General features: G+C 41.6%; 25 protein-coding genes and 3 long non-coding RNA genes across 49 annotated transcripts in view; 6 read left to right on the top strand and 22 right to left on the bottom strand.

Moving 5' to 3' along the window:
• Positions 1-747, bottom strand: part of LOC121176870 (complement C1q-like protein 2) — a 1166-nt gene extending 419 nt beyond the window's left edge. The window contains exons 1-2 of the mRNA XM_041030981.1: positions 513-747; positions 277-405 (exon numbers count right to left, since the gene is read on the bottom strand). Coding sequence (XP_040886915.1) covers positions 277-405; positions 513-735 — 352 coding nt within the window. The 5' untranslated portion in view covers positions 736-747. The remainder of the gene's footprint in view (positions 1-276; positions 406-512) is intronic.
• A 2459-nt stretch (positions 748-3206) lies between these two features.
• On the bottom strand, positions 3207-18908 carry casq1b (calsequestrin 1b). 2 transcript variants are annotated; one of them, XM_041030978.1, is made up of 12 exons: positions 18479-18908; positions 8540-8572; positions 6785-6878; positions 6255-6355; positions 6036-6147; positions 5861-5934; positions 5551-5681; positions 5319-5364; positions 5121-5175; positions 4871-4971; positions 4711-4785; positions 3207-4097 (listed from the first exon to the last, which is right to left on the bottom strand). In XM_041030978.1, exons 1-12 carry the CDS (start codon positions 18713-18715, stop codon positions 3768-3770), a joined length of 1389 nt encoding a protein of 462 aa, XP_040886912.1. In that variant the 5' UTR covers positions 18716-18908; the 3' UTR covers positions 3207-3767. The 2 variants fall into 2 exon arrangements, with proteins under 2 accessions (XP_040886912.1, XP_040886913.1); XM_041030979.1 differs by lacking the exon at positions 8540-8572.
• Positions 18909-22049: 3141 nt separating this feature from the next.
• On the bottom strand, positions 22050-30356 carry LOC121177436. The gene is made up of 3 exons (XR_005893252.1): positions 30305-30356; positions 28060-28138; positions 22050-22114 (listed from the first exon to the last, which is right to left on the bottom strand). It is a non-coding gene; the product is annotated as an uncharacterized LOC121177436 (long non-coding RNA).
• A 1745-nt stretch (positions 30357-32101) lies between these two features.
• Positions 32102-69775, top strand: LOC121176791 (astrocytic phosphoprotein PEA-15). Of its 2 annotated transcripts, none has more exons than XM_041030872.1 (4): positions 32102-32516; positions 62241-62415; positions 62585-62740; positions 64476-69775. In XM_041030872.1, exons 2-4 carry the CDS (start codon positions 62244-62246, stop codon positions 64538-64540), a joined length of 393 nt encoding a protein of 130 aa, XP_040886806.1. In that variant the 5' UTR covers positions 32102-32516; positions 62241-62243; the 3' UTR covers positions 64541-69775. The 2 variants fall into 2 exon arrangements, with proteins under 2 accessions (XP_040886806.1, XP_040886807.1); XM_041030873.1 differs by lacking the exon at positions 32102-32516 and adding an exon at positions 53871-54017.
• On the bottom strand, positions 63152-64154 carry LOC121176792. Its single transcript, XR_005893069.1, has 2 exons — positions 63910-64154; positions 63152-63307 (listed from the first exon to the last, which is right to left on the bottom strand). It is a non-coding gene; the product is annotated as an uncharacterized LOC121176792 (long non-coding RNA).
• Positions 69776-72602: 2827 nt separating the features above from the next.
• Positions 72603-77020, top strand: sb:cb1081 (sterile alpha motif domain-containing protein 9-like). Of its 2 annotated transcripts, XM_041030869.1 has the most exons (5): positions 72603-72666; positions 73409-74053; positions 74117-76165; positions 76418-76450; positions 76564-77020. In XM_041030869.1, the coding sequence occupies exons 2-3, from the start codon at positions 73426-73428 to the stop codon at positions 76159-76161; spliced, it is 2673 nt and encodes an 890-aa protein (XP_040886803.1). In that variant the 5' UTR covers positions 72603-72666; positions 73409-73425; the 3' UTR covers positions 76162-76165; positions 76418-76450; positions 76564-77020. The 2 variants fall into 2 exon arrangements, with proteins under 2 accessions (XP_040886803.1, XP_040886802.1); XM_041030868.1 differs by having other exon boundaries at positions 73409-76165.
• mrpl48 (mitochondrial ribosomal protein L48) lies at positions 76883-79867 on the bottom strand. 2 transcript variants are annotated; one of them, XM_041030871.1, is made up of 8 exons: positions 79695-79867; positions 79404-79462; positions 79180-79211; positions 78966-79051; positions 78515-78684; positions 77638-77740; positions 77434-77542; positions 76883-77288 (listed from the first exon to the last, which is right to left on the bottom strand). In XM_041030871.1, exons 1-7 carry the CDS (start codon positions 79713-79715, stop codon positions 77444-77446), a joined length of 570 nt encoding a protein of 189 aa, XP_040886805.1. In that variant the 5' UTR covers positions 79716-79867; the 3' UTR covers positions 76883-77288; positions 77434-77443. The 2 variants fall into 2 exon arrangements, with proteins under 2 accessions (XP_040886805.1, XP_040886804.1); XM_041030870.1 differs by having other exon boundaries at positions 76883-76974; positions 77453-77542.
• Positions 79868-80046: 179 nt separating this feature from the next.
• Positions 80047-85768, bottom strand: zgc:92594 (uncharacterized protein LOC436996 homolog). 2 transcript variants are annotated; one of them, XM_041030757.1, is made up of 8 exons: positions 85242-85768; positions 83811-84657; positions 83582-83690; positions 82586-82681; positions 81971-82204; positions 81863-81885; positions 81621-81769; positions 80047-81545 (listed from the first exon to the last, which is right to left on the bottom strand). In XM_041030757.1, exons 2-8 carry the CDS (start codon positions 84443-84445, stop codon positions 81259-81261), a joined length of 1533 nt encoding a protein of 510 aa, XP_040886691.1. In that variant the 5' UTR covers positions 84446-84657; positions 85242-85768; the 3' UTR covers positions 80047-81258. The 2 variants fall into 2 exon arrangements, with proteins under 2 accessions (XP_040886691.1, XP_040886692.1); XM_041030758.1 differs by having other exon boundaries at positions 83811-84483.
• A 357-nt stretch (positions 85769-86125) lies between these two features.
• On the bottom strand, positions 86126-89461 carry LOC121177546 (sterile alpha motif domain-containing protein 9-like). Its single transcript, XM_041031881.1, has 2 exons — positions 89435-89461; positions 86126-89061 (listed from the first exon to the last, which is right to left on the bottom strand). Exon 2 carries the CDS (start codon positions 89024-89026, stop codon positions 86927-86929), a length of 2100 nt encoding a protein of 699 aa, XP_040887815.1. The 5' UTR covers positions 89027-89061; positions 89435-89461; the 3' UTR covers positions 86126-86926.
• An 11611-nt stretch (positions 89462-101072) lies between these two features.
• On the bottom strand, positions 101073-103589 carry LOC121177467 (macrophage mannose receptor 1-like). Its single transcript, XM_041031795.1, has 8 exons — positions 103553-103589; positions 102944-103339; positions 102631-102805; positions 102237-102409; positions 101956-102060; positions 101701-101862; positions 101437-101519; positions 101073-101265 (listed from the first exon to the last, which is right to left on the bottom strand). Exons 1-8 carry the CDS (start codon positions 103587-103589, stop codon positions 101194-101196), a joined length of 1203 nt encoding a protein of 400 aa, XP_040887729.1. The 3' UTR covers positions 101073-101193.
• Positions 103590-104901: 1312 nt separating this feature from the next.
• supt16h (SPT16 homolog, facilitates chromatin remodeling subunit) lies at positions 104902-115305 on the bottom strand. Of its 4 annotated transcripts, none has more exons than XM_041031441.1 (25): positions 114682-115305; positions 113532-113624; positions 112857-113027; positions 112198-112350; positions 111946-112092; positions 111580-111731; positions 111165-111337; positions 110826-110916; positions 110661-110734; positions 110363-110475; positions 110178-110243; positions 109916-110014; positions 109804-109815; positions 109427-109542; positions 108629-108782; positions 108370-108497; positions 108008-108270; positions 107799-107917; positions 107389-107627; positions 107186-107261; positions 106806-106975; positions 106579-106708; positions 106247-106379; positions 106019-106093; positions 104902-105905 (listed from the first exon to the last, which is right to left on the bottom strand). In XM_041031441.1, the coding sequence occupies exons 1-25, from the start codon at positions 114745-114747 to the stop codon at positions 105808-105810; spliced, it is 3111 nt and encodes a 1036-aa protein (XP_040887375.1). In that variant the 5' UTR covers positions 114748-115305; the 3' UTR covers positions 104902-105807. The 4 variants fall into 4 exon arrangements, with proteins under 4 accessions (XP_040887375.1, XP_040887376.1, XP_040887377.1 ...); XM_041031442.1 differs by having other exon boundaries at positions 106247-106373; positions 114682-115304; XM_041031443.1 differs by lacking the exon at positions 109804-109815 and having other exon boundaries at positions 114682-115302.
• Positions 115306-115953: 648 nt separating this feature from the next.
• Positions 115954-123372, bottom strand: tox4b (TOX high mobility group box family member 4 b). Of its 6 annotated transcripts, XM_041031448.1 has the most exons (11): positions 123256-123366; positions 121602-123052; positions 121317-121385; positions 120910-120960; positions 119833-120120; positions 119471-119731; positions 118905-119225; positions 118602-118682; positions 117715-118362; positions 117419-117573; positions 115954-116949 (listed from the first exon to the last, which is right to left on the bottom strand). In XM_041031448.1, exons 2-11 carry the CDS (start codon positions 121707-121709, stop codon positions 116892-116894), a joined length of 2040 nt encoding a protein of 679 aa, XP_040887382.1. In that variant the 5' UTR covers positions 121710-123052; positions 123256-123366; the 3' UTR covers positions 115954-116891. The 6 variants fall into 6 exon arrangements, with proteins under 6 accessions (XP_040887382.1, XP_040887384.1, XP_040887381.1 ...); XM_041031450.1 differs by lacking the exon at positions 121602-123052 and having other exon boundaries at positions 123256-123358; XM_041031447.1 differs by lacking the exon at positions 123256-123366 and having other exon boundaries at positions 121602-123249.
• Positions 123373-125034: 1662 nt separating this feature from the next.
• LOC121177209 (solute carrier family 12 member 6-like) lies at positions 125035-144492 on the bottom strand. Of its 4 annotated transcripts, none has more exons than XM_041031438.1 (27): positions 144380-144492; positions 141000-141823; positions 137449-137543; positions 136947-137075; positions 135864-136010; positions 135723-135777; positions 133486-133616; positions 132811-133052; positions 132592-132719; positions 132323-132505; positions 131930-132094; positions 131683-131781; positions 131465-131522; positions 131202-131376; positions 130943-131061; positions 130752-130850; positions 130537-130656; positions 130232-130336; positions 129925-130093; positions 129588-129783; positions 129283-129452; positions 129056-129187; positions 128862-128969; positions 128584-128640; positions 126510-126739; positions 126294-126427; positions 125035-126093 (listed from the first exon to the last, which is right to left on the bottom strand). In XM_041031438.1, exons 2-27 carry the CDS (start codon positions 141226-141228, stop codon positions 126002-126004), a joined length of 3567 nt encoding a protein of 1188 aa, XP_040887372.1. In that variant the 5' UTR covers positions 141229-141823; positions 144380-144492; the 3' UTR covers positions 125035-126001. The 4 variants fall into 4 exon arrangements, with proteins under 4 accessions (XP_040887372.1, XP_040887371.1, XP_040887373.1 ...); XM_041031437.1 differs by having other exon boundaries at positions 141000-141820; positions 144380-144490; XM_041031439.1 differs by lacking the exon at positions 128584-128640 and having other exon boundaries at positions 141000-141820; positions 144380-144490.
• An 812-nt stretch (positions 144493-145304) lies between these two features.
• On the bottom strand, positions 145305-146310 carry nop10 (NOP10 ribonucleoprotein homolog (yeast)). The gene is made up of 2 exons (XM_041031459.1): positions 146110-146310; positions 145305-145725 (listed from the first exon to the last, which is right to left on the bottom strand). The coding sequence occupies exons 1-2, from the start codon at positions 146161-146163 to the stop codon at positions 145585-145587; spliced, it is 195 nt and encodes a 64-aa protein (XP_040887393.1). The 5' UTR covers positions 146164-146310; the 3' UTR covers positions 145305-145584.
• A 5598-nt stretch (positions 146311-151908) lies between these two features.
• On the bottom strand, positions 151909-158895 carry lpcat4 (lysophosphatidylcholine acyltransferase 4). Its single transcript, XM_041031453.1, has 13 exons — positions 158504-158895; positions 157072-157435; positions 156152-156264; positions 155963-156023; positions 155592-155650; positions 154995-155029; positions 154381-154435; positions 154038-154120; positions 153546-153671; positions 153272-153428; positions 153077-153169; positions 152811-152946; positions 151909-152618 (listed from the first exon to the last, which is right to left on the bottom strand). Exons 1-13 carry the CDS (start codon positions 158591-158593, stop codon positions 152434-152436), a joined length of 1557 nt encoding a protein of 518 aa, XP_040887387.1. The 5' UTR covers positions 158594-158895; the 3' UTR covers positions 151909-152433.
• Positions 158896-159963: 1068 nt separating this feature from the next.
• Positions 159964-163820, bottom strand: emc4 (ER membrane protein complex subunit 4). The gene is made up of 6 exons (XM_041031458.1): positions 163685-163820; positions 162795-162939; positions 162391-162505; positions 162079-162232; positions 161804-161964; positions 159964-160862 (listed from the first exon to the last, which is right to left on the bottom strand). Exons 2-6 carry the CDS (start codon positions 162896-162898, stop codon positions 160827-160829), a joined length of 570 nt encoding a protein of 189 aa, XP_040887392.1. The 5' UTR covers positions 162899-162939; positions 163685-163820; the 3' UTR covers positions 159964-160826.
• Positions 163821-164043: 223 nt separating this feature from the next.
• si:cabz01101003.1 (ubiquitin carboxyl-terminal hydrolase CYLD) lies at positions 164044-171879 on the bottom strand. Its single transcript, XM_041031446.1, has 17 exons — positions 171784-171879; positions 171289-171514; positions 170279-170396; positions 169991-170148; positions 169135-169650; positions 168660-168765; positions 167974-168440; positions 167715-167880; positions 167168-167309; positions 166912-167034; positions 166693-166784; positions 166509-166572; positions 165882-166086; positions 165667-165775; positions 165423-165541; positions 165046-165253; positions 164044-164944 (listed from the first exon to the last, which is right to left on the bottom strand). Exons 2-17 carry the CDS (start codon positions 171457-171459, stop codon positions 164760-164762), a joined length of 2949 nt encoding a protein of 982 aa, XP_040887380.1. The 5' UTR covers positions 171460-171514; positions 171784-171879; the 3' UTR covers positions 164044-164759.
• Positions 171880-172059: 180 nt separating this feature from the next.
• LOC121177207 (adenylate cyclase type 2-like) lies at positions 172060-186876 on the bottom strand. Its single transcript, XM_041031436.1, has 26 exons — positions 186530-186876; positions 183323-184725; positions 181983-182180; positions 181688-181849; positions 181012-181161; positions 180224-180378; positions 179933-180044; positions 179675-179802; positions 178940-179098; positions 178636-178795; positions 178343-178519; positions 178020-178051; positions 177795-177848; positions 177590-177653; positions 177410-177507; positions 177067-177151; positions 176662-176799; positions 176503-176580; positions 175783-175958; positions 175185-175269; positions 174858-175016; positions 174498-174644; positions 174262-174369; positions 173964-174078; positions 173610-173734; positions 172060-173427 (listed from the first exon to the last, which is right to left on the bottom strand). The coding sequence occupies exons 2-26, from the start codon at positions 184331-184333 to the stop codon at positions 173293-173295; spliced, it is 4011 nt and encodes a 1336-aa protein (XP_040887370.1). The 5' UTR covers positions 184334-184725; positions 186530-186876; the 3' UTR covers positions 172060-173292.
• Positions 186877-188933: 2057 nt separating this feature from the next.
• khnyn (KH and NYN domain containing) lies at positions 188934-198909 on the bottom strand. Its single transcript, XM_041031445.1, has 9 exons — positions 198616-198909; positions 196917-197184; positions 196116-196250; positions 193098-194920; positions 192718-192848; positions 192071-192167; positions 191337-191444; positions 190982-191083; positions 188934-190814 (listed from the first exon to the last, which is right to left on the bottom strand). The coding sequence occupies exons 2-9, from the start codon at positions 197145-197147 to the stop codon at positions 190424-190426; spliced, it is 3018 nt and encodes a 1005-aa protein (XP_040887379.1). The 5' UTR covers positions 197148-197184; positions 198616-198909; the 3' UTR covers positions 188934-190423.
• A 1335-nt stretch (positions 198910-200244) lies between these two features.
• ripk3 (receptor-interacting serine-threonine kinase 3) lies at positions 200245-207124 on the top strand. Its single transcript, XM_041031454.1, has 13 exons — positions 200245-200497; positions 201677-201839; positions 201921-202089; positions 202488-202643; positions 202858-203006; positions 203154-203203; positions 203384-203545; positions 203654-203736; positions 203846-203909; positions 204133-204197; positions 205026-205080; positions 205205-205404; positions 205781-207124. The coding sequence occupies exons 2-13, from the start codon at positions 201682-201684 to the stop codon at positions 206006-206008; spliced, it is 1539 nt and encodes a 512-aa protein (XP_040887388.1). The 5' UTR covers positions 200245-200497; positions 201677-201681; the 3' UTR covers positions 206009-207124.
• Positions 207125-208500: 1376 nt separating this feature from the next.
• On the bottom strand, positions 208501-212701 carry si:dkeyp-74b6.2 (cerebellin-1). Of its 3 annotated transcripts, none has more exons than XM_041031455.1 (4): positions 212546-212701; positions 210867-211573; positions 209292-209411; positions 208501-209113 (listed from the first exon to the last, which is right to left on the bottom strand). In XM_041031455.1, the coding sequence occupies exons 2-4, from the start codon at positions 211170-211172 to the stop codon at positions 208916-208918; spliced, it is 624 nt and encodes a 207-aa protein (XP_040887389.1). In that variant the 5' UTR covers positions 211173-211573; positions 212546-212701; the 3' UTR covers positions 208501-208915. The 3 variants fall into 3 exon arrangements, with proteins under 3 accessions (XP_040887389.1, XP_040887390.1, XP_040887391.1); XM_041031456.1 differs by having other exon boundaries at positions 210867-211556; positions 212546-212670; XM_041031457.1 differs by having other exon boundaries at positions 210867-211310; positions 212546-212651.
• Positions 212702-214023: 1322 nt separating this feature from the next.
• Positions 214024-226794, bottom strand: LOC121177465. Its single transcript, XM_041031794.1, has 21 exons — positions 226689-226794; positions 225629-225859; positions 225177-225543; positions 224809-224904; positions 224482-224715; positions 224223-224370; positions 223995-224021; positions 223826-223890; positions 223475-223597; positions 222732-223098; positions 222544-222547; positions 218095-218147; positions 216988-217222; positions 216454-216832; positions 216212-216307; positions 215880-216113; positions 215648-215795; positions 215516-215542; positions 215343-215407; positions 215017-215139; positions 214024-214798 (listed from the first exon to the last, which is right to left on the bottom strand). Exons 2-21 carry the CDS (start codon positions 225853-225855, stop codon positions 214397-214399), a joined length of 3420 nt encoding a protein of 1139 aa, XP_040887728.1. The 5' UTR covers positions 225856-225859; positions 226689-226794; the 3' UTR covers positions 214024-214396.
• Positions 226795-228696: 1902 nt separating this feature from the next.
• Positions 228697-231258, bottom strand: LOC121177464 (lymphocyte antigen 75-like). The gene is made up of 6 exons (XM_041031793.1): positions 231228-231258; positions 231094-231132; positions 230343-230729; positions 229716-230069; positions 229509-229600; positions 228697-229251 (listed from the first exon to the last, which is right to left on the bottom strand). Exons 1-6 carry the CDS (start codon positions 231256-231258, stop codon positions 229144-229146), a joined length of 1011 nt encoding a protein of 336 aa, XP_040887727.1. The 3' UTR covers positions 228697-229143.
• A 1532-nt stretch (positions 231259-232790) lies between these two features.
• Positions 232791-237088, top strand: LOC121177118 (E3 ubiquitin-protein ligase TRIM39-like). 2 transcript variants are annotated; one of them, XM_041031335.1, is made up of 8 exons: positions 232791-233047; positions 234032-234622; positions 234853-234948; positions 235192-235425; positions 235720-235867; positions 236083-236109; positions 236303-236478; positions 236602-237088. In XM_041031335.1, the coding sequence occupies exons 2-8, from the start codon at positions 234035-234037 to the stop codon at positions 236971-236973; spliced, it is 1641 nt and encodes a 546-aa protein (XP_040887269.1). In that variant the 5' UTR covers positions 232791-233047; positions 234032-234034; the 3' UTR covers positions 236974-237088. The 2 variants fall into 2 exon arrangements, with proteins under 2 accessions (XP_040887269.1, XP_040887268.1); XM_041031334.1 differs by lacking the exon at positions 232791-233047 and adding an exon at positions 233498-233588.
• Positions 237089-238907: 1819 nt separating this feature from the next.
• LOC121177122 lies at positions 238908-256817 on the bottom strand. Of its 3 annotated transcripts, XR_005893170.1 has the most exons (4): positions 256807-256817; positions 250485-250491; positions 239823-239848; positions 238908-239314 (listed from the first exon to the last, which is right to left on the bottom strand). It is a non-coding gene; the product is annotated as an uncharacterized LOC121177122 (long non-coding RNA). The 3 variants fall into 3 exon arrangements; XR_005893171.1 differs by lacking the exons at positions 250485-250491; positions 256807-256817 and adding an exon at positions 254937-254948; XR_005893169.1 differs by lacking the exons at positions 250485-250491; positions 256807-256817 and adding an exon at positions 240516-240661 and having other exon boundaries at positions 239823-239951.
• On the top strand, positions 249869-253526 carry vbp1 (von Hippel-Lindau binding protein 1). Its single transcript, XM_041031338.1, has 6 exons — positions 249869-249985; positions 251027-251151; positions 251382-251448; positions 251820-251918; positions 252279-252417; positions 252798-253526. The coding sequence occupies exons 1-6, from the start codon at positions 249905-249907 to the stop codon at positions 252872-252874; spliced, it is 588 nt and encodes a 195-aa protein (XP_040887272.1). The 5' UTR covers positions 249869-249904; the 3' UTR covers positions 252875-253526.
• LOC121177120 (ras-related protein Rab-39B) lies at positions 256812-267314 on the bottom strand. The gene is made up of 4 exons (XM_041031337.1): positions 266871-267314; positions 263761-264038; positions 260440-260620; positions 256812-259763 (listed from the first exon to the last, which is right to left on the bottom strand). The coding sequence occupies exons 2-4, from the start codon at positions 263973-263975 to the stop codon at positions 259518-259520; spliced, it is 642 nt and encodes a 213-aa protein (XP_040887271.1). The 5' UTR covers positions 263976-264038; positions 266871-267314; the 3' UTR covers positions 256812-259517.
• A 1079-nt stretch (positions 267315-268393) lies between these two features.
• Positions 268394-276183, top strand: zgc:162171 (uncharacterized protein LOC565931 homolog). Its single transcript, XM_041031336.1, has 4 exons — positions 268394-269148; positions 272218-272348; positions 272543-272692; positions 273436-276183. The coding sequence occupies exons 1-4, from the start codon at positions 268956-268958 to the stop codon at positions 273655-273657; spliced, it is 696 nt and encodes a 231-aa protein (XP_040887270.1). The 5' UTR covers positions 268394-268955; the 3' UTR covers positions 273658-276183.
• The last annotated feature ends 1366 nt before the right edge of the window (positions 276184-277549 follow it).

The raw sequence follows: 277549 nt of genomic DNA, 5'->3' as shown, positions 1-277549 counted from the left end.
GGTGTTGGTGTTGACCTTAAACCGTATTTCACACACATGATTATTAATTTGAATGCAAAAGTACAAACACTAATACAACATATTTACAACGTGTCATGTGTCTAAAGCCCCATGATTTTTTTTAAATGTTTGTTTTAGTAAGTTAACATTTAAAGATATTGGTTTAAGATATTACCAACAATAACAAATTAATTCTGTTCCTTCTTCACACCATTAGGTAATGAACAGGCACCATCATTCTCATGTCCAGATTAAGCCTGCAGTTGATGTTTTTACCTGTGAATGGACTGTAAGCACCACCGATGTTTGTAATAACTTTTCCGTGGATTAAAGTTGTGTCTGTGTTGAAGGGTCCAGTGCTTCCAGTTCCTCCTACTGCTGCACTGAACATCACATTCATGCTTGCTGTGTACATAAAGAACAGTGCACACATAAATATATTCTTCGTAAAATATAAGTGAACACTCCGAAAAATGTAATAAATGATTCATCACGTTTCATGGTCAACCTACCTTGATTTTTCAGCTCCAGAATTTGGCTTTCGCAGCTGGTGAGCCTGGGTTCACTGTTTTTCAGCATAGTTTCCATTGCTTCCATTTTTTCCTTCATGGCAGCAAGCTCTTTCTGAAGAAAGCAGGAATCATGGCAGACAGGCTCGCTTTGAATGTCATTCTCGGGCTGGCCTGAATTCAGGTCACAGCAGAGAAAAACCAACAGACAAACAATAAGACTCATCTTCTACCATGGATTACTCAGCGTCTGATTAAGTTACCTGCTGTGGCTAGCTTTATCTGAGTTTATCAATTATTACCCAGTGTAATTTGTTGACTTTTGTACTTATAACAAAGGTGTCACTTGTGGTGTCACATTCAAATGCTTCTCCTTGATTTCAGAATCAAACAAATTCAGAAGTAGTGTTTTTCCTACATTTCCTACAACAGCACGCCACTTTTAAGGATGTTTCTCATGCCATGTCTTCACATTTTAAACTTTTAGCGTGTCATTTAACACTGTTTTGTCCCCACAGACTTCCAATGTGAAGAGATGGTGTTGAACCAGCCTGCTGAAACTAAACATTAAGCTGAGATGGTCAGCCCATTATACTGATGACAGGGTTGGGGTTAGGGCGTTTTGGGTACATGCACAATAAAAGTCACTAGAGGCTAAATGACTTGATATGACAAGTTTTGCAAGTAACCAGTCTCACAAATTCATGGCTCAGTATCTTGACATCTGTTAGAAAAATGGTCCTTATTCTCTGGCACAATGCATTTCAGAATATTTGATTTATTAGTGTTTTAGCCATTTGCTCATACAGGTTCAGTATTGTGCACCACTAATGAAGTGTGGCACTGTATTGTGATTTCATTGGCACTGTTTTCACTGGGCGATATAGTTTGGTGATTAGAGAAATTGCATTTTGGACCTTGGGCCCTTTTATACTTGCTTGCAAGTCTAGTTACAGTTATTATGGCATTGTACTATATACTCAATAGTACAGTGGAATAGCAGTATATTTCATACAGCAATGACAACAACAAACAAAATCTTAAACAACAAATGTTTTTGTCAGATTTATTTCTTCAGGTATACAGAAGTAAGAACATCTCTTGATTTTAAATTCTAAGAGTAAAATGTCTCATCGATCAAAATCCTTTGAAAGTTATTGATTTTATATATATATATATTTTTTTTTTTACATTTGAGAGACCAAGAAACCATTGAACGTTGTGTGTTGGCCACTTCCCCAAACATGTGAATTTGCAGCCAGTTGGACAAACACTTGGTCCCCTCGCTGCAGCTGCAGGAACACTGCATTTCCTCCATTATCAGCTCCATCAGAGTGTGATATCTGATCATGGGTCATAATGATCAGCTGGTCATTCTTGTAGAGATGCAGCTTTCCCTCATGGTCTCCTCCAGCATGATAGAAGATGCTAAAGTAATAAACGCCTGCAACAGGTGCAGTAAATACACCTGTGGAAACAACAGGGTGTTGGTGTTGACCTTAAAACGTATAATTCACACACGATTATTAATTTGGTTGAATGCAAAAGTACAAACACTAATACAACATATTTACAACGTGTCATGTGTCTAAACCCCCATGATTTTTTTAAATGTTTGTTTTAGTAATTTTAACATTTAAAGATATTGGTTTAAGATATTACCAACAATAACAAATTAATTCTGTTCTTTCTTCACACCATTAGGTAATGAACAGGCACCATCATTCTCATGTCCAGATTAAGCCTGCAGTTGATGTTTTTACCTGTGAATGGACTATAAGCACCACCGATGTTTGTAATAACTTTTCCGTAGATTAAAGTTGTGATTGTGTTGAAGGGTCCAGTGCTTCCAGTTCCTCCTACTGCTGCACTGAACATCACATTCATGCTCGCTGTGTGTATAAAAAACAGTGCACACATACACATATTCTTTGTAAAATATAAGTGGACACTGAAAGATTTAATAAATGATTCATCCCGTTTCATGGTCAACCTACCTTGATTTTTCAGCTCCAGAATTTGGCTTTCGCAGCTGGTGAGCCTGGGTTCACTGTTTTTCAGCATAGTTTCCATTGCTTCCATTTTTTCCTTCATGGCAGCAAGCTCTTTCTGAAGAAAGCAGGAATCATGGCAGACAGGCTCGCTTTGAATGTCATTCTCGGGCTGGCCTGAATTCAGGTCACAGCAGAGAAAAACCAACAGACAAACAATAAGACTCATCTTCTACCATGAATTACTCAGAGTCTGATTAAGTTACCTGCTGTGGCCAGCTTTATCTGAGTTTATCAATGATTACCGAGTGTAATTTGTTGACTTTTGTACAACAAACATGTACAACAACAAATTCAGAAGTAGTGTTGTTTTTTTTTTTTTTTTTTTTTTGATGATGTACAGCTTTCTATTGTGGCTGCATTATTTTATGAAACCTGGATTGTGATGGTAAGAGAGCAGAGTGTGGCACTGCATTGTGATTTCATTGGCACTGTTTTCACTGGGCAATATAGTCTGGTGATTAGAGAAATTGCATTTTGGACCTTGGACCCTTTCGTATTTGTTTGCAAGTCTAGTTACAGTTATTATGGCATTGTACTATATATTCAATAGTACTGTGTATTTAAATATATGTTTAAACAAAGCCCTCCCGCACCAACAGAAATAGCAGTATATTTCATACAGCAATGACAACAGCAAACAACACTGATTTCAAAATATTTTTCTTTTTCATTTTTAATATTAGAGCAGAAACAAATTGTACTGTAATTTTTTTATTATTATCCGGTATCTTGATAGTTTTACAAGATTGCAATAATTCTAAGACTGTCCAGTGAGTTTAGGTTAATTCTTTTTAAAAAAAATTTAATTGCACAAAAAAGTGTTTGTTTCTTCTCTTCATCAAGTAGAAAACATGTCATTGAAACAGGATTACAGTGAATTGGAGAAAATGAGAAAGGGGTAACCCCGGTCTGTGACATTAGGTCGAAAAGTCAGGGAAGTTAGCCTCTGTTAGCCTCTTTGCTCACATTCATTGTAAAACTCAAAGGTGAGAGCTGTTCACCAACAGAGACGAAAATTTTCTCTGAAAATTTCCTTCCCAGTTAAAGTTTCCCATAGGGTCATTATAGTTGTCCCTCACAGGAAACCGTACAGGACGCAAACAGACACAGTGTGTTTGCTGCAAGATGTTAGAAAAAAACTGGTACAACTTTAGGGTTTTGCCATTTCAGGCTAAATCAAAGTGAAGTGAAAGATAGTAAAAATTTATTCATCATCGTCATCATCATCATCGTCATCATCATCATCGTCGTCATCATCGTCATCGTCATCGTCATCATCATCATCGTCGTCGTCGTCGTCATCATCATCATCATCATCGTCATCATCATCATCATCATCATCATCATCGTCGTCATCATCGTCATCATCATCATCATCATCATCATCATCATCATCATCGTCATCATCATCGTCGTCATCATCATCATCATCTGGGTCAATCTTTCCAGACAAAACATCCTCAATCCACTGCTCCAGCTCATCAGCTGTGGGCATGTCATCCTGGTCATCCATTTCCATCCACACGCTGTCGGCCTGCCAAAGACAACATCACAAAAAGGACAAAATCATTTAGTTTTTTTTTCAGATTCAAAATTTTATCTGTGCGTTTGACCAAAAGTGAACACAGATATTAGAAGAAAACAGCATCTTGTTTACAAATAAATCAGATACAGAACAACATGAGTGTTGAGTGAGTTCTGGGGACCCAATGAATCTATGTTCAAAATTCACTCCATTCAGCTGCCAGCGAGTGAACCAAAACAGTGGCTGGACAGCTAGACAATGAGCTGAAACTCTCTTAAAGGTGAGGGAACCTGCAGATTCTGGTGACAATTGTCTGCAGCTTCATCACTCTGAGCGACCCCTTTCACTGTTTTTGTAAAATATCTGTTATCACCACTTTTAAATAAGTTACAGTCAAAGGTATAAGCATCTTGCTTTGCTCTTCAGAAGAATGTGTTGCAATGGCAAATGCATATTTTTGTTCGAATGAAAACGTTAACTTGTTAATACATGACAAAATATTTAAATTTTATATATTTTAGTTTTATATTTTGCAAATGGCTTTCTGTTTTTCTGAGCAGCACTTCTAATAACTTGACACCAGTTTTTAATTTTGGGTTTTTGGATGAGAAAGGGCACTCACATCCTCAACATCAACCACACCAATCTGAGGAGAAGAGAGGTCGATACCGAAGGTCTTCTCCCAGTATGGAACCAGCTGAAAGAGAGATACAGAGAGAGGGAAAGTCACTGTTAGGTTTATATATTCTGACACAATTGGAAATTGGGGGGGTTATTCATACCAAGGGGAAATTGTCAGGGTCGATCCAGATGATGCTGAGGTTGGGGTTATCGGTGTTATCGCGTGCCACCTCCTTCAGGATTTCCAGGAATTCAAAACCGTCTAGGGAAAAATTCAAATGTCAGGTACGGTGGTGTGCCAGGTACCCGAAGGTATCTGCTTGACAATTGATCGTCCAACTGATCTAATCACTATGTGGATAATATCAGTTTGATAATTGTAAATAAAGAGGCACAAATATAAAGATTTACCTGGGTCATCTTCCTCAGCAAAAGCAACAATGTGCTCTCCATCAATGTCATCTTCCTGTAAACACAAAAACGGGAGTAAGGCCAGGATGTGGTAAATTTCTATAGTAGACTGACTGACAAGAAATGCAGCTTTTATTGGGGAAAATATTAAATATGTTTAATGGATGAGTTTGTTTTCATTAAAGAGAAACCTCTTACCCAGATCTCATACATGCTGTGAGGCTCAAGCTTCCTCAGAGTGGGCCTGAAACATAAAACATCCAAAATTGTATTTTTATGTTTGCAGTGATTTGTTTGAAGAAACTGGAGTGCTGTTTTCTCATCTGCAACCTCTGTAGTTAAGATGTGGTCATGTTTAGGCAAACCGTGGTCATATGTAAATTACTGTTACTGTCAAATAACGCTGTTTCAGTACTGCACAGGGTCTCACCTGTCGTGCTGTTCGATGTATTCAACAAGCTCAGACTCAATGTAGGGTTTTCCTGGAATGGTGACAGGTTCCTCCATGAATGGCTCGTAGAAATCAACTTCATTTATCTTCAGCTTCAGCTTCTTGGCGATCTGAAATGATGTTGAGAAAAAGGAGAAGCAGACAGAAAATACAAGCATTTTTATCCTGAAACATGATTTTTTTCTTTAGTAATGTCTTTGAGTAACAATGTCGATATTGTTACATTGCTCTCCTCTGATTTTCATCTTTTCTAAAACTGAAAATAAATCCCTACAAAGACAGTTCAAACCTTGGGGTCAAATGTGGCAAAGAATTTGACGAAGGGGTGGAACTCCTCAGCAGCATCGTCGTACTCAATGAAGTCTGGGTGGAGAAAACAGGGAAATGCATATTAAGCTGTTTTTAAGAGTGATTGCACGCGGTCTATTTGAAGCTGGGTCCTCAGATCATAGTCTTCAACCTACGAGGGGATCTCTCGCTCTTGAAATAGCCGACCAGCTTGATGACCTCATCCATGTTGTGGAAGCCCTTCAGCTCGCGCTCGTTGTCAATGATCTCCACTGGGTCTTCGATCACCTGACAAGAATAATAAACTGATTGCATGTACAACAGGCTGCGTCCAATTGATCCCACATATAAAAATTACAGACACACACAGACATCATCCTTTGCTATCGACTTACATCATAGAGGAACTCAACCAGGGTGTCAGAGGCCAGCTCTCCATCATACTCAATTATCTCATTGTCGGCAAAGATGTAGATGCTCTCCACCTCATCCAGACCTGGTGAGAGAAAAGGCTTGCTGAATGCTTCCTACATTCTTCAGTCTTAAAGTCATAGGTTTGGATTGTTTACCACTCACACGGTTTACAGCTGTGCCATTTGTTGTTACAGAGAAGCTGTGATATCACTGGTGAACACTTGAGGGCAGGGTTGCTTCATATATTGTCCATACTGGGCCTCAAGCACAGACCTTGTGTCTTGCTACAGTTTGAAACCGATATGTACACTGAGATTTTAGTTTTACATTTATTATTAACTCATATTCTTTTAAAGTAATTATAGGACTTTTCACCTGCCCATTTTTTGTTTTGTTATAACCAGATTAAAGACTTGCCAAAAAAGTTGAGAAAAAAATAATTGGCTTCCATTATTGACAAACGGTCAACGTTTTCACTTGCAAGGTCTCTGTCACTGACTGGCAGGCCTACCCAACTTCTTGGCAACAGCAGAGTCCCTCTTTTCATCAACCAGGCCGAATCCGATGTCCTCATCGTCAAGATCATCCAGGACTTGGGCTGCAAGCTGGACAGAGAGATATAAAGAGAAAGGGATGGGGGAGTTGGGACAAGTGGGGGAATGAGGGAGATGAAGAGAAAGTTCTGTTTAGCATCATATGAGTGTTGATTGATTCACTCGTTTGTCCATCTCCTAATCTCAGAACTCCACTGAAAACATACTTTCAGTTTCATTTACACGAGTAAACCCTTGGCATTTCATCTCAATTTCAAGGCCTTAAAAGCAAAAGCTTTGGATTGCTGCCTTGCACTTTCTAAATCGGAGTGAAACCGAAGCCAACAATTGACAGCCCTCGTAGCCGGCATGAGAGGAGCATTGACAGCAGGGTTTCCAGAAGAACAAGAGGGGCAGAACTTGAGCCAGCTATGTCGAGGAGAAGAGACGCTGCAACAGGTGTGGTGGAAAAGAGAGGAGCTCACACTTTGCCAATGTAAAGTCGCTGCATACATGCGAGTACATATTTACATATACTGTAAATATACAGACTTTAGCACAGATCAGCGTTCGTATCTCTCTTTCCATCTACACACATTGATAAATTGTTTGCCTAATAGCACACGCTATAGTTTTCCATTTTTTTAAATCTAATTTCTTCTCCATTTTATTGCGTTGTCACTCAGTTTAGCACTCGCAGAGCATGAAAGGATGATTGGCTCTACAAATGTGAGGTTGCACTTTGTATGAAGTGAATCAAAAGCGTTTTGTAGCAGCTTGCAAAGCAGCATTGCAAAGTGGACGACATTAATAAGCAGCCAAATGCCCCAAAGCACCAGCACAAAGAGCTTGTACAGTGTGTATAGTATGGTATAGTATGTGCTATGTTGCTCTTCACAGGCAGTCTTTAATGCCATCCGCTCTTTTGGTTTTGGAGTCCAGACACATTACCTCATGACTGGACCCAGGGCCAATTTTTCTGTAATCTGGTTAAGAACATTGGCCTATTTACCATGAACCACTAAAGCAAGATAATCACCATGTAACAGCTAATGGGAAAGGTTCCTTTCAGGGTAATGCTTCTTTTACTTAACAGGGTAAGTTCTCCCAAATCAGAAAAAATAACAAAAAAAATAAAAAAATTGTGCTGCTTAAAGCTTGTCAGCTGTTCTATATTTTCTTCATTGCACTTATTTATTGAGTGAAACGTAATTGAAATTAAATTTTTTTTGAGTTTTTCAGGTGCAACTTTTCAATGCTTTGAGCATCACAAATGAAAAATCCTTTGCTTTCATTGTACAGGGGTGAGACACCAGTCAAGTAAATCAGCAAATGTAATTTTCTATGATTTGGGTGAAGCAACCCTTTATGATTATGGATGGCTGCATTAATGAATGCATGAATGGGTGGGAGGATGGATGGATGGACATGTTAAAGCCTGATTAAAAGCTTAGATGGAAGCTTTTTTTTTTTTTTAAACAGTTCACCCTTACTTTCTTTTTCACAAATATGAAGTCAAACTGAAACAGCCCAAGCTGCTGCTGCTGGACTTTGAAAGCAGTTCAGTCTTCACTGGTCTGTGATATCTGGTTGTTGCTTCGTGTAATTTCATCTGTTTTAAACTAAACTGCAGTCCAGGAGTGGAAGAGAACAATCAGCAGATACTGCAGCGGCAGAGGAGTCTGTGGTTCGCAGCCCAGCTTTACAGACACGAAAGGCAAACCTTAACATACCTGAAAGATAATTGCTGCTTGACTTGTGATCAACTGCAAGAAGAGGTAACGCTTTAGGGCAAAGCACAATAGTCACAGCCTCCAGGTTTACAACAAATCGGAGTGGCCTTCACAGGAGACAAAATAGGTGCAAACTTGAGTTGGATGATTAAAGCCCTGTTCATGCAGGACTATCATTACCTGAGGACCTCATGTTCTTTGTGCTTAATCCAGCTGGTTTGCTTAATCTTGCACACATTTCCCATGTCTGTAATCCAATAAATAAAAATCCCACCACAAAGTACAATCTGTACATGACATGAGGTCCTGGGGTAATGCCAGCTGAGTGTGAACAGGGCTCGACACAAGAAATCAAACAGTTGTTGTTGAATAATTTGAGTGTAGTGTGCACCAGTGATTCAATGATTAGAAGCAGAAGAGAGCCAAGTTACAGAGAAACACAACCATTTTTTAAAAAAAATGTTTTTTTAAATTTGCAATTAATGAACTAAGCCACATTAATATGTTTTGCTGAAGAGCAGAGCTTGATCTCAGACACAAATTAAATTACACTTGCTTAACCTCTGATGTTGCTGCTTGGAATTGGAAACAACTAAATCTGGATGTAATAAACCCATACAAAAATCAAAGTTTTTCTGATAAAAATATCTTTAAAAAACCCACTGTATTACTGCAGAGGTGGCTGATGCATGGCAGCAGTGTTTTAAAGCAGAAAACTGGCAACACAATGGCAACAATACTATAACAAAACAGACCTGCCAAATTGAATTTTCAAGTGTTGAACTCCAAAACTAATACCATATCCCCCTCCCAGTTAGCACAGGGCATGGCCATATTAGTAACACTGGGGTATTTATAAGAGAGGTGAAGTTGTGGGAGCTTGCGGTCGGGTGGGAAGCGAAGCAGGGAGTCCCACAGCTATATAAGGGTGTGTAAGAAAGCATGTTGAGGAGCAGAAAAGAAGGCTGAGATCCATTACATATAGAAATGGGTGTGGAAAGGGGAGCAGAGAAGGCAGGCAGGGCTGATGAATGGGAGAAGACACCTGACACCAATCACGCTCATCATTTCTGCTTCCTGGTGTTTCTCTTTCTTTCTCATGATCACCTCCTTTCTTTCCATTTCTCTGTGTCAATCTGGGTATTTCACCATGACCGTTTCTCCTGACACCCGTTCACCCTCGCTCACATGTTCCCTTGCCATCATCCGGCCCATCCAGAAATCTGACTGCACGGAGCCGAGTGAGAGGTCAGCGGTGCAATTGCTTGCCTCCCAATGCCCAGTCACTGTCAGCTTGTCAGGTGACACAAGACCAGGGCAGAGTGCCATGGTGAGTTGTCAAAAACGTGCTCTGGGTCCCCGCTGCACTTGGCTGTGGCAGCAAATGATGAGCCAGGACAGGGTAGCAGGTTCGCTGTGCAGCAGATTGGGTCACATTTCTTGTAACATAACCACCCAAACGCTTACTCTACACTGCTCCATGCAGTTTACCCCGGTGGCTTTGATTTAACTTGACATGACTGACAGGTGTCGTTGCCAGCAGTTGTCAGCTTGAACTGTCAAAAATTACATCACATTTACATTTATTCGTTTGCTTTAATCTTGCAAGTGGATCAGTAAATTCCTTTTCCTTGGCTCCTATAAAGAGTCTCTGCACTGATATGTAGTACATGATGACAGTACCGTGTTTGCTGGCACCAAAGGAAAACATACTTAAAACATACAGCTTTTTTCTTTAAGCTTCAGTATTTACAAAAAAGAAAGCTCAAGAGTTAAGTGGAACCAGCTTCTGGTTTCAGTACACATGCTTTATACGCCTGAATACACCTTTAATCTAAAAGAATTAATTAATTGTGATACTGGTCCCTTCTCTGTGACGTTAGTCTAAATATGAGCTTCTGACTGAGGCCGGGTCTTTTTGTTTGGTTGTTCCCATGTAGGTCGTGTGTGTTTCTCATGTGAGCCACTGAGCAGCTGATGAGTCACCCATTTGTACGAGTGCGTCACTTTATGATGTAAGTCACTCAGTGAGAACCAAAGGGACACAAACACACGCTCACATTGTTGTAGCTTCCACACATGCTGCGGAGAAACACCTGGTTTTACTGTTAGCTTTGTCGTCAGTGTGTACATGTACTGTATACAGTGTGCTTATAGCTTAATATGACTGTAGTGACAGATTAGAGCTTTTGCTTAATGTGTGCCATAAATGCAGGTAAACCAGTGACCATGCAACCAAGCAAACCTGTAACCTGTTTGAGATATTCTAGTTAAGGAAAATTTGGTCTGTTGTTGGGTTTTAAAGGATATTGTTGCATGGTGTAATTTGTAATAAATGGGCTGAAATATGAACATACACAGACCTGTGGGTAACACACCCGACCAAAGAGCAGCAAAAAATCTCACTATCATCTTTCTCAAACATTTGAAAAACTGCTGAATCTGTAAAATGAAGGAACATTAAAAGGTTTTCAGAGCCTTTTCCTGTGTAAGTGAGTGTCCTGGGATCTGTGCAAAATTAGAAGTTCTGCCAGCTTTCCCCCCTCAGCCAGATAGTAAATTAGTAATGGCTGCTGTAACACATCAGGACGTTCTACGCCAGGCGGTTACATAACACTGCGCCGGGGTGGTCATGAAAGATTCATATACAACAGTGTCTAAAAACACACTCTGACTTGCCACCAGCTAGTGTAACTGCACTGTTTGGAAGGAGGTTATGCAGGATTTTGCACAGAAGTCAGATTTTCAGAGGTGGTTCAAATACTTTTACAGAGATCAAAAATCTAAGCGCCATCGCGAGTTTTACTATTTTCTTTATCTTAGCACAACGTGGTCTCATGGGAGACGTGATGAAATGCATGGAAAGTTTCTGGAAATCTCACAGGCACACAAGCTGATTCACTACAACAACTTGTGAGGGCAGAAATGTCTGGGACCATCTGTGAATGACTCACTTTGACAGCAACAAGCCACATTACAAACATGTCACATAACAATCACAGCTAATAAACTCAGAGTCCCTCCTGTATTTGTCAAGCTTGTTTTGGTGAGTTACATTAAAAGCATTTTCAGGGAGCAGATACATTAAGTTCAGTTACACACACTGATGTAAAGCACTTGTGCCCTGTACTCTCAGTCCTATCTTTATTCAGGTCCAACACTTTGTGGGATGAAGATGTAAGTCAGGGTTTCAACGTCACAAAATTCGGATTTAAATTTTTCATGACGCAGCTTGATCCCCTGCATTTCCTTGACATTTTTCTCCCATGAATAAGTGATATGAAGACATTCCCTGATACAGATAACGGAGGAGAGGGGGAAAGAACATTAAGGGGGAAGAAGAGAAAAAAAATGTGTATGTTATGTTGAGGGAGAAAGTGAGCACAGCAGGGTCAATTATAAATGATGACACATGAGCAGAAAGTACATGTACTGAAAACACTGCATATCGTGTGAAATATAATAACCTCAAGTAATAATCCGATCCATTTTCACCTGACAGCCATCTAATAAAAATTTTACACTTGCTAAATTTACACCTGAAAGTCTAGATCAGTGCCTCCTCACAAATCATTTTCAGCACCACCATCGTTCACTCACAAGAAGAATATTTAACTAAAAAAATTACTTTCCGCTTTTTAAGAAAATACACCAACTCCTTACTCCTGTTGCTAAATTTACATAGATTTAGCAGAAACAGCATGCAGGCTCTCCGTCATGCACCATGAAAACTATTTTGGCCGGTTGTTGCTGATTAAAATGCGTCAACAGGCAGTTTAATAAAAACTGATGGTGAGCTGATATGTGAAACAACAGACAATGCAGATTTTCGGACTCGCTTTCAGTTCGGGGCTTATCATTTTCTGGGCAGTAACAGATCAGAGCGTTAGGTAACAGTTTAAATTACAGGTGTATATGCACTACTGCAGAGCAGAATTACATTTGGGAAAACAGAGTTAGTTGATATGAGCCACTCCTCTCTATTACCGCCACTCTACAGATCCAGGCCTAATGCAGGCAGCAGCTGCTTGATGGAGCACTGGCAATGATAAGGCCATTAAGTGTTTTTAGCAAACGAGACTGGAGATGTGCAAATGTCCTCTGTGGACCCCATTCATCCGCAGAGAGGGACTAGCCTCCACTATGATTATACTCTGAAATAAAACACAATTATTTCAAAATCAAACAAAATACCTCAATTCATGTTCCCCAGAAAGTGTGAGGTGATTATTCTGTCTCTATTTTCAAACCCAGAAAAAAGGGAGAAAAGAAGTGATGCTGAAATTTATATTTGGGAGAATTTGGAACTATCAAATGAAGCATTCAACACATCTTAGGTGATCCATATTGTGACAGCGCATCAGGCAGCAAAATATATGGTTTCAACAACAGCTGAGACCCCTGAAATCAACAGGCAAACGCTTCTAGTATTAATCCTCAACAAGCAACAGGTGGGTTTTCACGTGGAGCAAACTGGACGAGGTGGAACGCCAGTGTGGCTGGCAAACAAACATCTTTACCCAACAACAGCCGATAAGATGTCATCACAGAATAACACCAGGGACACTTTATCTAAACATAACTCCTATCACATTTAATGACATCACACATGACACTTTCACACCATTAATTGGGGGATCGAGGAAGACAGGTAAGAGGAGGTCTATCGTGCCATGGTGTAGCGCCCTCACAACTTGACAGCAGTGTTGCTTACTGGTGGGAAATGTTATCACTTTTTTTCATGTAATTTCATTGTAAATTCTCCCTGAACAGTCTGTGAAAATGGCACAGAGGTTTTCTAATTTGCCCTCGTTTAGCTTCCTTTAAGAGGGTGTTTGGTTACGAGACCATTTTCCCATCATGAGACTAACAGATGACTAACAGACTGTCTTCCTCTGGTGATGCTGAAGTATGTAGCTGAGGAGGAAGGGGGGGCTCTTTACGATTCTGGACAGTCTCATAGTGTACCCTTGATGAAACCAAGTGGCTTGAAGCTTAAGTACCTAATCTGGAGTTCATGAGGTAAAGGGGGACATGGGGACTTGGCCTGTTGGCACACTCTGATCCAAGACAACTTGAGGTAATGAGATCTGATCCCACTTATACATTCTGGATGTGGGGTGTCAATGTCTGTAGCTCAAAATAAGAGTCAGTAATAGTTATGTGGCTGCCTGTTTTACAGGTCATTGTATAGGCTGGATGAAACGCTGTCAGCAGCTGACTTTTTAGTGCTTCCAGCTGACTGATTTAAAAATGGGAATCTTGTAAAAGGGGTCTTCAATTTTGCACTTGCTGCATAAATGATATAGTCTTGAGTCTTGAATTGGCAAAGGGGAAGTTAGCCCCTTTGCATAAACGCAGAGAGAAGTTTGAAAAAAATCTCCTTATGTACATTTATATTAGTTGTAATATCGAACTTACAATTAAATAAAATTAAAATTCAGTCTTTTAGTTTTATCTACAGCAGAGGAACGTCAAAAAGTGGCTAAAGTATTGAGTTGATTCAGCTGGCTAAAGCGTATTGCCTAAAATAGCTCATATAATATTACTTCCCTCTTTCTCTCTCTCTCCATAAATACCATCCACCACCATTAAAAATGTAAGCATGAAATTTATTGTGCCGGTGAAAGGAGGAGGGCCCCAACAGTCGGTCTCGATAACGGTTACCACAGCGACAGTCTGACCTTTTCCCAGATCTCTCAGTAGATGGACGGAGATTAGACAAGACAAAGCTGAAGCCTTTCTCAGACCATGAAGATTCCCTGACATTATGAGACTGCGTGTTGACTTGCCTTGTGTGCACCGATGTCACCTTTCTCAGCTATTAACATAATCTTCTGCGACCTGGGGGAAAAAACAGCCCTTGATCAGTCTTTGTCTTACAATACTTTCAGGGCCCTGTAACTCTAACCGTTTCCCTCTGCACCATCGGTGTCTCATGGCAATAAACTGATCTAAGAATTATGGCTTTTTTTGTTCTGTAAGTGTCTGCTAAATATAAAAAGGTCATTACCAAAGTTACTGCAGTTCATCCAGAGGGCAACACGATTGTTGGTACCAAATTTCATGGCGATCTGTTTAACAGGTGTCAAGAAATTTCACCGAAAAACATAAATGTCCTCATGAGGAAAAGTCAGGAAATCAAAGTTAGTAGGTTTTGTCCACTGGTGACCATGACTGTCTGTACAAAGGCCATGATGAAACCCTGCTGCGCTGATAAATGGGTTTTGCCATTTAAAGCCTGTCAGAAGTAATCTTGACAATAACAGTATGTGATGATTATGCCTTTTCTCTGTTATGTCATCACCGAGCACTCATGTGGTATAGATTATACGCTTTTATGTTGTTCTCTGCCCTTTATTTCAAATTTTTCTCTAACTTTATAATCAACTTACCCAGGGACTGCATTTGAAAGCCAACAATTTGGCTAAATTTGACATATTACATCATAATAACACCATAAATGTTCTTGACAAATAGATAAGGTAAGAGCTGTAACTTCTTGCCTCTCTGGATGTTGCAGATAGAGTAGAGTAGAGTTTAGTGGATGATACACAGGGTGCCATAGCAACAGTGTGTGTGTGTGTACGAAGGGGAGGGGGGTGGGGGTGGCGGCGTGTTGATAAAGAGTGTGGCAAGTAAAAGATCGCTGCAATCTGAGCTGTGCAGTGACTGATGAGCATTTACAGTGCGCCAAAAAGGTCAGAGTTCAAACAGAAAGAGAGAGAGGATGAAGAGGACTACGAAGACATGCAGACCAACATTCTCAAAATTAGCAGGGGAACTAATTTCTTTCATATTTCAAACGTAATCATTTTAATGTGTTTATCCAGTGTAAAACGCAGCCCTTATTCATTTAGGCACTGGCTGTGGGGTATGATTGTTAATTTTGCACCCTGCCTGTTAGTCTTTAATCATATCCCTGGATGACTTCTGCTTCACAATATTTGCTCTGAGTCACAATGATGAGATAATTTGGGCTGAAGCGCTGCAGGTGAGGTGGACCGGATTTTTATCTTGTGATCAACACATCAGGACTGTCAGTTCTATCTCATTCATCCCGAATTTACTTCCAGCTCATTAAACAAATTGCTGTTACGTTGATCCCTGTTGCTAAGCAAAGCATGGAAACCTTTATGAAATTATCACTTTGTCACCTTGGTGTCAACAAAAACTTAGTGGTTTTCAAGTTCAACCATACATAGTGGATTCTTGTAACCAGCGTACAGATTTAAACCTGCCTGTTCCACCTGCTGTAGACTCCCGCCTTACCTGTACCCGCCTATCCAACTGTTTTCATCTTACACTTTTCCTGAGCCAAGCCAAGAGGATGCACTGGATTATTTTTCACAGACCAAGATGGATCTAGCAGGGGTCAAAGGTGACATGTTGAACATAGTTGAACTTAGGAGGGACAGGGTAATTCTTTCCACCACACAACCTCTCTGAGTGGAAAACACTGAGTTGGTTGGTGACGTGTGTTTTAATGTCACTAATGCCTACATGTTTGTACATCCAACCAGGGAATTTACCATGTGTCTATTCTGTTGTGTGGCACAAAACTCTGTTCTCCTAAATCCTGTATTCTTGTTCACCAGAATTATTTACATCCTCAGGTTATAAAACGTGATGATCTTGTGATACTCATCTCATAAAACAGGCTGAAAAATGTAGAAAAAAAAGAAAGAAAACTGATCCCTCTATGATTTAGCAGTGCCGCCAGCATTTTTCTGTGGACCAATTTACTAAATTTAACTCAATCTGTCTCTGTTTACATGCAGGGTATCAAAGAGGAAGCTGTGGTCTGAAAAATGAAGAAAGACCATTTATTTTCTTGTGTGTCTGAAAGTATAAGGAGGACAGAGACTCACGTTGTCAGCTCTGGCATGTCATAAAAAAATTCTATATTTAGTATAGTCTCACAAAATTAAGATACGGCTAAATAAGTGTAATAAACATTCTGACGCTATGTTTTCATGAATAACATAAAGTATGCTGTCTCACAGTAGAGGCATGACACATCCTGTCCTATATGTACAGTCCAAGCCTTGAACAAAGGTAGTTAAGATTTGATTCCCTGAGCTCTGCCTTTTAATAATTCATACTTCTTCATAGGTGGTAATGACCAGCTATTTTAAGCATCCCCTCTGAGCACCTCGAGCGTTCTTTCCTGATTGGCTGAATGATCACAACTGGCAGGAAGTCAGTGACAAAGTAATCGTCCAGCAGGGACCTGCTCCAGTAAGCATCTCTTTCTCAAGCCAAGAAGCACAACTTGGCAGCACTGATAGGAAATTGATCAGATCCAGTGACTTGCATGTGTAAATGATGGTTTAGGACTTGGGCCTGCACCCACCGGGATGTGTAGTAACACAAAACAGGACGGTGTGTGACGCGTCAGAGAGCTGACAGAGCTGAGGGAGCAGTAGCTGAGGTGAGGTATGGCCCTAAACTCTCTGTCCATCCCAGGAGGGCTTTTAGCCTCTTGCTAAGCATGCAGTGCTGTCCTGGGCTATTTACAGAGGTGACTTATGCAGGCTAGTGTAAGGTACACTCTGCCTCTGTAAGAAGACACTGCTGCTCTGACAAGCAGAGGATTGGTGTGGTGAATACACTGGCTGACAGCGAGGCCCAGCTGCATCGACTGTGGCCCGGCTGGCAAAGAGACCTTTAGATATTTTATTTTTATCTAATAAGAGTTTCCAGAAGATGTATAGTGCATTTTCTACTGTTAACTGATTGGCAGAAGTGCTGGAGCAATCTAAGAGCGAGTCTCCATTTAAAGGCACCTTAGCAACGGCTGTTGAAAGAGGGAAGATTCATTTATTTGCCTCCTGTGTGATTTGTAGACTTTCAGTACTGGCCTCTTCTCTGTTTACCAGAGCCTCTGGTTAACTGCCCATTAAACTGTGCTGTAAATACGAGGTAATCACATCTGCTGACAAAATCAACAACACAACGCTCAGAAAGCACATGCTATTAAAGGATGTCCTGCTCTGTACGATGATAGAAGATTAACAATTTGAAAATGTTCTGTTAAGTCTGTATGGTCTTTGATATAAGCTTTATGTGCCATGTTATTTTGTTCATTTTAGTGGTGTAACAAGGTACTATGAATGACACGTGACAACTGTAGGATTATATTTACAGTATGCCTTGATGAATGAGGGCCACTTTGTTTAGTGAGTGTGTGTGTGTGTGTGTGACACAAGCCTTGATTCAGTTGTGTCAATAAACCAAGCTCTGGAGAGCCGCATCTAAATATGAGGTTAGAGGACGAATTTAATGCAATATAGAGAAGTGCATTAATGCATGGTACTTTAGACAATTGGGTTAAAAACCATTTCCAAATGTATTTGTATGCATAAAATATATCACTGATTTGGCCCGGTTTGAACCGCAGACACTGCTTGAATGCCATGGGGTAGAGGACGCGCTTAAGTAATGTAGTCCTGAAGGGGTCTGCATGTTTGGTGTTGCTGTTCTCTCCTCACAACTCTGAAGTTTTCTTCCTTCACTGGGTCAAAACAAGCTGGCCCCATCACCACTTAACTGATAATCAGACAGACAGGTGACTGAATACGTGTTCACTCCATCTAGTTCGTCCTGATCCCCCATTCTCCAGCCTGCCTCCTTCAGGTCAGCATCTATCCAGTTACACTTGGCAGGATGCCACACCTGAAGCATCCATGAATCCCTCATCTCGACCTTGCCGAATAGACTGCACCTGTTCTGTTTGCCTTCCTCCTCACCTGTCAACAGCTGTAATCCTCCTCATCTGAAACTCTAAGTGCAAAAGCCACGACTGCATCCGGGAATCCCCAGCTGGAGCCAGATTCTCCATGTGAAACCCTTCCCTTCCTTCCCTTCTTCCCACTGTGACCCTTCCCCCACATGGGCAACAGATCCATCCAGTGTCATGCTTTGGCGGAGACCCACCTCCAAAGCCAGCTCCTCTATCTGAAACTGCTTCATGGCACTGCGGTTCCCATCCACATTTTTGTGGTAGTAGATCACCATCACATCATACTTCTTCATGATAGACTTGTAGTTCTTGGCGGTGAGGGTGTGGACGCGGTCTTTGCCATCATACTCGGGGATCTCCAAGCCCTTCTCCCCCCAGGACAGGGTCCCCAAAGTGAGGAAGACCCCCAGAAACACCCAGCCCCACTTCATGGCTATCGTCACCAGGTGGTCGCAAGAATGCCTCTTCTCAGAGCCTTAACTGTTGACGTGGGGTAGAAGAAGAAGAAAAAATTACACTTGAGGTGTTTAATGTTGTCCCTAACGTAAGATGGTGTCAAACAGGGAGAGTTAGGAACAAAGTCCACTTCCTGTCCCCACCGGCAAGAGAAGAGCAGGTCTGACAGTGTCACCCTCCCTTTAAAAAAGAGCTACACGTGGTTTTTGCTGACGTCACTGCCCGCAGAAAGGGGTGGGGCCATTTTTGGGGACGCAAAGTGGTATGCGAGTAGGCAAGACACTAATCCCACTCTTCCAAGAGCCATGCCAGGGGGCCGGCCAAAAAAGCAGGGCAGAGACTGAGAGGGGAAGGGGGCTGGGGGGGGGGGGGGGTCCAACGCAGTGGTCAGAAAAACAGCAAATGGGTGGTAACATGGGAGGAGCCATGCTTAGGTCATGCAGCCACCTGTTTGAAGCCGTGGCTATGAAAAGGGACAGTGGCTGTGCTGGGTGTTTTGGAGAGCTACAGATACCGACCAAGTGTCTTGGAGGACTGAAGGTATGGATGGATGTACGATGAGAGCTTGAGGAAAGAAGAGCTCCAAGATGCCATTCCCATATTAAGTTTTGCAGAGGAGCCGTACTCTCGCTAAAAATAAGGCCTCAGCGAGACAACGCTGTGGACAAGATGGCGGAGTCCATGCAGAGGGTCAAAGGGTAGATGTGCTCTGTGCACACAGATGGATGGAGAGAAATGGAAACACAAAGTCAAGCACACACTTGTTTGTTCTCTGGCGTCTCTTCAAAGTTCAAATTCAAAATCACTCATCTTCACAACCAAAACATCTCCCTAATGGACTCAGCTAGACTGTTGTTTATTAGTTTATTATTGTTTATCTATGCTTACATTTGGACAGTTAATTGAAGGTTAATTCTTTAGCAAAATAGTAATTAGACATGTCAGAGGCTTCAGCCACATCATATAACCTCCATCAGTGGATAAAGTTTGCAGTTGTCATGGCGATGGTTCACATGTTGTCACATGACCCAGGTATGGAAAAAAAAAACATAAAATAAAATGTATAAAAATCCCAAACTTCTTCTCAAATTCACATTTTTTTTTGTTTTGTTTTATGTTTCACACTTTAGAATTTAATCCCTTATCATCCCAAATTTTGCACAACACCACAAACCCACAGATGCAGCTGCTTCCCTCTACATCCCACATCAGAAGGAAACGTCTGAAATTTTTTAAAATAACATAACAGAAGCACAGATTTAAAACGTCATGCACATCATATTTCCACAAGCTCGTCAGACATGCATTCAGGTGGACTGTATTTCGAAAGAACTGATCTGCGTGGAAACACGGAATGAGGGAGAAAGAGGGATGAATGCAGTGGAATGGCACAGACAGACTCAGAGACAGTGTGAGATCATGTCAGCTATTAGTTTACAATTAGAAAGGGGAGAGGGTGGCTATTAATAACAGTGTGTAATATGATCGGCCGTCTCCCCCTGCCAACATGATGGGTCAAACAGTGTGTGTGTGTTTAGATGCCAGTGAGGGGTGTTGGGGGGGGGCACTGGTGAGGGTCTCACAGACGGGGCATCATGATTGTGTGAGCTTTCAGAGGGAATCCTATTTGTCTCGTATAATATGACGTATATTCGCTGTTTACAACAGATTCATGGCAACAATCCTTGTCAGGAAACTTTTAACTTTCCTGAAAAAAAAGGTTGAGACTTAACACAGAGATAAATGCAGGCTACACACTTCCAACATTTATCATCGGGGAGAATAAGGTTTAAAAGAACGAGACTGAGAGCCAACATTTCCCCTGAAATATTAGAACAGATCTGTGGCCTGTAGCAACAGCTGAGACTGTCTCTTTAATTTAATTGTCCTCTATACAGGCAGAGTGTAAATCTGTGCATGAGTGTGTGCCTGTGCCCAAGGGACCTCCCAACTGTTGCACCTCTGAGGTAAACAGCTCCCTCCTCTGGCAGTAGTGCTGATTAAGCCTCATTACTTTTTTTTGCATTATTACAAGTCCATCTTCTCCCTCTCATCCCTCCTTTACCCCCTTTTCAAATCGACTCAAGCAAGATGAGTAATAACAAGCATCCTCGCACGCTTTGTGCCGAGGTTGTTGCTACGGCAACTGGAAGGTTGACTCAATCAGCTCGCTTTGTCGGATGAGAGAGCACAACACACGCTACAGCAAACATCTCTCATGTAGTGGAGGAAATTGAAGGAAATTAAAGCGAATAAAATCCATCCATCAGTCCCAGTTAATCCAGACATATCTTTGTTCAGTGAAAAAGTTCTTGCAGAGGATGAAGAGGTGCACGCGGGTTTCTGCTCTTTCAGACAAGTCAAAATTGCTTTACACACCCCCCAATTCAGTTTCTTTCAATTTCTTTGTCCCCTGACAATAATGACTGAATTGGTTCTGGATTGAGATCGGCGACCTGCAGCACATCTCTGCGGGGCGACAAAAGGCCTCCATGTTGTACGTCACCTCCTCCGCTGTGGCAGAGGGTGAGAGTGTGACATGCCCGAGCTGGGGCGCTAATGAGGTCTAAAGGCTCTATCACAGGGAGAAGGAGCCGGGAAGGCAAGGTGTAATCTGAAAAGAGAAAATTAGAAGAGAGAGCGAGGGATGGAGAGGGGAAAGTCACAAAAAGACAAAGAAATGAAGGAGCAACGACACATGAGGAAGATGGGGAGTGAAATTAAATAAGGGAGTAGAAAACAGGAAAATGTGCCTGTGTGACTAATAACTAGGCAGTAATTATTGTGTATAATAAGTGCAGGGTAATTACATTTGGTGGAGATGAGGGGGCCAAGCTCCAAGACTCACCAGAGTACAGTAACATGAGCACACATGAATCTGAGGAACAAAACAAAAACGCACATACACATGCAAATATTTAAAAACAAAGGGGGAAATGACAAAAGCAGTTTCACATCTCAAATCGGTCCTTAATTTCAAGATATGTAAAAGTTGTCACACATGACATTTGTTTTCTTGCTGCAACATGTATGATTTAAAACTGTTTGCTTGTGATACACAATATTTGATGGGAAATGATGAGCTGAAAAGCCACTTCGTTTTGGAGGTGATTTGAGACACAAGCGGAAACACTGCAGCTAAAAGTGCATATGATATAATTAATAAAAAACAAACAAAAAACTCACAAACTACGAGCAAAAAGTTCAACAAAACATCAAGTGTTTAACAGTATTTAATGAGATTAACAACTGAGAAAGACACTGGCAATTATACTCAGTCAATGTGAAGCATCTTCATTAAGCGCGTCAGAAGGAGTCAGTCGAGGTACCGTAGCAGGGGTGTACAGATCGGTGGAGATGATTTCTGCTCTCCGCTGAAAAATAAAATGACACAGATGCTCTTCAACATGGTGGCTGCTGCTTACATATTAACAAAAGTGCCCAGCAGGCAATCAGAGTGTGACACAGCGCGTACACACTTGCCTTGTTGTACACACAACCTGTTGCAACAAAACCCAGCACCAGAGCAGATTTGAGATTTGTCAGACTAGTGGTTTGTCAGATCTGAGTAATCTGCTAAATCAGACCCAAGTCACAACCCCACACACACACACACACACACACACTGCCACCTCCCACTAAGACCAGTCTGGCCCTGGTGCACGATCCCTCTGTCCCCCACCCACGGTCCTTATGCACTCTCTCCTGCTCAGACACTGATGTGCCTAAAAGTAAAAAAAAATAAAATAAATCACAGGATAGATATAGGTAAAAACAAACATGCACAACACAGTTATTCAGATGCACAGATAACATACATAAAGAAACATAAAAAAACCACACACACACACACACACACACATCCCTCATGGTAAAGTGGTGGGTTGGTACCAGCCTCTCAGTACTGGTGTCCAAGCAACCAGAGAGGGCAGAAAAAGCGTTTTCTCTCTCACAGCCACGCGAGCATACACACAACAGCAAAGACAGACATACGAGATCCTTGACACACAATTTTGCATTATTAGCAGTTAAGGCCGAAACATTTCTACAAGAATGGGGGAAGGATGTGTGCAGCAGCTGTGACTGGGCCAAATTTCTCACAGTTCAAAAGTCACAGTCGTTCAGGTGAGACGCTTTGAAAGCCTGTCAGACTTCACCTGTCTTCCAGGAAGGTACTCAGCTGTGAATAAAAGGGCAGTGCAGCTTGACTTTATGCAAGATTCAATACTTCACTGTGGTGTCAAACTATGCTCAAGGCTGGAATCAGTGCAGGTAAAAAAAACAGTTCAGGGACACGATAAAAAGCAGGATGAATGGGTAAAAGTAAATGGGTTTTTTATTATTATTATTATTATTTTAAGTTTTGATTTCATTTTCAAACTGATTTCTTTTATTTTGTTTTCTAGAACTCATCTTATTTTCACCTTTTACTTTTAAAGAAAAATTACGTTTTTGAATTATTACTGCAATTTCTGGCTGATGATAAAATTTTATAAAGTTTTCTGCTGAAATTTATCACAAAGTACTGATTCGAACACATTTTGTGGGTCTCCTGTAATTCATTAAAACCAGTCGGATAAACCATATCAAGATCTTTGACACATTTTTCCCATAGAGTCTACTTTTAAAAGAGGGGTGTATACCCTAATCTCTAAAGAATAAAATTTAATAAAGATAGAAATTGACCTAATAGCTGAGCTATGGATTTGCAACACATCATGTTCAGTGTGTGCTTGTATGTTTTTTGATGACGCAGTGCTTTAAGCTCAGTGCTGGCTCTGTGCTGCCAACATTTCCAACTGCTTCGGGCTGCGCACTTGGTTCTCTACCACTTTATGTTTCTCACCCAGAATACACTGGAGAAAATCCCCCAGTCACACATCACCCACACTGGCCCACAGGGGACGGGATTTGTATTCACCGTGAATATTTGGTAAGTCAGTCACTAAAATGTGAACATACTGAGCTGCAAAGACGTGCACACCTAATCAGGGACACTTACTGCTCATTTCATGACCATTTGCATCCGTGCCCGGAGTAGAAGTTAATTTCTGACCCTAATGTGCAGGCTCACGCCAGCGCTGGGAGGCCGTTTAGTCTCTGTCAAGAAATGTCAATATGAAGAGAGTCTTTGACAGTTGGCTGATGACTGGAGGACGAGATGTTGCTTAGTAACCGAAAACCTGACAGACTGATCAAGCTTCAGACCGAACAGTTGGTGCGTGTAGGATGGGCATACATGCTGTAGTAAGTGTTTGTGTGTGTGTGTCGAGCCTGTTTCTGTGTGAGCTGTGTAAAGCTGTGAACCAGGCATGTGGAAAGAGGCAGCGAGGGAAAATGTACATGTCTGATGCAGCGTTAAGGGGTTTAACCTGTTTAAGGTGAAGTTACCTGTAATCAGGGGACTGAAGCAGATGCTCCCTCAAGCTCTAAATTGCATGACAGGATCAGTTATTCGTCCAAATGTCTGAAACCTGAAAAAAAAAATTATTTTGCTGTTTGCCTCACGATTTTTGTCTTTAAATATAAACTGACAGCTTTCTTGAGTTGTAAAATCCTGTCTCATAACATTATAAACGGCTGTGCTGTGTTTTAAAATTCTCGGATCTTTTGCTCACTGTGTTTCTTCATCTCACACCAGTAGCACCCAGCAGCACCTTGCGATTTCCTAAATGTGGAGCTGTTTTTGGTCTGAACACCCTGTAACACACAAACCCTAACTGTTTTCCCACCTTTCACCAGGTGCATGCTGGGATGAGTTCCAACCTGAGGAAAGGCACCAAGTGACTCAGTAACTGCTAATCCAAACCAGTTTTCTGTTCTTTGTGCCTCTAAATGTTTGTACCGTGTGAAATATTTGAGCAAATTTACTTTTGCTGTTCCTCTTTCTTGTGTTTGTTGGTTTCACTGTGCTCAAGACCCTGACCAGGAGTCAGTGTCCCTGCATGTTTCTAAAAGGCTTTGGTTTTGCAAGATTCTTTAATTTCTCTCAGCTTGGCTGGATCAATAATCTTTCTCATGATCTCTCAAATCAACACCGAGACTCTTTTCCTTCTCTAAATCCCCTCAAACCACACGCAGACCAGCTGACCCCGCCGAAAACAATCATGCGGCTCATCTTGAAAAATCCATCCGCTCCTTTCAAGCCTTTGTGAGAACAAGCTGAATGAATGCACATCATTTCTCTAACTCTAACATTTCACTCTTTTTTCTAACACAGCTACAAAATACAGCAGCCTTTTTGTGTTGTGATTAATGAGCTGTAATCAATACCTCTGCAGGTTTCTGAGCAACACCTAATGTGACAACCCTTTTAGGCCATAATTGGAAATTGTAATTGTGCCCCGGCTTACAGGCCTTGTGGGGATGGTATAATTAAGAAACTGCTGGTAATGGAGACCAGTTATCATTGTATGGACATCTAACCCAGACCTAGCCTAATGCAGCTGTGTCTGACAGCAGGGGAAACAGTGGAAGCAGAGACATAAAAAATAATAAACACGAAAATGACTCAGGGAGAACAAAAAGTGTTTCGACAAGTAATGTGAATGTGCACAGTGGGAGAATCCATCAAATCTGACTTCAATTGTCTGTCTCGCTGTCTAAAAGCATTTGTAGATTTTTTGGGATGTATTTGACATAATATCTAACAGCTGGAGTGCAACTCAAAAATGAAAGAACTCAAAGACGAAGGACGGGAAAAGATTTCAGGCGTTTACCTCCAGCTGACTGTACAATGACTTGCCTGATGATGATGATGAAAAAGAAACCCCAGAATGATCCTTATTTTCATGTTAATTTATATGTGTCACGTAGTGTAACGTCAAGTGTGATGAACCCGTTTTGTGACACGGTCCAACATGTAAAAATCATTTCTTTTATTCAGTCATTACTCATCACAGCACCAGACGACGTCACCAGGACGCAATTAGCGAACAACACGGAGGAGTCACGACTGTCTGCAACATGGGGACACATTTAGACCAGGCTGCAGTGTTTCAGGAGAGGGCAAACAAAGCCACGGATGATTCAAGTCCCCCTGCGGAGATCTGGATGTTGACTCATGACCATCATTTAAAAGGCACGATCTTTATCTCAAAATATTAAAGTGTTGCTGCTGTGTTGGAGACTTTTTTCATCAGAACAGGAAAGCCAACTTCAAATGATCCAGGAAGAGCTGAGGAGGGCAGCAGGACTTGGTTGGAGTACAATGTTATTTTCACCAATGGTTAAAAAAAAATTAAAAGCAATAAAAAACCATGTTATAGACCTTGTTGTGTAGAATTCATGTTATAAACACAAATTATCCTTTGACTGTGGAGCGCAAATCCATTTACATTTAAAGCCTCGCGCTGAAAGCAACAAATTCACACCTGCTGTCTGTAATTGTGAACAGTAATTGCAACAATTTAAAAGGGCATAATGATGACTATTATTTTTTATAATATTCACAGTAATGTGGTGCTGCTCTTAGTATTATCATTTAATCACAGAAGCGAACACAGCAGAAAGCGTTGAAAGGTGTCATAGTTTAACAAGTGAGGGCAGGGTTGTCTGTCTGTTATCATCTAGCAGCTTTGCGCGGTTTGTCATTACCACTCCGAGCTGACTGTCTCTGTGTTTATAATGGGGTCTGATGCCCTGAGCTGTTGGCCTGCACTTAGTGCTGTTGGTGATTAGAGCTCAGCCTTTAATTTCTGCTGCACAGTCAGTATCATTATGTGGAAGGACGAAGAGAGGGGACGGGAAAGAGAGGGGTGAGGGGTGGGAGGGGGGGGGTGAGAACAGGAAAGATGGTGAAGAAAGATCGTAAGGAAAAGACAGGTGAGCACCTTCCAAATTTCAGTGTGTAAAGGCAAAAAAGTGTCTATAAAGGAGGATTTGAAAAAAAAAAAGCAGAGAGAGGCATTGAGTGATGACTGCAGGCAGGCGAGATGGCAGAATGATAAATGACAAAAGACACCAGCTGGAAGGCAAAGAAGTAGACGAAGCTGATTTGGGGAAAGATGCGTCTGTATACTGAGTGAAAATATGGGCAACAAACTGATGGTGCTGCGTGTTTCAGCCCATTACCGACGCATCAGGTCTACTTTAGGTTACTGCTGTACGTTTTCTTAAAGGGGATTTCCACCATTTTTAACAGTTCTGCTGCATCAGTTTTGTAAAAACTTGCACCATGAGATGGGACCGTGTGGTCAAGATTGAGTGACTGATCGTTCAATTCAATAACTGATCATTATCCTGGGAGAAAATTTCCATCAGTTAAGTCCTTGGGACGTGACCCCCAGTGTCCTCAATGGGAGACACAGCCTCAGTTTGAATCACTATTACACATTATCTCAAGTTAATTAAGTGGTTCACTGTGATGCCTTCAAATACAGGACGCATGTAGGTGTTATACCTCGAGCTTGTTCTTTTTTGTTTTTTGACTTATCCACATAAACCAGAGCAGAAATAGGAAAATATGACTCCTTGCAACTTTTTCAGAATTCAGAGTAATAAACACCAGAGCCGTGTCAAAATGTGGCAGTGAAAATCCAAACTGGGAAACATTCAGCTGCAGAAGCCTTTAACCAACAGAAGAGAACAGAGGTAGAGAAAGTAAGTGCAGCAGAACAGGAGATCTGAATGAAAGGGGTGCAGTGACTCTGCATTTTCATTGTTTCTCTTTCCACTGACTCATCCCTCTCAATAAGCACATTCACACAGAGTGACACAACAGTCCCTCTCTCTCTTGCTTTTTCTGTTGATCCTCTTTCTGTCATTCTTCCATCCTTCCAGTTTTCTATTCCTCTCTCCCTCTGTCTTCCATTTGTGGTTTCTTCTTTTCATCTCTCTCTCTCTCTCTCTCTCTCTCTCTCTCTCTTCCTTCCTTCCCTCCTTCCTTCCTCTCTCTGCAGCTCAGAGTTGTTTTGTTTAGGAGAACTTCCTCTCTGAAGGTCTTTCTTCTCCCCTCCAATAAACGGGCTGGTCTTGTGATGGGAAACAAGAACTTCCCTATTTTAGTATGCTCTGGGGAAAACACACGAGCACAATCAGGCACAGACACACAAACATACACACACACTCACATACCCATAAACTGTACATACTCTACAGACACATGTGCTCTTGTAATTAAGTGTGTTTTAACCTAACCTCTGATTTACAGATTTATGTGTGTGCGTGCGTGTGTGTGTGTTTGAGAAAGAGAGAGAGAGCCTGGCTTTGTGTTTCATCTGGATCCTGTTTTCCTTTCACATCCCCAGGATGCAAACACACACACACACACGCAAATGTACAAATGCACAGAGAGTGTCTCTGTGCTGTATTTATTTACCTGAGATTTATTTTGCGAACCTCTTAAGATGCAGTTTCCAATTTTCCCTTCACTATGGAGGCCCAAAACTGACAAAAAGCTGTGAGAAAGTAAAAACAAAAAACAAAAACAAAACTTATTTCATCAACTGATTGATTTAAAAAAAAAAATACAAATTAAAGAAAGTAAACTTTCAAACCTGAGACTCCATGTTTTACTGTCTGTATCATACCATCAGCTGCCAACATTCCTTGTGCATCACTTTATAAAATTTCTCCACGATCCAGTATGACAAATTTGTTATGTTTGGAAATTTGGGGATTTTGAGTTTAAAAGAATTCCCTGTGGGCAGCTCAGCATGAGTTTGTGCTGACCAGCTCACCATCACTGAGGGGTTAAGGGGTCGTTTGTACACAAATGGGCAGTAACAGATTTTTATTTTGGTCCTTTGGGAGCTGAGTATGTCCTGAAATTCCAACAGACCGGATAATGGATTAATGCTCCATGCTGTGGCAGTGTCTTCTGTACTGCAGTGGCACTTCAAGGGGCCCCATTTTCCACTTCACTGGTTTCTATAGTTCAAACTCTTTGGGAAAGTTTTTTTTGTGAAAGCCTGAACAAATGTACTGAAGTTGGCAGTAACATGTTTGCTTATACCTGACTTTAAGACAGTTTAACAGCTGTGCAAGCAACTGCAGAATCAGAACGACAGAAAGTATTTTAATATCTTTTACAGGCGTAAAAAATGATTTAAACACTGTGTTCATGTATTGTTCTCAGTGACAAGACCAAGTTGGTGAGCTGTTGTCTGTCTGTCATGTTGAGAGCATTTCCATAAATCCCAGCATGCTAATCAACGTATGGCCTCCCAGACAACCAAAGATCATCAACTGACTCATACATCACCCACTGAGAGCTATTTGAATATCTGACAAGAAGTATGAGATAGAAAAATAGGTTGTTGTTTACCGCTTTGTGTGTGTTTTTTCTTTTTAAATAGGAATCGGTGCATTCGGTTTGGTTCATGGCAAATGTTGGCATGAACAGATTTAATTTTCTGAATTACTGCTAAACCCTAAACACTCTCAGACGACAGATATCTATCACATTAAATCAATAAATAGACAAAGAGAAGGATTCGCATCCAGTTGTGATGTTCATACACAGGCAAATGTGGATGCTTGTGTATCTGTGTCATTGTGAATCCGCAGAGAATTTGCTGTTGCTCCAATGCAAATGACTGTGCGTATTTGCATACATTAGCAACAATATGCCCATTGTTTCAGTGAAACCAGCCGGTGAGAGGACTCCATTTCATTTAGCTGGTCGCAGGTAGAGGAAATTTGAGCTGTGTGGAGACCTTGTTTTAACAGCTGCAATGATCATCGTATTCACTGTCTTCAGCAACAACCACAATATTTCACTGGCTAAATACCACAGACTGCAGGAAGTGCGACTGATCAGCTTGGATACTTCTGCAAGTTACTGATGGAGATGAGCATTGTTGACAGTGAAAACAAAATTTAGCACACGCAGCAGTAAAATCACCAGGTGAAATCTGACCAGCTATAAATCAGAACCTACACCATAGGTATCTCGGGTAGAACAGTCATCAACTCCTTGAGCAAAATATAAACCCAGCTGTGCATGATTTACAGCTATGGCCATGGATCTTGCTAACATAGTTTTCTCTAATTTCCAAAACACACCCACCTTAGCTCCCCTGTCATGTTATTTGAGTTGGGGTCCTAAAGTTCATACGCATCCTGAAATCTGGTAATAGGAATGTTCTTAAAAGCAGTGTTGTGTACTGTTGCGTGTGCGTGCCCTTGTGTATGCATGTGTTTGTGCCAGATCTATTTGTGTTTAAAAAGGGGGACTTCATCCTCGCCTCAGGGTCAAACAGCTTCCAACAAAAGTCTAATTCACATCCAAAGATTTGAAGATCCGCCTCATCATGAGCCACAGACCAACAGCCAAATCACAACTGTGTTTGAAAGACTGAAGGTCATGAGACGCACAACAAAATTTTGGAAATTTCCAACCACAAAATAGTGCCCAGAGTGACTCATTTTAAAAACATGCAGTCCTGCAGATCTTGCCACAAAATGAAAAGGGAACATTTATTAAGGAAACTTCAACTGAGTCATTCAATACTAATATAGAATTTTTTAGAATTTTATTCACTTGTCTTGTTGATTCACCTCACTAAAGCTGTACAGTCTACTTACCAATGAAGGGAAAACACAGACATCTGCACACGCACCTGAGGTATGTGAAACCATTAGAAGCCCTGGCTGCCAGCAGATCCACTTCTTTCACTGGCTTCCTGGTTGTGGCCCCCTTTGGTCCTCAACACCTGTGGATGTCCAGGGTTTAAGTTACACTTCAGAAGAGGTAAAGCAGCTGTGCACTTCACACCCACACATGAGCATTTTTGAAGAATTGTGCATCAAAAATGGAACACCAAGATTCAGCACTCATTCATAGCAAAAACACGGGCCGACAGTAGCTTCAGTAAATCTGTTTTTTTTTTTTTTTTCTGAATCTGAAGCCGAATCTTTCTCAACTTCCCCATGTCCCACTGAGAGGCAACTTTTCTTAAATCACAGCATGCTGCTCCAAGATGTTATTAGAAGGTTTCATTCACAATGAATTAAATCCTCTTGTGCCTCTAATGGTTAGTGTGAGTCCATCTGGGAGTCATTTGGAGACATTCATGTGGTTGTTTCATTTTTGTTTTGATGGTCTGGAATCCGCCTCCCGAAACGAGTGTAATCACCAAGTCGGTTTGTTTGATACGCTGAAAGTTGGTACACACAACACCATTCTCTGCATAGGTTTGCAGATGATCATGACTGACAGTAAAAAAAAAAAAAAGTTCCTCACATCAAGTCTCTTGGGTAAAATCTCATAAAACTAGGTTCAGCATCTCGGACATGAAAACTGCAAACATGGAGGATCTCAGACTTTATTTCTGAATGAGTACAATCCTGTTTCTCCCACTTGTATCTGTTTTAATTGTACTACAGGGCAACTTCTCTGTCTGGAGGCCAGAGAAGAGAAAGTGATGGATGATTTAACTTCATTTGAGGGATCAACACCCAGTGGCCCGGCTCCCGTTGGCTGACTGTCACATTTAAAAGAATGGAGTCAGGGTTTGGGGGTGGGGGTGGGAGGCGGGGGGTGGGGGTTGGTGTTTTGGATCGTGTTGTGATGGAGAAAAAGAAACAGGAGGAGGGATTTGCAGACCGGATAGCACAGTGACATCAGCTTTGAAAAATGTGTGTGTGCAAGTGTGTGAGAACCAGAGGAATCAGAGGTGGAGGACAGAGAGAGCTCTCACTCTGATTTCACTCTGTTTTTCTGAGGGCAGAAAAAATAGCTGTGGATTTTAAAAATAATAATAATAATAAAATCTGTCTGGAGCCTTGCATAAAATGTGTTAGTGTTCGGTTTGGAGGTTCTCCCACAGCACCACACACATGTATTTCATGTGGACTGTGCGTGATTACAGGTGTGTTTCACCTTCTGAGATGCACTGACAACCTGTTTAGGATGCCCCTCTTCCTTCCAATGCATGATGGGATATGCTCTGAGATGTTACTGACTATACTGTATGATAATAATTAGTATATAGTATATGGCACATGCACTTAGAGTGGAACTGGGGCCCAGTGGATAGTGTCTTTTTTGATGTGTTGCCAATGTCAGAAACTTTTCAGTCCTACACAGGCAGGCAGTTAATCAAATTACCAAAACCTGTTGGAACTGTGTCCAGTTGACAAACCAGGCTCAGGAAAATGACATGTGGCTGCATCTGACTGTCCTCAGGTGTCTTTGGTATCAGGTTTAGAAAATTCATTTATACATGTGGACCCTTTTTTGCACCAGTAACAATAAAGTTCTGTGGATTTGAATCAGGATTTGTCCAGATTTGCATTCACCCGTTCAGTTATTCACTGAGAGAGGGAGCTATTGTTCTCAATAGACGATCTCTGGACGAATCAGACAGCGCTCTTAACCGTGACCGAGAGAGAGAGAGAGAGGTGGGGGAGAGAGGGAGAGAGGGAGGGAGGAAAAGGCGTTTCCACGTTTCAGCAGCCGGTTACAGAGCAGCGGACAGCGAGGCAGACAGACCGAGAGGAACCACGCCATTACCGTTTTATTGCGCCCAAACACTGACTGACACTTCATCTCACCCGTGTCCCCGTTCACGGCCGCGTCTCCCACGCTGATGACACAGGCTCAGACCCATCAGTGAACGACCTGAAAAGTGAACGGGACCCACCGAGACTGACGGAGTGGACTTTTTCTCCCCCCCACCCCCAGCCCCCCCTGCAGCGCGCCTGTCCTCTCTTAGGCCGAAATTAAATTCCCACAGAGCTGTTTTCTGTGAGATCCAGAGGAGATTATCTTCCCGCAGACTCCCGCATCTCTCCCCCAGTCTGTAGCTGACTCATTTTGCTGCGCCCGGGGTGAGTACATCTCTGTCTAATTCTCTCTCTCTCTCTTTTTTTTTTCTAGTCTTTTTCTGCATTTGTCACATGTGACCTTCTTTCTTCGCGGGGTATTTCTTTAAGACAAAAATGTAGTTCATTAATTGTTTCGTGCTGGGAGTCAGTCAGACTCCTCCATTCATGATTACGGATCATGTCTCCCCTCGCATACCGTTACGGCTGTGTGTGAGACGTTCGCCTGCTTCGCAGCGTTGACTGTGAAATTTAGTTTTCCGGCTTGTTTTGGCATCAAATAGGTCAGTTGCACAGACGAGGGAAAAGTCTGTGCAAAAAAAAAAATATGGAGCTTCATTGCCCTTATCGGTAATTTTGTAAGTTTGCACAGGCTATGAGGGCGTGAAGCATAATATCTGGATGAAATTCGTGCAAGTAGACATTTGGGACAGAGGTTATGAACAAAGGATCTGATCAGAATACAAATTTTAAGATAAAAAAGAAGTATGGGCTTTTTATTCATTATAATTATTATTGTTATTATTGTTATTATTATTATATTTCTATATCTGTAAAATGTGCTGTGAAGTAACAAGCCACGTGAGATGTGCAGTGTTTTGTTGGCCTGACACAACTCAGTCATGAACTTGACAGTTAAGTGGCAAGTTGGTGAATTTCCCATTCTCAAGAGGGCATTTAACACAGCATTGATTAAACTAATTGGATTGGCCTTAGTGTTGCTGTGGGCATTGAATGTATCCAATGTCCTTTTCATTACTTCCCAGGCAATAATTCCCATAATACTCTTACAGAGACATGTAGTTTTATTGTTATATCTCCTCCTACTGAATTATAATAAGTTACTGTATTATATAATATTAGCCTGTGGGGGTTTGGTTTCCTGGGTTTTGTGTGATGTTTTTATCAGGTCATATCTGCAGTTCTTTCAGACCAGGTTATCTGGAATATTCTACCTATAAACACACAGCAATTCAGTCACAGGATAGAGGCAGTGATAAAGCACTGGCGACCACCTGTGACCGTCCCGGATGGCTGTGTGTGTTTGTGTGTATATGAGTGTGCGGGAACGGATGAGGAAGGGGTGGGTCTTTTATGAATGGATGTGTCTGGCCAGGCCAACACTTTGTGTGTATATGTGTTCTAGGAGGGGCGGGGGTGACGAGATCACCTCTGCTTCACCGGTAGCTGGCTCATTTCACCTAATATCCTTGAACCATTTTTTTGTTTGTTTAAAATAAAAAATAAGAGTAAATTCTTAGGAATCTGTATTTACACAATAACCAGAACAGCAGTGGTAAACATGATTCATTGAGATTATTTTTATATGCTTTAAATAGCAGTGCAGAAGTCTGTGCTTTAGTCTTATTTTAAACAGGACTGCAACTAAGTGATTTTCAGAGTCAATCTGCTGGTTGCTTTCTCATTCGATCCACAAAGTGTCAGAAAATAGTGAAAAATGTCCATCACAGTTTCCCAGAGCCCAGTTTTTAACGTCGTCTCATTGTTTGTTTGGTCTTAACAACAGTCCAAACCCAAGCATATTCAGTTTGCTTTCACCGAAGACAAAGAAAGCAGCGAGTCCTCACAACCGAGAAACTGTAACAAGAGAAAGTTTAAGAATTTTTGCATTAAAAAAATGACACGAACAGTTTAACTTGTTTATCAGCTCCAACTTTAGTTTGTCTGCCATGTATGATTTTAATCAGCAGCGTTCTCTTGCATCCTGACCCCGTGTGACACACACACACACATGCTATACATACATCCACATACTGTACACAAACACTTGAGAGTGTGTGACTCTTGTACAGCATGACAGCTGTCAGTCCATTTCCTATGAGGCTGCATTCCAGTCATATTTTTCCTCTGCACTGAGCATTTTTTACGAGCTGTTTAACAGCCCCAGCACAATGGAGAAGAGTCAGCTTTATTTAATGGAAGACGTTGTTGTGTTTCGGAAAGTCTAGTAAATTCTAGTCAAGTTTAAAGCCTTTGTGCTAGCAACAGCATCTCTGTGATCCATGTGGGGACATTTTGACTTTCTTAAAATTGCTGTTTGAGGGTTAAGACATGGTTAAGGACAATAAAAGATTAGGCTTTAGGTTAAAATAAAGGGTGTGTGTGTGTGTGTGCCTTGACTCAGCTTTTCGGGAGCCGGTCTCCTCTCCTCTTCTGTACATATCGATCTGTCTTCTCGGACAGAGAAAAAAACAACTGGGCAACGCAGCAGAAATGTGCTTCCTCTTTCGGGTTCACTTCCTCTCTGTGTGTATCGGTGGTGTCGGTTGTCCCCCCGCCGCCGCCAGGGGAATGTTTGTGGTTGACTGTTTGCAGGCTCCAAGTCAAACACAGTTTTCAGAAAGATCAGTGTTAAACTGGTGGAACTTGAAACAATCAAAGCAAATGAAAAATGTCAGGTTTTTTTTTTTTTGCATGGACTTGAGACATAAAAGCCAACTTTCACAACTCCCTCATCAGCAAGCTGTTTGGTATCACACATGCCTCCACAACAGACAATAGAGGAGAAAAGAATAGAATAAAATGGACTCACCATAACCATAAAAAACTGATGGTAGCTACTGTTTTCTGCCTGACAACCAAATTGATATTTTTAGTGCAAAGAAGACCATCTCTTAACCACAAAGTGAAACCCATAAATTCACTCCAGTTTAGCCAAAATGAAAATCTGGTGTTGAGTATGGTCACTTCTGCAACCACAGGAAATGAGGAATCAAAACCTTGCTCAGACAAAAGTAGACTCACCAACATCGGCTCTGTTTCCTCTCTCCTCCCTTTTGGTTTCATCTGGAATCAGACTGGAATGACAAATGACAGAATGTAGTTTTTAGCTTGCTAACTTCATCTTGTAAAAGTAGGGCTGGGCGATGTGGCCAGTAAACAGCTTCAAGCGTGGGGATGATTCACGAATTGAATGAAGCAAGTCTAAAGCATGATGAAAACATCGTATTTTCAGGCCTACATGTGCAATCAATAAAGCAAGAATAATGAAGCACCTGCACTGCAGCATGCAGAGCTGTACCAAATTCAGTGGCAGTTTATCCGCTAGTTGCCTTTAAGAACTTTTGAGTTGTTTTTGAATGCTAGCATTGTGTAAAAAGAAAAATGCACAAAATCTAAGGCATAGAAAAAAGTTTTATGAGTTTATTCCATTAGCTTGTATGTGCCTAAATCACATTGAATGGCCCAATGCATTTGGCATTGGCCCTCGTCTGGGGGCATCACAAAGCTTCCAGCCACTGCCAGTGGAATGGACTGAAAGCTTTTCAAACCTTTTCTATGCAGAGAGCCTTGGATTTTGTTTTTGTATGTTTTTTTTTTTTTAATTACACAGTCCACTTTGAACCAAACAGGTTCGATTTTTACACCCACATGTAGCTCTCTCTGCTGAGTGACTAAAATTGAGTCACTGAAGTTACTAATGTTCTGTTTTTTTTTTTTTTAATATAATTTTAATGGCATAACAACTGCACTGTTGGCAGCGTAGAAAAGCCTCTGGAAAAGCCTTTATATTATCACTGAAACCCAGGCTAACCTTCATCGCATCGGTTGTGGACGACACTGACAGGCCGACAACCGATGTTTAATAAAGCCCAGTATCAGCCCGATCTGACAACAATGCATGTCAACAGAGCACACTGGGTAATTAAGATCACACCATGCTGAAAATCAACACAAAACTGTGTGTCTCAAAGTAGGGAAGTATCTTGAAAAACAACCCAAGTTTTTCAGCAGAGCAGCAGAGCCATCACCCTGAAAGGACCGCTTCCTGCAGCAGGGGATCCTCTGACATGCCTCCTGGTCCACAGAGGGAACAGATATGTCACTGTCAGACTATCCCTGCCTTTTGTTTCCCATCTCTCCCCCTGCTGTGCGTTTGTTTACTTTCACCATGTGTGCGCTGGGCTCTCCGGAAGCTACGAGTTACAGAGGGTCAGTGTTATTACGCTGTGTTACATCACCGCCTGTAATCTGCGCCACGGCTGCTCGCTTACATTGTCCTCTGCTGCCGCCCACTCAGTTCTCAGTTCTGTTCTAGGTATCCATTTACAGATTAAAGTGTTGGGGCAGATGCTCTAACTCAACAGGAAAGTGTTTCTTAAAGTAAATAAATACAAGCTTGAGACATGCACTGAGCAAAAGAACTTGAGGTTACATGGACGTCAGGAGGAGTAAAAATCATATCAAGAAATTCCTTTCCCTCATCTCTGAACAGTTTTACAGCATTACTTTTAACTTTCATCTGTTTCCAGACATAGCGGGCAGCAGTTTTTAGTGAAAAAACACAAAAAACTCACAAAACACCACTTTCCCAGCATAAAACGGCAGACTGCCATAGCTAGTGACTAGCTGCTGAAAATCGTGGAATATTTCACAGCTAAACCAGATATTTCTCTCAGGAGTAGGTTCATCATGTGGCCAGAAACAAGACTCCAAATTAATGCTAATGTTGCCACATGCTTTCTGGATATGTTAAATGCTAATAAGCTTACCAAACCAGACCAGACAGCTGGCTTGGAAACTTCTGATTCAGGCCCTAATACTCACAACTGCATATCAGGTGGAGCGGCACAGGAAACCTTAGTCTAAGTCGGTAGGGGTCACAGGAGGTGAAACTGCAAACAGGACTGAGTAGGACTGGGCCAAGACTGAAACCAGCACCCAGAGCCAAGTTTTCCGCCTCCACTGTTTTTAAAAATGTCTATAACAAAACACTGTTGACTGTGTTATACTGGAGGTTCTGCTCCTGGACAAATAGGAAGTGACGCCTTAAAGGGGAAGTCCATATTTCCAGTTACATCACTGGTTATAATCAGATTTTCTTTCCTTGCCCTGATTTCATATCTTTTAGATACATTGCAGATTATCCTATGTGGTGTGTTTTGTTTTCCGTATCCACCCACAAGCCTGCAGTATATGAATATGTACTGTTTCATTTGCAGGTTAATGTATTTGGCAAGATGATTATGTTGCTGTTTAGCATTAAAAAAAAAACATGTATATGTTACTGCAGCTAGTCACAATTTATCAGGCTTTTAAGCTGAAGAAGAGATTTACCTTGTTACAGTGTTTGTATATCTGAAGCATGTGCGATGATTTATTTTAAATTCCCCAGTGCCACAGAGGTTAAGCTTTTCCCTCTCAGGCTGCAGCCACATGGACACACACACACACACACACAAAAACAAAAACAACACCACAAATGTAATCCCTCCAGCGACTGCTTGGTTGCGTGGTCGGTCGGTTGCTGTGCTACAAGTGACGCCTACACCAGCAAAAAGAGACTTTTTAGTTCTTGCTTCCACTTTTGATGATGTTTATCTGTATCATCTGCACTGCTCTGTGCTGTAATTGCATCCACACACAAATACAGTTCGCTGCAGAGTTTTCAAATTTCCTCCATTGGGGTGGAGCAGCAAACGTATCAGCAAGGTAGGGAGGAGGTAAAAAGGTGCGACTTTAGCGTGGTTATGTGCAACGCTGGAGGGATTTTTGTTGATTTTATGGATGGACGGAGTGTGTTAAAGAGCGTTTCTTTCCTTAACACAGCTGTGGAAGTGTTTCATAAGCCCAATCTGTCTGTGTTTCTCAGTGGCCAGAATCATGGATGAAATTATTTACACACACACACACACACATGCAGTACACCTAAGCCTGCACAGACTGGCAGAGTCACACAAATAGCAACAGTGCAGATGGACTGAAGCACACTCATGCACAAACACATGGATATGCACACAACTCTCTCTCTGTTTTACATGTGCACACACACACACACACTCCCCTTCGTCTGTGTGCATAATCTATTCTGCTGCTCGACTCCAAATGAAACGCCTCAGTGGGTCTGATTGGATTTGATAAGAGTTGATTCGATTGAAACAGGAGGGGAGGGAGGTGAAAATACAGTTCTGCTGTGTGTGTGTGTGTGTGTGTGTGTGTACGCCTTTCAGGTGTTACAGGATATTCTGTCAAAGGTCACCTCGAATGTTGACTCTGTTTCTGTCTGCCTGTCTCGCGCTCTCACATCAGCTTTAATCATCAAATTGACTGTGAAAAAGTCCCTGTTTTTTTAACGCTTCTCTGTCGGTGTGTACATTAGTGGAAATGTGTGTTTGATCTCTTGAAAGTTGCTGTTCAACAACCAACACCGATGTTTCAGATTAGGCAGAGTTTGACATTTTCAGAATTACGTGTATTTATACATACACTTACACAGTAAATACATGTATTTATAGGAAATAAACTGAACTGTCATCATTAGACATATTTTCATCATATTTCATCATTAGACATAACTCAAGATCAAGACCTTAAATTAAACTCTAAACAAAACAAAAACTAAACTGTAATAACCCTGTGTGTGTGTGTGTGTGTGTTTGTGTGCGTGGGTGACACACGGCTAACTTTTTGGCCAGCTTTTGTCCTTGTCATGCGACAGACGAGGACTCAGCCTGTGGCGCAGTGGAGAAGCTGGCAGTGCCCGCCGGGGGGTCTGGTGTGTTTGCGCTTCTTCATCTGCTCTTTGGATGATGATGGATCTTTGTGTGTGTGTGTGCATGTTTGTGTATGATGAAGAAGCTCATGGTGTGGGTGGAAAGTACGGGTCTATAACAGTTGCTCTGATGAGCCACGAGTGCCTCGATGAGACTCTTGCGTCGTTGAGGTAATTCAAAGCCGCAGTCGTTTTTATTTCATGCTAAATGTTGTTAAGACTAAATTTTTTTCTGTATGTACTTCTCGAAGGATCATTTGTACAAGAATTACAAGCTGCTGAACTACACACTGTAGCTACAAATTTACTTTTAAACCCTGTTTTCTGGCATTTCCTGTTTCTTGTTTGTTTGTTTTTCCTCCATACAGGATGCCCAGGATGTGTCTTTGCCTGCCTTAATGTTATTACCTCCATCCGCTTCTCCAGTGAATGTGTGTGTTTGTGTGTGTGTTCAGGATTGTGTGTATGTTCATGTACTGTATGTGTGGTTGAAAACGCCTCAGGAATCAGGTTAACCTCCTTGCCACAGAGTTGAAAAAAATCACAGAGCACACGCACTCACACACAAACATGTACCTCCGCTTCAACTCAAACTGATAAAATGCGATGCAAGCGTCAAACTTGCTCTGTGTATGTTGTTTATGTAACCCTCTGGGGACCTGTGTACCCACCTAGTGCCCGAGGTATTGCAGCTCGCACTAATGCATTGTACCATTACACAAAGTCGGAGCTAGAAGCTTTTATGTAATACCTTTTCACAGGGTTTGTGGAGAAACTCAACCTGAGGTGGGCAACGAGCAGCCCACGAGCCACATCTGCCCTTGCTGTTGTTTGGTTTCAGTCTGGTCCCACATCTGCTGCTTTCTTCGCAGCACTTAATATTCAACATTTTTAGAACATCTTCTCATTGGTGAGTTAAATTACATTCAGCAGAGTCCATGTCAAACACATCTTGCAATCTGCTGGTTTACCTAAAATGTAAGGAATGGCACTTTGATGATATCCTGGAAGTCGACTGGAAAGTTGTTTAATTGCAGGTATTTGCTATAACAGGTTTATCTGAGGTAAGACACCAGTAGAAGACAGTTATGTGCTCATGTGGTTACACCACAATTTACTTTATCAGTAAAAGTAAACAGTCGGATTATATATAAATTCTACTCATTTTAACATTAAGGTTAATGTTGCAACACTTCCGTCATGCCCAGTAGATAAAGTAAATTTGTTGTGACAGTAGCATCTTTCAGAAGATTTTATGGCATGGAATTTGTATTAAAAATTGCGTTATGCTTGATTCAAACACTAGGGGGTGGTGCAATCTGTGACTTTAAATATGAGCTCGCTAAGTTGACGTTATGTAAATGGACTTAAAATGTCAGAAAGTCCGTTTACAAACGGAACCAGCACAGAAATGAAAATTGCCCGTTTATTGTTCACAGCTGTTGTGACCATACAGCTGGCGTTCAGAAGGACCTCCGGACCATGTGTTGCTCTAGCATCTGAGTAGACTAACTGGCTCACAAGCTAATGTATGTGCACTCCATTATTACAAAAACCCTCTTAGTCATCACAGCGCTGCACCGTTTGGATAGACGGGGAACCATCGAGCAGGAAGGTCAATTTTACTTCAGCATTAACAGGAAGGGCAAAGCACAGACAGAATTTTTTTTACAGGGACGATATAAATGAAAGCATCGGCAGAATGAGAAAATGAGAGGGAAACAATAAATAACCCTGCTGTGTTCCTTTTTAAAGACCTCGACGGCATCGAGTCTCACATTAAGAGCACAACAAAGATGTGTAATGGAGAAAAATGGGTCTTTGATGGTTGTATTACATAAGCAGTAATTGAATCCAAGCAATCTTAGTGATGAAAGTTACATTTCAGCCATACTGATAATTACGTTACGGAGACAGAGCTGTAGACTTTATTGGTTGCTAAGGCAAATGGTTTGGTAACTTAGGAGCTAATTGGCAATCTTTTCTGATTATATACTTCTTCACTTGTTGCTGTTATGATGCTTTATATAACATTTTACAGATTTACATTTTTGCATTAAATGTTTCTACAGCCATTGGATGTATTGCCATCAGACACTCATGCCCCTCTCAGGATAAATCAACACAATTTGGTATCTCTTTGCTCACCATATAGCGCCACCATCTGGTTCAAATTTCAGCTTTTCCAGCACTTTGGTTTATGAATAAATACCTGGAAAGCTAATGACACTGCCGTCTGGCTAGTAATGTAAAGTACTTTGAAAATGTTTAGTATGCTGGTGGTGATGTTAGCATTTAGCTCACTCTTGTGCCCCTCTACAGTCTCACACCACTTTTGGCATTTATTCACGTTAATCAACAGGTTGCAAGTGAGACATGACCATAAATATCCCCATAGTCCTATTTTGTGAGCAAGAGCACTCATTTAACTGTGAGTTATTACCTCAATAATGTGGAGGTGAAATAGCAAGACTGCACATGGAGTCCTGCAGTGAATTCATCTACTGTTGTGTTATTATAGAAATCCATAATAGAGCCATAATGTGAGGAGGCGATGAAGGCAGGTAAAGCACACCAGTTAGATGTCTCATGTCCCCCAGATGCAGGGTGATGGACTGAGTTTCATTTACTCTGAACTGCAGCCATCTTCCTCCCTGGTAGCAGCGTGCTCAATCCACTAATGGAACAATAGAGAGGGCCGAGCGATACAAAGAGAGACGGTGAGAGTAATAGAGGTGGAGTGGAAGAGAAAGAGCGAGGCAGGGAGGAGGCAGGCGAGCGGGCAGAGCAATCTGAAATTTTGAGTCACGCCTGGAGTCTCAAACATAGACTGAACAACTTGTTTAATCTCTAATGGACTGTGTGGGGACTCCAGCCCATTTGTGTGTCTGTGTGTGTATGTCTTTCTATGGTTATGTGGACACATTTTTGTTTGAAACCACTGTTCTGAGCTGGATTATAGCAGGCTGATGGGCACATGTCGAACAGGGACTACACTAGTTGTGTCATTGAGTGTCCTTAAAACTATAGTATGACCAATGTGTGTGTGTGTGTGTGTGTGTGTGTGTGTGTGCGTGTGTGTGTGCGTGTGTGTGTGTGAGGGGTCAATGGCTCCAATATAGATAGCCATTCCCCACAGTCCCTGAGCATTTGACTCCACGTCCCCCCTTTAGTGAAAGAGAAGGGGAAGCTGCCATTAAAGATTGCCTCTCCTCTCTCTCTCTGTATATATGTGTGTGTGTGTGTGTGTGTGTGTGTCTTGTCTCATCTCCCCCTTCGGCTAAGATGATGGCTGTAACTGACGATGACTCAGACGACGCCCCACCCCTCTTTCCTCCTCTCTTTCCCCTCATCCTGCCCTCCTTCCTTTCCTTACTCCTGTCCTTCCTCTCTTTTTCTCAACCTTTCCTCCCCCCTTTTTTTCTCCTGAGATTCAGAGCTGTAGCACTTCTGGTGTTTCTATAGTGGCATTTACCGTAGATTAAGGATCAGTGTACAGATGTACACTCTGCCCACGTTCTTCTTTTTCCTAAAATGCTGACAAGTCAAGATAAAGATTAGATTAATTGTTTCCAACATCATAACACTTTTACGCACTATATCCTCCAAATTTGAAAGATGACAAAATATTATAATTAAGGTTTTGTAAGGTGAGAAAAAAAACTTGAAGAGCATGAGAATTACACAAGACAAAGACAATTTAGATTTTAAGATACAGAATATCAACAAAAAATATTTGCCATAAAGTACTGACATACAATATTAGCATTGATACTGACATTCATAAGCTCAAATCAGTTAAACCTTTACTCTTATGGTGTTTTGACAACGCAGTAGTGTAATATCCTACTAGATAAGAAGGTTGTTGAAGTAGATTACAGCAGATAAAAGAAAGAATGCAGATAACCGCAGCCTGTAGTTCTCAAGTCCTGCAGAAAATGAGACAAAGAGACACAGAACTGTTATTACATAACCCAAGGTCTTATACTGAATCTGTGCTTGTCTGGCAGAGCCTTTTAGTGTCAGGTGTGTTCATGAGAAGACTCTGAAAATACAAGCCTACTGTCCACTTCAAAAACATCCTAGAAATAGTGTTTTTCATGTCTTTTTGAAGATTCGTCGCAAAATCATCACAGTTTAAAAAAAAAAAAACTGCAGCATTTTGCCTGCAAAAGAAGAAGCTGCCTCAAACAAATAACTAATCGCAGATTAGGAAAAAAAAATCCTGTTTGTGTGGATCTTGGTAGGACCACCATTTCTCCCCTGCTGTGCTTCTGAGGGAGTGAACCAGCTCTGTTAAAGAAAACGGAGGCTTTTTGGCTTCCTCATCTAAACAGGTCAGAACAGGGTGGAATAACATTATTACTTTTCGGCGACAAATCCTCTCACACATCGTGGCTCCTCTGCACAACAAAAGGCAGTTTCTCCTCCTCCGCCACTTTTAACACCGTTGCCACCTTTACTTTGTGCTCCTGTCAGGCAGTGGAGCGGTATGATTACAGGCGACACTCTTTACGAAGTGTGCTTTGTGAAAGAGTGTGTGTAAAATGTGTGATGTCAGTGTGTGCTGAGGCCAGTCGTGTTGTGTTTTTATGTAGCGGCCGCTGTGTTTCTGAGCATGCTCACGTCTGTTTAATATAAACATGTACAGTAGATGTGTGTATCTGCTTTTCTGTAGATGCAAGCATTCAAGTGGGCTGATGCAGGCGTGGGTGCTCTGGCCTGCTTATCCCTGTGTGTGTGTCTCTGTAAGTGTGTGTGTCTGCAGCTGTGGCTCTTGTGCACTGTGTGAGGCGAGGTTATGGCATCCTGTTCCTTTTCCTCGCTGCCTCTCCATCTGGAGTGGAGCCAGCCTCAGTGAACTGTGCATTACAGTGGGATACAGCCCCATTATCACTGTGGAGAATGCCGGCATCCGGACCAAGGCCTGCTGTGTAACTGTGTGTGTTTGTGTGTGTGTCCACATGTTTGTGAGCGACTTTGTATCTATGTGAAATGATTTCTGAACTTAATTTACTTGGCATTTTCCAAAAGAAAGAAATGCAGTGTTATTAACGTTCCCAAAACAATGATAAGTGCATGTTTGTGTATATTGGTTTGATCGGTTGGTGATAGAGGTAGTATAACTCACAGACCCACAGATGGGAAAGTGATTGATACTTAAACTGATTTTGGTGGAGTATCACTTTAAGCTTAACGTGCTGGGGTCAGTGAAAACTCTTTATGAGTTCAGTAAACATGTGCATGTGTTTGGATCCACACCTTCATCCCTTCTGTGCGGCATTTTTCCAGCTCCACCGTGACAGGCGCAACAGCAGCTGCTACAAAGGCAGTGATAGGCAGGCTCAACAAACGCAGAGTCACAAGCTAACACTCGTGCATATGCTTCACACTATTAAGTACCACAGGCCAACAATAGGGGAGACAAACGTGTTGTCGAACGCACAGTGTTCACACACTGATAACAGCCTTTAAAAGGTGAGAATGTGGGTTTGTGCAGGTGTCTGTCAAATACAGACACAGACTTGTCAACATACAAATACACCTACACAGTGTGACAATACGCAGGAGATGAAGTGATGGGTATTAGCTGGAGAAAACTGCCTCAAGCAGCCGACCACTGACGTGATCTGTAAACACGTGACACGCAAGAGTGTTTTGTTCCCTCTCTGTTGTCTGTGTTTCCAGCTTTGCCCAAATGCTCCAGCAGCATTTTTCCATCTAGCCACTGGTCCATCTGGGATCAGGCAGGAGCCAAACAGGAACTGATTTTTTTTTGTTGTCTTTTTTTGTTCAGTCAGCCACTTTAACTTATTTATGCAAAGGTACTGTGTGCAGAGTGAGTGGGAAACAAACCCTGCACCATCAAAGTCAGAGTGGGCCTTTTATCAGCATTGCTTTGCATGTCTGCGTAATTTTGACCCAGTGTGTGTGTGTGTGTGTGTCACTTGGCCTCTGTGCTTGTTTCACTGCCTTTGTTTGCATATTGCTGAGAGACAGACAAAGAGGAAGAGAGAGGGTGTGCTGTACGCGTTGGTGGAGGTGTTGGTGTTGTAACTAACCGGCTGCTGTTTTCTCAAATTTACTGTACAGACGTGAGACTGATATTGATCTTCTAACTCTCAGCAAGAAAAGGCTATGACCCTGAAAGTGGCAAACAACTAGAGTTTGTTCACATTTAGACAAAAATAATAGTAACACACTTTGTTAAATAGGTCGTAGTGGCTTGGTTTACATAATTTTGATTCTCAGAATGTAAATGTTGTCTGTCAAAGAGACTGAAGCAAAGCATCAGTGTCAAGAGGGCAGAGGGACAGGTTCATGGACAACAGATGGGAAGATGTTGAAGATGTTGGAAGAAGGAAATAAGGAAAGAACAGAATGTGTGAGATTGTGTGAGCAGCATGATGGGAAAAGGAGAAATGTGATGATAAGCGTGAACAAGAGGGAAGGGTGGAGGTGGAGGAGATGTTCAGGGGGTGAATGGAGGATGTAAATTATCAGGGGGGGGGGGGGGCGTTGGATAGTGAAGAAAAGGTGTTGGAGACTGTGAGGATGTGAGAAAAGAAAATGAGAGGTGTGTGTTTGTGCCTGGACTGACGTCACCTGAAGTGTTACATGTCTTTCTCTCCTCAAAGAAAGAAGTAAATAGATGCCTGGAAGAAAAAACACATTTTAATGATGTTATTTCTGTTCATTAAAGGAGAAGTTCAGCATTTTGGAAACTACACTTATTCATGATGCTGTTTGTGATGTTTGCTTCTGCTCCATTTATCTGCACTGCTAATCTGCTAATCAGTTTCTTAGCTGAAAATTAATGTTCCGGCTCTGCCTCCTGTAGACAGTATTAGTTCTTCTTCTCCTCTTTCTTCTTCAGATGATGAGTTCATTCTGTGAACTTTAACCCCTTGAGGAAACAAGATGCTGTTAGAGGGACTGCTTTGCCATCTGGCTCTCATCTTCTCATCAGGAGACGGGTTGTAAACTTGTCTTAAACACAAGTCGGAGCTCACTGAAAGCGTATCCTGCAACAGGCAGCACGAGTTTAATGTCTCAGCACCGCCTCATCCTTCATCCACCGCGTCCTCCTCCTCTTCTCCCTCAGGCTTTTCTCTGCTTGTCTTTTTAATTCTCTGTTCATGGCCCCTGTACACACACAAACACGCACAGCCACACACGTCATCCTCTCATCGCAAGAAACCAGCCAGACTCCTGTCTGATTTTCTCGATTATTGGACAACCAATCAAAACATCTGACAGAGTTTCCCTGCAGGCCGACCGTGTCTGAATGTTTCTGGCTCTTAGTTAGTTTTCCCGCTCGACCACCGGGCCACCTGTCTGCCTGGCCTTCTCACTCGCTTTTTGAAAAGGTTTTGACTGTAGATGGGTTTACACCAGGACTTAAAGGCTGTGCCTGAATTTTGCTGGTTCGTCAGGAATCCAGGGCTGAAATAGTCCAGCGTCTGTCAACAGGTGAGAAAGGTGCGTCAGTCACGCAGCATGTTGCTCTTTGTGGTAAATTTGTTGCTAGATGACTTTTCAGCTCCAAACTGTTTTTTTTTGGTCCCATGGTCGCCAACTAGAGTTCACACATTTTCATGCATTCCTGTATGCATGACAACAAAAGCCTGCAGCCTGGTTTTGATGAAGGAGCAGCAAGAAGAAGTGAGGAAGAGCTTCGGAGTGAAGGAGGCAGATACGAGGAGGAGAGAGATTTTTGACTCGACTTCACAGCGGGGCGTCTGGAGAGGCTGACGTCAGCTCATGAGTTGCACCTTTTGTCACATTTTGCCTGGAAGTTTTACTCAAAATGATGATGCCGCCGCAGTGTCGCTCGTGCACAAACGCACAAACGGATCAGAAACACACACATTCACCGCAAAAAAAAAAAAGAAAGAAACTCTTGCATCCTCATTTCATCCCCACACACATTCATGCACACACACTCAGCCCCTCCCCTCCTCATCCTCTCTCCTCCCAGAGGCACAAAGATATTTTTATCTTCCGTAAAGCCCAAACGCTAATGAAGCATCGACGACACAAATACATTTCCATGATTCTTCGTATTTGGCTCCTACCACCGCTGCTGTGACACACTACAGCATTTCTGTCTGCTGTTGTGAACATAAACTGTCACAATACATGAGACTCAAGATGATTCTGAGTCGTGTCTGATGCTAATTAATGATAATTATACATTTAAAATCTCCATTTAATCATGTATTCAGTCCTAAAATCCCATTAGGTGAGCGAGGCAGTGAGGTGAGATGATTCCACTTATTTCCAGTCCATTTGCTTGTTGTGAGTATTTTCGTGAAACAGTTGACAGTGTCACAAAAAAAAAAGATCCACAGCTCTTCTAACACAATGTGACACTTCAGACAATTCTTGAAATCAATATATTTGCATTGGAAATGAGTGAATGTGACCAACACAGATGTCAGATTTTGTCATGTTTTAGCAAAACTCACAAACTCAAATATCTGTATCATGTTATCGCTGTTAAGGGATGTGTCTTCAGTCTGCATGATGCAATAGACTGTCATCAAGCCTGACGTCTGGAGACAGCTTAACTCGTCAGCCCGTGGCCGAACAATGTACAAGGCCTCAGACTACATCCTGCCCACACATGATATCATTCCTCCACAATGCTATCAGATTAGTGCTTAGATGATGCGCTATACCTGTTCTCTGATTACTTACCATTGGGGCTTATGTCAGATAATCCTCTCTGAAACATGCAGTATGTATGATGCAATGCTCCATGGTTGATGGTAGTTAAAGCGAAGGCAGTGGATCAGCAGATGCAGTTGATGACTCCTCACTTCATCTCTTGCAGAGTCTGACAAATGCAAATAAACACAATTTGTAAGAGATGCATGAAAATGTGTTAAGCATGTACAACTCTCAAAGGAGGAATGTGAGTTACCTAATGTGTCATACTGATGGACTGTTTAAAGCAGGTATTGTTATCTTCACGACAAATGAGCAGAATCCATCTGCTGACGAAAACAGTGAGACGTGGTTGAAAGCTCCAGAAACGGCGAGTAAACGGACTTTGTATTTTTGAGATTTATTTTTTTCCGATTGTAGATGCTGTTATGCTTCGGTCGCCGATTGTTAGGGAGCTAATAAAAATCAAAGTGCAGTTAAAGGCCTGAGTAGTTTATGAGTTCACAGGTTAGAACATAATATTTTATGGCTGTTTAGAAAAGATTTAGCCACAGAGCTCGTTTCAGTTCAGGAGCACAGGAGCTCCCATCAAAACAAAAGGAAATGACATTACTAATAACAACACCAGCAGCTTAAAACTACTTGGAAGCATAAACAGCTTGTAATGAACTGTTGACTGTGCCGACTTATCAGGTGCTGAAGGTTACTGACTTGCTTACAGTAGCTTAGCCGCATGGAAGCGGGATTTTAATGGATTAGAGAATTAGACCTGACGGTGGTTTCGGGATCGTGGCGGCTCGTTGCGTGACTGCACGCTGCCGTTGTCTCGTTTGGTCTGACCGCTGTCACGGCGGGGTCACTGAGTCGTGGGGTTTGTCCCAGAATAAATAGGGCATTGGTTTGCTTACAGGAAGTACAAAGGACTGTGTGTGTATCTGTGTGTGTGTATCTGTGTGTGTGTGTCTGTTCAGTAACTCACTCCTGGCATTTCTCCTCATGCTCGAACCCATTTACCTTCATCTCCTCCTTGTCAATCTTCTTTATTTCTCTTCCTTTCATGCAGCCAATCTCTTCCTGCATCTCTACACACCACATCTGGTCTCTCTCTCTCTTTTTCTCTCTCTCTCTGGTTTTAGTCATTGCCATCTGGTCTTTTCCTGCAGCCACGATGAACTGTTTGCCATTTAGAATTTAGATTAAGCAGAAGGCAGCTCCAGTGACGGGGGATGGAGTAACTCTCTCTCTCTCTCTCTCTCTCTCTCTCTCTCTCTCCTCTCCTCTCTCTGTTCACACCACAGCACTCGTCCACGTGTCTGGTACATGTAGCTGCTCATATTCATTCATACAGCTATCCATACATACAGTGAAAGACATGATCAGCCCTTGTGCAGATGTGCAGACCTTGAGGTATTCAAAGTGTTCTCCGCATTACAGAGGGCTATAAATTCCACTCTGGCCTACATATGTGTCCGATAACATTTGAAGCTATATAAAAACGTGTTATTTTCTTAGCAAAGTGAGTGGGTTCTCACTGAAATCGAGGTTTGGTTCATGCGACTAAAACATCTATGTCTCTCCATGAAGCTCAGCCTGGAGGGAGGGAGCTAGAAGAGGGAGAGGGAATGTTGAACAAAGCAGAAGGGATTAGCTCCAGTTATACTTGCGGTGGCGAGTCCAGCTGCTGCTCCCCCCCCTTCCTCCCTCGATCCCTTCTGCTCTCCCTTTCTCACCCTTCTCTCTCTCTCTGCTCTCTCTCTCTCCTTTGGCGGCTGCTGTTTTTTCCGCTGCCCTATACCCTTGGCCAGGAAGTGTGTCCATGGTGACAGCAGGAAGTAAAGCCTCGGCCGGTCAGTCACAGCCAGGTCTCCACGGCACGCAACACAATGTCTGCAGCTCCTTGAAATATTTTGTTTTCCAATCTGTCTGAACTGTTGGAGGAAATAAATGGTTAATTTCTTACAGATATTATTATTATTATTATTATTATTATTATTGGATCAAAAGCAGCTAATTAACCCTAAATGTATCTGTACTTTTTCTTTCAGGCTATCTTGCTTGTGTTCTGTGTGCTGAGTGATGTGATACTGTGTGCATGTGCGTTAGCGTACATGTGTGTTTGAGAAGGAAAGAAAGCATCTGGCTTTACTAATGAATCAGTCCCTGTCCGTGTAGAACAGCACGTTTTGCTCAATCCCTTCCGCTACTGAGCAACAAACCCAGGACTCTTTTCATTCCTGAACATGCATTCACACTCACATTTTCACATTTTGTATTTATTCCCGTGTTCACTTGGCGAAGTTGCTGAAAGTCTCCCGTGGTGTTTTTCTCTCTCTTTCGGTGACCTTTACCCTCTGGCGTCATGCAAGCTTGTGCCAAAAAATAAGGGGTATCTGTATGCAGGACATATCCACACGGTGCCCACAGTGTGTGTGAGTGTGCTGTGTGTGTTTTTGTGTTTGTGTGTCACTTGGGAGGATTGATTGTTGCCGCTGCCCACACAAGCTCCTCACCGACGCTGTTCTTCTATAGCTGAGAGAAAAATGAGAGGCAGGAAAATAACAACATACGTGTAAACAGGTTATCACATATATGTGGTTGTAATTACATATAATTGTAATTGCATATGTGAATATATATTTTTACATTCACATATGTATGATGAATATCTCAAAACCTTTGCAAATAAAACCAAAAGTAAAACCAAAACCTGGATAGTAAGTTTAAAAAGTACTTAACCTGACCCTTTGGACTTCAGCAAATTCAGATCCAGATGAAAAAGCGAATCCTCATCATTGAAAAGGCTGTAAAATAAGCCTTGTTGAATTTGTTTTTTCAAATAACAGGTTTAACAACAAACCAGCGGGTTCCACCATTAAGCCTCTTCAAGAAGCACAAAGCTTTAATCAGCTCTGCTTTCAGCTTATAATTATGTTTTATTCAGGTTGAACATGGGATTGTTTGAAGGTTTGATTGACCAAGTCGATTTAATGAAAGAATTTATTCTCTGAAGAATGCCTTAGATTACATTTATTTCCCTTATTGTGTGTAAAAGCCACGTTAGCTTTTACACAGTGTTTAAGATCATGATCAGGATCTTCTGTTGCTGATTTTGTTGGTGCCACCTTCTTCTGAACTGAGCTGATTTCACCCTGTTGTTATGTTCACTTGTTCCCTTTTTTGAGAATCTGAACTGATGGATTTCCATGAAATGTTGAACAGACGTTTGTGGTTCCCAGAAAAGGTGGCCTAATGTTTTTGGTCACCATCAGACTTCTCTTCCTGACAAAGACCAACTTTTAATGCAAAACATAAAGTAAAGTAGTAAAAAATTAGTAAAGTAGAAAAACTGACATTTATTTATTTGAGATGTCACAGATGATTGCTTAAATGAAGGTAGAAAGTTTGAAAAAAGGCTTTAGGTGAAAGAACAAAAGAGGGTGAGTCAAATCAAAGTGAAAAGAGTTGTTAAAAAATGAAACTGATGGATTGTTAAAAAAAAAGACGAAGATATTTGAAATAAAAAGCACTATTTTTATACACAGCAAATCTTCTTTTCTCCTCAATGAAAAATGGGCCAGTGGCCTATATTCTCCGGCGCTTCACTGCTTCTCCCCAGATTAGCGCTTCCTCCTTTCCTCCGTTTCTCTCCCTCCCTCTCTCCTGCTCTCTCTCGCTCTGGGCTTTTGAACTGATAAGTGCTGGCAGTACTCGCTGCCTCATTGGACACGAGGCCGTCTGTAAGGAAAAGGACCGAGCCTCCTCCTTTCTCTCTGTCCCTTTCCTCTCCCTCATCTGCCCCCCCCCCCCCCCCCCCTCTCATCCCATAATCCTGAGCACAGTATCACTCAGCCCCTCCTCTTCACTTCATCATTCCTTTTTTCACTGTCCAGGCCCATGGTGTGAATGGGACCTGACCCGACCGGACAAGGGTTAATCCTGTGGTAATGGGCAGGGAAACTCTTCCATGGCATGCAAAAGCAAACAGGACATCTGAGAGAGAAACAGCAGGACTTGCAGAAAGAGGTTGAGGAAGCGAGAACAAATCAGCTGAAGGAGGGAAACAGGCAGAAGAGATGGTGTTACACAAGGAGTTTTATTTGGCAAGCGTACATAGGCAATGCTCACTGCGAGGGAGACTTCAAAGTAAGATTACTGGTCAGAAATCAATTCTAATGTTTCCCGGCAGCAAGATGCTCCTGTGATGATGACGGCTTCAAAGCCTGCCCTGTGCCGGGAGGTTTAAAAGAGGACTTATGAAGAATAAAAGTGAAAAGTAGTGGTGGAGTGTTGATGACAGAGGGGGAAACTGAGACGAAGAGGTGGGGGGCTTTAATTGAGAATGATGTGGGTGCAGAGAGGGGTTAGATGGCACAGCCTTGTAGCACTGTGTCTGACCTTTCGGTTGCAAGATTGTCTTTTAATTTGAGCTGAGTGTGTATGTGTATGAATGCATGTACCAGATGGCAGCGCTACGCTCAGCCGTGAAAAAGCGACATACCGTACAAGCAACATAAATGTCATCTTCGTTTAGAATCCACCTCGCTTAAACTCACATTTTGCAAAATGGAACATCTGTTTATAAAAAAAAAAGTCTCTCTGAGTGCTTCACCATCAGTGGACTAACTGTTAGCTCCTCGCTGATATGAATAAATCATAATATGTCCATTACTGAATCCATTTCACATGTTGATACATGATAGATGTTAGAAGTCCTGTCAGCAAAATTATTAAAGTATATAAAACAGGAAAAAGTAGCCCCACCTCAAACAGCCTCAGTTTTTTAAACCTACTTACTCATTAAAGCATAGTTCACTAGAGATTACGATCGTGGAACCTGGATGACTTAGCTACATGTCATTGGTATTTGCTGCCTGACGTTCAGAGAATGAGACCACAGATACACGCAGTTGAGTTGAGTTTTCTTTGCCGTGTCTGGGTTCATGCAAACAGGCCTAGGAGCTTGGAGTGTGCTGCTGCTCCGTCATGTCGGAAGCAGCCAGTTGAGGATGTTCGGGCATCTGGGAAAGTATGCGACTGCAGAGGAGGATGTCTGGGTTATGTTTTTAGCCTGCTAAAACATCAACTTGGACCCAGATAAGCAGCTACAGTGAAGCTCTCAGACGAAGCTCTAAAAAGATTCATCTACCTGCTGCCGTGATTCAGCATCATACCTGCAGCCTCATGATTTGCCATTTAAACTGCTTTTCTGCAACATGACAAGCATCACACCACACAGCCAAACGGAGCGCAGCCACTGAGACCCGACTTCGTTTCCTCTAAGGGAGCAGCAAGGTCAAGCATACATCAGACCCTCTGATTTAAGTCAGCAGGTTGTGGGCTGGGAGCTGACAGACTACGCATGCACTGCAGCTCCACAAGCAAATCATTTTCTCCAGCTGTGATTGTCCAGAAATTACTTAGACAGATGGAATATTCAGGAGTGCAGATACAAAAGAAATGCAGTGACCAATCCATCTTAATAATAAAAATTTCAACAGAATTTCACCCTCACGTCCGTGTAGACAACTTGTGTGCTTTTTATTGCAGCATTTAGTCAATTTTTTCAGTACTGGAGGGACAGTCCAGAGACAGAGGTTTCGCAACAACTGCTGAAGACTGAACAGGAACCAAAATAAGCACAGACAGAGAATCAAAACTCTAACTGCCCCCAACCACCTCAGTAAAAATGAAAAAGGAGGCATAGCTGCATGCTGACAGCATGGTGTCATTCAGTAGCCCAGCAGGGTGCCGAGGTGTAGCAGTGGTGGATAAAGCGGTTTCACGGTGATGTGCAGCGAGGGCCAGTGATGCCTGCAGTGACTGGACAGTGTCTCCTCCTCCTCGTTCACCGTCCGCAGGGGTCGTCTGTTTGTTGTTTGCTATTGGACAGGAGACCTGCAGAGAAGCAGGTTGGATCGCTTTAGCTCCTGCGGCATTGAGCACTGATCAGTCTCTCGCTGTTGCTTGAGAGCCACTGAGATTCTGCAGTGGTTTACACATGATGTAGGCGTACAGCATGCGATCTGTTTGATGTTACATCCTGAGCACTTCCTGTCAAGAGGCACATGGGAGGAACCACTCCTTATCTTCTGGTTGAGAAATTCTTCAGCAGAAAGGTCAGCAGGTTTCTATTCATTTATCACTGCGGTGATAGTGGTTAACAGTGGACAGTAAAGTCAGAGCATTCCTTCCTGCTCAGTCAGACTTTCAGATGTGGCACAGCTAACAGAACTGCCAACGTCTGAAACTCATCATCTTTAACAGCAGATTCCCCACAAGACGGGTCGCTGCTATGGACTAACAGCACAGTCTGAGTTCAGGTATGTTTACATATCCACAACTTCACGTTGATAAAGTACCATCTATCCACATGTGAAAGCCGCATATCAATTCACAATGAGAGAAAAGCATCTCCTCACTTCAAAATCCAATGACTAACTGTTGCAACAGCCGCAAGTAGTCTAAAGGCCAACAGGAAGCTGTGGTTTGGTGAGTTCAGGTCTTGACACTGGCTGTGATAACAGCAGGAGTAAAGGAAAGGAGGTATCATGATAACAGAAATATTTCTTTTAATTATAGCCGACGACACGATCAGCAGCCACATCCAGTACAACGCTGCTGTTAAAACAGAATAGCTTCCGTGTTTGTACAAGGACAGCCTTTTATTACCCCGCTTAGAACTCGGTTCACCCAGCCCTGGTATTCAACCCAAACCTCAGTCCTTCTGCAAGGTTGTGGAGAAAATTGCCCAACAGAGCACAAGCAGTTCTTTGTAAGAGTCGTTCTTTGCATCATGTGTGTCCTTGTTTGTACTAAGGCAGGAAATATTGTTGTGGATTTTTTTCTGTCTTCTCAGTTTCCTACAAAAATGTGCAATGCTAGACTTGCAGTAGTTTTTTAGTGTGAAATGATGAACTTGTTAGCATACAGTTGCTTATATACTCATCCAGCACACAGAGAGCAACATTATCATCATATCTGATGAACATAAGTCCAGTAGCCACCCTCTGCTTGTCTCTGTTGTGGGCTCGACTTTCTTTACAAGCAAGTTGGTGGTCTATCTGTGGAGGCAGTTATCTCCTTGTACTGTAATATATGTGTTAGCCATTACTTATTGCCATAAATGCATGTAGTCACTTCAGTAAATAGGCAGGCAGCAGTCCAGTACAACAGAAGGATGAGAGACAAATATACATTTAAACTAAACAACACCAGAAGCAGCCACTGAGTCCCATTCAAGTTTATTTCAGTGATTTTAGCCACATTCTTTGCCTTATATATATTTTTTTTCTTTACAGCAGGTTTCATAATGACTGAGCACGAATTTGTTAAAAAACAGCGACACGGACCCCGTGGGTTGAAGGAGAAATGCTTGAAAGAAAGAGGCAATTAGTTTCACGCTCAGAGATGCAAAATTATATCTGTGGTTGGGTAGGAGAGACTTCTGACCTGAGAGGTAGATTTTGGAGGCGGACATTTGCCACGACCTGCGTCCGTGAGCTCTTCTGCCTCCCACTCACTGATCCCTCAACTACGGCTGCTCCTGCAAGACTGAATATACATATATATATTCATTCCGAGAGAGCGGGAGAAGGTTTACTGCTCTGAGAGTGAGAGATTTGGGCAAAAGAGATGTATTGAGAGGGACAGACGATATGAGAGCAAGAGACTGAAGTTCACCCAGACTGTGATACATTTGAAATAACATTGCCTGAATTAGAGAGAGATTACGTCAAGTAATTATATAATTTTTAGTTCAGTTTTTTTTTTTTTTTTGGATTGAGAGCTGTGCTGTTTTAGAAGAGACACTGCCATACATGGAGAGCCAAACAGATTTTTTGTAAAGTCGAGGTGAGTTTCATGGGAGATTTAAAGATGGAGAGTGGGCGGGACTCCTACTCTCTGCCTCTCAGTCCATCTGAGTGAAATAGAAAAATATACTGAGAGGAGAGAAAGAGAAGAGCGAGGTTCTGAAAGGTCAGGGTATATTTAATGAGAGATTTAATGAAGGAGATAGAGACTAACTGCTCGTATTCTCTGCCTCACCGAGTAAAATATGAAGTAACGGGACAGAAGAGTGTAGACGGAGAGTGAGAGGGAAGAATTTGGAGTAAAAAACAATGTGCAGCATTTAATATCAGTCTTTACCACATTTATTTTGACACTTTTGGTGCATTACAGCCTGTGCTGACCTCTACACTACATTTACTGCTTGGTGCCACTTTGGTGAGGCATGATCACTGGATTGTTTCTTTCTTTTCTTTGAGGACGAACTGAACAAAAGGTTTCTACACTTTCTCACAATGGCAAATAGAATAGAAAATTTGCTTCTTCACTCAAGTGTAAAATGATACAAAGTGATGCCAGGAAAATGACTAGCAGCCAGTTTTGCTAGATTTGACTGACAAACAATGGCCTAGTCGGAGAAGTTTTGTACCGTCGGTTGTACTGAACTGTCACTGAAATACTGTACTGAGTACTGATTCGCATCATGCCTCTTCGTATTTGAAAATAGAAAAAATACAACTGCAACAACCTAATGTCCATGTAACCAAAATAAAATTTTACCTGCCCAACTAAAGAAAACCACTCAACCTGGCAACACTACTTTGCTAACGGAAAGGAAGCAGCAGGGTTTATGGGAATTGTTGTCCTAAGTTTGGAGAAACTGAGAACTTACACAAGAAAAACAGACGCACAACATCTGGAAATATTGTATAGAAAACAGTGCAACAGAGTCTACTCCTCTTTCCAGATCTCTGTCAGAGATTTTTATGAGCTGCTATCCCGGTGGTTTTGTTGCCATGGTAAAATCTAAAGGCTTCTCTCCATGCTGAGGTCCAGCACAGTTGGCCAGCGCTGTATGTCTGTGTGTGTCTGTGTGTACGTTTGAAGGAGAAAGTGTATGTCTGTGTGTGTCGATAAAAAAAGAGAGACAGAGGAGAAAGAGTTGCCGAGTGTGCGAGCAAGTCTGTTGATCATATGACTGTCACGATGTTGCACTGAAGAGATCAGCAACCTCACATTATCTCTTTGTACTCACTCGTGTGTGTGTGTGTGTACTCTAAATAAAATAATAAAAAGTGTTTCAGAATTACAAATGCACTCAAATTAAGTATTGTAGTGATTAGTGACAGTAATTAGTGATAATTAAGTGTAGAAAAGGAAATTTTTACTCAGATCATTTAAATAGGTTTGTGTTTTTGTCTGTGTCAATCATCCTAGTGGGGGCTTTTATTCTGAAAGGGGTGGGGAGGGTGCGAGGTGAGGTGAGGGGGGGGTTGGTTTCTGCCCTGTCGCTAGGTAACAGTCTCCATGCCTAAAGGCAAAGCCAGGCCTGGTTTCCATGGCAACGTCATTGGTGTGGAGGGTGAATGGAGTTTTGGTGGTTGTGGTATACGTATATGTGTGTGTGTGTGTGTGTGCGTGTGTGTGAGATCTCAACAAAGAGAAGCACTCAGCAGGTCGAGTATCAATGCAATTGAAAATGGAGGGAGTGAAATATTAGGCTTGGAATGCAAAATAAAATATTGGAGTTGATCTCTGTAAGTGCATGAGGACTCAGCAGATATGGCCACAGCTCACAGACAGACATCTTCTACTTTTGTACCTGACAGTGTCTTTGCTTGCACACACTCTGCCTCAGGACTGCATTCATGTGCTTGATAGAAAATATGGATCGACTGCTGCTGCGTCTGCTCGAAGTACAGATCATGTGGATGAATGGCTATGGCGTCATTCCGTGCTTGCATGTTACTGTACATACAGTCAGATATGGAGACAAACTCAAACAGGAAAAGGAGAGGAGACGAGAGGAGGAGGAAAAAAGACAAATAATGGGACAAAAAGGAGAGAAAAAGAGCAGCAGAGGGGGAACAGAGGATCTTGTCTGGGTGGATAATGGTCTGACTGCACAATGTAAAGCAGACTATGGTGGAGGTGGCGGTGGGGGGTTAACAGTTTAGTCACGGAGTGGAAGAGGAGCTCTTCAGACAACTTGGCATCCATTTATACCATGAAATCTATGGAAGTTCATTAACGACAAAGCTACTAAAACGAAACCTAAAAAACTTTTTTTTTAAAAATCATGCCTTTCCCTTGCAGATTGATCACAGTGACGTGAATTAATTTACTGCTCACGAAAATGTTTTGCCACAAATAAACTTCCATATTTACCTCAGCAGACGTACAGCATTAATGGTAAACATTTATGGAGTGGAGAGTCTTCATTTATACAAAGAACATTTGGATAACTGGAAAGAACGCCCATACAGAAACCTGAGTCTCCTCTGTGTGTGTGTCTTTATGTTGCTTTGCTCTTATTCAGACCTCAATTTAACATATAGCAGAATAATACTGTGTAATTATAATTTCAGTGACAACTCTTGTTCTCTCTGTCTGTCTCTCTCACATTTAAAGACACACACACACACACACACACACACACACACAGGCAGCAGAGACAGAGGAACGAGCAGACAAAAGCATGTTTGTGTTCATGAGAATGTGAAGCACAGTGGGTCTCTATGTATGGAAGCAGTGTCAGGCTCGAACCCAGAGAGACCGGGGAGGGGGGAGCAGCGGTTAGAAAGGATTTCACTGACTCTTTTACTTACAGCATGACTACAGTATTGCAGATTAACCAAAATATGCACATATCTCTGCACAGAACATCTTACAAAATGCTGATGCACAGTAGGTAGTAGTGCCAGCCTTCATAAAAAATGGTTGGGTACTTGTTAGTGGCAGCAAATTAACTTTGGGAGGCCGCTGACTCTCCACGATCACTTCAGCATTTTGTCATTAGAGCTGATCGTGCAATACAGGTGGTTTCATTCATTATCATATCTTTGTCTCCGTTGTCAGGCAACAGCAACAGCATGGATGTGTTGTTTTGAGGGAGAGTTTAATACAGCTGCTGAGGAATTACTGTTAGATTTGGTAACATATTAAAATAATAAAAATAACATAAATAGCATTTAATTTTTAACATTCTGAAGCATTGGTCCACTCCTCATATTTTGGTAGGAACATCTTTATCTCATGGTTGAGAAAGAGTTAAAGGTGGCAGTGTGAGGGAGGTGGTGGGAGAGAAACACTAAATGTAGCCACTCTGTCCATTGTTGTGTTTTCCCCCCCTTCTCCTCTAAAAGTACACAAAAGCAGCGCCAGTCCATTGTGGTGCAAAAGAGAGAGCAGGCAGGGCGACCTGGGTCGAGAGAGGAGGCTCAGAGACCAACACACACACACGCACACACACACACACACACACACACACACAGACACACACACACACACACACACACTCATTCTTTTAGTCAGCCTCCCTCTGTCACACACACAATTCACAAGCTCACGAGTTGAAGCCTACAAACACACATGCACTCGAGCGCACGCAAATACATGCATGCGCGCAATTCACAGACTTGCAGTTGGAGAGAGGAGGCGCGTGCACGCGCACACGCACGCGCACACTGTATTCAGACCCCCGTTGTATTCACGGAGTAAAGGTGCACATCCCTGCTCTCTCCCACGCAGCGCTGTGTGTTGATTGAGCAAGTTGCTCTGGTTTGAGAGGAGATGAATGTGACATTTAAGACTGAAATATCACACACACACGGTCACACACACACACACGCAGTAAAAGCGCTCTGTCATCATTGTGCTCTTGCCCTGCGGCTGAGATCGTGGATCAGACAAACCAAACCAAATGCCACTATTAGCCATTAGAGAACAGACAAACAAATCTGACCTTAAATCAGCCTCTGGGACAATTACATTAGCTGTCATATCTGCTCTGGTACTCTGCATTGCATCGCATGCTGATTGGACTTTGTCACCGTTTGTTAATGCAGCATGTGGATTTATGCATCTAGTCACCAGTTATTAGCTGGAAATGCTGATTTTTTTTTATTTCTGGTGAATCAAAAAAGCCAAATTTAACTATTTTTGAATGAACGAGGGATCATAACATCACTGTCGTCTATCATCTATTCAGAGAGAAAACATGACAAGCTCAGGGTCCGCTGCTCAGATATAAAGCATCCTCTCTTATCCATATGTCATTGTGAGCAAGCTAAAGACGATTAAGTAAAGATAGTGCTGCTGCACGCTGAGATATTCGTGCTCTAATAAGAAAAGCTGCCACTTCAGTACGTAACGCTCAACAGTGAATGGGGGCCCTCTGGTGGTAGCTGAGGGTAACAGCGGCTCTGTTATATAGGTCACACCACTCGTCACAGAGCTCTTCTGGGCTTTCTGTACGGCGTGTTTATCTGCGATGAGACTGAGGGGATCAGAGGCAGACAGAGCTTCGTGCCAGTGCCCATGATGCACCGCACTGAGCAGCAGCATCTCGCCAGCTGCATGGATGCCAGGGATGGTGGGGAGGGGGCTGCTGTGTGTGCGTGTGTGACCCAGAAAAAGATAATAAGAACAGTATGCGTTTGCATGTGTCACGGTTGTGTTGTGGGAAGCTTATGTTTCACGGTAGAGGTGAGGCAGTCCTGCTGCAACTTGCATGACTCCCCAAAAGTTGATGAAGTGTCCCTGAGCAAGACACTGGATCCCATTCAGCTCAAAGGCAGCTGTTTTTATGTGACCTTAATCATGTCCACACTGCTAAACTGCTGCCTCATTAAATTCACTGAGGACTGGGGAAAATCTCACCAAAAAACTGGGATAAACAGGTCTTTGTTAATCCTGAGGCAGCCGTTTGATTGGCTGTGAGGCTGCAAAGGTTGGAAACAGCACCTCCACTCTGGTTTTGGCATAATGTCCTTGGCAGCCCACTATGTCTCAGCAACTCTTCTAGGCAACTTTTATCCTTAAGTCACAAAACACCAAAATATTCTCGATTCCAACTTCTCAAATACGAGGATTTACTCCTTGTCTTTGTCACATGTGATAGTAAACTGAATATCTTTGGGGTTTAGACTGTCAATTGGGAAAAAACAAAAAAAACAAGACATCAGAAGACATCATCTCATCTTCAGCTCTGCAGGTCACTGATATTTTGTTCCCTTTGCACATTGTGCACATCTGCGTTACATATACACAAGTGTTTGCGTGGATATTTGCCATCCTCTGGATAAGAAGATGCACATGAATAGCTTGACCCAAATATGTTAATAACTGAGACATGAGCTGCAATCTGAGACACTTCGTCCATGAACTGTAAAAGCCTGCGTTTGCCTCTTGATGTACTTTCTTTGCCTCTTCCGAACTGACGCAGCTGAACGGAGCAGACGGCCTCACAACATGTCTGAATCACTCGGTCTGTTTTTCTGTCTCTCTTTCACTGTGGCTTTTTTGTCTTTTTTTTCTCGCTGGCTGCCTTCTTCTGAGCAACAACTCACATGCCAACACACACACACTCCTACACACTCGCACACGCTGACAAATAGCCCATCTCTGTGAGAATAACCTAAACCCTGCAAACATGACAACGCTCATTCCTTAACGTTAGCCTGACCCAGAACCACACATGCCTAAACACTGAATCCTTCCAACCACTGTTCCCATTTCAGGATAAACTTTAAAAACCAAACCCTGAACTTCTTCCACACAGGAGTTAAAATCAGTCAGAATTACTTTGTCACAAAAATGGTCCTGTGAAGTGTATCTGCTCCCCAAAATTAGTGCTTTTTCCCCACATTTAAAACCTGCGTACTTCCCTCCATGAAATCATTTTAATGTAAGACAGACAGAGTCAATGTAATTCTAATTGATGTTGCCATAGCCGATACCCGCTCTTCTTGGTAAGTCCTGTTTCGTTGTCAGTACTGATCTGGTACATCAGACTGGTGCGTCCTGTCTCATAAACCCTCATATTGTCTACTTTTCAAATGTGGGTGGACATGTGGACTTGCCCGTCTTGCAACACAGAGAAAATAAGCCAAATTTGTCTTGAGACCTGATTCAGTGATTCTAGCACAGAAGTGTTCTTCTGTCCAGCCACTAGAGGGAGACAAAGAGCCACAGAAGTTTCATCTTATTGTCCTGAATCTCATGAAAAGAGGACAGCCAACAGTGCCTTAATCTGTCTCTCAACACTTTCCATATTCCCTGTCCCGTCTAGCCTCTCTGAATGCTGACTAAAGTCTTTCACTGAGTGCACAGATTCGCCCTGTGAGATGTTCTCAGTTGAGGTGGAAGATCATGTTTCATCCTGTTTGCTCTGCCCTCTGTTTTCAGTAAATCCACTAAAAATCTAAACCTTCCAACAAATGATCACAAAGAGCGAGAGGATTAACCTGTTGGATGCATTCTGCTCTCTGTCTTCATGCTTTTCCATCCCACTCCCACAGTATGCTATTGTCATCAGCTAAGATTTCCTAACTGTTTTCCACTGCAGAGTCTGGGAAGTAGGTGGGCTGTTTTTTTACACAGAAGAATTTAACAACATTTGGATATTTTCAACCTCTGTTCTTCGTTTCTTTCTCCTCTTAAGTTTCTGTTACCTTTCTCTGACGTCCACTTTTAATTTTTATTCCATATATTCAACTGTTTCCCCTTTATTCCCTCTCTCTGCCTCTGACCAGACAATGGCGGAGTACAGCTCTCTGCTCAGCGACCTGTCTGAAAACATCACCAACGAGGACTTGGAGCAGCTCAAGTCGGCCTGCAAGGAGGACATCCCTGAGGACCAGAGCAACAACATCACCTCCTCCAAGGAGTGGTTCAGCTACCTGGAAAAGAACGACAAGCTGGCCCAGGGTAAGACACAGATCAAATAGATTATGTTTTATAATTCCTTGCTATGTGTTCCTTCTTATTTCCACATCCATTAGGCCTAAACCGATGCCTGACTGATCTTTGCATCAGGTGTGATGTTAGTTTGAGGCCTTTTCAGTGAACAAACCCTCTAACGACGCCTCCCGTGCAGATAACCTGTCATACATCGAGCACATCTTCGAGATTTCGCGGCGACCGGACCTGTTGACGAGGGTGATCGAGTATCGCACCACCGTGCTCAAGATCTCGGAGGATGACGAGATCGACACCAAGCTCACACGCATCCCCTCAGCCAAGAAATACAAAGGTAACACACTCTACGTGCTTAATCTCAGATTTAGGGTTAGATCACATTACATTGCTGTGTCTTTGACTTGAGAGAAGTTACTCTGATTGGCTTCGTGGTCCTTCAAATCCAGTAAACACCTCCCTCTAGAGGCTAAACAGAAAATTGTCTTAACTTCTGCTCATCAGTGGTTCTCAACCACCAATACATATAACAACCATATATGCATATAACATTATCTACAGACCAACTGGTCTGGATTACTTGCATTCATCATTTCCTATGAATCCTTAAATCCTAAAATCATCACTTAAATGATTATTGTTGAAAAAAAATGCAGAACATTTGTCACCGAGCGGAGTGACCATGACAGTATATAACACTCTTCTCTGTGGGGAGCAGATACACCAAGACAACAAAACCAAGGGAAGGTTCAATAAAAATATATAAATATCTTTATTACAAAAATAAGCTTAAAACAACAGATAAAAACAGTACTCTGGAGAATCGAATTAAAAGAGTCCAACAGGCTGTCCACTCGCCCCGCCGGAGTGTAGGTGATTCCCTGGACAGCAGGTCTCTGCGTGGCTGTCAGTTGGTAAAATAAGAAATAAAACTTTATTGATCCCACAGCGGGGAAATTCACTTTTTAGGCAGTTCACAAGCAAAACAGGAGAAAAGGATAAACTGCAGAAAAACAGGAAGTGTGCATGCAATTCATGTACAAGAAACAATGTGCAAAAAACAGCGCATTTATAATCTAAAGAAAAATGTTAAAATAAAAGTTAAAACAAACAAAACAAGCTTGAGAGAGAAACAATCAGTCTTTGTACTATGTATACCAGTCCCAGAAAATCAATAAACCTTATGTGGGGCAAATACAAGCATATATATATATATATATATATATATATATATATATATATAAAACACAACAAACTCAAGAACCAAACACAAAACAACCCAAAGAATTAAATAACTGAAAGTAAATCCGTTCCAAACAAAATAAGGCCCAATCCACAAAGATTACTGGAATTATCTGGGGAAAAAAGACTGAGAGGCCCAAATCTGTATCTGAATATCGGAACCACCAAGAACAAAGGAAAGACAGAATAACTTATCACAGCAAACACAGCGTCACTAAACGTTATTTCAATCGATCTATTCAAAGAAACAGAGTGGTACTCAACCGCAGGAGAAGTGGAACGCGTCCTCACCCCTCTCGCACCGTGCGTCTGTGGCGTGGCGGCTGCCTGGATCTCCACGAGGCAGCGGACACACACAACTCGCTCCTCTCGCGCTGTTCACCGGACTCTTTAGATAAGATGCCGTGGCGACCGACTGACCAGCACTCTTACACCGCGCTCCCGGCCGTTTCTTGCTCGCAGTCAGCTCAGCTGCTTCTCCTGTCCGCCGCTCTCGTTTCCGCTGCCTGCGTCCACCAACAAAGGAAGAAGCGCCGCCACGCACACCTGTGTCTTATCAGGTGTTCAATTAGTTCCGGTCGGTGCGCACGCAACCTTGATAAGATGAAGCTGTTAAGGACTATAACCTTAGGTTGCATCTCAGGTGTTTAGTTGGGCAGCTTTAATTCCACAGCCTGTATAAGAAAAATATATGTTTTAAGGAGTCAGAAGGCCACAGATGCTAAAATGGGTTTGATGGCTGTTTTTATTTAAACTATAAATTTCTTATGATTTCTGTCTTTCTCTTTCTCTCTCTACCCTCTTTTTCAACCCTCTCACCCTCAAAAAAGACATCATCCGCCAGCCCTCTGAAGATGAGATCATCAAGTTGGCCCCTCCACCTAAAAAAGTGTGAGGTCGCGACCCCCAGCCCTGATCTTTGCACCTTGATTTCTTCACTCCTGGCACTCTAATCAACCGACCAACCGTTTCTGACCGACCCCATCAGTTCCTGCGCTTCACTCCTCTCACACCCTGCAGACACACACACACACAAACACACACACATATACACACACATCCAGCCATGCCCCCCTCCCTCCCTCCCTCCCTCCCTCCCTCCCTCCACTAATACATGCCATAGCACAGAACCACGCAGTAAGCCACCTGTAAAGCAACCAATCAGATCGTAGCGATGCAGCCTCTCCCAAAGCTGAGGGGAGATGGGAAGCTGCAAGAAAAAAAAAAGACAATAGAAGAAGAAGAAGAGGAAGAAATCCGGGGACGGACCGACAGTGTGTGTGTGAGAGAGAGAGAGAGCCAAAGTCTACCCGCAATTGAAACACTGAGTGGGTCAGTTCACAATGAGTGTAACCTGTTAACACTGTTCAATCTGTGATGCTGTGTTTATGCAACTGTGTGTGTGTGTGTGTGTGTGTGTGTGTGTGTGTGTGTGTGTGTGTGTGTGTGTGTGTGCGTGTGTGTGTGTGTGTGTGTGTGTGAAGGCTGTTATATAACAAAGACTACATCCACCCATTTGAATTCGAAACTACAAACCCCACCTTCAAAACTTCAAACAACAAAATGAAATGGCAAACCTTTATTCTTTCAGAAATTCAGAAACTGTCAGAAAGCTGACAGGCAAACAGTGAAGCAGTTTATGTACAGTGACACGCAACTATGACTAACATAATTCAGCAGTGCATTATTTTCTTTTGTTTTATTCTGTTTTATTGTTTTGGGTTTTTTTTTTTTTTTTTGCAAACTGTTAGATTAGTGACAGACTGAAAACTACTGTCTGGAGATAAAATGAAACTAAAACATGTAAATACATAGTTTACACATCCAGACTCTTCAACTGTTTTTGGATAACTGTGACCTGGATGACTGAGAATCTTCACACATAGTTTACATGATCTAAAACACAGCTAAAGTTAATACTCAGAAAAAAGTAAAAGTAATCTAAATCTCACATGGTTCATTTCTATGACAGTGCTTGTTTTACTGTACAGCCGCATATTTGTTCGCTAATGTGCATTTTGGGAAATTTACTTATCTTCTTTCTTGCTGACTTAAGTGAGAAGATTGATTCCGCACTCATGTCTGGCTGTTTACATATGAAGCTACAGACGGCAGTAGGATGTAGCTGCATGTAGCTTCATATGCAATATCTGAGTGGTGGAGTGGTGTTGATCTTTTCATCTAACTCTCAGAAAGAGAGCAAATAAGAACATTTCTCCCTTTAAAGCCCATAAAGTTCGTTAAACATCACCATTATCGAGTTATAAAATGCCATGAAGTCGCTATATTTGAAACAAATCTTTATGTCAAACTTAGTCACTATTCCTCAGCTAGAGGTTCTGTATGCATTCCCTTTACTCTTACGCAGATGATGATATCGTTATATAATGTTTAAAGAGCAAAAAAAAAAAAGTCTGATATTTTAGAAGAAGATATTTAAAGTTGATTTTCATAGGAAAAGCCAATATTTGCCTTTAGCTTATAGTCATAGCAAGAGTTATTATCAGAAAATATTTAGATGGGAGAAGTTATAGCAGTTATTTCTATACTATGGATACTCCCTGTCCATATGCTTTCTTTACATCAAGGGGACCAGTTAGCGTGAAAGTCTGCTGTATGAGCTGGTTAGAGATGTAAATACACAAATAATATATTCCAAGAAAATATAGCAGAAATAATATATTGACCTGCAGTGTGAGTCCCATAGAGGACACTCTGGATCTAGCAGCAAATTCCCACTGTACGTTCAGTCTCACCATGTCTGGTTTTATATTTAAAGACTTTCACCATAATTTTGTCTAATTTGAAGTTATTCAGTCTCTGAAAACCACCGAGTGAGCTCTAAGGTACATCTGCTTCAGACTACATTAGAGAAAACAAAACTATTTTTTGATAGAGTATATTAGATAAATCATATTTACCGTGTGAACGTGACACATAAAGAGACAAGTGTTAACTTTCTTTCATGTGTTTGTTGCCATTTCATTTGTTGGACAGAAAATAACTGACCAGTATGTGACCTCTCTTTGAATGAAAGACAAACTAAGGCCTCTGGAAATAAAAATAAGTGAAAGAAGGGACAAAATGTCAAAAAGAAAAAACATGGCATGTGATTCTAAATCATGTCCTTTAATAAACTGTACATAAAGTAGATTGTGACAAAGATCTTTAATGCACACAGCAGCTCATAACCCGCTGACTATGCTGTTCCAACCATGCACCAACACAATAGCTAGCAAGACTGTTGAAACTAAACTATAATAACTGCTCTTTTGAACACTGTGTCTCTTTTTTCCCCACGATGAAGCCTTAGCAGACTTTGTGTTTACCCCGAAATTTTTTCACAGCTGTGAGAGATTGCGTGTGAAGCGGAGACAGACGCCAGCACACACGCCAAGTTAATCACAAACGGCTCTCACTTTTAAAGAGAGTGTTGCTACTTTTATTCTGAAATTTGCTAAGGACTTCAGTGTTGGTGTGTACAGAATGTCTGTGGGTCTACTTCTGCCTCTGTCTTTGTTGTCCTCAAAGCTGTAGGATCAAAAAAATGAACCAACATAAAAATCTATCAGTGTATGACTAGTTATTTATCTCTGCCCCGCTGCCTCCCTCCTTCCTTTCCCTCGTGCCAACGACCAAGACTTTTATTTCGATCACAGTTCCTGTGATCTGTTTTTCTTTTGTATTGCTCGCCGTATATTGTAGTGTTGGACTGATTTGTATCCTATGCATTTACGTCTGTAGGAAAACTCTGCACTGTAACATATCCTCCCAACAAATCGCATAACATAAAGAACTGAGCTCTTTAATCGTGACGAGTCAGGGCGTTTGACAAGATCCTGACATTCTTGTGTTGAATTTGTGTAACGGATGTGCTCGGTGGAGTGGCACTCGATAGGGAGAGTTGAAAGTGTGTAGTTTAGGAAATAAATGCTTGTTAAGCAGTTTTTGTTGTTTGAAACTGAGAGGAAAAAAACATGTTTGACCAACTATACTGTACAACTCACATTTTGCAAGCGAAGTCTTAACATAACTAAAACATTCAATAGGCCTTTAATGCCTCAACATGTGCGGTGAGGTTCAGTAGTTTGCAAACAGTGGACATGTTTATTTGCATAAAACATCTGGGTAATGGAGGCCAGATCAAGGTTTTCAATGGTTTTTGTTAAAGGAACAGTCCACCCTTAAATACCTTAACACTGTTATTAATGGGATACTTCAAATTGAGCTGAGTCTATTTAGCATTTCAGGTTTTAGCCGCCCACACCATGAGATGGTAGACTGAAATATTTTAACATTGTCTTCTTTGTGGCAGTGTCAGAGTATTTCTGGGTGGATTGTCCCTTCAGTGTCCACACTATCCCTCGCTAGGCCAGACCCCAAGTGAAGCGGTAGCTGTCCTCCTATGAGCCTACTGAGCGCAGTCTGGGACCACTGCATCGATCACAGAGCTGAACTGAGAGCTTTTTGTCAGGCAAAGGGAGGCAGTTGTACTTACTGCTATGACCTGTGGGTAATGGTTTTAAAATGGATGTGATTACTGGACAAAAATGTTGGCTTGCCACTCACCAATTCCAGCGAAGAGCTTTGGTAACTCTCCAAAACAAAAGGCGGGTTTTTCTTTCTGGATTTTAGCATGTTTCCATTCTTGTACAAAATATCAGCAAGGGAGGATTTGGGCCATTGAATTTTAATTTTCTTTCTTTTTATTTGAAGTGCTTTTTGAATAGCAACTTGTGAATTTAGATGTATGTGACCAAGTGACTTTTTTTTTTTCTTTCTCTCAGAAATTCAGTAGGTAATGGACTCATGTTAGCAGTTGTGTGGTAGTTTGTTAGTAGTTCGACAGTAGGATTGTCCATTCGATATCTGTAAACGTCAAAAAAGAAAAATACATCCGACTGCCTGATGCTATAGATGCTCCTGGTTGAAGCTTAAGTTAAAACATTCAATTCAGGTTTTTCACTAGAGTGTTTCAAATTTCTGTCAGCATTAAAAATATGGCTGTGCTGCTGCAGAGTTTTCTTTTGTTTTTTGTTTTTTTTTTAACATCAACTTTCTGCTTCCTGCTCCTCTAAAGTCAACACCCATCAATGTCACCCTGTGGCACAGCCCCACACCTTCATCACCGGGCAGATTATATGTTTGCCATTGCTTAGCATTTTCCTCTGTAGCCGTCAGCACATAATATATCAACATATCAGTCACAAATGATGTCAGAATTTGGATTTCCATGTACCAAGTACATATCAACTTAGTAAATGCTGCAAATTATAAACCTACTAAAACATATATGTATTCATGGTGAATATCGGATTATAACAAATACACGAGTATAGATCAAGTAGAAATGCAGAGGCAGATATTACAGGTATTCAACATGTAATGCTAACAGTCAATTAAAATTCATTCAGACAAGAGTATTACTCTCCCTTAAGGACAAGACTGTGTTTTGTTTTGTTTGTTTGTTTTTTTCATTTTATTAAGTTGTAAATATGTATTTTGAATATATACCACTGTGTTTGTTTTGAAATTGATTAATTTATTTAATGCCTATATATTTGTCGTTGTTTTTACGTATCCTGATTTTGTTTGACTAACTGGAAACAAATCAAGGGGATGAAAACATTTCTTATCTAATGTTAAGCAGACCATGCATCAACACTTTTATAATTCATGTTATTTTCTTCATTTATGTTTTGCTGTTTTCGGCTTTGGGTAATTATTTTACAACAACAACAACAAAAAGTGGTATTCATTTCATTGTATTTACTGATATGTAACATATTATGTTTTACTGTGTTGTATTTGATCAGATGTGTCGTGGTCACTGCTTGTAAAACGATTTTATTCAGAGAGTTTCCAAATCATGACAAAAGATAAAAGCGGTCACAAAATCATAATCTGCCATTTTGTTCGTACGAGACATGTTGTCACTTGCACATTGCACCAAGAGCAGGAAATTTAAAGAGAACAGAGTCTTAAAATATTTATATAGGTGCATAAAGAAAGTTCAAGAAATGCTGATCCCCGACTTCGGTCTTATGAGAACAACTAAAACATGTTTTAGTTTCATCTCAGTGCTTTTCTCACCAGATCTCTGGCAGTGTTTTCATAAAAAAACAAGCAAATAAATAAATAAACAGGGACATGAATAAATAATCATTATAATAGTTCCACTAAGTTGAATCAGAGTAACTTCACTGATGTTTTTGCTCGAGCAGACATGAGCTAACTGGCTGGTAGCAGTTCCTGAGCTCGCTCGGAGCCTGAGATTGGCTGAAAGGGCAATTTGAAATAAAAATGTCTGTAATGAAATGTATTACATAATAATGAGGTTGACCTGGTAAGTTTTTATAGTTGTAGCCTACTGTTTATCTATGTAACACTGAACACTTGAGGCTCCATAGTTTTTATTTTCATTTTTTTAAGTAAGGCGTCAGTGAACGGTTAAATGGGGACAAGGATGAAGTGATAGAGTGAAGAGGTAAACAGAATCAGTGCTGGGTAGAGTAGTGTGAGTAGTGAAGAATAGTTTGGGGAGTTGTAGCTGTTAAAGATAAAAGTTTATACTGTGAGCAGAGTGAAATACGTAGGTTCATACTTTGGAAAACATCTCTGGCGTGTATGTATGTGTGTGTACAACATGTCACACGTATCATTTTGAATGTGGCAGGTCTTACACAAGAATGCTGTACCATGGTGAGATGTAAGGTAGTAGGGTGTGTTACTGACAGGAATACTGAATGTCTGTTCAGTCAAGTTGTGCAGCTTTCGTTTCCTTTTAACAATCACAGGAAGAGTCTGAGTCATATTAAGTTTTGTGTTCCTGACTATTCTGAACATTTTTTTTTAACTGCACCTACTTACTTTTATCTGGAGCTGCACAACGAAAAAACAAAATTTTTAAAAAAAAAAGTGCTTTTCTTTTCATTTTGGCAAGTAAAGTTTACATTTCATGCACAAAAAAGCAAGCTCTCACATCGTAGGTAAAAGTGCCAACTTCATTTATTGCGAACTGCTGGGGTGTATGGACTTGAAATGACGACATGCTTGACTTTTAGCAATTTCTCATGATGTTTGTAGTGAACAATCTTTATTTCAGATGGTCACAGTAATGTTTGTGGCTAGATCAAATATCTTCTGAAGTGTGTGTGTGTGTGTTTTGCAGTAGTGGAGCATAGAGGCTGTTTTGAAGTGTTGTGTTTTCAACGCTAATCTGATCTTTCTAACTGGAGTGGTGTGATCTGTCACTGTGGTTAAAGGATTAACATGGAAGGTTTTATCTAACATTTCGGCTCAGCATGAAAGGAGCTGTAGGTGAGGAGGTTTTTGCACAGGCATCAGACAGGATTTTAAACGTCTTTAAAAGTTTGTATTACTCAGATGATCTCAGTGGACGCATCTGTGATTGATCCAAAATGCATTTGTGGCACTTGAATTGAAATTCTTCATTTTCAGCTGCTAACTTGACCTTTGACAGTTTTGTTCCAGCATTCAAAACAAGCTGGACGCACATCATCAAATGTGAACATTTCAACTATATATATTACAACATCTTGATTTAAGTAATGTCACTGAGTTTCATCCATAGGCACTGAGAGCTGCCCTGTGTGTCACTGCCGTGAGAGTTGCACAGTGGGATGTTTTCTGTTACTTTGTGATGGTGTAGCAGGTGACAGGTGTTGTTTCACGCAGTCATTCACTCCGTGTGTTAGTCAAGATTTATTGTGATCATTCAGATTTATGCCTGTTTGATAATGTGCACACAGCTGAATTCGGTCTGAGACAGTGAAGTGATCCAGTCCTGTCGCAGTTAAAAAGAAACTGACATGATTGCGGAGGCTGTGACACTGTGCTTAACAGTGCAGGGAGGAGCGTCATCACATACACTATTGCATTGCATTTTTCACATACAGCTCACAACATAACCCTGTTGGACGCCATGGGCTCAATGCTGTTAGAAACTTTTGCTAAGGTTTTCCTCTCATGGGGCAAGAAGTACTTCAGGATTTATTTTGCAATGACTGCAACAAAATATGACATGAGGTATTATTCAAACCGATATCAAGGTGTGGCTTTTTGTCATGATTTAAAAGAGACTGAACTGAAATTATGCCATTTTGTCATTGTGCTAAAATGAATATAAATATTATATATTAAAATATATTTGCTAACCAATACTGTGTTGCCTGAAATTGTTTTCTTTAGACTGTGTGGGCCTTCCATCTTGTCAAGCCACTGTTGATATGTTTTGAGTTTTAGGATGAATCCCCGACCAACTAGTCTGACTTGTTTTGTTAACTTCCTTTTTCTGAACATGATGATGGAAATATGCTGTACACTACAGTATTGTCCTAATAATGCATCAGAAGGTGAAGTAACACAGTTTGCTCCAACACTGCCTTTGTACACACACACACACAGGGTTTGTGAGTTATCAACAGAAGCTGGGGCACCTGTAGGATTTGTTTGTGTCAACTTTCAAGATTTCATTAGTTTATACTCCTACAGAAGAGCTTTGAGTTAACCCTTTCAAATTCAATTTACATGATTTTTCACTTTTTGGTGACCTAAACTATTTATTTATACATACTTTGGGCACTTCACTGCTTACTTTTGCACTTTCAGAGGATTTGAAAAAGATATTTAAATAAATAAATTTAAAAAAAAACAGGTGTGTCGTAAAACCTAGACAACAGTACGGTAGAGAACATGTCCACATAAGGACATTTTCATGGTAGGGATGAAAAGGTGCCTTTTCAGTTCATTTTATGTGGTTTTCACATGTTTACATAAAGTATGTTATTTTCATGAATGACTCCTTTGAACAATTTAACATACTAGTTACTTTGGCATTCACAGTTGGACCAATCAGTCTGTGATTACACCCACTTCCACTGGGTGTGGCATGAGACTATATAAACTCCAACCACCTGCCAGGGTACAGTACATGGTTACCAGTCACAAATATCGAATAGAGGACATGATTTAAGAGACCTCTGCATCATATAGAAAAAGGTAAGAACATTTAAATAATCTCTATAAGGATTTACAAACAACATACAGAAGTTTCAGTTACAGTAAAAAGATTTGTGCTATCATAATGAAATTTAACAAAAGTTACTGAACTTCATGAGCTGTAAATGGAGTCAGGAGAGTGACTCTAGATTCTGGCACTAAAAACCAAATTTGAACTGAAAAATGAAACATTGCCATAAAAACAGAAAAGGTTGAAAAAGTTGCTCTGAAAACAATCCGAGCTTTCAAAAAAGAATCTTATTTTATTTTCTATTTGGCTGTCGTGATATATTTTGTTCCTTTTGAGTTCCGATGCGTTGTGGTGAGAACCCCGCTTTGGTGAAACCTGAAAAACAGGTTTGAAGAACCACAGGACTGAACTGATAGTGGCTGAATGCTTTGTTAGGTTTAAACGAAACTGAAAATTTGAAACTGTGCAGTTCTTTGTTCCATTTGATCTTCATCAGAGATGAAGAGAGAGTAAATTCTTGGCACGATTCCCCGTCAAATACCTTTTGTAATGGAAATCTTTGGAAGCATCAGCACGATGCCAGTCAATCACGTTCAGTCTCAGATTTTTTTTTACATATCATAGTCTGCTAGGATGGGGCTCATTTTACGCCACCTGCTTTGTATACTGCTGGGTATTTTCATTTGTGCATCATGTTTTATTAACTGATCTGTTCTGTATTTAAATCATAGTCTACAATGGTTCTGATTTTTAACATTCCTTTACCTACAGGAAACTGAAAGTCAGAGATGGCAAATGGACCAGGATTGTCCATGGCTAAGGGTGGGGAAATTTACGTAGGGACTGAAATCAGAGATTCCGTCTCCCTGTTGAATGTTCTCTATGCAAATCAGTTTGAAAGAGAGTCTTCTAATCCAGAAGATCTTAAGCAGACAGAGGAAAACTTTTACAGAGGGGCCCCACCCACATGGCTAAACTTTCACATTAGTGAACAGGCAGAGTCAAAGGGCACTGGAACTCCTTTTATTAAACGAGACGGATGCACTAAACTTGTGGAACAAATTAACAAAAGCAGAAAACGCCCTGGAATACACACTGTTAAACTGTTCCACCAGCCAGGATGTGGGGGAACCACACTGGCCATGCAGGTGTTGTGGGACTTACGGAAATCATTCAGGTGTGCCGTTCTAACAGACTCAACTTCAGACATCACACATGTTGCAAAGGAGGTGGTCAACCTCTTCACCGCAGGGAGTCGAGGCTACCAGAACACTGTGCTGCTGTTACTGAGCAGTGAGCAGATTTTGGAAAATCTGCAGGAAAGCATCATGAAGACAATTGCTGAACAGAAGATAAAAATCCATATGACTGTGGCGATTTTACTCAGCTGTGTGAGAAAAGAGGAAGTTGGAGAGAGTGACAGTGAAGCCCTAAAAAGTGACCGTGCGGGCCTAAAAAGTGACCTTGAGGTCCAAAAAAGTGACAGTGTGGTCCTAAAAAGACAACTCTCTGACACAGAGGAGGAAAAATTTAATGAGAAAAGGGAAGAGCTGAGCAGAAGGTTTAGTGATAAATATGAACAATTTCATGGCTTTAACATCATGCAAACTAATTTCTCTCAAGCCTACGTTAAAGATGCATGCTCAGAGTTCAGAAAAGCAAATACACCACTGAAGACTCAGCTTGCTGCCTTCCTATCCCTGCTGAATGCCTATGTACCAGGTTCATATCTCCTGGAGTCTCAGTGCCTGAACTTCCTCAGACATGATGAGGACAGACTGGAGCCATTTAGTCATCTCATCGTCATCTTCCAACCGGATGAAACATCTGAAAGAAGAGTCGCCATGGCTCATCCAATGATAGCACAGGCATGTACTGAACTGATGGCAGAGGCAGGTGTGACCAGAAGTGGCACAGCAAGAAACCTTTTGACCTGTTTGTGCAAAGATGAGGTTCCTCCATGTTTGATTGGCTTTGTCAAAGACATGTTAACCAAAAGAGAAATGAAAAGAGAAGAGAATCCAGTCAAAAGCAAAGACAGTAAAGAGGAAAAAGAAATGTTTTCTAGACTGATTCTAGATATTCAAAAAAAGGAGGAAGAAGAAGCCCAGAGTGCATCAGTTTTAGAGATGGCATCAGAGAAATTTCAGCAGAATCCATTTTTTCCACAAGCCCTTGCTCGTGTTTATTACATAGAAGTAAAAGACTACAACCAAGCAGAGAAATGGGCAGAAGAGGCAAAAAAAAGAGATCCTCAAAATTCTTTTGTTGCTGATACACTGGGCCAAGTCCATAAGTACCATCTGAAAAAGCTGGAGAGCGGACCAAGAGAAATTTTGCAGCTGGCCACAAAGGCCATTGAAGCTTTCAAACATGAAGAACAACTTGCTGAAAAGGAATGTGGACCAGACATGAAAGGTGTTGGCATGAGGAAAGTCTCACATGTTTTTAACACCAGCGGGAAGTTTGGTTACCTGCAGGTTTGTTATATTCTGTATGACCGTCTTGTCAATCAGAACAACACCTGGAAAAGAGTTCTCACAAAGGAGGAGTCCACACACTTTGTCCAGGACTTTCTCAGAGAAAATGAACTCCTCGGATTTCAAGATCTAATAAACAGCCTCAGAGACGACGTTGAAAGAAAATGTGCATTTTTTGATAAATTCCTGACTTACTCAAAGCCTGACATGAAGAAAAAGGATGTCTGCAACATGTCAGAATGCTACAGGAAGTATGTTGGAGACTCTCCACCCTCACACATTAAAGAAAAATGTGCTGGTCTCATGCAGAAGCTTAAACAGAACCTGGCTGAGACCTCTGCTGGAGTACTCTCATGTCTTGACAGAGAATACACTAAATCAGAGCTTAAAGAAATAACTACATGGTGGGAAGAAATCTACTCAAGCAAAGATTCATTAACAGCTCTGACCAACTACATTCTTGCCCATATCATGTTATTAAATGCAGAAGTACAGTTTCATTCCAAACTAAAGTATCTAACTGCGTTTAAAAGGAAGTTGCCCCTGAGTCCAAACGACACACCTGAGGCCCACATGTTAGCCCTCATGTTATACTGGCCTACAGACAGCAAAAAAAAATGTGACTTTGACCTCAGCAAGTTAGTCCAGGATATGCGCCGCTCTTATGAACAGGCATATGAGACATACTTTCGATCGAGGTACCTTCGCCCTCTGTTTTTCATTGGAAAAGGTCAAGATCTGAACAGAATTGTTCACAGAAAAGTCCTCGAGGGATTGTTTCTTGATCAAGAGAAGGAGGAAATAAACGATAAGAGCAACTGGAACAATGAGAAGATTTTCCAAGATCCCAAGGTTCAAGAACGCCTTCTCAGAGTTGAAGGGGTGATACAAAACTACACAGTGTATGCTACGGTTGGAGGCACAGAGATTGCGGTGGATGCAAACCTGCGAAACAGCCTCTGGAAACCACGTTCAGTTTCCTTTTACCTTGGGTTTACCATCAGAGGGCCTGTAGCCTTTGGCATCCAGACCAAAGCTGCATAAAAAGGTAAGAAGGATGACAGACTATAACTTAAGCATAATTAAATCCCTAACTTTAAAAAATGTCTCAGGCTTGAGTGTAATTAGTTTTTCTTCAGTATTGTTCCCCTCTGATTGAACTTGTTCTGTTCTGTTCGGTTCTTCATGAACATACAGAACAGTGTTACAAGTACAATGTATAACAACTGACATAAATGTTGAACACTTAGTCACATCAGTACTTGTTGTGCCCCTGTAATTTTTTGTAATTTTTTTTTAGCATGAAGCATGGAACATTACAACATTTGAAAAGGTCAGTGTTTTTTCATTTTAAGACTATGACTGTGCACTCACATTAATTAATTAAAAGACACACCATGCAAAAAAATAAATTCATTAAAAAGATGTTTGCTCATGTTTTTGCAGAATCCTGTCGACAAACAACCAACAGACATCAGTTACTGTATTTTTGCATTTTTACATTTTGTGTATTCTGTATTTTTTTTTTTCTGTTAATGTTTAACATTTTTTAATGTTACTATTTTAGACTGTAAGTGTCTTTATCTATGGTGATGCTCACTGTTGGATCCTTTAGTATGAAATGTGCTTTATAAATAATGTTCCTGGTTTCTTGGGCAAGCAAATAACTGGGTAAATTAAGATAGATGTTAAATATATTGCTGGCAAGCGATGTGTAACATCTGTGTCACGTGCAGTTTTGGAAATAAGGAGGGTGAAACGTGAAAATGTCACAGGTCTTTATTGGTTTATCTGAGCCATCAGCTCCTCCAGCTGTGGCCGTGCCTTGAACCGCGCTTTGTAATCAGCCTCCGTGTGCTGAGAGGGAGAGAGGGAGGAGAGAGGTGAGGAGGTTACTACTGAAACACTAAAACACTGAGTTACGATACATTTTCATAAAATGATTTTCCTGTTGCATTACACTGGTGTTTTTAATACACTACAAGGCCATACGTATGTGGATACACCTGTCTTTCATGATTTAGTGCAACATGCACAAATATTGAAATGGTTCTTTGTTCCTTCCCAGAATGGTACAGGATGTTATAGCAGCCAATTAGTGCACATGGTTCTGAATGGAGATGCTCAGAAATCGTTTCAGTGTCCACATACATTTGACCATTTAGTGTAACTAACTGACCAACAACCTAAATTAATGGAAGGGATTTCCAAAACTATTTAGAAATGTTTCACATCTTTTTCTGGTCTGGAAAAAAAATTCAAGTTACAACATCAAAATAAAAGTGATAAAAAATAAATAATGATAATAAAAGAAGCCATTTTCATTCTAACTCACCTCCTTCACAGAAAGCTGGACTCCCTCTGGTTGGTTCTTTAAAAGAACGTCCATGAAGACGGGACACAGTGTGGTGTTCAGGCTTTTCAACTAGACAAACAAATATCATAGTTAATAAAGTCCGGTCATTGTCAAGTGTTCCTCAGGAAACTAAACAAAGCATGAAGTGACAGACTCAGGTTTACCTGGACGACTCGCTCGTGGGTCTTCAGGACAGCATCAGTGTACAGTTTGGTGCCTTGCTCCGGCATTAGCATGACCTCTGTGGTCACGGTTGGTAAAGCATAGCTGCATGTGAAAAAACAGTGGTTTAAAAATAAATTATCATTTACGAATAGAAATTATGCATTTATAGTATTCTACTATACTGCAGAGATGGCACATTAAAGACTTTTTAGATTTTTAGGTTTTAGATTCTACTTTGTATCTGGAAACATTTTACTGGATGATGTGTGTCCATGTAGTTAAACTGTGTTATGGGACAGTTTTTATTTCTTTCTTTCTTTTTCTTAATTTTTTTGTTCTTTTACATACGTATATCCTGTTCATATTTTTATCTTTATATTTTTTTTAACTTTTCTTATTGTAATTAATACACAAGAACCTTAAAGGGAAGTGCCACTGTAATTTCGTTGGACATTGTTATTCTGTTCTATTCTATGAAATAAATTGAGTGTAAGTGATCAACAGTGTGTGGAATTTCTTGATGCTGCACCGGTCAGGTATTCACAGATACTGATTATATTTTCTGATCTGTTTAAAACATTTCATATGTGAACAAAAACTAAATCAATCTAAGTTTTGATCTTAGATGAACAAAGTATTTCAGAATTTCCAGTAAACCAAAAACAAAATGTCCTTGTACTTAACATGAATTGAAGGACACTCCCTGGATCATCCTACAGAAATCCAACCTTTTGCTCTTTACTCTGAGCTACCACGGATTCTCAGATGTTATTTTTAAAATAAATTCCACTCCAAACCCATGCAAACATATCTTAACCAAAAGCTACTGGTCTAAAATCTCAGAGCTTTCTGTCACGTCTTTCTAAGTCTCCTCACCACAGTGCCACTCTGATGCTGAGCCTGTTGCAGAGGTGGTGGATGTACTGAGTGTAGCGCTCCACCACCGTCATGTCATAGCCCGACACTTTGACATTCAGAGTCCCGTACGCTATGTCCGTCGCTGCGACGAGCGGTTTCATCTGATGCTTGTCTTTCTTTTTCCTTTGCTACAAACAACAAGCAAACATGAACCAAACTTTATGACTTCCATGTACAAGGTTATTTATTGAATTATTGTCATCTCAAATCTTAAAAGCAGAAGTTTTGAGTGGGCTCTTATTAGTTTTTGTTGCTGTTATTTACGGTTTTATTTTCTGAATACTTATTCTGTCTTTGGAATCAAGGACAGTCAATTAGAATATTACTATTGTAATTTCCTTGTTTTTATGATTTGCAGCAGAAATAATTTACATTTTTCCAAAAATACAATCTAGTCTCAGAGACTTACCACTCTTCTTCTCAGAAGATGTCTCCAACTCCCAATCCCGTGGGTTGGCATGTCACGGTACTGTCTTTCATTTGCAGAAGCTGTGCCTGAAGGGAACAATTGTCCATTTAACTGTTCCCTTCATTGTTCAAGTTAAAATTAACAGGCTAGAGTTTGTCTGAAATTTACATTCAAAGGACAAGTCTTTCATTCATACAAGTCTTTCAGTACTCACCCCATGCAGGATGCTGGATGGACGGAATGGTCCTTTAAATACAACCACAGAGGTATCAGTCAGTAACGGTATTAGAAAGAGAGAGTGCATAGTCACCAGCACTGACCACAGTGATCTTGCCCTCTTTCAAAATCACAGCAGCACGACACAGAAAATGCCCCAAACTTTGATCACTAAAACCCAGCCGTGCAAAGCTTTTTAAATATAAAACTTTGAAGACTTACCTGCATAAGGTGAGCGCTTTGTTTAACACAGATGCCTGCTGTGTCAGAGACACCTGCATCTGGACGAAACAGGAAAACATCCGCTGTCACATTTACAACATAGGTTTCTCAATATTCCGGATTTGTCCGTGTAACACATTTGTGTTGGAGCTGAAACTATAACACACGGAGATAATGCGGTATTAAACCGTGACAGGGGCTAAAATGATTTAAACTACGAGCAACTTTGATCAGCGCTGTTTGACCTCTGCGGAAAAAACAAACATTTAGCGGCGAGAAAAATAAACTCACCTTTCGAAAGACGGGATTCATGGCGGCTCAGCCTCTCTCTGTCTGTATCCAACAAAAAACACACACTGTTGTGTTGCGATTCAGTGACTTATCTACATGTAATGCTAATAAATAAAAACCCAAACACACACGCACAGACTGCTGCTGCTGCTAACGCCGGAAGTACTCACAGGAAACCGATCCGTTCTCTATTACAGTCGTGGGTTAAACACGCCGGAACAAAGGTTCCGGGGACAGGAACCACACTCAGACCCAGCTGTGGCGAGTGTCTCAGACACCAAGACTAGCTGTAGCTGTAACTGCGTACATTTGTCTTTTTCACATTACAAAACACTGCACATTTCATCAGGCTTTATTTCCATGTATTAATTGTTTTAGTGTGGCCCTTCACAAAATCACTCAGAATAAAAATCAGCTTCCCACACTCAAGTATTTCAAGCCTTGTATAGCATTTTTTTTTTTGTAGTAAAGTGCAAAATTACACATCACCTGAAACTAATACTTTAAGAATAATGAATGAAGAGTGCATAGGAATATTTGACATTTTTTTAAAACAATGCATTAACTGCTTTTAAAGCACTATGAATTATGAAAAGCTGTAGCCTATGTAAACTCTTATTACACTGCATTTTTTTTTATAACATCATGCCAAGCAAACAAACTTTTCAAAGAGCCCATGCACACGCACATCCTCATTCTTTGGCTTGCAATGTTCATCTCTAGCTTGAATGAAACAATCATAACAATCCGCACACACAGGAGTAATTCAAGTAGATTGTTACTGGCCTGGTGTATTCGCTGAACTGTACCTCTTTTAGGTCCAAACTTTGGCCTGTTTACAAGTACTCTAATCGAAAAGGCTTTCTATGGTGATGGAAAACTGGGAAAGACCTCTCTCTGCCTCATAACTGTTATTCTACTGAAGATTCACATCAAAGTTCACAAAATAAATTAAATCAAATCTGTCAGTGCTGTAAAGTCAAATATCTCACATTCTGCGAAACTGTTACCAAAGTGGTAGAAAATCTGGCATCACAGAGGTTTTGCCAAATTCAGTCTGAAATGTTTGAGTCCTTCCAGCCACATTCTGTCGTTATACATTCACATTCATGTATGTACGTATACAGCAAATGTCTTCTAACTTAAAGCACCTTAATTAAGTTTAGCAGTATGCTACACAGGTTTAGCATGAGATTCACACTGGCAGATTCTCAGTGCACAGTTAGTTTTAAGTCCAGCTCAGTCAAAGCTCTGTCATCATCCAGTATGTCTCAGAATATTGTGGGAGGGTCGAGGCAAAGTGTGGAGTCCTGCTCTGTATGTGGGACATTCAAAGTGTAAATGTGTGCAGCACAAAACAGATGTCAAAACCGTAACATCTGTCGCAATCACCCTCAGTTAGGCATCAAAGTCAAAGTGCCTGAAGGGTCGAGAGATAGAGAGAGAGATGGATTCTTTATTCATCCCCCCCGTGGAAACTTAGTTGTCCAGTAGCTCACACAATCTGTATTAGCGACAAACAGCGATTTGTGTAAAAATATATGCAAACAAATCACGTCCTCCATTAAACCCCTCTCTCTTCATCATCCTCCTCTTCTCTATCCTCATCTTCCTCATCTTCTTCCTCTTCACTCTCTTCCTCCTCCTCCGGGCTGTAAAGATCATCGGCCAGCTCACTCTGGTTATGTCTCTCCTCCTCTTCTTCCTCCTCCTCATCTTCCTCCTCCTCCCCCTCACTCCTCATTTCTTCTTCGCTGCTGTCGTCGAGGTCGTCGTCGTCGTCATCTTCCTCTGCAGCCTCTTCCTCATTCTCCTCCTGCTCCTCCTCCTCCTCGAGATCTGAGAGATGACCTGATAAGTGGAAAAAAACTTTATAAATAAATAAAGTGACATTTGAAGATGATTAGATGAGAGAAAATTCCTTACACAGGGAATTAATGGCAGCAAGAATGTGACATGGTAGTTCTTCATCAAGGAATTTCCTCATTTCTTCTTCCATCATTGCGACAAGAACCTCTGTCTCCATGTCGACGTATTCTGGGTAGAACATGTTTTTTCTTAGCTGCCTACGGCACCTAAAATACACGCAAGCACAAACACGAAACCATTGATGAAGGCTTTCTTTGAACATCAAACTTTCAGCCCTGAATAAATACAAAAGCACTTACTGTTTTCCTGTTGTCCTGTATGCCTGAAATAGAGACAAAAACAGATGTTTGGGCCCTCGATTTATACAAAAAGCTGATTTTCAAACAGTGCTGAGCCGCGCGTCTCACCTCGATGAAGCGGAAAGGGTCATTTTCCTGCATGAGGCCTTCGATGCCACAGCGGACCTCCTGGAGACGGGCCTGGTCCTGGCAGATCCTGGAGATGTTCTTCTGAATTGTCGGCCCATTGGTGTCACAGTGAGCGCGTGTGCATTCTCGCAGTCTGCTGACAAAGCCGAGTACTTTCACCTTCATCTCCTCACCCAGCCTGGTCAAGCACTGCTCAGAGTCGTCCATAAACTTCTAGATGAAGGAAGTGATGAGGAGGAGGAAGCTGACAAGTTTTGGCTTAGCACAATTCAACATACATTTTCATTTTTCTGATGTCTCCTATTAAAACACATGACTACTCAGAGCATCTTAATGTTGCTGTCCATGGTGCTGAAGCTGTTTATGAGATGACTATGAGTCATTTTTTTGTATAAAGAATACATAAATACAAGATTATCACAAAAACAGACACGATAAAAGACTTGAATAACCATAATAAGAACCTAATAAAATATTTACCGGTTGTGAGGCTATAAAGTTTCCAGCAAGTTGCATTTTAAATAATAAATTATACAAATTCATTGGCTGAAAATTTATTTTATTTTTATATTGTAAACTATTTTTAATTCTTACCTTATTCTGTCTCTCCTTCTCCTTCTGCTCCTGGAGCTTTTTCTCTGCCATGCTGTACTTCCTTTCAACCCTATACAGCTGCTTATCCAGCGCACCCTGCGAGGTGAACATGAGGAGACAAGGTCTGAGTGAAAAAGACATCACAGTAGATTTTAAAATTAAGCAATAAATTACTCAGATGTTTCCAGAAAGATGTAATTTCTTATCAATTCGAAAAGAAATGGACAAAGCTTTGTGTCTCCAGCAAATTAGCTGGAAAATATGGGACTCTCAAAATTAAGCATGACCAGTTAATTTAATCCTTCATAATCACAGAAGAAAAGTCATCAGCCAAAACACTACAAACTTTTTGTGATTTGTCCACCATAAACATTTGAGGGCAATCAACCAGTGTGTGAAGGATCTTTCATTGTTCTGTGAGTCCATCTGGTTGCCAACACAGAGAAGTACTGCTAGAGAATTTTGTTGAAAGTGAAAAATGTAATATTATATAATAGGTTGGGCTGAAAAGGACAAGTTGAACTGAGTGGAAGCACAGGAAGTGGCTTTAACTCTCCCGTAGAAAGACCACAAAGTCATGTGGCTCTTCCATTCACACACAGCCATACAGACTAACAGCTAACACTATTCATTAGGATTCCAGACTCATCACAGGACTTTGTGTGAGCCAAACAATGAATAGGCAGTTAAACTGAATGGAGTAAGGTACAAAACTCCAAGCTCTGAGCTCAAAAACATCTATTTCAGAGTGTCGCCATCTAAAATGTGGAACATTCTGTGTTACAAAACTCATTTCAACATAATATTTCAGCTATTCTAACCAAAAATATGACTACATGAGATGTGGATGGGGTTCAAAACCAACACCCTGCCTTTAAATTTAATGACTGAACAACCCACACTCATGCTTTTCAGAGTTTCCTTCCATAGATGTGATTTCCTATCCTATGTTGCATAATAATATAAGCTGTGTGGAAACCATGATGGGAAGTGTACCTTGAGATCTTTCATTGTGTTTTTCAGGGTCTTCATGGTGTGTCCCGAGTGCTCTCCCTCTATGGTGCAGGCGTTGCACACACACACCTTGTCGTCCATGCAGTAGTATCTGGAGTTACAAATAAACCAAATAAAGAAGGTAGAAGTACAGTGCTGCACTTTTTTTATATTAAATATTTATCTTTTCAAAATATGAACACAGTACTGTGTGAGTGCCCATGCCTCCTACCTATATATCTCATCATGCTCTGGACACTTCCTCCTCCAGAAGTCATTTATCGGTTCTGTCAGCGGATGTTCACAGAACGCCGGTAGCTCCAGGTGTGGCTTTACATGCTCCTGGCACATAGACACCTCGCACTTCAGGCACGTCTTGACCGCAAACATTGACACAGCAGCAGCAGCAGCTTCCTGCTTATCATCTCCTTCCTGAGAAACAGAAGCAGCAGAAGACCTGCCCCCGGCAGCACTGACGCCTGATGCCTCAGTGGCGACGGAGGGGCAGTAGTCACACGGAACAGCAAACACACTCCTGGCTGGCTGTGCTGCCAGTGAAGACGACAGCAGTTCTCTGGATTTTAAAGCTGTAGCCGCTGAGGTGATAGCTCTGCGTCTGTGACGGTAGTCATCAGCAATATTGGCGAGTTTGAAATTTTTCTGAAAGTTTGTGCCACACCGGTGGCTGTCGCGGCACTCTGGGCAGCGGAGGCGGCCTCGCTCTGCTTGCCGCTTTAGGTGATCGAGGCAGGTCTTGCAGAAGTTGTGGCCACAAGGAAGCAAGTGGGGGTCACGGTACAAATCCAGACACACCGGGCAGGTAAGCTCCTCTTGCAGGACACTGGATTCTGACTGGGCCGAGGCCATGTCAGCACTATGAGGCCAGGGAGATGAGCTGGAGACAACTGGATGTCGTGGGAGATGAAAAAGTGATAAGAAAGATGAGGGTGGATAGAAGGGGATAAGGAAGTGTTGGAGATAAGATGTGAAAACAGTCAAGAGAGAGGGAGGCAGGTAGAAAAGGGAGAAGGGGAAGAGGGAAAGGAGGCTGCAGGTTTCCCTCTGTCGGTGTCAGCTTACTGAAAATTTAAAGAAAAAAGAAATAACAGAAATGCTGAAACGCTTAGTCCATTTCCAGTTTAAAGATGACAGTTATATTTTATGGTAAACAAACTACTGATTGCTATTTTCATCTGCATCTGACCTACATGTTTCAAAAGTGAATAAACTGAAAGTAAAATATACTGTAGCTTTAGGGCTCTGCGACAATCTCCCAAACCAAAGGTCATTTCGTCCTGCGTGTTGAAACCAGTCTCTACTCTCTCTAGAGGCTTTGACCTCAACATAACCGGCCAGCCTGCGCTGTGTTGTTTACATGAGACGAAAAAGTGGTGTCCCAGTTAGTCAGCACTGGTTTCCAGTCTTCCACCTGTCAGCCTCCCACATGACAAAAGGCCTGTACGGCTGCTCGGACAATGGTTACCCGTTAAAGATAAAACTATCTTATATAAACTATATTATTTAGCCCGTTTTTCCCCAGCGTCTGCACTAACTGTAGGTTAAAGGGTCAGCAAACAATTAGTTTACCTGCCTGCCTGTTAGCTTTACTAATCTCCCGAAGCAGTGATGTGCTAAAGCAAAAGAGGCTTTAAACAGTGCTTACCTTGATAATATACTGTTGGTGCGTTTATATCTTTGTCTTCGTACAAAGCTGAAACACTTGACTCCCAGAGCTGTAAAAGCTGTCCGTCAAAACAAGCCGAGGCTAAACGTCTCAAATCTCGGTGCTACCGCCGTGCTGGGGCTAACATGTTAACGGTACGACCGTTTAGCTCCGCTGCCTTTTTTTATTTTATTAGTATTATTCTTTCATTGCCACAGCGTCTGCAAACAGGTCCAGACGGCTTTAAGAGACAAAACACATACTCCAGTCAGCGGGCACGTACTGTCTCACCTGAAATTTTCGGCTTTTCGCAGAAAAGGACGAGCCGATACACACCTGCGCGGCGGACGCTCGGACGGCTAGCTGAGCCTGGTTGATGCGGGGAAAAGAATCCATTCACGGATCCTCGGAAATCCCGGTGTTCCGCAAAATTCGCCGCAAAAGCTTGACCCCCGAGGGTGCTGCAACATTAATGTTGTCACAGTTTCCAGTGTTGCTGTAAGCTGATGTTATCATTATTATTATTATTATCATCATTATTATTATTTGCCGAGATTGTATGTCCCACATTAAGAAATTAGAGTAATGTAAGTTGCGTTCTGTTCATTAATGCATCAGGATTAACAATCTAATGTCACATAAAAAATGTCTGGTTATAAGTGGAGATGTTTGTGTTAACTTAAGACTCCCAGTTGCAAATGTTTTATTTATTTTTTTTCATTTACTATTTTGCTTGGCAGAAGGTGTGTGGTGTGCGCTCGAGCAGGCGTGTCCGACATCCTGATGTCCCTTGGCGCTACGTTTGTCATTCTTAACTCCCAATTTAAATCTAATATTCCTGATAACTCACGGAGGCAGCAAACACAGCACACAAACAGTCCCACTGCAAGTTTAAATTTATTCCCAAAGAAGTTTCTTACATTACTTTCAATTACATTTTCACAACATATTTCTAAGAAAACAGTGATTCATGTTTGACATACACATACGTAATACATTTAAGGAACAAGATTTCAACCGACAACTCGTACAATAAAACTCCAAAGCCCAAAGCAATGCAAAATAAGAACATTTTAAGACAAAACAAATTCAGATTCAGACCTAATGCTAATATTACCTGTACTTCAATAAAACAAAATTCCAATTAACCAGCATTTTTCAACTGGATATTTTTTCGGTGTCCACCTGGTGTTATACCTAGACTATGACTATGATATAGTTAATGTTTGAAACTAAAGCTACCTAGTTAAGATACATTTTATCCCAGTTCAAAAGCATGAAAAGATGCATACATGATGTTCAAACCCAATGTTGTATAAACCCATCTATCTTCACAAAAAAAAAAGGATAATGCATAATATTCAAATAAACATATTTTGTGGAAAGTTTAAACATATCCCCACCACCATCTATTAAAACCTGACTTAACTTTGCATCTGAGTCATATACTACTGTATAAAGAATTAACTCAGTATTTCAGGAAACCTTGCAGTTATTTTTATATTTCTCTGTTCTGAAAGCAACTATTTTTAACACTATAAGCGTGGCTGTAGGGATGGCCATGGTGGTCTGTTGCTACACCACAATGGTCCAGACTGAAATACCAGAGTAAATGCTGGATGGACTGCCATAGTGTCAAACTAATTGTTGTGTCTCTATTACAGTCCCAAAGTGTTTACTGTCAGTCATTGTCCAGACATGTGAGAAACTCCCACACGGAAGACAACAGGGCCCTTAATGGTGAAGCCAAGATAGAAAAGCTTGGGGCTTCGTACTGGAGACTCCTGTTCAACTGAAGCTTTTATTCTCTTTTCTCCAACACGAACAATCACTTCCTGCTCTTCATGCTCCTGTGGCATGAGGGAGACTGGGAGAAGCATATCTTGGATTTCTGGTAGTTGCCACACTTCTCCACTGATCCACATGTCATTGATCCAGCCCAGTCTTTCATCATCTAGGGCAGCATCCACATTTCTCTCCACAATTGCATCCAATCTTGATTTGTGAATCCATTTGCTCAGTCCAGAGCCCTTTCCCAGGAAAAACAGAGGCAGAAGGTAACGGCCACGAAGGTACTTGGCATACTTGGCTCTGTCAAACGCTTTCTCCATGAATGTGACATACTGTTGCAGGTCGGGGTCAAACATGGGGCCATGATGCAGCTGTGCAGTGTCTCCTCTTGTTTCTTGTTCCTCATTACTGTCCTCATCCTCCCAAGTTTTGTCTTCTGACCCATCATCTTCTGTAGCCTTCTGTTCCACTTCTTCATCATTCTCTTCTTGCACCACTTGAGGCTGTTCCTCAGGCCAAAACAGCAGCAGAACCAAAAGACAAAACTCAGGGCCTCTACGTCTCTCTTCTGTGCCCAAAAATCTGCGAATTATTGCTTGGAGTTCTTCCAGTGGGGTGAGCTGAGGAGAATCAGGCATCTTGTTGCTCAAGATGATGTTGGAGAGGATGTATCTCTCTGCCATGTTCACATCATCAGCGTTTTCCTCATAGGTGGTTTTCAAAACATTTCGGATTTCCTCTAAATCAGACACTGTTTTCTCATCCTCCTTAAGCCCAGCATGTCTTCCCTTTGACGTGAAAAGGCCGTGATTCAGACAGTCGAGGAGGCCTGGAAAGCTGGTGGATTCAGCAGCTGTTCTTTCTGTGTAGTAGTTGTAACAGCTTGTAACATCATTCCAGAAGTAATGTGGCTCTGAGATTTTAACAGGTTTGGAGTAGGTTAAGTACCACTCAAAAAAGTCAAACTTGTGTCCAACTTCATCTTGGTATTTCCGGATTAAACTCCTGCGTTGCTCTGCCTTCAGTTTCTTCTCAAAGGCTATCTTTGCCACTTGAATGAAGCCAAAAAGGCTTCGATTGTTGAAGAAAACTGAAAAGCTGTCAGTACCTGCTGTGCCCTGCAGCTCTGGGTCCTCTTCATTCTCAGCTTTCCTCTCTTCATCTCTAAATGCTCTGAAGGCCTTTTCTGCCATGTTTAAGATATCACCCTCTTGCTGGGCTCTCTGCAAACCGTTCTTATAAACTTGCCCAAGAGTGTCAGCCACAAAAGAATTGCTGGGAGCTCTTTTAATGGCTTTCTTTGCCCAGTCTTCAGCTGCTTCATAGTCAGTGTGGCCTCTTGTAATGTAATAGAGACGGGAAATGGTTTGGGGGAAAATGGGGTTCTCTCTGAATTTATCTGACGCAGTTTTCAAGACAGAGACAGCATTGTGAAAATTCTCATGCTTCATTATATCCTCGATCAACCTTGAGAACTTGCTTTTTGCCATTTTTTCTCCCATTTCTCTCTTTGTCAGCAAATCTTTGATGAACTGGATCACATCTTGTTTGGCCTGATCTCCACAAAGTGAGATCATAAAGTTCTTCATTGTAGTACTCCTGAAAATACCTAAGTCAGCTAGTAGCTCCACAGCTCTCTGTGCACACTTTGTCTTAATCATACATACGTGGTCAGGGCGTGGATTGGATGTGCTGATTAAGTCGGTAAAGGGCTCCATTCTTTCTTCAAAGGGGGGGCCTCCATGGATGGGATCAGGTGGTCCAAGGATCTGTTGGCACTCAGACATCAGGAGGTAGGACTCAGGAACATACGACTTCAGCAGGGCCAAGAAAGAGAACAGTCGTGTGTTTGGGGAATCTGGGTTTTGCTGCACATACTGTGAAACATTTTCAGGAACTTCTTGTTCCTCCGCTGCCACCTCTTCACCACCAACCACATCAGACGCTTCATCTCTGACGCCAGGGGCCTCAGCTTCTGGTGTGCTGCGTTCCATGACGTGAAGCTTAGGCTTTAAAATGAAGATGATTCCTGATGACAGAACATATGCAACAAAAACAAAAGGTTTTCAAATACATAGAACTGAATAGAACTAAAATGAATATAATGACAAATCAGAATATTACATTTACAAGCAGAAACATTTCCAGGAATGTTTTCTTTTTAATTACAAATGTCCATTTAGATATTGTATAGATATGATTATATAGATTTTTTTTTTTTTGGAATGAGTTTTTTGAAATTCTTGTAATTAGTAATAGTTATAATTAAGTGAGAAGCATAAGCTTCAGTAAGATAGAAGTACATATTCTCTCTCTGATATTGCTCAAATCATGATCAGATTCAGATTCAGAAAAAAATAATGAAAAATGAACAACAAATGGTAATAAAAATCCTACCTTACCCTGTGGAGTTCCAGTCGGTGTGCGGATGAGCAAAGACCCTGAAGGTGTTAGTTATAAATATGTTGGAGCCACGCCTTCTGATTCTGGTGTCCTGGTAACGAGTGGTGAGTAAAGTCATGCCTCACAGGTGACTCCGAATACTGATGACAACAAATACATGATTGTTTGTGTGGGTAAAAAATACCTGCAATAGCTTGTGCTTAACAGACAAGATGCCTCTCGACTTACAGGTTGCGTTTACGCAGAAAAGAAAGTGAAGTCCTTCAAGTCAGTGGATAAGAAATGCCACACAAACCTGTACTTTACAATCCTGCCTTTCTTTGTGTTTAACCTTTCAATCAAAATCATCACTGTTGAGCTGCTCAGTTTATTATGAAAGTTTCTTAAGAAATAATTTAAATGCAAAACAGCATTTTCCTTTGTGCATAATCCTTCTAAATCTAAAAAGCTACAAAAAAATGTTTTTCATCCACACACTGACTACAACAAACCACAACCAACAGGCGATGAACTGATGAACAACTTCATATTAACTATGGGTTATGTATGTGTATGTGTATATGTGTAATGTGAAAGGTTCTTGTTCATCATGAGGAGCCCACTGAGAATCATCCCCCAGCTCGACTGAATTATATAGCATCTTTCTGCTCATTGTATTTGTTTTGCTACCCATGGCTTCTACTAATGGCTTCTGTATCCAAAATAAAGGAATTAATAAATCCATCAATCAATGACATTTAGAATAAGCACCATGAAAGACATGTAGCAAAACTGGTTTCATTGTTTGCAATTACTAATGTTTGTGTAACAGCAAAATGAAAGTAAATCCAGGTGTGACCAGTGGGCACAGCTCTCGTGATAATTTTTCAGTAAATGTCTGTACCTGTATTTCTGGTTCCATTGTGCTTCGCTTGTTTGACAGGCAACAATTGTTCTGTTTTGTTTTTTTTTCCAACTCGCCAGCTGATTTTCATTTTTGCCACACCTTAATTCTCCAGCCGTGCCTTAAACTGAAGGCATATATGCAAATGTTTCAAAGTAAAGATTCATTTTCTTTTCCTCCTTGTCACTTTCACAAAGACAGCTCTCTTGGGTTTCGTTTCCAAAGAAAAAAGATTCGTTTGAAGAGTTTAATACTAGACTTACATATTCTATGCATAATTTTTTATAGAATAGTAAACGTTTCATGAAATTAGCTTATTTGTTTTACAATTTTGTTTTTGCATTTCAGACCAAAAATCTCTAAACTACAGAGACATTCATTTCACATTTTAGATTTTTTACCTGCACAAGAGAAGGACAGAATCACAGAATCACAAAATAAGACTCAATAAATCACAAGACCTTCAGAAATAAAACAGTATAGAAACTAAAAAGAAAGAAAAACATTGTTTCTTTATCAGTATTGTGTTTAGCCATAATCAGCAGTGAAAACTATTTTTAGAAAGGTACAAATGTACCTCTGCCTCAGATAACACTGTATGCAAACCCACCTGACCACGTTGGATTTGCATACACGTACACTGATGGGTTGGGGTTCTTGACAGAATATATTTGGCTACAAGTGAACCGTAATGCATTTACACAATTTCCATCAGGATGAAGATAATAAGTGGCACTGTCATCATGGTAATCTAATAAATCACTTTTTACAGATCAATAAGATTTATTTCCAGATTAATTGTTACTACCTTGTTTATGCTGTTTGCTGTATGCAACAGACTGTTTCTGTGGCTCTAGGGTCAAAGGGAAGCATCCATATAAACACATTAATAAACCATAAAATCAGAAATTAGTTTCTTTCAAATTAAAAGTCTCATTTTTATCTTTTCAAGATTCATGATTGAGCTTCAGGAATAACAATAGCATGAAGTCCAAATTTATATTGAACATGAAAATCCTAAAGGTACAGTCTGCCTTGTGATCTCTGTATTTAATTTAAAAAAAGGTGTTAGAGAATCATAGAAAGTTTACAATTAATCAAGTATTCATTAGCTGTTATTAAGTAGAATGTTATGAATAAGTCCACTGAACATAAACAAAATACACCTGCAAGCAGACATGGTGTTAAAATGACTCTTTAATTCTCCAACAGTACAATTAAAGCCAACTTGAACTCCAGCACTTGTACTGAAATGATGTGGGCACCTCTGCCTAACAGTGTCCTGTGATGAGGGGAAAAAAAGAAGTGAATGCTGGTTGGATTTGCACATAATTAATGCACGTATTAAAGATATGATGTGTTAATATGAGACCTTTAGAGCTTTCTCTCTTCTCTGCTTTTTTATTCAGGCAGTGTCATGTTGAACTCAGCTGACACCTGCTGGTAGTCACCTTGTAAGATCAGGAAGTCTCACTCACCTGTCTCCTCAGCGACCTCCGACTGCTCCTGATGCTGGAAGACATTTTTCCAGCGGAAACTGAAATCAGTCACGTTGTGATGTCTCAGGCTTGCCTCCAACTGTGGGCACACACCGATGTTACAAACAACACAACTCTTTTTTTCTGTCACACTCTCCACTCGTACCTGCAGCCAAACCCCCAGAAATAACTCTTCCTCCCCATCTTTATAACATTAATGAGGTTGTAAATTATGCATGCATGCAGAAAATATACATATTACCTAATAAGTATTAATGTAAGTATTAAAATAAGTATTAAGGATTTTTTTTACCTTTTTCAGGAGTGCATCACTGACTGTGGAGTCAGTGAGATCCACATCTGAGTGCACCTTCATCCTTATGATCATCTTCTTTGCTTTGAAACCTGCAGCACACCATTACAGCAGACAGGGACTGATTTACAGACATTCAGTTACGTTTTGCCCAGGGCTTTGCCTCTCAGGCTACAAACAGGCTGCTCTACCTTAAAAATGGAGGTCACTGGTGCCTTTCTGGAAGCTGGGTGTTTGTTTGTATTGTGTTAATTTTGCATCTCAGAAACTCACCGCCCTGACAGACGAAGCTGCTCTTCTGGTTACACGGAGCTTCCACCCAGCGTCCCTGCTGTGACACTGCGACAGCAGCACAGTCTCCCCGATAAGGAGAATCTTTCAGCCAGTACCTGAAGGAGGTTTCTCTTCCATCCGACCACATCCAGGAGTCTTTGAACAGACCGATCCACACTTTGTTGGGATTCCAGAAAGAGCCTGACCACGTTTTGGTTAAACTGGCAATCTCTGAATTATCCGCCTCACTCCTTATAGAAGCCAAGTCATTGTGCTTACTTCTGCACAGGTCTTGACTGTTGGTCCAGCTTTCTTTATCTGAGTAATACACATACCTTTCCTGGCCATCCTGCCGACCTATAAAGACACACAGGGAGATGGCAACAAAAGTGAACTTCAGGACTTTCTTCTGCAAAGGAAGGAGAAATGAAAGTCTTGGGGAACTGTTGCTTGAAGTTATTAGCTCTGGGTAACATGAATGCCTGTAAAGTGTGCATGGGAATCCATCCCACAGTTATTGAGCTATTTGAGGACCAACTGACATTACCATCCATATAGCCACAACAATAGTTACCGTGGGTCATTCACTCACGTTCATTACACACAAAACCCTTGTTATCTCCACACGACATGTCGTTCCACGACTCTCTCTCTGACAGCTCTCCACACCATTCATCGCCCTCGACGTTGTTGGGTTCACCGTCGTTCCACTTGGTGAAGTCTGCTCTGCCGCTGCCATCAGACCACATCCACCTGTCAGTCCCTCCTTTGTGAAGCCCGATCCAGGTTTGTGCCACATGGCTGCCCAGCGCGTTGACCAGCTTGTTCATGTCATCCATGTTATTCACGGTGGCCAGGTCGGTGTACTTCACTCTGCAGAATCTCTGAGCCTCGAGCCAGGTCAGGGGGCCATTGATGAGGTGATTCTGCTGAGATGCTGCTGAGGGAATGGGAAACTGGTGAGATAACTGGAGGGGGTCAGGACAAGGTGATTAGGGAATGAGAGACAGGTGAGCAGGTGGCTCACACACAGTGATCCCTCAAAAGTAGAAAAAGGCAACCAACGGCCAAAAGTCTTCTGATTTTACTCAATTTTCGGCCCCATACTGTGTCAACAAATTATAAATTTTAAGAAGTCACAAAGTTTGTTTAATCAGATTTTTTAATGTCTTATTTCTCAAATGTAAAACAACTTGTTCTATCAACTGATATTGTTCTGATATTAAGAAATGGCGATATTTATTTCTACAACAACAGCTGATGCTTATTCAACCCAAAGAGGAGTAAAATTATTTCTTTGTTTCAGAGGTTGCAAAATTTTGAGAGAAGTGCAGCATCTGCATCAAACTCAAGCCCAAGGGATGACCTTTACTAATAATTTGTGTTTTAGAAGAGGAAATGTATGTAACACTTTACACTAATTTCCCATCTTTTCGTCATCGGTGAGAGTAATTTTTCATTAATGGGATATGTACTTAAGGAGGAGGAGTAGAGCCATATTCTGAGAAAAAATCAGAATTCTACTTTCCTTTTTTTCTCTATACAGGTACTTACTCAGCTGAGCAGTGATCATCTGACACAGAAGGAGAATCCCTGTTAACAAAAAAAATAATGTTAATAATTAAACTTTCATTTCATTACAACTATCAAAGTAAACGACATGAAAAAAATGCCTGTCCAGTAAATAATTAAATTTGCTGACCAGTGTAGGGGATGGTACTTTGTAGCCACAGCATTTATCTGTATGTTAGAAGAATAAAAGCATCTGAAACAAATAGCTTTCAATAATCAAATGCCTTAAGATCAAACACTTTCAGATTAATTACACAAGTTGTGAGGTCAGATTTAAATGAATACACATATTTTAAACGCATGCAGTCTCACCTCTCCTGTTGTTGAAAGCTTCTACAACCAACTCAGTGCAGGAGTGGTGCTGTGCTTGTATGTTGCGAGGACACATGGAAATTTTTGTCACTTTTTCATGTCATTTCATGCAAAACTGAAGAGGGAAACAGATTTGGTTACCAGTGGTCCTCTGACATCAGCTGGTTAAACAAGCTCATTTGGTTGCCCACCTCTGGGGTTGTGTTGTCTGTCAGCAGTGTTACTCAAGTCTTTCCCAGGCTTGTAGACCCACAGTGACACATCACACAAGAAGAGTCACAAAAGGAACTTATCATTTTTATTCACAGCCATTATTATGAACATGTTCATGTCAGGTTTCTGACACTGTGCGTGTGTGTGTGTGTGTTTTGTCCACTCCTCACACTTTCAAAGGGCTATTGAAGGGTTCAGGTTAGGATTAGGTTTAGGGTGAGGGGATATAGGAAATGAAATATATCAGTGAGTGTCCTCACAAAGATACATAACTGTTTACAACTATTACAACTTGACTTGGATTACTGTTATTTATTGACTAGAAATCCCATCTACTTTGTCATTATGTTTCCACAGAACTTGCTCATAAAAGATTTTATGTTACAAAAGATTTATATCTAATAACTACTACACTAAATTCTGTCAGGAAGATGCTTCACACACTCATGTGACAAAAAACAAAACAAAACAGTCATTGCAGTCATCAGACATGAAGAAATGAAATCTCTAAACTGCGTACTAATTCTCGGATCTTCCCTCTGGCCTCATTTAAAGGTAAACTCAGTTTGACTTTAGTTCCTCTGCACATGCATCTGCTGGAGAAAGACACAGCAGGTGAATCAGGATGAAACATGCATTTTGAAAAAGCTGAAAAATGAGAAATACACAACACTAGAATCACAAAGAATATATATTTAGAAACATAAGTTTTGCTCTTGTTCAGATCTGTACCTTTCTTTTGTGGCTGTGGAACTGCCTTTAAACTCCTCCAGATCAGCCTCACGTTGTTCGAGCCCTGCGAGTTCAGCGCTGCCTCCAGCTGAAAACACACAGAGACAGTGGAAGACAAAAGCCTTTCATTGTGGCGCTAACAGCTGAGCAGAAAAAAATAAAAGTATTTCACAGCTGATTACTTTACCTGCTGCGAGACTTCCTGTCTGATGACTGGATCTGTGAGGTCAGTGTCAGTCATCAGATTCATCTTCACTATAGTCCGTCTCTGTGAGGCTGGAAATTTACATTTATTGAAGCTGAAATTTAATTCGGTTTGTAAATAATTAGCATAAACTCAGGTGACAGTCGGGGTCGCACAGTTACCGTGTCTGAGGGTGGTGGACTCTGATGGTGGAGCTGGGGTCACTTCAGTTATTCCTGTCAGAAAGGGGAAAAGGAGATGGAGGGAAGGGAGTCAGTTGTGAAAAGAATGAAAATATCAATTAGAAATTAGGGGGATCTAATAGGAAACAACCAGCAGGTGGAGTTGTAGATCTACTAACTGCTGTCCTGCAGTGAACCTGCAGGATTCAGACATGCTGTTTATTGGCTCAGCAGTGCTCTCACTCAGTGAGTAAATGCTGATGGTTTTGGCATGAGGTAAATTACTGAGCTCCACAAAAATCTAACAGATGTATGTCAGTTTATCCCCTGTGTGTCCGTCCAGTTAAAGAAAGAACATGTCTGCAGCATTTGAGCTTACTCTGGCAGAGAAAGCTGAATTTGGTGCCACAGTTCCCGTCGTCCCAGCTCCCTTGTTGCATCTGAACACAAGCCTGAGTGTTGTTTTCGTTATTGGGCTGATTCTCCCCCCACCATCTGAAAGAGGAGTCGCTGCCGTCCGACCACCTCCAGGAGTCTCTGTGCAGGCCGATCCAGGCCTCCTGCACAGCTGTGACTCCCTGCAGTCGACTCCTCACCTCCTCGCTCTCAGCCGGACTCCTCACACTAACCAGATCTGTGTAGTGCTGCCTGCAGTAGCTCTGAGCCTCAAACCAGGTCTTCTCCTCAGTCACAAGCACATACTGATCCACTGCACCATCTGCATGGAGAAATAAAACAGGATAAACATTATTCATATCTTTTGGGGCTGGTCAGTTACACTGAAGTTTTGACTGTAGGGCAAATAGAAAAAGATACTTTGCACTTTGCAGAATTTCTCTTTTCACTAATTTTGCTGTTATAAATTTAGTTAAAAGTTATTGTACAGATGGAATTGGTGCTCTGTAAATGTAAGGTATGTTGAGTTTGACATGGCAAATTTAATCTCTCTCCAGTGTCAACTCAGATTTTATTAGCTACCAGCCTTTATTTGAACCTTGTCCTCGTCAGATAATCAAGAACGTTCGCCGTTTCACGCATTTCAACAGACAACAGATGCTGCTGTTTTCCTCTCTCAGGTAAAGCTCACCCCTGAAGCAGATGAGAGGCAGTGTGACCAGCGTGCAGCTGTTGTCCCTCCAGAAGCCGTTCTCCATCATGGAGACGCAGTGCTCCACCGCCCCTGCGTTGTCCGGCTGATCTTCCTGCCACTGCCTGTAGTCCACCTGCAGTGCTCCGGCGTAGAAATGCTCACCCACCAGAGACCATTTCCAGCTGCTGACATCGTCGTACAGACCGATCCAGAAGGCACTATTCCAGCCCTCGGCCATGTCATTGATTCTACTGATGTCCGTCTCGTCAGAGATGGTGCTCAGGTCACCGTACTCAGCTCTGCAGTAGCTCTGGGCTTCTATCCAGCTCATCTTCAAGTTGGTGAACAGGATGTACTCATAGATGTACTCGGAGCCTGTAAGATGGATAATATGAACATTCCCTGGTTTCCCTGGATTCATTGTAAATCTAATATCTTCTTCCACCTATTGACCATATGTTGACTAAAAGTCATCAGTTCATTGAAGACATTGTCAGCACACTGATCGCAGCCCTGATCAATGAACATGAAGTCTGCACTGTTATTTGTCAGTGTTATTGTTGCTTGTTAAAGCAGTTAAAGCACTGATGGATTAGTAGAGTCTTACCTGTCTGTTTTGTGACCTCCAGAATGCTCAGAAAAATCCCTGTAAAGTAGTAAGTAAAACACACCATTAAAATACAAATAATACACACACAAGGATGCAAATATATGTCTATATTTTAAAGAAATTATTAAAAGTTTTCACTTTTATTTTTAAATCAAAGTTGTTGTAAAAAAGTACAAACCAAAGAGCATAAATTTTTGAAAACTTCCCTCCATGATCTGTGGTAAAAAGACAAAATTCACACATATGAAAATGAAAAATCAATTTTTCTGTTTTTTTTTTTTTTTAGTACAAGAACACAAAACAGTGCAGCACATCTGTTACTGTGGTCTTACCTCTTCTCTTTGTGTCCTCACTTGGACGAAGATGTACTGGAGCATCTTCGTCCCCTGTCTCTGACTTTGGATACCAAATGGTCCATGACCACACATGACTGTGTGAGCTCTTCTATCTTTGTGAGGACCAATCTGAGTTTTAGATCCTGAAAGTGAGGAACATTTGACTGGTCCTCCCAAGGACACAAATCCAAATGCTGATGTGTGTGAAAGAGACGTTCCTCCATGTATTTTGGTTTGCAGCAGACCACTGCAGTGTGTACATGACAGTCTGGACAGGACATTTGCTTACTGTCTGCTAATGTTTGTCTGAGAGTGGGGGGACTAGTCAAAACTACAACTATGTTTTGAAAAGACCGGGTCAGCTGCTTGTTTGTCTGCTGTACAGCCCCCGTCATCCTTTGAGCTGAAGCCAGGTTAAATGACAAGGTTACTGATATTTTATATTTTCTTCAGAGCTGACAAATGGGTGAAAATATATCTGATTGATTTGGACTTATTCTAATGTCTGTAGCCAAAAACACATTAATGTTTTCTTGTGTTCTTCAATAACATACTGAGTAATACTAAGTCTCTTCAGAAAGTATCTCTTCAGGTGTGTCTTCCTTCTGTTTCCAGAAGTTAATAATTTAAAGCTTCCTGTGAATGTAGTCACAGATTTTGGTCATAAAAAAGGATTCGATTTTACCGTAAAGTTGATTATTTGACTGCACACACTGTCTCAGCTTTTATGATTATGATACTGTCCTTGAATATCGTACATTTCGGAATCGCAGACGTTTTTATGGACAAACCAAAGTCCCCAAACCCTGCTGCTAAAAAACAGATCGTCAAGCCTCTGTTAGTGTGAATTAGCGAATACACTCCTATACCTTAAGACTCATACACATGTACTGACACATTATGCATGCTTGTGTATATATGCATGACACATTTTTGTTCATTTTGTTTTCATTATTGCTGGAATCAGAAAGAAAGAAAAAATGAAATTATGCTCAACTGAGGTCCAAGAGGTAGTGGCAACAACTCTTAAAAAAGCATAACTGTAGTCGACTGGAACTGGAAATTTAGCAAAGGAAAAAAGTAAGTTGGAAATATTCATTGAACAAATACTTTATTTTAAAAGTAGACCTTGTTTCTTACAGACAAATATATTTCATATGCATGCTGTCCATTCAGTCCTCTGTTCAGTACACTGGATTTCAAATTAAACAATAGGCGTGAGGTTAAAGTGCTGATGCTCATCTTTGATTTCAGGGTGTTTACATCCACTTTAGATGAGTAAGGTGGGAACTGCAGCCATTTTTATCCTGCTACAATTGATGGTTCGCCAAGCCTCGACCCTGTTACTACGCCTGTCAAGCTTTCCATTCTCAAAGCAGAAAAAGGCTCAGGTCTTATTACAGCGCTATGTGTAGAAATCCAAAGCTTGACAGGCTCGTTGTTCCTGACTATGGTTCGTAGGCTGATGATTCGGGTCAGGTGCTCAGCGAATGGTCAGTTATAGGGAACCAAAATGTAATAAACAAATTAAAATAAGCTTAAACTGACTGAAAATAATGCTTTTATTCAGAATAGAATAACAAAGATTTTTGAACTTTTGACAAATTATCAATTGATTTATGCGTTTGTATTTGTATTTGCAGAAAAACCATAGTTTTGCGTAATCTGTTGTTGCTGCTCCTGTTGTTCTTCCTCTTCATTGTGCAACCTCAGGATAAATAAACACAGAAGTCCGTCCATAAAGATATGAAAGCTTGTGCCAAACAGAATATTCACATAGATTATGAGATAGTAATCAGTCATCTCCTCAGAGTGACCTGCACTCATCACCAGGCACTGAAGAACAAAAGAAGGGACGTAGACTAATAAGAACGTCATTATAGAGATGATCACAATCGGCTTCTTCTGAGCGGCAGCAGAGGGGGACATGGTCGACACTGTGCTTTTTACAATGATGGCCAAAGCCAAGCCAAAGATGACAGCTGCCATCCCAAATATTGCCACCTGAGAGACGAACACGTAAAAAGGGACAAGCACAATGATCAACACAACTATCAACGTGAAGAAACAGCGCAGTTTGGCTCCCCACTGTGGGTGGCACAGGAAGAGGAGGCACACCAGGGCGCTTAGGAGATGTAAAACCACTCCGAAGTATCTCAGCAGGAACCACGCCGTGTAGACGTAGACACAGGTGAATCCAATGCCGCAGGTAAACCGAGCAAACTCAACTGCCAAGATTATCGTTGTGATCGCATTCATGACGTCCATGAGGAGCAGGCTGGTAAGAGAGCTGTGGACGTTTTGAACACCCCTGAGGCTGGCATGCTGGCCGGAGAAGGACAAGACAAGGCTTTGTTTAAAATCTTTGAGCCTGCTGCGCTGGGACCAGAAGGCCAAGACGAAGCTGATGATCCCCAGCAGGACGTAGCCCAGGAGAAACCCTGCAGCCAGCGCGGGGTTTCCTGCAACACCTGTTGTCGTGAAGCGTGTTGCATCCTGGCTCCAGACCGAGCTGCTGACAAAATAGGTGTTGTTGCTCATGATGTGGTAGTCGGACTAGTTTTGTCGACCTGTTGGAGGGAAGAAGAAAACGTCTTGATGTAAGCTTGTCACTCAAAAGATCATCATCCACATCAGCCTAATTCTTAGTGAACACCAAATAACACTGGTTATTGCTTGTCAATAGTATCAGTTACTTACATTTCTAAATAATAAAATGAATGTGGAATTCTTTTTATAAAGACAGTGAAGACTGATTCTTACCTGGTATGTGTGTGGATCTCTGGTTGCCAGGGGAGAGCTCAGACTTTGTCTCTTCGGGATTCGTATTTGTGGCGGTGTGATACTAGACCTCGTAAAACTAGTGCACTGGGGCACATGTTCACTTCGATGTCCTTATATCCTCAGATAGCACTGGTACCAACCCATTGACCTCACCTTAGACAATTTTTTTTTCCCCAAACAGGGTGAGGCTGATTCCGCTTTTGATTGCAGATGCACGTCAGAAGAACAACACCACATGAGGAAGGAAGTTAAAACCACAGAGTGAAAACTTTTACGACAGGAATTAAAGTGGTGACAGTGAAAATACAGACAGGTGCTTCCAGCTGCTGAGACAGAAAAATTTTTTTTTTAGTTTATTAGCATTTTGCAAACTCAGCTTATCATTTTGAACTTTAATGGATCATGTGATGCATACTGTACTATGTGGGTGTATTGTTTTATTGAAGATTATATGATGGTAAGATGACAAATTACGAGAGGAACATTTTGTTCATCTGGCACGTCTTCAACCATCTGTCACAGAGTCAGTAAACATGACTCATTTCAGTTTTTAAACGGACTTTGACACTGAAACCCTTTTTGTACACACCCTTACTTTATTTTTATTTTTTTACTTTGCTGTTTTGGGATTTTACATCACACAAACTATTACAATCAAAAGATTAAAAGCATTTTGTGTTTTCTTGGTTTAATACATACAAGAACTATCTTAGATTAAAAATAAATCAGAACTCTTCCTTCTACATCTCTTCACGTGTCCTCCATTCATCCCTCTGTCCTAGTCAGCTGGTTCCTCATTATTTCACTGGTCTCTTCACGCTCACCTTGATGCTCGCAGGAAGTCCCATCTCTGTCAGTAGATTGTGAAACTGACAAGGCACAAAGAATTTAATTAAGCGAATGTAGCATCAGCCAGCAGGTATTTCATAAGGGATCCTAACCTCTGAACCTTTTTACTATCTGACACAATAATATCTTGATTAAGGTAGGCGTCATTTTAACGCCTTTGCTAACGAAATATTTCATATTTATTGCCTCACCTCCACTGAGACCAGCTCTTTGATGCCATCTTGACTCAGTTGTATCTTAGAGGTGAACGTCACTCTCAGTTTTATCACATGCTCTGCTCAGAGAAACGTGCATCGACTTTAGAAACAGGTTCTTTTTTTTTTTTTTTGGTTTTACTTTTGGCACAACCTTTGCATGGTACCCTCAAAATTAATAGAACAGTAACTTCTGCTCTACATGCTGTTTGTGTGTGTAAATATGATATATGTAAACACACACACACAGTATATACTCACCAGTAACAGGCTGCTCAGAGGAGCTAGTTCCCTTCGAGGTAAAAGGCTGCTCGGATGAAGAAAACTCTGCACTCACACGACCAGCAGCTGATTCAGTCTCAGTGCTGGTTGTTTTATTTGGGCTCACTGTGGTGGACAAGAATGAGCTGCTGGACGTTTCTCCTGGACGATGAAGACAGTGGTAATAAAGCTTTAGTGATTAAAATGCGATTGCTTTCACTGAACTGATTTCTGTAATGACTCCCTTCAACCTACTGGATGAAGTGTTTGTACTGGTTACTGGGGTTACTGGGGTCACTGGTGTTACTGGGGTCACTGTGGTGGTGGTGGTGGACAAAACCGGCTTTTCTGGAGTTTCATCTGCAACGTAAACATAAGAAAATAAGAAAGAAAAACAGGCTGTGCTGTTTTCTTTGGAGCTAAACAAAAGCACTCAAAGGAAAATCTGTCCACTCACACTCAGAGTTAAGCATTTTAATGATGACTGGAATAAAAGGAACAACTCGTTAGCATCAGCAGCAGTGACCGCCACTCACTGTTTTCTCCATAGCAGATGAAAGCGAGCTCCCTGTCGCACTGTTCATCTGACCACAGGCCGGCGTCGCCCAGATCAGTCGCCACGCAGCTCTGCCTCCCGCCGACGTTATCAGGCTGTCCGGCCTTCCAGTGCCGATAGGTGGACTGACTGTGATCTGACCACAACCGAGTCCTGCACAAAGACACGAGAAGTCAGAGGGTCAGTAAAGTCCCCTTGGATTCATCCTCTGGGGTCCATGAATGTCCGTACACAGCAATTCATTCAGAACCACGTTTGCCATTTTCACAACATGAAACATGATGCTAAGATTTGGGGGCAGTTCTCTCATGGGGTCACTTTAAAAATAACCGTCCATCCATAAAACAAAGGGACACGTTTGACATTTTCCAGACCTGTAGAGGCCGATCCACACGCCCCCATTTCTGGTCAAGAGCTGGATCTCCTGATTCTCTTTCTGGTTTCTGACACTGGCCAGGTCTGTGTAGTGCTTCCTGCAGTACAGCTGAGCGTCACGCCAGCTCATGTCCTGCTCAACAAGAATGAAAGGCTCATTGGTACTGGATGTTCCTGTGAGGACAAGAAAGAAAGATCAGAGAAGTGGAGCGTCTCTGCTCCTGTTCAACAGAAAATGTCCCGACGGAGCTTTAAAGTAATAACACATCAAGTCATTTGTGTGTCCATCTATGAATCTATTTGAACAGAGACCATCATAGCAGATGAAGGGGTTTCTCAGGAAGCAACTCGAGTCCTCCCACACCCCTCCACCCCACATCTTCACACACATCTGGTCCCCGAGGAAGTTGTCAGGCTGACCGAAATACCAGTTCCTGTAGTCGCCCTCCTTGTCTCTGTAGTAACCGCTGTCTGAAAATGACCACCTCCAGCTGGTGAGGTTATCGTGCAGCCCGATCCAGGCCTTCTCTGTAAAGCCCCCGGTGGAGTCCTGAGCCGTGTTCACCAGCCGGTTCGTGTCCTCTATGTCAAAGACAGTGGCCAAGTCAGTATACTGCTCTCTGCAGTACGTCTGGGCCTTCAACCAGGGAAGACGGGTACTGATGAAGTGGTACTGAAGAGGAAGGCAGTGGGTGAGAACACACAGACCTGTGGATGGAGGACACTAGCACTTATTAATAGGATTAGTCATTCACTGTCTAAGCCAACGGTCCCCACCTGGGAGTCAGCGAATAAACAAGAAGACGGCCATGCTAGCTGCTCTGTGAGACACAAATATAAAGTTTAGATCTTCTTCATGGAATAATTTGACAGTTGCAAGTCTTTTAAAAAACATATGATTTATTATGATGTTAAATTTACCTGTGAACAACAGGAGCAAAGACTGTCTCCACTTCATGTCCGGTCACTTCTGTTTTCCTGTAACACACACACACACACACCCAACTTTTACTAAACGAGGAACAAGCCTGCATTTCTGCATCTCTAACACTAAAAGCCTTTTACTAGTAAGGTTCACATGGCTCCAGTCAGTGGTGGAACGTAAAGTCCATTTACTTAAGTACTGTAATTAAGCACAATTATGAAGTGCTCGTACTGAACTGGAGAATGTTACTCATACTTCTCTACATTTCAGGAGGACATCATATACTTTGCAGAGCAAACCCTTACATGCAGAAACTACCTGTACATTATAAACTAACTGTATATAATGCAATTAAAATAGGAACTGAAACATTAAAATTCATCAGTAACAATAATAAAGCAATAATTTCTGCATTGTGTGTACTTTTAACTTTTGATACTTACACATTTTGACACTAAAACTTCTGTACTTTTACTTGCAATGGAGTATTTTTAAATTATGTACTGCTACTTCAACCACTTTCATCTCACAGGTCTATTAAACAAGGTCTTACACCTTTGATGTAGATGGAGAAAATTAAAAACAGATTTATACTGGGGGGGAAACAAAAACAAAAAAAGACTTAAATTATTAAAATAGGAAAATCAGAAAATTAAAACATGAAAATTCAAGAATACAGGACAAAGAAAGAAGTTTCATTACATTTAATGTTACATAACAGGGCTTACTCACCTGTGGCTGCTTCTTTGTAGAGTTGTACTTTCTGAAATTTTGTTATTCTCCTACACTACTCATCACACTCATACACACACACACACACACACACACTCTTGTGAACAAGCAGGATGCAGTTTAAGAAAAAGTGCTGGACTGTGACCAGACAAGTTTCGTTTTGTTTTTTTTTCTACACATTTTCTCTGCACTGACAGTGACATAAGTTTCCAGAGCAGAACAGGTTTTGGTTGTAAGGAACCAGAAGCCTTGGGCCAAAAACACCTCAGAACAAAAGCAGCTTTTTCAGGAAAGATATTTGGTGTCAAAAGGTTAAACTGGACTGGACTTCAGTTCCATTGACACAGACAAATAAAGGTTTCGCTAAAACCGCAGCAGAATGTGGAAACACTCCTGCAAACATACATGCAAACATGCAGGTCGTCTGCAGGCCACAAACAAGCTCACTCAGCCTCCTGTCAGGAAGAGGGTTGGAAAACAAACGCTAGAACTGGACACAATAACATTTCACCCAAAAATCAGCAAAAGCATAAAAGACAACAGCCAAGTTTCAAACGCTCAAACAGAAACACGCTGCAGCTGCCAGAGAGAAAACAGACCACTGAAAACAAACTACAGTTCCTTTTAATTTTATTACAAAAACAAAAACAGGATTTTCAGAATTAACAGTACAACATATCTACTCAGAATGAACAAAAAAGGGACAAAGAGGGGACGAAGAGGGGGACAAGTGCGAAGGAGACAGTGTGTATGTGTGTGTGCCTGTCTGCATACGTTTACAAACCCATTTAAAAAAAGAAGAAATAATCAGAAAATGTATCTGTATCTGCCCCCCTTTAATAAAGACAAATGCTCCATCTCATTATCACAATTTAACAAACACTGAAGAAAACATGAGGGGGAAGGGAAATGCAGATGAGGAGGTGGAGAGGAGAGAGAGAGGACCGAGGATCAGAAGCTTCTCAGGTTTTATATAAAACGCTTGGCAGAGGATATGTCAAGTCTCGTCTTTTATTATCCGTTAGTTAAGAAACTCATCTTTTTTAAACAGAAAATAAACAATGCTCGCAATAAAAACCCATTTAAACACACATGCACGCACACACACACACACACAGACACACACACGCAAACATGAAACCCTGATGGATGGATGGATGAAAATGGGAGGTGGAAACAAAAGAGAGAATGAGGAAGGAATGAAGAGGGGGAAAAAGCCAATGAATGAAGTGTGTGAGTGACTGTCCTGCTGGTTCTTTCTTACCATTTCAACATGACACTTCACCGACCAACACAAAAATAAGGGGCTTCTACGTCTATATACAATTTGTGTGTCTGAGTGTGTGTGTTTGTGTGAAGTGTATGAGTGGGAGAAAAAAAAAAAAAAAGAAAACAAAAGAGCCAGTTGGGGTAGGAGGAGGGGTCAAGGGTCTGCTTGGTTTGGCAGTATGTGTGTGTGTGTGTGTATATATGTGTGTGTGTGTGTGTATATATGTTTATGTGTGTGTGTAAAAGACATTTAGGACCGTCGCTTCTTCTTGCTGGGCGGGGCCGATGACCGGACCTTCCTCTTCCTGTTGGAGGTGTCCTCGTCCTCGTAGTGACTCTCTCTGTCAGCTAGAGGGCGAGAAGAGATTACATCATCACCATTTTTGGACAAGACAACAACACGAGAAGACGTAATTGTCCAACATGACTGACTGATGAGGAACAAGCTGCAGATGACAAACCTTTCCTGGCTTCTTCCTCCAGCTCATCCCAGTCTTTACCGCTCTCCTCCTCACTGCCCAGTGACGCACTGTAATCTGCAAAACACAGTAAGAACTTTGAGTGCGTGCATTAGTGTGTACAAGGAAGAGAGATGACCAAAAGAAAAGAAAAATATCTTCATATTTAAGAAGCTGGAAGCAGAGAATGTTTTGTATTTTGTCTCTATCAACTGTCAAAATAGTTCGCACCGGAGTCCTCTGTCTCTGAGCTGTAATCCTCATCACTGTCTTCTTCCTCCTCTTCCTCCTCGTCTGCAGACGGGTTGAACGTCTCATCCTCCATTTCGGACTCTGAATCTTCCTCGGCGCCACTTCCCTGATGCAATAATTAGAAACAGGAAAGGGGTATATAACCACAGGTAGCAGTAGGAAGTTTCCACTACAAATGTATTTGTTGACAAGAAGACTGAGGAAAAACTGAGAAAATTATTTTCTGCTCAATTTAAGAAATCATGAAAAACGTGGAACCATGTGTTTCCACCACAGCAGGAGGAATTTTTCATCCACTGTGCTGAACATACCTCGCTCTCTGGGTCTAAGAAAGACCAGCCTCCCTGCTCGAAGAAGCCCTCGGGATCATCGACGATGGTCTTCATGATCTTGGTCCAGTTCAGAGACTGGACTCCCTCCGTGTACTTAATGTCACACGAGCTGAGAAAGAGACAGAAAACATTTTAATACACAAAAACCGGAGCAGAAGATGTCACACGGACTGAAACAAAATGTTATGGCGTTAACGGGGATTTACTTGAGCCACTCCTTGATGGGGTCGAGGGAGTTGACGGGCACGGCGTTGATCATTGTGACCTTCTTGTTGTAGTCCTTGTAGACGATGACCACATCAAAGTTCTTCAGGTGGAACTGCACACGCTCAAAGTGGACCAACTCCACCTCGTCCAGCGTCACGACAAATGGCGGCTAGACATGGACAGAAAAAATTTTTAACAAAGACATCCACAAATGTTTCGGTAATCTACATAAATACTGAAGGACAACGGGAAACACACACTTAAATGCAAATGAGCTTTTAATGAGATATAATTGGAAAATGTATCAATGCCAAGTTTTCACAAAACCAGTAACAACAAAACAGAGACAGCTGCAGGCTGGCTCAGTGTTCTCACTCACCCATTCAGTAACATTGACAAGGGAACTGGACGTGGGTTGTAGCAGGCAGGTACTCCTGTAGGGGGCACCCTGGAACCTGGAAACAAAGATGCATAAAGTCAGTCCACCTGCTCATGGAGCGTTACACACTCTCCACCCACTCATTTTAAAGTCATGTCTTGTCGTAGCATTTGCTCAAAGCAGGATGAATGTGTTTCCCTCACCCCAGGTCTCTGAAGGGCACCTCGAACTCCAGCTCCTCTTTCGTCAGCGTCTCCACCTTCTCGATGAAGTTCTTGAAGGCCGACTTGAGCTTGTGCCTCATCTCCCGCTCCATCTGCTCGGCGTACAGGTCGTCTCGGTCGTGCATGTGTTGGTGTTTGCCCAAGTCTGTAGTGATCTCCCCGACCTCCGTGTAGAACTGGACATCTGTGTGGCGTCTCTTTCCAAACATGATGGCGTTCTGGAGGAAAAGTGTGATGGACAAACTGAAACTCGGACAATCCTGAAGTTACGATTAAGGCCATTTTGGTAGAAGTTATAGATTTATTTTCCTTAAATAGTGTTTCTGTAAAAAAAAAAAAAAAAAAAAAGAAAAAGAAAAAGAAAAAGATGGCTGGACTAATAAACACACCTTGAGGTGGAAGTGCAGTACAATGATCATCTCCCCGTCACACGGCTGAAAGATGGCGTGTTTGATGTTGTTGTAAAGGATGTCCACTTTGTCACCGCGGACTGACGTGAAACGAAAACCTGCACGAGGAGACCAGAGAAGTTCACTTCACACTGAACAGTCGATAGTTCTGAAATTTATCAGACAAACAAACATTTCCCTTTCCTCACCATTGGTATGTGCCTCCAGCGAGCCCTGCATCCTCTTCTGTGCGATGTTGGGTCTGATGTAGAGGTCTTTGAGCTTGGGGTTGCTGCGGTTGAGGTTGATGACCAGCGAATCTTGCTTGACGATGCCCTCCTTCTCCTTCTCTTCGGCCTCTCGCGTCTTGTAGCGTTTCTGCACCTCCTTGATGATGCGGAAAGCGTTCTGCAGGTTGGTGGAGGGCACCGACGTGTCGCCAGGAGCCTTCAGGTTGGACGCTCGATACGTGCTGAAGGGAAAGGGGTCATCAGAATTATCAGGATGATTATAAGCTTCAGAAAAGAGACTTTTAAACAAACAACAAATGGGAAATTCAGTCAAGACTCACATCTCTTTGACAAACGTGGCGTCAGGGTTGGGGAAGATATTTCCCTCCTGTCGTCCCAGAGAGCTGCCAGGGACGTAGAAGTTGATCCTCAGGTAGGTGTAGTCTCCTTCTACAGACATGCTGATGTTCTGGACAGCAGAAAAAAAAAAAAATAGGACACATATTAGGATACGAACAAATATAATCTGCTGTCAGTTAGAAAAAAAAAACATTTGAATAAAAACACGCTGGTAGACAGTTGGAGGTAATCTTAGTATACCTTGATGGTAGCGATGTGGAACGGTGTGGCGATACCAAAAACAGGCATGACGACAGTCTCGTATTTCTTGTCAATGAAGATCTTCATGTCTCTGATGTCTTTTTCTCTGGGCATCTGGGAGACGTTCTTATAGGACACGTTAGATTTTCTGGCCCTGAGAGGAAAAGAAAGTGGACTCAATTAACCACAAACTTAATTACAGAGCAGTGAACTTACTGCTCTCTTTATGTTAAGGATGATGGTATTTTGAATCGCTGACTTGGTGTCAGGTGTGTGCAGCAGAAAAATTGCTTTCACAACGACAAATTCTCTCCATGAAATGTAGCAGTGAGGTCAGGACACTGTAGAAATGTAGCTGAGGCTAAAGCATTATATCAACGGAAGCTGCCAAGATCAATGCAATCGAAGTATGCACAAGCCTAAAAAGAAGGCATAAGAACTTCTCCAGTAAAAATGAAAGTTATAACAGTTATGTTTACTTGTAGAAGACTGATGACGATAAGCTCCACACTGCGAGGTAGAATAATACAGATAACTAATTCAAGAAAAAAGAGAGAACTAACGTCAGATCAGATCTTGACATCCATGGACCTCCCGAGTTTAGGTATCAAAATCAGTATCAGGAGAGAAAAGGACATTTAAGAAATATCTGTGCACTTAATTAATAATGCAGATTTATACACATATTGATAAAGCTGAATGAAACAGGTCTACCTAGTTGACGTTGTAAAAGTTCCAATGTTGTAACTAGTAACATTCATTATCTCCTAGCGCCCCCTTCAGGTCTCCACCACTCACTTCTGAATCTGCTGCTCTCCTTTCTGCTCTGTCAGACGGCGCCTGGCTTCTTCGTTCAAATGACTGGCCAACTCCTTCTGGTGAGCCCGCCTCTTCTCCTCCGCCGTCATCTCGTTCTGAGTTCGACAACAGACACAAGTGAGCGGCCGCGGACAGACACCCCAGAGTCAAAGATATTGTAAGTAGAATGAAAAACCACAACATACATGCAGAAAACAGACATGTGTTACAGCTTTGGATGGTCAGAAAAATCAAAAACGCACAAAAACAATTCACTAAAAATGAAAATGAAAAACTTTCTCCCCCATCAGCAAGTGGCTTTTTACAACTAAACCAGTTTAGCCGATGAGATTTTAGAAGAAACAATGAATACTTACCTTTCCAAGTAGCTGGTAGAGTACAAAAACATTCACACTCTTAGTTATTAACAGTCTGTCAAGGTGGCAAATAAACACTGATCACCAGTCACATATTTAACAACACACTCACTCTGGTTCTGTCTGCGAGCAGCGCTGCGCTCCGAGCTCCCTTCCCCAACAGCTCCTCTGCGTCGTCGCCGTCCTCTTCCTCATCCTCTTCATCGTCATTCTGAGAAACAAAAACAAGATGTGAGAAAAGTGATAGAATATGGATCAACAGGTATAACTTTAAATGTTTGGAAATATGTCAAACAGGTATCTGTGCAGCTGCAACTTGTTTGGTTTGTGCACTTACATCCAAAGAGTTGAAACGCTGCGGTTAAGACACCTACCTTCAAAAAGATTCCCACATTTTTTATCTTCTTCTTCACTGGTGTCAGAATCGTGGCGGCCTCCTCCTGTTACCGAAACATTTCAGGCTGTTAGACGCTGCAGAACTGAGAGCTCTGATCTAAGTTTTATACGGTGTCAATCATCACAAGTGATGGAGCCCCTGAAGAGGGAAAGTATATCTTACCTCATTGATCTGTACTGTGTCGCCAATGAACAGGGCATACTTTTTCTGCTCTTCCTTTTTGCCATCTTTATTCACAAGGTCAGCGAAACCCAAACTGATACTCAACACCATGCCTGGAAGAGATACACACTGGTTACCAATTTAGGTTTGAGTTGTGAATTTCAAATAAACGGTAATCACTAAGCATTTGTGTCTGCATTTGCTGAATTTAATCTATAAACTTAAAATCTGAAACAGAGCATCAGAGAAAAACACAACAAAATTACTAGTACGTGCAGGTTAGTAATAAACTTCTCACCTTTTTTCAGTTTGTACTGGTTTTTCGCGTTCAAAACCAAAGAGCCTTCTCTGAACTCAATTCCCATTGCAAAGCTACGAAGAACAAAGAAAAAAAATGACAATATGAGCGTAAAAGCGTGCGAGTTCATGGGAAAGAAAGATGGCGGCGTGTGTGTGCATTTACCCGAGGTTTTTGGTCAGCTTTGACACAAGGTCTGACTTCTCCTTCTTCACATACTCCAAAACAGCGCTGTAGGCGTCGCAGATTTTTACACCTGTGACGGAGAAAGAAACACACGAAATTTTTTTATTTGGTGACAAGGGCTTCACCATTTATGGTAACTACCCACTCATGTTTATACTAGAGCTGCAACAATTAACAAGTGTGCTGTTTAGTCATTTAACAGAACATTAACCAGCAACAGTTCTGATACTTTCCACTAGCCATTTCTTGCAGATTGCTAACAAGCTGCACCTGCAAGAACCTAAAGCTCCCACGCCCCCAGCATGCTCCTGAACCTACCGTGTTTGAGCTCTTTGAGCAGCTCCTCCTCCACCTGCAGCAGGAAGTTGTAGTTGTCCTGCATCTCCTGAGGGGGGTCCACCATGAGGGTTCGCACCAGGTTGGAGCAGTATGACTTGTAGCGGATCCCCATGGCACACGTGATGGCACCGAAGTGCATGTGGTTCTTGTCACTGGTAAAGAGAGGGAGGGGGGGGGGGGGTCAGAGGTCAAAACATCAACTTTTACCCTCGAGCTGGGAACGAGTCAGGGTCTTGTTCTAGAAAAATTGAGGATGAAGCCTAAATTCAAACATTCCCCAGGTTCAGCTTTTGAATCATAAAATTTTCCGTTTTGGAGCCATCAGGAAATAACCATCAGCTTTAACAATAACCAAAACATATCACTGTCTCTCCGTTAAGACGGGCTGAGCTACCTGACAACGCTGAACTTGAGGCTATAGTTTCCTCCGCTCTGGATGATGGGAGGATAACACATCTCCACCGTGGAGGGATCAGCACCACCCAGGTACTTCTTCTCCTCGATGGCCTTCTCCACCGACTCGGCCAGCTTACTGTGACGCACTTTCTGTTGGGGAGGGGAAAAAACTAAATGGGAATAGTTCAACACAGGTCGCCCTTATGCCCTCATGGACTAATTTATCCAAGGGAGCTACAGACATGCAACTTGTAATACAAAATAAAGAGATATGTCCTATAAAAAAATCAGCTTTAGTTCCAGTACAAAAATATTTGCATTATTCCAGTAGTTAAAACACAAATCCAGTGTTCCTTCTCCTCACCTCGTCTGCATCAACGATCTCCATGACGCGCTCTTTGAAGAACTTGGAGTAAACCTCGCTGGTGATGGATGCTGCCTTCTTCATCAGGCCAAGTTCCCCGTCTTCCTTCACCGCCATCGTGTACGCGACCACAGCGCTGATGTCCACCTGCACACAGAACACACAAGATGGACCTGTTAGATAATAACAATAACACAGACACCTCACTCAGGCCTTAAGTAGTTTCAGTTGACTTTTTAGATCACGTCTAACCTTCTCCAGTCCCTCAGCAGTGATCGTGTCGTTCCAGCTCTTCATGTACTCCCCAGGGAACTTGTCCTTGCTGAAGACACCCACAGTCTTGCCTTCTTTACTGCCTCGGATCGCCTCAATCATCTTGTCGAAGTTGGCCTTGTTACTTTCATTCTGAAAAATTATGTAATTAAATAAACTAACACGATCTGGACCCAGGTTAACCAGCACACAACGGACGGCCGGATTTGAAAACGCATAATTCCCTGAAGTTAATTTAAGTCTTTGCTCATTATGAGACAGTGAGGGCCCTAACTACTGTACTGTAAACTGAACAGCATCGTACACACACAATGCACCATCAGAGCAATAACAAGGTTAAACCTAAAGTCAATGAAACATGACTGTGCTCTAAACTGAAATGCTTTTCCCTCCCTCATGCTTTTGGATTTAGCAACATTTAAACTGATTGATATGAAAATTAAAAAAAAAAACAAAAACAAACCACACACACACACCGACGTAAAGTCGAAAATATGCTGAACAAGCCACAAAAGAGGAAGCTTCAGATTTTGTTTCTCAAACTCTGACAACACAACAGATTCCTCTTACAAACAAACCCATCAATCGTAACTAACATCTTGAAATCATGCAAAGGTAACTGTGAGTGTTTCCTTTACTTTTTCTCTGGTCAGCAGGGTGATCGGCGGGACACCATTGGCGTTCTCGTTGCCCTTCGTTATGGCCACCTGTTTGAGGAAATCCACCTTCTTTTTGCTGGCGAGGAAGAGTATTTTGGTGTCACAGAACACCATGATGGTGTCTGTCAACTCATAGCCAAAGAGCCAGGTCTGAGAAAAAAAAGAAAAGAGGGTGAACTGAGAACCAACACATGTACAGGATGTAATTCATCTCTATATCCCTGAACATGCACATGCAGCACTACACTAATTTACGGACTTATAGACAAGATATTGACACAACAAAGAAATAAGCCAGTGCAGGTGAAAACAAGCAGCATTTACATATACAAAAGACATTTTTCAGTCAGTGACTGATGATTCATTACAAGCAAAGTTGATATCAAAACACAAGGGGTCAGCACCACAAAAGCAGGAAAGACACGTTACACTCAAGCACAAAAAGGACACACACACAGGTTGTTCAAAACTTTAATTTATTTATAATTTGACAATAACGCATTCACAAAAGATTCACAAAATAAATTCACTGTGCACAGAACATGAAGTGACTGTAGGAAACAGAGCTTATCATGCAGCACAGACTGTTAAGGCCTGTGTTCGGTGTCCTCTGTGATTTCAATCATGCTGCTTTCAGGTGAGATATGTCCTTACCTGTATAGCTGTGGATTTGGCGTACACAATCTCCTCGTCCACGCCAACGGACACCACGATGGCATCGACTTTGCCAAACTCATCCTCTCCTTTCTGGTAGATCACAAAGATAAAGTGCACAAAGGGAGAAATGACAAGATCAGATTAAGGTGCTTCTAACACATCCACAGTGGTTGTTTCAGGAAATACTATAAAGTGATAGTTTTTGTTGTGATATTAAGAGTGGTGTGTGGACACAGCATCACTGAAAAGTTGATGTATAACACTTCATCAGCAATATGCTGCATCACCTGGCAGCACAGAGGTGGGACTGCGAGTCTCACAAAGCTGATTTAAAGTTTTTGGACCCAGTAACAATGCACATGAAACACTCCTTTAACGTGCACACGAACATGAGCGACATTTATCTGAACTGAACTGCAGCTTTAACATCGAAATCACCAAGCACCATCACATTACAACTTCTGAAAACGAGTTTAAGATTTTAAAAAGTAGCCACAACATTACAAGAAGTGATCTGACACAATCAAGGCTTCGCATGAAGTAATTTCCAGAAACTACAAGCACAGCACGCTACTTTATTCTGATGCTAATTAGCCAGCTAACATTAGCATATAGCAACCATTACAAGTGCAATCTGACAGTAGCATAAAAACAGCTTAGTAGTTAGCCAAACGTCAAGCATATCTATGTGGTAAATTATGTTTTAGTGATGGCTTTAGTGCGGTTTATTTATCAAATTAACTAGCGCCAGTCCACTATGAATTCAGCTGCTTGGCTAGTAAGTTAGCTTGGTGGCAAACTTACGAGCAAGCTAGCTAGCTAACGTGGTGAATGGGATGATTGGTGTGCTAACATGAGGTAGCTAACCTGTTTATCCGATTCAAGACACTGGTGAAACAACTTCCAGATAGAAAGAAGTTCCAGTGCAAATAAAGCTATAAACCGTGCGGACCGAGGCCTGCCCTCCCGGTTGTCGGCGCTGGCTGCGGGCAGGGAGACCCCACTGCTCACGCCGACAACAGAGTCAACTCGCTCGGCTGAAAAACGCGGCTAACTCAGGGGCTGGCATCTTCCAGCACAGCTTCTTTCTCCGTGTCAAAATGAAGCACAGGCGACATATTAACTCCAACAAAATGCTCGGTTTTACCTTCCAGTTGCTGTATAATCTCTTGATCCGGCGGTAGTACGCTTCCTTGTCCAGGTTTACCGCCATGGTCAGTCCTCTGTTGCAAACTCCAGCTCCCGGCGTCGCCTCTCAGCAGGCCGGAGGATGAGGAGGAGGATGATGATGATGGTGATCCGTGTCAACTAACAACAACGCACTTTCTTTCCACGCCTGCTGAGACACTATGAGATGCCGCTCTTGTAATTTCACTACAGAGGCCTCTTCCACTGAGGACTCGCGTAAAAACAAACCACGCACTAACCTAGATAACCACGTATCCGGTTAAAATACGAAAAAAAAAATTATGAAATGCAATATACTTCCTCCCCTTTCTTCACCACACACCAATCTGGTATAATTAAGACCTCGGACCCCCCCCCCTTTCTTTCTTTCCTCCTGTGCCTCGTTTTCCTCTCCCTCCCCCTCCGTCTCCTCAGTTATCAGCTTTTATTATACACAAACGTTATTTAAACCTATCGTGACCTAAATCCATCCTAGTGCTCGACACTAACTAAAACATTTAACGAAAAAAAATTAACAACGAGTGTCTAAATGATCTCCGGTGAATTCCTTTACGCCTTTTTGTTACTTTGTAATTTAATTTGATGGTTTGTGGCGCATTTTGATGTAATTTGTAACAACAGCGCCGCCTGTCTTGTGTTGACCACGCTGCCTTTTCCCGCCATGGTGGGTTTTCCCGCCATCGTCATCAAACACGCCTACTGACGCCAATCTCGCGATAGAAACTGCAACGAGAGTACCTCCTGTGTGAAACTCTGGGAATAACTTTTGTGTTTTCATCAGCTTCCACACCGATGAACATGTTGAATTCTCCTTTGTATATGTTGTTTATTTTATTTTATCTGTTTATCTAATTAAAAAAAATTCTTGTTTGAGAGGCCAAAATTTGCATCACCAAATGTATATTAAAACATAAAATATTTTATTTTACCATTAAAAACATTTCCAGGATATCTACAATAAACCAGACCCATCACTGCATCATTTCATTTGACTGGGAAGTTTTTTTGAAAGCAACTATCCCTTCTTTGATTATTTAACAGACCTGAAAGCAATTCCTTAAACGAAACACTGTCATGTTAAAAATTAAAGCTTTTACACTGTATTCCCTTTCCCCTTACAGTAAGTAGTGTTGTCAGAGCTGGTGTCTTTCATTCCAATATTGTTTTTTTTTGTTCCTCACCAATTTTCACCACAAATGTTCTTCATAAAACAAAATATACCCCACATATCTAAAAAGCTCTTACGTCGCCGGGTATTTCAGCAGGAGAGGAGAACAGAGAACCTTAGAGTTTTTTTTTTTTTTCCTGAATCTTAGCACCTGTTTAGCTATAAATAAAATCCTTTCAGTTATGGTAGTTTCTTTTCCCCCCAAAGTGGCTTTTAAAAGTGACAAACAGCATTTGGCTGGTGGCAGGTTCACTTCCACCTCATCTCAAAATGACTTCCTACAAACGTTTCATCCCCAAATTAGCTTTAAGACTGTTTGTGCTTTGCCCACTTGTTGGTTGTTTAAATCTCTAAAGTAGCCACTGGCCTGTCAACACAGAAGCACCCACACATTACTGAAGAACAGCTAAACAAAAATCACCTCTCTGATCTCGTTCACATTGATCCATCCTCAGTGTGTCAGTAAAGGGAAAAGTATACACATTTGAAGTTGAATTTCTGAAATGAATAAAATGAACTGAATACATCTGCAAGTTCATAATTTCCTTCCTGCACTTTTTTTCTTTTCAGAATAATTAAAAACGCACTTTTTGTTTTTTTTGTTTTTTCGTATGAAGTCCATATTTTAAATTCACAATAGATGATCAATAGGAAAGTCTGGAGCAGCACAGCCAAGTCTCTAGTTCTTTCTTCAGTATTTTTCCTGCATCATTATCTCTCCATTCACCTTCTTATGAGAGGTCACTCCCCCTGCAGAACTTGCAAATAATTGTTTTTTTCTGCTTGAGAACCATTTGTGCAGGATGGTAGAACCACATTCTGACTGCCCATTATGACATAAAAAACAAACCATTATGTGCCGATACCTGAGCCCGATTTGGCTATTATCCATTCACGCTTTCATCCATCCATTCATTCATTCATATGTTCATTTGCATTTCATGTGTCATCTTTGTCCTTTTCTTTCCGTGTAGCATTGATCCGTCAGATGTGTCCTTTCCCTATGTGACGGTGGTGGAGTTCTGCCCTCGGATTGCACACCAGGCCATGAACACATCTCTGTGAAACAAAAAAAAAAAGTTTATTTTCATTCTCAACTTCAGACACGTCATACTGCACAGAGGAGAAGTAGTATCTGCACTTAAACTGGAGTTGTTTAAAAGAGCAAAATGAACATGTCATCACCTTTGTGTTGACACTGAGCACATTTACAAGCACATTTAGTTTCCAATCCAATTATATAAAACATACAGAAACCAAGTTATTCATCTACTTTTATATATGATCATGCAAAAAAGTGTTTTCACATCTTAATGCAGGTGTGTTTTCATCATTTACTGTCAGAATATTTTGTTTTACTGAATAACTACTCAGCGTAATCAGAGCTGATAACGCACCTGCACACGTGGCAGAGAGCGATAAGAAACCTGGATAAGGCGTTTACATGCCACAGTATCCAGGTTTCTAAAACCAGGACAGACCAAATAACACTGAGAATAAATATGCAGAAACTCTTCCTTTCACATACCTGCAGTGTGTGGCGACACACTCATTGCTACAGTACTCCTTGTCCCAGTCTTTGCTGTCCACAGCTGGGTTGGTGCAGCCGGCTCGCACACAGATGTTTGGACTGGAGGAGGGGGTCACGCTCAGGCCGGGGGCAACATTCAACTCCACCTCCATCTGAGAGACAAAACAAGACAACAACACAAACACATACATTTAAAGTATTTTACTAACCCTCCCATTCGGAGTGGCTTATTTAAACCAAGCAGTAGTTAAAGGTATGAACCAGTGTATCTAAGTGTATTTTACTAGGCTTACCCCTTCTTCCGCCTCTGCCACTTCCTCTCCTTCCGTCACCATTGCAGCCGACTGTCCCACGTCCACCGTCAGAGCGGAGGAGGACACTGACGTAGGTGTTTCACCTGCTGATGTCACGATTATCGGCGTACTTGAGTCCAACTGACGCGATGACGGGACGACTTTAATCTGCAGTGGAGGAGGAGCGGTGGCGGCAGCTGCACCTCCACCTCGTGGTTTGGCCTGCAGAGGTGGAGGGGCCTGGGCGTGTACCATCTGCTGCAGCCGAGGTGGAGGAGGGGTGCTCTGCATCTGCTGCAGTGGAGGCGGCTGCCGCGGCGAGGAGGCGGGCGTCGCTGTGACCGAAACACCACCAGAGGGCAGCTGCATCTGTTTGATGATGATCTTGGTGACAGTGGGGGGATTGGGGGGGGTGGCGGCAGGTGGAGGTTGGGGTTTGATGGCACCAGTGCGGGAGCGTGTGGTGACCTGGGGTAGGTCCAGGATGATGTTGGAGGTACAGATGTTGGTGATGGTGTTCTCCTCTGGGTTGTAATGCTGGGACCTGGTGGGACGAGCGGCTGGGGTGGTGACAGGTGTGGCTGTGACGGCAGGAGCTGGGGCTGGAGGCGGAGGCGACGAGTCAGTGTCCATGACTTCAATGGGGGCCTGAAGAGAGTTGATTCAAACCGAATGAAGACACATGGGAAAACAACATGTTAGGCGTCATCTGATATGATGTGGAACATAACTAAACACATAATGAGGATTTTTTTGACTCAGTGTGGATATAGAGCATCAGTGGAATCCAACAAAGTTCTGGTTTAAAAAAAAAGTAAATACTACAAACTGCAATTATAGCTGTCAAGTTTTGTAAGTGTCCATATTCAGAATCAGACAACGCTCACCTGAGAAATCTGACTGGCTCTGTACTCTGCCAGTGCTTTCAAGTAATCCCTCTTTGCCGCTTCGTTTTTCCTTTTGTAAACCTGAAAAAAAGGGAAAATTATGCACCGACAGTCGTGTTGTATTTAAACCTCACCACACATTATTCAACCCATGTCTGCTTTCAATACAGCTGACAAACGATTGAACTATTGCCACATTCTAAATATGTGAACATTTTTCTACGATTCCATGTGGGAAAGAGTAATTCCTAGATTTCCATGAGTGCAGGGGCCCAAGCAGGAGTTTCTCCATTTCCCTCTTACCTGTTTCTGCTCCTCCCCCAGACTGTCCCACATGGAAGCCACTATCTTAGAAACTTCTCCAAACGTAGCATTGGGATTTTGTCCCTTAATAGCTGCCTGTGTGTCCCTGAAGAACAACGCGTAGGCCGACACAGGTTTCTGAGGCTCGTTGGGGTCTTTCTTCTTCTTCCCCTTCTTCCCTCCTCCTGCTCCTCCTTTCCGTGCAGAGGCTGGAGAGACACTGGAGGTCGGGGCGGAGAGCGGGGACTCAGACAGAGAGGGATCGAGGGAGATGACTCCGGGAGAGACGGCCAGAGAGACCGGAGATTCAACTAGGACGCTCTGGATATGAGGGGAAGAGGAAGGTGAACATTGAATAAACAATATTTCCACATAAGTTTACTTTTTTAATCCTGTTTATGTGACAAGAAACTACACGTAGCTGCTCAGTAAAACAGGCACAAAAGAAACAAGGGCATTACACAAAAAAAAAGTACCTCAGCAATCAATCAAACAGCTATCAGCAGAATCTGAGCTGCATAGTTATCTTCTAAGAAAATGGTTGTGAAAATGCCTTTAAGACTCACTCTTCTAAAATCATCCATGTCATCATCCTGGAGTGAGCTGGCGGGCGACGCCGTGGCCGACAGAGGGTGTTCAGGTGACTGGGTGCGTTGTAATATGTTGCCGCCTCCCAATCCGAGTCCAAGCTGAGCGCTGAGCTCTGACTGGTCGATAGTGGTCAGCTGGTTGGACCCCAGCAAGCCCTGGCTCATGTCACCCAGCGGGACATCAATGGTTACTGGAGACGAGCTGCTGAACTGAGAGCCGATGGGATGTCCAAGATCCTGGGGTAGGAAAGAAGACGTGAGCAGAAAGTGTGAGTGAATTTAACAGGTGTGTAATGGTGAGATCATTTCAGACAGGTAAAACAGCCGGTGCTCCTCACCATTCCCAGTGATGACCCCAGCAAAGCACTTCCTCCTGCCTGGTTCATGACCCCGAGACTCAGGTGCTCCAGTCCCTGTGAGGGGGCATTCACAAAAGTGGAGGCGAAGGAGGGGTCGTCCCCTTCAACCACAGCGTTCCCAGGTACCACCACGCTGTCGGATGGACCAGTGTCCGACAGCTCCCCGAAATGGGACACCACATCTGACACGGTGAGGGCTGAGTCTGGGTCCAAAGAGATGGGAGGGATCTCGAACTCCTCATCGCCGAGGCTGGGGGTGTGGAAGGTCTGGAGAGGAAAAAACAGAAGAGGGAAACAGACAAAGATAGAATTTTAGAGAAGAGTAGAAGAAACAACAATGTGGAAGAAAGGTAAGAGAGCCACAGGAATTTAGGAGATTACTGTCAGTAATTCAGTGGTCAATTAGAGCGCTCTTTAACACAGAAGGAATTTTTTTTATTTAGGACAAATGTTCGTCAAAAGACTGAAATATCTCTTAAAATACGACTGGTGTCAGGACGGATCGAATCAAGTGTGTTAAATCACTGTCAGTGCGCTCTGAACATCATCACCAGACTGAAACACGAAACTAAGGAATTTCCAAAACAGGTGGAAACTGCAGGTAAGCACCCAGTTCAACCAATGTGCTGCATAAAAGTCAGTTAAATAAATATTATTTACAGATTACTGAGCAGCTCTATAATGTATGGCAGTGCTTTCTAGGAAACTCAGATGGATACTGATGTCTGTGAACTATTTTTTGGTTATCTACAACATAATTTCCTATTCAATCTCCTAAAATCATGAATATAACAAGCTGGTACTTAATAACTGTAGTAACGAACACCTCCTCCATTTCCCTTACAATTAGTACCAATGTGTGTGGGCCTTTCTTGGAAATATCCTGGCAATTAACTTCTAAATATCTGATAATTTTTGGGAAATTATGAGAAAAGTTTCCAGAAGATTAACTAGAACACACAGGACCTGTCAAATAAAGCGTTCCTGACAACTTTATTAAAAGATTTTATTCAGCAGGACTGTGAAAAAATAAAAGGATTGATAAACAGTTCATACTCCACCAGCAGATCCAGCGAGGTTGAAGAGGTCAATGGGTTTAGTGGCACACTAAAAAATGTGAGCATGTCAGTAAGTGCATGTGAAAGTGGATTACAGATGTATTCTTTCTTATTTGTGGCTGGTAACTGCGACATTACAACTGATTTCATATTGGCTCATGGAGCGTTTGTTAAAATAGATCACACAGAGTCCTTGTCTTTAATGATTTACACATCACAAAGAATTTATAGATGTTCAAAATGATCGATATCTCCAACCTTATGCTTCACATCTAGGAGTCATGTGCCTGCAGTTTAACTAACTGTAAGCCCAAGTATATGTGGACAGGAGGGGGCCTATAGCAATAAAGAAAAACCTGTCAGAGAGACATTCAGTGCCACATCATTAGAGGTGTAAAGGCCTACCTCTGAAGAGGAGAGGAAGGGGTGGCTGGACCCTGAAATTGTCAGGTAGTTGTCACTGCCTCCAGGGAACTGAAACATTCAGGGACTCGAGTTAGAAAGAAAAAAAGGACATCACGATTCAAAGTCAAGCAGTGTCCATTAAACTCTCACAGGTAATGTCTGCACACTGAGATGCGTTCAGTGGCAGCCTTTATTTAGATAAAACATAAACAGGGAATGCAGAGAAGTGACACTGTGTCCGTCAGTGGGTGACAGACATTTGCCCCATTCATAAGGTAGAGTCACCTTGTTGTCAGAGTCAAATCCATTGAACGACTGCGGATCCAGGAACTCCGGATCACCGTCGTGCTGGCCGGTACCGTCCGTTAAATCCGAATAAAAATTCAGGTCCATTTTTTTTTTCAGCCGGGCCTCATATGTTAGCTTATGGGGCTCCCTCTTAAATTCAACAAGGTGTTACGCAATTAACCGAAATTCCCTAGCTTTACCTTGGCTTAAATGATCTGGTTTCATGTAGCTATGTAGTGGAAATACCACAGAATACCACCAGATAACGTGTCAAGATTAGCCGTATTTCTAATGAAACCGCCAACACCGACAGATTTCGCACAGATGTTGGGCTAGCTCACACGACTAAAGCGGAGCATGTGTACGGCAGCAACCGTGCCAAAAATAACCTGTCTGCTGGCTGGCTGGCTAGCTACCGGGGTAACGTGGCTGTTACCCGTCTTTCTTGCTGACTTGTCCTAACAGGGTTTAGCTTTAGCTGGCTTTGACGCAAGGCTGCGGTACTCCTCACTTCGCCGCCGGCCTGGCGCCCGTTTGTCTGTCGGTCCTCAAACGTCTCATTCAGAGAGAGCAGTCATTGTAACGGGAATTAAACGGACGAACTGCCGATGCTGCTCCGGAGAGCTGGATAACGACAGTGGTCGTTTCAAGGTGTCTGTCAGCGACGACAGACAGACCGAACCCCCAGTCCTGGCTTCGCGTTGGCCCGGGCCAGGCTACTCAGCGGATCCCGAGACACGGATCACTAACGGGATAAACCGGAGGGGGTCAAGCTACACGAGGCCAAGGCCGGATGTTGTGTGCGAATTTCAAAATAAAAAAAACCCTAGTGGTCAGGAGGCCCGTGTACTGGAGACTGTTAGAAAAGCTATTTCTTGTTCAAATCAGTCCAGTGACTACGAAAATATGCAAAATAACAACAAAGACACACAAAATGACTGCAAGAATGTACGTTTACTACATAAAAACCACTATTAAATGCGCTGGTCTTAGTCATTTTTCTAAATTTGTATACGAAACGTTTATCGCAATTTCATAACCTAATTCTAAGTACTCAAGTCAAAATGTTTGATCACGAATTTATGTTAAACAAAATGAATACTGTGTGACGCTTTTATTAACGTAAAAAAGGCTTTACGGTTAGTGATTTTATTTTGAAAGATATAACAGGACAACGCTTAATCATTCGTCCAACAAAGGAGTTAACTTTGCTATAGTTGGTTTTTGCAGCCTTTTACAAACATTTTCGAGTCTGAAATTGAAATCGAGTCTGAAAAAGTTAGTAAGATTCAAAAAGATTTGAATTTACCAACAAAACGATTAAATTCACAGTTTGTGGGCAGATATATTTACGTTGTTTCAGTTCCGGGAGGCAGCTTTAAACACGTTACACCAACATATTGTTAGTAAATTAACACCAAACCTCAAGTGTGTAGGGTTAACTGTCCCTAAAGGGGAGAGTAGATGAGATAAAGTCAAGTTAGTATATTTTAAAAAGGGGTAATAATGGAGACAGGTCCGGCCGCTCGTAACAACACTGCTGTGTTTGTGACAACCAAAGCTTGTGTAGTAGTTCATCATCACATACGAAGACAAAGGTGATTTTTTCCTTTTATTAAGTCAAAAGTTTCTAAATGTCGACTACTCTTACCTCCATGCTCACCCTCGAAATCTGATTAATTTGTTTTTATCCCACTTTTAGTTAGTGAACTTCGCCCAGAATTGATTTCCTCAAATATCACAACATGGCACCGGCTTCCGAATTGTACGTACAAGTGGAAGTGACCTCATTACGCAGGAAGAAAAATTAGTTCCAAAATAAAAGACAGTTTATTTTGGCACTTGTCTTCACTTTTTGACCATTTGTTTTTATGTAAACATTTAACCCGTTCCTCTGTGGGTATGACAATAATCTCTTAATCTTGAAGCAGCAGCACCACATTGTAAAAATCTTACATTTACAAACTAATAATTCTGTAGAACATTAACTCTAATAAATTATGATACCAATATCGGTAAACAAAAACAGACATGCATGCTTTTCTTTCAAAATTGCTTTATTTATTCCCATATTTTTTCAAGCAAAGTTTTTTTATGATTCCATTTTATATTAATGTAATTAAAAAAAGATAAAACTTGGGATCTTTTTTGTCTTTATGTACAAGCAAGAAAACAATGTTTAGGAAATAACAATGAACATGAAAGAATCCCTGCACAATAACACTGTAAAAAAGAAAAAGAACAAAGCATTAGAATGAAATCAAACATCTCTAGTTTACAGCTCCTTACTTTTAGCAACAAGCTCATTTTCACACACACTCTTTTAGACACACACACAGTCAAAGCAGGATGTCAGCAGGTGTATTTCAGGTGTATGGTGAGGTGGAGAGTTTCAGGGCACAAGCTCACACTACACAGCGCAGCCAATATTCTCATTAGAGGGAATGGAAAACACTGTTTTACTGAGTCAAAGGAACATATGTATCATTCATACGTTGCACACACACACACCGCTCTCTCTCTGAGTGACAATAACATTTTGAGTGACAATGACATTTTGACAGCATGCAGTGCAGTGGTCCTCTCCACAATGGTCCAGTGTGTCAACAATACTTTCCAAATTCTTCCCTTTTCCGAGGCCTTCACAACAACAACAACCACAAACCACCTCACTTCTCCAAACACACTTTACCACCTACTCTAACACACAAACTATTCACCTGCTGTCCAACATAGGGCCAGTTTATGGCACAACACAGAGAAAACCTCTGATGACTTCCTTTACATTGGTTTGACTCTTAATTAGTTTTCCTGGGATCTTGGTCGACACTGACAACTCAATAAATGATGGTGGAGCATAAAGACAACCCCTTCATGATTAACACGACCGAGCTATACCCATCACACAGCTGACACCACGTATTAGCAGAGCGGATTGCTGGTGTTTCACTGCTTCACAGATAAAGATATGTCTCAGGTGGCAACAATCATTTGTTTTCACCACATTATGCATTATATGTATAATGTGTGGCCCATTTCTGCTAAGACCACAAAACTGATAAAACGTTACACATCATTAAAAAAAAATATATAAAAAATGATATGCAGCAAAGTCAAAATTATGAGATAAAGTCATCATATAATTTTGACTTTGGTGAATCAAATGTTTGGCTTATCATATAATTATGACTTAAGTCAATATTAATAATTCTGATTTACCACCTCAAAAGTTTGACCCACTTCATAATTTTTAATTATCTCATAATTTTGACTTTAATTTAGGAAGTCAAATTTATGAAAGAATCCGTCAAAATTTGGGGTTACTAAGCCAAAATTCTGCTAGAAGCTTTCTTCTAGGAGTCTTAATTTGCTCATGGTAAATCAGAATTTAGACTCACCTCAGTTTTGTGCTTATCATGGTTTTTTTTTAAACTTTTTAACTTTATGTCTTTTTCTTGGCAGAAATGGTTTTCCATAAACTAGAGCAGATTCTGAGAAATAGCAGCAAGTTCAGACAAACACACAGAAGAATTTAAAATGATTCAGTTTCACTCCACTTTGAAATTCACAGTGGATAAAACTGATTCTGAGGTTTGTGCAAATACTAGTGGATAAGGTGGATATAAAAAGAATAGAGGCCAGTACTGATATATAACTGATAACCATTTCTTCCTTTCATCTCCTTAAACATGTTACACTTTCAAGTAAGGAGATGGCACAAAAAGCACACTGATATTCCTTATATGTAGCACTAAGCAGGTTTAAAACTACAGACTCCTCACTTCCTTTGATGCTGTGTTACTTTCCCAGTTTTTATGACGTTTTGGAATAAACCGTTTCCATTTCTTCAAGGAGAAAAGGACACAACAAAAACACTCGATTCAGACATTCAGGCTACGCTCAGAACACTCACATCTGTTTCCAAAATACATTCTGTACAAAATGCAACCCTGAGTCTCTGTTCTGGGACGCTTCACGGCCTCTCGCGCTCTGCGTTTTACATTTTTTCCCCATTCAGTGGTTCACCGCCCTAACACACTCACTCCTAACACAACGCTGGTCCCTTCTGCCACAAACCAAACCTCCTTCAGATGGATGACTTTCACACACACACACACACACAAACACTCCTGTTTTTTTAGTTTTTTTTTGCTCATTCATGGAATTGTGTTGGCATTTCCGTAGCTTGACATAAGTGGAATGGAAACCCTTGTCTTGACAGAAGAGTGTAAAAATGAAAGAAAAAGAGCGGGGTGGGGCGTTGGGCGTGATGACGGATGCTGCAGCCAATGACAGTCTATCTTTTTGGGCCCATACCCCCAGAGCTCACAGGCCCCTCCGTCTCCCTTCTGCGCGACTGGCTGCTTCTTTAAGGCTGGCTTCCTCTGTTTGTCCAATCAGGAGTAGATAGTGATGACTTCACTTCCTCCACCTCTGACCAACAGGACGCGCTCCAGTCCTTCTGTTAAAACTTCGAGGAACTCCATGTCTGGTCAACGAGTCAAGGAACGTTTCCGCAGTGAGCAAAGAAACCATCGTGTACTCACCCACATCACGCTGAAAAAGCTTTCTGATTGGCTACCAGGTGATGTGATGCCTCATACTGTCCTATTAGCATTGTTAAATTCGCAAACCCTGACAAAAACAGCCATTAAATATGTAATTTGCCACCCTTGGTGATAAGGATACAGTTCTCGTCTCCCTCTGGATTCTTAGGGGGTCCTGGCATGTTGAGCAGGACAAGTCGGGCATCATGGGATTTGTTGACAATGACCTCGTTGAGTTTGACGGCGGTGTGCATCCGCCTGACATTAGAGTGATCCCTGAAGGAAAAAAACAGGTGCATTAAACAACATGTTTGTCAGAGAAATATTTCCTCCCAGTAAAAATTGTATTTCAGCTCACGGCCTGATGCTGAGCATGTCTCTGAAGCCCTCGGGCGTGGAGCAGCCAGAGTGTGTGGCTCTGTACTGCGAGGTCTTCTCTTTGGTCCAGGTCATCTGAACTCGACGGTGGTGTTCGGAGCTGCCGCCGCTCGCCGCCCTGTCTCGCTCCCCACCGTCGGTGTCATCGTCATCGTCTGATCCGATGCTCGTCAGACGCAGCATGGAGTTACGATCCTTCACCAGCTGGGCCTGGTTTGGTGGACAGCCAAACAAAAACATGTTCTTTCTCATCAACACCTATTCAACCTTTCTTTCCCTATTCGATGCCTCCCTCTTCTACACCACTGCTGTCCCTTCCCCAACTCCTTACTCCTGTCTCTCTCTCTCTGTCTCTTTGTACCTGTCTGTCTCTGTTTCCTTTGCAGGTGTTTGAGGGGACTCCAGTACTCCTGTACCTGGGGGAAAGAAACACCTACAGACAACAACATACAGTCACCTATCTTGCTAGTACAAAATAAAGGCCAGCCTACTCTAGTAGAAGCACTGGAGAACAACTACAGGGGACACAACAGCGTTAGTGCTGAATCTTCTGAAAAGACAGACCTGAGTCAAAAGGCATCTGAGATTCAGAAAACAATGATGGAAGAGTCAAAGAGAGGTGGATGAACGAGGGAAAAAAAGAGTGGAATGAGAGAGGAGAGAAATTTCTCTACTGCTCCAACACTTCTGCTTTTAGGAAAAGCACATTTGACCCAGGTCAGTATATATTAAGTTGTTATATTAAACTGGACAAACTCAAGAACATTCAATTGAATCCTTAAGATAAACAACCTGAAGAAGAACAGCTGAAATTTTAACATGAGCAATGATTTGACGTCTCATCATTTTAAAGTTGGAGAGTCATAAATGTGATTACAGGTCGACTGATAATGGATTTTTGAGGCCGACACTACTTGAGATTTTTAAAAGTCGGATCCTTACGTTTCCACAGGACATTTTTCAGTGTGGAAAAAAAAAAAATCAACTTGTCAATGCTCTGTGGCGGACAAACTCTGTAAGGGAGGTAATGTTCAAATGGCCTCATCAATTTTTTTTTTTAGCAATTTCTTGTTACTTAATATCTGTCAGCATGTCAGACTGGAAATTCATCAGCCTAGATCTATAACTGCTCTCTAATTTCTTGTCCTTTTTGTCTTGCACCCTCCACAAGTGAAGGCAAAGTTCAGATATCGAGTGAAGAGGGTGAAATGTCCTGAATCCCTACTGCCACATTTCACTCTCTTCACTGTGCCAGTGTGCTTCCCACGCACCGGATTTTGGTATTTAGAGAAAATGGATTCCACCAATTTTCAAAATGCACATTCACATACTGCTCTTTGTCTTTTTCTGAAGGATTCAATCGCCCTCACCAAAGCTCTGAGGTGTTCGCTGATCCAGATCGTGGGATCAAGGAAACCTCTTTGCTGTGACAGTGTGTGTGTCCAGAATGACCGCTATGTCTAAACTGCTCTACATCAGACAGCTGATGCTTCACTACTGTGTAAACAATAAACTTACATCATCAAAACTCCAGCGTACCCGCTGAGGAGACCAGTGGCAAAAGGAGACAACACGAACTTTAATAGTTAAGCTGGACGTGTCCTTGAATGTAATGGTGCATACGAAATATTTAGGTTTATGGTTCATTCTCATCAAAATCCTGCCTTTTTCTATTCCTGTAACGCGTCATTGTCTTTATTTGCTCACACAAGGAACAGCTAATGATTCCACTGTGTCATTTCTCAACTGAATTAAACTCAATTTTACAGCTTAATTCAAACAAATATCAAAACTCTATTGCAAGCATTCCTGCAACTAAATAACATGCAGTATACACGGATGGATATTTTCCCCATACTTTTACCACAGAGAATTCATTGCGTTTTTAATTTTTCCCCATTTTATGTAATACTACTTTAATAATTAGCATCCAAAAATGACACTAAATAAGCTTCTATCTGTAAGCTACTTTTAACTTCCTCCACAATGTCCTATACAATTTATATTTCATTGAAATTGATGAACTTACAGCTGGCCATAACCACTGACCTCACCTGAGACCTTGTAGTTCCACCTGCCTCTGGCCTACTGCTGCTGCTACCAGGGTTTCCCTGATAAAATGATGCACGACATTCACAGACAAATCAGATACTGCGTGAGTGTGTTATGGGTCATCTTGCATACAACCGATGTTCATTGTTATAATGACCCACATCCAATCACTTAATCAAGAAATTATCCATCACCAGTAATGATTAAAAAAAAAACAACTCCCAGTCACAAAGATGGAGGCCAGATCACAACGACAATCTTTCGCTTGACCGAACCTTACCTCTCTTTCCCGGTCTGATTTCGACAGTCGCATCTGCCTGAGCATCTGAGACCTCTGCTCCATCATCAGCGTCCTTTCATACGTGTATGCACTGATATCACTGTCATGCTGAGAGAAGAACAGAAGAGAATAAAGAGACAAGAAAACAGTTGTGTAGAGACGAGCATCGTTGTTCTCCATAGCGAGCAGCGTACCATCTCAACTACTTCCACCTCGGCCTCGATGCGTAGGTGATAAAGGAAGGTGGCCAGATCCTTCTTCATCTGGATTGAATTATCTTCCATCTGGGCCACTGTGAAGATTCGCATCCCACATTTACGCCACACCTGAGGAGAGAATAATCAAAGCAGTGAGAGGTGCAGCAAGAGGAGAAGAATTTTAAAAATGTATTAAAACACAGAAAAAAAAAAAAAAAAACTACCTTATGCTGGCGCAGGAGGAAGGGCAGCAGCATTAGCATCCCCCCGTCATGGACAATCCACCAGACGTCGATGTAGCCCTCTGTGCAGGGTTCACTGTTGCTGGGGAACAGTGAGATGTTTTTGGGCACCAGCAGCGCCAGGTGAGCTGCTGTGGTCACCCGCACTGTGTCTGGAAGGAAGAGAGGGGGCACTGTTAGCCTACTAACTCTGGAATCATAAACTCAGGAAAAGAAAAAAATCCTCTGTGCATGTTCTCACTCATATTCTAACTTAGTCAGCACATTTGGCTTCGACTGCGACTCACTGATGAAGGTTTTCCAGGCCTGTGGGTCCTCGCTCTGCCTCCAGGCGTGCGGCCAGCCCATCACCACGGTGTTGGGTTTCATTCCTCCAAGGCCGCTGGACTGGATCATGTGGCTGATGCCTTCACGCGGTTTCTGAGCCACGATGCACTGACAGAAGCCCTTCACACGCTCCTTATCCATCAGGTGCTTTAGGGTCTGAAACAGGAGAAATACAGCTGTAAGATTATCGGCCACTGACTTTAGCACAACTTTAACTAGATCAAGAAAGACAAAGCCTCACATGAAACCTTTCCATATTTTGTGACCCCCTGTAACCTTGTAAAGTTAATTTCCCACCTGTTCAGCAGCGAGGGCCTCTCCGTAGCTCTGCAAGAAGTTGCCAGAGACAACGGTGCCAACAATGGTCAGGCCCTTTCCCGCCTTCAGCTGGCTGGCAAACGTCAACAGGCGAGGAGACTTGACGTGGGCGTCTTCATCCAGTTTTAGTAACACTAACAGCTGAGGCCTGGAGAAGGACAGGCAAGAAGACAAGCAAGACATGGATTCTCTTCAAAAATCACTAAGAGCAGAGCTTTTTCTACATTCGACATTATGGTTTACAAATAAACTCTTAACTGAGCTATAATAACTTGCAGTTCAGTACCTCCAGTTTTTGGTGTGCGGTGGTCCCTCTTCTAACCTCAGGAGGGCATATCGGGCAGCACTGAGTGAAAGACCACGGATGCCATCCCCCCACTCTTTCTCCGCTCTGATACAGACACACACGCACACACACAGGATACATACAATACACATGAGGATGCAAAGATACTGTGATATGTATGTAACTTCCCCTGACTAACACCCACAAAACATAGAGGAGTCACACTGGAAATAAACTAAAAATACAAAACACACACTTTCACAGACACACAACCTGGGGAGAGGGGGGGCTCCATGGCAACATACCCGTGATACTCAATGTATTTGTAGATCATGCCTGCAATCACCATGGCAACAATTGCGTAGTACCAAGAGGATATGAACATGAGCGCGAGGCAGATAGTCATCCCCAGAAATGACAAGGTCCTGGACACAGATGAACACCAGAGGCAAAGATCAGTGCGTGTTCATATGTATGCGTGTGTGTGTGTGTGTATGCACGAGTGTATATCTGGTAGTACCAGTGGTAGTAGGAAAAGCGTGGCCTCCAGTTGGGCGTCCTCAGGAGTGTCTGGAGGGCACAGGCCAGGTTTACGAAAAGATAACACATGAGGAAGAACCTGGATGGAAAGAAAACGTATCAGTCATATTAGTAACACAAGTGTGAGATACTTCGGAGTGAAATATCCACACACGCACAGATGTGTCTCACATTGTAAGGATGGGAGCCACCATGTCAAGAGAGGCGATGAGAATCCCCAGCTCAGCAATCAGGGCCGTCAGCAGCAGGGCCCAGGTGGGCTCCCCGTTAGCCTTCCCATGACCAAACACCTGGTCGAAACACACACAGAAGAAAAATAAAAAAGTAAAAATGTGTACAGAGGTACCAGGCAAATAATAGTGAAAATGGGATAAAGGGACCGTTTACCCAACAACACAATGTAATTAAAATGAATATTAGCAGCTCAAACCCGGAGGAAGGGGATGATGTTGTCCTTGGCAATGGCCTGCAGAAGTCGGGGAGCACCGGTCAGCGACTGGAGGCCTGCGCCACACGTTGAGAAGAAAGAGCCAATCACAATGACCCAGGGAGAAGGCCAAGCCAGAGTCCCCACGACTAGATTCCCTTTCACTGAGTCACCAAACCTGCAAGAGGCAAAAATACACTTTCGCTCACATGTAACAGCACATAACACACATATATACAGACAGATACAAGAGCAGATGTACTGACTTGTCTCGGAGGACCACCCCATCGATGCAGGCTCCAAACAAAACAACACTGCTCAGGTCTGGATGGACAGCACTCAGGAAAACAACACCCAGCAGTTAAATCAAATTAAAGTGCATTTCAGACATAACTGTACCATAAAATAAGCAATCAATTCAGCTGAAGAGGCAGTTATAAGTTATAGAATGATCCAAAAAAGGGACAAAATTATGAAAGGATACAGACGATGGAAGTGGTGAGGATGGCGAGGATGGTTCCAATGGGAATGGAGCGCTGGGCATCTTTCAGATCCCCCGACCGGTTCGAACCAGCCATTATTCCTGAGGAAAGAAAGGAAGACCAGTAAAATTAACAAGGGACTATTAATATAAGAATTACAAGTAGTATAACTTAGTAGTATTATTATGACCTGATGCACTTGGTCCTGAAGTGGCAGCTGTATGGACAAGAAAAAACACAAGGGCGTACCTGTGACGGAGGGGAAGAAGATGCCCACCAGCAGTGTGAAGGAGGTGGTGATGTCAGCAAACACGTAAGGCTGGTGCGTTGATGCCGGATGTGCAACATGAGAGGAGCTGAGGGAGCCTTTCTCCACCACGTCCCCTTTGCTGAGGTAGGAGCTCCACACGTTCTCTATGAGGACAAGATTCATATGTCGTTACTGTTCATCCTTTTAAAACGAATCTTGAGTCCCTGAGATACTTTAAAACAAACCTGTAGTTACTACTAACATTACTACAAGTCTATGAGTCTTCCCTGCTCCTGTGTTTTTAAAATACAAGATATACAAGCTTTGCTCTGAAATGCTTCACATGTCTGCACGTGCTCCACATTACTCACACACACATGAACACACTCTACCTGAAATGATCCCACTGGCCAGGCCGGGGATCCCTGGAATCTCGGAAAAATTGTTGGACGCAAAGTATTCGTCACAGGAGGAGTTGGGTTCTGGGCCCTGGCAAAAACGCTTCCAAAGATATGTGGTCTTCGCCACTGCAGGAGCGTGGCTTGGGTCAAAGGTCGGGCCTACAGTGCTGTTTTCTATTGGGACGGATAAAGTACGTCAAGAAAACCCAGTGGATGAAACTGAGAAGGCTAAATATCACTGAGCTCCCTCTGCTACCCACCATTAATAATTGTGAAGTTGACATCATCTCTCTCCACTGGTTCTTTGGGCAGAGGCAGGATGGTTTTTGCACAATGGTTGTCATAAATTTCATGACCGTTGATCGTTCTGTTTCCCAGCATGCACACGCTGCGGACAGAAGCCCATCAGTCAGTCAAGACCGTGAAAGCTTAACGATTGGTCAGCGTTGTATTTTTGGAAAAGCGCAATCAGCACTTACGGAAAATGTGCCGGTTTGAAGGCGGAGACCAGCGCTCCGATGTAGATGGAAACAATGGAGACGATGACGCAGGCCAAGAAAATGGAGGCCAGTTTGTTGACGTACTTCACACCCACAAAGACCAGCAAGGACATGAGAAGGAGACAGATGGAGCCATAGACCCGCATGTTGTTCAACATGGCTGCCCCTTCACCCTCAGGGTTCTTTGACTCAAAAATGGCTGCCTTAGGTGCTATGTACATCTGGAGGAGGGAGGGAGAAGAGAGTGTGACACCATATTAATATCATTTAGCAAGTTTGATTATCTAATCGGAAAGTGCAAATATAAGATGCATAATCATGCAGATTATTTTTCAGGGCGTGAGTGGGGTTGTGCAATGAGTTAGCGATATGAATTTGTCAGCTATTTAAAACATGGTGTGGTGTGAATAAGTGTCTTGATTTTTCAGGTATTTAATAAGCTGGAAAATTTAGTGTAACACTATAGAGATATACCAGTATATCATTTATACAACCTATCTAATATCTACCATGGTGACACATTCTGATGGTCATGATTTTCACTGATTTCAGTGTATAGATAATAACAAACAAAATAATGGTGGTGAAAGGCAGATGCCAACAATAACCAATAGCGATTATGATGAAGAGGAGGGGGAGGAAGCCGAAACCCACCAGAAGGATCTCGATGGCTCCCAGGATGTACATGGCTCCAGCGAAGGTGGTGCCCAAGTAGAAACACAGGCCCACCGCCCCCCCAAACTCTGGACCCAGAGAGCGACTGATCATGAAGTAGGAGCCTCCCGCTGGAGGGGGAGGAGAGAAAGGGAGAGGAGGAGAGCAGGGTAGGTTGTACATCAGGGTTGGGAGAAGTGAAAATGGAGAGAGAAAGAGAAGAGTATGATGGCAGAAGAAAAAGAAGTGAAGAAAAAATAAAGGTTGTACAGAGAAGAGAAAGAAGGATGGAGAGGGAGACAGAGATGTTGGACAAGAGGAGATGGGACATAAAAGAGAGAGAGAGGGATGGATGGTTAGTAACATTATGATGTTAGGAGGTAGAGGGAGAGAAAAGAGGACAGCTGATGAGAGAAGTCATCCTATGCTTGTAGAAATAAGCATAATGTTCTACATGACACATTGGAGTAAGAAGACGGCGCACACCTTTGGTCAGTTCGTATCTGCAAATCACTCTTTACAACTGTTTTTTCCTCACTGGTTGTTCAGTTTACTGCATCTGAAGTAAACTCCTGACAGTTTTGAGGGCTGGTTATCAAACCACAATTATTTCTATGTGCCGACCAAATGTGTCAGTACCAATGAGCACTTAAATATGTTTGTACTGAAAGCTGGCATCATATGCCTGATCAGATTTTTAGTTTCGCTCACTTGTTCTCTGATCTGACGGTTTTCTTTTTTAAATTACTATACGGTTTTAGAGAAAAACAGTTTTAGTTACTTTAATTTTTATTTAGATAATATCACAAATTCTTTAATCTTAAAATGAAAGAAATATTTTAATACAACTGCCATTTTTCAAAAACTATTTTTTTTTTTGCTAAGCAGCCAGTCAGCTATGTAAGAAGAAGATGATGATGATGATAATGTCCCTATTCTTAATCCCTAATCAGGCCAACTAAGACAAACTGGTTAACTGGTTCTCCAACCAGGGAAATTGCCTTTGCATTGGCACAAGTATAGAACAGTTCCAAAGTAAACACCAGCCCATACTGTGTTAAGCTTAATGCTGCACATAGCATTACCATACGCAGCTGGTACTCCAAGTGAGCTCAAATAAACAGTAAGAATAATTTGCTGATACACTTTGAACCAGTTATAAACAGATTATATGATTTACTGACCGTAAGTTCACAGTTAAGTGTTTGGTTTCCAAAATGCAACCGTTTAAAGTCACTCGCATATTAGACAAACACATGACGGGCGTAGGATTGTGATGTTTGAGCTACCTGAGAAACAAGACCTGTCACTGAGACGTTCTTGAGCACACAGGCTCCAGAAACTGTGTCTAGAAACTTTCTGCAGACACTGACTGGAGTCAAAAGACCTGCACCACCTGCACATGTATGATTTTTAGCGCTGAGCTGTATTTGGGAAACCAAACACTTCTGATAATTCCTTTACATTAACCAGAGTAAACTACATACGTACAGTATTAACTACCATCTGAAACTAGATGGTGAGAAAGCGTGAGAGCTTGAAGCTGTTCAGGTGAGAAAAAGAGGGCATGAAATGAAATGTCTGACATCGAACAAGACATGTTAGACATTTACTCTCTATGTTACCTCCCGAGGGTTTTCATTCTACATTCGGTTACCGAAATGTCACATGCTAGTGGAAATATCACACTACTTTGACATTTGGGATATTCGACTAGAGGTGTTTCAGTGAAAGGCAAAGTCAATGGTGGATAAATATACTGGATTTTTAATGTGTGTACAAACAAGAGAGGAAGAGGTAGACAGAGAGAGGGACGGGACAAACAGAAATAACACTCATTAGAAGAAACATATGCACTTTATCAACACAGCCATAGCTGGAAGATGAGAAGGAAAACTGGGGGTAAACAACCTCAATTCAAATGGACATCTACAGAGCTCACCTGGCTTGGTAAACTCAAAATGGTCGCCACAAAAATGTGGATTATTGTGTAAATAAGTTTCAAAGAGAAGGTGAGAGAATCAGATAGCGTGTAATAAGTCACGTACTGAAGCCTACATGCTGCTAAAATGTTCTTTGCCACAATGTTTGCATGTCCCCACGTCTGTATTCACTGGTTGTGTTTTACTGCAGTAGAAGGCAAATATGTATGACCTGAAACAGGCCGTCACACCTGTGTCGTTCAATCCACATATATGGACAGGATGAAAAGGACAGATAGAGAGGTGAAGACATACCTGGTACCACTCCATTAGTGGCGATTGCACTCATCGATATCGCAGTCAACATTGTCTGAAGTGGAGAGACAGACAAACAGCCAGTTTAGAAAATTTTCACCTGTCTCATAACGCGCTGCAGCTACAGACCCAAATACTCACACAGCAACAGCATATGAAGACAATACAGAGGGCCTGCAGCACCCCAGCAGACCCCACCACCCAGGTCAACCGCAGGAACAAGATGACGCCAAAGATGTTCTGGAGGCAAGGCAGGTACACACCCATGAACGTCCCCATCTGAGGCGACTGGAACATACAAGCAGCAGAGAGAGGGAACAAAAATCAAGTCCAATCTGTTTTTCAGCAACAAAGACCAAATCCAGCACACAGTGCTTTTATTTCTACCTCATATTCCAGGTAAACAAAGAGAAAGACAGAGCATCGGCACACTCCACAAAACTGCTTCTCACACTTTCTTGTCTGATGCTTTCAAACTGGATGTTATTATATAAAAAAGAATATTATTCCAACAGTTTCGCTAAGCATCAGCACTGCACCAATCGGTAAACCACACTGGCTGGTTTTTTTTTTTGACTCATTACCCCGTGGAAATCACTGCACTACACCACCCTGATGCACCAGACTTATGTTAATGCTTATACTGAACACACTGCGTGGCCAGAAGGGAGATTAAAACTGTTTTGGTTTAACTTTCCCGGCCGTCTGTTGGCAAATGTGTCCAATCCTGCAAATGTACACTCAGAACAGGGTGAATATGGTAAATTACTCTGAACCACCACAACAGACGGTCTTATCTAGGCCAGCCAGCTCCTTATCAACAGAAATTACACTGCACAAAAGGGCAACAGTTGAAGACTTGTCAGGGACTCACTGAGCAAAAGTTAAATCTTCCTTTTTTTAATTTAGATTTTTATCGATAGATGTCTTGTTTTTTTTTTCTTTTATTTCAGGTAGACCATGCGCACCACACAGAAGTCACTTGAGGACATTTCAGCCTGTTATGCCATAACTGTACCCATTATCATCATCTTGGTTGTGACTGCTGTAGTATGAGAACATTGCACAGCAAGACAAAGTACATCTGGGATCATATATGATGTTTAGGTGCTGTCATGGGCATCACAGCCCTACAGTACATTTTACTCTTTTTATTTCCCTTGATGAGTTTAGAAGCCTATTATCAGTCAAAAACATGTGTCTGGTAAACAGAGTCTGGTATACCTTGCTGGCTTTCTTCTTCTCACCGATGCTCTCGGCCTCCTCGTGCTCCTTGGCCCCCTGTGTCAGGTTGGTGTAGTTGGCCAAGCGACTGAGCAAAGAGGACACCTTCGGACGAGTGTCCATCTCCTCCTGTGGGATGACAGGGAAGCAGGGAGGGCATATAGATGGGAAAAGGAGAAAGATGAGGAATGAAAGGATGATAAGCACAGAGGAAGGCAACAGATAGGAAGTGAAAGAAAATGGAACTGAGGGCAGAAAGAGGCCTTTTCTATGGCTTGTTAAAGAAGTTGGAAATGGAAAACAGAGCTGTTTCCAGGGAACTCTGCAAGCTATAAAAAACTAAACTGTCTACACCCACCAACCAAATGCTGGTTTATTTTTGGCTCCATTTTAGCAGACAAATTGGCAAATAAAAAGAGAGCCACCACTCTGCACAATATTTACACCATGAGTAAAATGCGCTTACAAAGGATGTGTGTTACATCGACAATGTGTTTCAAACCTCAAATAAGGCCAAGTTTCTGTCGTAGAAGTCGTCATCATCCATCCCATGACTGTTGTTGATATACACACTGGAGATTTTGGAATTTCCATCACCTAGACACAAATAAAGAGATGATAAGACAGAAAGAAGGACGGAGAGAGAGGAACAAAAGAAAAGCGTGACACAGCGGGAAACGCTCTTCAGTAAGTCTAGACACACTGGTGGCCATTTTCATCACTGTCACTGTCACCGTGACTTTTCGGGGTCGAGTTGCACTCAGATTCATTCCACGCAAACACACACACACACACACAGTTTAATACAACAGCCACCATGTCACCAATTCAGTTTCACCTCAGTCAGCACCAACCACAGCATCAGCAGCACCTGAGTCAGCAACATCACTTCCCTCCCTGCTACGCCACGCTCACGCTAACGGCAGCAAACGGCCGTACGCAGTGACACACTTAACAATCGCATGTGACATTACTTGAGACCCATATAAAGAGTGGGTCTTTAGCAAAGAATAAAGCAAGAAAAATTTCAATTTGCAATTCAACGATCATCAAAAAAGTTGCCAATAATTTTAGATTTACGCAGACAAAATTCCATCGTCCGGACAGAAAATTGCATGACGCACTAGTTGGTACATCCCAAAATGCATCAGCAACTTTCACTATTTTCATATCTACATCAGCTGGTTACACGATGAGGAAAAGTCAAAAGCCATGGCAAGAAAAAAAAAAAAGCCAGCATTTGGCTGGTGGGCGGTAACTTCCCATCCTGTTCACAGTCCTTCATTTGGCCCAGGAGTGTGAAACTGAGTCCACACCAACTTGCTGGTTAATATTCAGTGGCTGAAGCATGTTGGCATGGTGGGAAAAGATTAACTAATAAGCGAATCGGGCTATTTGCTCATTTGTTTGTACATAAAATAAAGGTGTTTGGAATAAATACAGATACATATCAGTGTGTGCAAACACATGTCAGTGCATGTCATCGAGATCATGCAGTTCACACAGTCAGGTTTCTGATGACCACTGGTATGTTCAGCGCCAAACCTGTTGATCAGGACAGTCAGGAGTCACAACAACAGTGTCTCAGTGGACGTCACGTCCTAACAAAAAACAAGACATATGAAGACACACCTTGGGCTCTATGTAATTATGATTTTTATTTTCTGACATTTTATCAACCAAATAAACCAAAAAAGACAAAAAAAAACTTTAAACTTCAAACTACAAAAATTCTCTGGATTCACCTTCTCAATTGTGAATATTAGTTGATATTATAAATAATGTGCGCCAATATGCTGTTATTGGATTTTTTTAAAACTCCCATATATAATCTATGTTGGTATCTGCCTACAGAAATCTAGCACGGGTTGGGCTACAGTCCCAACTGTCCACAATCACCTGCGAGTTATTAATGCACAGAAGCATAAGCCTCATGCAAACACCTCAGCTGTAGAACTGCAGAGTTCACGCTCAGCTTAACACAGAGGAACACATCTGTCTGCTGTGTGTGTGTGTTCCCCAAGAGGAGTCCTCCACACCTCAGTATGATGCCTTTTTGTATATGTGTGAGCAACCAGTGAAGCAGAAAGCTGTGTGTGTGTGTGTGTGTGTGTGTGTGTGTGTGTGTACTATAAGGATTCAATAGTTAACTTTACCGGTGTCAAAAATAGTAAATCACAGAGCAGTTGACCTTTCTGAAAACAATTCTCTTCTCCTCCTGCCTCCTTTCCTCTGCATCACCTTTCAGGGTCTTGACTCATTCACTTTAACAGCAGCATTTTTCTTGTCAGCACGTTGTTTTTTTTATTCCAGCCGCCCGGGAGACGACTGCTCTGCTATTTCTGATATTTTTTTATGTGGGTGACTGAAAGAACAATGGACAGACTGTACAGAGAGGTTATGCAGCTGTGTCTCCAGCCATTTTCCCCTTTTGTTTCTCTGTGTAAACAACCACAGCATCACAACAGCCTGATCGAAACTTAATCGGATTAACCGGCTCGATGTCTATTTATGGAAGCTTATTAAAGAACGTGGGGCATCCTTACTACTATGCAACTGCTTAAGTGGATCAGTGCAACTAATACAGTTACATCTCTCCACGGTTTTAACCCCCTTGTTGAGCCTGTGAATCAGCACAGCTATTCTGAAACACTTCTGGAGAGTGAATTACTGCACCGTCACAGCAGTCAGAAAAAAAAGTATTTACTGTTTTTCTTCAGATACTCATCTGGATTTCCACAAATCTTCATGTCAAACTAGACTCACTAAGGTGTATACCTGCACTTGTTAGAACTGTGTCCATGTGAAAAGGTTTCTGCCGTCAGCTACCATAAAGTTACGAACTGAATCACTGCATCAGCTCTGTAGGTGGGCTGAGCAGCAGTGGGGGAAGTGAAACCTACACTATGATCACAACAGGCATATATTTTAGTCCTCTTATTGTTCTCATCGACTGCTGAGTGCAGTAACGGTGGCACTGAACTGCTGCTCACTTTGCTGTGGACCCCCCAAAGGAGCACCCTGGAGTCAAGCTCTCACTTAGGAAACAAATGGGAGAGCTTAATGACCCACAGAGCCATAAAACACATTTAAAAACGCATTGTTAAACCTGAGACACGCATGAGGACGACACTAAAAATAGCACTTCCCTCTTTACTTCCCACTGAATCTACATTTTGGACACAGTGCTCATTGAAACCTTGTGAGCTTGAATATCTCTCGTGCCGTTGGCTTCACTCCTGCATAGCCAGTCTGTGCCAGTTGCTGCCTGTGCGTGAACACTGCATGACTGATTTCACAGTCTGAATTTCTGAGTTTAAACTGTAACTAATGAATGGTACTCTACTGTAGGCCTATGACATGCACGCGAGTGAAAGCTCCATGAAATAGATTCACACGCTGACAGATCCAAATGGCAGCAAGAGATTAACGTCCAAAGAAAGATTTAGAGAAAAAAACACAGAAATCAGCGCTGCAGGATGCTAAAGGAAGTGACGGGTTTGATTTGGATGAGCGGCAACGTTACAGATGCTCTTCAATTTCTTTTACACCAAAAAAAAAAGTCCATTTATGGATCTAACTGACAGCAAGTGTAGTAAAAGATACATCTGTTATCCAATCTGGAAAACACTGCACAGCACAGAAACACAAAAGGGACATTCTAACAGAATTTCATGGGAATCCAGTGGGAACATGCTGCCTCAAATGCAACCACTTTGGAAGCAGGATTTCCAAATGTTAAAACAGGTTCGGCTGTTCGTACTTTCTCACCAGTGTGTCATGATAGAGGAGTGGCTGGCTTACACGCTTCAAACATACGGATTAAACTGTCTGCAGCAATCTAAGTAGTTCACATTAGATTAAGGATTACATACAATAGAGTGACATGTTGTTATGCAGACTAGGTGTGGACTCTAGCCAGTGCTTTTGTCCACCATAAAAGGTGTGAACACTCTTTATGAGGTTTATTTTAAACATAAGAAACCTTGCCATATGTCCCCTGAAACCACAGAAACACCACATTATGTCTGTGTGCACGTGTGTGTTCTTCACCTTGGTCCACGTTGCTGTGGTCAGGCGTTTCGGTCCCTCCTCCTCCAGCCGTAGCAGAGGTCGTCAGGCCTCCTGACGCCTCGCTGAGCGGGTCACTCCGATTGACGCTCTCCCTGGAGCCGAAGCGCACACGGGCGCCGGAGCGGGAGCTGATGTCAGGGGACGTGTCGGACAGCCCCGGGAGGTCCTCCGCCTTGGTGGGAGTCACCGTAAAACGCACTGATGCCATGATAACTCACTTGGAAAAGTCCGACAAGGAGGGGGAGGGATGTTGTGTGGGATGTAGGAGAAGATAGATGGTGAGTGAGTAGGGGGGGGGGGGTGGTCACGGACAAGCAAGTGGGGCTGTGCTGACCTGGGCTATGCTAAGCTAGGCTAGGCTATCTCCCAGGTGATACTGAGGTGACGGCGGCCTCTACAATTTATCCTTTTGCAGTTGGAATTCTCCATTGAAGCAAAATAGCTGTCCTCCACCAGGCATGTGAAAGAAAAAGTACAACAGCTGTCCCTCTGTGCCAATGAGAGTCAGAGTCTTTCTGATTCTGTTTAAAATGTAATGGATTTATAAATGATACCAGCACAGGAGGGAGGACCAATTCCCGTACTATAAATGTGTGACAGGTGTCTCTTCTTATAATATCAAGCTAAATCTTTTTCCTTCTTCTGCATCAAACTAAGTGTTTCAACACTATGTCTTGATTCCTATGGATGAAGACTAAAGCTCGGGACAGCAGTCACAAAGTCTTCTAAACTCGTCTTTCTCTTTGCCTTTTCTCAAGTAGACAAAACTAAAATTTGCCTGACATGCACAAAGTGTCGTTCTACTGATATGAACCGTCAGTGGTCACAGCAAGAGGAAGACATGGTGGGAAGAAAAGGCATCGGTGCAGTAAAGGAGAGGAAGGGAGGGAGATGATTGAGACAGAGAAGAAAAAAAATAAAGCATAAGTTAGTTTATACAGCAAAGACTGACCTAAGTGTTTGTGAAAAGAAACACAGTATCTCAAAATGTAAGTAGGGTGCATGTACCGTGAATTAAAATTAGGAAAAACAACACTGCCTGCATTTCAGATTTTCATCGGAGTGGAAGAGACCTGGTGGTGCATGTAGGAGTTAACACCAAGCAGCGTTTGTGTCATGTTTACTTGCGAAGATAACCAGTGAACACAGTTTTACAATGCTTTCTCAGTAGTACCATAAAATCAATGCATGCATAGTAGAAAGCTGAAAAAGGAGAACTGCAGCTCTAGGTTTTGGGTAAAAGGTTGTTTGTTTGTCCCTTTAAGTCCCCTCCCTCCCCTGCAACTAAAATCAACAAATGCTGGTTCCAGCACACCTTTCTACACAATGAAATGTCAACTAAACGTTACACCCTTTGACCAGAGATTCACCATTTCCACCTACTTTCATTTATGTGCATGCATGTCCCTCTCTACAAAACTTTATCTTTCAGAAAGCTGTGTCTGGGGTTTCATCCTTCCGCAGCCTGACAGGTCTCTAAATGAAGGCAGTGTAAAACAATAACCAGTATGAATCTCACTGTTGGCCCGTGTGCCTTGCAGGTGCAAAGTCAACTATGCAATTTACTCCGTCATCTTGGGAAAAACGTGACAAGACTGGTGGATATAGCTGAACTGTTGTTTTAGCTTGGTTCATAATTTAATTATTAAAAGGAGAGCAGTTCCAACCGGTTGTGGCAGTAGCTGCTGGCTGCTTCCTCTCACTGCATGCAGAGGCATGGCACGTTTTCTTGCTTTATAATGCTGCCTGCCTCACACATTTTGTTAGTCCACATTCAGAGATGGACAGGGGGACAGACAGCAAGGTGGGGTAGATGGGTTTGCAAGCTGAAGGGATCTGTAATGCTCATCTCTCATGCTCAACTTGCAAAGCGTCTCCCTGGGAAGAGGAGGGAGTTTATTTTCACAAACTTCCAGCTAGGCTTGGCCGATTCAGCGGGTGGAGCCCAGCATGCATTGCCCCCCCCCAATTCTTGTTACTTATATGCTAATGCAGCAGATTTGGTGATTATAAAACCTAGTGTCCACTTTCTGTTTCAGTCTAAGCACATTACAACAGCAGGACAAGGAGCAAAGAATTTTCTCTTCTCTAGCAATTCAGCCCCAGTTTCTGCTGATTGAAACTGTTACTTTGCATCTGATAGTATTGTTTTCCTGTTCAGTTACATTCATATCATGCTTGTAATACACTGCGTAACACAGAATGGATGATGTCTTACCCTAATTCAAGCATATGGTCAAGTGTTTAATCCAACAAAAACACAAACAAATAGCTCTGGTTAATGTCAAATCAATATCATATCAGGCTAACATCATCTACGGCTTAAACTAATATCTATACAGATGCTTTTTGGACATTTTTCTGACGTTTTACAAACCAAACAATTCATCAATCAATCGAGCAAATAATCGTTAATGAAGATAATCCTTAGTTGCAGCTCTGCAATGCTTTTTCTGACTTACATTATCACTAAATGGCTGTAATGTTACCTGATTTTTCAGCAGGGTGGGGGTGTTTAAAATACCGCATCATTGCACCTGAGCTCATATCCAAAATACTGCTGTATTTCTTTGATAATTATCAGAATATTAATCCAAAACAAGGAGACTGTGTCGTCCTGGTCTCCTGGCAAGCTGTCAGTCTCTGTCACGAGGGCTCATGCTAATGCGGCTGTAATCAATATGAGACAAGCATGTATTCAATCCAGCCTTTATCAATTAAGATTAAAAAAAAATATTCTGATTAATACCAACCTGCATGTTCAAGGAAAACCCAGTTGCTGGTGATGCTCCCATGCTAGCCGCCACTCAGTTCCCATTCTAAGCCAATTAAGCTAGCCATAATAATTCTGGCTTGAACCGGTCGGTAAACACCTCCCGATATCACAGCACAGTCAGAGCTGGCGTTATAATAAAATTATGAGAACGTATGCGGCTTCATACCTGACCTTAGACAGCATTTTCCTGACAAAAGGAATGCGGCATCTGGCGTTAAACCACTAAACCGCGGCGATTTTAACGCGTTTGAAACCGGCTAAAATCAGAAAGGCGCGCAGCTGATTTGGAATAAACTGGTGGAGTAATTAGCCTATTTTTGCAAAGTTGTGTTTTTTTTGTTTAAATCAAGCCCCGTGTAATGAAAAGCAGCATTTCAAGCACTGAGACATCACTTCTACAGGTAAAAGAGGGGGGGCTTGTATTGGGTGAGGTGGTCTCAGGCGGCATAGCTAGCCGAAGCTAACGCTAGCCATGCCGTTGATACACTGTCAACTCCGCGGACCTGCACAGATATCTCACAGACGGCGACAAATGCTCGCTGAAAATCTCAAAGCTTACACAACAGTCACATAAAGCGCATACCTGGCTCACGTTTCCTCCGAAGACGGCCTCCACCATACGGCTGTTTTCAGTTACATCTGGCAAGATTTGGCTCCGCTCCCAGGTTTTCTCGGGACTTTTTTTTTGTCCAACAGACCAAACAAAAAAAAAAAAAAAAGGCAAACACGATAATGCCCGGCAGGTCCTATTTCCCCTGCCGTCGCCCCAAACATTTTACGCATGCGTGGTGACAAACGTGCTGTCAACGCTAACTGGGAGATGTAGTCCGTAAAGACTAGACATGGATCGTGTCTGTTCCAGCTGTTTTTAATTTTACCTGTTTAAAACTTATCACTTAAATGTTCAAATTGATTAATTTTTTTTGTCTTTTTGACCCCTTGCAAAAAGCTGGGTCATGTTTCAGGTGTGTTGTAAGCCTTTCCATCAAAGTCCCAAGAGGTAAAAGTTTACTTTTGATATGTATTCTGCTGACAAAGCTTCTGCACCTTCTCTTACGTAGGGTTTTGATTGTCATACTTTTAGCTGAAACATCTTTAGATTGCTGTATTATATTACAACCACAAAACTTAGCTAGGTAAGCGTGGTATGTGTATATTCCTTGTACTTTGTGATAAATTCTTCCTTTCCCACTTTTGTCATAGAAACCAGGGTTTGACTTTAATGCTGAAAAATATGATTTTTGTAGTTAAGAGCTTGAAGGAGTCAGAAAAAACATTTTTCCAAAGATATTCTCTCATTTGTTTTGATGATAGAGATTGATGTTCACACTTCAGGAAAATCTTCCATCGGTGTTTGTTTGAGTTGAGATATGGTGAGTGAGAAGGCCAAAGCACATGATTTATGACCCGTCATGCAAGAATTTGCATTTGTTATGTTTTCTAATTTCACTCGGGCTTTATTCTTTCATTTGTGACCTACTCTGGGTTTTATACGCACAGACAAAAGATTGCAGTCCACCAACCAAACATTTATTCAGAATAAAAACAGAAAATTATAACAATAACCTAAAATGAATGCTAACAAATAACAGCAGAAAAAAAAATCCTTAACCTCAGCAATAGCTGATATCCAATGCATGTACAGTCCCTTCAGTTTGGGCCTGGAGTTTTCTTGCTCTTTGCTTTGCAGTCCCATCTTCGCCTTCATCCCTCCATCTCTTGGTCTCGATCTCCATCCATCCACCTCTCCCTCCTTCCGCTTTCTCCTCTGCTCTCTCTCTTTCCCTCTCACAGAACAGGTCTGGGCTGCTGTGTGAGCAGAATGCCGAAGCGTTTCTTTATCATCACCCGATGTCGGGAGAACTTGTCGTCAGGGGAGAAGCGGGCCGGGTGGGCTGAGCTGGTGGGCTGCCCGTCAGGACTCACCTTCTGTTGGTGACAGTGATCGATTAAGATTATCTATGTATTTTGATTATCTATTATTGTACTGATGTGTCTATTAAATGTTAAATGCCAGTAAATACTGACAAATGTGTTTTGTGTAATTTCCTAGAGTCAATAAATTCGACTGATCATTGCAGCACAAACTGGATGTTAGAGGTCAATAAAAAAACAACAAAAAATGAAGGAATATAGAGTTGCGCGTTTTGCACGATAATTTACTAATAATGATCCTATCAGTGCCGCCAGAGAGAGAAAAAGAGTCAAAAGAGCTCAAATAAGCCTCAATATCGACGAGTTAGAGTGAAACTACAAGCAAAATCTATTAATACACAATAATGTAATATGTGGACGATGTAAACACAACGTTACCTTCAGAGTGTAGACTCTGTCCCCGTTCTCGTTCAGGTAATACTGCAGAAACATCGCGACAAAAGATTGTCTTACAGCTCCACACAAATGCAGAAATATCGATATTGACTGATTTATATCGAAAAAAAGTCAAGATTTGTAAAAATTTCCTTCCAATTCCACGTGCGGCAAAAGCTCTCCTCGCCCAGATGGCAGAGCGGATGTCCGGTCCAGAATTCAGAGCGCTCGGCATGCTGGGAAATGGAGTTTCCCCCAAAACAAAACTTTGCGTTTCTAAGGCCGTAAGTATAATCACCTAATCTATTTGAATTACCGCACAAACTATAATATATAGAGACAATCCTGTAAAAAAAAAAAAAAAAAAATCGTAATAAAATGGTAGTAAATTTTAACTGATGAGACTTTATGAAGTTTGGAATGTCTGTATACACAGACTTCTTTATTAGAAGTAAACAACATCAGCCTGAAGAACTGAGTTTACTTTTAAAATATGAACAGATGCAAACCGATGGACACATTTTTACAGCACTGACTAATCATCTCCCAGAAGAAAGGTAAGCCTGAAGAGAACTATTTGATTGACCAATATGTATTATTTGCCATTTTATGTTATTATGTGCTTTTCACACGCTGAGAAACTGCTCAGTTCAATCTTGGCCATTAGAAACAGCTAAATTACAAATTGCTGATGTTCATCAACTATAATCTCACTTTCCTTTGACAGTTATAAAGCAACAGAGATAAAGGATGGACCCAGAGCCAGATTCTCCACCTGAGATCACCCTAAGTGACAGATCGTGATCGCTTCGAGTCCGGAGCCCAGTCCTTTTCTTATTTCTCCCCATATTATCACCAAATGTTTTCTGCTGACTGATCTGCCTCTCTGGAAGAACCACACATCCACAAACTGTTACATATCAGAATTGGGGCAAAGATGGACGAAGAGGCAGCCCAGAGAGCTTCCACATTTGCAGAGAGGAGTGTAACTAATCCTGATCAAAGAACACACACATCTTCTGGGACACAAAGGGAATCAAACCCAAACCAGCAGTCTCTACAACATCTCCTCCCCTGCATGACGATGCACCCCATCCAACCCCAGATACAAACAGGATACATACAAACTTATGAGAGTCCCTTTAATTTAAATTCTCTGCCAGGTGTTTGTCCCTTTCCACTCAACCTCCAGACTTTATCATCAGGTGACAGGGTCCAGCCTGAATTGACACCACTTATACCAGAGCTCATACTGAACCCCTGTTCTCCTCAAGAGACCTGCTGGATGAATATAAGCCCAGTCGCCTCCACGCCTAACTCCAGGTTTGGTTTTAGCCCCTGTATGTTGGTCCCACATAGTCCACTTTCACCACCTCATTCCAGGCTCCTCCTGACTGAGGTTTGCCCCAGCTGGTGCTTGTGTCCTCGGACTGTACCTGTTCATCAGCCCTGTGCTCCAGGACTGTAAGGAACTACACTTCAGACAACATAATCTTATCATATCAACTGGTTCATAGTTAAATCCTGATTTTAATACTGCATCTAATGTCATCTGCCTGACTCCAGGTTGTCAAGGAAGGCAGGAGACTCAGTCAGTGAGCAGTTAAATATAAAGTCTGCAGCATCAGGGAAAGAACAGAGCACAGAGAAGGCCAAGTCAGAAGGTCAGAGGTCAAACATTCATTTAAAAGGGCAAGGAATAGTAATGTTGTTTTATTGACTGGTCGGTCCACCACCACTCTGGTCCAGACTGAAATATTTCAACAATCTCCATGATGCCCAGAGGATAAATCTTTAAGACTTTATCATTCCTAAATATCATTATCATTTCACTGTGTTTGTTCACAGAAAAACAGCAGGAAAATGATACACATGAGTCCAAGGTTTCTCCTGGACCTCTACACTCTTTGGTAGAAGAACCTCCAACAGGATATGCAGAATACAAGATTATCATGGACTCCCTCTGTCCCAAGGTTCATAGCTGTGTGTTATAAAATATAGAAAAAATCCATGCAAATATGCAGGATGCAGAGAAATGTATTTACTGTTTTTTTGGTAGGAAAAACACCCAAAAGTATGTAAAAAATTATTAATATTTAAAAGTTTTGCTTCTTTGTTCAAACTGCAAATATTTCATTATGGAACAAAAGTCTACATGGGAAAAGTTTTTGTTATGTCAAAAGTAATTCACCATCACCCGCTAAACTTTCTGCCATCTGTGACTCTGCTCAGATCCATGAAAACGAGGAAGACGAGGACGGAGAGAAGGAGAAACTAGAGACAGAAAACAGCACGTTTCTGGAGTATCTGGATGAGCTGTGCAGTGATGAGGACTTTGTCAGAAAGGTAAGTTATTGGATGCATTAATATAAAAATGCAAGTCATGACACAGGGGAGATAAATATTTTGCTCTTTTTTCCATTATATTTAAGGGCACATTTGAGGTGCTTGTACTTTTTTTTAGCTTTCATTTATTCTCTGTGTTTCAGTCTGTGCTCATCTCTTTCTCGCAGGTGGAGATGATGCTGAACATAGATTACCTGGATTCCCTCTTCTCTTCAAACCTAGAGCCCCTGGACCTGCTTGCACTTGAAATACAAGAGCAAGAGGTAACATGATAATAAGTAAATTCTGTTTTTTGTTGCCTTGTGAGCAGCAGGTTGATCTGGGATTAGAAGAACGAGTCAGTTTCAGTATTAGTTCTATTTTGACAATTTACATTTGTTTACTGTGCACATGACGATAAACACTTTGACTTGACTTTGACTTGATGCCTAATGTGATCATCCTGATGTTAAATATAGATAATTGAACGGCTGTTTGCATCTAGGAAAAAATGTCACTGGCCTTAAGTACAAAAAGCCAGTTAGGTCATCTTTTATTTTCATCTTCCTGTTCTTCCTCTTGGTTTCCAGGCAGTGGTGGTGACCCAGAAGGATCAATCACATCAACTGTCTGCTGACTCCAACAGTGATACAGTAACTGGTGAGACATCTCAGGCGGTTTTACACGCCGAAGAAAGAGCTCAGACACCTTTTTTGGATCCTCCGGGCACCCAGTCTGACGCTGATCCAAACTATGACGGACAAAATGCATCTCTGAGTACGATGATTAAGGAATCAATGGAAGAACTGCTGCCAAATGATGCCTTGTCTAGTCTTTGTCACCACAACTCCCTTTTCATGGACAGTAGCTGTACTTTGTCTCCACTATCTGCCCCAGACACTTCTGATTTGGAGTCAATACTCATTGATGTAGCGGCAGCCTTATCAGCTGCAGATGATAGTGGTCCAAACGTATCAGAAGACGCCTCAATGTCCCTCTCTAACTTTGCAAAGACCCAGTCAGCTAATTTGTCCCAGAAGATCCAGAGCAGACCTGGAGATCCCCCAGCCTCCGAGTCCCCCTCAACTTCCTGTATTTCAGGGTCAACCGAGGCTCCTCCTGCACCTTGTTTCAGGGCTGATTTCTTGACTGACAGCCCACCACAGTCAGCTGGCCCCCCAGCCCTGAGAGTCCTGGCTATGAAAACACTTTCTCCAGCGCAGATAAAGGAGTCTGAGGAACAATGTAGCCCCAGAAACACAAACACAAAGTGCTCTTGTCTTAAAGATTTGTCCCACACACCCAAAGACGACCTAAACAATGCAATTCCTGTGCCAGCTACTTCGTCTTTTGTGGCAGATTCCCATCCAGACTCCTGTGATGCAAAAACTGATGGCAGTTCACCAGGTGCAGTGCCTGAAAAGCAGACAGAGGCACCAGAAGGACTGCAAATTTCTCAAGAATCAGTGTCGCCTGGCGTTCTCTCTGAACTCAGAACAAGTGAGTGGCATGACATTGAGAAAAAATGTGAGAAAAATCTGGAAGATGTTGCTAGAACATCAGTGACACAAAGGAAAACAGCTACAAAAACAAGAGAAGAAGGGATGGCCAAAATGACTTTTGAAAGGGAAGAAAAGAATGAAGAGAATTACAACCTCGTCAAAATCAGACAGAGTCAGAGGCTGGCAGATCAAAAAGAAAAACAGAAAGCAGGACTGAGCAGTGAATTCAAAACAGAGAGAGCAGAGGAGAGGAAACCAAATGAAAAGAGTGTTAAGAAAATGGCAAAATTCGCTCCAGAGAGGGACGGGGTAATTTATGAAAAAAGGAGCAGACAGTCCCCAGGAGGAAGACTGTTATGTAAACAAGATGAGAGTAATTTTGAAGAGCGGAGCCAAGGAACAAAAATAACACACACATTCGAGCAATTTTCAGAGATGGCACATAAGGAACAACATCAAAAGCTCACAGGGGAGATAGAGAGACTCAGGGTAGAGGCAGGGGAACAGAGTGAGGCCAGTGACTCCTATTTTTGCACCAAAATGCGGGTGGAAGACTCTCTTTCAGCAAAGGCACCACGAGACAATAGTCAGAGGGATGAGGGGAGGATAAAAAGACAAGAGGAACAGATTCAAATGTCCAGTTTTGTAAGGAGAAGAACTAGGAGCATGACTAATGAGGAAAAAGTGCAGCTAACTCCTCTTTCTGCTGCCAGAGGTGGAAAGAAAGTCCAACACTCAGAGATGGAAAGAAGTGAGACAAAGGCCTCGCCTCAGAGAGAAATGCAGGACAAACTACAAGTAAATGCCAAGGAGTATGCAAACAAACAGTCAGTTTCAAGTCCAAACAAAAGCAGGAGCAAGAGAAATGAAGAGGAGAGTAGTGAGAAAGCTAATCATGCAAGTAAGACAGATTTGACTGAGGCCGAGGACAAAGTTTCTGGACACCTCAGTCCCATCTCTGCACCTGCATTATTGCCTCCTCAGAGCCCAAGAATTCAGACAGATTCTACATCGACAGAAGACACAAAAATGGTTGACCAAGGCAGCCAGAAAGCCCCAAGCAAAGTACCACTGAATGAGAGAAATGAGCATGAGCATCCTGACTCAAGCCTGGAGTCGACATCTGTGGAAACCTGTGAGAAAAATCTAAAATTATCCCCCATTCTGCATCCGGAGTCGATTCAGCTGAACCAGCAACAAAGCAAAGCAGCGGCACTAAATGAAGATGGAGTGGGTGGGCACAGTGAAGCCACGGAAATGAAAACTTGTGACTTTTACAACTTAAGGTCAGGAAGTCATATGCTAGATGTGTCAAAAAGGGCAGTGACTAGGACAGGGATTCACAAGAACAAGCTAGATGAGACAGCTCATCACTTATCTAGTCCCAAACTAAGTCCAGACCAGACAGCAGGCGTGAAAGGTGAAAGGGAAAGGATGAATGGAGAAGAGGCAGAGCGCCCAAGCCTCATGCTGAGCCCAGGGAAACGATATTGGCAGGAACGCGGGGCTTCTGAAGAAACAGAGACGAGAGTGAATGAGACAGAAAAGATGGCGTCTGAAACAGAAATCCTCAAGAGTCCGATGAAGAGAGCGAGATTGAAGGGCAAGGCAGAGGTAAACTCTCTGAGAGCTGAAGAGCAGAAGCAAAAGTGGCTTGAGAAAGACAGTGAGACGTCCACAGGCAAGGTCCCACATTTTCCTTGTAAGAAACAAACACGGCTCTCCAGAAGGTTACCCACAAAATATAAAGATTTTATCTTGAACAAACCAAAGGTGAAAGGACAAAAACCAAAGGCAGAAAAAGGAAAAACGCTACGACGTGGGAAGAAGACGGACAAGTAACCTACAATGTCCAAGAGAATCAAACAGAAACCCAAAACACAGAAAAAAATAAGCTGAACATAAGTGTGGGAAGTCCAGAAATGAGACAGCAGGATAAACCCACATGGTAAAACCTACTTAAAAACAATTCACAGTTTAATTAATTGTTAAATAGAACCAATATTCACAGGAAAAATGTAATAATTCATTTACATAAAATAAACTTTGATGCACTGAGTGTTTAGTTTCTTTTTGCACATTCCATTGTCCCTTTAAAAACAAAAATATATATATTTACTTTACATAACAGGAAATTCTATAAATAAGACATTTTATGGCTTCAAATGACAGAAGTAACGGAGTCCTTTAACATAATCTGGAACAACTTGTGCACAAGATTTCTTGGTAATTAAAAGGCACACTGGTAAACATGCACACACCTTCAAGTCCTCAAACATATGAGGACCTGGCCTCAAAAAACACACTCATACACACTTCATTAAGCCACTGTAGCATCATTTACGCGTATTTTAAGTCAGCTTAAGACTTATTGATTTAAAATGCATCCATACAGCCACACACACACCATCTGACACAAAACTTTAAAAATGCAGTCCTTTGTCAAAGACCATCCTGCAACAAGAGGAATCCAACCTTCATTTAATGCTCAGGAAAATCCTCATTCAAACTTTTTGTTGTAGTGGAGGGGTCTGTTGCTGTTGTCCATGTTTCCGTTGTTGTTCACAGCCTTCCCATTGGCCAGAGAAGTGAATGGCAGGTGAGAGCCCGCCTCCTCCGGCTGCAGGTATTCGTTCACCACTCTCTGATAGGTCGGGTGGGTCGTCAGCACTCGCAGCAGATTTTCTGAGGAAACAAAGCAGATTCAATGAGGATTTTAAAGTGTTTTGATTTTCTGATGAAACAAGAGAAACAGAGGACCAATGAATAAATAAATAAAAGAGACACCTGAGCTGCCTGATGTCACATTATCACTATGATGTGTAAAATATTACTATTTACTGCTGCCAAACTCAGAGATTACTCAGAGACTCTCACCTTCAGTAAGCTGGCCTTGTTTGGAAGCCTCCTTGTACAGCTCAGCGGTGCTGTGCTGGGGAACACCCAGCAGCGCCCCCATGAGGTCTGATAGCTCCTCTGCACCCAGGCTGCCTCTGCCTTCCCTGTCAAACAGCTGTGAAAAGACAGTGCATTCAATAGCAGGTCTGAGACGTCTACGACAAAGTGATGTGACACATCTGATGCTTCGCATTTTAAAGACATTCACAGTCAGCAACAGACACGAAAAAAACAACTGTACTTACATTGAAAGCAGTGTGAAGTAGAGATTTGAAGCTGACAAATCCAGAGAGGGCAGCAACACTCAAATAAAGCTGCCTCAAGTCCACAGCTTCATCCTGGCAAAAAAAAAAAAAAAAAAAAGAAAAATCACAATGTGAATTCAATTGTGTGAAGCTCAGGTAGTTAAGCACACACACACAGGAAGAAACTGCTCCTACCTTGGAGTACAGGCTACAGACAGAGGCAGCTGTCTCTCTATCCGTCAGTCCAAGAATAGAGACGAGCTCCTCTGCACTGGCCTTTGACCCCTGAGCTCCTGACTGACACCTGTCAATCAGTCGGTCAAGTGCTGCTCCCACTTCATATGCCTCCAGGCTGAGAGAGAGGGAGGGGGAGGAAAGGGAGGAAAAAAATAACAGGCGATTTGATTTTCACACTGATTAAAGCCAGGATTCAGGCAAACACCAAACATGAACAAAGGTCCTCTCCTACCTGTTTTTGTGCAGCAGTGAGAGTGTTTTCCTGGCAGGAGACTCCAGTGGGAGAGAGAGGCCGCCCATTTTACTAACAGGAACTCCACCCTCCATCACATAATCTGTAGCTGGGAGTCCGAGGGCCCTGAAACACAGAAGAAAAACGCATTATAACAGCTGACTCACACACACGCACACAAAATAACAAGTCTATCATGTTAACCTGGCAATTCAGAGACCAATCTGACGTTCCTTCACTTGTGATTTGTCTGTGCAAAATGAACCAAACATAAAAAAAGTACAAAGTTTACTTTGTCCTCTGTAACTTTGGACTAAAGAAAAGTGTCCATGCATGTTACTGCAAATGTGAAAAAACAAGGTGGACATTTTATGCACCAAACAATTAACTGAGAAAATAACTGACAGATTCATTGACTGTGTTCAGGTGCACTTGTACCTGACATAATATTCCCTCTGGCTAAAATAAGTAAGAAGTGTGTAATCTACTTACTTGGCCATGAGTTTCTGAACATTGTCTGCATACAGGTTGGGGTCATTCTTCTCCTCCTGGGAAGGTTTGTAAACTGGCAGAAACTGTAGCATGACAAAAACAACGTTTTAGTCCCAGTGACGGGGGAAGGTGGGACAGTGTGAAGTCTGTTTTTCATGCACTCGAACTTTCACAGCAAGCTGAGAAATATCAGTCACTCCTGTTTGAAAATGTCATGTCCGTTACACCTGTGACCACACCCACCATTGCTGATGAAAGGGATCATTGGTGTGCTTCGCTGCACCTGTTACTACACCCAACAGTGAGTGTACTCTAAGTATACTTCAAATTCAAACACCCTTACCTCAACAGTCATGTTAGTGTAGAACTGCGAAGTTGTGTGCCACAGTGCCTCAACCCTAATGGACAAAGAGCCAATATTATATTTCATGTGGAAAAATCACTAGTCACTGTGTATAAATGAGAGAGAAAATAGATTCCCATATCCTAAAGCAGGGGTGTCCAAACTATTCCACAGAGGGCCGTGTGGCTGCAGGTTTTTGCTCCAACCAAGGAGCAGCACACCAGACTTCACTCATTTAATCAACTGATCTCAGTCTTCAAACAGTTGTTGTGTGCTCTTCATTGGTTGGAACAAAAACCTGCAGCCACTCGGCCCTTTGTGGAACAGTTTGGACACCTCTGTCCTAAAGTAATGGCAGGTGCAGAAACTATTTTAGAAAATTCCTTTGAAAATTGCTTAAGAGATATTAAAAAGGTACCACAGTACAAATGCTTTGCAGAGGATACTGAGCTGATTAAGAGAGATGAAGAAGTTCAATGTCCTCGAGGCTCCAAGCTTACACAACTTCCTGCCTATGTAGAAATCCAGTGCTTCACCATGGCTTCTGTGCAGCCCAGACAGTTTCACATTAACTTGCTCAGACAGACACAGAGATGAAAAATGGAGGAACTCACCAGGTTGTCCCTTTGTACGTCCAGCGAACAGTATCCTGAGGAAGAGTCATAAAAAGACTGTAATCAAACAGTGGACACAATACAACAAGGTACTAAAAAAAAACGATCCTTAGTAACAGACAGGGTGGGGAGTTTTTATAGCGTGTGCAATTCTAGTCACATTCCCCTCATAACACTCCCTGACAGGAACCAGTGTGTAAACACTGACCTGAAAAAATGTTACTGCGTGTTCAGAAACATGGCTACAGCCTGATAATACGGAGGATAGTGCAGTGTACACACACAACTTTGGGCAGGGAAGTGAAAAGACTCATGACATAAAAATGAGAAAGAGATGTCAAAACAAACTGCAAACACAGAACAAAGCATCTGCTGTGTGTGCAGGGTGATGGGACCAATGCAGGTTGCTCAACTTTTGAAATGATGACGTGGTTTCTCCCCTCTAACATCTTGTATGGACTTTTGTGTGCAGTATATGATTTAAACTAAATCTGATTACGACAACTACGAGTATCAAACCCGGCATGTTTATCAGTTTCCCCACATGCTGTTACAACCTGGCAGATCAACGTGTCGCCCACCAGTAAGTTCACTCACCAGCTTGTTGGGGTAACGCAACAGAACAGGTTGGACCGGGACTCCAGCAAGGAAGGCACCTGAAGATGAGTGGCATGGAAAAAAACAAATGAGAAAGTGAGGAGACTGGAATGAGAAAGACGTAACGCTTCAGAAGGGCGGAAAAACAATCACGAGCTACACCCTTTCCATCTCATGCCACTCATTCCTGCATGATTCGTACAGCAGACAAACTGTAGCATGTTGACTGTGTAAGACATGAAGAAAAACCAGATGGGGTTGGACAGGTGTAGAAAGGCCTGGCAGTAAACGGGCTCTAAAAACCTCAGTTCTTTTCATTTTTATTTGTTTTGTTTGTTTTCTTGTGCATATTTCAGACTGCAAATACTCACCAGGCTTGAATTTGATGAGAGCGTGGCCGTTAGTTGTGGTTCCCTCTGGAAACATCAGCATCTAACCAAATTAAGACATAAGATTTATGAATTAAGAATTAAGACACCTGGAAGAGTTTGTAATTCTAGCAGGTGAATGTTTTTCAGGAGTCTTCAGAGAGTTGAGTGACCAATCCTAAAAGAGCTTACCTGAGGCCAGTAGCCATTGGAGGTCAGCCTCTCTATGAGCTGGGTGACTGCCTTTTTCCTTGATTCTGGATCCTTCCTGCTCACCAGCACAGACTGGTTGAACTCGAGCAAAGCTGAAAAACCAGAACCAAGAAATGAGTCCAAAGCAGGATGGAAAAAAGCAACACAGAAAATACAAGATCAGGCAGAGCAGATTAGAAGCCAGAGGACTGAGTCATTTGTTTATCTTCGGACTTCCTTGCATACTTTAATGTTCCCCTTGACTTCACTACTCCAAATATTAATCTTGGTATCTGCCTAATAGGTGGGCAGCCTGGGGTGAGATTCCCCATCTATGAGAACACTGCACTGTACTGTACATGTCAGTTAAGCACGACAAAAGTTTTCCAGCAGAGATTGGAAAAAAAAAAGTACATCATCCAGGCACTCCGACGTGATGTTAACAAATTTAACCCACTTTTTTTCTCTGTTATTTGACAGGAAATTGTGCAGGTACAACAAAAGGAGGAGGAAACGAGGAAAGATAAAACTCTAGTTTCAATGCTCCACCTTGTGCAGACTGTATGCAAACCTTAGAGGATTTAACTTGCTGTGAATGCCACCCAAACATTTAATGCCAGCATTAAGTTTGATTAAAAAACATCATATAACCTAAAAAATGTTAATGTTTTCTATTACGGGAACCCCTCTCTTATCTAACACAATGTGACTGTCCACACTTGGCACATGTCAAACAATCAGTGTCATTCACACCTGTGTGTCCTCAACTACAAGAGGAGACTTCAGCAGGGCCATAAAACAGCAGGTAAAAAAAAAGAGGCAGGTGATGAAGGTGGACAGCGTGCACATCAAACCCCAGCAGGGTTCAGGTGCAGAGCAAAACTAACTGTGTGCGTGTGTGCATTAGCTCAGAAGTTCACCTCCTATGACCGGCAGGCTGGTGTTCTCTGACCGGGACAGCACCGTTGCCAGCTGGGTTGGACACAGAACCAGCATGTCCAGGAAGCCGCTGTGGGGCGCCACCACCAGCATGGGTGCCTCCTTCAGATCTGCTCTGCGACCTTTGACCTTCACCCACAGGAAGCCCAAGGAGAAGAAGACGGCTCGGCTCAGCAGCCAGATGATGGGATGGAAGAGCCAGTGCCGCCAGCCCGTGACCGGCCGAGAGCGGTCCTCCTCGGACAGGCCGGCCAATCTGAGCCGGGCAAGAGGCCACATGATGAGGAAGAAAATGGCCGCTAGTGTGATGCGTAGAGGGAAGAGGATGCTGCCCAGTATGATGCCCTAATGATGCAGGGACAAAAAAAAAATACATCTATGCGTTTAGAACTTAAACACTGTGTAAAGCTGTTATATGGTGAGATATGGTCAGACGTCACAGTGAAACACAGTTCACTGCACTGAACACCAGTTTGGGTGCTTTTATGTGATTTTGCATACATTTGCCTCATCTTGATGTATGCAAGTATGGCAAAAATAATACTCTGATTAACATCATTATACTGACTGTATTACATTACATTGCTCAGCTCCACTGACATGTCTGTCAGAGTTATGTTGTTATCCTTTGTCATGCCTGTCCGTTTATGACCTGTCTGTTTTGCTTAGGCATCACAGTCCGTGAAAGACTCTCTGTTCCCTTATGGGGCATCAGTGCATCATTAAAAGCTGCTGTGAGAAAATGGAAAACAGAAATAAAGAATGGAAGTTGTTGTTTAGATTACTTTTAAAAAAGACCCTCAAAGGCAACTTTTGAGTTTAGACTGGGGATGCAGCTAGAGATCATTTTCATAACCGATTAATGAGCCAATAATATTTCTGATTAATGGTTTTGTCTATAAAAAAGGGAGAAGATTCAGATGCAGTCCTCACATGTCTTATTTAGTTAGACCAACAGTCCAAAACTCAAATATTTTTAGTTTACAGGGACAAAAAAGACTTTCTTTCTTTTTAAAGGCACCAAATTCTCATGACTGAGAAACTGGAACCAGCAAATATTTTGCATTTCTGCTTAAAAACAACTCAAACGATTGTTGCATGATCGTCAATATAGCTGACCGTTACATTTCTGTGGCAGGACCAAGCTGACTCGCTGACTACTGGCATTAGAGTCACAGAGATCATTATGAGTTGATGTTGAGAAGTTAGGAGCCTGCTTTGGAGACAAACTCGGCTCCTGTCGGGCAAATTAACGCCTGATTAGTTTCAGGTGGCGTATTCAGGGGAAGCTGCGAGTCATCCTTCTCATGGCCTGTTTGACTTCTACGTGAATGGAAATTCAAACTTTTCAACCGCACATACACACACATTAAAAAAAAAAAACTAATATCGCGACATTAATGGGACAGTTACCCTGATCCTCTGCGCCCTGGTCAGCTTCACCTCGTGAATGAACGGATGTGAGTAGTCTTGTGTTGCAGAGTGACGGACGCGCTCCTCCATAGCGACGAGGTGAACCTGACGGACAAGTTAAACTACAAACTTTATAAAAACGAGATTATACTCCCTGTTAGATTAGAAAAAAAGCTCCAAAACTGTGGGCAACATAAGACGTGTTGACAGTGCCACACTTTTTTTTTCTTTTAGAAACCCGTTTAAAAAAAAAAAAGAAAGAAAGAATCGTTAACTAAAACAAACCGAAACGGTTGAAGATTATTCCGAGCAGGGGGAAAAAAAGAAAGTAAAAAATTAACAACGATAAAGAACTAAAAACAAACTTCTACAGTGTCCAATCTCCACATGGTGCGACACACGCTGAGGAAGAAACGCCCCACGCTCCCTGTCTTCAATCCCGTCCTCACCTGTCCCGCCCCTTCACAGGCCGACAGCCCGGCCCACCACCACCGCTCAGGGGCCTGTCGGGCGAGTCGTGCCGGTCCCTGAAACCAGACTGGCTGCAAGGGGACTGGGACGTTCCACACGCACGCACGCACACGCATGCACACGCACGCATGTATGTGTGGAAGACCTTTACCGTAGGACAAAGGATAAAAAAAAAAAAGAAGAAATAAAAGTCACCGTCATGGTGATACTGCAGAAAAACAGAAGAAGATGAGATGAAGATTTTGGGACATGAGCCAGATATATTGAGTCATTGAGTCATTGACGTGTCTGAAAAAGTAAAAATAATAAGAAATTAAGTTGATTTTTATTAAATTATTCTTTTATTATTATTATATTCTTGTTTTTTGTTTATTTAACTTTTTCCATGATGTGACTGTCATTTCCACATCAGCTCCTATGTTTACAGTGGATCTTTGGAAATGCGCTGCATGCTGTAATTTCTGGCCTTATTTTGAAAAGTACTTTACCATCCAGGACTTAAAAGTGCAAAGAATGTACTTGGATCTCTTTTTTTCTTTCTTCATATTTTAAGGTGTTAACCAATTAAACTCTGCCTTAACTGCCCACCTTTCGTACCTATTCATCCATGACTGTAACAAAAGCTCTACAAACTTAATGCTACTTGCCTCTCAAGTTTACCCTCTGCCCCACCTGACTGCTATTGTTCTGAGTGCAGGGTGTTGCCGCTGATACCAACACCAAACCCTGTGGAATGAACTCATACCCACAAATGAGTAAATTAAATAGCAGTAAAAGTGAAAATGAAACGAAAAGACGAGTTTAGTTTGATTTCAGTGTGATTTCACCAAAGAATGTTGAGTTTCACCAGGAGTTGTTCAGTTTCCCTTTCTCCACACCCAGTTTTAAGTGGAACAGGCTGTCCTGAGTCATTAACGTGACAAAGGTTTTATTCATGATTCGCATTTGGCGGCAATCCTGGCCTTTCTCTACTTTTACAGAAACAGTCATTCATCCAACACATTTATTCACACAGCTGAAAACATTTTACTTCAACCAATAAGGATTTATTTCATAGAACATCTTCATAGAGCAAATCAGTATAAATTAAACAGACCTATAAGTTAAACAGGTTAGTCAATGTGGCTGGCTAGCATGCTGTAATCCTGTTAACACAATGAAGTGTTTCACTACAAACTGAGAAACAAAAAGAAAATGAAGAAAGGAAAAGTGAAGAAAACGATAAAGGTAATAAGACTTGCTTGACAAAATTAAATCACTTAACAGACTTTCAGGAGCTATAGCTAAAGTTCTGTTATTAATGATGTTAGCCCCCCCCCCCCCCCCCAAAAAAAAAACCTGTATATAATTATGTATTCTGTAAGACAACCTCATAAATAATTTCTTATTGTGAGCCTGTAAATGTGAAGTAAATTACAGTAATTCAACAGAAGCCAACATGATGATCTGCTGGCTGTGAAATCTTTATTTAGAGCATAAAAAAGAGGAATGGGGGACAGCAGAGCTCAAGACATGAGGCAGAGCAGCAGGCCTAAGTAATATGAATGTGTGTGTGTGTGTGTGTGTGTGTGTGTGTGTGTGTGTGTGTGTGTGTGTATGTGTGTGTGTGTGGCAGACAAGGCCTTGGCTTAAAGCTGCACCGCACATCCCGCTGCTGATTTAACAAACATCTTGCCTGTTGTGACTGTCGCTGTAGAGGCTGAATCTGTTTTGGACAAGAGATAGACAGCTGGCAAAATTTCATTCCACCTCAGCTGTGACCGGTAGTGAGGCTGTGTGGTGCAGGTGGAGAATGGACAGCATTTAAACCTCTGTAAATGTCTGAATCCTTTACGTTCACCGTCCGTGCTCCTCACAACACCATCCCTCCGCCCATTATCTCCATCCTCTGTTGAGGCAAGACAAAAATGGTTTCATTTATTTGTACTTGTTAGTGATTTATTACAATGACAACCTTTTTGTATATTGCCTCAGTAAATCCAGAGAAACCCCAGCTCTATCCCTAATTGGCCAATATCAGGCCATCACAGATATATCTGAGTATCTGTCAGTCAATGACGAGAAACTGAAGAACAGAAATATCACAGATATGTTTTGAAACAGTGTGACTGTTCTAGTGTTAAAAACAAAACCTAACAAATTTAAGAGAAGTTGTTTGTTCATGTTGAGAAACAGGTATCAGATGAAATATGGCCTGGCTTTTTTAGGCCCTCTGCTGGTCTAAAAGTGAACTGCATGTGCAATATTGTCAGGATGTTTGAGGACCTGAGACAAAAAACCCCACAAAAACCTAAAAAGTTTGCTTCATTCAGAGATAATAATTAATTTATATAATTTTTAGTCCACTTGGTAAATTCAGGTGCATATACACAATCTACAACACTCGGAAAATGTCGAGGCCACAGATGCAGTTTTTGTTGTTATTAAATAAAGGCAACAATAACAACACAGAACCATATTTCAGTTGGCCTGAGTGTTTATCCCTCTGAGTTTTATAGCTTAGTTATGTCCTGTTCAAGAATTTATGTCAAACAACGACTGGGAAACAACAAATGGAACAAAACTATGAGGTGATGGAAAGCTTGTGTTGCCCTGTATAAAAACACTGGCAAACAGCAGAGCGTGTGTCAGCTTGTCCTATGCAAACCTGACACAGCTCATTTGCCTCACAGACTGTCATGACGTGATTAAACTCCTCCTGCTTAGCGCCAGAGTTACCTCACGCTGATATCTGGAGCAGCCAAAGCGTACATCATTAACCATAAAAACATACAAACATAACATAGAAAAGACAGAGAGCTTTGCCATTATATTCATCATATTGTTTACCTGAGGCGGTTCTATGAAAGCCAGCCAATCAGACGAGTGTGTTGGGAGCAGTCCCATCGACTGGCATTTGTAGATGGCCAACGCTGAGCCCAGGAGGTTACCTATCAGGTACACGAGGCCCTGAAGCCACTGCTGACTGGAGCTCTCCAACAGCTTGAAGGCTGAGACACAAAAAGACAAAGGACTGAATGAAATGACAGAAAAATTTAAATGCAGAAAAAGTGACTTGATGTGAGCTGACTACAAATTAAACTACCTGAATAGTGGATACTCACTGGCAGACATGGACATGAGAGCCTGTATGGGCCTCCAGGCCATCATGCAGACCATCATAATGGGGAAGATGGAGATGGTGTTGCCCGACATGTACATGATGAACAGGTTCATGGGGATCTGTTTCAGGGGCCCAAGGGCCACGTCCCAGCAACGCTGTACATCAGAACGAGAGACAAAGGATCATACTCAGCAGCACATTTGTTTGATTATCTTCTCTCACATATGTTCCACTTTATGTGGCTTATTCTTCTATGACAAGAACAGGAATGTCAATATCTGAAAAGTGAAACTAAAACAACAGCTTTGCACACCTTCTCCACCAGGTTCTTGTCTGTCTCCTGGATGCTGGTGTCGGGGACGGGTTTCTCAGAGTAGCCGATGGGGTAAACGACGTCTCCCTGACCGCCCTGCCGGTCACTACGACTCCTGAGGCACAACGAGTATAGCTTTTATTCACATGATCGACTGTGTGTGAGCTGTGGCGTGTTTAAGTTGTTCAGCCATGCTTGTGTTTTTTTTTTGTCTTTGCACAATAAATCATGTATTAGCCCATATGTTAATAACTAAACTTCATTTCCTGATGAAGCTCCACCTAACTAGGGATTTCCTGTTTGACAAATCGGTAAATGTTTGCTCAGAGGACTGCTAACAAAAAAGTGTGGTACTACTAGTGGATGAGGTGATGTTAAAGAGTTTGTACTGCGTTTCTGTTTACCTTGTGTTGCCCAAGCTCAGCTCCAGAGCCCACTTCATCCTCCGGGCCCCGCTGCCTCCTCTTGTCGACAGAGCTCCTCCTCCTTGTCCTCCTGGAGACGCCATGGCAACTTGCTGCACTGCTGGATCTCAGAGACAGAAAGCACCTACAGAGATAAATAACACAGGTCAGCAGATGGGCAGAGTCTTTACACTTTACTGAACCAAAAAGCTTCCATGTAGTGCTCTCTTGACTTCCTGGGTATAAACAGCAAATAAACCGTTAAAATAAAACATGACACAAAAATAAAGCATATTAGGAAACCCAAACCAAAACCCATAAGCTCAAAAAACAAAAACAAATTTACACTAACAGATGTGGTTGTTTGTTTTAGTGCCAGTTAAAAACGACAAACAAACTCGGATCTTTTTAGAGTTAGGTTTGTCCTTTGTATTTTTATGTTTAATTGTGATGTTTAACGTTCGTCATATTTTATGTCCTGCTCTTGAGAGAAGCGACAATTCATTCGTCTTTATGTTTTTGGTTTAAGGATTAAACTTGATTTCTTTTGGAACAAGTACGTGAAAAATGCTCCATTTGTTCTCCACCTGCAGTTAGAACTGTGAACACTGAGTTGATCCGTTATAACGAAATCAAGAGCTGTTACAAACACAGGATATCGGTTACACGCTGAGTCGCTGTGGTTCCAGCAACCAACAACACCAGTCGGTTCTCGTTGCTCTAGTAAAAGCAGCATCAACAGTACAATTCAAAAAGAAAACATGAAATTAAAACGACCCAACACGACGCTTCAACAAAATTAAAACGCTGCGGAGCAGGACGTTACGGCCACTTCATGTTAACGTTAGGTATAAATAACCTAACACACCGTCGTTTAACATTATTTTTACCTTACAGAAACATCCAAAACGCCGCTATCCGGTTACTTTATCGTTATTTTTTAGATGAAATGACAGAAAATTAGCTCGCTGTGTCGAGGAACAAGTCGACCCCCCTTGTCGCTCCCTGGTTCCGGGGCCCGCAATGATGACGCAGTAACGCTGCCGCGGAGGCTGTTGCGTCACGCTCGCCCTCTAGTGGCACCTCCGAGAACTTTTTAAATCATTTTACAACGTGCTTCTGTTTTTGATATTATTTTTTATGTATTTATATATTCTATACAATGTGGAGTGCCATCTGAATGCACAGTAATGTACCTGAGCTACTGAATAATCTGCACTGAATAAATTAAGTAACAGACGTAAAGTAGAAGAGTATCAAATCTTTTATTATTATTGTTTGCAGCTGTTTTATATTAAACAACCCATAAGCAGTACAAAAGTTTAAACATCTGTGTGCAATCTTTACAGTCAGTTTAAGGCAATGCAATTATATACACACACTGACCTGTAAATGAAGCAGTGCAAACTGAATTGTAAAGTGTATGCGTGTTATAGGTTACAGGCACAGTAGTTGTGTACTGTGTGTGAGCTAAGGCACAGGTAAACTCAGGTGTAAATATCAGTACTGCCACGTGTAAGGCTCATTTACCACCAAGTTCATGAGCTCTTTAACTAACAATAAACTACAGGCAATTTGTTCATTCAGCACATTAGACGGCGTGGGTTACGCTGCTGTTCTCATGTAAATTTTGCCTAAAGAGTTTATATGTACTTCTCAGCCTCTGTTCAGCTCTCTTCAGGCAGATAGTTTCCAGCAGCAGTGCACATGGGAAGCTGAAAGAAGCTGAAAACATTCTGTGTTCACTGGCTTTATGAAAATTTAATATTCTACTGGCTAAAGTGGAGAGTGAACGCTGGTCATCCTGAAAACAAGACTGTTTTTTAGTTATTCCTAAGGAAAAAAAAATTCATATTTTGTGAGTGCAATGTTTAACTCTGATGGTTGCATAAGACTCAGAACCTGAGGACATGTCTGAATCAGTTGTACAGCATGCAGGATCTCTGACTGCACTGAGTGCCCATATCACTTGTACAGGCTGAGCTCAGGGCTGTGGTACAGGCACATGTAGGAGTCACAGAGCAGGCGGCGGGCAGACTCCCGTAACGAGGCGGCGTCGACTCTGCTCAGCTCCTCCTCTGACAGGCTGAGGTAGCGACCCACCTCGGGACACGCTTTCACCTGAGGGATGTTGAAGCCGTTTTCGCCACCTGGGTTGAGAAATTGGAGCAGGGTTTTTGTTTTTGTTCCTACATTATGTTTGAGCCTGTAACTTGATTCTGTGTTAACAGGACAATCTCTGCGTTCTCACCTTCCCGGTCTGCCATGCTGTCAAAAAACAGCCAGTCGGTGGGGAGGGGCCCGTGTTTGATGAAGCTCACGTAATGGCTGGTCTCGATGCACGTCACAGCAAAGAGAGACATTCGTTGGCGGGAGCAGAGCAGAGAGCCGGTCCACGGTCCCGCGGGAACACCAAGCTTCACCGGTCTGTGGGACGCCCGCTTCCTGTGACTGTGGACCTGATAATCGATTGAAAAGACAAACAGAGCCAACATGTAAAGCAGACAGACACACATAAGAGACAGAAAATGAGGGTCAGAGTGCTTTACATATAAATACCTCTTTTTTATTGTTATTGTATTAAGAAATACAAGGAACTGGACATTTTGCAAATTAAGAAGCAGCTACCTGTGTGTTGCAGGTTGGGCAGTACTGTTTGAGACGACCGGGAGTGATGTCTAGATCTTCGTAACACTGCTGACACTCCCACTCAGCCACAGCCTGACAGATACTGCACTGCCTCAGAGCTAGAAAGACACAAGGATGAAGAGAGTAGATACATACAGAAAAACAGCACCTGAAATCAACAAACTCAAACAAAAGCCAAACTAAAATTCTAAAATATTCACAGTTTCCCCACAATCGTCCTTACTGTCATCCAGCAGGTCTGTGATGTCCAGACTGAGGGTGGGCAAGATGGCGTCAAACATTTTGAAGTCCTTCCCGAACCTGGGCATGAGCAGCAAGAGGCAGGAGGGAGCCTGGAGGGGTGATCAGCACAGAAAGGTAAAATATTGTAATTACACCACAACAGGATGAGCTTTGCTCTAAAATTCACCTGCCCTCTCTTGGGCACCTTCCTGTTACCTCGACAAACTTGAGGCCAGAGTGGAGGAAGGAGGACTCCAGCAGGGCCTGGACGCTGGCGACTCTCATCCGACTGGGCGATGGCAAGGAGATAGGGATGGGGGAGTTAACTGGTGAGTTGGGTAAGGGCGAGGAGGGAGAGAGGGGAAGGGTGGGTGGGAAGAGCTGGTAGAGGTGACACGCCTGAGGCTGCTGAGTCATCGACCTGGAAAAAAGAGGGATAAATTTTAGACATGAGAGGTGGAGAGGAGAGGAAAAAAACGTGTTCTGCTTATTGTTATTTCACTTCATCAAGATTAGATAAAATTTAAATGATAAGAGATAAAATGACAGATTTGACTCTGATTCGTTTTACATTTTCAGTATGTGCGAGAAGTGAGAACTTAAATACAACCAGGCAAACCTTTGTGTGATGGTTCATACAAACAAAAACTGACTGCAGGTGTGACCTCAGGCAATACATTGCACCAGCTGATCATATCAAATGAGAGTAACTGGCTTATGTGATAGTTAAGCAGGGTGTATGTGTGCGGGAGAGAAACTGTGTGTTATGCCACTGCAGGCCTTACAATCCGGATGTAAACAAAAAGACAAACAAAACCCCAAAACAAAACACTGAGACATTACCTGATCTTGAGGAGCGGCTCGACTTTGAGGAGCTGGAAAAGCTTGTTGAGGAACTCTTCAGGATCTGAAAGACAAGAACAAGAGTAGCATGTCAGCATTCCTCAGTCTGATCACACACAGACAGTGTTCATCTGCAGAACACTGACAGACACACACACAGACAGACACACACAGACCCACACACCTTTCTCCTGGTTGGTGAAGCCGGCGTCACTATTCGCAGCCTCCAGCAGTCGTCTCAGGGCCATGGTCTTACTGGCACACACGTAGCCATACCTTGGAAACACACCAATGTTTCCTATTAAATTTCTAACATATTTGATTTTCACTACTGGAACGAGGACTCGTCTACATCACATTTCATAACATGTTATGGCTGTGGCACACAAACACGTTCACAGACCTTCGAAGAGGGTTGACTATCTCGCAGCGCAGCAGGTCTTGAGCCTGGCTGCAGTTTTTGTCCATTTCAGGGTCAGAAGGCCAAAACAACACCCAGTCTGCTGAACTACAGCAGGAGAAAAGACTGGAGAGGGAAACAGACACACAGGTTATGTAACATCCAGTTCTTGCGCTGATCCAAATAAAGCCTGAAATGTAAAACCACTTATTTACTGTGAACCAGAGTGTTTTTTCTAAATGGGAGTCCCAGATTTTACCTGAACAGCGTAGCGTCCAGGTAGCAGGAGTTGAGATGACCCTGGATGCCTCTTTTCCAGCCCTGATAGAGTTCTCTGGCCTCGTCTCCATCCAAAGGAGGAGTGTGCTCCTCCACACGCTCACTGCCCCACTCTGCAAAGGCTGGGAGCCACAGGGAACCAAAATTAAACATAAAACTACATCCTAAATTCAGCTACAATCCTTCCTCACAGCATATTTTAAAAGAGGCAACAAAAGAGTGGTGGAGCAACGCCTGAAGGAGACGTGGAGTCTTTTGAGAGAGTTAGTTATGGTCATATAAACACTAACATGGCTCTCAAATATCTTGGCCTAAAGCAGACGCTCTTTAAAATTCTGGATCTCATTCAGCTGTGGAGGATGCTGCGCGCTCCTTCCATTCAGGCTCCGTAATTAGCTTCAAAATTTGGATTTTCTGGTTGCTGCGGCAGCCAAGATGCAAACAATCACTGAACAATAATCCAAACGTCACCCTGGCATTCCTTCACAGTCCCACAGCCGTCAGACACTACAACCATCTTCTCCTACCTATAGAATTGCACCGCTCCACTTGATTGACAGGCCTCTCAGGTGCGGGGAACCTGGAGTCCCTCCTGCAGTTGCGAAGCTTGACAAACAGCCCCTTGTTGGCCGGACAACGGAAGTGACGCTCACCGAGGTAACTGCCATCCGTTCCTGCAGACAGCTCCTGATCCTGACAGATGATTAGATGACATTTAGAAAATGGACTGAATGTGAAACTAAGACTATAAATCTTGTATAAAAACTTGTCACTGAAACTCTTTACCAGCTCAATCCCTGCTACTGGTTCAGGAATCCCATTGATCCGTCCAATCCAGCAAATAACTCCAAAAAGTGGTGGGTCATTCACTTCAACCATCGAGCCCACCTCCAGTTCACCCTCCAGTCCCGCCTCTCCATTCTCGCCTGCAGCTCCGAGGTTATCTGGAGACCTCAGTGGGGAGGGAGAGCCGTGTATGCCGTTGGTGTGTTGCAGCTGCTCCATAGCAGTGGGCGACGTCGGACTGTGCGGTTTTGGAGGCGGCAGAGGGGGAGGAGGAAGGGGTTTCTGGGTGGGTTTCGGTGGCGGCAGTGGAGGAGGTTTAAGTGCTGATTTGGTGGGAGGCATCAAGGCGACCTTGGGAGCAGAGACGGTTGGCGATGTAGGGCCTGGTTTAGTGACGGGAGGCGGTGCTGGCTTCAGGATGGATTTGGGCATTTGGTGAGGAGGACTGTGACGATGGGATTTTGGCTCTGAGGACACAGAAATGAAAAGTTAGGATTTTCCCTGCTATGTTTGAGGATAAAATAACAGAAAAATTATCTGGAACAGCTCGATCAGAAGCTTCATTTTAATGGTAGGGCAAAGGATAATTAACATAAATATAATGTAAGGGTATCCCTCTTAACGGCTCAGAATAAAACAGTCAACTAATGCCTAAATCATACCATGAGAGTCTGACGTTACCATACCTGAGGAGACCTTGGCGACTGGCAGCAGTATTCCATACAGGGGGGAAGGAATGTGGCAGAGCTTCTCTCCCCTGTAATGCCCATCCCAGTCACCAAGAGGAGCATCCTGTAACACAAAACTGCACACTGACACACAGGCAACTGATCTACAAAAAGAAGCAGGTATAACCCTCCTGTTATAATAAAGGAAGTTCAGTCACCAAAAATTCTTATTTAATCACTACAGTCTTCTGAATCATATATTAGTTCTGTTTTTTTTTATCTTACTTATTTTTTATTCTATCTTTCCTTCAGAGGAAAAAATGTCACTACATTTTACATAATACTACATTAAATTCTATTTTGTGAAAATGACCAGACACCTATTAAAATAATATTTTGCTCACCTTAAAGATCTATCGATTAAAAGCAACAATTGTTTGATGAATTGTCTGTATTTTGTGCTTTTGTAAAAGTAGCGCTGTGCTGTACTGACCAGCAGAACACCAACGTATATCCCGGATGAGGACCGACCAGGAAGGAGACCGCAGAAGCGCACCTCCCCGCCATAGACAGTGTCCTCCAGGGGGAAACACACCCGCTGGCCAACATGGAACGGCAGAGGCGATGGGGGGCTTCGGACCTGGATCTGGTTTTGAGCAGTGATGGGTGCCGACTCCGCTGTTCGAGAGAGGATGCCAAAAGCGTGCGCCTGAGTAGGGCTGCTGGGACGATGCTGGTGGAAATTACTGTGACGACTGTGCTGCTGCTGATGATGATGATATGGGCGGCTGTTGTTGCTATGGTGCCCGTTGCTGGGGTGATTATTGCTGCTGCTGCGGTGGTGGTCTCTCTCGCGGGCTCGCTCGTGTGCGTCGGAGCCATTCCTGCTAGACCAGTGGCGGATCCTGATGTCACTGACCGGGAGGAAGAGTGCGCAGGCGTCAGGGCAGGTGAAGAGCCTGTGGCCCTTATAGGAACCATTGCTCACTCCTTTACCCACCGCTGAACCCTGGAGCAGCAACAGAGACAGGAAAAGAGAGGACAAGGTGTTTAATGACTTATTACAGGAGGATTACAGGTGTCTGTTTCGAGCATAGTGTGAATTATGCTCTTTCTGCTTTGCAAACATGGTTACAGCTGCAGGTTAGTCCAGTTTCAGTTCACAGGCATCCTGCAAATTATATGAAAATCCATTTTGTATGTACGCAAGAACCTTTTAATTTGTGAATTTACTATTTATTATATTTAGAGCTGCAACTAACAGTTATACAATTTCTTAGAACCCATGCTGACCTCAGGAAAAGCAGCAAATTCTTACATTGGAGAACCTAGAGCTGCCGCGAGTTTACCTTGAGTTGTACCCCAAAATACACAGAGCTGCCTCCTCTGGTCAGTGGTCCGACGTATTTAAGCTCTGCCTCAGCCAGCTCGTCCTGTTGGCCTATTTGGACCCACAGCGGGGAATCGACAGGCAAAGTGGCCATCTGCTGCAACCTCCCAGGATTAGCTGAAAAATACAAAACAATAAAACAATGAGAGGGAGAAAAGAAATACTGGTAATTAAATTTGATTCAAGTTTACTACTCTTCCCACTTGTATTACGTGTACCACCATTCCCACAACTCTTATTGTATTACATAGAAGCTTTAGTCGAGCCTCTGGATCGTGTACAGGCTCCAACAGGCCACTGAGGTCACTTGGGACTTCCAGCAGGAACTTCCTCTCTATTTTCACCATGAGGCCATTGTCTAACACCTGTGAGAAACAGGACAAAAAGCAAATGTGTAGTGGAGAAGATATTAGGGGTGAATGTGAAGGGAAAGAAACTACAGAATAATAGTAAAATTAATTCTAAGCATGTCCACCATTTTGAAAAAATGTGGGGAATGGTCTCATTTGAACTGCAGTACCATGCTATAGTATGAGGCACATTTTAGGACGAGTGAGCCTAAGAAATAGACCAACCAAGTCATGCACAAATATAATTAAAGGTGACTCCACAAGAGAGCGATTACAGTGTCCACTCCATCCTCTTTATGCAGCAGTAAAGGTCAGGTCAAACAGAGTGAGACATTACTTAATCTCTCACTCCATCAAACTGTTAAATGCTCACAATGAGTCACCTGATGTTGAGTCTTTCATATAAACCATTGATATTTGGGTTGAATGATAACATCTAGATGTACCTCAGCTTCAATGATATACTGTCACTTTAATGTGAGCTTACATTTTAGTGTTGCGTGTTGTGCATTTTTATTATATGTTTTATGCATCCTTATTTTCATCTGGCTGCAAGACAAAATCAGTGAATCGTTTATAACTGCTGATCAGTGGTGGAGGAAGTTTTCAGATCCATTACTGAAAGTAAAAGTACTAAAACCACATTGTAAAAATACCCACTAGTAGAAATCCCGTATTGAAAGTGTTACTTGAGTAAAAGTATGCAAATGTAAATAGGAAAATGTGCATAAAGTATTATTATTCATACTTTAATGTGTAAGTAGCTGTAGTTGACCGAGGAGGAGCTAATTAAACTAATGGTTATTTTCATTTTGGATTAAGATGCTTAATCCAGATCCACCTCTCATGTAGATCCATGTGCTAACTCTGATGATGCAAATCTGGAAATGTAAATTTATGTTAATACCTTGACCCACAGACAGTCCCCTCTGCTCTTGCCCAAATCCTGTTCCTGGCAGATGTGCCCCCGCTGCAGCCGAATGGTACCTTCCAGCTCGTCCTGCAGCTTGAGATCGGTCGAGATCAAGAACATTTTGGGGGGGCGGCGCTTCCGACTCTGCTCATGAGCCCCTGACATCTTTAGAGAGTCTTTAAATGTAGTTGGTTCACGGAGGAATTAAACCATCATTTCCCTGTAAAATTAAGAATTATGATTATTTATAAAGACACGACAAGAGGGCCGCAGTGTGCCCCCCCCCCCTCACCTCAAGCGACGGTAACGCCAGGTAACGACACTTGAGTAACATTCATATTTAAACTTTTTTCATTCACGCTCAGACTGAAATAATTGGGTGAAACCCGGTAAAACAGCACGAGCTGCCTTTCTGCCACATCCTCGAATAAACAAATAAACAAGTGATTGACTTTGAGAATAACCGTAGGAGTTTACCAAATAACTTACCAACTCGGCTCCGACCGTCAACATTTCCCCTCATATTTAAAGGAGCTCCGCTTCAACAACAAACCGCACCGTGAAGTAGGAAGCAGACTGACTGACATCAGCGGGAACCAATAGCAAATGAGAAAAGTTCAGCAGGAGAGTACTTCTAGCCAATCAGAGCGCGTGTGGGCGTCACCGGGAGTGGGGGAAATTCCACAGCTCTCAACAGGCCGCATTTTCAGAGCACGTAGGAAGCTGGTGCACACACAAACACTCAAACACAACAGCGGTTGGGTTTTTTATTTATTTATTAGTTTATAAATAATATAGAAAAATATTTCCCCATACTGAACAGCTCTTTGCACATTCACACTTCACATCATCCCTCATAGATACATACACTTAAATAGAAAGGGGACATATCACCATCGGACTGTGATGCACAACTCCCTTCAAAAATACAACACATTAAAAAGTGCAATGTCAAATGTGCATTATCATTATCTGACGTCTCATGGCTCAACACATCATTATGCCTGGGTGTAGATGTGTCACAATATCATTCCTGTCAATTTTGGGCAGTAGTGGGTAAAGAAATCATACTTTAAATCCACAAGGTTGCAGTAAATCTCTCCAACTGAGAAACAATTTGTGTATTAGCCCGCATCTTGTGTTTTTTTTTCTTCTTTTCTATGTTGTCAATCGTCTTTAAGTACAAAAATGCTTGCCCCCATTTTTTCACGACATTTAAAGACACAACATATTATGTACCAACATACTCAAACTGAAACAAAATCAATCAAATCTGAGCTAAACATGTTTTTTACATCCTAATGTAGTGAACATTTTGTAAATAATAAGAGATTTCCTGTAAACAGCAGTTACTTTGCTTATGTAGGAAATGAGCTGGAGATGGAAATCTATGTTTTCTCTATAAAATAACATTGTGTTGTAAGTGGTCAAGCGATTCAGCCATGTTAAGTGTACCAAAAAAAAAGCATCGTTCAGGTTATGTGTTATCACATTATGTGTTATCAGAAACAGTGAAAAGTGTGTCACGGGGACTTGACCCACATAATCCAGATACACTACAGATACAGTGTACAATAAGCGATATGAGGGGCCACTGATTGGTCCATGAACAGAAAGCTCATTGCTGTCAGGTGCCAGTAGTAGTCTCATGTCTTTATTTAGGATTTTATTTAGTGTCTCATCCGAAAGACAAAGACAGCTCCTTGGTAGATGTAAATGATTAACAGGTGATGACCTGTGCTGCTACATCTCCGTTTCAGCAGCGAGTCAGTGCAGATGTTTGTAATTGCTACAGACGTGGGTGAACGTGCAGGAGTATTTTCAGGTCATTGCTGCTGATCGTGTTCACCTCCGTGGGCAAGCCAGGTTGATTACATCAAGACCCGTGCATCTGGTCCAACAGGTTCACTGACACAACCATTCACAAGCATCTGCAGCTAATGTTTGACCCAGACCCAGGTCTGAGTGACATGTCTCTTCAGTATTTGAATGTGGAGATCAGAACTGAGGAGACAACTGGTCCGTGTTAACAAAGTAGGTGGTGAGTTCCCCTTTGCCCTTGACGTTGATGACTCCTCTGAGGGTGACGCTGTATCCTACGCTCTGGACCACCTGGGCGGTCTCCTCCGTCACCTGAGAGTGGAGACAAGGAAGTTGATAGCGAGAAAGAGCTAACATTTCTGTCTTCCGATATCCACTGAGACATCAGTTTATCTGCTTTTGCTTCAAAAGGCCCAAAGCTACAAATAAAGCTTTTCAAACTTAAGGGCAACTGATTTGTCTGACTTCACTGGGTGGAAACAAGCATCTCAGACCTGTATCTTGTCCAGTACTCCTGTGCTATCCATCCTGCTGGCCACGTTAACAGAGTTTCCCCAGATATCATACTGAGGTTTATGCGCTCCAATCACCCCAGCAATCACTGGACCCTGGTTTATCCCTGCAAGTAAACAATAACGAAGGAAAAGTCAGGGGAAAACAGAAAGTACTTTCTCTTGAAACTCCTTCCTCAGAAGTATAATGACAGTACTGCATGTACAAAATATTAATATTAACACTGTAAATTGCAAAATTTTATTTAACAATTAAAAAGTACATCAGCCTATAATTTGCACTCGTTTGATTTTAGGCATTGAAATCTTGACGTTTTTCTTGTACTACAAACTCACCGATCCTGAGCTTGAAGCTGTTAAAAGAGTGCGTGTTGATAAGCTCAAGTTTGCCCATCAGAGCGATGGCAAACTCCACCATGGCGCGCACATGACTGTAGGACATCTCACATTTCTGTAGGGGGAGCCAGAGATCACGTTGTTCATTCACATCATTAGGGAGTGCAGAGTAGAGCATTTTCCTTTTGAAACATCTCATGACTAGTTTTCCTTTTGAAAATTACCTTTCAAATTTAGAACAAAAAATAGTGAAGAACTTTACTCATGGGGTGTTTTAACAGGCTTAAATGTTGCTAACCTTTCTCTCATCCCCTGGAGGTGAGTGTGTAAGACCCGCTGCAGCCATGTACGTACTGCCGATTGTTTTAATTTTCTCCACTGATGAGAATTTGGGCTTGGAGAGAAGCTGAGTGACAAAGACACGAGCGGGGAGAGAAAGCAGGACAAAGACAGAAAAGGTCCAGTCAGAAACAAAATGTTCAGACCTGGGGTTGTTGACACTTCCAATATTTAACAGCATCTTTTTCCTCATACCTCATCAAAGTCTGCTATGATCTCGTTGAGGAAGCGCAAACACTCCAGCCCGTCCCTGTTGGCGCTGCTCTCGCTGTAAAACTCTTTGAACTGAGGCACCGAGGCGAACATCACACACACACAGTCATACGACTGGCTGTACAGGTCCTGAAAAGGTTTTTTTTGTTCCAAAAGAAAACGTGTTCTGTAAATTTTGCGGCCAGAAATCTTTTGCATGACATATGAAAATATCTTCTTAAATAAATAAATACAGGCATTAAAATACCACAAAATTAATAGACAGATATAACAGATATAGATGTAATAGAGTTAGGTGGTAAATATCTACAGTACAACACTGAAGTGATTTGTTTCATTTACCTGGTTCCGAACTGTTTTTCCCATGAAGAAGGAGGCGACGTGGAGCGGCAGGACGTTCTGGAGAAGAAGCTTGTTGACGTTCTCCATGGTCTCCATCTCCTCTCTTTCGGTTTTGAAACATCGCTCCAACAGGAAGTCTACGCGGCAACCAAGCTCGTCCTGAGAGAAAAAAAGAGAGAGAAAGAAAGAAAGAATGTAAATATGCACGAACAAATCTGAATACAAGTTTGTTTGTTTCAAAATGAGTAACAACTACACACACACACGCACACACACTCCCCTTGCAGTCTCTGCATAATAAAAAAACATGTGTAAGCATACACACACCTGTCTGGCCAGTATGAGGCATACAATATAAAAGATGACCAGCCAAAGCCCGGACATGATCTGAGGATCCTTCAGCACTCCTGGCCTGTAGTAAAACACATGCACAGTCACATCTTTAGAGCCATACTCTGAATTACCAAACTACCATCACTCCTTTTTTCCTTCCATTACATAATTTCTCTGACAAAAGTGTCTTGTATCTCACAGTCAATGGGGCCTGCCCCCAGGCAGACCTCAGTCTGTAGAAAGCTCTTGCATAAATGATACGTTATCTGAAACTCCAGACAAGGACTCACAATCTGGACAGCTGAGTGGCAAAAAGGCAGGAAATTTAACACCTTGGTTGAGCAAGACCGACAATGTGATGACTACAGAGAGCGGTGCACGAATGTGGATGAGCGGAAAGTGAACTTTAGTAGGATTACTGAGAGTCTGTGTGACTGTGTGGACAGCTAATGAGAATAAACACATATATATTCATGCCTGCACACTTTCATGCATCTCATTTGTAACCGTTTATTAAAACTATTTAACATATACAGAAGATGTACGGTACCATGTTGCATTTGTTACCCTCACGTTTGCATGCGTCACTCACTTTGTGCTGTTGTAAAGCAGGTCGATGAGACAGAGGGACCTTTGTGCGTAAACATGGAGGAAGAGGGCCAGGTAAACCACCACGGCCAGGGTGAGCAGCAGTGCCTTCACTGACAAGCATGTCCTGACGAACACGATCACTCCCAGCATGGCCAGCAGGCAGCAGTACAGGTAGTACTGGAAGTTTGAAGACAGAGGTAGGCAGGAGGTGAAAAATGTGGTTCATGGCATGCTAGGTGTGTCACCTTATTGAATGTAGAGAAAACATGACATTGACACTGACTGACATTTCTCATGAAGCACCAACTGTTAAACTGTTAATCAGCCATGGAAAATCTGATTTATTCATTTAAAGGCTAATTACAGACACTGGAAAAAATATGGGTGTTTAATGAAATACCTGAGCGTATATGGAACTAATGAACTATACACATTAATTTTTTTCTTTGTTTAGTTTTTATTTTATTCTTAGTGCTTTCTCTGTGTGTATACCTACTGTATATGTCTATTTTTTTGTGTGTGAAATGTACAAAAAGGAACATTTTATTACCGACTTTAGAATTTAAAAGTTTATGTAGCTGTGGAAAGAGCCAGTGCTGCACTGATAACAATGCTGAAACTAAACAAAAAATAAATAAATAAATAAAGCATCACTTTACTTTTTAAAGGAATTATAACACACTCAACAAAAAAAGAATCACGTTCCTCTGGAGGTACTCACAGGCACAGTGTAGAGTTTGAGACCCTCCAGCTCTGTCCTGTTTGTTATAGCAGTACAGTTGTTTCCTGGCAGGAAGAACTGAAATGAAAAGCGATGTGGTTAAAGACAGAAGAAAGAAAAACAGGAGATGATGGCAAGGACAGTGAAAAAGGAACTTACAAAGTTGAGGATCGCCATGAGCAGGGTGATGAGAACACACACTGTGACCACAAACAGTCGCAGCACCGCCCTGGTGGAGACGCCACGGGACAGTCCTGATATCCACTGGACACCCAAAGGTATCTTGGAGCGCCACTTCTGAAAACGGAAAAACATCCAAACACACACTGAATACTAAAGTGCTGAGGGTCACTGTGATTCCTTTTCCAATTCATAGCACCAAGGCCCTGCAAGTTGGTTTTCATAACAATGAAAGCCAGGAAGGTACGAACCAATTATGCTCTTGAGTAATGACAAATTATTTCGCCATTTGAACTTAATTTTTAACATTTTTTTAGAGTCTCTCGTGGTAAACTGCTGCTGCCACTGACAGTTACTACAAACATACCACCAGTGTTTGTTTACCTCCAAGTATCCGGTGAAAGAGATGGACAGAATCAGCACAAGCACAGGGAAGGTTGCACCGTAGGAAACTGCCATCACAAAGTTCCTAGGAGGGATGAAAATTTATCATTGAATTAAATTATTTATTCCTTCTTTAATAAAAAGTGTGTTTGTGAGCTGACAACCAAGGGACTAAGTGGCAAGCTAGTGATGGCCAAGCAGGTTAGTGAGTGAGAGAAAGACATTTTTATTGAAGGAAGTGTCTGTGCTTAATTTCAGTTTCTTTTTTGGAACATGGTGAAAATCAACACATTTGCAACCAAAATGTTGCTGCATGTGTGAATGTGAGCGAAGTGCTACTCACTTTTCAGAGACGAGCATCTGGACAGCGAAAAGAGTAACGAAGACGAAAGCCATGCAGCTTATTGACTGGTGCAAACCCTTCACCTCTGAAAAGCGAAACTGCAAACACAAGCACACGGGTATTACTATATTTACTGAAACTGACACAGCTTGAGGACATTTAAGGTTATACTGAATGTACCTGTTTCTCTAAGCTAAGGTCGTTAAACAGCAGAGTCAAACAGTTGAGCTTCTTTGCTCTCCTCCTGAGTGACAAAATGAAAGAACATCGATCGAATATGATCAGATCAGATAAATAGATAAATAGTAGTATAAACAAATAACTGTAAAAAAAGAGCAAGAAATCAGTCTGTCATATTATAACATGAATTTGCACAAAAACTTACCCTGCAATGTCCAGTGTGTCCAGTGATCCCCTAACACCATTATCCACAACCAAACTGGGAAGATATAAGAACATTAGACACAGCTTTATCCAGGATTCAACTACTGAGAATATAATATGGTAGTGAATCAAATGTGTTTATTTTATTCTAATTCTACTTAAGTTAACAATGCTGATATATTTAGAATATGTTTCTAAGTCAATTTGAATATTTCTGGAAACTTACCAGCAGGAGTTGTTCTGACTAAGAGGTCTTTCCTGGAACAAACACACATACACACCGTCAACATGACCTAATATAACCTCTTTAAATTATACAGTACATAGTTTATGATCATACACAGGTGGGGGACAGACAAAGGTGTGGTGTGGTGTCTAATATTTGCTGAAGGAATATTATAAAGCCTGGGCGTCCCTGTCAGAAAAAAACGAGTACACTTACAATAAAAAAATAATACGATTAAATTTTTTATGCACATGAATCGTGTCTGTGTATACTGCATGTTGCACAGCTCAACATGTGGGAGAAGCTAGGTAACAAATACATACTGTAGAAAGTTGTGACTGGTTCATGACAATACTGGGCTGGATGATCGGCTTCTTGGAGGACGTGGCATCGGGGTTGCTGAGGTCAGCGAAGGGGTGAATAGTCTGCCAGGACTGAAGGTACTGAGACATCCGGACCGACGCCCGCTGCCTGGTCTCGCCTGATGCAAGAGTGTTTCCCTGAAATTAAGATTGTGATTATTTTTGATACTTGCCTGCCCCTGCCTGAGAGTACCAAAAAAAAAAGAAAGCTTGATAACAGATTACAATTCATGCACTACACACTGCACACCAACCAGTTTAGGCCTCCTGGAGATGCTGTCCGGCTTTCGGGGGTCAATCACCAGGTAAGTTTTTCGTCCTTTAAGAAGAGGATCCCGACTCCCCCCATCCCCATCCTCCACTTGGTATGCTCCATTCAAGTGCTGCAGTGTCTCCTCTGTGATGTGGACTCGTCTATTAACAACAACGGTGACAATAAAGTTTCAGGTTAAAAAAATAAAATGTAATAGCTTACAGTTTTTAGTTTATTACTCTTATTCTATCATGAAAAAATCTTTTGCAGATTTTTATTGTCTCTGAATAGATGTTCAGACTCACCCAGGAAGACCTCCAGACTCCATGTGGTTGGCTAGCGTTACATCATGTGACCACACATCATACTGCCACTTCTGCAAGCCGATCACACCACAGAGCACGTTGCCAGTGTGAACTCCCACCCGCATGCTGATCTCAACACCCGTTGCCTCACGCAGTTTACTATGAGGAAACAAAGCGAATTTTATTATCTTGCAAAAATATTGAGTCCCGCTAACCTCTGACACTCTGTTATTCAGTATCTCCAGTTGTACTCGGAGCAGAAAAAAGTGTCTGAATATTAATGTTTGGTTGTAAAACAACCAAAATGCCACAAGAACTAAATATTTCTACATTTAATCTGCTTGGTGCAAACAGAACAAAAACCTCTGAAAATGGGCACAGTATTTTATGGACAAGTACATATTGTCGTGCTTCTAAATTGTGTAACTGTGCGCTTTCAGCTATAATATACAGTGTGGTTTTAGCTGTAGAGGAAAGAATAGGGAAATAAAAGTGGCATGAGACCTATGAGGAAGTTATACAGAGTACAGTGAAATCAGATGCAAATCGGGAACACTGAGTAGCTTTTATTCCTGTGGCTGGAGAAACAGGAATCAGGCAGGAGGCCCATCATCATAAAAACAACACAGCAAGAAAACACAACAAAAATTCAGAGAGACTTTTTTCTAGAAAAAAGGGAGACAGGACAGAGACAACAGAGAAACGACAGCAAAACTGGACTTCAAATAAACCGACCTGATGGCAGTGCACATGTCCAGCCCCATCTGAACACAGCTCTTGGCGTGGGTGGGAATGGGGTCAGGCAGACCAGATACACAATAGTAGCAGTCACCCAGGATCTTAATGCGAAGACATCCATTCATCTAAAGATAGAAAGAAATGAGAGCGGGGGTGGGGGGGCCAGGTCAGACACAGACTTCAGAACTAACACAAAACTAGTCTTTGTGAAGAAATAAAGGTTTTATTTTGGGATAGATGTGGAAGTATTTTTACCTTAGCTATGTCGTCGAACCTGCCAAAGAGCTTGTTGAGCACAGCAACCAGCTCTTCTGGAGAGCAGGTACTCGCCAACTTTGTGAAACCCACAATGTCCGCATACAGGATGCTACACAAACCCACAGAGACAGACACAAGTATTAGGCACATATACGTACGATTACAGCCTGAAATAGTGTTTAGCATCTTTTGAGATGTGACAGACAAGTGTTGACTGGACTGTAACTCTTTGGAAACAACATTTCAACAACATGAAACACCACGACAGCGTCACAGTGTGATCATCACCTGACGTCTCTGTGCTGCCGTATGTAGAGGCTGTGAAAGTTGTGGAAGTTGGACTCATTCTCCTTATCGCTCTTAGGCTTGGACAGCCTCTTTATCACCTCCGTTTTCAGCTCCATAGCGATGTAGCGTGGCAACACCGACAGCAGGAGCTGCTCCTGTTGCCAAGGAAACAGATAGGACGGGGGTTTAAGATGAGTGTGGAGAAGGTGGGTGACGAGGTTTCGAGACCTTGTACACCGGGACACTGGATGCCTGTCTTACAGAGGCGTCAATCTGTTCAGAGCGACTGTAAAAGAAACAGGCGGACATCAAAAGCCTCCTTGAAGCGACGCCATGTTTACTCAGTGGATCACGTTTCATCTATTTGTTTACTTGCTGTGAATAAGTGTCCATTTGGGTTTACCTATTCTATTGCCGCTGGGCTTCAGACAAGTGAATGATTAATCTATTATTGGCCTAATAGCCAGAAAAGCATACAGTCACCAAACCCAGGCTGTCCATGTAAAGAGGCCTTTAATGAGAGCGATTACACATAACGATTTTAAATCAAAGTGAATGAAACAAACTACGTAGATCTAATCATTTTATCAAGTACGATGTTGTGGGATAAAAGTTGGCTTTGCATACAAAGATATCTGAAAGAAAATGATCATCATTTAGCCTCTTTGACTCACGTCAGTAACAACTGAGGTGAAGAAAAAATAAAAGACTGACGTTAATATTCTCTGTAACTGAAGGACAACAAAGTTAAACTGAAGCAATGTTGTCAGAAAAGCTGGATATTTAACCTGCTGATATTTCCTGATTTCCTTCTGGGAACGTATGACACTGAACTCCTCTCTCTTCTGATTGGATATCCTGAGATCGTGCTCGGTCGTCCACAGGTGGAAAATCCCGATGCAGTTCACACACACAAACAGGACTGCATTCGCCACGAGCTGAGGAGGAAGTCAGGGGACAGATTATTGATACTTTATCAGTTATCCTCTTGTATTGTGAGCTGAATCACTACTGTGATGTCAGTCAGAAAACAAAAAAAAAATTAAAAACCACACTGTTATTTACAAAGACATAAAACCGGTTATGTCAGACCAGGTTTTAGACTTCTCCGTAAATCCATAAAAGGTTATGTAGATCAAATTTGCATTTTTTTCCAGGCGAACTGTAAATGCCCCCGGTCACAAACCACACAACTGTATTGAGAAAACTCAACCAAGCTTCATACGATGTTTGAATTTGGACTCTAATTTGCAAAAGCCGCACATCTCTTAAGATGGACGTGACATTTGCTTATTTTTGCCTACATTTACATTTCTAGCTTTATTATGTGCGACTGTTTTGCTTTTCACCGCTGATAAAAATCTGCACTTTGAGACTTAACTGTGATTATTATGCACAGTGGAGATACGTTTAAAAGAAAAAGGGAAAAATGGTAAAATGTATGCAAACGTTGCAAATCTTCACCTGCACAGCCAGGTCTGGTGTCTCTGGGCTTCTGATAGAGACGTAGGTGCTGATGATGATGATGTGTGAAACACTGGTCCCAATCCCAACCATGAGGGCCCAGGCCAGAGACAGAGGCAGCACCGTGTAGACGCTTAGAGAGAGGAAGAGGAAAAACGCTACCTGAGGAGGCGAGAGAGTTGGAGGAGACAGAAGCATGAGCGGAAAGATGCAGAGAGTTAGATGTTAATAATTAAAGAATAACTACAACTAAAATAAAACTCATTATTTCTTTCTCTCTTTGCTTCCTCCTCACCTGTTCCCACGTAGTGACAGGTCCTCCAGTGAAGATGAAAACTATGGCAGTGATGTACAGCGTCCCCCAGACAAAGAGCGCCAGGGCTCCTCCACAGCGCCTCACCGTGGCCAGCCAAGGCAGACAGACAAGCAGCGCAGCACTCAGACACAGAACCACGCACACCACCGCCAGAGCACCGACATGGATACTGATGTTCTGCGTTGAGATGGACGAGAGCAGCAGATTAGAGCATTACTCTTCTAACAAAATCACTCTGTCAGTTCTCTCAAAGCTTTAAAATCACTCTGACTCATCTCCTCCTTGAATTACAGTCAAACGGGTTTGTTATTTTTGCATGTCAGTCAGTCTTAAAAGCTGTTACTTAAATTAAGAAATTTCAACAGCAGACAAGACAGCTGGGAAGGAGCAGTTTGTTGCATCATCTAGTTCTGACTCAGGTGTTTTCTGTATCCAACAACCCAAATTAAAATGCCTTTTATTCATCAGAGATGAAAGCCACGCTGAGTTTTAAACAATTTGTGCAATGTTTTTAATCTGCTCCTGCCATGTGACGTTAAGGTATTTTAATTTAATCAGAGTTCCTTTGACTTTTGTTTTTCTTTTCAGTGTTCGAGGTTTCACTTTCCATACACCAGCCTTTAAACAACTTCATTAGTAGTGAATTCAGCAGCTCAGTGTGTGCCACATATTTAACTTTTACAAAACAGCTTAATATTCAGTATGTAGTTTTTTAAATTGTTTTTTTGGGGGGAATTATGCCTTTATTAGACACAGGAAATGAGGGACAGAGATGAGGAATGACGTCCAACAAAGGCTGCCACACAAAAAAAAAAAAGTTTAAGGGCTTTACCGGACATTTCATGTTTATTTTAGGTTTTAATTGTCACTGCAGTTTTGTCCAACCATGTTCCACTAGAAACAGCTTTTACAGGTCAGTGAGGTCAGCTTAACCTAACCTAAATCATGGCTTTCATCCTACAGGTGGATACAAATGACCTACATGGGCCTTGTTGTCATGTGTGCAGCTGTTCTGTGGGAATGCGAAGGCATGTAGACTTTCTAATTGAAGCATGTTGAGAATGTTGTGGCGATTTGGAAGAACAGGTTTAATGCTCCATTTCCTTGGTCCCTTTGGAGTTTGCTCTAAAACGTTTTTCAGTAAACAGTTACTACTCTGATGCAGTGGAGACAAAGATGGAAATATTTTAAATCTCCTCTGCAGCTTGTTCTTCACAGAGACCAAGATGATACTTTGAATTTGTGCTTGATAAATAACTATTTATGGATTATCTAAACCTTTATGTACAAACACACACAGCACATTCTCTCTGTCTCACCCTTCCTGTGGTGGGAATGAGTACGATGATGGCCACACAGAAGGCCAAAGACAGCACCAGTCCAGACAGCATGGCCGGAGTCTCCTCCACACACTGGAGAAAAGCCCTGTGGATCGCCTGATAGCAGCAACACACTCCATCCTTCACGCTCTGCCTGGACCTGGTGCTTCGCCTGTCTTGGTCCTCGTCTCCATCCTCCTCGTCCAACCTGACGTCGATGCTGTACCTTGTGTAGGTGACTTGGGATGAAACGTCTGGGAAAGCAGGTGAACTGCCACTGAGTGAGTTTTCTTCTTCCCTTTTAACCGTTAAGTCTGTTTTGGAATTGTCTCTGTTTTCATCTGGATTATTTTTTGTGGTGTTGTTAGACTGAGGAGTGTCTAAACTGGGATCTGAGGAATTGACCGGAGAGATAGGGTTCGTCTTTTCAAATGAGCTTCCATCAAGCTCTGATAACTCCTCATCACAGAAGTCAGTGCTGAAACTAGTGCAAGCGTAACCAGGGCTGGATTTTGTGCTGCTGTAGTCCGAGTCGCTGCAGCCGTTTGTTTGCAGTGAGGTACTGTGTTCTGTTTGCAGCCTATCACAGGATGAGTTGACCCCGGCATCGTGATCCACAGCCTCCAGGGTCACAACTGCTCCCCTCAACAAAGAACTGGCTTTGAGAGGTTCAGGGGCCTGTGCTGTTTTCACCACGCCAACCTCTACAGTAACCTGGGATTCACTGAGTCCTGACTGGTTCCCGACAGTGAGATCAGTTCCATTCAGTGTCACGTCATTCCCGTTTTTTGTGCTGTCATTTCCTTGCAAAATGTTAACAGCGCTGCTTTCTGCAGATTTTTTTATATCATCTGTTGTTTGACTGAATTCATCAAGCTCCAGGATATCCCCTCCGGTGATTTTGCCCTTCCCATCGCTGGAATCAACCACAATGTCTGGCATCAAAGACACCTGCGATGCTTCTCCTCCAGGCTTCTCCTTATCCTGAAAACCTTGTGACTCGTCCGGCATCGTGACCCGTGAGAGTGTGAGGGATCTTGCCGTCTGTCAACCTGTCACTTTGCTTTATCTGGTTGTCCGTCTCTCTGTCACCTTGTCTACATGATAAATACACACTAGAGCGGTGCTTACGTCTTTATGCTTTCCTTGGCTTTGCAGGAAGGAGAATTTCACCCTATGTCTGTGTGACAGACTACATCAATTTAAACTAAAGAATCTGGCTATTTCCAGACTGTCAACTGATACAGATTATGATGATGTTGATGATGAAGATGGCGACACTCGTTCTCCGTGAGGTTACATAGATCCTTTAAGGTCCCAAAGATCGCTGATAAGTAATCTTAAACCAATGTATAATCTTCTTTGAAGAGCGCTGATCCATACTGTGTGGAAGAAGAGTCTCACTGCAGAAGAAGAGAGATTACAATGAGAAAAAAATACAGAAGAATCAGCATAGAACAAAAAATAAAGACAAACATACATTTTCGCTGCTTAACATTTCATGTTTTAGCTCGAGCGCTGTGCTTGCTGATAATGTGAGCAAGGATGTTGTACCTGCGCATGGTTTTAATGCCATTTAAATGACAAACTCCTTCTAGTCATTTCCCCATTATGCAAAAAACTTGTTAGTCTAGCTGCAGCCTCTTCCCCACTGACACGCACTCATGTACAGCACACATACACACCATTCAATTGTGTACTGGAATGACCTGTCAGCGACGCACCCAGTGCACATTAAAAACATTTTTTCCTGTCACCACCTACACGCTGGTGGTTTGCTCTGATCTTCCTCTCTGCTGCTTTCCTCTTTTGGTTCTCCTTCCCTGTCATCTGACTCTGTCAGAAACACAACTGTCACTTAAGCTGTACAGATTATACCCAGTATCAGTATTCAACCCAACCTGCTCCAATGCCACCAACGATTCCAGGATTAAAAATATCTTTTTAATCTGCCTCCTCTGCCGCAGGTAGATATCTGATTCAGTAGCAGAGTCACAGAGGGATTACCCAGCAATTCATTTGATTCATCCATTCACCTCAATTGACATATTCGATGTGGAAAACTGTGCCCTTTTAAATGAAATAACAATCTAGTTTCATTTTTTTTTTACAATTTTACAAAGAAGGCTCTGCGTCTTTTTAAGGTGGAAACACCTCTGTCTACATGACAGTACATTTATTGTTCTTGTGTGAATCGATGTTCCACTGGTGTCCTTTTTCCCTGTCTACTGGTTTCACTACTCTGTTCTGGCTGTCTGTGAAACACTTCGCAAAATGCAGAGGGGGCTTTCCAAAACTTTGCTCAGATCTCTTTGCAGATCAAAATCAAACAAAGAATGTTGTATTTTTACTTGTTTTTATTGAATGCTCCATAATGAGTGATGTTTTACAATTAATCCATCAGTCTGACTGTTAGCTTCTGTAAAATGTCAGAAATCATTGAAAAATGCCCATCACAACTTCTCAGAAGTCCTCAAATTGCTTTTCTTCAAAAAGCATACAAGGACAAACAAAAGCAGCTCATCCTCATATCTGAGAGGATGCAACCAGCTCATGTTTGACATTTTTGCTTGAATAGGTAATCTTCTGCTGAGTGCTTAGTCGAATTGACTTATCTAATTGTATCAGCTTGTTTATGATGAATATTACATGTGCATCCAGTTTCTTCAGTGATTCCAGAAATAAAATCTACTTTTCTCATGGGGAATGCCCTCCAGATTCAAATGAAAATGAAAGTTATTTGGGTCAAACTGTCCAAGCATACAATTCACAAATATAGACTATGACTCACTTAAACTCTAGCTTTATATGTGGTGTAACGGTGGATGGCAGCAGGTAAAACGCATTATAAAAATTTGGACACGAATAATCCACCAGTTAAAGCATGGAGTCGTCTCTAATGACAAAACATCTTTTATTGGTCACATCATTATTTTTATTATTCGCTTAATTATCATTAAGCTATCGTTTACTGCCAATCCTATGGCAAATCCCACACCGAATAGTTAAAGTTATCTTGTGATATCAATATGCGTTAACTTGTTTGACTTTAATCAATAGGATTACTTGTGTAATTGGACAAAAACAAAACAAAAAACAAAAACACACAAAAAAAACCCTCTGGGTTTGGACATGAACATGTTAGCTGAAGCAAGAAAAGCAATTTAAAGGACGATCATTTGCTGTAAAGATGAATAATTTTCTTACCTCATAGTTTTTTACATTGACGCCTGTCTCTTGTCGCTCGCTCCCTTTTAACGTTAGTTTGCTCACAGACTTTAAGATTAATTTCCCTCCGCGTCTTTATCGCTCAGCTGCCACCGTCCTCCTCTCACTCTTGTCGGAGAGCACTCACAAACACAGCCGGCCTTTCCCCAGCGGGTAAAAAGTCCAATTAATTCCACCTTAAAATCGCACTTTTCTCCTCCAGGGAGACAGACGACCGCACAGCCTGCGTCTGTGTCAGGTTCCAGCGCGAGGCAGGTGAGCGCGGGGGCGTGCGCACTCGACGGCACCAGCACGAGCGCTCTGGTTCAGCTATGCAAACACGAGGAGGTAAACAGTGAGGCTGAGAGATGGAGAGGAAGGACCATGGAGCGGTGAGGAGATAATGGGCCCCTGGTCACAGACAGGTAACCCCCCGCCCTCCCCCCCGAGGCCAGACCACACCTCCCACATACGAGCTGCAGACTGTAGAGATGTAAATAGTTTGCAGTCGCTTAGCGTCTCTTTTTAGTAATTTCACTTCTCTTTGTTGCCCCGTTTTGTGTCACTGAGGTCGTCTTGTAGCTCTTTGTGGTCGTCTTGTGCCTCTTTGTGGTCATTTTGTGTCTTTTAACAACGTTTGAACCTGCATGAGTCCACGAAAAATGAACATGGTGAATAATACAATGAATAATAAGAAAGTAGTGACATGTAACATAAATGATGAAATCGACAACTTACTGGTAACAGAGTAGGACTTACATATGAAACGGGGGGATTTTTTTTTCAGCATTCAAAAAGAAGGAAGAGAAAGAAAAATGTCTACGCTTAACCAACCCATTCTGTACAAACAGTTTAAGAAATGATTTCTCACAGAAGTGAAGACACTTCATTTCTCTGCGTGCCCCTCGCTCTTATTTATTCATTTTATATTTTATTTTATTTTATTTTTTTCAAATCAGACAGCTCTATTGGTGTGGTAATGTTTCCCCATATTGTCAAACAAGCCATTTTACAGCTTCAGCAAACACACAGAGTCGTACAGCAGTATAGACGGCGCAGCTGCAGATGTTAGTGCCAGATGAGGGCCTTGTGTAGCCCACATGCTGCACGTGGGTGTTAGGATCTAGTAGACGTACACAGAAGACAGTTCTTTACAAAGACCAGTGCTGGAATAGCAGATTTTACTGATAATGCTTTGTTACTCTTAAGTAAAAATTACATTGGTGATTCTTTCACCGTGAATGTTGCTTAACCCTGAATCATGGAAAGCATTTTTAATTTAATTTGTGTGCTACTGTGGTGCATGCCTGCCAGGGCAAGAATGAGAGGTTTGCTTGGTCTCAGTGCGTGATATCTATAAATAGAATAAGGCACAAAAGGGACTGATCCGGACATAACTCAGTAAACATCCGAATTCCAACGAGAAAACAAAATTTCAATGGAAAAGCTGGCTAAAAGGAAAACAAGCACCTAAACAAACAGTGGAGAGGCAGGACACAGGCTGCATGTGCTTTCACTTTCTCCTCATCTCTTTCTGTCTTTCTAAACTGGGTTCACTTATTACCAAAATGGATATAAGGTGGTGGCGACTGGTTTTGATGCACTCACTGTTATCTGCCTGTACTTCTCCACCGCTGTACAACATACCACCACCCACTTTAATGTTAACGTCTCCACAGGTGAATCACTAGACGTGCTGAATGCTATATAATGGGCAAGTGCACTGATCGGCAGTTATTTCCTTTCATATGCCTGTGTGAAAATTCTCCGTCTTGCTCAGGATGTTCTCAAAATAGATGTGCTGTCTATTTTCAGTATTGTTCAAAACTCGCTTAACCGGTTTAATACACGTATTCTCAGAAAGAGGCTACTCGATCCTCCTTTGTGAAGTCCAGAAAGGCAACAAGTCACCCTTTTTTAATCTCCCTGACTTTTCCTGTGTAAACACAAATGTATATTATGTAATAATTGTTGCGTGCACTGGACAAACAAGAGAAAAAGTCAGAAGCAAGCCAAGAAAAAATCACAACAAACGAGGCAACATTCTTAACATTTTGCAGATTGTTTTATGCAGCTGCTTCTGTATTTCTTCCTTTATCTTTCAGCCATTTTGGGGAAAACTGCACCTGAGGAAAATCCTCTTCCAGACAAGTGTTATCTTATTTAAATTGTGCAGTAAGATAATGGGCAGTAAGATGTGACTGTCAAGTACAGATTTATATTCTGAATAAACATGGATGGTCTCTTTATTTGTCAAATCAAAGACAAACTTACCATAAGATGTTATGTGGTTTTGCACATTGACAGAGGTGAGTGATGTTACCCTGAAATTAGCTTCACAGCAGATGTTTTAACTTGTCAAACACAGGTGTAACTAATGTTTTTAATTGCTGCATTGCACTGCTGAAACAGAGCCATTGTTAGTGTTACTGGTTCCACATGTGCTTTTCCTTCAGCTCTGAACGTCTGCTGTGAAAAAGGTCTGTGAATTCGGTTCATTTGGGAAAGATTTCAAAATGCTCTGATGCTGCAGGGTCTCTGAGTTTTTGGGCCTGAATGCTGTAGCATTGTTCTCATTAGACTACACTTTCTCAGTCAGTCAGACTCCTTCAGCTTCGATGACAGTTTTATGAAAATGTGGGTTTAGTCTTGTTCTTTCAGTTTTCTAGATTGAGATGATTTTAATCTGCTGATTCTGAAACAAGTGCAACAGAGACACAGGAAAACTCTGAAGACCAAGATTTTATTTTTAATCCTTGCAATCAAGAAATATTTTAATGGGTTCCATAAACTGATTTAATGAAACACTACCCAGCAAAGTTTGTCACTGAGATCTTAAAATGTACAAATAGTAACAAGCATTTTTGTTATGTTAAAAGATTGCATTTGAGTGTCTGATCCTCAAACAGGATCTGATCTGATCTGAAGTGCACTTCCTCCTCTAGGCACACTATGATTTGCAGATGTGGTTAAAATAAGTTAAATATATAAAACTGAGGGTACCAAATATTGTAAGAACTGGTTTTAATATCTTTTCCAGCATGGCACAACCACCCAGGCATGTCTTACACCAGATCAATAAGTAAAAACTGAAGTTTATCAGGTTATAATGAATTCAGTATAACCCCCCAAAAAAGATTATATTGATTTGAACATAAAAATCCGTAGGATTCATCCTCTCGGGATTTTCATGGCAGTTGTTGAGATATTTCATTTTGAACCAAAAACAGTGGATCAACCAACCGACCAGGTCTGACACTGCAGTTCCCAGACCTATTTGCATGGTTAAAAACCTACTCTGAGTCATGTAGGACAAAAACCCATTTTGCTTTATTTGAAAATTAAAAAGATAATCCCCACAGATTTATTTATCCCTAATCTGTTTGTTTTAAGTGACGAAGAAGGTGTATTATCAGCATTATCTTTCATACAGTTTGTCATTCCAACAGTTCTTCAGCGAGTAACTGATTCAAGGGATGCAGAAATGTGTGGGATCAATACAGATCAATGATAATGGGGGATAATCTGGGGGTTATCTATTTAATAAAATTACTTTTAAATATATTTTTTTGGAAGAATGGAACTGTTGACAGTGAAAGGAGAGAAACAGGGAACAGCTGAATACATAAGAATACATGAGACAACTTATACTCAAAAACAGGACATCATAGTTAAATTATATGTGCACTGGACTGTCAACAGAAAGTTCAATTACTCATCTGACTGTCTGGTATTTTTTGTAAAATCCTTGCTTATGTGGATATGTGCTATTAACCAGTGTGATTTGTTGTAGTTGTTTGGAGAAAAACAATACTATATCACTTAAACCAGGCCAAAAAACAGCTTAAGAAAAGCCTGCGTTAAGCCAGGGAAAACACTAAAACTTAAAAATTCCTACTCCTTCTGCTGCTCCAAGATCAGATCAGACAGCACATTAATGTCCATCTCTGCTGGGTGGCACTGCAGCATCAGCGTCACCATGTTGTCCTGACCTGGAAAAACCTGACAGAGCTGCTCTCTTAGTCTGGCTGTTTCCTCTGGACTCCTGTGTGCACTGAACACTGGTTCAAGACCTGCAGCTCCACGCTCCCTGTGCTTGTGTCCCATGTCCCATCCCTTCCCAGACCCTCTCCCTTTCCCCCGGCCCCCTCTCCACTCTGGATCCAGACCGCCACCCAGTGTTCGGTCACGAAAGTTCAGGACCTCCGTTTGGGAACGTGGAGGTTTGGAGGAAGGGAAAGCCGTGGCAACACCGGCAAAAGAGTGGTTTCCTGGGTCAGGAGTCCTGAGAGGAAACAAGGAACTTAACTGACTAAGCATTCAGAATTCTATCAAATTATTATCTTATGAAAGGACAGTCACCACATAAGCAGCTGCAAAGACAGCAAGTGCACATGGAAGAAAGTGTGTGTGTGTGTGTGTGTGTGTTTGTGTGTGTGTGTGTGGTAATACCTGTGCTCTGAACGTAGGAAGTCATCCAGGTGAGGTCCTCCTCTCCCCAGAGGGTCGTCCGGCACCATGAAATGATCCCCTACAAACGTATACTGGAGAAGTCTGGGGATGCAAGATGACAGTATCAGAGCACAATGCCTGATCTATTATATTCTCAAATAATCACTTAGTCAACAAAATGTCAAACAGTCATGAAAAACCTCCATCTCAGTTTCATCTACTGTCTTCAAATGTCTGTCTAATCGTTGCAGCTCGAATCCAAAATATAAAGAAATCAAAGGAAAATCACTGATCTCGCTAGTTGATATAACAGTCCTGATTCTACATATGAGCAGGCTGTGCAGTCTTTTTATACCTCTTTTTGATGATGTCCCTCCATACAGAGGACTCGTCTGAGAGGTCTCTCAGGTTGTCGTTAGTTACGATCACTCCATCTGTCTTTTGCGCGTGTTGCAACATAAATCTGTGGAGACAAACAAGGGAGACAACAGATGAGAGAGATATAATGGCAACCTGGAAAAGAAGAAAGAAGCCAAAATCTTTGTAAGGCTTTGGCGCCCCATGGTGGTCGGTCTTAAACATGAATGAAAGGCTAATATGCAACACAACTGCCCTGCCACAACACCACACAGCATACTGATGATTCTCAGCAGGTTTTTGGCATGTAGTGTGTTCACACTAGTATGTAGCATATGCTGTACAGAATTTGCATGCTGTATGGATCTGGGTCTCTGGTGGACTGCAGCCTGTGCCCAATTTTCCTTAATAATTTTCCATAAAAATTTTGAATAAAGCAGTTTGAAGTTATTTGTGTTGAGTTGTTCAGCACAATCATGCGTCACACACAACTACAGAGAGCTCCAGCGAAACCTGTGAACATTTAAAAGTGTCACCGGATCAGTACGCACACTGACAGTACTCAAGGGAGGTGAGAGTGTTTCTCACTTTCACACAGATTTTTACGAGCCGGTGATCGAAACCACCAGCTTTCTGTTTATTCACTTCTTTCTCTAACCTCTGCCACCTGCTGTTACAAAACAGACACAATTTACAGACTCATATAAGTTTTTTTTTTTTTTTCAACCTTACCTGTCGTCATACGAGCTGATCCTCCTGCCCTGGATCTCCCTGGAGGGGGTGTAGGAGAGCAGGCCCAGCTTCTGCAGCTCAGTCAGATAGTGCTGCTCTGAGAGGCAGAACAAACAACACTATGTTTACCCCACACAAGAGGGAAAACCCACACCCACACACTCACATGTTTGCCCAGCTCTGATTTGTTTTCCCCTCTCACATGTGACTCTGAATCAAATATGAGCAACAATGTGGAATTGATTGTCCCTGTAAAACTCGATCACACGAGCCAGTAAACACAAACACGCACATGCATGGAAGAACAGAGGCCTTTGCTATTTTAAAAACGTAATACACACTTCGCAGAAATTATCATGGGTAACTGTGGCAGCAAGAACTGTCCTGGAAACAGTTTTTCATAGCACTGACAATGTTTAACAAAAAGCTGGAGGAGATAGTTAATTTTTTAAGCAAAGATACCAAAGACTCCCTTGTTTCAACTTCTGAAATGTGAGAGTTTGCTGTTTTTTCCTTTTTAGAAATCATGTCTGACATTTTGTAAACCAAACTAAATTACTTATCAAGTGTATACACCATGCAAACCATAATAATACTTTTAGCAGTTATTAAGTTTAAAATACTACATGAGGAGTGGGACGCGTTACCTTTGATCCTGGGGTCGCTCTTCTGTCTCCACTGTGGGAGTAAGGCGATGATTTGACGATGACCTCTTTCCCAGAAATGCTGGACAGCCAGAGCGATTCCTCGACAGGAGAAGAAGTGACCCAGCCCATGACTGTGGACAACATGGAACGACGCATGTAGAGTTTTATAACTAAATCAGACATCTACCAATATGGAACACAGCAGTTTTCACAAACTTGATCCAAATACTGGAGTTCCTGATTTGGACCGATTAGGTTAATGAGCTCAGATTGGTATAAAATGGTGTTATATGCATGTTGGGCATTAGTCTCCACTAACATAGCAAGGCAGAGCAGAGGACGACAAGGATGTAACCAATGTTAAATTAAAAATATCCCACCTCATTGCCACGTTGCTCCCGTCAATGATGATCTCCCTTAGTTTCGGGTCTCCAGGCCGGTCTGTTAGCTGGAGGACAAAGGGCGTCTGCAGTCCCTCCAGGAAACGCTGCTCCCCTGTCACCACCACCGAAGAGACAGGCATGAAGCCTCGTCTTTCCCTCGCTCTGGTGGGAGACGCGTCGTTCCTGGTGAAGGTGGGGTGTTGAGGGGCTTGAAGTGCTTTTTTTACAGAGACGGAAGGCTGGGGCTTTGGATTTAAGATGTCCTCAGCTGAATGATTTTGATTTGAGGTGGACAAATTAGGCCAGAAGATGGTTTGGTCATATTGTTTGTTAGTTTGGAAAACGGTTAGCGGAGCATCTAGGGATGAGGGATAAGTAGACATGGGAGGCCCTTTGACTTCAGGCAGCATGATCTGATGTGGAGTTTGTGACTTTGAAGGCTGGTGTTGCTTTGGCTGCGAGGTGTACTCACTCATAGGAGGCTGCTGGGGTGTATCAATCCAAGGAAGCAAAAGTGGTTCTGCAAGAAGTGCAGCTGGGTTTGGCACCACTACCCATCCTTCATCATTAGATTCTCTCTTTTCTTTGTCCTCTGCTGGTCCATCTTTTGGTCCCTCTTTCTCCAGCACCACATCATCCATCTCTCTCGGCCCCTCCCTGAAGCCGTCGGCCTCTTTGCCGCTCTCCCTCTGCAGCTCTAGGAGCAGCTGGTGAGTGGATCGATAAGGCAACATGTTGTAGACTTTGGCTACTTTCTGTTCAGTGTACCCACAGCTGGCTGCAGCTTTCTTCAACACTCCCAGGACAAAGTCTTCCTCGTGTCCTTCTTCCTTTTCCTCTCCACTGCCCCCCTCAAAGTGTCTTGTGCATCCTGTCGCTCCATCTCCCTCTCTGTCACGAACTTCTCCCAGCTCTTCATTACCACTTATCACCTCATCAACTCCTGCTGCTGTTTCTTCATCCTCCCTGTGCTCTGTCTCGCAGGGTCGGTTCCTCTCACTCTTATTCAGGGTAACACCAACTTTAAGTTTTGGGTCTGGACCACCTCGAAGAATCTGCTCCTGGTCGCTGCGGTCCTGTTCATGTTGAACCAAGTCCAGTATCTGTGAGGCCTCTTTAGGTCCCGTCTGGGCAAGCACTCGTTTCACGACGCCCTCTGTGTACCCCATGGCTGTGAAGAACTTCAGAAGGAGCCAAAACTCGTTTCCCGTTGACAGCTGCTGCTCCTGCTCTTTCTCCTCCCCCAGCCTGTCTTTCTCTCTGGTACCTAGAATTTCCCTCTGCTCTGGCTGCCCCTCTTCTCCTACCTCCTGTGGAGAACGCATGAGTCTTTCCTCAGCACCCTCGGCCCTCCCCCGGGTTGCCGCAGAAGACTGGAAGGCTGCAACATCTACTCCTGAACTTGCAGTCATCCCTTCAACCCACCGATCAGCAGTGCTGGAAGGCTCAGGGAGCGTGTACGTAATGGCGGAGGGTTTGTCGCATGTATCCTCCGATTCGTCACGTAATATGCCGATTCCATCTGTCCCTGCCAGGTCTGGGCTTGAACCAAGTCCCGATTCTTTCACCAAATCCAGAAAGATTTCCTTCACCTGCCAAGGAAGCGCCAGAAGATCCACGGTGTGCCTGTCCTCCCATTTCTCAACCAGAGTTTTGAAGGCCCGGCGTGAGTCCAGAGACTCACCTGAGCCTCTGTCCACAGTCTCAGAGCGTCTGGACTGTGCGGCCTTACATCTCTCAACCAGGTCAGTAATCAGGGAGTAGGCTCGCACCACCGGCTCCGCCAGACCTGATATAAGCAGGAATCCTTGATGGCCAACCTGGTTTGGTGAGAAGGAGACAGCAAAGTGTATGTGGTTGTTCAGAGAGAAAACATCTCTGGGGGAGTAGCTGCTGGATGTCCCCCAAAATGACTCCCTTATTACATATTAACATTGGTACATTCTTGTCTGAGGTTCACGTCCATTTTTATACTATGAAAACAGCACAACAGAGTCTGAGGAACATGTCTTATTTGAAATAAACCTTTACTAATTATACTGTTTTTTTCTATAAAGGGGTGAAGACAAAATAATAAGGGATTTCCAAGCAATTTGTAGTGACAAGTAGGAATTTATAATGAAAAAGGAAGCTGTTGAAAAGTAATAAAATTTCCCTGAGTTCTAAATTTAGTTTCTATGTTAATAAAAAAAATTAAAATTTCCCAGTGACAATATCACAGTGTTACATGACGCAGCAGTTGTTACTTCATAAGGGGTATAGCTGTTATACGTAACAGTGATATTGAGTAATAATGTAATTTCTTGCAAGAACGATAAAGAATGGGATCCTGAGACATATGATATTATTCATCAGTATCATTATTACATCAGGCATAGATGGAATATTAAGCATGAAATACCAAGTAGTTTGTTAATCAGAATACTATATATAGAACAGAAAAGAAAGCGAGACTAGAAGAGATGAAGTAATGGGGAAGATGAGAGGAGTCAAAAGTTGTTATCAATTAAAAATTGTTTTAATGTTATATGGGCACAGTTTATAACATTAATGGTCCGTTTTTTAATTTTTCAACCTGTTTCAACATTTTTAGACTATAACTGGCAAATAATACAACTACTATGACTTTATATATGGCCTCATAATGTGAAACATTTGGAGATTAATTTTCTTGGGTATTTAATCTCAGGCTAGTGTTTTGCACATTTTCTTATTTTGTGTTTTTATTTTTATCCCTTTACTGCAAATCATTTTTTCCTGTAAGATGTTTGACGATCACACATTCAGTACTCTTTATCAACAGTGTCAGCCTCCTGTTATTGTTTTGCATTTACAGTTTTATGACTCATTTATCATGTCACTTAACGCCTCATCTCTGTTTCTAGAAACACATCGGTTTAAACTTTGTGAAGCTGTCTGTAAAAAATCTGTGCACATACCCCCCCCTTTTTTTAAACTTAAATCTAAATGTATGAACACAGTCAACAAAACAAAAACTCCAAATCCACCACTTACCACTATATGTGCTGAGGTGATTTTTATCAGGCAGTCCATGAACAGCCCTCTGGCTCCACAGAAGACACAGTGAAGGTTCTTGGTGTAGGGAACCTTCTGCTGCTCCTCCTGGTTCACAACTCCTTTCACAAATAACTAAAAGAAGGAAATTTTGAGTGTCATTATTGTGTTGTTATCATGGTGGGTTGGGCTCTGAGATTTCCTCAGAAGGACAAACATGGCAGAGAAAAAGATATCTCTTTAAATCTGTGGTTCTTGCTCCTGTATACGGGAGGTGAAGGACATTTTATGTCTGTGCCAAAGGGCCCACTGTCTCATAACCTGTCCACGGCTCTGAGCAATAAGGAACTACACCTGCATTTGGCTTGAACATGTAATAGTCATGTAATGCAAATGTGCTTGACCATCATGTGATCACAGTTATCGTATGAGGCACGCTCAGCAACGCTGCTCCACCCGTGCAGTGACCAGAAAAAACGTAGGAGTTCAACTTTCAGTCATCTACTTTCATTTATGAGTTATTCATTTTCATCTTTAGTTGTCAATCATTGTGACTGCATGTGTCAGCAGGCTGACCGCACTGGAATGACTCTTATTAATCAACATTTAAAAACCCTGGATGAGTCATTTCTCAGGAATGGTGCCTTTTCCTTAACGCTACCAGTAACAACTTTACTGACACGGCAATATTTTAAGAAATCAAGGTTTGCAAACTAATTCAAAATCAAAATTCACTTAAACATGGTAACGACTCAACAGCTGAGTAACAGTGTACTATAAAACAACGAAAATATTCCTTACTTTGGCAGCTTTCACACTGTTGCTCGGCCCTCGTAGTTTCAGCCAAATCTGCCCGTTGTTGCCATTGGGCAAATCGTCTGCCCCGATCCCAAACTTCACCCTGAATATCCGCTCCACAGTGCTGTGCAGGGAGGTCAGGGATCCTCGCAGCATCCCAGCACACGCAAACTCATCCTCCACCTCAGGTTCCCCACCACCTCCTCCTCCTCCATCGCTTCTTTCACCGTCCATCCCTCGTTCTTATATCAGCCGCAGAGAGCCGAACATACTGTGAAAACCACATTTCACGTATCTGTTAGGATGTCACAACCATGATGTGTTGCTGCTTTAAACAATGATTTAAACCATGAAACGCGATTCCAAATTCTGATGTTTCCTATCTCACCCCTGGTTTGCTGTGTGTCAGCTGGTTTGCACCATGTAAGGTATAAAATCGGCTGAAATATTAAAGTATATAAAAATAAAGTAAATATTATAACCAGAATTTGAGTCTCAATATTAGATAAAAGTGCAGGATACACTGTCAGGCCTTTGCTTTCTGCTTTAGTGGAGTATATTGCCAAAGAAATTAGCAGGCAGTTGCAGTTGCCTGCTTTGCCCAGCTGATAATGTAGCCCATCTTTCCAGGGGAAGAAAGTTCTGATTTACAAATCTGTAGTCATTTTATTTTTAACTTTACCCAGATTTATTTTATTTATTGTGAAACAGTTTTGCCTCTTCGGCTGGTGAGAAAACCACCTGAGAAGTAAAGCAGTTTCCTTCTTTATTTGCTATATGGATATTTATGTGAACTGAGATTGTTACTGCTGATTTGTTTTACGAGCCATTTGGTTTAAATTGTTCTGTTTAAATGCTTTGTGTATGTATGAATTTGGTGTTGTGTTGGCAAGTGCAAACATCACTGGATATATGTACTGTGCAAAAGGGAGGCTGAGTCTGATGGGCCCCAGATTCATCCTGCAGCAGGACAACGACTCCAAACCTACAGCCAGAGTCATGAAGAACAAGGAGACCTGCAACAGATGGTCTGGTCCCCACAGAGCCCTGATCTCAGCATCATGGAGTCAGTCTGGGATCACATGAAGATGCTTTGGATCAATAAACAATAAGCTGCTGGTTTAAACTCCAAGAGTGCTTTGTGTTTTATGGGCTTACCACATATTTTATCTTATTTACTTCTTAAATATAGTGTTGTAGAAGTATAATGTAAACAATTCAGTAGAGTAAAAGCACCTTTTCACCACCTGACGAGTAAAATCAAACATATAAAGAAGGCTGCAGGGTGTCTCCCTGCCTGTAGCCCATTGTTAATTAACTGAAGTGTTATTTCCAGCTTGTTTAACTTGTATTTTTGCGCTGTAGCCACAACACCACCTACTCTGGCAGATTCGCGTTGGACTTTTTGCTTCTGCAACTCCCCCACACAGATAAATCGGTTTAATCTCTAAAAAAAAAAAAAGACGCAGACAAATATATTCTAAGCGTCCAAAACATGGCCTCGAGTATAATCTGGAAATTTCCTCAGAGCTGTGAAACATTTTATTGTAAATAGAGCCACTGAATGTGTTTTTTTTTTTTTTTTGGCAGAAACAGAGCAGGAAGTAGAGGCGCTCCGCTTGCTGGAATAGAAAACAGACAACTTGTGTTTTTTTAAATCATTAAAAGGATAAAATATAATCTTTCCGTGTCGTTTTCTTACGTGAGGTCGATCGCTCTGCTCCTTCCAAGTTTCGTTTCCAGAAGCAGCGCCGTGCTTTCGGTAGAGGGGGGGAGGCAGCGCAGCTCGCTTCAGTCTTCCGCAATCAGAAAACAACAACACGTAAGTCCGAAGTTCAGCGTTTCGTGCGGCGCGGGGCCACAAAGTGATCGCTCCCCGGGGGAAGTGGCGCTGAAAGTGACTGAACGAGCGTCGCTGCCGCGGGCAGGCGGACGACGGAGCCTGCCCCGGCGGACCTGGACATCGTTACACCGGTGGAAACCCCGAAGATCAAACCGAAACTAAACGAAAGAAAAAAAAAAACACACACAGACACACACACACACAGCTTATCTCACAGGCGGGGCGTACACTGGGCACGGAGGTCATGATGTAAAATTCTTAGTCATCATTATAAACTCAGTTGTGGAAGTTATATTTTCATGGGTTAAAATTTAACACAATGTTCATTTTCTGAACCACCCCCCCCCCTCCCTCCCCCCATGTTGTATTTATATTATTGTCGCTTTAATAAACACACCTGGCCAAAGATATGAAAACCGAACATTTATTGCAAATACGATTTAAAATGTCTTTTAAAAAATGTTTTGTTGGCTTTTAGCCAGAGTCAAACAGGAAATAAAGGGGATTTCCACTGACGTCAGAAGCGGGGTTTTTCTGTCTTTTTTTAAAACTGCTGGTTGACGCAGTGACAAACTTAGAGACTGGGCCTGTTTCTAACGCTTCACATTCCTCTCTCAAAACCTCCGAACCCGCGGGAGACAGATTTAATCATATATACATATACAAATACATATACATATACACACAAAATGGTTTCAAAACCTCCCTGGTCCCCGGTGCTGCCAAAATAAAGAGTTCGTCCGTGTCAAAGACAGGAAGACAAAGCTTAGGCTGCCTCCTACACGACGTCCTGTCTTACTTTGTTTTGGTAAAACTGGATTCAAAGTGTGTCATTTAAAGGACAAGTCTGTATATATTTTTTTTCTTCTTCACCAAATCCAAAAAGGACAAACCCAACACAGAATTGATTCTCCTAACTAAAGTATTGTCTGTGCAGTCCCCAGCAGATGCTCCATTTATTTTTGTTAGATAAATATTTACTAAAAAAAAAAAAAAAAAAAAAAAAAAACAGTGCCCAGCAGTTTTATTTCAACTAGGCATTGAGACCTATTTTGATTCATGTCAATAGGTACAAATGGATCTGAGGCTGATGAGCTGGACTTACACGTTGTTTTTACACAGTGGTTTTGATCTTCTTGTTGGTTTAATCTATCTTTACAAAGCTCCTAAACTAGTTCATTATACTGAGAGGTGTTTAATTTAAAAAAAAAAATATTTGTATTTTTTTGTCCTCTGCACATACAAATGTGAGGGCAGAATTTTACCACTAACTGGTCCACCACTAACTATGAAGTCATTACTAAAACATAGTAGTATAGTCTAACTGACACACAGTGAAGATATAATCCATCCTTGATGTTCGTCCGGGAATTTGCAAAAAACCTCCCATTTACGGTAAATCACCTTTGCACACACTCCGCCCCCTGCTGGCAGCGTAGTCATTCTCCTCTAGTTTTTTTGTGTCAAACATTAGTTTAGAGATAAGTAAAATCAGATTACGAGGAATACTTTTAAGTAAGTACAGAGTAAGTGTTCGCTGAGCGCCTCGGAAGCAGAAGTTGAACTGGAGATTTGTGGGATGGATCTGAGCTCCGCTGTTTCACTTCTGCTTTAACGAAGTTAGATCGAAGAGCAGCCGCTGCTGCGAGTAGAGAGTCACTGAATGAGCAGGAGGGTTTTTACAGCGTTTTACCTCCGTCGATATGTTTGTATAATGAGGAAGAAGAGTATATCCCTACGGGTGAGTGGTTCCCCCGTTTTTGAAAAATCACCTTGGTATTCTTATGAGTTCTTTATTCTTCTGTGGTATTGATTTGAGCAGGAAAATGTTGCTCTTTGAGTTAGTTTCTGTTTTTAGTGTTATTTTTTTCTTCATATATTATGTTTAAGAGATGTGAATCTGCTGTTTTTAGATCATGGGTTCAACTACAGTAAATGTAGACAGTGTTTTTTTGAAGCTTAATACTAAGGTGGAAAGAGAGAAAGTGTAATCTTCAGGAGCTGGATAAGAAAAGCAGTTGGCTTATTAATTAAGTTTACAGTATATTACCAACCAGTGAGGTCACAGAAAGGGAGTGAGAGCTGAGTCAATTTGTAAAAGAAAATTTGAAAAATAAACTACACAGAGTTAGATATCACGACAGGGCTGCTTTAGCATTTTACAGGTGTTCCTGTTATTTTGTCCACTCTCTGACTTCATGTTCAGAAATATGAACAAAAAAAATATGTGGTTTCCTGTGGTGTGTGTGAATGTAAAAGCAATGAGCCCCTGTGTTAAAGATGAAACCACTGTGTCTTTAAAAATGGCCCTTAGATGATTTAACTAAAGCTCCTCCACAGACACTTTTGTCTTTTTCCTTGATAAGAGTCTGAATAGACAAAAAATTATGTTTACCATCTTGACAGACCATGCTACATACAACTGACTCCCTGTTAGTTACTTCCTGAAATGGACCCAAAGTTAAAGAGAAAAGCTGTGAAACTCAGGCTATAAACTGCTGGGTTAAATATTATAAGATATTACTCATACACTGGGTTATTTCCTGTCTTATCGCCAACAGCAACAAAATTGTTTAATGATTATTACTGTCATGTACTTTATGATGATTTCCCATACACACCTGACCCAACAAATTTTCAGTTGCCATAATGCTACAGTATAGAAAGCATGTCCTGGTAAATAAATCTGCACATGGCTTCACTAATTGATATTACTTGAGATTTGTTCACCTTTACACCCTTAATCAGGTTGAGGTTTAATCAGACTTAAACAGAGTCCCTCTGGCAAAATCCAGAAACAGAAGCTTTGTTCCGTATTGAGCTTATCTAAAACACATTATTATAACCTTCAGCGCAAAATTAAAATGAATATCATTATCACTGTATAATTGTTTTTACCACAAATAATTTCCTCCTCCAGTGAATATGGCACTGTCCAGCTGTCCAGCTCCAGTGTTGATTGGAGACCCCTGCCTCAGCGGCTGGGAGGTGATTGGCTCCGGGGGGTTTGGACAAATCTACAAAGCCAGGCATGATAAGTGGTGCTGCGATGTGGCCATTAAGCTGCTCCATTATGACGACGGGTGAGTGGTAACAAAGAATGTCTGTTTGCTGCAATTAAAAGAGGAGGAAATTACTGACAGTACAAACAAACGCACACACAGGAGCAGTTCGTCTTTGCTGCGTGAGATCGACATGATGCGTCTAGGGAGCAGCCCGTATGTTATTCAGGTCCTTGGGGTCTTCAAGGGCCGACTGCCGAACTCTGTGTCTTCAGTACAGCTCGGTCTGGTCATGGAGTACATGGAGAGAGGATCACTGGCCGCCCTACAGGTAACCTACACGTCTACCTACTGTACCTACCTGTTTAATTTCATCTGTCAGCAACAGAAAGTTAAAATTTCACTCACCTAATGAAGAATCTCCCCATTTGCTTAATGGATTGTCATAAAATTTGGTGGCGATTCATGGTTCCAGGAGGATGAATCCAACAAATTATAATCACTTTAGTGATCCCTTAGCTTTTCATCCCACGCCATCATCAGCTGAAAATTGTACAGAATCGCTGTAATAGAATTTTCTTCGTAAATAAATGATACTCAAAAACAAGTACTAAAATCAAAACAACAGCAGCCTGCTTGCTACTTATCAGCTTCCCCATACAGTAGTAGATGAAATAGAGTGTGTACCTCGCTCACTTATCCTTACACAATCCCACATTCTTCCAATAGGACACCTTACGTGGAACGCCACCATGGCCACTGGTCTTCAGACTGGCTTACCAGGTGGCTCTGGGCATAAACTTCCTCCACAATCTCACCCCTGCTATGCTCCACCTGGACCTGAAGCCCAGCAACGTGCTGTTGGACTCCTATCTCAATGCAAAGGTGAGCACAAGGCTTTCAGGTTTCAGCTTTCTGTTTATAGTTATGGGTGCCGATCCCATTTACATTAGGTGTTTGTAAAAAAAAAAAGCCATTTGTCGGCCATTTTTGTGTTGTCATGACCTTTGTGCTCTCTGCGTGGCTTTCTCTCTTCCCATAACTGCTTTGTTCCTCTCTGTGCTCTTTTTTTTTTTTCACCATTCCTCCTTTTGTTCAGCTTACAGATTTTGGCCTTTCCAAGATTTACCACAGCGTCACCCGAGTTTCCAAGAAGGGCAGCGAAGAGGAAGGAGGGACGATCAGCTACATGCCACCGGAGGCTTTTGACATAGTGTACAAACCTTCGCAAGCCTCTGATATCTACAGGTACAAGAGCACTAATGTGTGTGTATGTGAATGAAATGAAAAATAAAAATCACTAATGTGTACAATGAGCCAAATACTACAACCAGCCAGGGTGTGATTGCTAGAAGCAGTAGTCCTGGCATGTAACCCTCTTGGTCTCTCTTTCAGTTATGGGATACTCCTGTGGTCTGTTGTCACAGGGAAACAACCGTATGCAAGTGAGTGATTGTTATGTCTTAAACTGACTTTCATAGCTTTCATACATCTTCTGTCTTGCTCTTTATGATGTGACTGTAAATTGAATATTTTATTTATTATTTATTATTTTGGACTGCTGGTCCAGCAACACGAGTAATTTGATGACATTGCCTTTGGCTTCAATCCTTCCTCTGCTGTAGATGCGTTGTCCAGCATGGTGCGGTTTCGCATCCCCCAGGGAGACCGTCCATCGCTGGACGAGATCAGGTGCCAGGCTGCCGGGCGCGCAGGGCTGACAGGACTGATGGAGCTCATGGAGAAATGCTGGGATGCGGTACCCGACAAAAGGCCCTCCTCCTTTGGTAAGAAAACCAACTTGTTTACCCTGAATATCATGAGTACCTGGTGGAACTGGAGGAGCAGTTAAACATTACAGTTTAACTTTACATCGTTTTTGCTCTTGTTGGCAGAGTGCACACGTGCTACAGAAGAACTGTTTAAGGTGCACAAACATGCAGTCCTTGATGCTGTCCATCAAGTGCTGAAGAAACTGGTAAATATCAGATCTCTCCACAAAGACTCACATCATGCTGAGAGGCTCATAAAATTTGACATGACGGAGCAAATCAGTTTCTGTTATTAATTCCTCTTCCTCTTTCCAGGAGCAAAATGAAGAAGAACTCATAACAACACAGGTTCAGAGGATTCATATCACTCAGCCTTCAGGTCTGCTTTGATATTAAATCTTTTTTTGTCATAACTTTTCTTCATCCTTTATTTGCTTTCTTCCCTGAGAGTTAGGTGAAAAATGCGAGAAACCAGCTGCTGGACTTAGCTTCATATTTAGCATACGGACATGAAAGTGGATTGCTTTTACAAGACAACAGAAATGTCATTTTACAGCACCAGTTTTCACGTTCCATGCTGTTTCATTTTTTTTTTTTTGCAGCGTATCGCAGAGTTGAAGCCGTGAACGTTCGTAATGATGTGCCGACAGGACGCCGACCAGTTCAGGTGAGATTCCGACTGTCGCTGCACTGTTCAGTCTCTTTCCAGCGACTGAACAGCATTGATTGAGTGATGAAATTATTTTTCTATTAAACCAAAATGAGCATTAACTGACTCACAAAGTGGTCTGTGTGGTGGTTTTTTTTTCCTTTGCCACAAATTGGTCAATAATGTGGTGTTTCTTCACAGCATGTTTTTTTGCTGTCTCTGTGAAATATTACACGCATCACTTCCTGCTGCCCCAGGGGAATTTTCACAGGAGACAGTGTTGAACACAGCAAATGTAAAAACATTGATGAAATACATTAAAGATTGGATCAGTGCCAATTGGGGATAGAATGTAAATCCATATATTTTATTTCAAATGATAGATTTGCCTCATTTTGGACTAAAACTCTGCAGATTACTTTTTAACTTTGGCACAGAATTCACTGTTCAGGCTCTATAAATATATCTTTATCTGCAATATTGTATTTTTGTTAAAAGATAAATATATTTTTTTGTTCCTAATGTTTTATCTTTTAACAAAAATACATTATTGCATTTTAACAAATAGCAGATTATTAAACATGTTACTGTTTGAGTCATGATCCAAGGTAAACATTTCAGTTTGCAGTCATCAGGGTTAGTCACATTCACCAGCTTACATAAGGTAAAAAAGTGAGTTGAAATGTGTTAAAACCCACAAAAACCTAAAACTTAAAACCCATTAATTAAGGCTTTTACTCTCCATCTTATTTAGAGGTTAAAACCTGCATCAGCAAGAGTTATTATATCAGTTTGACCGCATAATAAACAACTAACAAACAGATCTTTAACTTCTTTCTGTTGCAGGAAATGGCTGGCGGTTGGTCTGCAAATCAAAGAGACGATACAGCGAGAGTTAGAGGTAAAAAGGAAGTTGGTGTTGGAGCAACATAGAAACCACAGACAAAGGAGGGAAACTTTTAGGTCAAGTCTCAGACAAAGAAATCATCTATCATGGCTTAATGTTGTCACATTTTCCCTTTCAGGCATGCCTCCATCTCAGCATGGAAATGTGTGCCATGTTGACCAGCCCCGCTCATCAGTGGACTACAGTAAAATTAAATCGTCCTCAGTTCATCCCATTGGTTCGTCCCCATCACCTTCTCTAACTAAGTCGTCGTCTAAAGTCAGAGCAGCCGGGAATCCCCAGGCGGCTTTTAGGCAAAACATGTTCCAGCAGTACCAGGTGGGTTTTTTTTACTTTGCATGACTGCATTAAAGATTTGTTCCCTGATGAGGGAGATCAGGGCCTGTATTCATCAAACTTAAAAGAACTGCACTCTGACTGGAAAAGTCACCTTTAAGAGCAGCTACTGATGTGATCATTTGATATAACAGGCAACTCTAATGATAGTAATAATACTAATAATAATAATAATGATGGCAATACAAAAAATAATGATGGCTCACATGGAAGGGTGAGACATGTTAAGAGTTTAAATACAGGACACACTTTCCTGCTAACACCAAGGCGTTCATGGTGCTGGACTCATCTTTGCAGAACAGCAACTTTGAACAAACTTTGCTGTTGTTTTTCTCCCTTTTTATTGTTCTGTCTACAGCGTCAGTTTTCCAGCCCTGACAGTTTCCCCTGCATTCCTGACTTTGCACGGAGCGTCTTCCTCCACCTCAGCCATGTAACTGGATTCCAGAGTGGCTCCAACAACACCATGCACATCTACTCCTCAGACCTGTCAGAGAGGAAACGGCACCCAACAGCCCCATCTAGTGTCAACCTCCCGCCACCACATGCAGGAAAGAGAAAGGAGAAGACAGGAGGAGATGGCTGAGTTCGCGAGGAGCTGTTTGATTCTGAGTTCTCTAATTTTCTAGTACAGTTCTCTATGTTTGGTTTGTCCTCTGTTGCACAACAGGAAGGTGTTTTGTAAGAGAGGCTCTCTGAATTCTCCTATGAATGTTTTGGGGTTTATTTTTTTCCGGTGTTTGCTTTTCTTATCTGAACAGGATTCAGATAGGGTTAGCTAGGGAAAGAGTTTGTTTGCATGCTGTCTTTATTTATTCTGCTTCATTTGTTTGAAATTTTTTATACCAATGAAGAGCACCTCACACCTCCTGTTTTGCCCTGTCAGCAGTTTAAATATGAGCCAAGTCTGATCATATGGCTTTGCTTTTTTTCACCAGCTGTAGTCAGCAAATATTTACAGTCGCAGTGCCAACTCACCATCAGGTGCCGAAAACCGCCTTAACAAACTAGTTTTATGGTTTTGCTTTAAATGCCAGATGCACATGTGAGGAGAAATGGATATTTTGAAACTCTTCGGTAAGTTCATTGCTTTCCTAATGCTGGAATCTCCACCCCTTTGATATGTCATGAACTTTAAAAATAATCATTGTTGTGATCCAGGCCTGGCTGCCTTTATCTGCACGGAAGTGTTGAATCGGATCATCTACATCTACTTTGTACATATGTGTTTTTTGGAAATTTAGTCTTTCATGGCTACACTTCAATGTTCAGGCCAAAGGAGCTTCTTTATCATTTTTCTATAATTTTTAAATGATTTTTTAAAAAATGCATAAATTGACGCACAGGACATCCAGTATTTTGAGGCAGATGAAATGATGCTGTTGGGATGCTGGACTTGAATACTTCACTCAGTAGAAGCATGATGTAGCTTCAATGAAGTTTACAATATTGAAAACAAAACAAAACATTGCTTTATCTTAAAGTATAACTCTGGGGTTACGCTGTACCAAAACAACAAAGAACTGATCATCTGCTCATGAATGTAAGAAAAATACACAGTATCACCAGACTTGTCCTTGAACTCTTAAGGGACTTAAGTGGAAATGAAAGGGAAACATTAAGAACCTGCTGATTGCTTTAGTGTTATAAGAAAAGTACACTTTGCTGTGATTCTGATAACTTAATAAATTCTACATTTGTACTCAAATGTTGTGGGCGATTTATTGGGTCTGTGACTTGTTTAAAAGGGTGGACAGCATTTTTAAAACCACATTTTCACAGAGTTTAATTTCGGTTTTCATTTTTGAAGCAATAGAAATGACTTAGGAGTTGTTTTAATGAAAAAAAATTTAGTACAGTCCTTCTTATTTTTAAAATTTTCTTTTATTTTGGTTCTATTTGGTTCCAGGGCCATGTGGTTTGTGCTCTGCCGCCTGTAAATAACTTTCCATCTGCTGTCTGTAGGTGTCACCACTGTTTTACTGTTCAGCTGTAGTGTGTGTGACTGACATCTACCCATGTCTTCTTCTATTCATTCCAAACAAATCAATTGCTGAAAATGCATAATGCATCACTTTCAGTTCACTGGGGAACTTTTTCCCACAACAAGAAATCATTTAAAAGACAGTGAATGCACATAATAAACTAGAAACATGATAAATTAGTATGTTTATATCTATACTAGCAAAAAATGTCATTGGTTATGAGTTTAATTCACTTACATTATTGTTAAATTGTTTTTTATTTTTTGTCTTATGTTTCCTGTGATCAGATTTTGACTTCAGAGAGCCACATTTGTTACACGGTGTTAATCTAGTTTTGGAACCGGAGTCTTTGCATTGTTTTGTAGTCCAGACACGAATCTCCAAAGTGCTAACACAGGCCTCTGCTGTGCAAGCGGGGCGTTGAGACTAATCGGTTGTGACGGTCCAGTGTGAACTCAGCAGGCTTCTGGCACCGAAACCTTTCCTTCACTGCCAGTCCTCCATCTGCCACCGGATCCACCGCAGAGAGACGCACAGTCGCCGTGCGTCAGCAGGGACAGCAAACTCACTCAAAAATATATGCATAGTTTCAGGTTTTCACCATAAAGCTGAGATTTTAATTGTTGAAGCATATTTTCATGTGATACTGGCACAGTACTGTATATGGGAAAAGTATCAGTAATTGGCTAAGGACACTTTTTGGGTCAAAAGCCTGACTACACTTCTTGGGACACACAGCAGGGACACCCACTATTTACAGAACAACAGTCTGTCTACATCGAGAAATTTATGGGGCTTATGTAAAATATAGCGGAGGTGGTTTTGAGGCCACAACAGTGTCAGCATTTACCCAGGACGTGTGGTAAGCATGTCCTTGTCAGATAACTAAACATGCATGCTGTTAGGTTAATGAACTGGACCGGGGACCTGGGGGTGTTGACTTTGTCTTGATTTTGATTTTTTGTGTCGGGAGGAATGCACGCTTTGAAAACCCCTGGATTAAACAAACAAGATAGAACATTTTATTTAGTGGGCTCTGGATGTGCCAAGTACCACTGACCACTAACTGAACAGACAGACAGACAGACAGATCAATAGATAAGAGGCAGAGTATAGACACTGCCACAATAATTTTGTTTATTGCCACAAATGTTTGCTATGTCGTGTCTCATGCATTAAATGAAAATCACTGACCTCACACAGGTGGACACCTGGTGTAAGCAAGCACAGACGACACATTACAGTAGTCAGACAACAGACGAGAGGCCATAACAGTGCAGTGGAAATGGGAATTACATTCAGGATTATTTGGCGCAAAGTGAATTCATCCATTCATCTGATACATGTAAAGATGCATCAAAGCAGTTTAATGTCGTTTCCAGATTCAGCGTGGGACTCGATCTGTATCCACTGATGCTTCCTTCTTTATGTCAAGGGCTTTAAAGTAACACTTGCCCCAGAACAATCTTTATTTTATACCCTTCCTTACCCTCCTTACTCAACCCACCCTACAAGGGGAACACCAGAAACCCCGAGAATGTGGAGTACTTCCACCCTCCCATCAGATTCCCCCTCTCCAGTTTGAGGTAAGCCTTGTCCCCTCTCTCCATCATCACCAGCCCGGCGTTGGTGGCAGCTTCCCTGGTCACATCCTGGTCACCTGCGAAGGCCGAGATCACAGGCCAGCCATTGAGAACCAAGCTCACCTGGGAAAAACAGGTGAGAAGATGAGGATAACTCTGATACTTAATTAAACTTAAAAACATGATGATTCTCAGACAGGTTTTGCAGTTAAAGCAGTGAATTTGTTTGGATTTATGGAAGTTTAAAGTGTAAGTTGCATATGTATCTTGTTGGACCAGTTTTTTAAGCTGCTGTTCTTACCTGTATTGTCTGCCGATTGTAAACTTTGACCACATGAAAGCTGAAACTGTAGACTCCTTTTCTGGGAGCCACAAAGATGCTCCTCGCTGGATCGAAATGGCTGCCGACGTTTACTAAGATCTGAGGAGAAATGGAAATGAAAAGAAAGAAGAAATTCAAAAATAGAACAACACGACCCTCAGAAAAGCTGCTAATAGTCCATTAAATTTGGGGATATTTGATCAAAATCTTTAAATCTTTAAATCTTTAAACTGAGAACAACTATAAAGGGAGGATGTGAAAACTAGTAGGACATCTAACACGCAAACTGCAGGACAGAAACCAGACATGACGAATCATCACTTGTCATGTCATGTCTGGTTTGTGTATGATTCATTTTTATTTGTTTAGTAGCTGTTGTAGCTCCTACACATTATATGCATTGCTTAGCATCACTACTCAGTATTGCATTGCCATTTCCAGCAAGCGGTTGTGCAATGAACTCAAATGACTTCAGTGTTTGTGACCAGGTAGAGGATACCTTTCAGTATGTGACACTGACTCGGGAACCGGTGATGACTCACCCTGTACTGTTTGTTAATGAATTGAGTCTTTGTTGGCTAAAGTACAATGTACCCTCTGTGTGCACGGTGTGATCACTGAATGGGGATTTCAGTGGGAGGCGACAACCCACGGGTCAGAATATTTCAAAATCTACCGGGAGGATTGGCACAAAATGTGGTGCACACACTACTGGTCCCCAGAGAATGATTGATTTCTCCTCGATCCGTGCGTTAAGATCGTGTTTTCGTTCGTAATTTCGGTTGTGTGTACGTGACTTCCTCCCTCGCCTTGTAAATTTCAGCGCAGTGAGTCAGGAGAAAAAAAAAGCGCGTGTATGCTAATATGAGTGCGCCGGGACGAGGAGGTGATTGGCGGACTGCGCCGGATGTAGCAGCTGATTGGCTTCTTTCAAATAAGCGTCAAATATAAATGGGCCAAGATGGCGGCCCTTTGTTGTTATATATTTTCCGCTCCTGTTGAGCTGCGTGTGTTAGCCTATAGTTTCAGGTTATCCTGACCTGCTGATGGCTTCTCTGTCCTCAGGAGCTGGTAGGGCTGGCTTGTCTTTTCTTTTGACCACATTTTCTCCTGTTTATGTTCGTTAGGGAGGCAGGTCAGATCATTTCTTGGTCAGGCAGGCACCCCTTTTTTTTTTAAATTTCTCTATCTTGATTGTTTTGTGTGTTATTTTGGCTAAATTCTGATTTGATGATGTATGGAAATCAAATAAATTGTAAATCAGAACAATAATAACCTGTTCCTGTGGCTTCTTACTCTCATGCTGTGTCTCGGCCGCCCCTAAACAGAACCTAACACTTGACTCCAGGTGATCACTATTATATATTATAATATTTTAGTATTATTATACTATTATAGTATTTAGTAAATGTTGGCAACCTGCTAACAAGTTAAACATTATACCTGCATCAGCATGTTAGTATTGTCATCATGAGCATGTTGGCATACTGGTTTAAGTGGCTCCTTCAACCAGTGTATTAACCACTGTTAATACTCTGGACTGCTGAAACCCACCTGGTCAAAGTAGATGGTCATGGTACGGTTGCTCATCTCCGAGGGTTCGTGGTTGGTGTTACGTATGGCTGAAAACGCCACCCGTCCGGTCCCTGACCTCACGGACATACCCAGAGCGTTACCCGACGGCTCCGCTGAGGGGGTGGAGTCGCACACCACCAGACACTTTCCCTCCAACACGATCGGCTCAGTGTCATTCTGGCAAGTGACCTCTGAGGGCCCCCAGTGTGTGAGAAGCAGCAGTCCAATGAAAAAGGCTGAGCGGGGAGTAAGGTATAGCGAAGAGGGAAGAGATGGACAGGGCATAGCTCCAAATAAGGATGAGTTTCGGTTGCTTTTGGGCTTTGCTGATGTTTTTACTCCCAAAACTGTGACCACAAATCTTCAGCGAGTGTATATCTTCTTAGCATGCGCCTCAATTTAGCAACAGGATCATTGTTTCACCTGGAAAAAACAGGATTCTAGTATCTCATGGGGCATTAAATGATTTTTATAATCCTCAACTATCACTTCTGCAAAGACTAGGCGGGTGTGGAGTCTCTCTGGAGAGGAATATTAGTTGCCACAAAGATAGTGGATTCCCATTACAGCAGACAGGAACTTCTTATATGCAGAGTATAGATGAAGGTTATCTAGATCCTCACACCTCAGCGGGAGCAGCCATCAGCCAGCTGGATGCTGGTTTGGAGGCTGTTGAGGCTTCAGGCCTGTTTGAATCAGTAGATCACGGGACACAGTTTTGCTCATGAGAATTTGCATGAAACTTGCAAATTTTCCATAAATGTAAATGGGGAAAAAAAGCTTTATCTTTTGCACGTGGATGTATGCATGTTTGTTTTTTATATGCATTAAATGTGTGTATATGTATATAACTGTATGCAGCTAGCCTACTCTATATACTTACCAGAAACTGGAAACCTCAATTTCTTAATCAAGGTAGCTAGAAACCTTTGAAGAAGAACAGTGTGGAATACTGAAGATCAGTTGTGCAACATGTTTTGGTTTTGGATGTACTTGCATTGAAGCTCACACTGGTCTGCACCTCGCTGTGTGTGTGATTTCTAAGTTAAAAATGGTTTAAACACCTGCGTCCAACTCTGCAAACTGTTGCTCAAACCTTCAGTGCTGTAACACTGTGCTCAGTAAAAAGCGTGTCCTCCCAGGTCAAGCAAGATGGAGGAAAGCTTGTGAGTATTAAGAGAAAAATCATTTTGTCGAAGAAGAAAATAAGTCAAAGTGATGAGGTCATGCTTTGGCCGGGAAGAGGCCCGCGTGAGTGCTGCCAGCTGGACTCAGGAGGGAGGACTGTGGACTATCACTGTCCCACCACTGAGAGGCCATCTGTGGGTAAACACTCCCACTCTTTCTCCCCCATCACCCTTCCAAATTAATCCCTGTCTGTGCACTTGCATTCCTTTACACAAGCACATGAATATTCACTATAAATACATTTCTTACAATACTATCTGAAGCATTGTTTGAGCAACAGTTGATGATATTTACTTAAAAAATAATATTGAGGACGTCTCACATCATGTTGTGTCAGATGAGTCCTTACAGTTAGCGCCATCACAACAGACCCAACAATAAAAAGTGCAAGTATTTTAACAAAAACAGTCCTTGCAACATGCGTAAAGAAATTATGTTTTGCTTAAGGATCCTGCTGGAAAAACACCCACCTGTCAGTTTGCGCGCTGGCTCTGCAGCGACATGTAGAAACTGGCTTGCTTCAGTAGAGTTGGAGCATCCCAAGAGCCTGGTTCCTCCGTTAGCTTCAGCTTTATCTCTGTTCATCTGCCTCTCTTTTCCCCATCTCTCTCTCTCTCTCTCTCTCTCTCTCTCTCTCTCTCTCTCTCTCTCTCTCTCTCTCTCTCTCTCTCTGTTCCAGGAAACCCCTGTGTTCGAGCAGACGTTTAATCACATCACGAGCATCGCAGCCCTTCTGTTCTCATGGCTCCTCGACCCCCTGCGGTATCTGTTCCCCTCCATCCTTACTTTTACCTCAGATATATGGTGAGACTGAAATGCTCCATCACAAACTGCTATATAAATACACACACACACACACACACACACACAGTGTATGTCCTATATTTTTTGTTTGTAAAGGGCACCGTAGAAGAAGAAGAAGGCCGCTGAGGGACTCCACAACGCAACTGAAGGCAGCACATGAAGAATAAGGAGCTTCACCAAGTACAAGCAACACTGTTCAGGCACATAGGGAAGTACTGTATAAAAAATGTGTACGAGAACTTGGTGCTGTGATTTGTTCTAAAACTTCAAATTTTGAAATATAAATATTTGTTAAAGGCAAATGTTTAGTAGAACCTTTTTATACAATCTTAAAATTGTATTTTACTTAGTTATGTTCCACTTCTGAGAACTGGTTAGCAACACAGAGGGAGGATTAAGATTAACAGATAAAATTCTAGTTGCAGGTTTAGACAAGTCATCTAATCTTCCTGATGAAAACAGTTTGCACAATGTTTTGTAAGACCAAAGATTTGTTGCTATTACTGTCAATGAGGCTGAAAACAAAAAGAGATGTTCTTTGCTTTAATTGTTTTAGGTGTGGCGCTGTGTGAAGAGGAAGTGTTGAACTGATATCCTGTAGCTCAGGGTGAGGCATGAACACTGTCAGTGATCCACAGTAGCTTTCTCTTTAAACATTAATCCACATTAAAAACCAACGGGCTTGCCTTGAATGAACTGGTAGTGACCTTCACCTTCATACAAATAAAATAATAATAATAAATAAATTTTTAATAAATAAATAATAAAATAATACAGTCTCATGACCATCATCCTGCAAGAACATGGAAATGTTCATGTCACATCCTTCAGAAAGTGACCTTTTTTATTTATAACAAACCTTGGTGGTGATAAGGTTAGGATAGCTCTTTGGTACTTTCCAACAGATCCAGATCCAAAGGGAGAACTCTATGTAATATAAATAAATAATATAAATGAAAATGTATAGTGGTGCTCAGGCACAGTGTCCTCTGTTGCTCATCGATAACAGACATGTCACAACCAGTGAAAGTGAATATCTGCATTTCTGAGAAAACTAAAAGTTGAGTAAGAGGAAGTCTTAGCTGTTAGTGTATCTGTTGAAGTTGTGGTGCAGCTTATACAGATTACAAAACACCAGTTGCTTAATTTCAGTTTTTATTTCTCAAAATGTGACTTTTATCTTCAGTCTGACTGTTTGTATCTGAGGTTTTACTTCGTCTGTTTAGGACATGGATTTCACATAGATTCAAGTTTGGCAGTGCCTTCAACAATATTTAAAACATTCAATATTCATTTATATACACATGAGTCTGGTAATGATAAAACAAACAGCTCTGATATCTTACAGGCAGTAAAAGCATGTTTGTCATGTGTTATTAGAAACGGTTTTGGCCTGTTACAGGTCAGCGTTTCTCATATATGTACACAATAAATGATCAACCAAAATAGGTTAAAAAATGTTAAAATCACTGTTTTCTTTCAAAACATTAGTTAGCATCATCCTTTCTTATGACACATTACACATCTGACTCAATGATTATGTCCTGTCTTTGGCTGTTGCTTCCCTCCACAGGACAGATAACCAGCGGGGTGGTGTTCTTCCCGCTGTCCTGAACACAGGGGTTAAAGTACGGGAGGAGAGGCTCAGTGAAGGTGCAGCCGCTGTAGGTGTAAATGTGAGTCTTTTTTTCTGCGTCGTAGAAGGACACTGATCCTTCCTCGTAGTCCAGGAATATGCCCACTTTCTGAGGGGTTTCCTGGAGGTGGAGGGTGACGGAGGGCCCAGCGCAGGCGCTCAGACTGCCTCCTTTACGCCTGCAGATCGCCCAGTAACCGCTGTCAGGACGCACCGTGATGGCCCCCTTTCTATTAATAGACTCCCTTGCCACACCAAGATCCCAGTCTGTTTTATCTCCCACCTGAAACACAGTGTACAGAACACAGACTTAGACAGGAAACAGAATGTTTTTCAATCATAAAAATTCATTGATGACGAATGATGTGATCTACTTTTTAAAGAATCAAAATAAGGTACCGTGTGCTTGAATTTACTACATGTTGAACTTAAAATTCTGCCACACAAACTGTGACTTTGCTTTGTTTAAGTGTACCGCTGCCTTAGAGTGTTTGCTCCTACCTGAACCACCCAGTAGCGTCTTCCAGATGTGAAGCTTTGTTTCCCCAAAACACAGACGCAGGAGTCAAACCGCTGAGGGTTATCTGCGAGTGGGTTCTTCTTCTTCTGGCAGCTGAGGCTCACCTGTGGATCAATATAATTATCATTATCATCACCATCCTTATCACAGTAAACATAAGGTTTGGCATTACTTCCATCTCTATTACTGTTATACCCAATGCAATAGGGGACGTTTGAGTACTGATTATGAAATGTTTTAATGTAACAGTGAAAGAGACTGTGTTCTTTATACATTCCAAGTCAGTGATTATACAATCAGACAATACCTGCTTTCTATCTGGAGACAGGGTCAGCCAGCCTGAAGCAGTCTCAGGATCCAGAGTCACATCCACTGCAGAGACAAAGACCAAAAACTGTGAGTTGAGTGATAAACGGAGGTGCTGTTTAAAGTTAAACAAGGTTACTGAAACGGGAAAAGGGTGTATGATTCTGAACATACCTGCATATTGATTCATCTTGTCTGCCTCTGAAAAAAGGGAGAAGAAAAGGTCATTTTCATGTTTTTGCTGCCACGTGAATTTTTGGTCATTTTGGAGAGTAGATAATCATTTTCTGCCAAAGCTTTACTCACCTTCTTCAGACAGTTTGTCAGCAACTTCCTGACAAACATCTGCCAGCTCACAGACGGCTCTCCTCACTGTCCCCATGCAGTTATCGGAGTGGACTGCAACCTCAGACCACTCTCTAGTGGATGGGAGTCTGCTGAGAGACGGGAAACCCTAAAATAGGGAAGATCCATGAGTTTCAGTTTTTGAAATGCTGCTGCAGCATAAAAATGTTTAAATGTAGTTCAGATATCTAACCTGTAGGAGGTGAAGAGGGTTCTCAGTGAGCTCCAGGTGCTGCAACTCGCTGTTCCTGGTCTGCAGCTCATTGATTTCCTGCTCCAGCTCGTCGAGCAGCTCCTCAGCCCTCCTAACAGCTTCTTCCTGCCTCTCTTTGAGCTCCTCGACCAGCCCGGCCTGTCGTCTCTGGATGGCGCTTATCAGCATGGTGCAGACCTGAGAACTGCCCTGAATCTCTCTTTCTGTGATTTTCTGTCAATGGAAACGACATAACATGTAAATTTACAGAAAAAAAACATAATGAACCAACTCTTTCTGAGCATTCATCTGTGAACCACTGCAGAACTTACTTTGCTGAGGTCCACTGAATTTTTGATCTCCTCCATTTTTCTCAGCCTGGCCTGGATCATCTGTTGAATGTCAGCCTTTGTTGTCCTCAGACGAGTCTGCAAAAGGTAAAAAAAAAATTATAGAATTTGAACATGATGTGCTGAAAATTCACAAATTCGGTGGAAGTGCTGATTTTCTTGTAAGTTTATACAAAATAATTTTAGTCTCAGTTCAAAGGGAGTACAGGAAAATCTCTCCTCACCTTGATCCTCTTGCTCGCCTTCTCCATGGGGACAACCTCGTGTTTCTTATGGTCCCTCTCGGTGCATTTCACACACACAGGCGTCTGGTCTTTCTTGCAGAACAACGTCAGCGGCTTGTTGTGGTTTCTGCAGAGGTGACTGGTGTTGAAAGTGGCCGGATCCGTCAGCCGGTGCCTCTGCAGGGTTGGATCCCTCAGGTGAGGAGTGAGGTGAATGTCACAGTAAGACGCCTGGCAGACGAGGCACGACTTGACCGATGTCGACTTGTTCCCGTGGCAGATGTCACAGGGAACATTGTCAGCGTCGGAGAGTTGGTTTGGGAATTGTTTCGTGCAAACACCAGCATCCTCCTCATGTCTCAGTGTGGGTGACAGAGACCTTTTGATTTGGATTAAAGTTTGTTAAATTTCATCCAAGTTAAAATATTATGCATGTTTTATGTGGTTTGGAAGCATGTGGAAGAATTCTTTAAAAAAAAAAATTAAAATTAAAATACTACAAAAACAGAGTAAAGGATAGTGTTCAGGACAAACCTTTTGAAGAATTCAATGATGTCTGCAAATCCGTGGTTGATCCTGAGCTCTGGACGGTTTCTGAATGTCTCTTTGCACAGTGGACACTCACACTTGTCCTTCGTATCCCAGAAGCCTTCGATGCAGTCCTGGCAGAAGTTGTGTCCACATGGGATGGAGACGGGGTCTGTGTAGATGTCCAGACAGATGCAGCATCGGAACTGCTCCTCAAATGTCACAGAGGCCACGTTTCTGACTGGAAAACAGCACATTACTTTAGTAAAACATGCACATCTGAGTGAAATTGTTGGCTTTAAATTGTGCTCAGGAATGTTTTTGTTTTTGCTCCTGAAAGAGAAGTCGCCCTCGTTATCAAGTGAATTTTTTTGCTCTGCTTACGTCAAAGCTTACTTTAAAAAAAGATACCATGCTGGTAAAAGCATAGTTCAAATGTCTGACTTCTTGCCAAAACTGATGATCCATGTCCAGGTACAGTAACGCCTGACAGGCACCAGACATTTTTGTGTGCTGCTCGCCCTGAGAAACTTGTCACTGTAGTCAGTCATGCCTAAAATGTTTTAAATGATACTTTTGATATCACTTGTTCAGATCTATTCAAGCTGCTCTTCAACACCATGATTATTCCTTTCAACTTGCTGTGTTGCAACTGCAAGATTTCAATTTGAAGTAATTTTACAATTTTTAGACCTATACTGATCAGAAAACAATAAAGGTACAAACAGCCATAAATAGAACTATGCTAAGACTGCACTAGCTTGCACAATATCACAAATTAATGTAAAGCTTGCAACAAATACATTTTAAGCAATCTCAGATCAAAGAATCTCAATCAGATTGTAATATAACCACACAGAGGACAAGACAAAAATACTGAATTCACAATGTGATTGCAAGTCATGGTAACGCCATAACATGTTTGATGTAGTTATCTCTGAGCAAAAACTTGTTTTTTGTCTGTTTTGGTTGTTTGGTCATCTGTCAGCATGTTTTAAATTCACAAACTGATGTGACGTAAAGTCAGTGGAGCAGCTGCAGCGTTGCACTGCTTTGCTCTCTCAGACCACTATTGAGTTTTGTTGTTGAAGTCGAACATCAGTAGTTTCTTACCTGTTTGGGTTGACATGTTGAGTGCTCTGATCATCCTCATCAGACGCAGCAGACTCAGTGCACAGAGGCTTAAATAGTACTCCGTCATCAGTCGTTATTTGCTGTGGGATTAGTCACATTGTCCGATTACTGCTTGGCTCCTCCCTGCAGATGCTGTTTGTTGCACCACTCAGTCTTTCTGGTATTTCTGGTTCTGCGGCTTAGACTGCCAACTTTGTTTGATGAAATTTACCCTCACACCAGTAATCAAGCTCAGCTGGAGCAGGAAGTGAAGGGACAGGCATATTACTCCATATTACTGCTGCATACTGAGCTGTGTCCTCATGCTTTGATACATGTGCTATTATTTCCAGACATGCATATGATTCATCAACAGCCAAAGCTTGATCATAATTAACTCAGGACAATGGATGTGAGAGTGTGTGAAAATCCCCGATGATGATGAACTGGCAAATGAACTGTGTAAATCGTTTCTTGAATTAATTTGCATATTTTTCTTTTACTCATTTCCTGGTTCAAACATTCTTCATTTTATATCAAACACAATTTAACAAAGAACATCAGCATTGATGATAAAAGTATAGACTCAAAAATAAACAAAAACAATAGAAGCTGAAATAAAAGGTAGTTTTCAACAAAAGTCAGAAATCTAACAGAAAAAAATTAGAGCAAATCTTTTAAGGCTTTTAAGACAAAGTTAGCAAACTTACATGCAACTTTGTTGAGCCATTTTGTGGAGTATGAACTCTCAAATCATCATGGTTTGTATGGTAGAAAAGAAAATGCAGCTTTTTTTCCCTCACACAATCTGTTTTTCAATCTGCAATGGAACGTCTTCAGCTCCTAAATAAGCTGATGGTGTAACGTGATATAGGTTTGTTTGTCAGGACATACATGAAAATATGTCTTAAGAAAAGTGTATGTCCATCACTGCCCTGCATTCTCTTTACCAGTGGAATTAAAAAGCCATGAAAATGGCTGTTGATCAGGCTTCAGGTCTGATGGGTGGTATTTTCTCACATTATCAGAGAAATGAAACTAATGCTACTGTTTCGTTATAGCATGTCAGGTGGGACCAGGTGAGCGTTATTTGTTTTGTTTTGAGGTGTGCTTCCTCGTTTCATGAGCTCTGAGTTGTCTGGAAGCTGAACCTGTTTTGCAAAATTCCATCTTTTCTTTCAAAAGATGGAGCAACTCCCATAATGAATTGACCCACGTCAAAGGAAACATTCGTCTTGTCAGTGCATGTAAAGTTAATGCAACAATCGATTTGTAAAAAGTTTTGCCCACATTGTACAGAAAGAGTTCATGAAATGAGATTTGGCCCCTTGTTTGCATCAGAGATGTGTAGTTTGATTTTGAGCTTGGTTTTTTTTTCTACTCAGCACAGGAATAAATGGAAAGGTTTATAAAATATATAATTCTGTACAATTTAATGTCTAATAATGCATCATATTATTTTTTACACTGCTTATGTTTTTGTGTGTTAGATTTATATCTGCAATGTACCCAAAAGTGTAAAATACATGTAGTTTAAACAAGTACAACAAGTGAGATAGAAGCACCTCAAATCTGCACTTAAGCAAAAGTTAAACTGCATCTAATCAGTGAGCACAGAAAAGACTACAATTACAGTCAACAGTTAACGTTTTTTTTTTCCCAAAATAAATTATTAAAAAACATGTAAAGGTTGTTTAAAACACAGCTCTACAGTTCTGTTAATTAATCTGATTCTGGCAGACTGAAAGAGAAACTCCACCTGAGTGTTTTCCCTTGAAAATCAGATTTCAGTCTCATGGAGGTTCTTACCTATGAAAAGGCAAAATGAAAGTAATGACTTCCTTGATTCCTGTGGTGTAGAGACTGAGGATAGTCCCTTGTGTCCGCCCTTCAACAACAACAGCAACATCAACAATATACATAATCTTACTGAGATTAACTGCTTACTGTGTGCTGATGATTGAATTCTGCTGTCATGCACAAACAGTGGTGTTGCACAAAAATCTGGGCCCTGAACATAAACAGCCACAGTTTTATGAAACCTTTTAATGTTGGGGGAACAGTTTGCACACTGGTGGGTAGTTTAACCTAAACTAACACATCATGTTTTGTACACTCTTATTTTGAAAAGTAACTACTTACTGTGGCTGTGAAATTAATGCAGTGCTCCAAACTGCAAACTTTACCTCTGACTGTACTTAATAAGAATCTTTTTATTGTAGAATACAGCTTGTACAGTACAACGAGATTTTGTAAATACAGCCCCTGGGTAATTATAATTAGCTGTTTTCAGCCGCTGCCCAATATTTGTATGGTTCATGCTGGTAAGTGTCACTCGATCTGATTTGGTTTGATGAAGATGCCATTATTTGACATCATTACTTGATAGGTATGTGTTTTGGTTGAACTGACCGAAACCTCCCAGGTACAGTTTGGCAACACAAACGCACACACACACATGCTTGCATTGATGTTCGTGTAGTGAGACAACTTTTGTGAGATCCCCTCTCCTTATAACGTCAGTATGGGATGTTTCCTTCAGATTGTCATCAGAGTGCACAAACAGATGCCTTGATTGTCGCCACCCGCACTAACAATACCCACCTTCACACTTGAGAAGGTATCGTATTCCCTATTGTATAAATACCTGGTGCCTGCGACACAGTTGTGTTTGTACAATGCATTCTTAGAGCAAGATTAGGATCTACAGTACAGTACAGTATGTCCTTTGGCAGCAGGAAAAAAAACATTCATGCTGTTGAACTCAGAAGACTAATACGTAGGTTGTTTTGTGGACTAAATATCTATGTAGAGAATAAGATACACGACTGTACTGTACACAAGGAACCCCCCTAAAAAAACCCTCTGAGACAGACTTAACCATTTGGAAAATAAAGCATTGTGTGCCAGGGAGGTGTTGTGTACACCACCCTGTGCGTGTACACATAATACATTAATAAATAACTTGAACATGGTGGTGGTTTTGTTTTCTAATCCAAACCAGACGCTGTCACAGTTTTAAAACATTAAAAATGAAACTTTCTTCAAACATTAATGGATTAGTTTTTATTTCATGAACTTGAAAAGCAGATGACAATGATCAAAAGCACCCCGATGTCCAGGGTCACTCCAGTCTTTTTAGTTTTTGTTTAACTGTAGTCTGGTGAGAGAGCTAAGTGTACCAAACACAGAGTGGTGGACATGAGGAAGAACAAATGACTCTTTAGGTTTAGCAGACTGCTGAAGGGATTCAAGTGCGACTCCTCTCAGTAATGTAATATCAGTTATGAAAAGGGAATGTTGAACTTCTTATACACTTACACAAAATGCTTGGGGCCACAGGACTGCAGCAGAACTGGTATAGTTACATCAGTCTCTTACTTAACAGATGCACTGTCTATTCATTGGGCTTCTCGCACTCACTGTGGTGAGCCTACCTGCAGCGGGACAGCTCTTAGAAATAGGTTTGCAAACATTTTAGGAATGTAGGACTCATACAGTAGTGAGACCACAACTCTGTGAAGCATCTGATACCATGCCAAGAAGTGAGCTTGTGTAATCATGAACACAGGCCAAAGTATTAATAACGCTGGCATCATTGTGCTCATGCACACGTGACCATAAATACAAATCAGAAAGCACTCGTCAAAGTCTGGAAAACTAAAGCAGCCTATGAAAATATAGAAACATATTGTTTTAGATATTCTACAGTTGTTTACAGCCATTTTAATGTTCGCTGCTTTTCCCTTTAAATAGGCAATGCATTCATCAACAGCTCACGCCACCTGGTGAGTGTTTGAATTCAAAGCAGCTCAGTCATGGAAACAGGAAATGTTACTTGTGGAGTAAGAAGACACTTTAATCCTTTGGTTCCACTCAGACAGACTAAACAGAAGATTTCAAACTGGATGAGATGATGCCTTAATTTTATTTTTTCTTTTCACCAAGTAAATCCTAGGCCGTAGTCAGGATTTTAGAGATACTGAGGTCATGATTCCAAATCCCACCGACCAAAATCTACCAAAAAATGTTTAAATTACAGCAAACTGATTTGTTCGTGTAACTGTTGAACTCAAAGTTGTGTAGATTGTACACTGAGGTCTTCATGTTGTTTCAAAGCCCCCTCTATACAGACACAGGAGGTCCAGGTAATAAAAACTGACAACAATTAAAAAGTTGTTGTTTGATTAAGTTTATTTAATTTGTCCAAAGTCTTTGACCAGTGAAAGCTCATGTCCTCAGAAACAAATATGATATAACTGACAAACTTTATATTTGTAGTAAAATTGGAGAGGAGGAGGAAACACTACTGGGCTCTGTGACAACCTTCTGCAATAGGCGATGCATTCATCAACAACACACGCCACCTGGTGAGTGTTTTAATTCAAAGCAGCCTTAGTTAGAGAGAAGGAGTAGAGCTGTGGACAGGATCTCAGCAGGAGGTCACACCTGTCTAAAGGACACCAGGATACAGAGAGAGTGCACAGGGTACAGCTGCTGTGATGGAGTTCATCAATAATCTGCCATTAGCTGTATCGAACCATTTAAACTTTATTTAACCCTTTCAGATAAGAAGTTCCAAATCCACACACATTTTCTTTCCCCTGAGTCTCCTGTTCACACTGCTGCTGTCTCTCACATGGACTCAACCTCCACGGGGCAGATAACCAGCGGGGCGGTGTTCTTCCCGTTGTCATGAAGACAGGGGTTAAAGTACGGGTAGAGAGGCTCAGTGAAGGTGCAGCCGCTGTAGGTGTAAATGTGAGTCTTTTTTTCTGCGTTGTAGAAGGACACTGATCCTTCCTCGTAGTCCAGGAATATGCCCACTTTCTGAGGGGTTTCCTGGAGGTGGAGGGTGACGGAGGGCCCAGCGCAGGCGCTCAGACTGCCTCCTTTACGCCTGCAGATCGCCCAGTAGCCGTTGTCAGGACGCACCGTGATGGCCCCCTTTCTATTAATAGACTCCCTTGCCACACCAAGATCCCAGTCTGTTTTATCTCCCACCTGAAACACAGTGTACAGAACACAGACTTACACAGACAAACCAGTGGAAAAACAGGTGCTTTAAAAGATCCTGTAAAAACTGTTGTCTTGAATTCTTCGGTTGAAAACACCAGAAATTCTGTTGGTATTTTTGCCTTGAAAACTGTTTCCCAACCTTTTTTTTTTTTTTTTTTTAATCTGACTTATCCTTTAGATGTTGGGAGATGTTTATGTCCTGTGCAGCTGAACATCTTTACAGCCACAAGGGGGTGTGAAGAGTCATTTGGATTTCTGCATGAAGCAGGATTTGGTGATTGATTTTTCATTGTTTTTAACTTGTAACTTCAAAATATAAATTTCTTTTTTTGCAGTGCTTGTAATTGACCTGAGCTCCTACCTGAACCACCCAGTAGTGTCTCCCTGAGGTGAAGCTTCTTTTCCCCAGGACAGAGACGCAGGAGTCGAACCTACGGGGGTCGTCGGGGAGCATGATTTTCCTGGGCTGGCTGCTGAGGCTCACCTGAGGATCATTAGCAACAACGACACGTCTGCTATGTTAGAATCACTTCATTTGATTGATGATATTATTCTATCTTGATGCAACACCTGGATTTTTCTCTGTCCATTCAAACACTCCCTGACCAGAACTTTGAAGGTGTTGAACAAGTGTTGCATTAAACTGTTGGACCACGCAGCACTGTCCTGAAATACAAAGTCTGTCACCTTTTTCAGTCAGAAATCTCTGTACCTTTTTTCCGTCCGGGGACAGAGACAGCCAGCCTGCAGCAGTCACAGGATCCAAAGTTACGTCCACTGCAGGCAGAAAAAAAGAGAGAAGAACACAAGGAATGGATGTGAGGAATGGGGGTGAGTAAACTCTCTCATTGTTATTTACTCACTGAAGTCCAAACACATACCTGCGTATTGAGTCGTCTTGATCACTTCTACAAAAGAAAAAAAAAGGAGCTGTTGTCAGTTGTTGATTTTGGTTCATGAAATAGCTATTTGAACATTTGGTGAATGTGTGGGGCTGTTTAAAGTGTACAAAAAAAAGGGCATGTGTCTGATGGTAAAGCTTTTTGTAGTTGCTGATTCTACATACTCAAAATGACGGCAACAGCAATATGACAACAGAAGTCACTGACCTTCTGCAGAGAATTTCTTCTCGAGTTCATGGCAGACGTCCACCAGCTTGGAAACAGCTCTCCTCACTGTCCCTATGTAGATGTCTGAGTGGACGCTGACCTCGGACCGGTCCCTGGTAGACAGCGGAGCACTCAGAGAGGGGAAACTCTAAAACAAGATGACGGTGACACACATTCTTCATGAGCTTCATGATTTGAAATCAGCAGTGATATCCTTTGTAGCCTACCAAAATAATAGCAGTATTCTGTGCGGACCAACCTGTAGGAGATGAAGAGCGTCATCAGTGTTCTCCAGGTATTGCAGCTCAGTGCATCTCCTCTGCAGTTCGTTAATTTCCTGCTCCAGCTCTTTGCGACTCTCCTCTGCTCTCCTATCAGCTGCCTCCTGCTTCTGCTCGATCTCCTCGATGAGCAGAGCCTGGTTTCTCTCAATGGCACTGATCACCATCGTGAAGACCTGAACACTGGTCTGTATCTCTTCATCTTTATTTGCCTGGAGAAGTGTATAAATCGATGATGATTAATAACAAAACAGCCAAATAAAAGTTTGTGTTTATAATTGAAAAATATAAAAATTAAAGCTTACTCTGCTCAGCTCCGTGGAATTATCAATTTCCTCAATCTTTCTGGTTCTGGCCTGGATCATCTTTTGAAACTCAGCTTCTGTCTTCTTTATCCGAGTCTGTAAAGGTTGAAGGTGAACACGTTAATTTCAGTTCAGATGTCACTTTGATTTGCTTCATAAGAGAAGCAAAACATTATCTGTATCCAGTGAAGAAGGAAATTAAATCCACACATAAACGTCGCATTTTCCTTTTTGGTTCCCAAATTGTTTTACAGTGAAACAGACAGAAAATAAAGTATTTTAGTTTAGTAGTTATAATAAATCAACACCATGTGACACTGTGTGCATCATGCAGATAAAAGCAGATAAAATACACCTCTCTTCCTCACCTTCATCCTCTTGCTCTCCTTCTCAATAGGGACGGTGTCGTGGTGTTTATGGTCCCACTCGGTGCATTTCACACACACGGGCACTTGGTCTTTCATGCAGAACATCTCCAGGAGCTTGTTGTGATTCCTGCAGAAGTGGCTCATGGTGAAGGTGGCGGGATCCATCAGTCTGTGTTTCGTCATCACTGGATCCATTAGATGAGGCGTCAGGTGAGCGTCACAGTAAGATGCCTGGCAGACGAGGCACGACTTGATCGCTGTGGCTTTGTTTCCTTGGCAGATGTCGCAGGAAACATTAAACCTGGAAGTTTGTCTTGTGGTTCGTCTCTTCGGGATTGGCTTGTGTGCTGGCTTATCCTTCACAGACCTTTTGATTGAATACAAATCTGGTTAATTCAAGTCAAACGGGATAGAAATTGCCCAAATTAGTGCTTAAAAAAGGTCAAACTGACTTTTTAAATTGCTCAGTGATGTCTTTTAAGCCGACGTTGACCCTGAGCTCTGGACGGTTTTCGAAGGTATCTTTGCAAAGTGGACACTGCGAATGATGTCTCGTGTCCCAGAAGCGTTTGATGCACTCCAGGCAGAAATTGTGCCCACATGGGATGGAGGTAGGGTTCTTGAAGATATCCAGACAGATGCTGCACCAGAACTGCTCTTCAGTCAGCATGGACGCCATGTTTCTGACAAACCACAGCAGGTTACTTACACAAACGTGCCATTACATGTTATACAGATAAAACTGCTTCATACAAATCTGTCTGTCCAAATTGGATCCACACAGTTGATGTAATGTTTCTAGAGCTAATTATGTACTACCAACATTTGTGTTCAGCTCAAAAATAGTTGACCTCGATTCAGTTGTGCAACTCTTTCACTTGTTGTGAGGAATAAGGTCAGAAAGAAACAATAGCTGCAGGGTTTGTTCCAGCGACGGAGGCAGGGCCGCTCGCTGATTACATCTTTGGAAGAGAACAGCAGCTTCGTACGGCTACATCAGTCATGAAAGGGATTAAACTAACGTCACAAACTATTTTTTTCTGAGGTGAAAGTAAAGTTCATGAACGAGCAAAAAAAAATTTAATGTTGGACAGACACCTTTCAAACACCTTATGAAGTGAGTGATCAGGACAGGCAACTAATTTTTAACTGCTCTGATCACCCAGCTGAGAAGGAGTTAAAAACAAAGACATGATGCACCAGACTTCCTTCTGTAAAAGTACATTTGAAATTGGCAGAAGTGTTAAAAAAAAAAGGTTCCTCAGCTAAAAACATAATGTTTTCTGCATCTCTGATCCTGTACAGATTTTTTTGTCCCCTCAAACTGGTTAGAAGTGTGTTTGTGTTTTAATTTAAAAGTTGGTGCCTCACAAAATGTAATCTGAGCATTTTCCTCTTGAAAAACAAAGCAAAACAGCAAATTACAGTTTATATGGAAGCTGTGGCGACTGATAGCTCATTGTATGTTTTCATTCTCTCCCTGCTATTTGCTTATTATAAATAATGTCTTACCTCTGTAGGTCGATGGACAGAATCTCCTTAACAAATATGTTGCCTGCAGTTGTTGTGAATCTGTTCAGTCTCTTCCTGCGTGGGCACCAGGGTAGAAAGTTCCTCCCAAAGTTTGTTTAACAAGTATTTCTGGTTCTCCTTCATTACTTCACGTTACATTTTAATTGTCCTTCTCTGTACCCGCGCTTTTTAATGAACAATAACAGCTGCATAATTCACTAACCTGTAAACATTACGATATTAAATATGTCACAACTGGTTTGTGGGAGGGGTATGAGGTCACACTCGTATCTTCAGTTAAATGCTTCCTTCTGATGCTACATGTCAAAGTTTTATGAGACAACATGATGTCAACAGGAGGATCAGATTTTTGTCCTTACATCATTTTTCCTTATTGTGCACTGATACAGTTGATTGAGTGTGGTTATGGTTAGGATGAGGTCACCCACAGAAAAAAGGTTTTTCACTTCGAGTCAAGTCAAAGTCAAGTTTATTTATACAGCCCCAAAATACATTTGTCCCCAGTGTTTGTTTTACATACAGCACCCTGTCTGTCCGTTAGGCCATTGGTTTGAACAAGGACAACAAGTCCTCCAACCTAAATGCAAAATATATTGCTTGCAACTGCCTCTCAAAACAATATGATGGGGTTTCATGGTTCAGTGCTCCATGGTTGAGGTATGGTTGAGGCAAACAAAACCACATACTCTTTAACTTATTTTAAGTTAAAGAGTTTAACTTATTTTAAGTTAAAGAGTGCCAACCAGAGTAGAGGAATGAGATGAAGAATCCTGATCAGTGACAGTGATGTTGGGAACTTCCCAGAGCTGGCACAACCTGCCTGCAAAACCAGCTTTGTAGCTCAGAAACCTGAAAAAGGGGACTGAACTCAACATACAGTTAAGTAACCTTTCGTAAACCTTGTTTTGATGTGGGACTGGCTCTTTATTCTGTTGCAGGTTCATCTGTGAGACGTAGACTGGCAGTCTGCAAGTCCCTATAGCACCATACCTTTTACTGAAACTGATACTGTGATTCTACATGGATTTTTGTGGGTGATGTTATATTTTTGCATCTGCTTTTTTTTGGCCACACCTGCTCTCTATCATTACTGTTCTTAAGTTAAGTTATAGTCTACATGCTGCCATTATTAAGTTAATTTCATGTTGTCATTTTGTCTTTGTGATTGTGTTTCAGATTGAAGATCATCTTGTACTGGGTGACAAAAACAAAGTGTAGTGTCACCTTTTAAAACAATGATATGAAGTAAAAAAAAAAAACACTCTTAATAGATAAACTCTTCAAACCAGAATAAAACAACACACAAACTAAATCAATTCTCAAAACACAAATCACACTGACAAACTTCGAAAGCACATATTACAAATGTTGTGGCAAACTCTGCTAACTCTTTAGCAGAGCTTAGTCACGGCTGAACTATTTGTTTTCGAGCAGGTGACCGAGTGTGCAGATAAGATTTTCTCTCATCAGGTGTACATTCAATGTGCCTGGCAACCAGTGATTATCGTGACCTTATCAGAGAACGCAGGTATCAGGTTTGAACTGAAGGCGGCGTTCTCTGGCATTACAGACAGAGAAGTGCAGGGTTGCCTTGTACTTTATTGCCACCGAGTGGAGGAGTCACAGCACTGCAGGGAATCATTCATTCATTAATTTCATTATTTCATTTGTCTCTTCAGTTCTGGAGGTGGTTATGTAAAAATCTTGAAAAAAGCCACTTGAGTTCCCTCCATGAGTTTGAGTTTTATGACCCAGGGGTCATGGGCCAAGGTCACTGTCTGACAGACGGTGATGTCCAGGGACAGAACGTTTGTTAGTAAAAGCTCAGCTTTGATTTTTTGGTTCGTACATTCCTGCTGGAAGCAGACACTTCTCAGTTCAACCTACAGTTTTACATCAGAGAAGACTGCTCAGCTTTGCATCTGTTTTACATCTATGATACCATTTGAGATCATGGAAAAAAGGTTTCAAACCACCCGTGCTCCATTTAAATGAGCTCTGACATTTCATTTAGAGGCTTTTTGTTGTTGGTTTTAGTCTTTTCATTTCATTTTTCCACACACTGAGAGTAAGAGTAACTGTAAAACAAAATTCCTACTGCACGTGAAACAAACTAATCAACATATGATTACAGGTGTGTTTGCAGGTTTGACACAAAGGACAGATACGTGTCTGTCTGACCACAGAGACAGGCTGGTGGAATCTATGCTGCTAAGATATAACAGTAAAAACAACATAATCATACAACAAGACATACCATATATCTTATATCTTACACACTTCTTTCCTGGATATTGGCTGTCAATTCATATCTATTTTCTATGATGTTTAAATATTTAAAAGCATAAATCCAGCTAAAAAGGGACATTTACCAATCTGTGTAAAGTTAAGTTTTACATCACTATAAAAAAAAATTAGCTTATGTCAGTACTGATTAATTTCCACTCTTTTCTTGCTTGTGAAAGACGTTTTCCTCAGGCTTTTTGTTCCATGCAATTTTGACATCTCTCGAAATCCCTTTGTTTTTCATCTTCTCTTCAAACTGAAAGACAAAAATGTTTGTAACAATAATAGTGATGACATTGTTAAAAAAAACTTTGTCAATGTTACTCATTTACTGCCACTGACAAAGTATGTGCTTTTTTTTATGATACACAGAGCTGGAAGGTTAATCGTTGTAGATTATGTTCCCAACACCTTAAAATGTTCATTGTAATTCATGCACTTTTCAAAATGTCTCTTGGTACACTCAGGATTGAGATACAAGTATAATTCCTCACGTGTATTGGAGACACTCACCTGATTCAAGATGGCCGCCGTCACATCAGGGTCATTCAGGTCCACTGTGGACTTCAGTGCTGTCAGTTTAAAGTAAAACATCTGCTTCTTCTCTGACAATGAAACAGAAATATAGATCAGATAAGAAATAGGTTAGGAAATGTCCGTTTTTAGAAATTTGATGCCACATAATCAAAGTGAGGTTGTTCAGAGAGGACAATGACTCACTGTTGTGGCACATGAAATGGAGGTTTTCCTGACAGTCGTTTTCCACCCACTTTCCAAGGTGAGTATCGTCAATAACACTAGCAGCACAGTTCCCGGTATCAGGCCGTGGGTGCCCATTGTCCCAGTGTGTGAATAGGGAGGAAGCGCCATCTGACCACCAGATCCAGGTGTGTCTGTTCAGACCGATCGCAGTTGGCTGGTTAGTCGGTACCACCTGCTGGATCGACTCATTCTCAGTTTCATTCCTCACACTGGCCAGGTCTGTGTGTTGCATTCTGCAGTAGACCTGAGCTTCGTACCATGACTTGTCCGTGTTTATAAAGAAATATCTCTCAACGGCGGTGGGTGGCAAGTCTGAAAAATAGTTTACACACATTGTAAAATACTTTTCCTTTTTTTTTTTTTTTTTTTTACTTTCCTTTAGAATTATGTTCATAATTAATTAATCTGGCACTTATTTTCTGCATCAGTTGGCTTATAAAGTATCATTAAGAGTCATTGAAAAAAGAAAAGATTAAATCATCTCAGAGCCTACAGTGATATTTTTACAACAATACAAAAGTCATGTGATTGAATTGATTGCTAAAAATTAAAAGCAAAAACAAATAACTTAGAAATGTTACTCACCATGTATATTTTTCATGTCATAGCAGACAAAGGGGAAAGGCATATTGCATTGGTAATCATACCAGACACCTTGCCGGATGACCACGCACAGCTCCCCACGTCTTATGTCATTTGGTTCACCTGGGCTCCACTTCCTAAAGTTCCAGTCATTCCCCCTATAGAGGCTTCCATTATACATTGACCACCCCCAGCTCAAGTGGAAGTCACGCAGGCCTATCCACACTTTTCCCTCGTAACCAGGGCCTGCAGCTGCGATCAGCTGCTCCATGTCCGTCATGTTGTCTACAGTGGCCAGGTCAGTGTACTTTTTCCGGCAGTACTCCTGTGCTTCGTCCCATGTCTTTGGTTCAGCAATAAAGTGGTAATGATGAAGGCATGAACACAGCCCTGCAGGCAAGCGAACACATGATGTACAGAGGTGATTGAAAGGTACTAGTACTCTGAACTGGCATCTGATCTAGAACAAATAAATCCTCCAAATTAAAACATGTTTATAACGGCTCTTCTGATCTGAAGCCCGCCAACTACCAGCAACATCATTTAATCTGCTAAATTCTGCTTAAAAAACATCTTTGTGTGGGTTAGAATGCCCAGGTTTCTTGATATTTCTTAACAAATAAGTTATAATATGCAATAATAAGTCGATGTCCTCGTGGTCAAAAATCAGAAGTGACGGATGAAGCCTCATCAGCCAGCATCAACATGTCACTCAATGTTTGCAGGACAGCCACTGGCACACACACAGACTGACCTGATAAAAGGAGAATACACAGTGCGAACCTTCTGATGCCTGTGGATGAGAGTTATTGCTCAGTTACTGCTCAAATTGTACAATAAATAACTTACACAGGATAACTATAATAATATTTTTTAAACAGTTCTTACCTGAACATACTGGACTACAGACTGGTGACATGTCCAAACTCTCCAGTTCTTGTCCTTTATCTAAGTCTGACTGAATTTGAAACTACCACCATCTGCCTTTACCTGTGTCTCCTCCTTGCCTTAGGTCTTTATAGCAGGTTCAGTCCCTTGCTATGCAAAGCACTGACCTTCTCAAATCCAGCTGTCAGACAGCCAGACAGCTGTCATCCGATCTCTTGCTCATCTTTTTCAGACACTAACAATGATTAAAGCCTCCATCCTGTCCCTGGAGCTGATGGAAAATCATGTCTGATTTAGATTTTTAGGCATCTCAGATTGCTGCAAATCGCAGTGAAAAATGTAATTAAAAATAAAAAAAACGCCAAACACTGATGTAGGACCAGGTATTTAGAAAGAATAAGATGTTCTCATTTGAGGGTGATTAACAGTTTTATCATAACTGACTGAAGCTCAGTGACGGAAAATGTTGTTGAATGGCTGAAAGAAGCAGAAGTTCAGCTAACTGTGACACTTGTGCAACAAAGCTGCAGCGCAAGGTCATGGATGGTTTACAAAATGTTTGCTGTGGTCTTGTGCTGTGTCCAACAATGCAAAGCAGATGTAAAGCTGCTCGGCCTCACCTGATGCAAACGGTATGCTAACATGAGGCAACGCATGGTTCCTTGTTTGAATGAGTGAATATAACTTTATAATAACAATCTACAATCCACCATGTTCTGTTTTTTTACATTTGTAAATTACGTCACCGTAACTACAGCTGTGACTCACACGTTCAGTTGTTGTTCACAACATGAAAATGAGATAAGCATGTATGATTAAATGAACCCTGTCTCCTAGAAATTACACTGATATAGTAGTAAATTACTTTCCCAACTATGTTGTGTTGGAAACATGAAAGCTGAGTTATGTTCAGTGGAAAGTTTTATTTACTGTGAAATCACCAAGATCAGTCATCAGTGGTTCATTCTGTGGCTCAGATGACAAAGATCTATCATAAGACTGTGAGATTATTGCTGTGAATTACTTCCTTTAAACCATTTTTCAATCTCTAAGTTCTACCTCGAATGTACGATTAAATATTTTCATCAGTCAGTTTTAGCAAATTCTGTTTGTACTTTATCTCTAATTTCTAACCTGAACGTGAGCGACCTACTGAAGACAACTGGTTTGGTTATAGACATTATGTGACAACCAGAAGAGTAAACTAAATTCTCTAATGCTCTAAATGCTGTAATGATTTCTTCCTCATGTCTTCGTTGAAGGCAGCTTTTAACATGTCGATAAAGTTTTTGTTTGAACCCACACCTGCCATTATAACCTTGTCATGATCGTGACTTATTTGCAATGCAATGCAAAACTGCAGCATTCCTCAGGTCAGGCTAGTGTCTGCAGTATGTTCTTCAGGTGTGTCACAAGTGGAAAATGTTAACCCCTGTACTCTAACACCACACCCAGGAGGCAAACACACTCCTTCCCTGTGTGAGAGCTACTATTATGTATTCCCATAATCACATATATTCACACTCACATGCTCACAAAGTTCATGCCATAATCTGTGAGCATAGCATCACTGATATATTTAACTAGCAGCTCATGCTGTAAATGCTGCAATTTTAAGATCAGGCAGCTGCAATAAAGAAGACAGAGAGAGCGAGACCAGCACTGGGCTGAGGAGAGGGAGGGCCGGGGCTGATGAATAACTGTGTTGACGTTACATTTTCCTGTTTTACAGCTGGCGTTGTAATATATTCACTCATTCATGGAGTCACCTGCTCTGCCTTCACTCAGGACAGAAGTGTGACCAGCTTCGAAAAGTAGCTGTAAGTACGAGCAACATTCACTAACCGCTAAAAAAAAGTGATCCAGTGTGTTGGACAAAGACTAGTTAATCATAAGACATGGATTTTTCAAAAGAGGAAGAGCACTGGAGCTGTCAGTTCAGTTGCACTGATGACCCAGTTGTTTAGATATCTGACCTGCTGCACAGAACAACATGCTGTTTATTTATTTAAATTCATGGAGACTCACCAGGTTTTAGTGTATTTTGTTTTTAAAATATTGTTTAACATCCAGGGATTGAATGTGTTACAGCTGCTGTGTGTCAAAATTAGCATTATTTGTGTGGCAGTGTGCGAAAGAACTTGTCATGGTTTTTTTCTACTTTTTAGACATGACTCAAATTATGTGCAGTTAAACAAAAAAGGTGTATGGCCTTTGCTTTTTCCAGTATTTATGCCAAACTAACAGGCTGTAGCTTCATGTTGAGAGGGATCTGAATCTGAGCAGGAAAGAAAAGCCACTTCAACAGTCACTTTTCTGTAGATGAAGCTGACCTCAGTAATTCAAAAGCTGGTTTCACATGTAAGTAATTTCAAATTTTGCCGTGTTCTTTGCTAAATGGAGATTTACTCTGAAATATTCCTGACAACTAAATTACAGAACTCAGGTGAATATTTTCTGTGCTAAGTGTGGGTGTGTCTGTTGTGTGTATTTAGTCAGACTCATACATTAAGTAGACCAAACAGTGCAGGGCGTATGAGTCCTGAATTTCAAGACATGCATGGTTTCCCAGATTTACACAGTCACACCATTAGATAGTAAATAAACCCACAGAAGTGTTTTTCACCCTGTCAATGAACATTAACAATATGTTTCACCGGGAAACTTCAGTACTCTTTCTACCCGCAACTGTACTTTTGTGTTTGTTTTGTGGATATAACTCTTTTCATTTACTTCCTGTATCAAAGTTCTTCCCAAGCAACTGATCACCTAACTTCCTGTTTTGTTTTTTTACTGCTCTGTAGATAATGTCCTCCTCAGGCAGCATGCTACCAGAAAAACAGTTCCAGTGCACCATCTGTCAACAAGTGTTCACCGACCCGGTCACCACTCCGTGTGGACACAACTTCTGCCAAGCCTGCATCCAGAGCGTGTGGGACAGCAGTGATGTCTGCCAGTGCCCCACCTGTAACAAATCATTCACCCCTCGGCCTGAAATAAGCATTAACACGGCCTTCAAAGAGCTGGCAGACACATTTAGAAAGATGGTAGTCTGCTCGACGGCTTTGCCGCTGTCCGCAGCCGAGCCAGGTGAGGTGGTGTGTGATGTCTGCGCCACCACGTCCCTGCAGGTGAAGGCCCTGAAGTCCTGTCTGGTGTGTCTGACGTCGTACTGTGGCGCCCACCTGGAGCCTCACCAGAGAGTCTCCACCTTGAAGCTGCACAAGCTGATCGAGCCAGTGAAGAACCTGCAGGACAGGATGTGTAAGAAGCACGAGAGGCTGCTGGAGATGTTCTGCAGGGACGAACAGAGGTGTGTGTGCCGGTTCTGCACCGAGACTGAGCACAAACATCATCAGGCTGTTACAATAGAGGACGAGAGCAAGGAGAGGAAGGTATAATCCAGTGTAAAGGTTTAGGCAAAATGTATTTCCATTTCCTATTTCCACAGCATTTTTACTTTAAATGACTGAAATCATTACAAATAAAGTGTCACATTAACCCATGGACGTCTCTGTTGTAGCTGCATCCTAGTCCTTAATAATGTCCAGTTTCTGCATGTATGTATGTGTCTAATTCCATAACTACAGTCTGTGTCTTTTCTTCTTCTTCTCTGCTTGTTTAGGTCCAAATGAAGAAGACTGAAGCTGATTTTCAGCAGATGATTCAGGAGCGACTGAAGAAAGTGGAGGAGATCAAAAGCTGTCTGAAGCTCAGCATGGTGAGTTTTCAAATCTGCCAAGACACTTAAAAGTAAAAAGCTTAATCAACTCTGCAGTGGGTCAAATGTAGAAATGGGGGAATCATGGTAAGATATTTCCAGTTTGACTTCACTGAAGTTTGATAACAAAATGTGTTTAAAATAATGAAAGTCTGCAGCTGGAAAAACTTTAATATAAGGATGAGTCTTCTTCTTTTTCACATTTTACTTGTAACATGATCCCATTTTTGTTTCCTCATCCAGTTGAGTGCAGAGAGGGAGATGATGGAGAGCGACCGTCTCTTTACATCCCTGATTCGCTCCATCGAGGAAAGACAAGCTGAAGTCAACGCAGAGATCAAGGAGAAGCAGGAAGCAGCAGAGAGGAGGACAGAGGAGCTGATCAAGGAGCTGCAGCAGGAAATCACTGAGCTGCAGAGGAGAAACGCTGAGCTGGAGGAGCTGAGGAACACTGAGGACCACCTGCACCTCTTACAGGTTAAAATCAGCCTTAAACTGTGGTGAACTGAGGGGCTTAAACTCATGAGAGCCATTAGTTAAAGTGTCAGATGTAGGTTCAAGAAAAGAAAATGGAAAACTTCATCTTTTGGGTTACAGTCAGTTCCAGTTTTGGCTTTACATAAACAGTTTTTCATGTGCCAGACAGTACATCCTCTTGGTTTTCTTGATACAGAAATATCGGTAGGGGTTTTATATCTCTGTCCAAATCAATGAACTACACATATACTCACAGTAATATTCAATTTTATCTATTTTTTTTCTTTGTCACAGAGGTTGCCCTCTCTTACGTCGCCTCCACCCACCAGAAAGTGGATGGAGATCGGTGTCCACCCTGACCTCTGTGTGGGGACCGTGAGGAGAGCGCTGTCTAAAGTGGACAACTCCCTGAAGAGTGAGCTGGGCAACCTGAAGAAAGAAGGTAAAGTGAACTGGACAGTTTGTGTACCTCTGTGAACAGAGCAATTTCAGGCTCCTGCACATGGCACCAAAACTAACAATCAAAATCACATGAAAAACAGACTAATACAGGACTGGTTAATCACATTTTAATATCTAATTCTAAAGTTAATTTCAAAGTAAAATGTCTCACTAAAACATCCAAACCTGATATGTTTGTTTTTATTTTTCTGACAGAGATGAAGAGGATGCAGAAATATGCAGGTACAACTCTCTCCCTGATGAAGAGATGCACTACGGCCATTTTCAGTGTTCAGATCTAAATGCATTGAAGAATGTTGGACTTCTACAGTAAATGGTTGAAATAATGTGATGAAACCAAAAGGTTTTGTCTCCCTCTTGTGGCTGTATAACAACTTGTACAACAATAACTGTATTGAAGTTCTTATTTCTCTAGTTGACGTGGTGTTGGACCCGGACACTGCCCATCCGAACATCGTCCTGTCAGCTGACGGGAAGCAGGCGGGCCGTGGTGAGCTGCTGCACATCGTTCCTGACAACCCTCAACGCTTCGACCCCGTCATCTGTGTTCTGGGCAAGACAGGCTTCCTGTCTGGGAGGTTCTACTTCCAGGTCGGCTTCCTCTTTAATGATTTATTCCTTTACTTTACATCACAGTGGCCAGTGGAGATGAACTTTTCATATGCTACTCATTTCCATGTTTAGTTTTTCATATTTTCATGTGTTGTCAATCAGGTTGCCGTGGGTACTAAGACCTTCTGGGACCTGGGAGTGGTTAAAGAGTCTGTCAACAGGAAGGGGAGGATCACCTCCAAGCCAGAGAATGGCTATTGGACGGTGCGGCTGAGGAACGGGGATGAGTACCGAGCTCTGGACTCCCCCTCGGTCCTTCTGTCTCCCGAGGAGAAGCCACAGACTGTCGGGGTGTTTACAGATTACGAGGAGGGGACAGTGTCATTCTATAGTGTGGAAAACAGGTCTCACATCTACACCTTTACTGGGTGTTTGTTCTCTGAGAGGATCTTCCCCTTCTTCAGCCCAGGTGTTTGTGATGAAGGGAAGAACACGGCGCCATTGGTCATCACAGCTGTCAGTCACGAAACTTAGACTTGAGGATGACTCTATGACTGTGTTCTGAGTCAGCAGGGGATATTTTGACTTACAGAACTGATCCAGTATTTTATAGTAAAGTGTTGTTTGGTCTTTATCAAGGGTTTTTTTTTTAAATCTTCGACAAGCTTCATTTGCAGAATGATACCTGGCATGTTAATTGCTCTTCTGGGCTTTGGACTCTGCAAGCTGACGATTGCATTGTACCATATGATTGCTATGCAGACTTTTATCTGAATTTAGACATAATATAAGCATTCAGGGGGACTTTAACCTAGATACCCATGATGAGTCTATGAGTCTGACAAACAGATTATTATAAGAATAATACCTTGACTAGCATGTTTCAATTAGTGCTTCTCTGGTGATTTGTTTTAGAAATAAAGAAGGATTCATTGTTCTTCCCTTGGAAACCTTTTGTTTTGCAAAACCTGTGCATTGGCCCTGACAGACTGTCTGTGTTTCCATGTGCTTTGCATTCAGAAAGGAGCCAGATCTCTGTATCAGATCATTCATTCATTTTCTACCACTTAATCCGTCAGGGTCGCGGGGGAGCTAGAGCCCATCCCAGCTGACTATGGACGAGAGGCGGGGTACACCCTGGACTGGTCGCCAGTCAATCGCAGGGCTGACGCGCAAAGACCGACAACCACAGATCACATCATCACACAGGAAAGTTACACTCACTTACAATCAAAGCTCAACTATTGCTAAGTCAGTCCTGTGCAGCTCATGTTTATTTAAAGCTGCACTAAGTGGTTTGTATGGCCACTTTGAAGCAGCAGAACAAATTGAAAACACATTAACATGTCACCAGTTGTTCTGGCAAACTTGTCAGCAAACTGCTGTCTATTTACACAGGGAGATTTCCAAAGGGGAGAGAGTGTAGGACACCTGCTTTGAGTATATAGGGTGTGTTGAAGATTATTCCCAGATCCTCATGTCAGAGACTGTCAGCTTTCTCCATCACAGGTAAGTTTTTCTCTTAATTATTATAACACCAGGATACCTTTAATGACGATCTGGATCATGCTGCTTCCTTCTCCTAAATTTCCTTGAAGGTATCACTCTTCATCAGTTTTCTTCATTTTGTACGTCTGTATATTTTGTTATAAAGACCACAGAGCATGGAGGTGGGGGATGTTTGGCATCTTCTCAGGTGAGGTAGTGATGAATATCTTTAAGTAACATGTAATTATCAACTGCCTTAAGAATCAATCAGAGAAATACGGACTGAGCTGCCTGAAAGAGAGCAACACAAAGGCAGTTCAAAAATATGAAAAGAAACTTGGATTTCCATGCTGTGTACATCCAGAACAAGCCTGAGAGGTTTTTTTTTCCCAATCGCCCACAGTAGGCCAAATAATTCAAGTCATGATCTGATTAGGGAAAAAAACAGGTTTGCTTGTTATTTTATAGTATCTATGTTTAAGTCCTGTTTTAAGACATATTAAGGACAGGTCTCTCTGTTTTAATGTTTTGTTAATTCTGTTTTGTTGTCTTTTATTCATCAAATCTCATTTGTGAATCTCTTTGTCATTCTCGTTTTCTAATTTTGGTGTGCTTGTCAATTTGTATGCTGTGTACAAGAAGAAGTTGTAATTCACCAATTGATTTTGATTTATTCAGGAACTCCTCAGTAATGGCTGATTAATAATCAGGCCGTTCCTGATTATTATTATTATTATTATTATATATCCTCAGTTGTTCTCAGTAACTGCTCACGTTTTTGTGAACCATACTGTAAAGTGTTACCTGGTGGTGCAGCTCAGTGTGTATGTTAGTATGTAATATCTCATGTACAAAACTGACATCAGAGGGAAGCTCATGGAGTGTCCAAAATGAAATGGTTGATCCTCTGTCGATAAGATTTTTCATTTTTCTTGTCAATATCATGACATGAAACAGTAAATGCAACAGTCAAGACTCATTCGACTTATGTTGTGATGATTTATTGTGCTTGAATACAGCAAAATGATGTTTCAATCTGAATTTTAACTTCATTGTAGCTGCATTGTTGAATCAAAGGTTTTCAAATCATTTTTCTGGAGGCATCATTCAACTTATCCAAGCTGATGACCACTGAAGGAGGTCAGGCCGTCTAAAGCACTAACAGTGCTACCCGCAGACATGAGCACAGACACCTGGTCCCCTTGAGTCAGCTCCTGGAACACTGCATTTCCTCCATTATTAGCTGCCTTAGAGTCACTTTCATGACCAAATGTCGAAATAATCTGTTCCTTGTTCTTCATCAGTGTCAGCTTTGCTTTATATGATCCTGTAGCACCGTAGCAGAAGGTAAAGTAATAAAGACCTGTAGTTGGTGCAGAAAAGACACCTGTGGAAACAACAAGGTATTCATCAAGCTTATGGATTTCCGGGGGAATGCACCCATTCTCAGAGTGAATACATCAAATCAAAATTATAGTTTTTAATCACAATAAAACATGAGGGGCTGTATGAGGGGAGTTTTGTTTGCTGTCAGCTAAAAGGGTAAAAAGCTGCTTGGAGCTGATGGATACTGCAGAGTCTGGTGAAAACTCTCAGTCACCACGAACAACCACTTTCACCTTATATGAAGTTATTTGATCTATTATTAATAAAAGACAGATTGATTAGTAGAGCTTTTTTTTAGAGTAAAGGTAAGTTGTATTGGTCGGGAACTGCAATTGGTAAAACGTCAGAAAAGTTGCACTGTTGAAAGGCATGAACAGTAATTAGATTACTTATATGATTTATGATACAAACCGACAGTATATTCATGAAGCCTGTATGGAAAACGTCTCAACAGTAACCAGACAATGAAGATGATTGATTATGAGTGTGACTGCACATGATGTATTTACCTGTAAGTGGATTGTAGCTTTTGTCGCTTGTAATCACCTTGTTGTACAGCACAGTCCGGTCCGTGTCGAAGGGCCCATAGTTCCCACTTTCACAGTTTATCACTGCACTGAATGTTGCCATGATTTTCTCTATACACATACAACAAATATACAATTTTTTTTTTTAACTTGTGTATTTCATCACAATGCAGGCATCACTTATAGAGCAACATGGAGGTTGAATTTCTTACTGAGATTGTATTGAAGATATCATGTAAATTATCCTTTCAAAGTGTTAATGTATATGATTTTATGCACAAAGCCAGAAAATCAGAGAAAGGGTATTCCAGTTTCTTCACAGAGCACTGAGCAGTAGCAGGTGGTAGTGAGTCTGAGCACTTTTGTCATATATTTTTTTCTTCTTTTAATTTGCTGCACACACAAACCTGATCGAGCCAGTTTTTACCAGTTTTTTTTATTTTTTCAGATTAATTGATTTGTACTTTTTGTTGTTGTTTCTGTTTTTTGTGACATTTTGTAGACAAAATGATGAACTAATCAAATGCCAAAATAACGGAACATAAATTGCGAAAATAATTATTAGTTGCAGCTCTAAGCATCACACCTACCACCTCATCCTCACCCTTGCCACAAAAGAGGTACACCACTGTTATGTTGAAATCTGTTTCACCATCAGATTGAGTTTCCTCTTACCTTGTCGTTTTCAGGTTGATCACTTGTGTCAGGATGCCAGGCAAATTGTTTTCTGCTTGTCTTCACTCCGTCTCCAAAGCTGTGATTTGTAGGATCACTGCAGCTGCTTTTATGTTGTTTGATGAATGACATTGTGCTGTCACATGAACACCTGAACCAATCACAGAGAACTTGTGGTGGTGATAAAAAGTGATGCAAAAAACCAGGCCAGTTCCTTAGAAAAATGTAAAGCTGTTTGAACAGCAGAAAACCACGTCAGGTGCCGCTCCTGTCAGTCAGCAACAGAGATTACCCAGCAGATAATATTTGGTTCTGCAAATGTTCGCCTCTGCATTAGGCAATTCATGTGGGGCTGATGGGTATAATTGCTGAATTTGTGCATAGCCTACTACAAAATTTTTTGTAATTGTGTTATTTTCTGCTATCTAGGTTTTTGCCTATACACATTGTAAAAACCTCAGCTGTTGCAAAAAACCCCCCAAAAAACAACCCACCTATGATTTTGTGTGTCCGAGAGTTTTAAAACATCTTGTACAAGTTTTATTCCACCTCAACAATGTGACTGTGCTGATGCTAATGACTTCAAATGAAATTTGAGACAATCATGTCATTTAAAAAAAAAAAAAAAACTACAATCAGACACCCACAAGAGAAATGAAAGATGAGAGAGAAAGAAAACTGTCAGGGGGAAAGTAACTACACTTTCACATTTTTGTTTCCTCAGTGCAGAGAGGGAGATGAAGGCGAGTCGCTGTCTCTTTACATCCCTGATTTGCTCCATCGAACTTCACAAAGGAAGGACTTCACATGTACACACACTTATTGCCTCAAGCAATGGTGATTAGTATCTCTAATCACTGTATCTATTGCAGTTAGAAATTTTTCATTGTTAACAGGACGTTTGCATATTTATCTAATCGTGAGTATTTTCTGTGGAAAGCGTGTGTATGGGTTCTGTGCATTTAGTAAAGAAAACAATGGCTGACCGACCAAACAGAGCAGGGTGTGTGAGTTCTGAATTTCAGGATATGCAATTTCTCACATTTACACAGTTACATGATTAGATAGTTACAATACAAAAAAGGTAGACAACTGTGTCGTAGGAATGAAATCAGCTGCATGTGGTCAGATTTGATCATTTATGTTCATGAGACTGTTTACCTTTGGTTAAAGGTATTTGGTATTTTCATTGGTAGAAATGAGTCATGATTTGTAGAAAATTAACAATATGTCTAATTCACTGGAAAGATTCAGGACTCTTTCTGACCTTCACTGTACTTTTATGTTTGTTTTGTGGATATAAACCTTTGCACTCACTTGATCTAACACATTTCTTCCTGAGCAGCTGATCGTTTCACTTCCTTTTTAATTTAATTTTTTTTTTTTACTGTTTGGTTGATAATGTTTGTTGATAATTGTAACTGTCCAGCTGGTCCTTGCCACACCTTGCCCATGTTGTACAACACTGCACACACAGCAATGTTGTGCAGTGTTGAGCAACACTGCTGTATGTGCACACACAGCAGTGTTGTTTCACACTGTTTCAACTTGTTGTAACTTAGTTGTGTGTCTGCATTTGACCTGGGAAAAGAGGTCATCAGCCATGACTTTTGGGAATATCCATAATGACCAAGCAGATGGCATCCACGGGGAGCACGATTATTTTCAAATGAAAGTTTTGTCTGCGCTCACTTGAGACGTGTGGAACCAGGACGCTTAATTTTAGCAGTACAAAGTTTACATCCAGAATCACTGCTGAGAGTTGATGTTGTTCTATTATTTTCAATTCACTTAAATTAGACCACACACACACACACACACGCACATGTTAGCTGTCAGGTTTCTTTTCATCCATCAGGCATCATCATGATGGCTTAAACTTATAATTATTTTTAGCTATTTCCTTTATTAATAATCAAAATGCTAGATACTATAACTTCAAGCTACTTTCAAGCAGAGATGAATCTCTGTTTGAAAGAAATGAAGTTAGATCAAGTTAGATCTAACTTAGAAATGTGTTAGATCAAGTGAGTGCAAAGGTTTATATCCACAAAACAAAGGTACAGTGAAGGTCAGAAAGAGTCCTGAATCTTTCCAGTGAATTAGACATATTGTTAATTTTCTACAAATCATGACTCATTTCTACCAATGAAAATACCAAATACCTTTAACCAAAGGTAAACAGTCTCATGAACATAAATGATCAAATCTGACCACATGCAGCTGATTTCATTCCTACGACACAGTTGTCTACCTTTTATGTGTTGTAACTATCTAATCATGTAACTGTGTAAATGTGGGAAACTGTGCATATCTAACAAAATTCAGAATTGTTGGGCAACACTGCTGTATGTGCACATACTGCTGTATGTGCACATACAGCAGTATGTGCACATACAGCAGTATGTTGTGCAACACTGCACAACATTGCTGTGTGTGCAACACTGCAGGCACAACACAAAATTAGCTGTCCAACACCAGTTGGACAGCTAATTGTAACTGTTTCAACTTGTTGTAACTTAGTTGTGTGTCTGCATTTGACCTGGGAAAAGAGGTCATCAGCCATGACTTTTGGAATGAATATCCATAATGACCAAGCAGATGGCATCCACGGGGAGCACGATTATTTTCAAATGAAAGTTTTGTCTGCGCTCACTTGAGACGTGTGGAACCAGGACGCTTAATTTTAGCAGTACAAAGTTTACATCCAGAATCACTGCTGAGAGTTGATGTTGTTCTAATATTTTCAATTCACTTAAATTGGACCACACACACACACACACACACACACACACACACACACACACACACACACACACCCGACCTGCCTCACACATGGAATACTCTACTCTATCAGGAACATTATCATGATACTGGGTAGAACCTCCGTTTACTATCAAAACAGCTTCAGTTCTTTGGAAAATGGAATGCACAAGATTCCACAAGATACAAACTGTTACAGGATTGTTTGTTGAGTAGTTTTCATTCTCATCATTGTACACTGTTTACCTTTGGTTAAAGGTATTTTGTATTTTCAGTGGTAGAAATGAGTCATGATTTGTAGGGAATTAACAATATGTCTAATTCACTGGAAAGATTCAGGACTCTTTCTGACCTTCACTGTACTTTTATGTTTGTTTTGTGGATATAAACCTTTGCACTCACTTGGTCTAACACATTTCTTCCTGAGCAGCTGATCGTTTCACTTCCTTTTTAATTTACTTTTTTTTTTTTACTGTTTTGTTGATAATGTTTGTTGATAATTGTAACTGTCCAGCTGGTCCTTGCCACACCTTGCCCATGTTGCACAACACTGCAGGCACAACACACAATTAAAGCTGCAAGCAGCGATGACGGGCCCTTGCACCCCTTGCGACCCACGGGAGTCGCAGCCGGCGCAGCCAAGTACCAGAGTCCTCTCCTTTCCCCTGCTCTTCTCCCCAGTAAACGTCATAGTAAAAACAGGTCATTTCCTGTTACCAGCAGGGGGCGCCATGAGTAAGACGGGAGTTTGACATATGGAGGCATTGAGGTTGGAACCCTGATCATGCTCATAAAGTTTGAACATGTTTGGATGAAGTATGTGGACGTGAGAGCCATTCAAAATGTCATGGCAAATTCACGAAACGCCACCAAACTTTGGCGAGCCACAGAGGCCACGCCCTTTAACTTAGAGAAAAGCCTGTTATAACTTTTGATCATCATGGTCTTGAGGTGAGGACCGCCAGATATGAAGTCGATCGGGTGAAATCCCTTGCATGACTTCGTCCGCATACCAATGGTGGAAAGCACTGAAATTTGGCCGCCAAAAACAAAATGGCCAACTTCCTGTTGAGTTGAAGTCATGGTGTCAAGAGACTTTTTTGTGCGTCCGGAAGTGTTTTTTATGTGTACCGATTTTCATTTTCGTAAAAAAACCCATATGGAGAGGGGTATTTTTAATGTTCAAGGCTGCTCACTTCCATCTATGGACATTACAGACCGTCGGTGCTCCAGCTGCTTCTTATTTCAGCGCATTTTATTATTTTTAATCGTATTTTCATCTCGCTGCACATCAGCTTCAAGCCGCTTTGCCTCTGAATCTCTTGGTGACATTTTAGCGTTAGCTGCCTACAGCCCTCCTCCTTCATAAAATGACAGCAGAAGACCCGGAACAGCTCTACAGACACAAATAACTACATAATTCATTACATAATTAACAAGGTAGTGAATACAGGCTGGGTTTTACATCTAAAGAGAATAAATTTAAACAGGCACACGTTAGCTGCCAGGTTTCTTTTCATCCATCAGGCATCATCATGATGGCTTAAACTTATAATTATTTTTAGCTATTTCCTTTATTAATAATCAAAATGCTAGATACTATAACTTCAAGCTACTTTCGAGCAGAGATTCATCTCTGCTTGAAAGAAATGAAGTTAGATCAAGTTAGATCTAACTTAGAAATGTGTTAGATCAAGTGAGTGCAAAGGTTTATATCCACAAAACAAAGGTACAGTGAAGGTCAGAAAGAGTCCTGAATCTTTCCAGTGAATTAGACATATTGTTAATTTTCTACAAATCATGACTCATTTCTACCAATGAAAATACCAAATACCTTTAACCAAAGGTAAACAGTCTCATGAACATAAATGATCAAATCTGACCACATGCAGCTGATTTCATTCCTATGACACAGTTGTCTACCTTTTATGTGTTGTAACTATCTAATCATGTAACTGTGTAAATGTGGGAAACTGTGCATATCTAACAAAATTCAGAATTGTTGGGCAACACTGCTGTATGTGCACATACTGCTGTATGTGCACATACAGCAGTGTTGCCCAACACTGCACAACATTGCTGTGTGTGCAACACTGCAGGCACAACACAAAATTAACTGTCCAACACCAGTTGGACAGTTAATTGTAACTGTTTCAACTTGTTGTAACTTAGTTGTGTGTCTGCATTTGACCTGGGAAAAGAGGTCATCAGCCATGACTTTTGGGAATATCCATAATGACCAAGCAGATGGCATCCACGGGGAGCACGATTATTTTCAAATGAAAGTTTTGTCTGCGCTCACTTGAGACGTGTGGAACCAGGACGCTTAATTTTAGCAGTACAAAGTTTACATCCAGAATCACTGCTGAGAGTTGATGTTGTTCTAATATTTTCAATTCACTTAAATTGGACCACACACACACACACACACCCGACCTGCCTCACACATGGAGTACTCTATCAGGAACATTATCGTGATACTGGGTAGAACCTCCGTTTACTATCAAAACAGCTTCAGTTCTTTGGAAAATGGAATGCACAAGATATTGCTCACACACTTTTTTTTGTCCCTGCAGTTTTTCTGGTAAAAGGCTGCCTGAGGAGGACATTAACAAAACAGTAAAAAAAAAAAATTAAATTAAAAAGGAAGTGAAACGATCAGCTGCTCAGGAAGAAATGTGTTAGATCAAGTGAGTTCAAAGGTTTATATCCACAAAACAGTGGAAAGTACAGTTAAAACAAGTACTTTCACAGGTACTTTGGTGGACCCACCCACAACAGGTTAAATACCTGGGTCTTACTCCACTTTCTTGGTCAGAATAGTGCGGACTAGATAGACCGATGCATACGAACTGATGAAGCCCCTTGGATAAGAGGCGAAACGTCTTCCCAGACAAACATAAGTCCAGTTGCCTTCGATTCAATTTTCAAAGTGAGAACTATGACCTGGATGAATGAGAACATTCACAGACATATCCACAAAACAAACAAAAGTACAGACTCTTTCTGACCTACAGTCAAGGTCAGAAAGAGTCCTGAATCTTTCCAGTGAATTAGACATATTATTAATTCTTTACAAAACATGACTCATTTCTCCCACTGAAAATACCAAATACCTTTAACCAAAGGTAAACAGTGTACAATGATGAGAATAAAAACTACTCAACCATCCTGTAACAGTTTGTATTGTTGCAGACTGCAGTGATTAATCAGTTATCAAAATAGCTGCTAAACACGGTTGGACAAAACAAACAAACAAAAAGAAAAACACTCAAAATCCACCACTGTTCAACCCATTTATGGATATGTATATTTATGTGTGTAGTCCCATTTAAGTGAATCAAAAATTTATTATATTGAGGCATTCTGTTTTTGAAAACAGAATAAACTTCAATAAACTTCGCTGGAAGCATAATTAACCTTCAGAGACTGGAAAGAGAATTGAAAACAGTCAATTATCTTCCCCCTGAAGACAACAATACAAACTGTTACAGGATTGTTTGTTGAGTAGTTTTCATTCTCATCATTGTACACTGTTTACCTTTGGTTAAAGGTATTTTGTATTTTCAGTGGTAGAAATGAGTCATGATTTGTAGGGAATTAACAATATGTCTAATTCACTGGAAAGATTCAGGACTCTTTCTGACCTTCACTGTACTTTTATGTTTGTTTTGTGGATATAAACCTTTGCACTCACTTGGTCTAACACATTTCTTCCTGAGCAGCTGATCGTTTCACTTCCTTTTTAATTTACTTTTTTTTTTTTACTGTTTTGTTGATAATGTTTGTTGATAATTGTAACTGTCCAGCTGGTCCTTGCCACACCTTGCCCATGTTGCACAACACTGCAGGCACAACACACAATTAAAGCTGCAAGCAGCGATGACGGGCCCTTGCACCCCTTGCGACCCACGGGAGTCGCAGCCGGCGCAGCCAAGTACCAGAGTCCTCTCCTTTCCCCTGCTCTTCTCCCCAGTAAACGTCATAGTAAAAACAGGTCATTTCCTGTTACCAGCAGGGGGCGCCATGAGTAAGACGGGAGTTTGACATATGGAGGCATTGAGGTTGGAACCCTGATCATGCTCATAAAGTTTGAACATGTTTGGATGAAGTATGTGGACGTGAGAGCCATTCAAAATGTCATGGCAAATTCACGAAACGCCACCAAACTTTGGCGAGCCACAGAGGCCACGCCCTTTAACTTAGAGAAAAGCCTGTTATAACTTTTGATCATCATGGTCTTGAGGTGAGGTCCACCAGATATGAAGTTGATCGGGTGAAATCCCTTGCATGACTTCGTCCGCATACCAATGGTGGAAAGCACTGAAATTTGGCCGCCAAAAACAAAATGGCCAACTTCCTGTTGAGTTGAAGTCATGGTGCCAAGAGACTTTTTTGTGCGTCCGGAAGTGTTTTTTATGTGTACTGATTTTCATTTTCGTAAAAAAACCCATATGGAGAGGGGTATTTTTAATATTCAAGGCTGCTCACTTCCATCTATGGACATTACAGACCGTCGGTGCTCCAGCTGCTTCTTATTTCAGCGCATTTTATTATTTTTAATCGTATTTTCATCTCGCTGCACATCAGCTTCAAGCCGCTTTGCCTCTGAATCTCTTGGTGACATTTTAGCGTTAGCTGCCTACAGCCCTCCTCCTTCATAAAATGACCGCAGAAGACCCGGAACAGCTCTACAGACACAAATAACTACATAATTCATTACATAATTAACAAGGTAGTGAATACAGGCTGGGTTTTACATCTAAAGAGAATAAATTTAAACAGGCACATGTTAGCTGTCAGGTTTCTTTTCATCCATCAGGCATCATCATGATGGCTTAAACTTATAATTATTTTTAGCTATTTCCTTTATTAATAATCAAAATGCTAGATACTATAACTTCAAGCTACTTTCAAGCAGAGATTCATCTCTGCTTGAAAGAAATGAAGTTAGATCAAGTTAGATCTAACTTAGAAATGTGTTAGATCAAGTGAGTGCAAAGGTTTATATCCACAAAACAAAGGTACAGTGAAGGTCAGAAAGAGTCCTGAATCTTTCCAGTGAATTAGACATATTGTTAATTTTCTACAAATCATGACTCATTTCTACCAATGAAAATACCAAATACCTTTAACCAAAGGTAAACAGTCTCATGAACATAAATGATCAAATCTGACCACATGCAGCTGATTTCATTCCTATGACACAGTTGTCTACCTTTTATGTGTTGTAACTATCTAATCATGTAACTGTGTAAATGTGGGAAACTGTGCATATCTAACAAAATTCAGAATTGTTGGGCAACACTGCTGTATGTGCACATACTGCTGTATGTGCACATACAGCAGTATGTTGTGCAGTGTTGCACAACATACTGCTGTATGTGCACATACTGCTGTATGTGCACATACAGCAGTATGTTGTGCAACACTGCACAACATTGCTGTGTGTGCAACACTGCAGGCACAACACAAAATTAACTGTCCAACACCAGTTGGACAGCTAATTGTAACTGTTTCAACTTGTTGTAACTTAGTTGTGTGTCTGCATTTGACCTGGGAAAAGAGGTCATCAGCCATGACTTTTGGGAATATCCATAATGACCAAGCAGATGGCATCCACGGGGAGCACGATTATTTTCAAATGAAAGTTTTGTCTGCGCTCACTTGAGACGTGTGGAACCAGGAGTCTTAATTTTAGCAGTACAAAGTTTACATCCAGAATCACTGCTGAGAGTTGATGTTGTTCTAATATTTTCAATTCACTTAAATTGGACCACACACACACACACACACACACACACACACACACGTTAGCTGCCAGGTTTCTTTTCATCCATCAGGCATCATCATGATGGCTTAAACTTATAATTATTTTTAGCTATTTCCTTTATTAATAATCAAAATGCTAGATAGTATAACTTCAAGCTACTTTCAAGCAGAGATTCATCTCTGCTTGAAAGAAATGAAGTTAGATCAAGTTAGATCTAACTTAGAAATGTGTTAGATCAAGTGAGTGCAAAGGTTTATATCCACAAAACAAAGGTACAGTGAAGGTCAGAAAGAGTCCTGAATCTTTCCAGTGAATTAGACATATTGTTAATTTTCTACAAATCATGACTCATTTCTACCAATGAAAATACCAAATACCTTTAACCAAAGGTAAACAGTCTCATGAACATAAATGATCAAATCTGACCACATGCAGCTGATTTCATTCCTATGACACAGTTGTCTACCTTTTATGTGTTGTAACTATCTAATCATGTAACTTTGTAAATGTGGGAAACTGTGCATATCTATCTAACAAAATTCAGAATCAAGAATCAAGATCTTTATTTGCCATTTGTACACAAACACTCAGTCCGGGCACATACGAATTCTTGTGCGTTGCTTAGGAGTCAAAACTTCAATAAATACTGTATATATTACACGCTATAAAATAAAATAAAAAATACAGAAATAAAAAAATACACTATTTACACAAAAATACGAACTCACACCCTGCTCTGTTTGGTACAGGTAGCAGTTGCAGCCTGTGGCCGCAGGGGGCAGCAGAGCCTCCGCTCTCCTCTTCAGACGCTCGGACGTGTGCGTGAGGAAGAAAGCGGCAGCCTCTCTCCAAGATGGCAGCGACCATAGACAACAGCAATGCCGTTCAGGCGACGAAGAAAAAGTACCTCGGGATCCCCGAAGCGGCGTTTGTGGTGTGTAAATCCCGACATTTCTCGCCGTGTCACACGTCTGCAGCGGGATTTAGGCAGCCGAAGACGCAGCTTTTGTGTCTGTAGCCGGTGTGTGGGCGCGTCATGCTAGCTGCAGGCTAACGGTTAATTCTGGTGTGTGTGTGTGTGTGTGTGTGCGCAGGCTGGGCGGCTGCTCACTTCCATCTATGGACATTACAGACCGTCGGTGCTCCAGCTGCTTCTTATTTCAGCGCATTTTATTATTTTTAATCGTATTTTTATCTCGCTGCACATCAGCTTCGAGCCGCTTTGCCTCTGAATCTCTTTGGTGACATTTTAGCGTTAGCTGCCCACAGCCCTCCTCCTTCATTCGTTTTCTCGTAATAAAATGACCGCAGAAAACCCGGAACAGCTCTACAGACATAATTAATTAACAATTACACAAGTAATTATATAATTAACAAGGTAGTGAAATACAGGCTGGGTTTTACATCTAAAGGGAATAAATTTAAACAGGCACATGTTAGCTGTCAGGTTTCTTTTCATCCATCAGGTATCATCATGATGGCTTAAGCTTAAACTTATAATTATTTTTAGCTATTTTCTTAATTAATAAGATGCTAGATACTATAACTTCAAGCTGTTTTCAAGCAGAGATTCATCTTTATCAGTATAGCTATGGGTCTATGTATAGTCTCTGTTTCTTCTGTTATTTATATTTATTTTTATTTATGTACTTTATTATGTCTATTTAGTTACTTGTATATAATTTTTGCATTGTTTGTGCAAAATTGTGACCTTTCTCTAATTTGATGTTTTGTGTGTTTTCAGTATTGAATATTTTTACCTCTTCAGGCTTGTTAGAGTCCTTTAACTGAGACAACAGAAGAAAAATCACTTTTACTAATGTCCACAATTGATGGTATTGGGTAACAAGAAATTGCAGTATAGGATTGTCATAGGTCATTAAAACAAGGTGATTATTGATTATTGGCCTCTGTAATTCAGTATCACCTAACGTCTTGGCTCACCGTTTGCACTCTCCCCCTCTGGATTTTTCAGGAGGATGTCGACTCTTTTATGAAGCAGCCGGGCAACGAGACGGCAGATGCAGCGCTGAGGAGGCTGGACGAACAGTACCAGAAATATAAATACATGGAGCTCAACCTGTCTCAGAAGAAACTCAGGTAACAGAGAGACACTCAGGCATGCACATGAAACAAACTGCTGGAAATACTGACGTATTGACAGGTTTAACAGCCAGTATTACAATCACACTCTTTTCTACACACTTATACAAGCACACACTCAGTATTAGCATCCACATCCCATTCATTTTACATACCAGTGTAATGACTTACTGATTGCTTTCCTGTTTGGACTAAATCTTTGACTAAAAATTTTCCTTGATATTTAGGTTGAAAAACCAGATTCCACAAATCACACAGACGCTAGAAATCCTACGACACATGCAGAAGAAAAAGGTGTGTAAGCTTTTTTATGGACTATGTTTGAAATGTTATGGTATGAATTGTGATCTGTTTTTCCAGACCCTCCAGAATTTAGCAGTGAAGTACTAAACCTGTATGACATCAGTGTAACTGTGCTCTGTGACTGCCGGTAGTTTGATTTGTGATTTGTTTTTGATTAATGTCTGAATTACAAAAATGACCTTGAAAAAAAAAAAAAAATTAATTTGTAGGTTGGAATTATACCCACGACTGTGCACAAGCCAAAGCTGTACAAGCTAAAACAAAGCCCTCGACTTTTAAACTGTGTAAAAATTGTACCACAATAATTTTATTTTTCATTTTACTTGATATTCCACTTTGTCCTGTGCTTTATATTTCCCCAGGAAACCACAGAGCCCATGGAGACACACTTCCTGTTGGCTGACAATGTTTACTGCAAGGCCTCAGTGCCACCCACTGACAAAGTCTGCCTATGGTTAGGGGTAAGTAAAGCTTAGATTAGAGTCGGTTTTATTTACCGTTACGTCGTCTTTCATCACTAAACCGTGTCTCAAGTAAATATATTACTGAACAAAACAAAAGGAAAAGTTATAAATTTACTGTTACTTCACTCCAGAAACAGCAAAAGGTATATTTAAGAATGATCAATGAAGTAACGTAGTGCTCTGCAGAGGTATGTGGATCAGTCTGTTGTCATCTTGACAACTTGCCTCAGAAGCTTTAAACTTACTGGGTTTAGCTCTGGTCATTGACATGTGCTGTTGTGTTGGTAGAGGTCATACCTTCAGATCTCCTTATATATTATTTAATTCCTCGACACCCCAACATTTTTCCCCTCAAAGGCCAACGTCATGTTAGAGTACGACATCGACGAGGCCCAGGCTCTCCTAGAGAAGAACCTATCCACGGCGTCTCGGAACCTAGAGACTCTCGTGGAGGATCTTGATTTCCTGCGAGACCAGTTCACCACCATCGAAGTCAGTATCCTTCCCCTATACAGTCCACCAGGGTTGGGCTTACTGCCCTTTTTTTTTTTTTCCCCTAGTGATGGGGGAAGCAGTTGTGCTGACAATGGCGACATCTACTGGCTAAATTCTTGGTTGTGCATTTGTATGAATGGATTAGATCTGAGAGGAGGATTAGACTGTTTTGTCAAATAAAGCTTGTATTATATGCAAGGTTCCTGCGAGCATGAAATCCCTGGAAATGGTTTTGGAAAAACATGAAAAACCCTAAAGGTTCTGGAAAAGTCATGGAAGACAGTTTCATAGATATCTTAATCTTAAAGTTCAGTGAACACAGGGATATGGTTTGATTATCAAATCTGCCGTCGTCGTTCCTTAACTCACCGCTCTCCTCAGACATGGCACGGGTCTACAACTGGGACGTGAAGAGAAGGAGCAAAGAAAACCCCCTCAAATCAGCAGACAAGTCTTAATATCAGCGAGACAGCGTCCACGTCCCCTTCTGCTAACTATCTTCTGTTAAGTCAATAATAAAAAAAAAAAAACAGACCCCATCTCCCAAGTCATGTGTATGTTCACCCCAGTGCTTGACAGATGGAGGGCAGGTTTGAAATATTTCCAAACGTTGTGTTGCACTTGGTTTAACTCATGAGATTGTTTTGAAGACTTGTGCAGGTGCCACAAGTAAGGCCAGCTAAATCAAGTGCACCTCATGATTCTTTGCTGGATTTTAAATATGTCCTCCATCGGGTCAAGCTCAAAACTTCCACTACTACTGTTTTCTGTTGATTTGTTACTTTTTAAAGTATTTTTTCAAGTAAAAACTAACAAAAAAACAAAGTCGACAAGGCAATTTTTGTATTCTTTTTAACGATTTCACTATGTTCCTGTTATTTTTTCTGCAGATTATAAGTGAGGGTTCTCTCGCATTGTCTTCTCCTCCTTGCATTTTTCCTCTTTACAGACCAGACACTTTGTTTTGTTTTTTTCTCAGCCTGCAACAACGTTCACATGTTGGACTTTTACTTGGGTTATTACAGAAAACACAGTTGCCATTATACTCCATGGAATCAGGCTTGTAGGATGATAAAGAAGAAGAATACAGAATAAAACTTATAATGCCTTGTGGCTCTGGTTTTCACTTACTTCAGGACTTTTAGGGGTTCAGAAGGATCCACTGTTGTCCTCCGTCCTTTGACTTTCCACACTCGACCATCTCTTCCTCTCTTTTTCCTCCCCTTTCTCCTCCTCCTCTCCTTTTTGCCGCTGTTCTGTCTGTATTTATTTGTCTCTCACTGTACTCATTATACGATGAATGAAGTAAAAGAAGAACATTTGGGGAAAGAGATGACACCTTGAGCTGGTGCTCTGCGTCGTGTGTTATTTTCTGATGAGAACTTCTAGCATACAAGCAAAGAAGAAATGACGTTTGGACCAATGTGAAAAAAAAAGCAGAACAAGTTTATTTTTCAAGTCACATTTTATTATTTTAATTTTTTTAGTACATTTCAGTTTGTTGATAGATAACTAGAGCAGAGGAAGAGAGACTGTCAGCTTTAACCCAGCAGGTTTAAGGACAGTGATGTAGAGTTTTTGTCTGTACAGCTCAGAGGGTTGAAAGAACAAGTGAAAGATCATTTTTGTACCACAGCTCCTGAGGGCAGGAAGGTTTTTGTCACCCAACAGATACATGCTTCTGAATACAGAGCTGACACATTGATGACCGGTTACCCGTCAGAGCGGCAGGGTGGATTAAAGTGTACGGGCAGCTGATTTGTCAGAATCGCTGGGTGTTCCTTCCACCCTTAAATTATGTGTCTATGTGCAAACTCAAAGGAAAAGACAATTTTGGAAAAAAAAAAACGTCTTTGAGGTGTAGCATGTGCAAATTTGCTTGAAACATTCAGAATCATAAGTTCTTTAGTCACAAAAATGTCAGCTTTATTTCCACTTTTACCTTTTATTTAAAGGAGGCCACCGCATTATTAGGGCCTGTGGAGAAACTCCTTGGACACAGGCAGAAACTTCACCAAAATTTGGCAGGAAACATTAATTTACCATCCATTGCAGATAAATTTTCCTTTAGATATAAACAGGAACATTATTTGTGGCAAAAAAAAAAAAAAAAATTCAAATGGATGCTAAAGACTTTCTTGCCGTGAGTTAGATAAAAAGAAATCCATATCACTCTCATGTCTGTGTGTTAAGTATGAAGCTACAGGTAACAGCTATCTGTTCGTTTGTTTAATCCTTACAAAACCAAAGTGTGAAAACAGCAGGTGGTTTTATAGGATGTTTAGTGCCAGATCATTTCTCCACTGTCTTCCTGGAGTCTTGTCTGAATTACTGAGCTTCAGAGGTGCCGATGGGAGGAGTTTGTTACCTTTAGACAAAGCTGGGCGTTATATTCAAGTCAGTGAGCAAAGCATGCAGTTCTCTCACAGATGATTACTTGGCAGTGTTTAAAAAAAACCTTGAATGTCATTTAACAAGCCTTACTGCTGTTCTGAAGGTGTTACCTGAATCCAGAAAAACTTGCTGGTGTTTACCCAGACAGGATACATGTACGAGTTGCAGTTTGGGAAATGGGTTGAAAATCTTTTCATGGTGCAGCATAACATATAAACACCTTCAGAACAGGATATAAATATGAAGCTTTACAGAGCAACCTGGTGAAGGTAGCTTAGCGTGATGACTGGAAGCAGGAGAAACCAGCCTTTTTCTTATCAACTTGTTACATTTCTTTTCGTCTCAATCACTGCAAGACAGCAAATACCTGTTCAGTAGTTCCCAAAATGCTGAGCTTTTCCTTCTCACACAGAGTTTTAACAAAGTGGTGACAGAATTATAACAGAAAGCTATTTTCAGCACGTCTGAGGCTGCAGCTGTGCTGACAGAAACCACTTTACTGACAGCTGAAGTGAGTCCAGCAGCGTTATGTATTCTGTATGAAAGCAACCGATGCTGGTCCCGGCAGAAAGCGGAGCAGAGTGCCACTAAATCACCCTGTGCGTTTCTCTGGAAACGGGCCAAACAGCAGATTGGTTTGCTGTCAAACATGAAACTGCTTTCCATCACACCAATAGCTTCCTCCAATGTGCCCTTCCTTGATCCCTTCACGGGTTCTGAGGTGACTTTGTCAGCATCTCTGAATGTTCACATCTTTGTTTGCACCAACCTAAACGCGTAGATTCCAACTTCTGTAATGTCATGTGACTTCCTCGAGCCGGGAGAAGGAAACTAACTGGCTTTACTCGCAGTCCGCAGTGTCAAGTGAAGCCAGAAACATTAACAGCCACTTTCAGACCATTAGCAACTGATTGGGCTTCTAGGAAAGCAGAAGCCTCTCAAATGTAGAACATCTTTAGTGTTTAATTGCTGACTGCTTATTTCACACACTGGCTGAGTTGTGTTTTACTGGAATCAGCTGAGTAGTGACCCAGTCCTGTCCATTTGGTATCCTCAGGATTAGGACTGACTTGGCTATTTTATGCTTGAAAATGATGTGTCAGTTTTTGGCCTTGCTGTATTCTGTGTTTCTGTCGTTTTAGGTTTTGTGACTAGAGGATGTGTTCTTTTTTTAACGAAGAGCCAACAATAAACCGCTGGAAATTTTTAAAACTCAAATCAAACAATTTGAAATTATTTAGATGTGACAAAGCAAAACCAAGCTTTCTGCAGGTGTTTACTAAAATAATTTAAAAGTAAGTTAAACAAGACCTTTTACATAGTCTGTATTTTATTGTAGCTACTTAAAGGAACAGTTTGACATTGTGGGAATATTTACTTCCTTGCTGAGAGCTAAATGAAAAGATTAATACTACTGTGTTGAAGCAAGCTATTACAGAGCTTAGAGGTTTGACTAGGTGCTGTACAGTGGAGCAGATCAACCAGCTGTCTGACATCTGGAGCTGTACACACAGGAGACTGCATCCACACCCACCCACACAGACTTTAACACTTCTGCACTGTCTACTCTATGACGGCCACTTGGGAACATGTAGAAGCGCTTCAGTATGAAGCGCTGCTGATGATACAGCAAGTCAGTGAAACAAAAACAGGCTGTTTTTTTAAAGCTGTCGCAGGATAAAGCATAACCTTCACTGTCACATTTCATAAACTCAGGGAGAACCTTTTAATTCCTGGAATAATTTTTTTTTGCAGATCGATCTTCACTCACTTCAGGAAAGAATAATGCAGTGGTTACAGCTGTGGAAACCGGTTATTATTAGAATTATTTCCCATTAAATTTTACCACAAAGCTTCTTAAGGAGAAGGAGAGGTATCGCTCTTACTGAAAACATTTCTAATTCACACATTCATACATTTCTTATATGACTACTGAGTGTGAAATCTCACCTTTTCCCCTACTGATACATTCATGTGAAAATAACATGACACACACAAAACTCTTTGGAAACATGTATAAAGACAGCACACAGTGTGAGCAAATGAAGCACTTACAGCATCCTCACTGCCCTACAGAGGACTGTAATGACTACTGGATAAATACATTTTAAAAATAAATAATCCGTGTTGTGATCGTAGCAGGAATATACATGGGCGAGTTATGTGGGACTTCAGATCAGATTAATAGTCAGTCAACATAGTTTTTAAAAAAAAGATCTAAATCAAACCATAATATTTTTCCTACATCTACAACAGTATCTCAATCAGACAGTTGAATTTCTTCATATCGAGAGAGGGAGGGGAAAACAGTTCAGGTGGGGACTCTGCAAAACAATAGATATCAAGATGCACACCAAGCCATCCAGGTAACCATGGCAGGTAATTTAAGGTACATTTAGCTGGAAGTGTCTTTCTGTTCCTTCTCAGTGCTTAGAGGTCAGGGTAAACAGATTAATGTATTTGGTCCAGTGTTGATTTCATAAGAATATGTACTAGATTAGTAGCAGATGAATCACCTGCTGACTTTGATTGACCTTTGTAGACGTTTTTCTTCTTTCATCCTTCCCAGTCAGTACGGTATGAGAACAGTACGATTCACTAACTGATTCTTTCTTCTCTCTGGCATTTACACCAGTCACTGGTCTGAAATAATAAAGTTAATGTAACAATAAAATAAATGCACACCTTAATAGGAGCAGGAAGTGAACTCATTTATGCGCCCAGATGAGAGGAGCAGCTGGTTAGCATTACTTAGTGAAAAGACTGGAAGCAGGGGGAAACAGCAAGTCTGGCTCAGAGGTCACAAACCAAAGGTCAGTCCAGCTACTCTAAAGCTCCCAGACTAACATGTCTTGTTTGTTGAATTGGTGCAAAAATGGCAGTTCACCATTTTAGTACAGGTTATGTGCCAAACTATTTCTTGGCTGGGCACAGTTAATCCCTGGACTCTCAGCTGTTTGCCCTGTGACGGCTCAGAGAGCTCGGCTTGCTGTTTTCCTCTGTCTCCAGGCTTTGTGCTCAGCCGAGCCAACCAGCTGCTGGAGGTAGCTTCATATGTAGTGTACAGACATGAGAGTGGTGTTGATCTTCTCACTTAACTCTCCACCAGAAACCGAATAAGCAAATGTCCCAAAATGTTAAACTATTCCTTTAAAAGATAAACTCACACTGAACTACATCAGGCAGTAAGCACTGATTTTGGCATCTAGGTGAAAATTAGGATTAACTGGACTATTAATGGAGAGAATAAAAAAAAACTTTAAAACCAAATTTAAACCAGTTTGAATGGAGACATTTGCTACAGCCAGTTAGTGATGCCACATGGCGTTTAAATCCACCTGTAACACTGGAACGTGTTAAACCGAAAATAAAAGTTTGATGTGATGTTACACTTGCACACACAGATAAAAAAAGGTATGTAAACCACTCTCTGAGAACAAAGGTTAACCTTGTAGTGTTCCTGTGCCTGTATCTGTGTCGGGTTGATTTAATGCCTGCCACTTGAACCTTCTTTCCTTGACTGTGTTGTGGTACAGTCCTGTCCGTATGCATGCATTGTGGGTAACGTGGTTCATCAGGTTTCCCTCTGCATGGTCTGTTAGCCTTGCCTTTGAGAAATACATGGTCTCCAGTTTGCTTGTGGTGATACTCCACAGTTAAGGTGGACTTGGCCATAAAGGTGCTCTCTGGCTCCAGCATTCCAATTAGTCCACCTTAACTGGACCCCAGTTAAAGGCAGACAGGAGTTGTGAAGCTAGTCCAACAAGTCCACCTCCGTCAGTTAAGCTGTACACGTTATCTCTTCCTGCTTAAGCAGTCCACTAGGAACTGGATGGGTGACAGTGTTTTGTTTTAGTGCGGTATTTAGCAGAATGATAGTAGATATAATCACGTTGTCAATGTCATTGAGCTCACTGGAGGCCTAAATTGTTCCACAGAGAAATAATGGTCTCTAGCAACAAAATAAAGGCTCCAGGAAGGAAATCTGTTTTCCCCTGTTTAATTTAGGACCTCCAGGGCTCCTCCATTGAGTTCTGATAGTGGAATGTGGAGCAAAATGTCAGCATAAGGGAAACACAATTCTTGTTAACAAGGCATGTTTAATCGAAGGGTGCTGACTAAATTTTTCTGAGTGATATGTACTAAGAGGATGTTGGGTACCAACGTAAAAGTGATCGTTTTGTATGTGATCATGTAATTGCATATTGGAGGAGAGTAGAAAGTTAAGAAGTAGTGGGGAGGAGAGGTGAAGGAAGAGGAAATGAGAGAAAGATGACAGGTCAAGCGTGTCATCTCATTTTGGCAAAACACCAAAATGGATCCTCTTTCTAAGGCCTTTCTAAGACGTTCAGGGGGAAATATTCAGGCGAGAGCCCCATAGCAAAACTAAAGGAATTGAATCATGGGAGCCCTCGCAAGTAAATGAGCATCTGTGATCCTTCCTCTCCAACAGATAAAACGTATTTAGAAATGGCCACAATCCTTCAGCTATCCACCAATGTTTAAGGTGTTCTTTGCCGTCGCCTACCAGGCTTTTCATTGAAATTCCTCAAACATCCCCTTCTTTATTCAGTCTGTAGAAAGAACAGTAGAAGGTTGCCAACAGTTTCAGTCAGAGGGCCGACACCTCAGTCCGTCAGCCGCTCCCCTCTGAATCCTTCCCTCCCCTTTTCACCTTCAGTCCCATCATTCAAGACTCGTTCCAGATCAACAGAGACAGCGGCGGTCACTCTTGGTCACTTCCTCGGAAGAGTGAACCACGTTGGGGACAAAGCCGCTCTTCACGCCCTCCCAGCCCTCCTGGATTGTGATGTCCCCGGACCGCACTAAGGCGAAGATGTCTCTGGTCAGCTCGGTGAAGGCGTGCTCCACATTGATGGCATCACGGGCCGACGTCTCGATGTAGCGCATCCCATACGCCCCCGCCAGCTTCTCTGCCTCCTGGCGGGTCACCTAGAAAGTCAGATCAGATAAGATAAGCTTTTTTTTTATACAAAACAAATGTCCATTTTATTCCAAAGTGCCAGAAATGTGTGTTTTTGGTATTGCAACCACAAGTGCATTAATACATTTACTAAATGTGTTACCAGAACTGCTGAATAGTGTCTCTGCATTTTGGTTATTCTGAAGTATAATCCTGGCTGCACACTCAGAAACTGATAGAGATCATTACCAAACCACATGAGACCGAACAAAAACATTAAATCAGTAGCTTCACTTACATTTTTGAGATGTTCGCAGCTAAGCAGCAAGAAAATTGTTTGTTAATTATTCCACGGTAAGTGATGAGAGTGAGTAGAACAAGATCAGAATGAGCCTCATATAATTTCCTGGTTTATTTGTTTTTAATCTTGTTCTTACATTTTATCCTATAAGTGTAGACACACTGTTGTGCAAAGTGATTTGCTGTGTAATCCTGTGCTGTCTAATTTTCAATGGTGATATTTTTGCTTTCTCTCTGCCCCAAGGGAATTAAACTGTGACAATTTCCCTCTGATCCAAATCTGTGCTGATCTAAAAATGAACAAAAAGTTATTTTTAAAATTGAACACTTTGATAAACTGTATATTACGGAACATTCAAAAGAGTCGCTATCCCTAGCAACACATTTTAACACGATGAACTGCACCTGGCGCTGTGCCTCCAGGTCACACTTGTGGCCGACCAATAGGAAGACGATGCTGTGCGGCTGGACGTGGCTTCGGGCCTCCTCAAGCCAATCGTGGACGTTCTGGAAGGAGCGGCGATTGGTGATGTCGAACAGGAGGAGCCCGCCAACAGAGTTACGGTAGTAGGCCCTGGTGATGGACCTGCAGAGGGTGTAAAACGGAGGGAAAGATTAAGATTAGATTAAGATTAAAGATCTGCCAAGTGCATTAAACACAACAATGTGTCTCTGTGACAGGAAGAAAGCTGAGGTTAAAGCTGCAAGGAAAGATAAATAAGACATTCCCTGTCTGGCTGTTTATCTTACACACCTTGACAAACAAGACACAGGTTAAATTTATCCTTTAGTGTTTGTATTTTCGAACAGGAAGTTTTAATGTAGCTAACAAAATGCTCTTTGGCCTTTGAAGTAAAATTTGATTAGATTACAACAGTAAACCAGTTAGTCTGCAAGTTACTTTAGAACAGACACACAACACATTTTCACACTTGGGACTCTTATCTAAGCTCAGGATGAAAAGACAGAGAGTAAGCAACATTTGGTGAAAAGGAGAATAAGATAAATCAGAGGAAAAGCTTATCAGGAAGAGAAACTGATGACAGGGGGTGTGAAAGAAGGAAAAAAGGCAGAAGTGACAGAGGTGTCATGTGGAGAAGCTGAGAAGCAGGGAACACAGCTGTGTATGAAAAATGATGTCTGAAATAATAACCTGCGTAGTTTTGCTTGTTATCGTTGATGAATTTGGTTTGTTTTGATGATTTTGATGATTAAAACTTAAAACTGTTTGCTGCAGTAAGAAATGACCCATTTTATGTAGAGGAAAGAAAAACAGGTGCTATTTTTTAAAAAATACTCCTGAATGTCAAAATACCTATAAAGCACAAAGTCCTACTACAGGATACATTATAGGACATACTCTTACTTCCTTTAATTTACTTCCTCTTACTCCTACTTCCTTGATTTTAAACTGAAAATGAAATGGAATAAATCTGCACTGCCAATATTCCAATTATCGATAATCAATAACTGTACATCCAGTGGAAATTATGATACAATAACGTTAAAATAAGCCTTTAAAAAACAAAATCAGTGGAGCCCGAGTTGAAACTAGAATCATGGGGCTGGATTTTACATAACCATTTCATCACTGCAGTGGGACCCGGGAGGAGTGCTGCGAGATTCTGACAAGATCTGACACCCCACATGTACACAAACACACAACAACCCCCTTATGAGGCGTCCATCTTCCCACAGTATCCTCACAGAGGGAACGTCAAAATAAATATAATGAGAAGGAAAATTACTGGTTTGACGTAGAGACGGAAAGAGACGTGTCAAGAAAGAGGAAAGAGGCGGGAGGATTAGTCGACAGAGAGGACACAGTAACACAGAGGAGGAGTAGGTGGGAAAAAAATCAGAACCAGCGAGTGATTCATTTGATTCGACGCACATAAAGCACACACACAAATACATACATATGGAAGGAAGGACCACGAGGGTGAAACTACAGTGACTAAGATGAGATCTGCATCATCAGTAGAGAGAACAGATGAGTTTCCTCTTTACAGGAGCAGGTAAAATTAAACAACCAATCAGGCGAAAACCAACAACAGTGTCACAAAATCCCAAAATATCTTAAAACGTTGGTGAGCAAAATGTCGGCCTCAGTGGACCCACTGAAGAGAAGTTAATATAGAGCGAAGAGAAAGAGCTACGCAATGACAAATGACAAATTTAAGCTAAAATCCTTGTGTGTGGCTTTATGGACTTAAATGATTCATTGATTATGCTGTGATGGGATCTCAGACGTATTCGTAAAGAAACACCCAGACTTCTCATCAAAATGGATGAAAAAAATGCTCTGATTTGTCCTTCGGTCTCCGAGGGACATGTCGCAGTTCCCATGGAGACGGTAATCACACTGACAGGTGAGACCAGTCCCCTTCTGTCAAGATGATGAGTAGAGATGAATGAGTGAGTGTGTTAAGATCCATTTTAGCTGATGAGATACACGGTACACCATTATGGTTTTATTATAGCCCCGCGCAAGTGTGAACATGGACGACGTTTACTAATGTCATATATATTTTTTATTTTAATTTCAAGTTAATTTGACACATTACATTACAGTCTTGGCAATATGACCTCACACCTTAAGATTCTCTTCTACCAGAGTGAAACTAAACCATGTCTGAGTCACGATTCACCTTCAGACTCAAAAAACAGGTGTGTTAAAGAGGCTGAATCACCTGTGATATTAAAACACACACTTTGAGGTATTAGGAACATTTGCAGGCGTTTACTTAAACAACCCCTCTGGTCGATTTTCTACTTTTATCGCCTTAAACCTCATTTAAATAACAGCTCCTCCTCTTGTGCAGGCAAACAAATTAGTTCAAGGCAGCAATTCAAGTTTTAAGACCCCCAGGCTATGTCCTTAAATTCTGGGGACTTAACAAGTGTTCCCTGTTGTTAAGTACTAATCATCCAATTTCATAATTTTTGTCTTATTTAGACTCTAAATTTTGGATTTCTGGACAAATAATGTTCAGATATAAACTATAAAATACCTACTCTGAATGACTGCATCATGCATTTATGACTTTAGAAACAGAAAATGATGCTTTTAACATGTTGTTTGTCATGTTTACATTCAGGTCTACGTTTAGAAATGTTCTAAAATGGCAGTTTTCTGACACTTCCTGTGTGATGTTCATCAGATAACTATTTTTTCTGATCTTGTAATAATGTGATGCTTTATTGATCTCTATGAACGAAAATTCAACTCCACCCACCAACAAAGAGGTCAGAGGTCAGCTACAGGTTTTCCCACTAAGCTATCTCTCAGTTCTGTGAAAGCAGCTGATCTTTCTTCCCATTAAATACCAACAAGATGTGGGCAGAGAATTAACCATAGATGATCCTTTCAGTTTCCAAATGAATCAAAATTAAAGCTGTAAACCATACATTTCTTTTTTTCCCCGTTTGTCACTGTGGTGTTTCTGCGCTGTATTTACAGAACTATTACACTTAAGTACACTTTTATGATATTTAACGTACCAACCAGCTTCTGCTTTTACATAAGGATCTAAAAGCTTCACCTCCATGGCAAATAAATACTATAAATGACCAATCTAGAAACAGACTGGAAGCAGACTGTGGACACTAATGACACATTAACCCAAAGAAACTAAACTAACCTCAGCCATAATATAATATACTACACTATGTTACGGTAAAGTTATAGGAACATAACTCTCTCATGCATCCATCTGTTCTCACCTGAACCGCTCCTGACCCGCGGTGTCCCAGATCTGCAGCTTGATCCGCTTCCCCGGTTCGATCTCCACCAGCCGGGAGAAGAAGTCCACGCCGACGGTGGGGTCCGACACCTGGGCGAAGCGACCCTCCGTGAACCGCCGGATCAGACACGACTTGCCCACCGTGGAGTCCCCGATGACGATCAGCCGGAACTGATAGAGCCATATCGCTTCCATGACTTTCGCTTTGCCTGTCTGTCGCTCTGCCGGTCTGTGGGTCTGTCTGTTGTTGTGTGAGCGCTGGTACACGCGCGTGCACGAGCGAGAGCGTGCACGAGAGAAAGAGAGGAAGAGAGAGAGAGAGAGAGAAAGGGAGAGAGCGATCAACATTAGATTATTGTTTATTATATTCTTTTTTTTAAATAATTTAAATTAATTTAACAACTATATAGGAGCTTCGATTTGTATCTATAGAGATTTATAATGTATGTGCTGCTCAGTAAAAGCTTTATATAATGTGATATAATGACGTTAGAACAGGCCTACTCTGTAGGACATTTGCATCTGTCATAACATCCCTGTGATTTACTGTATTATTTATAAACTCAGCAAACACGTTGCCTCTATATGTCCCCGTGTTACCTCTCTGTGCTCTCGGTTTGATAATAACCTGCTCCTGTAACCTCCGGGGAACATCCTGGGAACGTTTTAGCACAAATACCTGCACATCAGCTGCATTTCTGGAGCTCTAACAGATTTTCTAACTTTGCAAAATATCAATACATAATAGTTTAAAAAGTATTAAGCATAGCACATACAAACAACACAAAAAATGCTGCTTTATTGTTCTATGGTGCTCAAAGTTTTTGAACTACAGTTCCCATGATGCTTCAGGGGGCATGAACAGGAAGTATAATGTTGACATGGATTCAGTTGGTTAGCTGTAGGCTCCAACTTTTTTTCTGAGGCCCATGTGTGTTTACATATTGGCACACTGAAATTATAATACGCTGAGTTAAAAGCTCCTGTTTGCAGCATACCCACATAAATACAGGCAAATACCAGTGCAGTACCAAAAAACATGACGATTCCCAGACAAGGTCTGAAGTTATGAGGAGAGTCTTTTGTCGTGGGATTACTAAGCAGATTCGTGGACGTTTATTCACAGTGAAAATCAACACGATGACATTCTCCAAAAATGTAAGTGACACTGAATCTAAAAATATGTGTATCGTGTATGTGGGCTCAGATTTGATTGTGTTGTGACTCAGAATGAGTGATGTTTGTGATTGAAGCAATCTGCTGCTAAGTGGTTTTTATATAGTCTGTGATTTTACTAATTGTAACAGCAGCCTCTGCAAGTATTGTGTTTCCCTCTGAAATCTGGAGAAGCAGAAGCATAAATCTTGATAAGTCTTTCTGTAACATTAGAGACTATACTGCAGCTGATGAATGCAAACACTGAGAGGACATAGGGGACAAAAAATATTAAAACAATACATATTTGACTAATTCCCCCTTGATTCAATGACTGGAATATAACCTTTAATTGGCTTTTTGACCAACCCTCCCACACACACACACACACACAAATAACTGGCTTACTGTGCTTCATTGTATTCAGTGCGTGATTCAGTTAAAACCACGAGATATAAGAGAAAATCCTCTTATGCTTTTCTAGTCACTTGATGGCGTCAATTGATGTTTTAATAAGCCTGCTTTCTGGATTATTGGCCGTAATGCCCTTTTTGATATGAGGCTTTGGCATTTCAATGTGTGACCTCCCAAATAATAAGAGCTGTAGCTTTACAAATTAGGAGAATGCTTTTCTTACTTAGCATTTATTTCCTGTGACATACCTCTATCAGATATTTGCTCCTCCCCTACATTTCAGGAGGAAACATCCACCATTCTCCACTACGTTTATCTTTATTTACAAAACACATGATCAGCCTTTGAAATGTATTGATTTGTTATAGACAATAAGCTTCTGATATCTCTACCACGACCAATAATACAGTAAAATATTGGAAATAAAGTTGAAATTTGTAATAACCAACCTTGAGGAGTCAAACTAGAGAAGCTGATCTTTAATTTTCCAAAGGTCAGCCATAAATATTGATCACATGCTCCCATGCTGGCCTTACACTAATGATTAACAGGTTTAAGATCTGACTGAATATAAAGTGTATTTAACAGATTTTACTAAACAAAAACATATTTAGCATTGTTTTATCTCCTTCACGCTTCATCACTTCTCTTTTTTATCAGATTTGTTTTGAACCGGATTTAGAACTGACATGTTTCAGACAACAGACAATATACTCAGAGACCTCGGCTGTAAAACCTGGTTAAAGCGGTGAGGAGGTTGACCCTTTGCTGCAAAGGGGAAATGGATCTTGAACGGTGCGATGTGGGAGATCCTTGAATGAGTTATGCGTTACCCCCTATAGTTCACCTTTACTGTCTGCATCTTCACACTACAACCATCCCTGACCAGGCCATCGGGCGGGCAGGGAGCCAGACACATGCAGCCTCCCATCACCCCCTGCGAGTCTCTGTGGAGTCGGGTTGCGTAGCCCGGTCGGTATGCAAACATTAGTGGCCGAATCCCCGGTGAATAGTAGCGTTATGGCCTCTCACACCGGATGCGTGAGGGCAATTTGGAGGTGCACCACGGCACACAGCATATCCGATATCCAACGTTTACAGACGGATCAGTCTCTGAAAACCTGCCTTATCTTAAATATAAATAAACAGACTATGTTCGAACCGCTGTGGAATATTATAATAGCCTGTGGTTTTAATAAGCACCAGGCAACAGCGTTAAGTCCATTTCCTAGAAAAGCGAGCGACTTTTCCTGTTACATTTGTTCAGTAAACACACGCAAATACGGTTTTACAAAATGTAAACGACTCTAATTAAGATGTGGGTGGACTCCAGCTTCTCATAGGCCCACTTGTAAAACGTCTTGTAGCAGGTTGTTTTTATTGCAGGCTGCCATTAGACCAGTGCACATCACGACATAAAAGGCCTGTCGTGTTTTCTTTAGGCAGCGTTAAACCACTTTTAGGCTTAATGACATGATAAATAACAGAAATGCAGGCTGCAAATGGTTAAAAAATACCTACTTGGAACAGGACTGGAGTGGACTTTAGGCCAGAATGGTTGCTGCTCTCACACTGTTCAGGACCAGGCTGATGTGGGCTCCATGGCACCGACGAGTCTGGCTGGATCGATCCTCAGGACGCAGCAAATCAGCCGAAACAGCGACAAAGCCTCCGGGACTCGATGTTTGTCTTTAAGCCCGATGACAGAGGCTGGTGTGCAGCAGGCCCTGAAGTCAGGGCTGATTTCCTTATAAATGTCAGGCCCGAGCGAGAGCTGAAAGAAAAACGCACCCAGAGCAGGTGCAAGAAAAACAGGATCTGCGCCTTTCAGCCGGAGCCACGAATAAACCACGAACGAGGCTCTGTTCTCTCTTTCGAGACCGAGAAGCGTGGATGTTTACGAAGGCAGGATGCTCGCTGTCAGAGGGGAATCCCGCGGTATCATTTCTGTGTTTGCTGTGTGTTTGTAGGTTTGCGCTGCTGATGAAATGGCAGCAGTAGCAGCAGCATCATATAGCCTGACTCATCCCGCATCAGTACCATTACCGTAAAGGACCGTGCAGAGGCGCAACGCTGAAGAAAACAGTCATGGTAGATCTTAGATTTTAAGGGGATAGACATAGGAAAGAAAAGAATCGACGAACCATTAGTCTAGTAGGATATTTTGGATGGTAAAATGTGGATAATATTATTGTCGAGCAAAATTACAGATTCTGTGGATATAGCCCTAAATGGTGGAATAAGGCGTATTATTTTCTGCTGTATGATTTTAGTGACATGACTGTCCAACTGTGAAATCACCACTGAGTACCAATAAAGTTCTAGTTTAGGAGACTAATATTATAGTGATAGTGATTTGTATTAATACTACAGTGTTTGTTTATTTCCAGAGCAGTCTTCCTGAACAGTTAGTGCGCTCGCCATGTGCGCACGTTTCAGTGCGCAAGCAAGGAAATGGACGCGCTGCAAGGAGGGAGGTGTAGTTCTTACACGTGCAGCGAGGAACCTTGTTTATGTGCGTGTATGTGCATGTGCTGTGTATTCTAAGCGGCCAGATAATAGAGGTGAGAGGAGCAGCCTCTGACATGGGACTCAACAGACATGCTATACCATGCATTTCAAAGGAACGTCTGTATTGAGAAAAGGAGTATGTTTATCTTTCTGTTTCTTTTTTTTAATTAATGTTTCTGTTGTTTCTTTTTTAATATCAGCAAACACTGAAAGCCAGAGACATATCTGATACAGAGGTTACATTGAGGCAACAAACTGCCCTGAGTATAAATGAATACAAATAACAACAAAAGACCACAAAAAAAAGTTTTATAAACTTAAGAATTACACTGCATGAAAACACCAAAACCTTTTTACTCCATTGTTTGCTTTTTTGAGTAATGCTTTCTCATGCTTTCACCAAAATACAGGTGAGCCTAATCTCACACACACACACACGTACTGACAGTACGGGGGCGTGGTCATCCTCACTGACAGCTCCAGCACAAACTGCCGTCAGGCTTCTTCTTACAGCTGTTTATTCTCTGAGGACATGGCAGCGGACATGCAGGGGGAGATGTGCACACAAGCCGCAGGCTAAACAGATTGCAACTCTTTTTTCTTTGACTCGGCCACGGCAGCGTTTTACATCCACAACTTCTTTTTCTTCCTTCTTTTTTTTTACTCTTTTAAACTTGACGACGTCAAGTTTTGCGCGGAGTTGAGACGCAAAACGGGACGATAACGGTGACACCCTGAACTACAATATAATGATAGACCATCCCTGAGGACACATCGCACTGAGCTTCTAACATTTATTTTCACCTTTATCGTAATTGGCGTTTATGGCGCGTATTCAGTCGTTTTAGTTTCTTAAAATTTTACGTTTTCTCCAAATTTCGGACCAATCAGCTCTTACAGGGCTTATTTTTTTCTCAAAGTGGCAACATTTACAAGTATATCTAATTATTTTAACTGTTAGCCATCATACATGACTTCAAACCCACCGTCACTGGACGAACCCTCCGCATTTTGCAACACTTTTTCATGCTGTCATCCATTATTGGAGACTTCACTGTGCCATCCATTTAACGCGCGTTCTCAACCGCAGCAGTAATGCAGCACGAGCGCCTGCTCAAAGTGTTGGTCATCGGTGATCTCGGAGTCGGTAAAACGTCCATCATAAAGCGCTACGTGCACCAGGTCTTCTCCCAGCACTACCGGGCCACCATCGGGGTGGACTTCGCCCTCAAGGTGCTCAACTGGGACCACAAGACGGTGGTGCGTCTGCAGCTGTGGGACATCGCCGGTGCGTAAAAGTGTGGCTGCGTGCAGGGCAGGGGTGTGTGGTGGGAAATGAAACATGAATGAGCTGCTAAACCTCCTGGTTGTGGTTATATAAGCCAGAAAACCAACTGTATTTAAAGTCTAGCTTATTATTCACAGCTTATTTGCATAGTCAAATACCACCTCACTTGCTCATGTGACAATAATATGACGTTTAAAAACCAGGTAAAACAGTGCAAATGATCGATAGTCTATAGTTAATCATTTTAAATTCTTATTTATTTTTGTTCAACCAGCAGTTCAAAACTCAGAGACATTCAGTTTATCATGATTTATGACAAAGAGTCTCTCATGAGAGGCTGGAACCACAGAACATATAGCTTTTTTCACTATTTTTGCTTGTGAAATGGTTGAAATGATTAACTGGATATAATAGGTTGATTCATACTAGTTCATAATGTAATTAGAGATATCTTAAATTTGAACATTGATAACTCAGAATTAAATCAAATCATCTTATATTAAACCTCGGACTGCTCATAAATGCATTATGGATATTTTTATCTAGAAGGTCTTTAAAATGTCGTCTGTCACAGCGACTCTTGGACTATCCAAGTACAAGTCAACAAAGAAGCAAAATGTACATACGGTACTCTGCATTTTCTCACTTGTTGGCTGCATCTTGCTGACACATCCAACCATGACGATGCACGATATGAGAAGTGACCGCCCAGAAAATGTGGTTAACCTCCACTTCTGCAGGAGAGATGCTGAGTTTACCCTCTAATACATCCCGCTGCCTCCCAGATTAGCTGTTATAAAAGAGAAAAGCTCTTTGTATTCAGCTTATAAAACCACCATGTCTCTCTAATTGCATGTAATTTGATTGCACATACTTTTGGAAATACTTTTCTCCGTCTCTCTCACACGCATTAACACGCACTGTAGTTTATCTTCCATCTCTTCCTGCTGAGTGTGTGGGTGTTGAGCAACATGATAGCTGATAAGAGCCGTCATTTACATGAAGAAGTCCGGCTCAGGCTGTTAGCCAGATGGACTTTAGACCAGTAACCAGTGATGACTTCACACTGGAGACACTGCATGGAGGCTTTTCAACTCACACACACACACACACACACAGAGCTGGCAGATTATCCTTGTTAGTGTGTAAAAGTGATAATTGCATCACTGTTTTGTGTGAATGAGTGGGTGTTTATCTGGATGAAGTGGAGTCTGTGCTCCCTTGTCCAGTATGTCCCCTCATACAGCAGTCAGTACAAGGTGTCCAGATGAAATTAGCAAGTAAAGTCAATCACAGAGTACTTCACAGATGCACACACGAAAACCAGACAAAACAAACAAAGGCCTGTCTGTGCAATCAGGGTGTTTTTTTAAAAATCCCATTTAGAACACAAGTTATGCGGTAGTTATGTCGACCAACCTGAAAGTTGGCTTCACTCAGGGCTTAAATGGCAGATTTCCAAAGAAAGTTTTGCATCATATTCGTCACAGACGGAAGTCGAGAAAGTCCGGAGCTTAAATGTTTCCAGGTTATAAAGTTGTCTACAGGAAGGTTATGGAACAACAACACCTTGGTCACTACTGCTCCTGAGCTTTGACCTTATACTGTTAGCACAGATCAGATGTTGATATCTGGTTAAACTTTATTGACGAGTGAAAGATAAAGATGCTTTTACTAGATGGCTCTCAGACTGTTTGTATGTGTGTGCATGTCTGGTGTTTGGGCACGTAAGCCCAAGTTTTTTTTTTGTATCAGCTGTTTTTGTAGGTCATGTGCAGTGTGTGTGTGTGCGTGTGTGTGTGTTCTCTTGCTGATTCACCACTATATTGGGATCATGTGGAGGAACTTAGCTTCGAAGACAGAGACTTATTCATATATTCAGTTAAACACATGCACACACACACTCATGGTCACACACACATACTTGCATGCAACAAAAGATATATTTTTCTGCATGTGAACAAAACCTTACCTGACTTGGTTCTTTACTTACTTTGGATTCTTGTAGACTTTCTCACTCAGTCAATGCACTATACCACCTTTGATGGACATGCTAACATGCTGCTAACTGCACAGTCCACAGGTAGAGAGAGTTGACCTGTGCATGTACAAAACATTTGCATTAAAAAAAAGAGATGTTGGCATGCTGTTTGCCTGCAGTGCAACCTCAGAGCATTTGTGTGATCTTTCTAGTTATTACATTTGTAACGTTAGCATGTATGAAAATCCTACTCTACACCAGACACTGGATGAAAAGAGACTTTGTTAGCTTGGTCATCATTTTCCTGGAAAATTCTAAGCATCATGGGACAAACTTTCCATCCAAAGCCATCGTCTCCTCCTCTGTCAGCTGTCACTGTCTCTAGTCGTGTCTTTAAGTAAACATGTCAAACACACGCTGGTTCCAGCTTCTCAGATGTGAAGATGTTTATGCTTTGGTTTGGGTCTTATGTCAATATCTTCAGATTTTGGGTTGTGAGTTTAATAAATCAAGCGATTAGAATATTTCACCAAGGAAATTTATAACAGAACATTTTTCATTTTTTATGGATAAAATGATTATTGTTTGACTGAGGAAATAATAGGCAGATTAATCAATTGAATAATCATTAGCTGCAGATCTAAATCCTTAGCTTCATATGTAAGCCACGCTACAAAGGGCTTTAGAACACAAATCAAGGGTTCATGTCTGTAATAAAATTTATTTCAGTTTTATATAAAACTCTTAATCAACTCACTTTGAAGGCAGGCCAGCGTGAGAGACTCACCACATTTTAGAAGACGTTTCCTTTGTCTCTATTTTAAGTTGGTCTGTAATCAAGTTTAGCTTCGAGCTAAGAATATTTTCAGGTGTCTAATCAAGTTTTATGAATTCTTGGATGAGCTCTGGTTTTTTTGCGCAGCCACAAAATGACATTGTGCCTTTGTGAGAGTAGCCTCTGAAACTCACAAATAGACGAAGTCACTCGTCTCTGATCACATTTGTGGTAATTCAACTTTCTCTTGATCAAATTTAAGTAACAAAACCCTTCACAGAAATAAATCAGAAACAGCTTTTTTCTTGAACAGGGCAGGAACGCTATGGCAACATGACCCGTGTGTACTACAGAGAGGCTGTGGGGGCCCTCGTCGTCTTCGACATGACCAGACTGTCCACGTTTCAGGCCGTCCTCAAGTGGAAAGGAGACCTAGACTCGAAGGTAAATCTGTAGGAGCCTTTGCAATGGGACAGGACTTATCAGCCCATTATGAAGCATTTGGTTTGGGCAGGCAGACTTCGGGTGCTCGATCCTCCGTCATTCTCTTTGAGCTGGTATTCTGTTCATGCATTAGCATCACATTTCAGAACATGGCACAAAAGCATGGTCATCTATCTTCTTTCTGGTTCTGTCAGGTCGCCCTGAGCAATGGGAGGCCAGTTCCAGCTGTTCTGTTGGCCAATAAGTGCGACCAGCGTCGTCACGGTTTGTGCCCCAAGCTTCCCAAACTTGAGAACTTTTCCAGAGAGTATGGATTCGTTGGCTGGTACGAAACCTCTGCCAAGGTAAGACCTGATTCTGTGCTGCGTCTCTGTGAGGTCTTCAAAGTCACGCACCCTGTGGGAAGTAAATACTGTTTTAAACTGTGAACTCTCTCTCTCTGTTCTGTATGTCCTCACACTTCTCTCTGTTTTAAAACTGCACTAGTCAACAGATTTTAAAATGTTGTCAAAATTACATTGTCTGCTGTGGTCACCAGCAGCAGGTCTTTTTCTGCGCACACAGGAAGTTCCACATTAACACTTAAGAATAAAGCGAAACTTACCCCTGCAGAAAGCTGGACTCTGTAAAGTACGTCTACTTTTAGGCTGTTATGAAGAACAAATTTAGGCCAAGTAAGTGTCCGCTTAACTTCATCCATCATTTACTCTATTTTACTTTGGTCGTCATAATTCTTACAGCTCCCTCTTGTTGCCATTTGTAGCTGCCGACAAGTTAAAAAGATCTCTACACAACTGACTTATTGTGGTACATTTGTTCTATTTGGTTGATTAGATTTTATTTATCTACTTATTCAATTGATCTGTATTTGAAGGTACAAGCTGGAAACACAGATTTTTATAATTCGCTGAAGAACCTTTATGACCTTTATCTCTTGTCTCTGGTTTTACTGCATATCAGAGAAAGAACTTTCCTGCTTCTTTATAAAAGCAATCTGAAAACATTGGTGTGGTGTGTCTCTCTCTCTCTCTCTCTCTCTCTCTCTCTCTCTCTCTCTCTCTCTCTCTCTCTCTCTCTCTCTCTCCAGGACAACACCAACATCGACGCAGCCATCACGTGTTTGGTGAAAAGCATCATGTCTGTGGAGGAGGAAAGAGCCTCGAGTGAGGCCAACAACCCAGCTGCTAAAAGCGAACCAGAGGGCAGCGTTCTTGTTCTGCCTCGCTTCGATTACAATGTGAAGGAGAAAGGACTCAGTGGATGTTCAGGATGCACCTCGTTTAAACCCAGAGACAGAGACATTGACTGAAGGAGGGAGGGATGGGTCTGAACCAAGAGACTGGCAGGAGACAGAGAGAGGAACGTGAGGACTACTTTGTTGAATAATTAATATGTTGTAACTTAAAGTTGCATCCTCTCCCTCGGCCTTCACAAATGCATTTCCTCAGAGATGTCAGGAGACAGTTTTACAGTTCAGGATCTGAATGTAAACCAACAAGATCTGAAAAAAATAAAAGATCCAGCAAACACCGTTTCTTCAAATAATGAAATGACTTTATTTTTGATGAATAGAGTCAGAAACGTGTTGATAAAATGGTTTATGGGTTTAGAAAGAAAAAAATACATTTGTCGAGGTCACAGTGACATTTGCAAAGCGAAACATTTATTTGCAAAACATTTCTTAAGAAGCTCAATTTCCTGTTTCATACTGACATGTTGGAATTCAATACTGTCACTGAACCACAAGTTGAAAAACTAATTGTAAAGCGATTCTTGCCTGAACATCTTAAAGGTCTTTTCTTTTTGTTTGTTTTGATGCTTTTGCTGGAGATAAACAGACTGCAGATGTTACTGTGCTTTGAATGTGACAAAAACAGCAGCAACAACATCAAGCAACATCTGTTCAATTCAAAAGACAGTTGTTTTTTTTAATTATATTTCTAGGCTTTTGTCTAAATGAACCTCTAAGGTTATATTTTTTTCTATATTTGTCAGCAGGGTTACACAGAAAGTACTGAACCTGAGCTTGGTGGAGGGACGGGGCGTGGACCAGGGAAGAACCCGTTAAATTTGGGGGCAGATCCTGCTATGATTTTCAGTCTGGTGTCTGTTCGACACTGGCCTTGGCGGAGGCATGCGCTCTACTGAGTGAGTTACTGTATTTAGCAGCAGCTGTTGTGGCACAGTGCCATGTAAGCAGCTATTTCACTTATTGTTGATTTATTGATATTTTCTATAAGATCATTTAAAGGAGGTTTGCTTTGTATCTAGAGTTTAAGTGAAGAGTATTTAACTGTCACAAGTTGGCCTGATGAGTTTCAGACTCACTAAAGCTTCAGAAGGAAAAGTGTTAAGTTTGTCAAAGTGCATCTGACGAGCTAACAAACAGTTCGGGGCTTTTGTTTAAAGGTGATAATGACTTGCAGTGACAAACAAACATGCAGTATGGTATTTTTAAACATGATTACGTATGTGTGTGTGTGTGTCCATTATCTCTCCCTCTCCTCTCCTTCATCATCCCTCTCACGGACTTTGTCTTGAATGTTCACCGCTGACACTATTTTGTTGATGTTATTGTTTGTCACTATCAGTGGAAAATGCTAAATATCAATTTGCATAATGTTTAAGCAGCAGCTTCTGCTGAGTTACAGAAGATCGGCTGAGGTCATAAAGTCGCCTTTTGAAGTTTCTGACCACTAGAGGCACCGTGGAGCATTGTTGTCTGAGGTCAGTTTGCTGTTATACAGTTCTGCTAATTCAGACACAAAAAGGCTAATTACTTTTTTGCCTTTCTTTCAAAGTTCTACAGATTTGAGCACTGAGTGATAAATCATTGAATTTTCAGTCACTCTGCAGTTTTTAAATGTCACATTCTTCAAAGATCACGTCAATCTTCTGCTGTTTTAGCTCAAACATGAACAAACAATCTCCTGCTTTCCTTTTTTAAATTCCTTAAACCTTTTACCACTTTCTTGCTTTTCTTAAAAGTAAAATAAAAGTACACATGTCCAGTATTCACTCACTCTGTGACTACAGAATAAGAATGAATTCCTCTCCTGCCATTTTCATTTTCACTGATTTCATTGTGTTTTTCTTTGTCCTTTTTTACTCTCTGTTCTCCGTCTCACAGTTGTATTGCACTGAAATTAAAAGCTTGAAAGCCCGACCTAATTATATGGAAGATTGTCAAAAGCAGCATGTGTGTGTGTTTTTGTGTGTTGCTCAGTTGATCTCTGTACTTACTGTTCCGCCTGATGGGCAATGCACTATAATTTTGCGCCCACCCATGTGAATATACCCATTCACTGTGTCAGAATATGGATAATACTCACCTTCTCTTGGAGAGAGTGTTTCTTTTTTCCATCACTCTGCCTCATTCTTGCAGCAGCATGTGCTCACAGTCCACCCTCAGTCTGAAAAGGTTTTGAGTGTAATAAACGCTGTGCAGGAAAGCAATCAGTCGAATTTTGGGGCGAAAGTGCCACTGGTAAAATTACCTGACACGTGAAAGAACACAGAAGTCAAAAACATCCACGAGTCCCCGGGAGATCTCCCAGCGTGGAACTCAGAGGCAGCACTGGAAAGAAAAATGGCTTGTTAGGAAAGTGTCTGCCCCACTGAGGTGTACACTCATTTTACAGTAAACTGCAAAACAGTGTCTTGGACATGGACATTTTTTTTCTTCCTTCCTGGCAGAAATTCGCAATCTCTAACCAATAGAAGTGTCTTATTCCCACATTGACCTTTGTGTGCTTGTGTGTGCCTTTTCTGTCCTCTTTCTCGTCTCAGACCATAATTTTCAGTCTTCTCTTCACACCCCAATAACTTTTTACAAAAATGCAAATACTGCATTGCAACAACTTTGACTTTATGTGCAAAAATAAAAGGTTTAATGTTGCGTCTTCCTCTCCTCGGTCATGTCTCTTGAAATTGCGAGAGCAGGAATGAGGAGGAAACTATCTAGTGCCTTTTGAAAGGCACCCTGCTGTGTCTGAGAGTTTGAGCCACCAGAGGGAGCATTGAGCTGTGGTTCCACTCAAAAGTGGAAGATCTGTGTGCACAGTGATTTCGAGCTGAAATCCATGTTTGAACATGGTGTTTAAATGATTCGTGTTTTACATGTTGCACTTGTGTCTTTGCTGTTACACCTTCCTTTCTCTCTCTCTCTCTCTCTTTCTCTCTCTCTCTCTCTCTCTCTCTCTCTGTCTGTCTCCATCTCCCTGCTCCCTGTTACAGCTCTTTTCTCTCTCATTGCCCCAGTGGCTTCTATTTTTGGATGTGTACTCCTGTCCTCTCCTCTCTCTTCCTCTCTCTCTCGCATCCCCGACTGTTTTTCTGGTGCTATAGATTCTCATTATCACCCAGCTACAAAGCGACGTTGACTAAAATCAGTGCAAGAAGGAAGCGAGGATCTGAGCTAAAAGGGGGGGGGCGGGGGTCTTCTCAGGTCCCCTCACAGCTTTCTATATTAGCAACAGAGGTCACTGCTAATTCCCCCGGACAGGGAGACGGTTGTCGCTTGAGAAGATGCTGGCTATAAAACCTCGCTGCTGAATTGATTTGTTTTTCTTCAGTCCTCTTGAGAAGAAATTGATTATTTGCTGTTGTTTTTTTCTCGGGAAACCTGTTGCATCTCAGACGACTGACAGCGGTGAAAGAAGGGAATCTCACATTTTGTTCTGTGAGTTTGGACAAAAGAAGAAAATCTTGATGTTTAAATGTTTTTTTCTTCTGAAAAATATCTCTTGTTTCCTTTGTCTTCTCATGCATCCATCTTGTTCTCATTTTCCATCTTTAGAAGTTAAAGTCTTTTCAGTCTGCAAATTTCCGTTTTACAGTCCTCAGTTAAAATCACATATTATTTAGTGTTTGATTTGCAGATGAAAATGTTTGTTTTTCTAGTCAGCATGATAAGAAATCTAGGCTTGTTTACTCCTTTTTTTAACTGTAGTAAGAACTTAGAACCGGATGTATATTAGGGTAAAAGATTTCATCAGTTCAAGATTGATCATGGCAAATTTCTGTGTTTTGAATTTTAGTTTAGTTTGTTTACATTAAAATCACAGATTCTGGGTTAGGGTTAATCCTCAACAGACTGATTTCCTGTAATGTAATGTTTTATAATGTTATTCATGTCCATTTTACATAGTATGTTCACAGTATGAATTATATTTAAATAAAACAATTCATCCTTTTCATAA

The sequence above is a fragment of the Toxotes jaculatrix genome, chromosome 23 (assembly GCF_017976425.1).
Source record: "Toxotes jaculatrix isolate fToxJac2 chromosome 23, fToxJac2.pri, whole genome shotgun sequence".
Classification (NCBI taxonomy): domain Eukaryota; kingdom Metazoa; phylum Chordata; class Actinopteri; family Toxotidae; genus Toxotes; species Toxotes jaculatrix.
Note: the sequence above shows the minus strand (reverse complement) of the source record. Positions and strands in the feature narration are given on the sequence as shown.

Bases quoted from the DNA above. Each gene is read 5' to 3' on its own strand.
- casq1b (XM_041030978.1), bottom strand. From the start codon at position 18,715: ATGAAGTGGGGCTGGGTGTTTCTGGGGGTCTTCCTCACTTTGGGGACC. The intron at 6,148-6,254 runs GTAAGTCGATAG...TATTCTTGTCAG, and splicing joins TGGTTGAGTTCCTCTATGAT to GTGATCGAAGACCCAGTGGA. The intron at 5,365-5,550 runs GTGAGACCCTGT...TTTATGTTTCAG, and splicing joins TACATCGAACAGCACGACAG to GCCCACTCTGAGGAAGCTTG.
- LOC121176791 (XM_041030872.1), top strand. From the start codon at position 62,244: ATGGCGGAGTACAGCTCTCTGCTCAGCGACCTGTCTGAAAACATCACC. The intron at 62,416-62,584 runs GTAAGACACAGA...CCTCCCGTGCAG, and splicing joins GAACGACAAGCTGGCCCAGG to ATAACCTGTCATACATCGAG. The intron at 62,741-64,475 runs GTAACACACTCT...CCCTCAAAAAAG, and splicing joins CTCAGCCAAGAAATACAAAG to ACATCATCCGCCAGCCCTCT.
- sb:cb1081 (XM_041030868.1), top strand. From the start codon at position 73,426: ATGGCAAATGGACCAGGATTGTCCATGGCTAAGGGTGGGGAAATTTAC.
- mrpl48 (XM_041030870.1), bottom strand. From the start codon at position 79,715: ATGAATCCCGTCTTTCGAAAG. The intron at 78,685-78,965 runs GTAAGTCTCTGA...TGTTGTTTGTAG, and splicing joins ATCTTCTGAGAAGAAGAGTG to CAAAGGAAAAAGAAAGACAA. The intron at 77,741-78,514 runs GTGAGGAGACTT...TTTCACATGCAG, and splicing joins AGCATCAGAGTGGCACTGTG to CTATGCTTTACCAACCGTGA.
- zgc:92594 (XM_041030757.1), bottom strand. From the start codon at position 84,445: ATGGCCTCGGCCCAGTCAGAATCCAGTGTCCTGCAAGAGGAGCTTACC. The intron at 81,770-81,862 runs GTAAGTGCTTTT...CGTGTATTTTAG, and splicing joins TACAGGACAACAGGAAAACA to GTGCCGTAGGCAGCTAAGAA. The intron at 81,546-81,620 runs GTAAGGAATTTT...TCCACTTATCAG, and splicing joins TGCTGCCATTAATTCCCTGT to GTCATCTCTCAGATCTCGAG.
- LOC121177546 (XM_041031881.1), bottom strand. From the start codon at position 89,026: ATGGAACGCAGCACACCAGAAGCTGAGGCCCCTGGCGTCAGAGATGAA.
- LOC121177467 (XM_041031795.1), bottom strand. From the start codon at position 103,589: ATGAAGTGGAGACAGTCTTTGCTCCTGTTGTTCACAG. The intron at 102,806-102,943 runs GTCTCTGTTCAA...TTGTCCTCACAG, and splicing joins CCCCTTCATCTGCTATGATG to GAACATCCAGTACCAATGAG. The intron at 102,410-102,630 runs GTCTGGAAAATG...GTCTTTGTGCAG, and splicing joins GTGTGGATCGGCCTCTACAG to GACTCGGTTGTGGTCAGATC.
- supt16h (XM_041031441.1), bottom strand. From the start codon at position 114,747: ATGGCGGTAAACCTGGACAAGGAAGCGTACTACCGCCGGATCAAGAGA. The intron at 113,625-114,681 runs GTAAAACCGAGC...GTGATCTACCAG, and splicing joins GATTATACAGCAACTGGAAG to AAAGGAGAGGATGAGTTTGG. The intron at 110,015-110,177 runs GTAGGTGTCTTA...TTTGTTTCTCAG, and splicing joins ATGTGGGAATCTTTTTGAAG to AATGACGATGAAGAGGATGA.
- tox4b (XM_041031448.1), bottom strand. From the start codon at position 121,709: ATGGACCTGAATTTTTATTCGGATTTAACGGACGGTACCGGCCAGCAC. The intron at 121,386-121,601 runs GTGACTCTACCT...TGAATGTTTCAG, and splicing joins GATTTGACTCTGACAACAAG to TTCCCTGGAGGCAGTGACAA. The intron at 119,226-119,470 runs GTGAGTCTTAAA...CCTCATATCCAG, and splicing joins ACATGGATGATTTTAGAAGA to AGCGTCCTAGTTGAATCTCC.
- LOC121177209 (XM_041031438.1), bottom strand. From the start codon at position 141,228: ATGGCATCAGTGCGTTTTACGGTGACTCCCACCAAGGCGGAGGACCTC. The intron at 132,095-132,322 runs GTAGAGTGTGTT...TTGTCCTCATAG, and splicing joins GGCCAGTGGGATCATTTCAG to AGAACGTGTGGAGCTCCTAC. The intron at 126,094-126,293 runs GTATCCTTATCA...CTCGTTGACCAG, and splicing joins TCCAGAGGGAGACGAGAACT to ACATGGAGTTCCTCGAAGTT.
- nop10 (XM_041031459.1), bottom strand. From the start codon at position 146,163: ATGTTTCTGCAGTATTACCTGAACGAGAACGGGGACAGAGTCTACACT. The intron at 145,726-146,109 runs GTAACGTTGTGT...TGTCACCAACAG, and splicing joins ACAGAGTCTACACTCTGAAG to AAGGTGAGTCCTGACGGGCA.
- lpcat4 (XM_041031453.1), bottom strand. From the start codon at position 158,593: ATGGAGGAGCGCGTCCGTCACTCTGCAACACAAGACTACTCACATCCG. The intron at 154,121-154,380 runs GTAAGGGTGTTT...GTCATGCTACAG, and splicing joins ACACTAACATGACTGTTGAG to TTTCTGCCAGTTTACAAACC. The intron at 152,947-153,076 runs GTAAGTACAGTT...GTCTTTTCACAG, and splicing joins TACTTCACACTGCTTTCAAT to CTGTTTGACAGGGAAGGCAG.
- emc4 (XM_041031458.1), bottom strand. From the start codon at position 162,898: ATGGCGTCTCCAGGAGGACAAGGAGGAGGAGCTCTGTCGACAAGAGGA. The intron at 162,233-162,390 runs GTGTGCAAAGCT...TCTGATGTACAG, and splicing joins ACAAGAACCTGGTGGAGAAG to CGTTGCTGGGACGTGGCCCT. The intron at 160,863-161,803 runs GTAAACAATATG...TTGCCTCAACAG, and splicing joins CTTTCATAGAACCGCCTCAG to AGGATGGAGATAATGGGCGG.
- si:cabz01101003.1 (XM_041031446.1), bottom strand. From the start codon at position 171,459: ATGTCAGGGGCTCATGAGCAGAGTCGGAAGCGCCGCCCCCCCAAAATG. The intron at 170,149-170,278 runs GTAATACAATAA...TGTATTTTTCAG, and splicing joins GGCTCGACTAAAGCTTCTAT to CTAATCCTGGGAGGTTGCAG. The intron at 167,881-167,973 runs GTAAAGAGTTTC...ATCATCTGTCAG, and splicing joins CAGTAGCAGGGATTGAGCTG to GATCAGGAGCTGTCTGCAGG.
- LOC121177207 (XM_041031436.1), bottom strand. From the start codon at position 184,333: ATGCCGGACGAGTCACAAGGTTTTCAGGATAAGGAGAAGCCTGGAGGA. The intron at 181,850-181,982 runs GTGAGGAGGAAG...TCGCCTCCTCAG, and splicing joins CTGTCACTACGTGGGAACAG to GTAGCGTTTTTCCTCTTCCT. The intron at 178,796-178,939 runs GTGAGTCTGAAC...TGTTGTTAATAG, and splicing joins GAGTCTGGAGGTCTTCCTGG to ACGAGTCCACATCACAGAGG.
- khnyn (XM_041031445.1), bottom strand. From the start codon at position 197,147: ATGGACGGTGAAAGAAGCGATGGAGGAGGAGGAGGTGGTGGGGAACCT. The intron at 196,251-196,916 runs GTAAGGAATATT...TCCTTCTTTTAG, and splicing joins ACAGTGTGAAAGCTGCCAAA to TTATTTGTGAAAGGAGTTGT. The intron at 191,445-192,070 runs GTAAGGTTGAAA...TTGTCTCCACAG, and splicing joins ATCAGCTCGTATGACGACAG to ATTTATGTTGCAACACGCGC.
- ripk3 (XM_041031454.1), top strand. From the start codon at position 201,682: ATGGCACTGTCCAGCTGTCCAGCTCCAGTGTTGATTGGAGACCCCTGC. The intron at 202,090-202,487 runs GTAACCTACACG...TTCTTCCAATAG, and splicing joins GATCACTGGCCGCCCTACAG to GACACCTTACGTGGAACGCC. The intron at 203,737-203,845 runs GTAAATATCAGA...TCCTCTTTCCAG, and splicing joins ATCAAGTGCTGAAGAAACTG to GAGCAAAATGAAGAAGAACT.
- si:dkeyp-74b6.2 (XM_041031455.1), bottom strand. From the start codon at position 211,172: ATGCCCTGTCCATCTCTTCCCTCTTCGCTATACCTTACTCCCCGCTCA. The intron at 209,412-210,866 runs GTGGGTTTCAGC...ATTTCTCCTCAG, and splicing joins TGACCATCTACTTTGACCAG to ATCTTAGTAAACGTCGGCAG. The intron at 209,114-209,291 runs GTAAGAACAGCA...TGTTTTTCCCAG, and splicing joins ACAATCGGCAGACAATACAG to GTGAGCTTGGTTCTCAATGG.
- LOC121177465 (XM_041031794.1), bottom strand. From the start codon at position 225,855: ATGGCGTCCATGCTGACTGAAGAGCAGTTCTGGTGCAGCATCTGTCTG. The intron at 225,544-225,628 runs GTCAGTTTGACC...TTCAATCAAAAG, and splicing joins ATCACTGAGCAATTTAAAAA to GTCTGTGAAGGATAAGCCAG. The intron at 224,371-224,481 runs GTTGGTCCGCAC...ATCTTGTTTTAG, and splicing joins ACGCTCTTCATCTCCTACAG to AGTTTCCCCTCTCTGAGTGC.
- LOC121177464 (XM_041031793.1), bottom strand. From the start codon at position 231,258: ATGTCACCAGTCTGTAGTCCAGTATGTTCAG. The intron at 231,133-231,227 runs GTAAGAACTGTT...TCTCATCCACAG, and splicing joins CTGTAGTCCAGTATGTTCAG to GCATCAGAAGGTTCGCACTG. The intron at 229,252-229,508 runs GTGAGTGTCTCC...TTTGTCTTTCAG, and splicing joins CGGCGGCCATCTTGAATCAG to TTTGAAGAGAAGATGAAAAA.
- LOC121177118 (XM_041031334.1), top strand. From the start codon at position 233,550: ATGAAGCTGACCTCAGTAATTCAAAAGCTGGTTTCACAT. The intron at 233,589-234,031 runs GTAAGTAATTTC...ACTGCTCTGTAG, and splicing joins TTCAAAAGCTGGTTTCACAT to ATAATGTCCTCCTCAGGCAG. The intron at 234,623-234,852 runs GTATAATCCAGT...CTGCTTGTTTAG, and splicing joins ACGAGAGCAAGGAGAGGAAG to GTCCAAATGAAGAAGACTGA.
- vbp1 (XM_041031338.1), top strand. From the start codon at position 249,905: ATGGCAGCGACCATAGACAACAGCAATGCCGTTCAGGCGACGAAGAAA. The intron at 251,919-252,278 runs GTAAGTAAAGCT...TTCCCCTCAAAG, and splicing joins AAGTCTGCCTATGGTTAGGG to GCCAACGTCATGTTAGAGTA. The intron at 252,418-252,797 runs GTATCCTTCCCC...CGCTCTCCTCAG, and splicing joins GTTCACCACCATCGAAGTCA to ACATGGCACGGGTCTACAAC.
- LOC121177120 (XM_041031337.1), bottom strand. From the start codon at position 263,975: ATGGAAGCGATATGGCTCTATCAGTTCCGGCTGATCGTCATCGGGGAC. The intron at 260,621-263,760 runs GTGAGAACAGAT...CACCCTCTGCAG, and splicing joins GCGGGTCAGGAGCGGTTCAG to GTCCATCACCAGGGCCTACT. The intron at 259,764-260,439 runs GTGCAGTTCATC...CTGACTTTCTAG, and splicing joins ACCTGGAGGCACAGCGCCAG to GTGACCCGCCAGGAGGCAGA.
- zgc:162171 (XM_041031336.1), top strand. From the start codon at position 268,956: ATGCAGCACGAGCGCCTGCTCAAAGTGTTGGTCATCGGTGATCTCGGA. The intron at 269,149-272,217 runs GTGCGTAAAAGT...TTTCTTGAACAG, and splicing joins GCAGCTGTGGGACATCGCCG to GGCAGGAACGCTATGGCAAC. The intron at 272,349-272,542 runs GTAAATCTGTAG...TGGTTCTGTCAG, and splicing joins AAGGAGACCTAGACTCGAAG to GTCGCCCTGAGCAATGGGAG.